The following is a 284,234-nucleotide window of genomic DNA, read 5'->3' as shown; positions in this document are numbered from 1 at the left end:
ACATCTATTTCAGTTTAATTTCCCATTGGGATCAAAATATCTCCAGATCCATTCCTGTATCGCAATGACAAAACTCACTATACATTTTAGTGCAGATCACTTTGGTAGCAGATTATTGATTCTGTGCCAATAAAGGGCCCTTATTTAGAGTTATCATTTAGAGACCTGCATGCCTGCAGTAATGTAACACTGTGGATTGACCTGCACAGCTGGGGAGCATCTCTGTGGTATTTGCCTCACTGACGTTATTCTTGGCCGTACAGGTGAGCTTTCCGGACGTGTTCTTTCCCAGAATGACAGCTCCTTTCCCATCATCATAAACGGGCCTGGAGTGATTCAGGGGCAAACCATCCAGAAGCCAGGAGTACTGGGGATTATCCCCCACTGGGGAGGAGCAGGACACCCTCAGCTCTCCGTGGGGCAGGCAGAGTGGAGACAGAGCTGGGGGGGTTACAGGCACTGGGGGGAGAAGCTCGCCCAGTGTCAGGGTGACTGCTCTGAGTTAGTACTACACAGATACTCATCAGTGAGATGGCTGCCGGGAGTCAGATACATCATGCAGACAAAGAAGGTCTGTAATTATCAGACATAGTTACACAATGGATAAATATCTAACTTACCTTCAATGATCAAGCGGAATCTTTCACTTCGTATACTTGTGCCACTCGAGTTAAATACTTCCAAAGTATAAATGCCAGAAAGGCTTCTTTCTGCCTTGGTGATCATCAAGGTGCCATTCAGAGAAAAATTAAATTGAGATCCCCATTCTTCTGTACAATTATGCTTAAAAGTAATGTTGCCCTTTTTAAATTTGAAAATCACAGTTACATTCTTTTTGAGCGTTAGCTCATAGCCACTGGTTCCATTTATCAGCTGTATAAATGCAGGTCGTCCCAGAGCTACAGAATGTGTTTTAATGTCACTGTCTGAACCCGCAGAACCTGGAAGTGTCAGAAAAGATAAAGAATTCTGAATTATTTTGAAGAACATGAACTTCTTGCTGATCCCAAAATCAGTCACTATGTAGTACTTTGCAAAAAAACCCCAGCTAATCTAATCAGAGGACATCATTTGTTGTCCAAGGACTTTTCAATTAGAAAAATTATAAAGTATATGACACTTATAACACCAGGACCCAAAAACTGATTGTTGAAACTAAACTACAATTTCCTATTAATATGGTGACTGATCTTACCGTTTCTTTTCAATTTCTTTTCCAAAAGCATGTGCTGGATGGTAATTTTGACAGAACAGCTTTTAAAGTTTGTGTTTAAAATGATAAAAGCAATTAATGCACAGCCTCATAGCAAATCCTTACTGGATCGACTCTGGGATGTCAGGGTGTAATTCCCAGTGTTTTAGCTGTTGAATCTACCCGTCACTGTGAATCTGAATACAATTTAAAATGATTGTTTATGTCCTGGGGCCTGTACTACAAAGCAGGCTTACTGGCATAATTATTGGGGTAACTTGTCGGATTTAAGGTAGTCTGGGCAAAATGCAAGTGAATGAATATGAAGTCCATTTAAACTGTGGTACCTTAAATCAAACAAGTTACCCCGATAAGCCAGTAACCCCGCTTCGTAGTACAGGCCACTGATAAGAAATGGTTGTTGCTGTAAATAATAACAGCAAGATCTTTTTCTTTACTCATCAATTACAGGTGGTAATGCTTTGACATGTTTTTGACAATCAATAGAATTGTGAAATGTAAAAAAAAAACTTGACTTGCAGCTCTCATCTATAATGCATTATAGATGCCTTCATGATGCATTACAAAGCTCTTTAATTCTAATTTTGAATTAATTCATGAAAGAAAAGTAAGTTCCTCTTATTTAAACTGAAAGTATATGTGACAGTTCTGCAACTGTGAACTATGTAATATTTGTGTTTTGGTTGAATTTGTATGGCGACAAGTGCATCAATCTTTTAAAAAATCATAACTCCAGAAGGAAGCTCACCAACAGCAACAATATTTTGTCAGATCATCTTCAGGTATTTAAGCATACATAGTAAAAATTTGCAAATATGAAAATGATGGTTAACTACCCACATGGTAAATGAGGACATGGAAATAGGAAATTTTGAGGAAATTTGAAAATCGAGTCCATTTAAAACATAATTCCAACACTCTTATAGCAGTAATATGGTTACTGCATACACATGGCCTACAGTGTCATAAATGACAGGAGAAAAACTGAACGCTTTATCTAGCGTACTGTTTGTGAGAAGCTCTCAAAGGGGGTGTCGTTTTGTTGCATTTTGAATTGTCTGCCATTTTCAGAGCTTTGTAGGAGGAAAAGTACATAAGAAACACTAGATCTGACTGCATTTCCGAATTCTACAGTGTAATCACAATCATTCTAAGCTCTACATGCCATTTCAAAGGAGCTATGAATGTGGAAATTTGAAGCGACAGGCATATTCGGCAAAATGCATAATTAATTAAAATTCCAAAGGCTGTAGTTTCAAAAGTATTACAGATACAGGCTTAATATTTGGGATTTCTCCATAAGTTTGGTATAGGAACACCTGTGACTTTTTTCAGGGGGATTTCAGAGGGTGACCTGGGACCCTCTGGGTGATTTGATTAGAATGACCCTACTTTCTGTTCAGCGTATAAAACCTACCCGATTAATTTCCAGTCATGATTCTTTTTTCAAATTCACTTTAGTAATGTGCAACAAAACTATTTTATTTAACTTTATTAAATAATTTATTTTATTTTATATTAATTGTTTTTAAATACACTGTTATAATATTGAGTGACCAGGATCCTCTTTTTCCATTGTGTTTGTTTTAGGTTTTAATTGTGATAATTCAATACATTTGATGACAATAATTTCTGTATCCTCTAAATCGAGCATGCAGCTGCGTAGTAACATTACAGGTTTGAACCCTGCTCGAAATTTATTTGCTCCTGTCCAGGCATGGAGCTGAGTAGCAAAATAGCAATTTTGAACCCCCCTTGAAATTTGCCAGGCCCCCCTCGAAATTAATTCCTGGCTACAGGCCTGATTTAAATATATTTGATTTTAAACCAACATTAGCAGCATGACTCATGCATTTTGGATTGAGCCTTCAGTGATAGATAATTGAGACAGATTTTTCCTATTTACAAGGAGCACATATATATAAGCCTAGTAAACAGATATCATGTCACATAGCTCAGTAACTGTTATATCTTACTTACCATGTGCTGCTGTTGCCATTATTAAGAAAAGCACAAAAACGGGAGACATTCCACAGATCAAGAGACTTTGAGTTAAACAGTTTATCAAGTGGAGAGATAAGCTAATTTGCATGGGTAAAGCAGAACGTGCTAAATTAACTGTGAAGCATAATACAGACTGAAAATGAGGAAGTTTTATTGTGTATAATTTTTATCAGTACCACAGTGGAGACATACTTTGACGCATGTGACAGCGGAAGAATAAAACCACTAATACCAGCACCCTGGTATTTTGAGAAATAAACTTCTTACTGCTATTGAATCACTTTGACCACAGGAATAAACACTGAAAGTCTGACGCTTGCTAGGTTGTTCTGCAGCACAACAGATCTACTAAGAATGCTAGTATTATGGTGAAAAAACACTGTAAATGTAAGTGTTTTGTCTAGTGGAAAATGATGTGTGTTTTATTGTGTCCCTGTCTACCTGTCTGTGCACCTTCATATCAACCTGGCGGCACAATGGAGGGAGACCCACAAGCCTGAGGAACTGCAAGCTCAAATTTGATGGTAATGCTGCAAAAAAAAAAAGAATTTTTTGCAGAGAATGTCCAGGCGCTCTCCAAAAAAATCCATTTAGGAGACTCCAAAATGACCCTTCGTATCCAAAATGATGTTTTTACTCCAGACATAAACCTGGTGTCATTTGAAAGGTAACACTCCCTGAGTCAGAATTACTTACAGTGATTACTTACACTGAAATAAAGGCATTAAGTTTGCTCATATTCACCTCTTTACTCCCACCCCCCATTCATTGCCCCTAAGTTTGCTCATATTCACCTCTTTACTCCCACCCCCCATTCATTGCCCCTAAGTTTGCTCATATTCACCTCTTTACTCCCACCCCCCATTCATTGCCCCTAAGTTTGCTCATATTCACCTCTTTACTCCCACCCCCCATTCATTGCCCCTAAGTTTGCTCATATTCACCTCTTTACTCCCACCCCCCATTCACTGTCCCTAAACTGCAAAGGTGTGCATGTGGCTTTATTTAGTCTCACACCCCGGACTCTTCCTTATGTGACGGCTCTCATAGTAAGAGGTACTGAAGGTGGTGACTGTGAGGGAAAGTGCTAAAGATGCCTCAGTGTTCTTGGTTGCTGATTTGAATCAGAAATACAATCTTCACTGCCACATGACCAAGACCGGAGGAAATTTTTGTTGGTAAAGCTTGCTAATGTTGGAGACACCATCAAAACAGGCAACTAACAATTAGGGTATAACACAGACAGAGAATAAATACAATGCACAAGATACACAACACAGAGGAGTAAATGCAGGACTGAACAGCCCTCAGCTTCCTCCACTCACCAGGATTACACTGCTTCACGCTGCTCTTCACACCAGACACTGTCTGTAAGCCCCATATCACCAACTACTGCAGAGACTTTATTCTGTAAATGTGTTCATTGAATCTGCTGCTTAGACGTTTATCTCTGTTCTACCTCATCCCTCACACAGCTGATGTCTTTAAAATCTCCTGTCTAATTGCAGTGTATGTATTTTTGCACTCTCGCTATTGTTCGCTTTGTGAAATTGCACCGTATTTGAAGTGTGTGCATATTTATGTATATCTGTAATCTTATATCCGTAAATGTTATTTCTTTTAATTTTGTCTTCATAGGGCTCCTAGCTTGACTAATGCTACTCCCCTTATTGAATTGCTGCAATGGTCCTTCATACAGTACTGGTTTACGTTTATATTGCTGCTACAAAATCTTAAGGCCTTTTGCAAAGTTTATTTGGTTGACATTTGCTTTGTTGAAAATACAATTTGGAGTTCAGTGTTGACACACCACAGCACACAGTGCACAACAACAAAATGTGTCCTCTGCATTTAACCCATATGTGACATAGCAGGGGGCAGCTAATTCAGCACCCAGGGAGCAGTTCTTGGCGGCGGTGCCTTACTCAGGGTACCTCAGTGGTGCTTTGCTGGTCGGGGATTTGAACCAGTAATCTTTAATTACAAGTGCGCTTCCCTAACCATTTAATCACCACTGCCAACACTATGTTTCATAAAGCGGAATGAAAATTGGTAGCTAAGCATCCGCCACAGAACCTGTGAAACATCAACATCCACACTTGCTTGTCCATCCATGCTCAGATGAATGCACATTGTATTAGAAGGTTGCCAGTTCAAACCCAGCCTCAGCACATCTGTGGGTCCTTGAGCAAGGCCCTTAACCCCCAGCTCCCTGGGCGCCCCAACAGGGGGCTGCCCTTCGCAGACAGCTTACTCTACAAAGAGCAAGTTGAGGGAGGCGTAGAGACAATTTCCCTACGGGGATCAATAAAGTATCAATTATTATTGTTATTGTTATTATGGATGTACATACATGATTATGGTTTAACACTGAAACAAGTAAGCATTAGATATGTCTTACTTTTGTAAATAACAGCAGGAGCTTGAATGAGTATGCAATGAAAGACTCCTACAAATGGAAAATTCAAGAGACTTAAGTTTTTCTCGAAACCATGACTAAATCATACCTCAGTTAATCTAGTTTTTTGGTATAAATAAAATGCAAACACACAAAGTAAATTCCTCCAGATTGTATCTGAAATTATTTCCTCACTTAGGGCTAACATGCTGATCTCACCCCGATTCTCTGACACTGCACTGATGATGACGTCACAGGCCGCTGGTAACATGGGACCCAACCTCCTCTGCTTCACTTTGCATCTAATACATTTTATCCTAAACCAAACTGTGTTTTGCTTCATGTGTGAAAATATAATGATAAATTAATATCCTTCTTTGCTTCCTGCCTGATAAAATTTGTCTTAAAACAAAACTCTTATACTCTGTTTCTTTGATTAGATTTATCTTGGGTGGGACAATTGCCCTGCATTTTGCTGGGAAGTGGTATTAACAGGGTTTGACACGTCATCATTGGCTTTCACTGGGATAAAATACATAAATATTTGATTATGCTGCTCATTTAAGAATTATGAACTGATCAGGCTTGGTGGAAACTAAATAACCTCAAATGGTAAAATCATGTGCCACACAAACCAGGTCACTTAGCAAATAAACATATATAAAAAAAAACCAAACAAAAAATAAACACAAATGGGCATTTTTCTTGCACCTCATAACACACACAGTCCAGATATTGATGGTGAGGAAAAGCATGAAACTAATGTCACTTCCTGTTTATACATAGCATAACGCAACCTGCAAATTCTGTGTCTATATATATATATATATGCTGTTGCCATTATTAAGAAAAGTCCAAAAACAGGAGACATTCCACAGATCAAGAGACTTTGAGTTAATCAGTATATCAAGTGGAGAGATAAGCTGACTGTCATGGGTAAAGATGAACAGGCTAAATTAACTGTGTGAGAAACCTAATACAGACTGAAAAGGAAGAAGTCTTATTAGAAATATTAATAAATACTGCAGAAGATGACACACATTTGCGCATGGATGGAGGGAGATTAAGAGACATTGAAGATGATAATTGTAAAGAAAAGTACTGAAGATGTCCCAGTGTTCTTGGTTGAAGATTTGAATCAGAATAAGAATCTTTACTGCTATATGACCAAGGCACAACTTGCTACTGTATGAGACACCATGACAACAGATTCTTAGGGCATAAAACTGACAGAGGATATATGAAAGATGCGAGATACACAACAGAGAGGAGTAAATGCAAGGGACGTGATAAATACAGAGGTTTGTGCATATTCAAGTAGTACGATGCAGAAGGTTGACACAGGCACAATACAGACAGCATATATCTGGACATATAACATAACATACACCCACTGTACACCATGTGCAATGTGCAATTTTACTGTGCATAAAGATTGGCAGGGGTCTGTGCTGAAGCAAAGGTTAGCATTTCAAAGGTGATATGTTACATTCTTGAATATGATTACAAACAGGAGGAGCAGCTCTGACAGCTCTGAGGAAGAAGCTGTTCTTGAAGCATGTTGTTTATGTTGTGAGTGATGTGAGTCATTTACCTGAAGGAGGCAGCTGAAAATATCATGTTCAGGATGGGAGGGGGGCTCCGTAATCCATTTATTGATCCATCCATCCATCCATTTTCTGTACCCAGGGGTCTGGAGCCTATCCTGGATCTACAGATGCAAGACAAGGAATAACCCAGGATGGGGGGCATACCCATTGCAGGTTCTGTCCACCTCTAAGTGATGTTGTGTTTCAGTGTTGCCAGATATGATGTCAATTATGGTGGTATCATCTGCACACTTAGAGCTGTCAAATGAACTCATTAGTGAACAAGAAAGGGGGGAGGTTGGGTAGTGATGGTGCCCTTGATGGTGCCACCTTTATCACCAACGTATCACACACAGCGTAGTTTGAGAATCACTGGTCTACATAAATACATCCATCCATCCATTGTCCAACCCGCTTATCCTACTGGGTCGCGGGGGGTCCGGAGCCTATCCCGGAAGCAACGGGCACGAGGCAGGGAACAACCCTGGACAGGGGGCCAGCCCATCGCAGTACATAAATACATATAACACAAAATTTAGAGATTGTGTTACAACGAGAGTAAAAAAATATAGAAGTATAAAAAAGTAAATAAAAAAAATTTCAAAAGCTGCATTGGATACGTGGGTTAAAAGGCTACCGTGTTTCCGTTGTCTTACATGTAACCCGACAAAGGCAATAAGCGGCAGCCAGTCACTGTCAGACACCAACACCAGGTTACCCGTCTGTTATAGTCCGTTACCAATAATACCGTCAAATCACTTAAGCCTAGTCTCTATAGCCGCCTCCATTCGTTTGGGGAAGAGTGTCAGAGGGCTGACAGCTGAGCTGAGGTCCATGAACAGCACATGTGCAGGTTTTTTTGTGTTTCCATGTGTTGCAAAATGTAGTTCAGTGCTTGATATATGATGTCTTTCACAGACATGTTTGGCCAGTAGGCAAATTGAAGCGAATCCAGTAATGTGGAAGCGAACAACACGTTCAAATGGCAATGGCATTAGGGCAACCAGTCTAACCATTAGGAGAGATGAAACTGGAGGATTGCACTATTGGGAGACCTGGCATTGTGGCACTTGGTGGGAAGTCAGCACTGTGTCCCTGGTTCATCACACCCCAGGACAGAACCCTGTATTTGCACTCAACACATACACACAGGACCTTGCTGGGAGTGCATTATGGGCAGGGAATGGCATATAATGGCAGGGGAAGAACTTTCTGAGCTGCCTTTCAATGCCCAGTTTATTTCTACACTGTATTACATGAATTTCCTTGTATAGAAAAATCTTTATTTTGCTAAACCTGCATTTGTGAGAGACTTTGTAAAGAGGTTCCTTACAGTAATTAAAATAACAGACTACAAATTATATTTTCTTGTGTGATTACAGCTATTGTATAAATAATAATCATGAGACTTTAATACCTTTGAAATATTTTTCAACAACATGATCAGCCTCTTCAACCTTCTTGAAATTTTGGAATGATTGAGGGAACACTACTGCTTAAATTTACAATTTATAATTACCACAATTTTTTTTAACAATAACAATAACTCTAAGTACCCAGTTCATATTGCATGCACCCATATAAAAACTTTACCTACACAAAATTTTAACCACCCTCATACAGTTAAGTGTGAACAGAATGCATGCTATTTTGTTGTCACTAGAAACTTATTAAATAAAGCATTTGAATTCATTTGAAAGTCAAGAAGTATATTCAGAACCCTGTTCACCAGCTTTACATCTGCAAAAAACACTTTATTATTATCTCTATTTATGGCTCCTAGGCTGCCTCATTCTCCGCTTCCTCAGCAGCACTAGCAAACACAAACGCCTGCTCTTTATAGATTACACAAGGCAGCATGGTGTCCTCACACCCCCAGCTTAGGTTATTGCTTTCTGACCCCAGCTTAGTGTGAGGAGCTTGCATGTGTGGAGTCTGCATGTGTGGAGCCTGCATGTGAGGATCCTGCATGTGTGGAGCCTGCATGTGTGGAGTCTGCATGTGTGGAGCCTGCATGTGAGGATCCTGCATGTGTGGAGCCTGCATGTGTGGAGTCTGCATGTGTGGAGCCTGCATGTGTGGAGCCTGCATATGTGGAGCCTGCATGTGAGGATCCTGCATGTGTGGAGCCTGCATGTGAGGATCCTGCATGTGTGGAGCCTGCATGTGTGGAGCCTGCATGTGAGGATCCTGCATGTGTGGAGCTTGCATGTGTGGAGCCTGCATGTGAGGATCCTGCATGTGTGGAGCCTGCATGTGTGGAGCCTGCATGTGAGGATCCTGCATGTGTGGAGCCTGCATGTGTGGAGCTTGCATGTGAGGATCCTGCACGTGTGGAGCCTGCACGTGTGGAGCTTGCATGTGAGGAGCCTGCATGTGAGATTTGGCATGTGTGGAGCCTGCATGTGAGGATCCTGCATGTGTGGAGCTTGCATGTGTGGAGCCTGCATGTGAGGAGCCTGCATGTGAGGAGCTTGCATGTGAGGATCCTGCATGTGAGGAGCCTGCATGTGTGGAGCCTGCATGTGTGGAGCTTGCATGTGAGGAGCCTGCATGTGAGGAGCTTGCATGTGAGGAGCCTGCATGTGAGGAGCTTGCATGTGAGGATCCTGCATGTGTGGAGCTTGCATGTGTGGAGCCTGCATGTGTGGAGCCTGCATGTGAGGAGCTTGCATGTGAGGATCCTGCATGTGAGGAGCCTGCATGTGTGGAGCCTGCATGTGTGGAGCTTGCATGTGAGGAGCTTGCATGTGAGGAGCTTGCATGTGAGGAGCCTGCATGTGAGATTTGGCATGTTCTTTCTGTGCGTATTGAATTAGCATATTTTTGCATTTATGGAGTTTGCATGTTCATTCTGCATGGTGTAGGCGGGAAAAAAGGGAGACGATCCACTTGAGATTAAGACAACAGGGGTTTATTGATAATAATGAGCACAACGGGGAAGGCACAAAATAAAAGGACCACAAGGGGTCAAAACAAAATGGGAGAAATAATGAAGAAATCATAAAGCAAATACAGTTGTGGCCAAAAGTTTTGAAATATTAATATTAATTTTCACAAACTCTGCTGCCTCAGTTTTTATGATGGCAATTTGCATATATTCCAGAATGTAATGAAGAGTGATCAGATGAATTGCAATTAATTGCAAAGTCTCTCTTTGCCATGAAAATGAACTTAATCCCAAAAAACCCATTTCCACTGCATTTCAGCCCTTCCACAATAGGACCGAAGAAAATCCAGCAACACCAGGATTGTCTCCTAAAGTTGATTCAGCTGTGGGATCAGGGCACTGCCAGTGCAGAGCTTGCTCAGGAGTAGCAGCAGACAGGTGAGAGTGCATCTGCATGTACAGTGAAGAGAAGGCTTCTGGAGGATGGCCTGGTGTCAAGAAGGGCAGCAACGCAGCCACTTCTCTCCAAGAAAAACATCAGGGACAGACTGATATTCTGCAAAAGGTACAGTGATTGGACTGCTGAGGACTGGGGTAAAGTCATTTTCTCTGATGAATCCCCTTTCTGATTAATTGAGGCATCCGGAAAAAGATTGTCCTGAGAAGAAAAGGTGAGTACTACCATCAGTCCTGTGTCATGCCAACAGTAAAGGATCCTGAGGCCATTTATACTGTATGTGGGGTTGCTTCTCAGCCAAGAGAGTGGGCTTACAATTCTGCCTAAGAACACAGCCATGAATAAAGAACGGTACCAAAGCATCCTCCAAGAGGAACTTCTCCCAACCATCCAAGAACAGTTTGGTGCCTTTTCCAGCATGATGGAGCACCGTGCCATAAGGCAAAAGTGATAACTAAGTTACTCGGAGAACAAAAACATCGACATTTTGGGTCCAGGGCCAGGAAACTCCCCTGACGTTAATCCCATTGAGAACTTGTGGTTCCTCAAGAAGTAGGTGGACAAACAAAAACCCACAAACAGACAAACTCCAAGCATTGATTATGCAAGTATGGGCTGCCATCTGCCTGGATTTAGCCCCGAAGTTGATTGACAGCATGTCAGGGCGAATTGCAGAGGTCTTGAAAAAGGGCCAACAGGGCAAATATTGACTCTTTGCATAAACTTAATGTAATTGTCAGTAGAAGCCTTTGTCTCTTATGAAATGCTTATAATTATACTTCAGTATACCACAAAGATCTAAAAACACTGAAGCAGCAAACTTTGAAAACCAATAGGCCTACTTGTGTCATTCTCAAAACTTTTCCCCACACCTGTACACTGGGAAATTGAGCAACACAGGGAACAGGAATGAGCGCCAGAACAGAGCAACAAACACACAGGAACTAAACGCGCAGGAACTAAACACAACCGCATACAACTACACAGCTAACAAGACAATGCAGGACAGGTGAGAATCATAACCAATTAACCAATCACAAGGACTCAAGGCAAACAAAGAACAGGTGTGGCATATTACAATTAAACAGCACTGGAGACTAGGGAAAACTAACAAACATGAAGGGTTAACTAAAACACGGAAAACTGAGCAAACTTGGGACAAGGAGTAAAAGAAAAGGAACCAACTGAAATACAAACAGAAACAGGAAAGCACTGTCAACCAGTAACTGTAGGGAAAACCAAAAAACAAAGTGTTCAGGTCTGGCTGTGTGTGCAGCAGGTCACTCAGCAGCGGCGGCACTCAGGGGGCACCCAGGCAGCCGGAAGCTGTCCGGCACGGGGCTGTCCAGCTTGCAGATGATCTTGTATATAGATTTCTTCCAGCAGGGGTCAGTGTCGCGCCCTGCCAAGCTTACTCATGAATCAGGCTTGATACAGCTGGTCTCCCCCCATCATTGGTTATCCTTGCCGTTCTCTCTTAACATTGTGCTGCTAGTACAAAACTTTAAGGCCTTTTACATACTTTATTTGGTTGACATTTGCTTTGTTGAAAATAGGCACATTATGTTTCATAAAACAACAAAAGGAAAACTAGTAGCTAAACCTCCGCCGCAGAGCCTGTGATGTACGAGCCACCTTACTGTGCTTTGTGCAGCTGTAACATTCTTTATTTCTTCTTGTTGAAAGAACATACAGTGCCTTGAAAAAGTATTCTTACCCCTTGAGCTTTTCCACATATTGTCATGTTACAACCACAAATTTAAATGTATTTTAATGGGATTTTTTGTGATAGACCAATACAAAGTATGGCATAATTGTGAAGTGGGAAGAAAATGATACATGGATATCAAAATGTTTCACAAATAAAATTCTGAAAAGTGTGGCGTGCATTTGTATTCGCCCCCCTGAGTAAACCTTTCAAAATTGTACATTTCTGAAACCATTTAAACAAAATGAATAAACTAACATAAAATGATACTAAGCATAATACAAAAAAATACAAAATATAAACATACAGTACTGTGCAAAAGTCTTAGGCAGGCAAAGATAATGATGTTTAGATTATCCTCGTGTTGGTGTAAAACTATGACATTATGCCTGTCAAAGTGTGTCAGCGTAGCCGTTTCAGAACCTCTGCTAAAATCATCCCAGTATTTGCAGCAACCGTCCAGTGCAGCCATGTATTTTTTGACTTGGCCACTAGCACCTCATACAGCTAGTCAATCTGTCACTGACTTTTTAAACCAGTTTATTTAATTGCTTAATTGAGCTGTTGGTGAAATTTAACAAGATCATGGAACGGCTGAGGTGCCCCTGAGGAGAAGCTTGGGAACTGAAGCGGTGTTCATCTAGCCATCCAACTAGATATCAGTAACTTTTTAGAAAACAGAAGAAATAATTACTAGTTTTTATTGTGTTACTCTTAATGTGCACATGTTCTAATGTTAAATTGTGTTTTTTGTTCTAAGCCAAAGTACACTTGCTACCCAGATAAACAGCTTTAAACATTTCTTTGGACTGCCTATAAGACTTTTGCACAGTACTGTATAAAATATACATTTAAAACCAGGGGGTTTCCCCATTGGCAGGTACAGCAAAGCAGGGGCCTACAGCCGGGATCCCAGTTTGATCTCCCCCAGGCCACATCAGCGGTCAGTAGGAGCCCAGAGAGCACCGGCACTGGGCAGCTCAGCCAGCCCAGCTGTGTTCCTCTGCCTCTCACTGCTCTACAGACAGTCTGCTGAGTCCAGCCAGTAGCGCTTTCCACCAAGTGTGTTACGTGGGTCATTGTACCTTTAGCTGGCAGAGCAGGACATGCGGCTGACAGGGCATATTACAGGGTCGGCGTGCTGTGGCCGTCAGCCTGCTCAGGTAGGGGGGGGGGGGGGGGGGGGCGTTTTACTTTGGTGGGGGCAGAAAGAGTAAAATATATACAGCTTCTATTTTTCTACCATGATGAACAATCTGTCACGCAAAAACCACACAAAATCATGTAATTTAAAAACTGCAAAAGCTCCCCAGAACAAATAATCAAATAAAAAAATTAGAAAATAGTTTAAGAATAAAAAAGGCAGTTCATATTCTCATATTCTCTTGTTTTCTGGGACTGTCCTTAACACTGTATTCTAAACATAAATCTTGGTGTGTCACCAGTACAAACACAATTTAACTACATTGTGACAACTCTATACACCACCTCTGTTACAGTGTTCTCTCTCTTATCAGTGTTGATCGTGTCTTCAGTGTCAGGTTTGCTCTCTAGGTGGACAGAGATAAGTCAGGTTATTATATGTATTTAGTTTATTATTATGTATTATATGAGTTTGTGTAGCTGTTAAGTTCCGATGTACAGCAAATGTGGCCGTTTCATTTCTGACCTTCTGTCTGCACATGGGGTCTCTTCCTGCAGTAACTGTAAACCCCCACTGTCAATATTGGAAGTAGGACCACTGTTCCCAGTGCTGCCAAAAGCATTGGCATTGTATCAACTCCTGAAAAAGAAAACATTTTCTTATTGTTTTTTCCCGTACACTTTTATCTTCTGTATTCTTATGAAGTAATATAACAATCCAGTGCTAAACAACAACAATAATAATAATAATAATAATAATAATAATTTACACTTACAATGATTATCATTTTTTTTTCCTGTTTGCTGGCTACTCATATTACAAACAGCAGCCAGTGTCTCTCTCCCATCGACAGTGAAGAGTATGTTCATATTATATAACAGAGAAGGGCTCACTGTAGCATTCATTCTTACTGTGATCTCTGTACCATTAGTCAAGGTGCAATTTACAACTGGTCCAAGTCCTGTAGTTTCAAATGGCAACTGTCATGATTGCGGAGAAGGCGAGCCGGGAAGCAGGCGAGCAGAGCCGGTAATACGGAAAGTCGGGGTTTATTACGGGGTCCGGGCAGACATCGAAACAGCAGACATGACAATACATGACACTACAATGACTAATCTGGGGAAGACTGACTGAGACTCGGACTAAATACACATGACAAGGCAAAAGGAATAGGCAACAGGTGATGACAATCAGGCAAAAACAGGAGGTAACGAGGTGGGCGTGGCACACATTAGGATCGGACGGAGCTGGGCGTGACAGCAACAATGTGTTATTCCAATATTCTTCATGTAGAAAAGTGTTTAAACCTCTCCTACAAATTTAATCAAGCAACTAGAGGGCATAAAATGTTTATTTATCTTCACCTTACATATTTTAATGATTTGATTCCCTATGGGTGGGGGGCAGCACAACCAGGTGTACTGAGATGGATTTCTATGTTGAAAAGTCAGAATTCAATGGGGATATACATTTTGGTAGTAGATTCTGTGTTAATAACAGGCCCTTATTTAGAGTCATCATATAGACCTGTATGCCTGCAGTAATGTAACACTGCAGACCTGCACAGTTGGGGAGCATCTCTGTGGTATTTGCCTTGCTGACGTTATTCTTGGCTGTACAGGTGAGCTTTCCGGACGTGTTCTTTCCCAGAATGACAGCTCCTTTCCCATCATCATAAACGGGCCTGGAGTGATTCAGGGGCAAACCATCCAGAAGCCAGGAGTACTGGGGATTATCCCCCACTGGGGAGGAGCAGGACACCCTCAGCTCTCCGTGGGGCAGGCAGAGTGGAGACAGAGCTGGGGGGGTTACAGGCTCTGGGGGGAGGGACCCGCACAGTGTCAGGGTGACTGCTCTGAGTTAGTACTACACAGATACTCATCAGTGAGATGGCTGCCGGGAGTCAGATACATCGTGCAGACAAAGTCAGTCTGTAATTATTAGACATAGTTACACAATGAATAAATATCTAACTTACCTTCAATGATCAAGCGGAATGTTTCACTTCGTATATCCATGCCATCCGAGTTAAATACTCCCAGAGTATAAATGCCAGAAAGGTTTCTTTCTGCCTTGGTGATCATCAAGGTTCCATTCATATCAAAATTAAACTGAGATCCCCAATTTTCTCGAAAATTAATGTTGTTCTTTCCTTTAAACCTGAAAATCACAATTCCATCCTTTTTGAGCGTTAGCTCATAGCCACTGGCTCCATTTATCAGCTGTATAAATGCAGGTCGTCCCAGAGCTACATAATGTGTTATAATGTCACTGTCTGAACCCGCAGAACCTGGAAGTGTCAGAAAAGATAAAGAATTCTAAATTATTTTGAAGAACATGAACTTCCTGCTGATCCCAAAATCTGTCACTATGAAGTATTTTGCAAAACACCCAAACTAATCAGAGGACAGTGGTAAGAAGTGAGGGAAAATGGCAAAATATTGTTTTTGTTCAAGGATTTTTCAATTAAAATGAATTATGGAGTATATGGCAGTTACTGTATAGCACCAGGACATAAATAATAATTGTTGAAATTACAATTTCTTAATATTGATATGGAGACTGATCTTACTATTTTTTTTCTATTTCTATTCAAAAAATAAAATCTGTGCTGGATGGTAATTTTAAACAGGACAGCCGTTAAGCTTTGTGTTTGGAATGATAAAAGCATTTAATGCACAACCTCATAGCAAATCCTTACTGTATCAACTCTGGAATGTCTGGCTGTAATTTCCAAAGTCTTTTAGCTGTTGAATCCTAGGCAGTTACTTTGTGGGGGTGGGGGGGGGGTGACTGTCTGCTATCAGTGTAGCAGAGAGAAATGCTGCTGTCATCATCCAGGCAGCACTGATCCCTGAGACAACAGCGGCCTGGTCCACAGATCCCTGAGACCACAGCGGCCTGGTCCACAGATCCCTGAGACCACAGCGGCCTGGTGCACAGATACCTGAGACAACAGCGGCCTGGTCCACAGATCCCTGAGACCACAGTAGCCTGGTCCCATCTCACCAGCCTCCATTCCTCCAGACTGTATCTGACACTATTTCCTCATCCAGAGCTACATGCTGGACACACTCCTGCTCTCTCACACTGCACTGACGATGACGTCACAGGCCTCTGGTCACATGGGACCCAACTGCCTCTGCTTTGCTTTGCATCTAATACAGTTTATCCTAAATAGAATTATGTTTTGCTTCATGTCTGGAGAAATCGTCCTAAATTAATACCCTTCTTTGCTTCTTGCCTCATAAAATTAGTCCTAAAACAAAACCCTTATACAGTGGTACCTCGGCACACAAACTTAATTTGTTCGAGGACTTAGTTCGTAACTCAAAAAGTCACAAAAAGTTTTTCCCATTTAAAACAATGTAAATTCAAATAATTTGTTCAAACGTCAGAAGCACTGAATTCTTTTCAATTTTTAAATGTTTTTCTGTGATCAAGAATATAGACTTAAATTAAAATAACCTTAATTATACACAAATAATGCTAAATTAAATAAAACAGTACAACTGAGCATATGCTTCTTGGCAGGCTGGTTGCTCAAAAGACACTAAAACACGGAAAAGAACCACAAAACATCCTCCCAAAAAAACTAAACAATTAACATTAAAATGCCGAGTAACAGTCAAAAACAATACAGTAATTTCGAAAATGTGATTTTTTTTTATTATACTGTACATTATTTTCATGTGCCTAACATTTTTATTCACATTTCGTGATGCCATGCATTGTATGATGATGAACTTCTTTGTGCTGTAAACAAACAATACTCAGTTGCCGCTATGTGTGAATGGAGAACATAACACTTAAATAGGAGTTACTTAATAATGTATGTTATTTTAACGAACTACTGTAATTTTATGTATAGATATGTGACTGATAAAAACCATCGCAAACATGTTTATCACTCACTGAAAGGTACCGCTATAACAGAAGGTTCTCTCTCTATTTTTGTCTTTTTTCAGATATTCGACCTCTGAAAAGATATAGTAAAGACATACATCTAAAACAAGTTCTTGGGCATAATGTACACTTCTTCGCATTTCGGGTGGTTCTTTGGGGCGCTTTCGGAGGATGTTTGTGTGTTCGCAGCCTGAAACACGATTCGCGAACCGGTACAAAAAATTATCGAACATCTGGTTCGTAACCTGATTTGTTCATGAACAGGATTGTCCGTGGGTCGAGGTACCACTGTACTTTGCTTTCTTTGATTAGATTTATCTTAGGTGGGGCAATCGCCCTGCATTTTGCTGGGAAGTGGTATTGACAGGGTTTGACACGTCATCATTGGCGTTCACTGGGATAAAATGCATGTATGTTTGATTCAGCTGCTCATTTAAGAAGTATGAACAGAACAGGCTTGGTGGAAATTAAATAACCTCAAATGGTAAAGTCATGTGCCACACAGACCAGGTCACTTAGCAAATGAACATACACTCACCTAAAGGATTATTAGGAGCACCATACTAATACGGTGTTTGACCCCCTTTCACCTTCAGAACTGCCTTAATTCTACGTGGCATTGATTCAACAAGGTGCTGAAAGCATGCTTTAGAAATGTTGCCCCATATTGATAGGATAGCATCTTGCAGTTGATGGAGATTTGTGGGATGCACATCCAGGGCACGAAGCTCCCGTTCCACCACATCCCAAAAATGCTCTATTGGGTTGAGATCTGGTGACTGTGGGGGCCATTGTAGTACAGTGAACTCATTGTCATGTTCAAGTAACCAATTTGAAATGATTCGAGCTTTGTGACATGGTGCATTATCCTGCTGGAAGTAGCCATCCGAGGATGGGTACATGGTGGTCATAAAGGGATGGACATGGTCAGAAACAATGCTCAGGTAGGCCGTGGCATTTAAACGATGCCCAATTGGCACTAAGGGGCCTAAAGTGTGCCAAGAAAACATCCCCCACACTATTACACCACCACCACCAGCCTGCACAGTGGTAACAAGGCATGATGGATCCATGTTCTCATTCTGTTTACGCCAAATTCTGACTCTACAATTTGAATGTCTCAACAGAAATCGAGACTCATCAGACCAGGCAACATTTTCAGTCTTCAACTGTCCAATTTTGGTGAGCTCGTGCAAATTGTAGCCTCTTTTTCCTATTTGTAGTGGAGATGAGTGGTACCCGGTGGGGTCTTCTGCTGTTGTAGCCCATCCGCCTCAAGGTTGTGCGTGTTGTGGCTTCACAAATGCTTTGCTGCATACCTCGGTTGTAACGAGTGGTTATTTCAAATGTTCTATCAGCTTGAATCAGTCGGCCCATTCTCCTCTGACCTCTAGCATCAACACTGCATTTTCACCCACAGGACTGCCGCATACTGGATGTTTTTCCCTTTGCACACCATTCTTTGTAAACCCTAGAAATGGTTGTGCGTGAAAATCCCAGTAACTGAGCAGATTGTGAAATACTCAGACCGGCCCGTCTGGCACCAACAACCATGCCACGCTCAAAATTGCTTAAATCACCTTTCTTTCCCATTCTGACATTCAGTTTGGAGTTCAGGAGATTGTCTTGACCAGGACCACACCCCTAAATGCATTGAAGCAACTGCCATGTGATTGGTTGATTAGATAATTGCATTAATGAGAAATTGGACAGGTGTTCCTAATAATCCTTTAGGTGAGTGTATATAAATAAACAAGAATTAAACACAAATGGGCATTTTCTTCACACATCATACTGGTAACTGTTATATCTTACTTACCATGTGCTGCTGTTGCCATGATTAAGAAAAGTCCAAAAACAGGAGACATTCCACAGATCAAGAGACTTTGAGTTAATCAGTATATCAAGTGGAGAGATAAGCTGACTGTCATGGGTAAAGCAGAACAGGCTAAATGAGCTGTGTGTGAAACATAATACAGACTGAAAAAGAGGAAGTTTTATTGTGAGAAATATTAATAAATACTGCAGAAGATGACACACATTTGCACATGGATGGAGGGAGATTAAGAGACATTGAAGATGGTAATTGTAAGGAAAAGTGCTAAAGATGCCCCAGTGTTCTTGGTTGATGATTTGAATCAGAATCAGAATTTTTATTGCTATATAACCAAGTCTGGTGGAAATTTTTGTTGACACTACTTGCTACTATAGGAGACACCATGACGACAGACTCTTAGGGCATAAAGCTGACAGAGAATATATGCAAGATGCAAGATAAACAACAAAGAGGAGTAAATGCAAGGGACATGTGTTATGGAAATTTGGAGGTAGGAAGGAACAGATGAGTCCAATGGTTTAGCTTGGTTTCATTTATTGAGATATCTTTCTATGCGAGCTCGGGGAGACTCTCCACAGACAGTTCTGAGAAGTTCTTCAAATAGCAGACGCAGCTGCTTTCATTTTATATTGACAGACAAATGACCCTTCTCTGCAACCATAACCGGAAGACCCATGTCTGCTTTTGCACATTCTATGCTCAGGACAAGCTTTTCGTCTAGCACAAGCATCGTATATTTACCATATATAGAATAAAAATTCATCTCTTGTCTAGCTTAACATGGGTAAGGTCTAAAACCCCCTCCCCAGTCTCTTGCATCTCAACCTTCAAGCATAGCAACCTTATTTTGCAGCCTAACTTCCTTAGTAACCATCAGACATCATGCTTGGTGGTAATTTTCCACTACACATGATAAATACAGAAGTTTGTGCATAGTTCAGTAGTACAATGTAGAAAGTCGACACAGGCAGAAGACAATATACATCTATGCATTTAATACACTATATTGCCAGAAGTATTGGGACACCTGCCTTTATACACACATGAACTTTAATGACATGTCATTCTCAAAACATTGGCTTTAATATTTGCAGCTATAACAGCTTCAGCTCTTCTGGGAAGGCTGTCCACAAGCTGTAGGAGTGTGTTTATGGGAATTTTTGACCATTCTTCCAGGAGAGCATTTGTGAGATCAGGCACTGATGTTGGATGAGAAGGCCTGGCTCACAGTCTCCGCTCTAATTCATCCCAATGGTGTTCTGTCAGGTTGATGTCAGAGCTTTGTGCAGGCCAGTCAAGTTCCTCCACACCAGACTCACTCATCCATGTACTTATGGACCTAGTTGGGAGCATGAAATTGTCCAAGCTTCATTGGAACTAAGGGGTCAAGCCGAACCCCTGAAAAACAACCCCACACCATAATCTCCCCTCCACCAAACGTTACACTTGGCATAATGCAGTCAAGCAAGTACCGTTCTTCTGGCAACTGCCAAACCCAGACTCGTCCATCAGATTGCCAGACAGAGAAGCGTGATTCCTCACTCCAGAGAACATGTCTCCACTGCTCTAGAGTCCAGTAGCCGTGTACCGTCCAGTACCGTAGAATATTTAGTAGCAAGGAAATTTCACGAATGCACTTTGCACAGGTGGCATCCTATCACGGTAACACGCTTGAATTCACTGAGGTCCTGAGACTGACCCATTCTTTAACAAATGTTTGTAGAAGCAGTCTGCATGCCTAGGTGCTTGATTTTATACACCTGTGGCAATGGAAGTGATCGGAACACCTGAATTCAATGATTTGGAGGGGTGTCCCAATACTTTTGGCAATATAGTGTATATTATATAGCATGCACGTGCAATGTGTAATTTTACTATGCATAAACATTTATAGGGGTCTGTGCTGATGCTTATGTAAACATTCAGAAGGTGATAATGTTGCATTCTTGAATATGATTACAAACAGGAGGAGCAGCTCTGACAGCTCTGAGGAAGAAGCTGTTCTTGAAGCATGTTGTTTATGTTGTGAGTGATGTGAGTCATTTACCTGAAGGAGGCAGCTGAAAATATCATGTTCAGGATGGGAGGGGGGCTCCGTAACCCTTTTGGCACATTTAGGGGGGTGTTGGATGTAGAGGTGTTCAGACGGAAAGGCAGCACCTGACGTCTTGGAGGCCTTTGTGAAGTTGTTGTAGTTTTTTCTTAGTGACAGAATCCATTTCACCATACTGATCTGGAATAGAACATCTCAGGATGCTCTGTGATGGGGGTGCAGAATTATACAAGCAGGACACACCTGACACTGTACTTCTTTAGTTGCCAAAGAAAATATAATCTATGGTTTGCCTTCTTGATCAGGTGGTGCAAGTTGAACTGCCGTTATAGGGAACTGTAGATGGGTTTTGTTGTTCTGGAAGTGCCTGAAGTCCACAATGATCTCAAAGGTTTTGGATACGTTAAGCTGGAGGTCACTGTCAGTACAGCTGGTGACTGCTCTGTCCACCATCCATCCATCCATTTTCTGTACCTGCTTGTCCTATGCAAGGTCACAGGGGTCCGGAGCCTATCCCAGAAGCTATGGGAGCAAGACAGGGAATAACCCAGAACCAGGGGCAAACCCATTGCAGGTTCTGTCCACCTCTAGGTGATATTGTGCAATATATGATGTCAATGACGGCAGTATCATCTGCATACTTTTGGTTATTTGGAGCTTCCTCAGCAGCACTAGCAAATGTATAAATGCATGCTGTACTTTTTTGAAAGATTACACAAGGCAGCACGCTATTCTCACACCCCCCAGGTTGTGTTTTTGCCTTCTGACCCCAGCCCTCTCTGTGTGGAGCTTGCATGTGCTTTCTGCGTGTGGGGAATTTGTATGTTCCTTTGTGTGTGTGTGTGTGCGTGTGTGTGGGGGGGGGGATTGCATGATCTTTCTTCATGCGTGGCACTTGCGTGTTCTTTTTGTATATGTGGAATTTGCATATTCTTTTTGTGTGCATGGAGGTTGCATGTTCTTCATCCATGTATGAAGTTTGCATGTGAGATTTGCATGTTATTTCTGCCTGTGTTGGGTCTACATGGTCTTTTTGGATTTGTGGAGTTTGCATGTTCATTTTGCATGTGTGGAGTTTGCATGTTCTTTCTGCATGTGTGGAGTTTGCATGTTTTGTGTGTGGAGTTTGCATGTTGTTTCTGCATGTGTTGCATTTGCATGTTCTTTCTGTGTGTGTGGCATTTGCATGTTCATTCTGAGAGTGTGGAGGTTGCATGTTATTTTTGTGCATGTGGAGTTTGCACATTCTTTCTGGATGTGTGTAGTTTGCATGTTCTGCATGTGAAATTTGCATGTTCTTTCTGCATGTGTGGTGTTTGCATGTTCGTTCCACGTCTGTGTAGTTTGCATGTTCTTTCTGCATGTATGGAGTTTGCATGTTGCTTCTGCATGTGTGCTGTTTGCGTGTTTTTTGTGTGTGGCATTTGCATGTTCATTCTGAGAGTGCATGGTACTTTTGTGTGTATATAGTTTGCATGTTCTTTCTGAATGTTTGAAGTTTATATGTTCTTTATGCATGCATGGAGTTGGCATGTTCTTTCTGAGTGTGTGGAGCATGTATGTTCTTACTACTTGTGTGGAGTTTGCACATTCTTTTTGCATGTCTTTCTGCATTATTTCAGTGTTTGTGTTGCTGTCCTTTGGATGTTCCATTTTCCACCCAGAGTCTAAAAACATGCATAAATGTGAATTGTCGATCCTATCGTTCCTTTAGGGTCTGTATTTGTGTACTACAATGGACTGGCATCATATTCCAATTACTCTTTCATGGTCCTTGTGCTTCTTGGAATAGGCTATAGTCTCACTCTAACCATGTACAACTCCGGGAGCCAGGAATCCAAACAGACGGATTTATTAGGGGAAACCAAGGGGAATAGAGGACAAACAGCAACAAATATCAATGACGGATCTGGGGTTACAGACTCTGACGTGGACTTAAATACACCAGACGAATCGAACTGACAGAAAACAGCTGGTCACAATCAGGGATGCACACGTGGTAATGAGGGGGTGTGGCACACGGAAGGATCGTACGAGCATTTGTTTCTAGCCCTGCGGACCTCCGGAGGTGTCGACCCGTCCGTCCCCATCCGGCCTCCAGCCCACTCATGTTTGTTTGCCTGTCACTGAGAGGACTTCCTTTTGATACAGGGACTCTTACGTTGCATTTTAAAGTCACATGATTATGACCAAACAAAGGACCTGGAAGCTGGTAACAGAAAAGTACTGGTGTGCGTGTAAAAAAGGCATTTTGTGTTGTGGGGACATCCAGGTCAGACATAAACGTCTTTCATATTCATATTTATATCTACTTATTACTGTTTTCTTCAGGAATTTCAACTCAGCATATGTCCCATAGATCATATAGCTGAAGATGACAATAAAGGTGCTTTGACATCCCCACAATGTCTAATAACAATAATGGCACTTTTATTGATCCCTTTGGGGAAATTCCCTTTTTTCTTACCTCAGCTTGCTCTCCAGGTCACACACGCAGTTGAGAGTAAGCTTGGCAGTGAAGGGCAGCCACCTGCAGCAGCGCCTATGGAGCTGGGGGTTAAGGGCCTCGCTCGAGGGCCCCATGTGACTATTCTGCTGAGGCTGGACAGGAACCTTCCGATGACAAGCACAGAGGCTTTGCCCACTGAGCTACACAGCGCCACCTACTGTGTAGGGCTTATTATCCGAGTTAAGTTATTTTTCTGTAGAATGCCCCCTCCAGGCTTGATAACATGGCCTCCACACACACTCACACACACACAAACACACACACACATGTCGGGTATACCTATCCTTATGAAAGGGCTCATTCACTTCTATGGGAAAAATGCTAACGCTAACATTGACAACCTTAACCCCCACCCAGCCCTAACCATAACCATAAGTAACCAAGCAAAATACAAGAGTTTTTGCATTTTTAGTTTTTTCATAGTGTTACGGGCCGTAAGGAAAGTACGTGCTGTAAGGAATATACGTGCCATAAGTTTCGGAAGAATGCCTGCAGGTTCTCCGGACGTCCTGCCCACTCGCCCATTCGTCAGGCGCTCCTTCGACTCCACCTTCTGGACCTGGCCCCGCCTCCCTCGCCTTCGGAGCAGTTTCCGGTTCGCCGACAGAAGAGGCCACCGCTCTGTCACTTCGCCTGCTTGTTGTTCGCTTCTCGTCTGTTAGTTCACTCTTCGTTCGCTTTGCCTTTGTATGATTGCTCGTGTATGACTGTTTTTGTTCCCGATTTTCGATTCTCGCCTCATCCCTTTTTGTACCTTCGCCCTGGTTTTGACAGCTTGCTTGGTTTTGGAACTTTCCCCTGTACTTCGACTTCGCCTCTTTGATACCCCCTTTTGATACCTTCACTTTGGCTGTGTGTGTTTACGTGTTTCACTAGGTGTGCAAGGGTGACTGCCTTTTTGTTTTTCCGTGTCGTGGGGATTACTGTTTGTTTGGTTAGGAAGTTTAGGCTTAGGCATTGATGTTTCAATTACACCTTTTGGTTTTCACATAGGCTTAACTTAGAGTGGGTATTCTGCCTTTCATAGGGAAGCTTTGGATTGGGTTTAATTTCTATTTAGGTTGATGTAGCTTGGGAGGGGCTGCCACCTTGTGGACATTTGCGTGAATGTAATTCCTCTGTACTTCCCGGTCTAGTAAAACGTACACACAACGATCACAATTATGGACGCAGCTGAACACTGGCGAACTCCTGTCTTAAGCGCTTAAGCCCCGGACATTATTTGTCTGTAAGTTGACATTTATGTTGGATTGTTATTCCTCAGTCAAAATACGATAAATTCCGTAGTTTTTTTTGTTTTTGAAGGGTGTGTGAGCCACAGCGCCCCATATCACGTTTGATTATTAACATTGGTGACAGTGATTGTAAATCAGTATAATGCAAACCATGGTCTCCAAAAATGGACTTGATTTTTTCAGATCTGGTTCTCAACTCATTCTCACCTACCTCAAAGTCTCGGTCTTAACTTGGTCCCGACCCCCCCCCAAGGTCTTGTTCTTTACTCAGACTTTACCCTTCAAGGTCTTGTTGTATCTTACACTCACCTCAATGAGAATTAATTCCCCAGAGCCAAGATTCGAACAACAGGTTCCTTTTATTAGTTTTGCAATACGCTAACACAGGTAACAACCTCTCTCCGGCTCTCTCTCCTACCCCTCTCTGTTGGCGGGCAATCCACATATACCACCCCGCCTCAGCCAATTACCAAACAGGTCAGAGGTCAACCAAATAATAGTTTACAATTTAAAATCCCGCTTTTCCTTTTGTGTGTGTGCACATACACCACAGGTCTCAGTCATGAATCAGGCTTGATACAGCTGGTCTCCCCCCATCATTGGTTATCCTTGCCGTTCTCTCTTAACATTGTGCTGCTAGTACAAAACTTTAAGGCCTTTTACATACTTTATTTGGTTGACATTTGCTTTATTGAAAATAGGCACATTATGTTTCATAAAACAACAAAAGGAAAACTAGTAGCTAAACATCTGCCGCAGAGCCTGTGATGTACGAGCCACCTTACTGTGCTTTGTGCAGCTGTTACATTCTTTATTTCTTCTTGTTGAAAGAACATACAGTGCCTTGAAAAAGTATTCTTACCCCTTGAGCTTTTCCACATTTTGTCATGTTACAACCACAGATTTAAATATATTTTAATGGGATTTTTTGTGATAGACCAATACAAAGTAGGGCATAATTGTGAAGTGGGAAGAAAATGATACATGGATTTCAAAATGTTTCACAAATAAAATTCTGATAAGTGTGGTGTGCATTTGTATTCGCCCCCCCCCCCCCCCCCCCCGAGTAAGCCTTTCAAAACTGTACATTTCTGAAACAATTTAAGCACAATGAATAAACTAACATAAAATGATACTAAGCATAATACAAAAAATACAAAATATAATCATACAGTACTGTGCAAAAGTCTTAGGCAGGCAAAGAAAATGATGTTTAAATTATCCTCGTGTTGGTGTAAAACTATGACATGCCTGTCAAAGTGTGTCAGCGTAGCCGTTTCAGAACCTCTGCTAAAATCACCCCAGTATTTGCAGCGACCGTCCAGTGCAGCCATGTATTTTTTGACTTGGCCACTAGCACCTCATACAGCTAGTCAATCTGTCACTGACTTTTTAAACCAATTTATTTAATTATTTAATTGAGCTGTTGGTGAAATTTAACAAGATCATGGAACGGCTGAGGTGCCCCTGAGGAGAAGTTTGGGAACTGAAGCGCTGTTCATCTAGCCATCCAACTAGATATCAGTGACTTTTTAGAAAACAGAAGAAATGATTATTAGTTTTTATTGTGTTACTCTTAATTTGCACATGTTCTAATGTTAAATTGTGTTTTTTGTTCTAAGCCAAAGTACACTTGCTACCCAGATAAACAGCTTTAAACATTTCTTTGGACTGCCTATAAGACTTTTGCACAGTACTGTATAAAATATACATTTAAAACCAGGGGGTTTCCCCATTGGCAGGTACAGCAAAGCAGGGGCCTCCTACAGCCGAGATCCCAGTTTGATCTCCCCCAGGCCACATCAGCGGTCAGTAGGAGCCCAGAGAGCACCGGCAGCCTCAGGGCAGTGAGTCCAGCCAGTAGCGCTTTCCACCAAGTGTGTTACGTGGGTCATTGTACCTTTAGCTGGCAGAGCAGGACATGAGGCTGACAGGGCATATTACAGGGTCGGCGTGCTGTGGCCGTTAGCCTGCTCAGGTCAGTGGGGGCGTTTTACTTTGGTGGGGGCAGAAAGCGTAAAATATATACAACTTCTTTTTTTCTACCATGATGAACAATCTGTCACGCAAAAACCACACAAAACCATGTAATATAAAAACTGCAAAAGCTCCCCAGAACAAATAATCAAATAAAAAATGAGAAAATAGTTTAAGAATAAAAAAGGCAGTTCATATTCTCATATTGTCCTGTTTTCTGGGACTGTCCTTAACACTGTATTCTACACATAAATCTTGGTGTGTCACCAGTACAAACAATTTAACTACATTGTGACAACTCTATACACCACCTCTGTTACAGTGTTCTCTCTCTTATCAGTGTTGATCATGTCTTCAGTGTCAGGTTTGTTCTCTAGGTGGACAGAGATAAGTCAGGTTATTATATGTATTTAGTTTATTATTATGTATTATATGAGTTTGTGTAGCTGTTAAGTTCCGATGTACAGCAAATGCTGCTGTTTCATTTCTGACCTTCTGCCTGCACATGGGGTCTCTTCCTGCAGTAACTGTAAACCCCCACTGTCAATATTGGAAGTAGGACCATTGTTCCCAGTGCTGCCAAAAGCATTGGCATTGTATCAACTGCTGGAAAAGAAAACACTTTCTTATTGTTTTTCCAGCATGCATACTCCGTACATTTTTATCTTTTGTATTCTTACGAAGTAATATAACAAACCAGTGCTAAACAACAACAATAATAATAATAATTTACACTTACAATGATTATTTTTGTCTGGGACACTATTACAAACAGCAGCCAGTGTCTCTCTTCCATTGACAGTGAAGAATATTTTCATATTATATAAAAGAGAAGGGCCCAGTGCAGCATTCATTCTTACTGCGATCTCTGTACCATTAGTCAAGGTGCAGTTTACAACTGGTGTAAGTCCTGTAGTTCCAAATGATATGCAGTGAGATATGCTAACCAACTAAATGATGTATTACTCAATTATTATTTATGAGAAAAGAGTTTAGACCTAATCTGTCAGTTAGAGGACATAGAGGTACTGGATAACTGGTCTGCAGGATTCCATTATTCATTTTTGCCTCACCTCTATTTCCATTTAATTTCCTATTGGGGATTAAAATATCTGCACAAACATTCCCATATTGCAGTGAAAATATTCATTGGGGATATACATTATAGTGCAGATCATTGTGATAGCAGATTATTGATTCTGTGCCAATAAAGGGCCCTTATTTAGAGTTATCATTTAGAGACCTGCATGCCTGCAGTAATGTAACACTGTGGATTGACCTGCACAGCTGGGGAGCATCTCTGTGGTATTTGCCACACTGACGTTATTCTTGGCCGTACAGGTGAGCTCTCCGGACGTGTTCTTTCCCAGAATGACAGCTCCTTTCCCATCATCATAAACGGGCCTGGAGTGATTCAGGGGCAAACCATCCAGAAGCCAGGAGTACTGGGGATTATCCCCCACTGGGGAGGAGCAGGACACCCTCAGCTCTCCGTGGGGCAGGCAGAGTGGAGACAGAGCTGGGGGGGTTACAGGCACTGGGGGGAGGGACCCGCACAGTGTCAGGGTGACTGCTTTGAGTTAGTACTACACAGATACTCATCAGTGAGATGGCTGCCGGGAGTCAGATACATCGTGCAGACAAAGAAAGTCTGTAATTATCAGACATAGTTACACAATGGACAAATATCTAACTTACCTTCAATGATCAAGTTCAATGTTTCTTTTCGTATATTCATGCCATCCAAGTTAAATACTCCCAAAGTATAAATGCCAGAAAGGTTTCTTTCTGCCTTGGTGATCATCAAGGTGCCGTTCATATAAAAATTAAACTGAGATCCCCAATTTTCTCGAAAATTAATGTTCTTTCTAAAACTGAAAATCACAGTTCCATCCTTTTGTAGCGTTAGCTCATAGCCACTGGCTCCATTTATCAGCTGTATAAATGCAGGTCGTCCCAGAGCTACATAATGTGTTTTATTGGTGCTGTCTGAGCCTGCAGAACCTGGAAGTGTCAGAAAAGATAAAGAATTCTGAATTATTTTGAAGAACATGAACTTCCTGTTGATTCCAAAATCAGTCACTATGTCGTAGTTTGCAGAACACCTCAACTAATCAGAGGACATCATTTGTTGTCCAAGGACTTCTCAATCAGAATTAATTATATAGTATATGACACTTAAAACATCAGGACCCAGAATATTGGTATGGTGACTGATCTTACTATTTCTTTGCTATTTCTTTTCACATAATAAAATAAAATCTGTGCTAGATGGTAATTTTAGACAGGACAGCTATTAAACTTTGTGTTAAAATGATTAAATAATTTAATGCACAGCCTCATAGCAAATCCTTACTATATCAACTCTGGAATATCTGGCTGTTATTCCCAAAGTCTTTCAGCTGTTGAATCCTAGTGTTACGACTGCGGGCGGTCAAGCAAGCGACAGAGCCGTGCATACGAGTAAACGAGGGTTTATTCTGGGTAACCAGGCAGACAGGGAAGCTCACAGCAGACAACGTCAATGACCGGACTGGGGAATACTGACTCAGACGCAAACTAAATACACAGGATAGGCAGAAAACAACAGGCAACAGGTGATGACAATCGGGAATCAACATGAGGTAACGAGGTGGGCGTGGCACACGAGGATCGAACGAGCAGGTCATGACACCTAGGCTGTTACTTTGTGGGGGGGGGGGGGTGACTGTCTGCTATCAGGGTAGCAGAGAGAAATGCTGCTGCCATCATCCAGGCAGCACTGATCCCTGAGACCACAGCGGCCTGGTCCACAGATACCTGAGACCACAGCGGCCTGGTCCACAGATACCTGAGACCACAGTGGCCTGGTCCGCAGATCCCTGAGACCACAGCGGCCTGGTCCACAGATACCTGAGACCACAGTAGCCTGGTCCACAGATACCTGAGACCACAGTAGCCTGGTCCACAGATCCCTGAGACCACAGCGGCCTGGTCCACAGATACCTGAGACCACAGCGGCCTGGTCCGCAGATCCCTGAGACCACAGCGGCCTGGTCCGCAGATACCTGAGACCACAGCGGCCTGGTCCGCAGATCCCTGAGACCACAGCGGCCTGGTCCACAGATCCCTGAGACCACAGCGGCCTGGTCCGCAGATACCTGAGACCACAGCGGCCTGGTCCACAGATCCCTGAGACCACAGCGGCCTGGTCCGCAGATACCTGAGACCACAGGGATGGTGCATCTTTCATTCCACACACCTTGTATACACCTGAGTGCATTTCCCTGAAGTGTGATTTTTACGCTTTTTATTGTCTTGAGTCTGAAGTGTGTGATTTACTGCTGCATGCAGGGTGGCACCTAGAAGTGCAGCCTTTTAATTGTGTGGGTTTTGGTTTGTGATGCTCGTTAATAAGGGTGCTATGTATGCTAGTGTGTGTGATCAACCCATGTTGACGGCCTTAGGGGGATACAGTAATTGCCTGTTATACTGGTTGTGCAGGCTAGGTAACGGGGGGGGGGCGCCAGTTAGGAGTTATTTACCTGACCATTAATCTGAAGCCAGGTTGCGTAACCTGGTTATTGAGTTGGGGCCTGATTCCAGTGCACAGTCTTTTGTGTGTCTGTTTGTGTCACTCAGTAAATAAGGACTTGTATCTTTTAAGTTTCTTGCCTTTGCCTATTTCTTATGTATCGCAAGGGTTGAAGATCTGTGCCTGTCATCGTGTTGTTACATAGTTACACAAGGATAAATATCTAACTTACCTTCAATGATCAAGCGGAATCTTTCACTTCGTAAACTGGTTCCGTCTGAGTCAAATATATTCAAAGTATAAATGCCAGAAAAGCTTCTTTCTGCCTTGATGATCATCAAGGTGCCATTCATATAAAAAATAAATTGAGATCCCCAATTTTCTTGAAAAAAAATGGCGTCCTTTTTAAAACTGAAAATCAGATTTCCATCCTTTTTGAATATTAGCTCATAGCCACTTGCTCCATTTATCAGCTGTATAAATGCAGGTCGTCCCAGAACTACATAATGTGTTATAATGTCACTGTCTGAACCCGCAGAACCTGGAAGTGTCAGAAAAGATAAAGAATTCTGAATTATTTTGAAGAACATGAACTTCCTGCTGATCCCAAAATCAGTCACTATGTTGCAGTTTGCAAAACACCTCAACTAATCAGAGGACATCATTTCTTGTCCAAGGACTTTTCAATCAGAATTAATTGTATAGTATATGACACTTATAACATCAGCACCCAAAATATTGGTATGGTGACTGATCTTACTATTTCTTTTCTATTTCTATTCAAAAAAAAAAATCTGTCCTGGATGGTAATGGTAAACAGGACAGCCGTTAAGCTTTGTGTTTGGAATGATAAAAGCATTTAATGCACAACCTCATAGCAAATCCTTATTGTATCAACTCTGGAATGTCTGGCTGTAATTCTTTTTAGCTGTTGAATCCTAGGCAGTTACTTTGTGTGCGTGTGTGTGTGGGGGGGGGGGTGACTGTCTGCTATCAGGGTAGCAGAGAGAAATGCTGCTGCCATCATCCAGGCAGCACAGATGACTGAGACCACAGCGGCCTGGTCCACAGATACCTGAGACCACAGCGGCCTGGTCCACAGATACCTGAGACCACAGTAGCCTGGTCCACAGATACCTGAGACCACAGTGGCCTGGTCCACAGATACCTGAGACCACAGCAGTCTGGTCCACAGATACCTGAGACCACAGCGGCCTGGTCCACAGATACCTGAGACCACAGTAGCCTGGTCCACAGATACCTGAGACCACAGTGGCCTGGTCCACAGATACCTGAGACCACAGTAGCCTGGTCCACAGATCCCTGAGACCACAGCGGCCTGGTCCACAGATACCTGAGACCACAGCAGCCTGGTCCACAGATCCCTGAGACCACAGTAGCCTGGTCCACAGATCCCTGAGACCACAGCAGCCTGGTCCACAGATACCTGAGACCACAGCGGCCTGGTCCACAGATACCTGAGACCACAGCAGCCTGGTCCACAGATCCCTGAGACCACAGCGGCCTGGTCCACAGATACCTGAGACCACAGCGGCCTGGTCCACAGATACCTGAGACCACAGCAGCCTGGTCCACAGATCCCTGAGACCACAGTAGCCTGGTCCACAGATCCCTGAGACCACAGCGGCCTGGTCCACAGATACCTGAGACCACAGCAGCCTGGTCCCATCTCACCAGCCTCCATTCCTCCAGACTGTATCTGACACTATTTCCTCATCCAGAGCTACATGCTGGACACACTCCTGCTCTGACACTGCACTGACGATGACGTCACAGGCCTCTGGTCACATGGGACCCAACCTAATCTGATTTACTTTGTGTCTAATACATTTTATCCTAAACCAAACTGTGCTTTGCTTCATGTCTGAAAATATAATGCTAAATTAATATCCTTCTTTGCTTTCTGCCTGATAAAATTTGTTCTAAAACAAACCCCTTGAATTCTGATTCTTTCATTAGATTTATCTTGGGTGGGACAATTGCCCTGCATTTTGCTGGGAAGTGGTATTGACAGGGTTTGACACGTCATCATTGGCGTTCACTGGGATAAAATGCATATATGTTTGATTCAGCTGCTCATTTAAGAAGTATGAACAGAACAGGCTTGGTGGAAATAAAATAACCTCAAATGGTAAAATCATGTGCCTCACAAACTAGATCACTTAGCAAATAAACATATATAAATAAACGAACAAAAATTGAACACAAATGGGCATTTTCTTCGCATATCATACTTCCTACAGTGCAGATACTGATAGTGAGTCCATCCATCTTCTAGCTCCTTATCCAGTACAGGCTGCAGTGAATGCTGAGCCTATTACTGACTGGGCACAGAGCAGGGAAACGTACTGGATGGCATCCCATAATGGGCATATAAATAATCAGCAGATTAGCAACACCAATTCATTTAACCAGCCTATATAAGAAAAATATCACAACCTTGCAAAATGGAAGGAACTCATTACCAGACAGCTGTTCCTTATACAGAGGCAGACTTTTCCACTGTAATGTTTTTATAGGCTTAAATTCACATTGATTCAACATTAGTTAAAGCACTTTTATCAGCACTTTTAACGCCAATAATCTCCTGTCAACTCTGCAAACACACAAATAAGCAGCTTCCTGAAAAGGAGTACTTTCTTTTTAGCTTACATTGAATAACTGGCTTCCTGTTTTTCCTTTGTGTTTCTTTCAGGCTTTGACTGTCATAATCCAATATTTGGTGACAAGAAATTGTATACTGTCTAAAATTACTTTGAAAAGTACATTAATGTTTACGGCTACTGTCTGTCTCTTTACAGGGACGTCTTGTAAAGCAGCCTAAATTCCTTCCTTTTCCCCCAATTTCAAAGCTTTCTGTGCCACACAGCTCTCATTAATGAGCTGTACAGGCTTTCAATGAAGGAGTAACCAGCATTAGCAGCGTGACTCGATGCATTTTGGATTGAGCCTTCAGTGACAGATAATTCAGATTTTTCCTATTTACAAGGAGTACATATATATAAGCCTAGTAAACAGATATCATGTCACACAGCTCAGTGACTGTGATATCTTACTTACCATGTGCTGCTGTTGCCATTATTAAGAAAAGTCCAAAAACGGGAGACATTCCACAGATCAAGAGACTTTGAGTTAAACAGTTTATCAAGTGGAGATATAAGCTGACTGTCATGGGTAAAGATGAACAGGCTAAATTAACTGCTTGTGAAACTTAATGCAGACTGAAAAAGAGGAAGTATTTCTGGGAGAAATATTAACAAATATTGCAGAGGATGACACACATTTCCAGATAGAGGGAGATTGAGACACTGAAGATGTCCCAGTGTTCTTGGTTGATTATCAGAATAAGAATCTTTACTGCTATATGACCAAGGCACAACTGTAGGACACACCATGACGACAGACTCTTAGGGCATAAAGCTGACAGAGAATATATGCAAGATGCAAGACACACAACAGAGAGGAGTAAATGCAAGGGACGTGATAAATACAGAAGTTTGTGCATATTCAAGTAGTACAATGCAGAAGGTTGACACAGGCACAATACAGACAGCATACATCTGGACATATAACATAACATACACCCACTGTACACCATGTGCAATGAGCAATTTTACTGTGCATAAAGATTGGCAGGAGTTTGTGCAGATGCAAAGGTTAGCATTTCAAAGGTGATATGTTGCATTCTTGAATATGATTACAAACAGGAGGAGCAGCTCTGATAGATCTGAGGAAGAAGTTGTTCTTGAAGCGTGTTGTTTATGTTATGAGTGATGTGAGTCGTTTACCTGAAGGAGGCAGCTGAAAATATCATGTTCAGGATGGGAGGGGGGCTCCGTAATCCTTATGGCACATTTAGGGGGGTGTTGGATGTAGAGGTGTTCAGATGGAAAGGCAGCATCAGAGATCTCTGAGACCTTTGTGACAATTTGCTGCTGTTTTTTCTTAGTGACAGAATCCATTCATACCAACCTGGAATAGAACATGTCAGGATGCTCTGTGATGGGGGTGCAGAATTGTACAAGCAGGAATATAATCTCTGGTTTGCCTTCTTTATCAGGTGGTCTAAGTTGATCTGCAATTGTAGGGAACTGTAGATGGGATTTGTTGGTCTGGGAGTGCCTGAAGTCCACAATGATCTCAAAGGTTCTGAATACATTAAGGTGGAGGTCATTGTCAGAACACCAGGTGACTGCCCTGTCCACCATCCATCCATCCATCCATTTTCTGTACCTGCTTGTCCTATGCAACATCACAGGGGTCCGGAGCCTATCCCAGAAGCTATGGGAGCAAGACAGGGAATAACCCAGAACCAGGGGCAAACCCATTGCAGGTTCTGTCCACCTCTAGGTGATATTGTGCAATATATGATGTCAATGACGGCAGTATCATCTGCATACTTTTGGTTATTTGGAGCTTCCTCAGCAGCACTAGCAAATGTATAAATGCATGCTGTACTTTTTTGAAAGATTACACAAGGCAGCACGCTACTCTCACACCCCCCAGGTTGTGTTTTTGCCTTCTGACCCCAGCCCTCTGTGTGTGGAGCTTGCATGTTCTTTGGGTGTCTATAGAATTTGCATGTTCTTTCTGTATGTGAGGGGGGTCTGCATATTCTTTCTGCCTGTGTAGAGTTTGCATGGTCTTTCTGCATTTGTGGAGTTTACATGTTCATTTTGTATGTTCTTTCTGTGTGTGAGGGGGTCTGTGTGTTCTTTCTGCCTGTGTGGAGTTTGCATGGTCTTTCTGCATTTGTGGAGTTTGCAAGTTCATTCCTCACGTGTGGAGTTTGCATATTTTTTGTGTGCAGAGTTTGCATGTTCTTTCTGCATGTGTGGATTTCGCATGTTCTTTCTGTGTGTGTGGTATTTGCATGTTCATTCTGAGAGTATGGAGGTTGCATGTTATTTTTGTGTATGTGGACTTTGCATGTTCTTTCTGTGTGTGGCATTTGCACGTTTGTTCCACGTGTGTGGAGTTTGCATGTTGTTTCTGCATGTGTGGAGGTTGCATGTTGATTCTGCCTGTATGCAGTTTGCATGTTCTTTCTGCATGTGTGAATTCTGCATGTTATTTCAGTGTTTGCTGTCCTCTAGATGCTCCATTTTCCTCCCAAAGTACAAAAACATGCATAAATCTGAATTGTTGTTCCTATCATCCCACTGACATCCCATTCCAATTGCTCTTTCATTGTCCCTGTGCTTCTTGGAATAGGCTATAGTCTCACTCTGACCTTGTACTGGAAGTTATGGAAGACAAACAGATGAAGATAATCTAGATTAATATGTTAATTTATAATTTATTCCTTTGAAAAGCAATTAAATTCCTTTTCTTAGTTTTAACTAGCAATAACAAAGTGAATTAAATCTGAGAAAACTGACTTGAATCAAAATCACAGGCTACCAAAATGTGTACACAAAAACACAAACGATACATGTATTTACTGTATGTATGGGCATTTGTTTCTAGTCCCAGAGACCATTTGTATTTATTTGCTAAACATAGTTCAGGTACCAAGAGTAGTGATTTATAAATCAACAGCATAAAAAAAATGAACGACATAAATGTGATGCTGTGTATTACATAAACCATGGTACTCTGATCCATGCACAAGTCGCTGTGGAAATGCAGTAGCAAGGAATGTCAACCATAAAATACACTTAGGAAACTCTCTGTACAGTACAATTTGCAATAAACATACATTCATCACTGAGTATGTCTTTCCAGAGATTTCAGTTGGTATAGGGGGTTGTTCCCCTAATACAGAGCAAAATACATTTTACCCAAGTTTATTGTTGTTGTTATTTATTATAAGTAATTATTATTACAAGTAATTTAGGCAATTCAGCGTGAGATAAAGGTCCAGCAGCAGACCTTGGAGGAGAGACCATGAGGATCCAGGTCCTCATTCTTTTACATTTACACTCCCAGTTGCCCATTGAAATACCGTCATGTGTGTCTTTCACATCCCATGTGCATGCAGTGGTGTTCTTCACTCTCCTGTTAGGTCTTTAGGTATATACATCACAGTCTGAGCTGCTCTCTACCATCACTGCTATTCTCTGTAGACACTCTGTAGGCTTTCAGGTGTGTGTGTGTGTGTGTGTGTGTGTGTGTGTGTGTGTGTGTGTGTGTGTGTGTGTGTGTACAGGCCACAAGTTATTAATTAGTTATTTAGGGTGAATCTCAACATAACCCTGTACCAGGTAAACAGTTAGGTATAGATGACATAGGTAAAGGATTGATAAATATAGTACTGTGCAAAAGTCTTAAGCAGTCAAAGAAAATATTTAACAGTGTTTTTCTGGGTAGTAAGTGAATATTTGCTAAGAAAAAAACTATTATATTAGAACATATGCAAATTAACATTAACACAATAAAAAGTAATGAAGAATTACTACTTTCTCTGCAAAACGTCGCTGATATCTTGTTGGATGGCTATAAGACCTCCGCCGTGTTTCCCAAACCTCTCCTCTGGGGCGCACCTCAGTCATTGATACCCATCACCACCAGCTCAATTCATGAATTTATTTGTTAAATAACTCTGTGAGGGACTGAGTAGCCAAACAAAGTCATGGTAAAAAAAAATGTGTGTAATGGACGGTGCTGCAAGTGCTGGGGTGACTTTAGGAGAGGTTATGAAATGGCTAAGCTGACACACTTTGGCAGACATAACATCAGCATGAAGATCATTTAAACATTTTCTTTCTCTCCCTTAGAATTTGGCACAGTACTGTATACTGAACCTTATGTACGGCCCCAAATGCTGCCATTCTAATGATTGTTTACCTTTTCTTATATTTAATATTTGTGTTTTGAGTTTAGTTATTCTGAGCTGAAGTGTGTACTGCGCTTCTTTAGTGTGACGTCACACACTGCGTCACGCTAAGCATTCTGGGAGTGTGCTGTGTTCAGGTCTGGCTGTGTGTGCAGCAGGTCACTCAGCAGCGGCGGCGCTCAGGGGGCACCCAGGTAGCCGGAAGCTGTCCGGCACGGGGCTGTCCAGCTTGCAGATGATCTTGTATATAGATTTCTTCCAGCAGGGGTCAGTGTCGCGCCCTGCCTGGATTGCGTTGAGGAACTCCCTCAAGGCCAGCTCCGACACCTCCACAAACCTGTCGGGCACCTGGGGGGGAGACAGGCTGCTGCTGTCACTGCTGGGGGGCGAGTTACTGCAGTGTCCATTACAACAGGTGGGGAGACACTGGGGCACAGAGAGCAGGGGACAGACTTGGATACCTCATGAGATCAGCTGACTGATCATTAACACCAGTGTTAACTGAATATGTCAGTGCAAGAAGGGGGTAAATATCTCATTACAACAAGGCTGACTCTATCCTGGGGCACTGCTATAACTTTTGGGTCCCACAAAAGCATATAATATGGGGCCCCCAACCCAGACCAATCTAGTTATGTTCCAATTCTTTTAAGGGCCCCTGATTGACAAGGGCCCTTGGAATCGTCCTCACTTTTCCTTCCATTAGAGCACTCCTGCTTCTACCTTTTAAGGGCCCCTAGGCAAAGCTTTAGTTGGGGCCCCCACTTCTTCCACAAAGCAGGTGATTCGGGGCCCTTGGCAGCTGTCTGTTCTGCCTGTAGCTACAGCCGGTCCTGTGCTACAATCACAAAGATTTCTGGGAATTCAGTTACTCAGTACATCCACTGCAGCACAGTCTACCTGGGAATGTGGGGTGACATATTCACTGAGTCTTGCTCTTCAAAATCTTGGTTCATTTCAAGTTGAAAACAAAAGTCCTGTTGTTTTATTACTGAAATTCCACACAAATCATTTGGACCAGGAAGAAGATATGGCACTATTACTCTCTGTTATTTTACCTCTTCAAATCACTCTCATATAAGAAATATACTGACAATATAACAGGCATCTGGATTTTTTTAAACTGCAATTCACATTTTAGGAAATCAGTGCTCATTCATCCATGCTACACAGACGGTATTTATTTGCCTGGATGGCTCTTTCATTTTACACTGATCACCTTGCCTACTCTGCTCTCATAGTCTGCTGTTAGTTGGGCCTCTTTTTCTATGTTACACATGCTAATTAAACATTCACATGTGAGACAAAGGCATCTATGGCTGTCAGTCAGGGGACACGGACTGGGAAAAATTACTGGTTTCATATTGTTGTTCTATGTATGACTTTGTGTGAGAGTATGTGTGAATGTGCCTGTGATGGGCTGGACCGCCATCCAGGACACACCCTGGCCTTCTGCCCTGGGCTGTCTGGGATAGGCTCCAGGCCCCCCCACCCTGGCCAGGATAACAGTCAGACGATGGATGGATGGACGGATGGATGGATTGATATCCCTGTCTAACTCTGCTCTGTTTGTCCAAAGGCAGGAAAAGACAGAGATTAAAATCAGTCATTCTCCAGCACATGAGGTCTTCATGGAAACTGAATGAGGACAATGTGCACAAGCATTCACACACTCCCACTCATGTTTGTTAGCCTGTCACTGAGAGGACTTCCTTTTGATACAGGGACTCTTACGTTGCATTTTAAAGTCACATGATTATGACCAAACAAAGGAGCTAAAAGCTGGTAACAGAAAAGTACTGGTGTGCGTGTAGAAAAGGCATTTTGTGTTGTGGGGACATCCAGGTCAGACATAAATGTCTTTCATATTCATATTTATATCTACTTATTACTGTTTTCTTGAGGAATTTCAACTCAGCATATGTCCCATAGATCATATAGCTGAAGATGACAATAAAGGTGCTTTGACATCCCCACAATGTCTAATAACAATAATGGCACTTTTATTGATCCCTGTGGGGAAATTCCCTTTTTTCTTACCTCAGCTTGCTCTCCAGGTCACACACGCAGTTGAGAGTAAGCTTGGCAGTGAAGGGCAGCCACCTGCAGCAGCGCCTATGGAGCTGGGGGTTAAGGGCCTCGCTCGAGGGCCCCATGTGACTATTCTGCTGAGGCTGGACAGGAACCTTCCGATGACAAGCACAGAGGCTTTGCCCACTGAGCTACACAGCGCCACCTACTGTGTAGGGCTTATTATCCGAGTTATTTTTTCTGTAAAATGTTCCCTCCAGGTTGAATAATATGGTCTACACACACGCACGCACATGTAGGGTAAACATATCCTTATGGGGACCGCTCATTCATTTCAATGGGAAAAATGCTAACGCTAACTATGACAACCTTAACCCCCACCCTGCCCTAACCATAACCATAAGTAACCAAACAAAATACAAGAGTTTTTGCATTTTTAGTTTTTTCATAGCAGTCACCGTTTTTTATAAAATAGAGTTTTCCCTTATGGGGACCAGGAAACCGGTCCCCATAAGGAAAAAAAACGGATATTTATCACGTTATGGGGACATTGTGTCCCCATAAGGATAGGTAAACCTGCTCGCACACATGCGCATGCGCACACACACATACACACACACACACACCTGGTAATCGTTACTCTTGTTGTAGTGCAGGTTGAGAATGCGGTACAGCTCCGAGTCCCGGCCCAGACGCAGCGCCCCCTGGCCCCGGCCGCTCAGCCCCTCCCGCACTGCCTGCCGAGCAAAGCGCTCCATCTGGATGTAGAAGAACTCCCGGAAGTTACTGAACCACTTGATGAGCTGGGAGGTGATGCAGCGGTTGAACTGGGGAAGGCGAGAAAAGCGAAATCTCCAGTTTACCACCATAATGGAGCTCCAACCTTCTAGTAACTATAGTGAGACCACCTGTGATTCTGGGCCACCTGAAAAAAACATCGTCTTTGGCCACCTGCCTAACTTACTTATAATTTTACGTATTCAAGGCCCCATGTCAAGTGGTGGGTCCTTTGAATCTGCCATGGTGTCCATGCCCCTTCGCCACTCCTGACTATGTGCATATTAGTGTGACATAATGCTGGGTTTTCTTGGGAGAAAACAGTTTTTCCTAATACGAGCATCTCCCTAACACCTTGGCTGTGTTCGAATTCAGGAGCTGCGTCTTTCTAAGGCCACATTCAAAGACCAAATGCATCACAGCTGCGCAACAAGCCTGTTCCATTTCGAAGGGTCCTTCAAATGCAGCCTAGAAATGCGTCCTTCTTTTGCCGAGTCACAAGGAATCCACCAGACGGATCCTTCACAGCCCAGCATATCCCCAGATTCATTGCTCGGAGGTAAAGTGGATCCCGGCTGGACGACAGGAGCAGCACAAGGGTAAAGGCAGGATCAGCTGGTGATGCAAATAGAAGATTATCTGTAGTCCAGACCGTCCCATTTGAAACGCTTTCTGTCTAACCTTAAAGAACACCACCTAAAAAGGCTACACCTTCATAGACCACGTCCTTCAAAGGATGCAGCCCCTGAATTCAGACGCAGCCCTAATGTGGTCTTGAGCTGTAGATGTTGTACCGGTCATGTGGGTCCGATCTCGCAAGCGAAGGCCCTGTTAATGAACGTGCAGTGCAGTGAACGTGCAGTGAACATGCAGTGACATGAGTGGGTGCAGAGTGTGTACATTTGAAAGGGGAGAGTTTGCCATTTCGCAACTTTAAGGCTGATTTTTCTTCTGTGTAGAATCTACAGTGCAGGTAGCCGCATAGCTGCATATCCTATAGTGTAGCCTACACTGTAGCCTGACACGCACTTCCTCAGAAATGTAACTGCAGGTACTAGGCTATGGTGTAGGCTATATAGCTATCTATAGCGTAGGGTATGTGGCTATGTAGCTATCTATAGCGTAGGGTATGTGGCTATGTAGCTATCTATAGCGTAGGGTATGTGGCTATGTAGCTATCTATAGCGTAGGGTATGTGGCTATGTAGCTATCTATAGCGTAGGGTATGTGGCTATGTAGCTATCTATAGCGTAGGGTATGTGGCTATGTAGCTATCTATAGCATTGGGTATTTGACTAAGTAGCTATCTATAGCGTAGGGTATGTGGCTATGTAGCTATCTATAGCGTAGGGTATGTGGCTATGTAGCTATCTATAGCATAGGGTATTTGACTAAGTAGCTATCTATAGCGTAGGGTATGTGGCTATGTAGCTATCTATAGCGTAGGGTATGTGGATATGTAGCTATCTATAGCGTAGGGTATGTGGCTATGTAGCTACCTATAGCGTAGGGTATGTGGCTATGTAGCTATCTATAGCATAGGGTATTTGACTAAGTAGCTATCTATAGCGCAGGGTATGTGGCTATGTAGCTATCTATAGCGCAGGGTATGTGGCTATGTAACTATCTATAGCGTAGGGTATGTGGCTATGTAGCTATCTATAGCATAGGGTATTTGACTTTGTAGCTATCTATAGTGCAGGGTATGTGGCTATGTAACTATTTATAGCGTAGGGTATGTGGCTATGTAGCTACCTATAGCGTAGGGTATGTGGATATGTAGCTATCTATAGCGTAGGGTATGTGGCTATGTAGCTACCTATAGCGTAGGGTATGTGGCTATGTAGCTATCAGTAGCGTATGGTATGTGGCTATGTAGCTACCTATAGCGTAGGGTATGTGGATATGTAGCTATCTATAGAATAGGGTATGTGGCTATGTAGCTATCTATAGTGTAGGGTATGTGGCTATGTGGCTATCTATAGTGTAGGGTATGTGGCTATGTGGCTATCTACAGCATAGGGAATGTGGCTATCTGGCTATCTACAGGGTAGGGTATGTGGCTATGTAGCTATCTATAGCGTAGGGTATTTGACTTTGTAGCTATCTATAGCACAGGGTGTGTGGCTATGTAACTATCTATAGTGTAGGGTATGTGGCTATGTAGCTACCTATAGCGTAGAGTATGTGGCTATGTAGCTACCTATAGCGTAGGGTATGTGGATATGTAGCTATCTATAGCATACGGTATGTGGCTATGTAGCTACCTATAGCGTAGAGTATGTGGCTATGTAGCTATCTATAGCGTAGGGTATGTGGATATGTAGCTATCTATAGCGTAGGGTATTTGACTTTGTAGCTATCTATAGCGCAGGGTGTGTGGCTATGTAACTATCTATAGTGTAGGGTATGTGGCTATGTAGCTACCTATAGCGTAGAGTATGTGGCTATGTAGCTATCTATAGCGTAGGGTATGTGGCTATGTAGCTATCTATAGCGCAGGGTGTGTGGCTATGTAACTATCTATAGCGTAGGGTCTCTGGCTATGTAGCTATCTATAGCATAGGGTGTGTGGCTATGTAACTATCTATAGCATACGGTATGTGGCTATGTAGCTACCTATAGCGTAGAGTATGTGGCTATGTAGCTACCTATAGCGTAGGGTATGTGGATATGTAGCTATCTATAGCGTAGGGTATTTGACTTTGTAGCTATCTATAGCGCAGGGTATGTGGATATGTAGCTATCTATAGTGTAGGGTATGTGGCTATGTAGCTATCTATAGTGTAGGGTATGTGGCTATGTAGCTATCTATAGCGTAGGGTATTTGACTTTGTAGCTATCTGTAGCGCAGGGTGTGTGGCTATGTAACTATCTATAGTGTAGGGTATGTGGCTATGTAGCTACCTATAGCGTAGAGTATGTGGCTATGTAGCTACCTATAGCGTAGGGTATGTGGATATGTAGCTGTCAGTAGCGTAGGGTATGTGGCTATGTAGCTATCTATAGGGTAGGGTATGTGGCTATGTAGCTATCTATAGTGTAGGGTATGTGGCTATGTACAGAGTAGGGTATGTGGTTATATGGCTATCTACAGCGTAGGGTATGTGGCTATGTAGCTATCTATAGCGTAGGGTATGTGGCTATGTAGCTATCTATAGGTTAGGGTATGTGGCTATGTAGCTATCTATAGTGTAGGGTATGTGGCTATGTAGCTATCTATAGTGTAGGGTATGTGGCTATATAGCTATCTATAGTGTAGTGTAGTGCTACGCAGTTATCTACAACATAGGGTTTTTGGCTACGTGGCTATCTACAGTGTAGGGTACAGGGCTATGTGACAAGGTAGGCTACGAGCTATCTATAGTGTAGGGGACTCATTAATATTCATGAGAGAAGCGCTACCTGATTGGTCGGTGAACGTGAAAACTCATTAATATTCTGATCCCTAGACACATCCTCTTTTTTCTTACTAAACATGGTAACCCTAGGTACGCAGATATCAACTGTATAGGATAAGTGACTACACAGCTATCTACAGTGTAGGGGACACAACTACGTGTCAATCTACACCATAGGGTATGCGGCTATGTGGCTCTCTGCAGCATATGGGATGCAGCTACACAAAACTATAAATCAAGACCAGTCAGTGAGGAAAGGGACGATACCTTCACATCAGGGAAGTAGGTCTTGAGGGTGTTGGAGCTCGGGTAGCGTGTGTAGAAGAACATGAGCTTGGCCTTCTTCAGGTGACAGGGAGACAGGCCTTCCTGGGAGTGCGGCCAGTTAAGGGAGCTCCTCTCCTCGCGTTCATACAGGCACAAGCACAAGCAAACCTCCACGATAGCACAGCTATGCCCAGACTATAAATGCCCACTTCTCCTTCAAAATAATGTTCTTACCCTCTTTCTCCGAACCTCCATCCTTCTCTCTATTCCAAAGACGTTTAGAGACAATGTGCTTTTGACAATCAGCCTGTTCCCCAACCTCGTCTCTTTAATCCCCTTTCCCTGGGCTTCTGTCTCACTAATACAGAGTCATTCTCTATTTTGTCCTACAGTATTCCTCCAATCTCCTCTATTCTTCACCTTCTCTTATTGTTGCCTGTGTATGTGTGCCAGGGTGTAGCTCAGCTCTGTGTGAATATGTTGGTCTGCCTACTTCTGTCACTGAGAATATCAGCTCTGCTTTTCCCTGTCCTATATCCAGCCGTTTGCATATCTCACACCGGGTCAAGTGAAAGGATATCGACCCCCCAGGGAGGTAGATAGAGGAGTCCCCCCCATCCATGTACCCACTCAGCATCCCACCCGCTTGCCCTCTCCCACCTCCTTCCCTGTCGAGGGTGGAGAGTGAGGCATCCATCTGCCCCAGGAGTGGCATGGGAGGGAAGGATGGGGTGTGAGAGCTGAAATCCAGGAAGGAGTCCGTAGGCAGGCAGTCTTTGTGGAGCGGGAAGTTGGACAGGGAGCGGGCAAACAGGTGCTGCATGGTATAGTGCAGGAGGGGGAGGGGCATGGGGGGAGGGGCAGGAGGATAGGAGCTGAGGAAAGGGTCCTTGGCTTCGGAGGGTAATTGGGCAGGGATGTGACTCCGTGGCAGGGGGTGCAGACTGGAATTCAGTTGAGAGAATAGTGGATTTTGACTGGCATTTGGGTTCTGCACCATCTTCTCTTGTACCCTATTTGGCACTAAGGGCCCTGGCTCAGGTAGCCCCAGGGAGGGCGGGGCCTTGTTTACCTTAGGGAACTCCTCCTTCTTAGACCTCACCCCTTCTGCTGGCGGTGGATCCTCTGTGGAGGATGGGTAGCTTTGGGTGTACAGGTGGGTGACTCGGTCGATGACCCTGGCCACAGCGCTGCCCAACTCCCGCTTCAGGGCCTGTGCAAATTTTGGCCCTCCATCTCCCCCAGCCTCCCACTCGCCCCTGACCAGGCCGCAATCCAGCAGCACCCTGCCCTCCCCCGGAGCTCCCTGCTGGGAGGCTTTGCCATTGCCCGGGTTGCCATCGGTCCTCTTCTCCACACTGTTGCCTCCTGAAGGATGCAGAGGGCATGTGAGGGACATCCCTCCGAAGTCACTTGTATCCTCATCCTCTGAGAACATCTCCAGCCCATCGTCTTGGGTCAGTTCTCCATCCTCGCGTCTTCTGCTGCTCCGCCGCTCCCCGTATGCCCTGCACACTTTCTCCTGCAGCTCCAGCAGCTTTCCTCTTGTCTCCTGCAGAAGGACCTTCAGCTCCTGCCTCTGGCGCTGCCGGATCTCCGTGCCACCTTGCCTCCCCCGAGTCTCTCCTCTCCCCACCTTCCTCTGCACCCCCTCAGCACCCCTCCCCCCACGTTCCCCATCGACCTCTCCTCTCCCTGTCGATCTTCTCAGCAAGCTCTCAGGACATACCCTCTTCCCACTCACTAGCTGCTGGGGCCAGTCTCCCATCTCAAAGGAGGGCCGCTTTTTTCCCCTGGAGGGGTACTGAGGCACAGGAGAGGCTGCCGGGGCCATTGCTCTCCTTCCGGCCAGCTCCTCCACAGCTCCATGCTCCCTGTCAGGGATGGGATCCAAGCTTTCGCTGGTTGACTGGTTGTGCCTGTAGAAGTTTGGTTGCTGTGGGCCACCAGAGTGCAGGAGGTGAGACGTGATGGGGTAGGAAGGGGGGTTGCCACCAGAGTAGCGGGGTGCAGAGGGGACAGCACTGGGGGGGCTGCTATATAAGCCATAATGGAAAATCTGGGATGCCTGCTGACTCAGGGGGTCAGAAGAAGAATCCATCACCCCAACTATTTAGGTTCTTCCAGCCCCAATGACCTGCCCACTGGAATCTGAAAGAGTCAAGCCATCAAGAATAAACAAACAAACACATAAATACTGTCCAACAAGTACTGATCACAACATAGACAATTTACTCTTAAAGTGCCACAGTCACTGCCGATTATGACGTCATGGGCAGTTCATCAGTGTCCCCACAGCAGGCTTCTGCTTATGTCGTCCTTTCCCACCTCCTCTCTTCCTCTCAGTCTGTTATCAGTCTACTCACAGCTGTAACAATGTTTATACAGACTATTTACACATGCACACCCAGACACACAACATGAACTTAAAAAAAAAACATATCCATAACAAAAATAGTTCAACTAATAAATCAAATTACCCAATGCGGTTAAACTGAAAAAGCACAGTGATTTAATATATATTAAATAATCGCAATTCAGAGCTGGAAATACAGTAAATTCTAATACTGTATGCGGTGTAATTTTTGCATATATCTATCTGACTCTATCCGACTGTATTCTGGATATACTAAATTTTGCTGCTTTATGTTTATATGTAATATTTTTACATCTGCTACCTTTGTTTACTCACACTTCAGGTGTGTAAATTCTGCAACCACTGACAACACATTTTGGGTACAAGCGTAAAATATTTTTTTTAATTCTCTAGTGTATGCACATATATGATATATACTACTGTACATCCGCTTATTATTTAAACTCCCAAAGTGACACATAAAAGTTCTGAAATATCCAACAGTATTTCTAATATTGTCACCATACTGGAAAGGAGAGGAAGCAAAAACGAGAAGCGACATTCTGCTCCGTTTTGTGTTAACAGCGTAACCTCAGTTCCCCATCACCACTGAATGAACAGATGTTCGCATGAGAAAGCTTTTTGGAGAAAGAATTTGCACTATTTATACATTATTATCCAATCCCGTGCACTATACAGCTATTTCACGTTCATTTAATGTTCATCTTCGCTATAGGTCTCTGTATTTATTGTATCTAACATAAAAGAGCAGAAAAAAACGTAATGTAAACGGAATACTATAATGAATCCATCATTCATTCCCTCATAACAGAAGCGGTCTACATGATAAGCCATGGAACGAAACATATGGAGCAAATCTGTTACAAAACGAGCGATCTAATCCAGTACAAAAATATTCGGTTATCAAGTATCCAAAATCATAAACAACAATTCGTGAATTTACCAGCTTATTTTTAAGCAATAAAATAATATTACACGTAACAGGAATGAACAATAAATGAGGAGGAATGATGGAATACACAAACAGAATAACTAAATGCAAAAAAATGTTTTTATGCGATTATAGGTTTCTCAACAACGAAACATCTGTTCGCCCCAAAAAACTCTAAAAGCTTTTTACTGACAAGCACTCAGCAGCTGATTACATACATGGCTCAGACATATCTACAGACCAAAGACGTATGAATATAGACAATTATTTTAAAAAATAATACAATAAAAAGTATTTACAGACTTACTCGATGTCCGCTGTATAATAATTTCTCCCGGGGACTTTACTCTTGTTTATTTAGTCTTAATCGTTATGGCGGCCAGCACAAACGCTAACGTATTTCCCGTTATTGCTGTGCTTACAATCTGTCTGACTGTTTGTCACCCTTGTTCTGGAGCGCACTAATTTCACAGTAGGCGTTGAGGTGCGCTGGGTGCCCCTCCCATCGAGTTAACAGCGTACCCAGTGCCCGTCCCCGACCCCCTCTCCCCATTTTTACCCCACGTCACTCACGCCGGGAATCCCCACCCCCCTCCACGTGGGGCATCGAACCGGCTAATTAACGACTCCCAATCAGAATCGACCTGGTCTAAAATCGAGCGTTACTGGCATCCTGTAGGTTCGGTGTATGATCTGTCCCGTTACTCAAACTTTGTCTTTACTTGTCTTTTCAGATCTTATCCAGTAAAGCATGGAACCTGGGAAGCACAGGGCACAGATCAGGGGGACACCCTGACCTGGATGTCAGTCCATCGCATGGTGCACACATACACACACAATTACCGTCATAAACATATCTAATCTAAAAAGTTGAATATGCATCACGTAAACTGTTAATCCTGCATATCATAAAGAAATATTTCACTATATTACTATATTGCGATATTGATTATATTAATATTATTGTTAATATTATGTATATAAGAGTGCTAATGTAAATGCGGCCTTACTGAGGCTTAACGGCTTTGTTGCAGGACATTTTGGTTTAATATCGTGTTACATAATAGATAATGTTCATAGCCTATAGGCAGTGTAACCATATCCAATGCCTCTAACCCGTTGCAGTATTATTCTGTTATGTTAGCGTACGCTAAATGCCCATCAGCACACCCAGATATACCGTGCAAATTGTCATGAGGTGAATGCAAACACACAGGAGTCACACAGCTGCCCGCGTGTCGACATACGGATACGCGGCTCGTGTGTCTCACCGTGTATGTAACGGGAGAGCCAGCTGACGGAGAGATTATTACAAGGACCAGGTATGGTAAAACAACAACGACCCGGTGCTTGGGAAATGATCGCGATGATAAAATTATGGTTAAGCAATGTAAAAGTAGTTTATGCCCCGGCGATATTATGATAATCAGTTTCTGCTTTTATACCTGAAATGTATACGGTTGATGGTTCAAAGATACACCTTGGAATTACGCTGGTTGTTGAAACTTTGCGGTCTGAACACGACAGATATCAGTCATGTAATAGGCTACAAGTCGACCACGTCATTGTTCACTTAGCAAAGCTTTCACTTGGACTGTTCAGTGACAGACCAGCCCACCCCCACCCCCCCACTCCGCACACACACAGTCTCACTTCTAAAATCTCTTTTTATCTGTACCCCTGCCCCCCATGCAAGCTTTCAATATCCACTATTCCACTCTGAGCCTCCCTCTCATTCACCCACTTCACTGCAATATTCTTCCTTTTCAGAACAACTGCAATAGCAGAAAAAGGTGTTCGCGTTGTTATGGAAACGCGGCATATGACAAAAGCGGTTTTATTTTTTTCAAAAATAAGGGCCGAAATGATCAATACAACAGAACATAAACAACCATTCTGCAAATGTGACTTCAACCGCATAATGATTACACATGACATGAGAGATGGATTTTTTTTGCATTTCTTTATAGATTGTGATGGGCTTTATGTATAGTACATGACAGTTTATGATGTCTTCAGCAAATGTAGCTGGCCTGCTGTTTGTCTACGTAAAAATGTTTTTAAAAAACTAATCCACGTATATTGTAACCTGTATTCACTAATCCTTTGCCTTGCAATTACTATTCTCTTCACTGTTTTCAAATTTAATTCATAAAACAATATAAATGAAATAGAAACACATACATAAAATATTCGATTGTCAAAATCCTTAAATAATTCATGCACAGACTGCAGGTATTTAAAAGTACAGTTTAGAATATTCTATATGCTTTTTTGTATACCAAATACAGCAATACAAATGACTTAAAAAACAGCAAAATAACATTCCTGCTTTATACCAAACAGCAAGTGGCATCCAGGGGGAGAGATCAAGGGATGGGGGGAGTGGGCAGGGGAGGGGGGGGCAAAAGTGTTTGTCCATTGATTCTCATCGGGTGAGGGGCGGGGGTGCACTCAGAGCCTTGGGCAAGGTGACAGGAGAGGGAGTGGGGATACAAAGAGAGGGACTGTAAATGAGAGGATGCGAGCAGGAGAGAAGTTGGGGCAGAGGGACACACGGGGAGAGGGATCGGATTGGCTAAGAAGCCAGGGATGAAATGTGTGCATGTCAATTCTATGTTGCCTGTAAATGATTGGCTTGGAAGAGTGAAGAAGCTCTATATATGTGTGTGTTTGTGTGTCTGTGTGAAACAGCACAGAAAGCACCCCCCCTCCCCCCCAGTCATCATAGCACTTTCTGGGTGTCACTGAAGGCCTCACCACGTGTCCTGGAGTATCCAGACATCCGTGCACATCTCCATTTATTACAGAGGTACTTATCCAAGTTAACGGCTGCACTGCGACTCTTCACTGCGACCCCCCCCCGCATGCACGCAGACACAGACACACATGGTTTCATCAATCCACACAAACACACACGAAGCAACTGTAAAGAGGGTCTTAGTTTATATACACATTTATATTCACAGACACATACACACACACATGCAGGCGCACACACACACACACACACTTTCTGTTTGCAATTATCCTCTCTCTGGCTGGAGTGTGTTGATGGCATAATTGTCCTGGACAGTAGAGAGAGGGAAAAGGAGAGGCAGTGGAGAGAGGGCTGACACACACTGCATGCTAATGTAGTGACACCATCCACACTGCCTGTGCTTTCTGTATTTGCGACCCCCCCCCCCCCCCCAATTGCACCTCATTGTTCCTGGCCTTTTTGACTCCCTCCAATCAACAAAAACAACAGCTGAGAGAGACTGAAATTATGGGGGTGTGTCATTTCTGTGCAGAGAGCCCTGAGGGATCATCTGTGCTTATCCCTTAATCACCGCTGCCTTTTTCTCATCCGATTTGCTTATCGCCGTTTCCCTCCTATCCCCCCCCCCCCCCCACCAGCGACACAGGCAAGCAGAGAGGTGACTGAATGGGTCTTCCTAGGAATCTTATTCTTAGAGATTTGGCCATTGTTTTGGAGCACTTTGGCGTGGAAATTATTTCATGCTGCCAGTGACACCTAGTGCACTAAAGCAGTTACTACAATTCGAGCCAATACAATCAGAGACTTCGTTTTATTCTACAAAATCCTTCAGATGAGCCAATACACAAACATTACTTACACTGAAAATATAACTAAAAAACAAACAAGACTAAGTTTGAAGGAACAAAGAAATCAAGTTAAAGTTATAGAGCTTCAGGGCTCATTGGAAAGTTAGCCAAATGAAGTCTAACTGGAATTATTACCAATGCTTAGAGTTTATTTTTACATTGTGCTCATTGGTTTGCAGGAGTGACAGACAGTCTCTTTGGACATGGGGGCGTCTGCTTGCGGGCCTCCACCTACGTGTCCTGGTCCTTGGAGCCTGCGGGGTCCTGCAGTGAGAGCAGCGCCTCCACGTGCTGGAGGTATTGCACCGTTCTCCTCTTCACAGACGTCCTGCGCTGTGGGTCCGGGTCTCCTGGCACACAGGAAGTGAAAAGCATGGGGCAGTCAGTGGCAGCACAAGTATAAGAGCAGCGAGGCCAGCCAGGGGGCGAGGGGTGCCCAGGGGGCGAGGCCAGCCAGGGGGCGAGGGGTGCCCAGGGGGCGAGGCCAGACAGGGGGCGAGGCCAGACAGGGGGCGAGGCCAGACAGGGGGCGAGGCCAGACAGGGGGCGAGGCCAGACAGGGGGCGAGGGGTGCCCAGGGGGCGAGGCCAGACAGGGGGCGAGGCCAGACAGGGGGCGAGGCCAGACAGGGGGCGAGGGGTGCCCAGGGGGCGAGGACAGACAGGGGGCGAGGCCAGACAGGGGGCGAGGCCAGACAGGGGGCGAGGGGTGCCCAGGGGGCGAGGCCAGACACGGGGCGAGGCCAGACACGGGGCGAGGCCAGACACGGGGCGAGGCCAGACACGGGGCGAGGCCAGACACGGTGTGAGGGGTGCCAGGGGGTGAGGCCAGACAGGGGGTGAGGGGTGCCAGGGGGCGAGGCCAGACACGGGGTGAGGGGTGCCAGGGGGTGAGGCCAGACAGGGGGTGAGGGGTGCCAGGGGGCGAGGCCAGACACGGGGTGAGGGGTGCCAGGGGGTGAGGCCAGACAGGGGGTGAGGGGTGCCTTGGATTGGCTGAGGCCTTAGAGAAGGCCGCTGGCTTAAGTGACAGGCACAGTGACAAGGTCACTTCTGCACGGATAAAAGCGAGCATTAAACACCATTACACAATCAGCTCCGTCATGCAGCTTTAAGGGAATAATCTCTACTAACAGCATGGCTTAAGAAAGGCTTATAGTTCTAAACAAGTCTCTCGTCTCACCCTGCACTCCTTTGATCAGTATATCCACAGCAGCCTTGTATCGCAGTATCGCACCACTATACTCCCCCCCCTTCTCTTCTTCCACTGCTGCATTCAGCTCATTGGCTGCTTGTGCCAGATACCCCGCCTCCCCACTCAGCCCTACAGGGCTATTTGGGTCGGCCAATAGGAGTGACATCAGCTCAGAGTGGTCATGCGGCGCGTTGGGCTGATCTATCGACAGGACAGAAAAAAAAGAGAACAAACACAATGAGGATAAAGACAGACGCTGATTATATGCAATACTGACTACTAATACAATCTTGCCTTCAAATCAAAGCTAAAACATAACATCTTTATGCCAGTATCATAGTCCAGAAAAGATTTTGTGATGAAAAAAGATGAAAAACACCTTCTTTGGCACAGGGGTCGAAGATGGCGAGATCAGAGTCTGAAAGGGGTGGTGGCTGTTCATCTGGAAGTCCCTCCGCTACAGAGTCAAACAGCAAGTCAAACTCATCTTGAGACTCTGTCTGGTCCCTTGTGACACATGCAGAACTAGGGCTGGTTGCTTGATGGGGAAGGAGAAATGAGAAATAAAGACATTAAATTCATTCAAAACAACAAGCCTAGAAATCCCAGCTAATCAAGCAGCCTCAGAAACTACCAAGAGGGAACAATCTCATGGCAGCTTGACACAAAGTACACAGCCTGTACACAGATGACAGATGCGTGAGATGAGCAGCTCACAGCAAGGACTGTAACCACTCACAGCCCCCTCATGGGTCACCATGTGGGAAGAACAGAAACGTCCTTCACCAACAAGACATGCACCCATAAGAGTAGCTTCCAGCTCAGTCAAAAAGGCATACATTGGAAATCCTTGCAAAGAAAGTTCCACACTCCTGTACAACATGAATATTTTTATCTCCCATTGTACCCATCATGTCCTGAATGCAGATCATGGCTCAAAATCCTATTCCTGAACAAGGCCCATTTAGAAGCGACAGATTCAAAGTGAAATTTCTTCCAGTGCCGTAAAATTTCTTTACGCCACGTTAAGGCATTATTGGATTTGAAGTTAACAAATACTAGCATGACTTAAGTTCAGGACTTTGCCAAGACCTCAAAGTTCACCTTGATCCTAAGCCTTCAGGTTAGACCTTCATGACCTGACCACTAGATGGTGTTCTCAGTTCAAAAAAGGACACTAATCATGCCCCTAAGCAAACCAAGGGCACCATCTAGTGGGGTCAAAAAATACTGCAATTGGTTCATGAGGTGTCATTTTGCCAATCACTACCACCAATACATTATTAATGAACCTTGACTCAAGCCTTACCCCTGGGAGGTGAGTCAGTGTTGTTTTCTGGGTCTCCTGATGCCCCGGTTTCTGTTATGGAGGTTGGGCTGTCTTCCATCTCGCTGTAGGCCTCTACTGCAGCCTCAGGTTCACCTAGTCCAACTCCATCTTGTGGGGATGATGCTTCAGTCCCCTTTTCTTCTTCCATACCATTGTTTGAAAATCCTTCAGGCAGGGGTATGAGAGGAGGCGGTAGGGGGGAGGACGACGCGAGAGGGGTGCCGTCCAGTGGTCTTCTTACTTCCCCACCCTGAAACAAAAAACAGGTTACCTTGGGAACCACATCTTGCCACCTAATATGAATCCAAACCTTTTGGGATTTCTAATATCTGGAAAGTACTTACTGATTTCCTAAAATATACAAATCATAAAATACTAACACCAGGACAGCGTACAACGTTCAGTGTTTCAGGAATAGCAGTAAATGTTAAACTGTCAAACTGCCAGATTCAGACACAACTAAAATTCATAAGCAAACAATTAAAAAAGGCAGCAAAAACTATTTCATCCATTCTTTGAAAAAGACCACATCTCAAATTAGGGAGGGTTATTTCAATGGTATTGGGCAAACACAGAGAGGCATTATGATTTTTGATTACCATTCCGATTCAAAATGGCGTGCCGTGGTTCTATATCAGGTGAGTGAAAGAATATCACTGACATGCCTTTCTAATTACATTTGTGCGACTTCACTGTTTGAATGACACTTGGGACTGGGAAGGGCCTGTGTGGTACATTCTGTGCATCATCAACTGTTCTACCGAATGATAAAGGATCTCAGGGAGAATGGCCTAGTCATGGGAGGTGCATGGCATCACGGCACAGGACAGAAACCTCACCCTGAAGAAGTCCTTCAGCTGTGGGCTATTGTACAGGGCAGGGATGTTGACGGTGAAGAGGAGCATGGCTTCTGCTGCTGCCCGTCTCTCTTCAATCACAGCTTCATCAAACCGCCCTGTGACAGAGGGGGAAGGTGTGCTTTGCTGAAGTCATTCTTGTGAAATGTCATGCTACATGTTCATGTATATACAGCACTGCACTAAGGTCTTAGGCTGCCACACAAAATTAGCTTCAAGCTATGTTTATATTGGTGTAAAGCTAAGGATATGTCTGTCAAAGTATGCTATCTTACCATTTCAAAGCCTTTCCTCAAGTTTTTTTCTGTTACCATCCAATATATCCATGTATTTGCTGAAGTCAGCCATTAACACACCTTATTTGGCTAGTCAATACCTCATTATTAAGTGATCTGGTAGTGATTTAACATTTTAACATATACATGGAATGGCTGGGGTGGCACAAAGAAAAGATTTGGGAACCAAAGCTTTCTTCTTCTGGCCACCCAACATGATATTAGGAATTGTCCGGAGAACAGAAAAAAATGTTGTTCATTATTGTTTATTAAGTATATATGCAGAGTGGTGCAGTGGTTAGCACTGTTCCCTCAGTGTAGTTTGCATGTTCTCATGTCATCATGGGGTTTCCTCTGGGTACTCCAGTGTCCCCCCACAGTTTAAAACAGGCTGAGGTTAACTAAAGTAACCACATTGCTTGTGGGTGTGAACGATGTGTGTGCCCTGCGATGGGATGACCATAACACACTGTCTTCTCTGAATCACCACAGCATAACTCACTACATTACATATATGTATAAAACATTCAGAAGTTAAAGCTTTTAAAGGACACACGGGAAGCGCCCTGTCAGACTCACCGAAGACCTGAGCCCGAGGGAAGGAAGGGAACTCTTCCAGCCTCCTGAAAAGGTTGCGGTGTGTGTAGGACAGCTCTCCATGAAGCTTCTTCAGCTCCGAGTACCTCTTCCACACCACCACCTGCATGGCCATTTAGCAGCAACACAGCAAAATTGGCAACTTGCACATCACAGAGGAGAAATCGATAATTAATATCCTACTGTACATGTTCTACAAGGGAACAATATGCGCATTATGTGCTATTATGCAACATATGACTGAGCTCTCTCTGCCAAATGCAAAGCACTTGTAGACTTATTCCAAGTCTGACTTCAAATATTCCTCGGCTTTGTGCGTCAAGGGGACAGTGACACTGGTTGAATTCTAAATATAATGATACCGTTTGGGATAAATGCTGGTCTTACACCTGGTTCTTACTTGCAGTTTCTCCCATGCTAAATCTCGACGAACAAACAGACATTCAGACATACGCACCTCTTTTACATCCTCTGGCCTCTTCTTTGAAACAAACTGTGCAGATGGAGAGAGTGTGTGATTAGTAAGAGACACTGTAGTATGTGTAGGATTCTGATGACAGTTCAGAGAAAGTCAGAGATAAATTAGCGAAGGGGGTGTCTAGGACCCAAACAGCCCTGAGTATATCACGAGTGAAAGTCCCGTGGCTTTTCGCACGAGTTCAGTAAAGAAGGCTTTATTATTACCAAATATTATTCCCATCTATGATCCACCTATTCCACACTATAGTAAATAATAGCAATAAATGAAGGCGAAAATACAAAAAAGAATAACAGACTCAATGCCCAACTAATCTTCATTTCGTTAACTTTTAAGTTAAGAAAAGTTTCGTCTAGCAAAAGGTTAATACTGGTTAAATGGATTAATTAACAATTGTTTTTTTCCAATTGGTAATCATTACACTTACATAACATGTTAATTTATTACTTATTATAAACACGACATTAGTTCAAACCGAATCAGCGGTCTAATAAACAGAGAATTAATAAATAGTTAGCTGGCCAGCTAACTGGTTGAGTTGGCCAACCGACCCTGGCTGTGACTTTGTACTCTGTGTATCCCTTCTCATGAGTACGTGGATCTGTCACGCTGAAGAACCTGTAGTACTCCTCCTTCGCTTTGCGCGACATTCGGAGGAGTCTCTCTTGGCCGTCCGTACAGCTCCCCGACAACTACACTACAACCCACAGCCTCCTCTGATATTTTGATTGTTTACTTCCTTCTCCGACTTCCGCCTTAGGTCCACACGCATGCGCAAATATTCTTAGACCCGCCTCTTCACGTAAATCAATTAAAGGCACACAATTCAAAACTGACATTTCATTCTGTACAGCAAGACGTGTTTCGCATTTTAACAAATACGTCAGCCATTATATGAAGTGGAAAGGCAATGAGCGATTTTAAATGTTTCAAGCGTATTAAAATTACGAAAATAGCACTGAATGATCGGTTAACAGTTACGATCATGGCCAAATGTAATTCATTATACTTATAAACAATGTTGTCCAGTTTCTACTCGAATTATAAAGACATGGTGATAACATTACTATTTGATGAACTGCCCATTCCCTGTAAACGTCCTATCCAGAGTGTAATAATAATAACCAACAGGAATGAGTCAGTCCAAACACTGGAAATTGACAGCTTGGTCCTCCTTTAGCAACTTTGTACCCCAATGACACAAAACAGTGGAAATGATAGAGGATGACAGAAAAGGATAATCCTCACCACCCCCTTGCCATGTGTGACTCCCCCCTCTCCACAGTGGACTCACAGTGGTCCTATTCCTAGGTGTAGTCATTTCCAGAAGCCCAAAGTGGCAGAAAAGCACAAACCCTGCAATGAAGAAAGCAAAACAAAGAATATACTTTCTCAGCTTAAAATAAGCTCAACCTGCCACAAAGCTTATGGTGCAATTCTACACAGCTATTATTTAGTTTGCTCTCACATCTTCCATAGCACATAAACACAAGCTGCAAAGAGCCATCCGGTCTGCTAAAAGATCATCAGCTGCATCCTACCCCTCTTACAGATGCCCAACCTGGTCCTCGGGGACCTCCAGACAGTCCATGTTTTTGCTCCTACCGGGAGCTGGGAGGGAGCAAAAATGTGGACCGTCTTGCAAGGAGCTGGGAGGGAGCAAAAACCTGGACTGCCTGGGGATCTCCAAGGACCGGGTTGGGAAACACTAAGAAGTCACAGGGCAAAAGAAGATTATGGTCAATCACTTCCATCCCAGCTGCTCTATATTCTAAAATCTCCCTCCTGGTAAAAGACAGCAGTCCATCAAGAACAGAATTTTATGTCACCAGAAAAGTTTTCCCCCTGACAATTAAACTCATTAACAAGCTTCACTCTTCCACAGGACACATGCACTAATTCACCCAGTGTCTAGTATATAGATTCAGTTCCAGGTTCATATTTGTTCAATTCTCTATTGTCTTGTTTTTATAGCTCTTTTGTGTAGCTTTAGTCAGTTATCTTTATCACTGTATTTTCTGGATGATACAATTACCTATTGTATCTAATGTTGTTATTGTACGCTTGCTCAGCATTATTATTATTATTATTTATATAGCCTGCACTGCCATACCATGCCAAATTCCTTGTACACACATATGTACCTGGTGATAATAAAGCTGCTTCTGATTCTGAATAAGCCATAACGCTAGCTAGTGGCCTGTTGCCATTCTTAAAATATCTTACTTGTGCTAAAATGTTAGTGTTCCCTGAGCTTATTGCATTGAAGCTGTCTGTCACCTAGAGCAACCAATGGGGACACATTTCTCAAATCCCATAATCCATTGCTGAATCATTATCAAAAAGTCATTATAAAAATTATCATCACCATGAATTTTTTTGCTCAGTATTTATCACTATGCGTGGCTTTGCAGGTTAGGAATCTGACTGGAATGTTGCTGGTTTGAATTCTTTGGTCAGCAGAGTGATCATATCAACTTCGAGCAGGGCTGCTAACCCAAAAACAGGGGCACTCTGTTCCCAGACTAAGTTTCACTCTGACTTGTGTATGTGTGTCTCTGTAAGATATGAAAAAAACAAAATACCTGTGTTTACTTGTACTAATGGCAAATAAAGGTGTCATTGTCATTGAATCATGCTCCTCCTTTCAGCCAGGTCGCACTCAGTATAGATACTGGGCCTTCCTTCAGATACACCTATACCGAACAAATTTACCTGAACAAAATTATTTGCTGAACAGACAGTAATATTTAGAAAATTAGTAATTAAACTTACAATTTAATTACTTATAGGAGGACTTTTAAACATTTTGTGTCAGTTTCCTATTGTATGCATGTAGCTTGTAGATAAAATGCATTTACTAAGAATCATGGCCACATGGGGGTGCTGTAGGTCCTTGCCTCCCTTCTATTCCTTAGTCATACTTTGGGGAAAAAAATGTTCTCAAGCCAGTGTTCAGAAAGACCTTGAAGCAACTGTACTTTGGTTTAATGGAATTGTTTTATAGCTAAGTTAGCTGTTTGGCCAAGAAAGGACAGAACGGTCATGGGGCAGCAGATATGCAAGATACACAGTGATTATGTACAACTTACAAAGCAACTGGGAGGTGTCACAAGGACTGGTAGTTGCACATTAAAACCCATATTGACTGCACTGCAGATTTCTGAAGAACCAGTTCCTTAAATTATACTAGGTGTGGCTGGTGCCTGAACAATACTAGAACATTCTAGCTTATAACTATAAAGTGTTTTAAGTATAGAAAAGCTGCAAGACATCAACTTTGTATTGTTTAATATTTCGCTGTGTGTATCTAAAACTTTGAAACATGTGTGCCAGTTGTTCAATATAAAGGTGATTGTATCCTAGCTGCTTTCCTCAAGGCCAGAGAATGGGGAGTAGAGGCCTGCCAGGTGAGGAGGGGGCTACAGCAATTTTTGAGGCAAACTGTACCAACCAGTAAGAAAATCCGGCTAAATATATTTATCCAATCAGCTAAAGACATCAGTTTTTGACACATAAAACAACATTCGTGAAAGCGGCACAGCCACGAAGCACTGCAGTCTCGGATCCCTTTGTTCCTGACGCTGTTTGAAATTCTCAGCACGGACCCTCGGGCCAGTGCCTCGCAGTCTGTCACGAGGCAAAACACTCTGCCATTGTTCTACGGTGAGACGGCTTGCTTGGACTAGCAGATAAAGAACAAAGCCCAGTCCAAACAATCTGCTCTTTGTCCATTCGCTGCCCTGGGGGATGGCGTCTGGGGGAGGGAGGAGGAGGAGGAGGATGAGGAGGAAGGAGATGCAGTAGAATGTACGGTGCTTGGAGAACATAGACTTTGAAAGTGAGAGAGTGCATGCGTGGAGAGCAGCAAGAGGAGTGGATGGGTTAATGAAAGACGAGGGGAACTGGGGAGATAAGCATCCTCTTATATAATATAGCTCATCAGGGTCAGAGCAGAGATGGGGTTTTTATTGCGGAATGATTATATCCCCCTGGCTGGGAGACGCTGCAGTAAAACAATAAAAAGATTAATTCAAAACCTATCTGTCGATGAAAGAAGGTGCATAAGAGTACGGACAGGGACACTGGTAGGGAACCGGGCTCAGGCTGAAACACACAAAGGCCTAAATCAAATGGCCTGTAAGCAGTTCCCTGGGAGATTTCAGCTCAAACGATTTAATCCACCCATTGTACCTCCCAGTCAGCAACACCGAGGAACGATCCCTGCTGTTGCACCCTTTAGCCAGACATTTTAGCATGTTGAATCACGCATGATGATGCAGAGTGTTATGTATATGTTCTGTGTTTGGTGAATAGGTTTACGTTTCGGCCCCGTGACACCCTGTCCCTCAAGGTCTGATTCAGGAGCTTGAAAAAGAAGCTTGCAGCTGAACAATCCAAGGTCCTTGGGGGGGAGAGCCAAACTCAGCTGGGACACCTGTGGATCATAACAAGCCTTTCCCTGCTATCATGACCATTAACAAACTACTAAACAGATCACTCCTTTGAAGATGGCTGACTGTCTGGCAAGCAGTAGTATGTGTACCTAATCCGTGCTGTACAAATAATGCGTTAAACTTAAATGCACAATTGCCAAATGTAAAATGCAAAAGCAGACCTGCACATCCATCTAAACACATTTATAAAACTGATTTTTCTGATCTCTGACACAGATAATATATACAGGCATATTCAGTACACAAACATACTCACATGTGAGCCAAAGACAGACTGAACTTAAGTAAACATACTCAGGGGAAGTAAGCTGCTTAAAGTTTCAATTTTTCAATAAAGACTGCAAATCTATTTCCCCATAAATGTGGAACTGAAATACAAGGGGCATGAAAGCTTGCATTTTTAAAAAATCCAATTGCCTAAATGGGCAATACAGTATATTAACAAAAGAAATGAGTAACTGCTTAGGAAACCTGCAATAAATGAAAATATTAGCAGCAGCCATTATAAAAGAGAAGGATAACTTAGTATAAGTGTAAGCTGCATCAGGGAGTATGTGAAAAGTGTAGTGACATTACTAATATGTAATGATTCAGATTTACTGGGTCTATAATGTTACTGGGAAACAGAATATATATTAGATTTATGTTATGTTTTGCAGTTAACTGCGACAGCTAGACAGTGTTGAACCAATAACATTGTACACCATGAAAACAAGCGGCAGCACAGACTAGTTCGCTCCAGTTTTGACTTGTTGACTGTAATGTTTTTGGCATGAATTCAGAGAGCAGGATCAAACAGCCCAGGCCCCTCGATTCCAGCCGCTCTGTCTACCCTAACCAAGTCCCCCCCTGCAGTGCCGTACCGCAAATAAGCAACAGTCTGCAGATTTTCCCCCTTGCCTCCAGCTGTCATTGTTCGCATTCTGTTGGGCGGGAGCACATTGCATTTTCACTTCCTGGAATGGAAATGTTGAAAGGATGGTGTAGGAGTGAATACTGAAGTTTCTAACTTGATACACAGGGTATGCTTAAGCTAGGCCCTGTTCGTAAACATAAACACATGTCAGCTTTTGTATAAAAAATAACACGTCAAACTGCACGGAAGACCAAAAGAAAAGTTTAAGAAAAAAAATAAATGTTTATATATGAACAAATGTCTTACTTTGAGTGTTTTGTCTGAATCTGTCTGAATATGATAAACGTGGGAATCCATATTTCTGACTGAGTATACGCTGACTCCCCTAACAAAGCCACATAGCAATTAATATTCTCTGCTCTGCCGACATGAAATGGAAAGCTTTATAATCCTTAATGGGAGAGAATAAATTTCAGATCCATATATTCATGAGTGATAGACAAGGAGGTTCTGTGAAACAAGGTATGTCGTACATCTTGGAAAACATTTGCATAGATGTTTTATGTTCATATTGCTTCTCATTTTATTTTCAGCTTGCAGTCTAAACCCCCTCACTTCTCACTGAGGTAAAGTCACATGTTATCATACAGCACAGACATGCTTTATTTTCAGCAGGACGTAAAGCAACTGTATTACAATGCATTTACAATGGTTGGGTTAACTATTAAAAGGTATGGAAAGGTATCGCAATATATTAAAAAAGTTTACATCATAAATGAAGTTCTGCTACTTTCTATAGGTCAGATGAAATTTTATATCAAACATTCAACCATCTTCCAACCTCTAATTCGGTATAGGTTTAAGCGGTTATTACAAACAGTGACAATATATTCAGAATTTATGCAATAAGGAGAAAACGCCCAAGACCTGAAAATGGCAAATTAACTGGAATACCATTGTAAATCGATTGATTATGGAAGGTGCAGTGTCCTGGTATGTAAAAACCTATTAATAATAATGAAAATAAGCCATTTTGCATTTTTAGAGATTTGGATTGCTTGGATTACAGTAATGTGATCCCCAGCCAGCATAATGCTTTGGTTAAGCATCATACATTTTCAGCTGTGTTAAAGAATAAATGCATAACATGTATATAATAGTGTCCTGTGATAGACTAACTCTTGCCTGATGGCACAGGTGTGCTGTGTGGCTAAGTGGACAGGATGCTGTGCCACTGGTCACTGGTTCAAGTCTTGTGTTTGCCAGAGGCATTTAGCCAGGCCCATAACCCCAACTGGTCCAGGGACTGGTTCATCCTGCTGTCCCAGTTATATGCAGCCTTCGGTAAAAGTGTCTCCTAATTAATGAAATGTAATGAGTTTCATGTTCACAGCCTAAGTTCTGAAAATCAGACTCTAGTAGGGTGACCATATTTCACTTTGCAAATAAGATGGACTCCAAGAGCAAGACGCAAAAGGAGGCGTCAAAGAAACACAAGTATGCACACAGAAAGTATTCAGACTGTAGGAAGCAGACGTCAACATGAAATAAAACTTAATCCCGGATATTTCAACCATTTTTAGGTCCCAAAAAAGAGGACAAGTACACCCCAGTGCATTATCTTTAAAAGTTACTATGTTCATTAAGACAGGGTGTGTCAGCAGATTGAGCGACATTTGCCCTAAAGATTACAGTATATCTCATTTAAAGACTTTTATTTCTTTCTACTAGTATAGTTACCTTATAAGGAAAACCATTACTTCTTTTATCCCATCACATTAAGACATGTTTGTCAAATTGTTTTCCTAATCCCTCTCTGAGAACTCGGAGACCTTACACCCTTTACATGTTTGTCACTCCCGCTTACTTATGTGTGGTTAGGAGGAGGTGCAATTATAGATACGAGTAGTGTGCTTAAGGTCGAGCAAATCCGCTTTGTTGGTTCATATATGTTGGTAACACAAATATGAATTTGAAAGGCTAAATTAAAGCAAATTTTAACATATATTGTATAGTGGGTGAATAATATATCTTAGTCTGAAATCTTGCGCCATTCAACATTGTTATATTTAGTATTGAACATTTGCTGTACGTCGGTCGACCTTAAATGAAAAGGCACTTTGTCAAACTGTCAGTTGCGTAATGTCGCTTTAAAATCCCATTGAAGAAATGTTACTGGCAGTACTATAGAGATACGGAAAGAGAGTACATTACGAAGAAGTTCAAGTGCGACGTCAGGCCGTATTTGTAGGACCGCGACGGCGTAACAGGTAACAATTACATGATACGATGTTTTTATATATATATATATATATATATATATATATATATATATATATATATATATATATATATATATATATATATATATATATATATATATATATATATATATTATATATATATATATATATATATATGTGTGTGTGTGTGTAGTTGTTGGCAAGCTGACCGGTTCCTAAGTTCTACTTAGACATACTCAGTTATTCACACCTCATTACTCACGTTCGGAATTGTAAGGTGTGACACTTGTTAGAGCTATTCGAGAAGCTGTACTTGTACATGCTGAAACATTTATAAGTGTATTTCTTAGGTTCTTAAGTAGGACTCTACTGAAAGTGCTTTTTTCCCGTTGTGCCATGATGGGCTGTTGTAGCTCCTCGTGTTTTTCACTGTGAACACCGATCGCACCAACTCAAACCAAGAAAGAAGAGGTGAATCGAGCCTACATAGTTTTGAGCGCCGCGTAACTTTCCGGGCAGCTTGACATGCGGCGGCCGGGGGCTGCTGTCAGCCGGCGGGTCTCCTCCGGGCTGGATGTAACCGGTGTCACTCTCATCGGGTGCCCGGCCAGTGAATGCTCTAATAACTGCCAACTGGCCACGTTTTTGACTTAAGTTACAATTTCTGACATTAATTATTATAAAGCTATATAATCGCTAATGAATACGACACTGTTAGGGATGTTCCGTGACGGTGGGTGATGCAATATTCAGCAGAGGTTTCTCATATCAACCGTCGTAGGCGTTTCCGGTGAGATCATGACGTTGTTTTACATATTTTAAAGAAGAAGCTTTGTCTAATAATAATTATTTAAAAAAAAAACTTGGAATAATGAATTAAGTGGCACCCTGAACCATGCGACGCTATTCTTAATAAATGTATCAGCTTTTACTAACGATGCCGCTTAATTTGAGGTAGAATACATAATTTGTTTTATGAAATGTGATTCACTATGTCTTTCATTTAAAATGATGTAATATGAGTTGTGAGTTATAAGAATAATGAGCTAGTTACCAGTTCATTTTTTTCACTTTGATTAATTGTTTTAGCTAACTAAATAGTCACAATACAGTATATTTAATTCCTTGCTATCATCTTTACTGAGCACGATTAATCCGTTTTTTAGGTAAATTAAAACCGATCGACGCGAAAATGAGTAAAGTTACGGAAGCCGATATGAAGGACGTGGAACTTAATGAGCTGGATCCGGAAAAGCAGCCGATGACTGACGGAGGGGCTGGAAATTCTCCCATCGGTACCGAGAAAAATGGAAGCGTCACGGTGAAGATAGCGGACGATTCCGATGTTAAGTTCACTGGTCTTTCAAAAGAGGAGCTTATGAAGGTTGCTGGGACACCAGGGTGAGGAATGGGATATTTAATTATTCACTGCTGATTTTATGATGTTCATAAGCTAGTTTTAGTTCAAACCAATGAAAACTGTGAGCTGTCCTCGGATTTTCTTGTCTCACAGTCTCTTCCACTCTTAGGTGGGTTAGAACACGTTGGGTTCTTCTGATCCTGTTTTGGATTGGTTGGATCGGGATGCTGGCTGGGGCCATTGTGATCATTGTCAAGGCCCCACGATGCAAATCTCTCCCAGAAATGAATTGGTGGAACTATGGCCCCCTGTACAAGATTTGGGATGTGGATGCATTCACTGAGGCGGGTGGCCTGAAAGGTAAAAATATTCAATAGTGCTGATGTGGGTGAAGCAGTGGTGTACATCAGCTTGTAGGATGGAACAGTTTTATTATTAATTGGTAAAGTTGGGAGGGTGTATTTTAGACTGCAGCGGAGGCAAGGGCTGGGGAGAGGTCTTGTGTCAGCCTTGTGACTGCTGTCAGCCGAAAGCTGCCCAATGAACCAGAACCCAGACCTTCTAAACAGGCTGTTGATTCTGCAAATTATATTTTTCTTTCTTTCTTTCTTTCTTTCTTTCTTTCTTTTTCTCTATCTATCTATCTATTTGCTTGATCTCTGAAGTTTTATGTATTTGCATATTAAGACAGTTAAGACAGTCCAGCAATATGGGTTGATGCATGTTAGATATTGGAAAAAAAAATATTTTCATGCTCATTCCTTTGCAGGAGTGGTGGAGAAAATAGACGACCTGTCTCAGTTAAAGGTGAAGGGTGTGGTAATGGGACCTCTTCACACTGTCCAGAAGGACCAACCAAACACACTAAACTTTATGGCCATAAACCCTGAGGTGGGGACTAACGGGGAGTTTGAGAGCCTGGTGGACAAGGCTCACAAGAAGGGTGAGTGTTTGAGTATCTGCTAATGCTTGTTAGCTCTTATTTTCTTTTTATTCCACCATCTAATAAAATGTGCAGTTATGTTCAGTTTAAATAGTAACTATATGCCACTGCTTCTCTGACAGGCCTTTCTGTGGTCTTGGATTTGACACCAAATTACAAGGGCAGCAACCTCTGGTTTGATAAAATCCTGGTGTCCAGCATTGCTGAAAAACTGAAGGTGAGGATCAAATTTAAAGATTGACCTTTTGAGTGAAATTATACTTATTCTTTTTGGAAAGTTTCAATGTACAGTCTAACACCCACCCAACCTTTTTAAGGTCGCTATGTCCCACTGGATGGATTTGGGAGTGGATGGATTTCAGCTGGGTGGAATCGATGAAAATTTTGTGGATCAAAGTATATGGCATAGTCTGAAGAATACTATTAAGGACAACAGAACTGATGGGGCAAAGCAAAGGTGGGCACTTGTGTTTCATGATCATTTGTGTTTAACGTGAGTCTTTGGGCAGCCCTGGTATTATGCTTGTTAAAAAGCTGCTGGATGTAGCCACATGTACAGTGGATGGTGTGACTTGCGTTGGGATATTGGTGCATGTGAAAAGGGGAGTTTGTAAAACCTGCCTTTTGGTGTCTAAAGGTAACCTTTGCATCTTTCAGGGTCTTAATTGGGGTGAGCATGCAGAACACTTCAGCAGCTGTATCTACGCTCCATAACATTTCCACAGTGGACCTGCTGCTCTCCAGGGTTCTGCAGCCCAATGTCACTGGTGGTCAGTGGGCTCAGGCCATCCAGCAGCTGTATGAGTCACGCAACCAGACTGGTCTGGCTTGGAACATAGGCAGCAAGACTGAGGGGCACCTTGGCACATTGGTTGGGCCCACGCTGGTGAAGCTCTACCAGATGTTGTTGTTCACTCTGCCGGGGACGCCAGTGTTCAGCTACGGTGACGAGATCTGTCTGAAGAGTGATGTGGTAAGCAACGAAAGGGACTCAGTTTGTTCATACCGTCAAGATGCTGAGCTTATGATCATCTAGAAAAAAAATTTGTGCAAGGATTGTGCATGTAATGGATGAAACATTAGGTCAGAGGGCTTGATAATCGGAACAATTGAGCATGTCATTCATTTTATTCAGTCACGTTTGGTTCTCATAGTGATGTGGGAGTTTAAGTTTGTGTCTGCTTTCACCAGAACGCTACACATAATCCCAAGATGGTTTGGGATTCACTGGAGCATACAGAGGAGAAGAATGAGACCGTGAAGGTAGGGTGTGTGTATTTACTTCTGTGTGTGCATCTCCGCTCTGTATGTATATGCGTAAACACAGCTCACATCACTCACATCCTCTCTCCCACAGATGATGAGTGAGCACCGCCGGTCCTGCCACTCCTTCTTCAAGACCCTGAGCGACTTGCGGGGGAAAGAGCGCTCCCTACAACATGGGGACTTCCTGCTCCTTCACAATAGCACAACCTCTCTGGCCTTCTTGCGGCAGTGGGACCAGAGCGAACGCTACCTGACGGCCCTCAACCTGGGGAAGAAGTCCGTCACGTTGCGTCTGTCTCATGCCCACCTGCCCGAGCATGCCACTGTGCTGCTCAGCACTGACCCCAAAACCCACCCCCCAGAGAAATCCGTGCAGCTGGGAGACCTCAAGCTAGAGGCGGAGGAGGCCTTACTGCTGCACTTCCCCTATACTGCTTAGTCGCTAACATTCTGTTTGAGTTCCCAGTGCTTTCATGTTACTGGGTGGGGTGGATGGTTTGGAATATGAATTAAATATAATGTCTAGCATCTTACTTTATATGTCTCATTTTGTGCTCGCCAGAATATCCACTGATCTCGAATTTGGTGCAGCAGTGCTAAACATTCTTAATGGTGCCTCTCAGTTTTTTGATTTGAGGATAGAACATTCCAGAAAATAAGTAGGGAAGGAAAAACAGGATGACAGTTAGGCTATGTATTAGTAAAGGGTACAAACAGGAGGCTTGAATCACCTTTGTCTTTTCAACGAGTGTTTTAGTTTCAACTCTGTGTTTAGTTTGTTTAGTTTGAACTGTGAAAGTGGCAACCAAAAACCAAAAAAAGAAATCAAAACATTTTAGTTGGATTTTTTTCTGTACTTGTTTTCTCTTGACTCATGCATTCTAGCTCATGACTTCACTTTTACATCTGAATTTGTAGTGTGAGACTTTTTTTTTTTTTGCTGCTGCTACAAGAACTTGGTCTGCTCAGCGGCATAACATATTAGATTTATTTTATGTTTCGCAGCTATCTCTTATAGCTAGACAATATTAAACCAGTAACATTGTACACCATGAAAACAAGCGGCAGCACAGACTAGTTCGCTCCAGTTTTGACTTGTTGACTGTAATGTTTTTGGCATGAATTCAGAGAGCAGAATCAAACAGCCCAGGCCCCTCGATTCCAACCACTCCGTCTTCCCTAACCAAGTCTTCCCTAACCAAGTCCCACACTGCAAATAAGCAACAGTCTGCAGATTTTCCCCCTTGCCTCCAGCTGTCATTGTTCGCATTCTGTTGGGCGGGAGCACATTGCATTTTCACTTCCTGGAATGGAAATGTTGAAAGGATGGTGTAGGTGTGGATGCTGAAGTTTCTAACTTGATACACAGGGTATGCTTAAGCTAGGTCCTGTTCGTAAACATAAACACATGTCAGCTTTTGTATAAAAAATAACACGTCAAACTGCACGGAAGACCAAAAGAAAAGTTTAAGAAAAAAAACACTTGTTTATATATGAACAAATGTCTTACTTTGAGTGTTTTGTCTGAATCTATCTGAATATGATAAACGTGGGAATCCATATTTCTGACTGAGTATACGCTGACTCCCCTAACAATGCCACACTGTAAAACTTTACTGTAAATTTACAGGCAATTTCTAACAGTATTGTACTGTATTTTTATAAACCAGTATCAGACTGTATATTTAACAGAAAGGCTGTAAATGTACAGTATTTTTCTGTTTTCAGCCCGCAAAAATCGTAATACAGTATCAGGCTGTAAATGTTGCATTATAGGATTGATTTCCTTCGCGCTAAATTTCTTTAAAATGTGAGCAGAGCCAGTGCCACTAAAGCACGAACAAATAGGCACGTTGCATACTTTGTGAAGACATGCTCGTCTTTTAAGTTATTTTTAAATTTTATAGTTTTAAAGTTTGCCGTTTACACTACGGACGCAGCAAAAAAAAAAATGACAGGATAATGCAGCAAAAAGACGAAGATAATACATTTTGTCTGTGACGAAGAGAAATGAAGTTGGTAGCAGATGGATAATTGTTTTCCTGAGCATTGACACGGTAAGACACCGTCGACTGTTTTATTCGATTGCATTTCTGAACTGTTTGCACGAGTGGAAGATTTTTTGGATCGGCGTGTTAATCCTGTCGTTTTCGACGATTGAACATCTAACGTTACATCAAAATTTTAATGCCCGAAATAAGTGTTGTGATTTAACGTAACGTTAACTTGCAACGTTACACGTAATGTTAGGTTAAAACCCGAGTGAATAGTTCAGTCTGTTCTTAACTAACTTACTTACAAATTAACTTTGATTTATCTTTTATTATGTCATTCGGACATTTGATTGTCTGTTCATTTATATTTCAGCAGTTACTTTATCTGATAAATATCGACCGAGCCTTACAGTTATAGTTCACAAAATTATATGGTGTCAGTTAGAGGTCGACCGATATAGGTTTTTCAATAGCCGATGCTGATGACGATATTTAGGAGTCAGGGTCAGCCAATGGCCGATATATGCTGCCGATATTTTTTGGCCGAAAATTGGACGTTTTCCCCTCTATTTGCATGATAAAATATCACATTAATAATAACAAACGATACACAAAATTTCTCAACTTAGCATTTATTGAATACTGACTTGTGTAAATTTAAATATAAACTTAAATAACAAAAACACAATACAACTTATAAACAACTTAAACTTATAAACAATAAAGATAGCAGCATCAGAATCTCTTTAGCAGCAAACTCATTCTTCAGCTCCCAAGCTCACCAGTCTGCTGCAGATATTGCACCTGGCTTTTCCTGGTGTTGGCTTTGTGAAATGCTGCCATACAGGATTAGATTTTTGTTCAGCCATCAGACAGCAATTACTAAAACAGAAGAATAAATGCAAGGTTAGAATTTTTATTATAGTACCTTCATCTTCAATTCATTCTACAATTCCAGTGTTCCATGCACATTAAAACAATTACACTCTAATACATTTTGAAGAAAAAAAAAACACTAAGTGCATCATGGTATGATGAGTAGTGTACACTAACATGCAGGGGCGGTTCTAGAGGCGGGGCCATAGGGGCCCTGGCCCCTTCTGAAATCTGATTGGCCCCTGATTGGCCCCCCTTCCATCAATCGTCGACGAGAAGAGCAACCGGAGAATTCTTCACAACGATTACAGATGCAATTCCACCCCCAAACAATTGGCGGCAGTAATGTGTCAATGCAACTTGGGAGAAGAAGCAGAGGTCTTGGCTTTATATTATCTTTACGGCTTTGGCTTGAGCGATACCAGAACATTCTCTGACGTTCTGACAGTAGGCGGGAGAAAGAATGAATCCATCTAACATTACTTACAACTTGAAGACAATTCTTGGTGAGTCACAAATCCTCGTGTTGTTTGTCAAAATATGAAAGGATATTTAGCTGCTGCTCTCACTTATTTTAGGTTTGTTAACTAAATTGTGGAAGGAGCACTGGAAGCACTGTCGAAGTAAACCAATAAACTTGTAAGCAATGTTAACATGTTTTTGCTAAGATAGCGCTAGCAAAGATTCTGTAGTTAACTTTATCAAACCAGTCCCTCCAGGATTTCACGATTTTTTTGTGTGATTTTTGCAATCAAAATGACTGATTTTGTGGTGGTAATTTCCAGAAATTTGTGAAAAAATTTGCGATTTTTATATTTTATAATTAGGACATCACATTTACCATAATAGTATTATGTCAGATGCACAATAGTCGTACGACACAAATCACAAACAAAATGCATAAAGCTTTTTTATTTTGGTCTAATCAAATTTTCATCAAATTAACTTTTAAAACAACCTATGGACAATTTTTCTACTTGACCTATGTAAATATTAACAGCAGGTGTAGTGATTTATACTGTAGAACTGTGTGTAAATCCTGAGTTGAGGGGTCCTGAGCTGCAGAAGGCAACCACTTACTTATAGTGCGCAAGTGAAAGAAATTGAGTGAGAGAAAGATAAAGAGAGAGAGACGTTTAAGCTGGGAGGTGCAAGTTGTTGCTCCTACAGTATGTTAATGCTGCTTTGCATGTACGAAATTGTTTATCTCATCAAAAAAGGGCTTAAATTGCAATCTGTTTTTCTGACAATATGTGAAAAAGATGAGAAATAAGAAACAAATGTTTAGGTAAATATATCCACACTGTAAATTGTATTGTATTTGGAAACATTATGGTAACATACGTACATGTTAAAATACCTCTTTTGTTTGTTCTGAATTTGCTGTGCTCTGCTGCACTTTACCTTATTAGAGTGTACTGTATGAGATGTTTAAGCTGGGAGGTATAAATATATCCACACTGTAAATTGTATTGTATTTGATTAATTAATCGCTGTGATGTACTTTAGTGTGTGTGTGTGTGTGTGTGTGTGTGTGTGTGTGTGTGTGTGTGATTTATGCATTGTGTCCTAAAGGACACAGTATGAATAAATGAAAAAAATCATTAAGAACTTTACTGGCTCATAATTTTTTATTAGAGCGTTTGAAAAAGGAATGACTACCGAAATGTATTTGCACCGTACTGAATAAATTATTTTGTGTGCTTGAATGTACCCTGTACTTGGCCCCTGAATGTAACATGTGGCCCCTGTTACAGAAAAATCCTAGAACCGCCACTGCTAACATGTTGTTTCTGTTGTTAGCAGACAGATAGCTTAAAGCCAAATTCACAATCAGAATCTAGTGATCCCGGAAAATAAAATAACTGTCGTATTGCACAGCCTTGTATGCAAGGACAACATAAGCCCCTAATGATTGTGACGTTGTCTACAATGCACAATAGTCGTACGACACAAATCACAAACAAAATGCATAAAGCTTTTTTATTTTGGTAACCACGCTTTCGAACAAACACTTTTCTCCGCCATGCATTGTTCTTAGCAGCTCTGTGTATAAGCCCGTATAAAGGATAGACATGTTTAATGAGGAAACTAACTGCGCAAAGTCATGCACTTTTTATCTAGACGTCTGACAAATTGTTTGAATCTCCGGTCTCAAATGAAAAAAAGTTGCACAGAAGGACCATTGTCAGCATCAGCTCAAGTAAATGGTAACCACGCTTTCGAACAAACACTTTTCTCCGCCATGCATTGTTCTTAGCAGCTCTGTGTCTCCGAGGACGGCGCTGTCTGTGATCACGGCAGAGTAACGCAACTCTCACACACACTGCAGTATTTGAGAGCTGCCTGCTCCGCCCCACACACTCAGAGTGAAACTCTCCGACACAAGAAAAAAAACATAACTGATAACATCGGGCTGATATGGTAATAATTAAAATGTTAACAATTAAAATGATTTTTAACGATTAAAAAACGTCTGTGAGCCCACCAATAAGCGCACAAAACGAACTCTATTAGAATCAATGATCTTTAATGTTACCTGTAAGCTACAGTTGATTGAAGGCTCATTATCATTACCCCAGTTCCCAATAGCGTAATTCGCGTTTTCTTTTAAAGTAACATTTCATAGCAAACTACTTAAATAAACAGGTCATTGAAAGATCAGAATTTAAGCCTTACCGTTTTATCCCAGGACTCTTCCAAAACTTCTGGCTGTGGTCCTGCACAAGGCAGCATGGGTCACGTGTTCCACAGCAACAATAACACTGGGCTGCCCGCAGACGCGCCTGTCTGAAAATCGGCGTAGTGCACTCGGATATCGGCCGATGCCGATACATTAAAAAAATGCTAAATATCGAATTAGACTGTACAAGTAGGTATCTCGGGTAAACAGTTCAGTCTGTTCACAACTAACGTTATTCACCAATTAACTTTGGTATGCCTTTTAAAACGTAAAGATTCATCATGCCATTTGCACGACCTGGATTTGATTTTCGATTCATTTTTTATTTCAGAGTAATCTGATGAAGATCGATCGAGCGGCAAAGTAAGTTAATCTTAAAAGTTAATTTTACAGTTATAATTAACTTGTTCATAAAAATGATGTGGTGTCAGTTCTGTGATAGTGCATTTGAATCCGTCTTATCATACTGTCAGCACATGAAAATGCATAGTCATGTTCCTAATGCTTATTTTAAATGTGGTATTCCTGATTGCCCCAGAAGATTCAAAAAGTTTGCGGCTTTTAAGGCTCATATATTTAGGGATCACAAAAAGAGCAATTGCTGAGCAATTAGGTAATGCTTACACTTTAGTCTGTGACATTGGTGTCTGTCAGGAAAGATGTAGTGATTTAAGAAACTTCATTTTACACCTGAAGTCTCATATCAAAGAAGGCACTAGAGTGCCTTGCCCATTTTAGTGTAATAAAAGCTTTTCTTTTGCATCAACACTGACTTCACATATATCCAGGTATCACTGCAACTCCTCAGCAGATAGGTTTCGCCATAATATACTACATTTGAATTTTTCAGTGCAGAGACCACATGGTGAGGAATGCAATGTGGCTGAAGACTCAAATGCACTGTCTGATTTGTTTATGGATTGTGGTGATAGTGAAGAGCAGGTGGATATTGCACTATTGCCAGATAATGCAAATGAATCACTTTTTTTGAAGAATATGGCTCTGTGCTTTGCCTGCAATTTGAGATAAAACATTCTCCCATCATCTGTAATTCAGTCAGTAATTGAGGGGCTGCAGGACATCCATGATATTAGCCAGTCTCATTTGCTACACATGGTAAGTGAAAAATTAACTACACTTGGCATTTCTGAAACTGATGTAAAGAATGTTGTAGACATTATGAAAACTGATGATCTTTTTCGGATGTATAATACCCATGCACTACACACTGATAAGAGGAGAAAGTCTTTCTATAAACCCAATTTCAAGTATGTTGAACCTGTCCCCATCTGCCTTGGTAAAAACGAACCTGGCAAGGAAAGCTTTGCTCAGTACATTCCCATTAAGCAAAGCTTAGAAGCTCTGTTCTGCTGTAAATCAGTTATAGAACAACATAAAAATTCACGATCTACAATTAAAGCAAATGATGTCCTCAGTGATGTATGGGATGGCAGTAATGTTGATGACAATGTGCTGTTAAAAGATGATACAGATTCGTTGGCTTTAATCTTGTATCAAGACGCTTTTGAAGTGGCTAACCCACTTGGATCTGGCAAAAAAAAGCACAAAATTCTTGCTGTTTACATGACACTTGGAAACCTGTTGCCTTACTGCAGGTCAGGAATTGACCACATGCAGCTAGTTCTGCTGTGTAAGGAACAAGATTTTAAGTTTTTTGGCCAGGATTTGGTTTTTGCCACTCTGGTACAAGATCTTAAAGACCTCGAGGAAAATGGGGTTCTGTTAGCTGATGGAAAGGTTCACAAAGGTACACTATGCACAATAGCAGGAGATAACCTTGGATCCCATTACATTGGTGGCTTTGTGGAAAATTTCAGTAGAAGTAACCACTTCTGCAGATTTTGTGAAATTGACCGCCAAACATTTCTTTCAGCACCCCTGACAAAGGCATTAACGAGAACTGTAATGTCATATGAGCAGAATCTTAGGGATTTGGATTCAGGTGCAGCTGAAATTGCTAGAGATGCTCCGATCAGCATTTTTGGGGCCGATCACCGATTGGCAGGGGAATCTGCCAATTGCCGATCACAGAATGGCAGGGGAATGGGAATCTTTTATCTATAATCTAGCAGAGTTTGCACCATTTGTAGAAATGAAACTAACTCTAAATTAACTATATTGACTGTAGAAATAGGCTACAGTCAAGATCTTGAAGAATCAAGCGCTTGACACTTGGCGCCCCACACTGAAGGAGGGGCAGTGACACTTTGGTCAGCACTGTCGCCTGACACCTCCAGGGTCAACACATGAAATGTTCCCCAAGAGCAGAGTGGTTTAGTTTCTCATACTCGGCATATTCAGTTGTATGGCGTGTTCTAAGATGCCTAATCATGTTAGTGGTGTTAAAATGCCATTGCTTGCTTCCACCTCGAGGGATTTCATCATGACATACATTGCAAACGGCTAACTTTACGTCTTTATCGGACACTTTGAAAAACTTCCAGACGGGAGAACTCATGTTGCCACTAGTAAGCTCCGCTCTGCTGTTGTTTACCTGTGCGCCATGCATGCACGTGTGAAAAAGTCGCGCAAGTAATTTACGTCAAGTGATCGGCTTTTTTGATCAGCGCTTTTGGGGTTCACCGATCAAGCTATTTTTAGCCAATATCGGCCGATCATGATCGGTGGCCGATCAATCGGAGCATCACTAGAAATTGCTGTTGGTGTCAAATGCAATTCTCCATTTAATGACCTAAAGTACTTTCACGTATGCCAGCCAGGATTACCTCCCTGTCTAGGACACGACCTTTTTGAAGGTGTTGTGTCATTTGACCTTGCTTTGTATGTGGATCACTTTGTAAATCAAGAGACACAGTTCACTGAATCGCCGCATTAGCCAGTTTAAGTATCTGGGGAATGATTCACGTGATAAACCAGCTAACGTTACTCATGGTACTGGGAAATTAAGTGGACATGCAGTGCAAAATTGGTGCCTGCTCAGGCTTTTACCTCTTTTGGTAGGGGAAAAAATTGCCAATCCAACTGAAAATGAGGTGTGGCAGTTAATACTTCAACTTAGACAAATAGCAAAGCTCATCTGTGCTCCTGTAATTACAGTCGGTCAGATTGCTTATTTAGCAGTTCTAATTGAAGAGTATATTGAGACTAGAAAGATGTCTTTTCCAAGTCATCCACTTAAACCGAAACACCACTACATGTCCCATTACCCTGAACTCATTGAACGTTTTGGTCCACTCATTCGGTTGTGGACGCTGCGTTTTGAGAGTAAGCACTCGTACTTTAAACAGTGTGCCAGAAAATTGCACAATTTCAAAAACCTGAGTGCTACATTGGCAGAAAGACATCAGCTTCTGCAGGCTTACCTAAATTCAGGAAGCATTTTCCCTGAAAATGTTGTGGCAGAGAAAGGGACAGAATTTCATGCAAGTGACTACAACGATGACATTCAAGGATCTGTTGCATGCTTTCACTTTGAACCAGGGAATACACTGGCATCAAATGAAGTGACAGTGAAGGGCACACTTTACAAAAAGAACCTGCATGTCATTTTGCAGAACAATGATGAGGGAATTGTGTTCGGGAGAATTCAGTTAATTCTTGTTCATAACAATTCCATTGTGTATTTTGTCACACAAAAATGTCAATCTTTTTGTCTTGTAGACCAGGGAGTTCATTGATTGACATCTCAAGATAAGGGTTATTTGTGCATAAACCAAGACAGCTTACTGGACTATTATCCACTTCCTAAATACTCTCTGTGTGGCTTGTCAGTTATTGTTCTCCACCATTCTTTCCCAATTCTAGAATAATGTCTGGATTGAAAGAAGCATTGAAAGATGCAGTACTGTCAGTGTTGCCAAGCCTGTCTCCAGATGTTATCAGTCAACTGGTTGAGAAGCTCACGAATCAGGGAGTGGAGGGTTTAGATGATTTATGTGGAGGAAGATGATATTTTGGAGTTCATCAGACCTATCCAATGCAGGAAACTTCTTAGTGCCTGGCAAAATCAAGGTAGAGATAAGATTGTTTATTTTAAAAAAGTGATCATTTAAAATGTTACATTGCATTACAGTACTTTTTCTGACAGATTTTTTTGTTGTACATAATTTACAGAAAAACAAAACCAAACTGTGGTTTTGCAACCAGTTGCTGTTCTCCCATTGGTTCCCTGTGAAGCCAGCACTACTCCTGATGCACGTCCATCATGCTCCTCAAGCACATCAGCAAGCAGTCCAGGATCAACTGGTGTTTCACATTCATGGACTGAAAATTTCAAAGTTCCCTGGAACTTAATGCCTGCAGGTATACAGAGTGCTACTGAGAATGACCAGAGACCTTCCCCAGCTGACCGACGACAAATGATTAGGATCCTTGCTGATGAAATGAAGAAACATGAGGAAAACCCAACCAGATAACAGTGTCTAACTGTTACTCAGCAAATAGTCAGAAGGTATCCAAAAGTGTTTGCTGACATGGTAGGTGACAGGCAGATTGTTGGTGGATATGCATCTCTTCTGTCACAACTGAAAGTACAAATAGAGCATCTTAATCGAAAAAGTACACTCAGTCATCATATGACACAAAGGAATGAAATTGGAAATACTAAAAAACGGAGTTCCACTGATTCTTATGTCTGTACAAGCTGGCAGCCTATTCTTCCACCTGGTGAAAGTTACGAAAGTATTGAAGTTAAGCGTCAAAGGATGGAGGAGATACATCATCATGAGGGAATCTCTGGAGCACAGAGAGGGGACATTTGCAAACTCATGGAAGAGACCTATTACCTCCAGCGGAAGATGATTAATGAAATCCCGTCCCATACCATTGCAGATATAAGAACCAAATGCCCATATCTCTTTGCACAGAGACATATATATGGCCATTTTGAGATGCTTACTGACAAAAAAGTGCTCAGACTTTTGGAATCGTCTATTCAGGAGGGTGGACCAAAAATTGTCCAGTTTTTCAAAGAAAAACCAACTAACGAGGATGTTCGGAACACACTCTCCAGTGATCAAAATGATGTTGCTGCTATGGTCCTACAACTACTTCTTGCACACTTCAAAGAGAAATTAGATGGTCTTATCCTTCTGGCAGATGTAAGTAGAGATTATTCAAAATTTCACATTGATTTGCAGCATGTTTTATTGTTTGTTTCTGTTGATGATGGTTGTACTGTTTTCTTTTACATTTTTTTCAGGAATTTGCAACACCTTCGGATGTCCAGCAAGCGTTACCTTTGCCAGAAAGTCCACGCCTTATAATTCTTGGTAAGTAAACCATAAAGCGATACTTTAAGGCAGGAAACAAAATTACATCATGTTTTTTTATGTTAGTGGAATTGATTTTGAAGGTAAGTTGTCTTAAAGGCAGAGTAGATCATTTGGAAAAGGCTAACATTTGCCTGCTACCAAAGCATTTATACGATCCCTCCCTCTAATGAATCACCATTCAAAGTCACGCCTCCAAAACACATGGGTGCGCTCGTAATTTTGAAAACATGAACAGTTCCCGATCACACGCTGGGTTACGCTAATGGTGAGCTAACGCGTAAAGTGAACACAAACTACATAAGTAACATATGTTATTACACAACCCATCATAATCGGAGCAAACAATGTACCTGCCTGTCTTTTCTCCAGCGTGTAAATGCAACACACGTTTAGCGTAGTATGACCGTTTTTGATCTACTTTTTTTTTTTTGTAGCAGTTTCAAGAGCTGTCTTTCTTTTTGTTGCTCCTTTGGAACTGCCACTTGGAGGAACAGAGGTAACTGCACTCTGTCCACCATTGTCCTGCTACATGCACATCACACATGAGCACGATTGATAACGTATAATACACATGACGAATCATTGCCCTCGGTCCAATGTTTTTTGATCCTATATCTTTCACACACGATATATATATTATAATAATACCGATGTTTCACTTTACTTATTGATTGCTATCAGGATGTTAAGAGACTTCAAACCAGCATGACAAAAATGTTTCTGGACAGGATTGCCTACCTTGCCTTTATCTTGCTTTAGCATTACCTCCATTTTAGCAAAGAAACTGTTCCTTTATATGGTGAAAAGTTCACTTCTACAAATGTAAATATACATTATGGTATTTCTTTGTGAAAAAATAACCTTAAGTGTTTGTCTGGTTAAAAGAAAATTAAGTAATGAATGCTGCAGAAAGCTATACTGTAGTTCTTTTAACAGTTATGCTGAATAATTTATAAACATCTAAATAACATAACAGAAAAAGAAACAGTAGTTTTTTTAGTTCACATGTTTTATTAATCCTTTTTTCATTTTCAGGTCAGTCTCTAAGCAACCAGCGGTGGATGTTGAGCGTGGAAGGTCAGGTTGTGTGTGAAGGAGAGCAGCCCAACATTGTCTCTGGTCTTGCAGCACTGTTTGCCTCATTTTACAATTTTAACCTCCAGTATCAGGAAGAGGCAGCATGCACCCTTGAGTTTATTCAGAGGTTAGACACTTACGCATTTGCCATTTATATACACAGTGCTGCTCAAAAATGTACACCCCTCTTGCAGAATCTGTAAATAGGTGGATAATTTGGGAAAAATTAATGTTTATTTTAATGTGGTCTTGCAGAGGAAGTTATTGTTAAACAAATGTTAAAGTTCACACAAAAAAACTGAATTTCTAAAAACAACCCAGTGCAAAAGTTTAAACACCCCTGATTCTTAATACTGTATGATAACAATGAATGTTTTGTCATAGTTGTTTAAGAGCTTCTTGTTTGTCCTGAGTCATTTATCTGTCCACTGGTTTTGAGAAAAATAATCCAGAATCTTTTTCAGCATTTCTTGATGTTTGAATTATGTCCAGTATTAACAGTATGATGTTACGGTTCATCTTTATACATTAAAGACAATCAAGAGACATACACAACTATTACAACAGATAGAAACATTCAGTGATGCTTATAAAGGCAACACTATTCATTTAAAGTGAGGAGGGTGTAAACCTGTGAAAATTATGTCAATTGTTATTGTTTTGTGTATATATATTTTATTATTTAGTAATGTCCTTTAGAACATTTAAAAATTCATATATGTTTTTCAGGACATTAAATATAAAAAATTACACCAAAACCATTTTAATATTTCAGATTTTGAACAAAAAGTTTTATTTATATATATATATATATATATATATATATATATATATATATATATATATATATATATATATATATATATATGAGAGAGAGAGAGAGAGAGAGAGAGAGAGAGAGAGAGAGAGAGAGAGAGAGAGAGAGAGAGAGAGAGAGAGAGAGAGAGAGAGAGAGAGAGAGAATGTTGATCTTCCCCAGTTAACAATTGTTTACACCTAATAATACAGTTAAATTGCACTATTACTACTATTATTTATTTGTTTTTCAAAATAACTGTGTAAAATAAAAAATGTATCATAACTTGCATTCATGTTATTCGGCCTTTGTTCAGCAACTGGGAGTACACGGAAGTATGCGATTTATAATTAAGGCAGAACATGGTTAACAAAGACAAAATGGAAACTTTTGTTTGATCCACGTTTTGTCAGTAAAGTGCAATGACTGTAGCATAAAATTTTAATTTTAGTAACTATATCCAAACAAATTCTTGAAAGACATCTCTCGTTAAGAGAGAGATATAAAAATAGGCATAAACATTATACTAATTTTTGTTTGTTTTTTGCCTTGTAGACGCTTTCTCGAAAGTTACGTCAAAGAAGACTGGCCAAATTGTGCAAAAAAAGAACACTACTGTGCACCCACAGGTTTCCTCTCTTCTGAGAAAACTTACAGACTTTGAATGGAATTTTTAGACACTTCCACTATCCACTGTAATTGAACTAAAAGGAAGTAAGGTATAATGCTGTTAACAGTATACAAAAGTACAGCTGGCATTTCTTTATATAATGCGTTTTTTTCCTGCTGACTTTCATTTTATTTTTTGCACAATTTTAAAATAATTTAAAACCTTTCGATTAATTAGAAGTTAATTTGTGGAGACTACTGAAAAGTTAATTTGTGGACAGTACTTGTTAATGTTCTGTTAACTGTTCAGTGAATTTATTTCGTACAGTTGACATTTCAACCAACATTTTCTGGCCTTTGCATTTGAGAAATAAACATGTTAAGTTCTAAGACCTTTGTTTTTTATTTCCATTTGAGACTACTGATAAGGAAAAAAAGTTAAATTTTCTTGTTTTAAGGAAAATTATATTCTGTGTAGAAATACAAATTAATGCAATATATAACACATTGTAATATTGTAAAATTAAATAGCACAACAGTTTAATACAGTACTTAATAAAGGCATGCTGCCAGAATGTAAATTTAAAATTGAAATGTAGTTTACAGTTGTGGTTCTGTAAAAAAACAGAATGTGGCTGGCAACCCAGCTGCCAGTGTTGTACTGTAAATTTACAGGGAAAAGTTTTATAGTACCACTGTAAACAAAAATTAAATTACAGCATGATACTGTATCATATACAACTACAGTACAATACTGTAAATGTAGTTTACAGTTGTGGTTCTGTAAAAAAACAGAATGTGGCTGGCAACCCAGCTGCCAATATTATACTGTAAATTTACAGGGAAAAGTTTTACAGTGCACATATCAGTTAATATTCTCTGCTCTGCTGACATGAAATGGAAAGCTTTATAATCCTTAATGGGAGAGAATAAATTTCAGATCAATATATTCATGAGTGATAGACAAGGAGGTTCTGTGAAACAAGGTATGTCGTACATCTTGGAAAACATTTGCATAGATGTTTTATGTTCATATTGCTTCTCATTTTATTTTCAGCTTGCAGTCTAAACCCCCTCACTTCTCACTGAGGTAAAGTCACATGTTATCATACAGCACAGACATGCTTTATTTTCAGCAGGACGTAAAGCAACTGTATTACAATGCATTTACAATGGTTGGGTTAACTATTAAAAGGTATGGAAAGGTATCACAATATATTTAAAAAGTTTACATCATAAATGAAGTTCTGCTACTTTCTATAGGTCAGATGAAATTTTATATCAAATATTCGACCATCTTCCAACCTCTTATTCAGTATAGGTTTATGCGGTTATTACAAACAGTGACAATATATTCAGAATTTATGCAATAAGGAGAAAAGGCTCAAGGCCCGAAAATGGCAAATTAACTGGCATACTGTCACGTTCGCTGGGGAGGCGATCCGGGAAGCAGGGATACGGAGCCAGGAAGTAGGGCAAACGGGGTTTATTAGGGCAGGATCCACGATACGGGGAAGAACAAAGGGTAACATCAATGACAAATCTACCGAAGACTGACTCAGACGAGGACTAAATACATACAGTAAGACAAGGCAAACGGAATAGGGAACAGGTGACGACAATCAGGATTCCGACAGGAGGGAATGAGGGGGCGTGGCATACACGAGGAGCGTTCAGAGCTGAACGTGACACATACCATTGTAAATCGCTTGATTATGGAAGGCGCAGTGTCCAGGTATGTAAAAACCTATTAATAATAATGAAAATTAGCCATTTTGCATTTTTAGAGATTTGGATTGGTTGGATTACAGTAATGTGATCCCCAGCCAGCATATGCTTTGTTTAAGAATCATACATTTTCTGCTGTGTTGAAGAATAAATGCATTAGGCTACATGTATTAGCCATTTTGCATTTTTAGAGATTTGAATTGCATCAAAGCAACACAAGTATGCACACAGAATGTATTCAGACTGTAGGAAGCAGATGTCAACATGAAATAAAACTTAATCCTGGATATTTCAACCATTTTTAGGTCCCAAAAAAGAGGACAAGTCTAGGAAAAATAGGACAGTATATCTCATTTGAAGACCTTTATTTCTTTCTACTAGTATAGTTACCTTATAAGGAAAATCATTACTTTCTTCGCGTGCAACAATTGTGATTTTGTCTTTTATCCCATCACATTAAGACATGTTTGTCTCTAAATGACCGATTGGTCGCTGATCTAAAGATAGGACTCTACTGAAAGTGCTTTTTCCCGTTGTGCCATGATAATAACTGCCAACTGGCCACGTTTTTTACTTAAGTTACAATTTCTGACATTAATCATTATAAAGCTATATAATCGCTAAAGAATACGACACTGTTAGGGATGTTCCGTGACGGCGGGTGATGGAATATTCAGCAGAGGTTTCTCATATCAACCGTCGTAGGCGTTTCCGGTGTTATGCCGAAAAACGCATCCCTGCCGAAAAAGGCATCCCTGCCTTAGAATGCATGCCGGTGTTCCGACAAATTGAGCTTTTAAGGGTTTTTTAGGGGTTAGGGTTAGGGTTTTAGGGGTGTTTTGGGGATTAGGGTTAGGGTCTTAGGGGGTTTTAGGGTTTTTTTGGGGGTTAGGGTTTTAGAGGTTTTTTGGGGGTTAGGGTTAGAGTTTTACGGGTTTTTGGGGGCTATTGATTAGCACTACGGTAGCCTTATTCGACGAAGTAGCTCAACTCGTTTTAGATCAGCGACCAATCGGTCATTTAGAGACAGGCATGCATTCTACGGTAGGGATGCCTTTTTGGCATAACACCTGTTCAGGATTTTAAGGAAGAAGCTTTGTCTAATAATAATTATAAAAAAAAAACTTGGAATAATGAATTAAGTGGCACCCTGAACGATGCGACGCTATTCTTAATAAATGTATTCGCTTTTATTAACGATGCCACTTCATTTGAGGTAGAATCAGGGGTGAAAGTAAGCCAGTACGCTCCGGTACCACGTACCGTTATAAGATTTAAAGGGACTCAGTTTGTTCATACCATCAAGATGCTGAACTTATGATCATCTAGAAAAAAAATTTGTGCAAGGATTGTGCATGTAATGGATGAAACATTAGGTCAGAGGGCTTGATAATCGGAACAATTGAGCATGTCATTCATTTTATTCAGTCACGTTTGGTTCTCATAGTGATGTGGGAGTTTAAGTTTGTGTCTGCTTTCACCAGAACGCTACACATAATCCCAAGATGGTTTGGGATTCACTGGAGCATACAGAGGAGAAGAATGAGACCGTGAAGGTAGGGTGTGTGTATTTACTTCTGTGTGTGCATCTCCGCTCTGTATGTATATGCGTAAACACAGCTCACATCACTCACATCCTCTCTCCCACAGATGATGAGTGAGCACCGCCGGTCCTGCCACTCCTTCTTCAAGACCCTGAGCGACTTGCGGGGGAAAGAGCGCTCCCTACAACATGGGGACTTCCTGCTCCTTCACAATAGCACAACCTCTCTGGCCTTCTTGCGGCAGTGGGACCAGAGCGAACGCTACCTGACGGCCCTCAACCTGGGGAAGAAGTCCGTCACGTTGCGTCTGTCTCATGCCCACCTGCCCGAGCATGCCACTGTGCTGCTCAGCACTGACCCCAAAACCCACCCCCCAGAGAAATCCGTGCAGCTGGGAGACCTCAAGCTAGAGGCGGAGGAGGCCTTACTGCTGCACTTCCCCTATACTGCTTAGTCGCTAACATTCTGTTTGAGTTCCCAGTGCTTTCATGTTACTGGGTGGGGTGGATGGTTTGGAATATGAATTAAATATAATGTCTAGCATCTTACTTTATATGTCTCATTTTGTGCTCGCCAGAATATCCACTGATCTCGAATTTGGTGCAGCAGTGCTAAACATTCTTAATGGTGCCTCTCAGTTTTTTGATTTGAGGATAGAACATTCCAGAAAATAAGTAGGGAAGGAAAAACAGGATGACAGTTAGGCTATGTATTAGTAAAGGGTACAAACAGGAGGCTTGAATCACCTTTGTCTTTTCAACGAGTGTTTTAGTTTCAACTCTGTGTTTAGTTTGTTTAGTTTGAACTGTGAAAGTGGCAACCAAAAACCAAAAAAAGAAATCAAAACATTTTAGTTGGATTTTTTTCTGTACTTGTTTTCTCTTGACTCATGCATTCTAGCTCATGACTTCACTTTTACATCTGAATTTGTAGTGTGAGACTTTTTTTTTTTTTGCTGCTGCTACAAGAACTTGGTCTGCTCAGCGGCATAACATATTAGATTTATTTTATGTTTCGCAGCTATCTCTTATAGCTAGACAATATTAAACCAGTAACATTGTACACCATGAAAACAAGCGGCAGCACAGACTAGTTCGCTCCAGTTTTGACTTGTTGACTGTAATGTTTTTGGCATGAATTCAGAGATCAGGATCAAACAGCCCAGGCCCCTCAATTCCAACCACTCCGTCTTCCCTAACCAAGTCTTCCCTAACCAAGCAACAGTCTGCAGATTTTCCCCCTTGCCTCCAGCTGTCATTGTTCGCATTCTGTTGGGCGGGAGCACATTGCATTTTCACTTCCTGGAATGGAAATGTTGAAAGGATGGTGTAGGTGTGGATGCTGAAGTTTCTAACTTGATACACAGGGTATGCTTAAGCTAGGTCCTGTTCGTAAACATAAACACGTCAGCTTTTGTATAAAAAATAACACGTCAAACTGCACGGAAGACCAAAAGAAAAGTTTAAGAAAAAAAACACTTGTTTATATATGAACAAATGTCTTACTTTGAGTGTTTTGTCTGAATCTGTCTGAATATGATAAACGTGGGAATCCATATTTCTGACTGAGTATACGCTGACTCCCCTAACAAAGCCACATAGCAATTAATATTCTCTGCTCTGCCGACATGAAATGGAAAGCTTTATAATCCTTAATGGGAGAGAATAAATTAATTAATAATGAAAATTAGCCATTTTGCATTTTTAGAGATTTGGATTGCTTGGATTACAGTAATGTGATCCCCAGCCAGCATAATGCTTTGGTTAAGAATCATACATTTTCAGCTGTGTTAAAGAATAAATGCATTACATGTATTAGCCATTTTGCATTTTTAGAGATTTGGATTGCATCAAAGCAACACAAGTATGCACACAGAAAGTATTCAGACTGTAGGAAGCAGATGTCGACATGAAATAAAACTTAATCCTGGATATTTCAACCATTTTTAGATCACAAAAAAGAGGACAAGTCTAGGAAAAATAGGACAGTATATCTCATTTGAAGACCTTTATTTCTTTCTACTAGTATAGTTATCTTATAAGGAAAACCATTACTTTCTTCGCGTGCAACAATTGTGATTTTGTCTTTTATCCCATCACATTAAAACATGTTTGTCAAATTGTTTTCCTAATCCCTCTCTGAGAACTCGGAGACCTTACACCTTTTACATGTTTGTGTCACTCCCGCTTACTTATGTGTGGTTAGGAGGAGGTGCAATTATAGATACGAGTAGTGTGCTTAAGGTCGAGCAAATCCGCTTTGTTGGTTCATATATGTTGGTAACACAAATATGAATTTGAAAGGCTAAATTAAAGCAAATTTTAACATATATTGTGTAGTGGGTGAATAATATATTTTAGTCTGAAATCTTGCGCCATTCAACATTGTTATATTTAGTATTGAACATTTGCTGTACGTCGGTCGACCTTAAATGAAAAGGCACTTTGTCAAACTGTCAGTTGCGTAATGTCGCTTTAAAATCCCATTGAAGAAATGTTACTGGCAGTACTATAGAGATACGGAAAGAGAGTACATTACGAAGAAGTTCAAGTGCGACGTCAGGCCGTATTTGTAGGACCGCGACGGCGTAACAGGTAACAATTACATGATACGATGTTTTTATATATATATATATATATATATATATATATATATATATATATATATAAATACATATATATACATATGTGTGTGTGTGTGTAGTTGTTGGCAAGCTGACCGGTTCCTAAGTTCTACTTAGACCTACTCAGTTATTCACACCTCATTACTCACGTTCGGAATTGTAAGGTGTGACACTTGTTAGAGCTATTCGAGAAGCTGTACTTGTACATGATGAAACATTTATAAGTGTATTTCCTAGGTTCTTAAGTAGGACTCTACTGAAAGTGCTTTTTTCCCGTTGTGCCATGATGGGCTGTTGTAGCTCCTCGTGTTTTTCACTGTGAACACCGATCGCACCAACTCAAACCAAGAAGAGGTGAATCGAACCTATAGCATTCTACATGGTTTAGAGCGCCACGTAACTTTCCGGGCAGCTTGACATGCGGCGGCCGGGGGCTGCTGTCAGCCGGCGGGTCTCCTCCGGGCTGGATGTAACCGGTGTCACTCTCATTGGGTGCCCGGCCAGTGAATGCTCTAATAAATAACTGCCAACTGGCCACGTTTTTGACTTAAGTTACAATTTCTGACATTAATCATTATAAAGCTATATAATCGCTAAAGAATACGACACTTTTAGGGATGTAATTCCGTGACGGCCGGTGATGCAATATTCAGTAGAGGTTTCTCATGTCAACCGTCGTAGGCGTTTCCGATGGGATCATGACGTACATATATTTTAAGGAAGAAGCTTTGTCTAATAATAATTATATATATATATATATATATATATATATTTATTTATACTACGGGACCGTTGAATGCTTGAATCTGATTGGCTGACGAACGTTCTGAGGTGTGCAATTATTTTCAGGGAAACGCACGGCGAACGTAGTTCCAGGCAGCTCTCTTGACCGCATTACAGTTCCATATCACTTCGCATAGTTAACTGTAGTAAATTAGCATACAGTACCTATATATACAGCACACAGGACTAACAAAAACAACAACATGACAGACGATTTTCCGAAAGTAAATTTTAATATTTACGGTGAATATGAAACTTTCAACAACTGGGCTGCAGCAGTATTAGACAGTCCAGATGAAAAACAACATAAACGGAAGCGGACATCAAAGGCAGCCGGCAACAACAAAAGACATAAAACGATCAGCGAAGAACAGCTAGACATACTCGAGGGAGAAAAACACGAAGAAAACACCAAAAAAACAACAGCTAATGACGTTTTGGAACTAGCAAAAGAGTCGTTGGATGAGATGCGGAAGAAATAATCCTACTCACAATAGCGATTTAAGTAGAAAAACCGGACGAATCCCTTGGAATATATCATCTGATCGATGTCTTGAGGTGTGGCAACCGTAGTATAAGCGGAATAATTGACTCCGGACCGTTGAATTATTAGAAAAATAATGCACACCCGAGGTGTAACGGCCACTCCGCTTCGCGTCGGGTGTGCATTATTTTTCTAATAATTCAACGGCCCGTCGTCAATTACTCCTTACATATAAAACTTGGAATAATGAATTAAGTTGCACCCTGAACGATGCGACGCTCCATACTTAATAAATGTATCCGCTTTTACTAACGATGCCGCTTCATTTGCGGTAGAATACATAATTTGTTTTATGAAATGTGATTCACTATGTCTTTCAATTAAAATTAATGATGTAATATGAGTTGTGAGTTATAAGAATAATGAGCTAGTTACCAGTTCAGTTTTTTCACTTTGATTAATTGTTTTAGCTAACTTCTGCTCAGGTAGTCACAATACAGTATATTTAATTCCTTGCTATCATCCTGAGGGGGTTCAGTCTTGAAACGGCAGGAGGAAGTGACGTCACAGGCACCCGTCAAGGCAGGTAGCGGCAGCTGCCACTGCGTTACAGGCACCCGTCAAGGCAGGTAGCGGCAGCTGCCACTTCTGTCCGTCGCTAGTGGCTCTTAACAGTGGCAGGTCCCGTTCGAATACAGTGCCTGCCGGGGTACAGAGACAGCCACCGCCGTAAAGTAAACCCGAGATGCTGTGCACAGCTACGATAAACTGGAATACATTGAGGACTTGTTTAATCTTTGTATGACTATGAATTATATTATTGTTGCTGACTGTACATCTCTTTAAGATAATATTTGAGAAAACAATGATTGTACTGTCGCTAGTGGCGCTAAATAGTGACAGGAGCCGTTCGGGAACAGTGCCTGCCGGTAGTGGCAGGTCTAGTGGCAGGTGCCGTTCAGATACAGTAGAGAGGCACCTACCCGCCAATCCTGGAAGTAGCTTAAACCAGAGATTCTGTACATCGGCTAAATGATCAACTGCAATAGTTCGGTAAAGTTGGAACGATATTGGCAGATTCGAACTTCGCGGCTCAATAAATCTTAAACAAAACGTTCTTACAACACAATATACGGGTCTATTTAGCAGTGGTAAGGTAGACAATGAGCTACAACCGGATTTTCGTCCAAACAATATGTATTTACAGAAATACGGATAACATTGCTCCCTATGAGCAGTCCGCTGTCTGAGGAGAGCTTAGGGACCGTCTACAAAGTGCAAATCGACAACGGATAATGTCAATAACTTCGCTTCCAAAGAGTGAAGAACCACCAAAATCACTAAAGGCTTTTGGAATGTTATCATGGTCATACTACACCCCTTAGTTTGGTGAAATGTACCTAAGTCTATTTCTAAAGAATTTATATTAGGAATAACATTCAATAACTTTGCTCCTATCAACTGTACTACCACCAAAATCACTACACACATCTAGGGTGTCATCATGGTCATTCTACAGGACTTAGTTTGGGGAAATGTACCTTAGTCTGTTTTTAATGATTTTGTAAAATTATTTTTATTAGGAATAACTTTCAATAACTTTGTGACAGTTAAGTGTAGTGTCACCAAAATCACTACAGAACTCTACAGTGTCATCATGGTCATACTACAACACTTAGTTTGGGGAAATGTCCCCATTTACCCTTTAAGTGGCATACCCAGAAAAAGCCATTGAAAAAAATATTTTTTATCAGTTCTTTGCTCTTTAGGCCAATATAAACAAAAATAAATAGTTTTTTCAAACATTGATCATGCAATTTGTTAATTACAGAGGTCTACTAAATGGTAGAGGAAGCTGTTAAAGGTAAAAGTAAAAGTAACATTTATGAAATGTTTCCAAAATATCAAAGCAACATCTTTGTGTTTTTATTTTATTTTTTTATTTGTTTTATTGTTAAACAAATATATTATACCATGATGAGACTGTAGATGTGGGTAGTGATTTTGGTGGAACTACAGTGTATAGGAAGAAAGTTATTGAATTTTATTGCCAATAAAATCCCTTTAACAATAAACTAAGCCACATTTTCCCAATCTAAGTGGTGCAGTCCTACCATAATTAAATTGCAAAAGTATATAGTAATTTTGGTTGCGCAACAATTGATAGGAGCAAAGTTATTGCATTTTATTTAATAATAATGATTTTTTTCACCAAACTATAAGTGTTGTAATATGACCATGATGACACCCTAGATGTGTGTAGTGATTTTGGTGGTAGTACAGTTGATAGGAGCAAAGTTATTGAATGTTATTCCTAATATAAATTCTTTAGAAATAGACGTAGGCACATTTCACCAAACTAAGGGGTGTAGTATGACCATGATAACATTCCAAAAGCCTTTAGTGATTTTGGTGGCTCTTCACTCTTTGGAAGCGAAGTTATTGACATTATCCGTTGTCGATTTGCACTTTGTAGACGGTCCCTAAGCTCTCCTCAGACAGCGGACTGCTCATAGGGAGCAATGTTATCCGTATTTCTGTAAATACATATTGTTTGGACGAAAATCCGGTTGTAGCTCATTGTCTACCTTACCACTGCTAAATAGACCCGTATATTGTGTTGTAAGAACGTTTTGTTTAAGATTTATTGAGCCGCGAAGTTCGAATCTGCCAATATCGTTCCAACTTTACCGAACTATTGCAGTTGATCATTTAGCCGATGTACAGAATCTCTGGTTTAAGCTACTTCCAGGATTGGCGGGTAGGTGCCTCTCTACTGTATCTGAACGGCACCTGCCACTAGAGCTGCCACGTGACCTGCCACTACCGGCAGGCACTGTTCCCGAACGGCTCCTGTCACTATTTAGCGCCACTAGCGACAGTACAATCATTGTTTTCTCAAATATTATCTTAAAGAGATGTACAGTCAGCAACAATAATATAATTCGTAGTCATATAAAGATTACACAAGTCCTCAATTTATTTCCGTATCCCAGTTTATCCTAGCCGATTCACAGAATCTCTGGTTTAAGCTACTTCCAGGATTGGCGGGTAGGTACCTCTCTACTGTATCTGAACGGCACCTGCCACTAGAGCTGCCACTAGACCTGCCACTACCGGCAGGCACTGTTCCCGAACGGCTCCTGTCACTGTTTAGCGCCACTAGCGACAGCACAATCATTGCTTTCTCAAATATTATCTTAAAGAGATGTACAGTCAGCAACAATAATATAATTCGTAGTCATACAAAGATTAAACAAGTCCTCAATGTATTCCAGTTTATCGTAGCCGTGCACAGCATCTCGGGTTTACTTCCACGAGCGGCGGTGGCTGTCTCTGTACCCCGGCAGGCACTGTATTCGAACGGGACCTGCCACTGTTAAGCGCCACTAGCGACGGACAGAAGTGGCAGCTGCCACTAAGAACTGGCAGCTGCCAAGCTCCTTAGTGGCAGCTGCCGCTACCTGCCTTGACGGGTGCCTGTGACGGAGTGGCAGCTGCCGCTACCTGCCTTGACGGGTGCCTGTGACGTCACTTCCTCCTGCCAGCTGCCTTTTTGGGACTGAACCCTTACTGCTATCATCTCTACTGAGCACGATTAACCCGTTTTTTAGGTAAATTGAAACCGATCGACATGAAAATTAGTAAAGTTACGGAAGCCGATATGAAGGACGTGGAAAAGCCGATGACTGACGGAAGGACTGGAAATTCTTCCCTCTGTACCGAGAAAAATGGAAGCGTCACGGTGAAGATAGCGGACGATTCCGATGTTAAGTTCACTGGTCTTTCAAAAGAGGAGGTGATGAAGGTTGCTGGGAAACCGGGGTGAGGAATGGGATATTTAATTATTCACTGCTGTTTTTATGATGTTCATAAGCTAGTTTTAGTTCAAACCAATGAAAACTGTGAGCTGTCCTCGGATTTTCTTGTCTCACAGTCTCTTCCACTCTTAGGTGGGTTAGAACACGTTGGGTTCTTCTGATCCTGTTTTGGATTGGTTGGATCGGGATGCTGGCTGGGGCCATTGTGATCATTGTCAAGGCCCCACGATGCAAATCTCTCCCAGAAATTAAGTGGTTGAACTATGGCCCCCTGTACAAGATTTGGGATGTGGATGTATTCACTGAGGCGGGTGGCCTGAAAGGTAAAAATATTCAATAGTACTGATGTGGGTGAAGCAGTGGTGTACATCAGCTTGTAGGATGGAAAAGTTTTATTATTAATTGGTAAAAAAGGTTATGTGGTACATTGGGCGGAGCTTAAAGCTCTTCCCCATCTGTGACATCATAAGCTGATATGGGCGTATCCTTTGTTCTGATTGGTCGGGGGGAGGGGGTTTTGGCCAAATGGTATTATACATGCTTATGCCACGTGTTGCCGATAGGGGGACGTATGGTTTGGGGAGATAAGGGTTGTCGTTAAACTTTAGTAGAATAAAAATACATTACATGTATTTTATTAATGTGTTATTTTTAATTACGTTTTTAAGGAAATAATAAAACATATAGCAGGATGAACGTAAGCTAGGGCCAAACTTTAGTGTTAAATTTAAAAAGAAAGAAAGAAAAGCAGATGGAATTTAAACAAGTAGAGACATGCCCGAGCAAAACACCGTATTTTAAACAAACGACACAAGTCCCAAACTTTTAAACAAACGAAACAAGAGCTTTAAACAAGCACAAATATTTTAACCAAGTTTTTAAAAGAAGAAAGCGCTTAAACCCATTACATTTAACCAACGTAGGGCTGGGCGATATGGCTGAAAACTGTATCACGATATGAGTGTTTCATATCAGTCGATATCGATAATTATTGATATTTTTTATGACCCATTTAAAATAAGGACCAGGAGAAAATATATTACATTTAAACATTTTTATTTTAAACATGTCAACAACCATGGAAAACTCAAATAATTAAAATGTAAACTAAACTGGAGCGGAAAAGGTGGAGCACAGGCTTCACGTACGAGACCGTCACATATGACTCCCCAGAAAGGGAGTCTGTGAACTCCAGGAGAGGAGTTAAGGCCGCATGCATTGACTCAAGGACGTCAATATCCTGCCACGTTGGGATCAGGTGCCTGTTGTTTTTGTCAGAAGACAGAACTTCAGTGATGGCCTTTTGTTGCTCTAGGACCCTTGCCACCATCTTTTGTCTTGAGCCCCACCTGGTTGGTGACTCTGTGACCAGCTGGTGTGTGGGAAGATGGAGACGTTCCTGTGCTTTAGAGAGCGCACTCTTTTTCTTCCACGAGTAAGAAAAGGTAGATACCACTTTCTTGCACATACCTACAGCCCTCTCCACTCTTTTATCTTTTCCTGCAGCACCTGCAGAAAAACAATGCCAGCGTTAATAACTGATAATAGATCACACACAGAAACATGCACACAGAAACACACACACACACAGAGTCATGTCAGTGTGTAAAGCTGCTTCCATAGATCATAATATATAATCTCAATTACTGGCTAATAAAATCACTATAGGAACCAACATTGATGGCGAGCATTAAAATGACAAAGCTACTCACCAACAGCAGAGTGCAAACGATGGCCAAAACACTGCAGCCGTGTCCAGTTGTTCAGTGAAGTCGCCTTTACCACATTTGCCCCGCTGTCTGTGGTGATGCACACCATTTTGTCTTCAATCAGACTCCAGGACAACAGTGCCTCCTTCAAGCCTTCTGCTATCACTTCTCCTGTGTGATCTTCAGGGAAGTATGCAGTCTCAAGGCATCTGGTTTTCAAACCCCATTTATTGTCGATGAAGTGAATGGTCAAGCTAATGTATGGCTCAGAAGTACGGCATGACCACAGGTCAGAGGTTGTAGCAAAGTACTTGGCTGACAATATTTCTTGCTGCACAGATTCTTTGCACATTACATACAGCTTAGGAATGGCAGTCTTAGAAAAGTACTTTTGGCCAGGAATAACATAGCGTGGGTCAAGCACGTGTATAAGCTTTTTATAACCTGGCTTCTCGACAGTGCTAAGCGGAAGCATGTCTTCGGCTATATGATATGCCACTGCCTCCGTTATATCTTTGTACCGTTTAGATTCTTTGTCATAAGGCACTGATGCAGAGTACCTCTCCATGGTGGTCTGCTGCTTGTGCGGTGTTGCAGCTACAGATGTTGTTGGTTGAATACGGCTGTGCTCCAAAGGGTGAGCGCGGCTAAGGTGGTACATCAAGTTCGTGGTATTACCAGTCTTGGCGGGGACGACGGTCTTGCATAATTTGCAGACGACATTGGTCTGACTACGGTCAGACTTATAATATCCAAAAAACTGCCATACTGGCGAGCTGACTTTTCCTCTTTTATTTACAATTTCCTTGGTCGCTGCGGCACTCATTTTCTGCTTATGAAGAGGAATCCAGCAGACCAGCACGAGACAACGATATGGCGCAACCAAACGTGATACTGGTACATGATTGGCTGTTAGCGTATCACTCCCTACGTTGCTAGGTTACCAGAGAGCGAGTGCCTTTGTTAACCCTAGAAACTCCAAGCATATTTTGATGTGTTTTGCATTACTATGTTTAAACAAAAATATAAACACTTCAGCAATGTGAAATATAGAGTGTCTTATATTGTTTTTTTTCCAGCACAAACCAGGCAATATGATGAACATTTGTTTTTTTACTTTGACCAAGTATATAAACAAAACAGGGCAAAAATTAGCTTTTTAAAAAAAAAAAAAAAAATTCATTTTTTAAAAAGAAATTACTGTCAAACACACAAATACAGATGACGTCTGAAGCTTTGTGATAGTCATGGGCGAGCGGTGTAGGGAAGAGGGAAGGACGCACAACGGTAACAGAAAACCAAGTCTTTAATAAGAAAATCCAAAAACAATCCAGGAACGGGTGGTCTTGACGACTAAACACACAACGTAACAAAGGAAAACGAAAAGGAAACCAAAACCGGAGGCTCGTGCTCCTCGTGCTTTAAAACAGGGCAAAACACTCTCTCCCACGTCCTTAGGGCGAGCGAATCCAATCCTCACGTGCTCCATAGCACGGCACAAAGCAAAGTCCAGAAAACCAGAGTCGGATATATTCCAGGGCATCGGACCAATGTCCGAGATTCAACGAGGAGCACGAGCCTAAAACGAGATGACAACACGAACAGGAGAAAACAGGCAGAACGGGAAAAACCAGGTCAACATTTAGCAAAACTCCAAACGCACCAACTCACACGCAAGGGATGAGTGATACACCAACAAAGACTCCGGGCCAAACTGGGTTATTTAAAGGAAAACGTGAACGAGACACACGTGCAAACACTAACGAGGAAGACGCGATACGTAGGGAAAGTGGATCACTAGGTAGGGAAGGAGTGAAGGGAGCCGGAACCCGGAAGTGCGCCCTAAACACAGAGAGGAAAGAGAGAAGGGGAAACAAAGACACGGCAGGCTCGAAACGAAACACGGGATATGCGAAAAACCAGACAACATGACACATACAAACCGAAAGGATACAGACCTATAACTTAATATTCAGGAGACGGGGGCGAGCGGCGTTGGGGGAGGGCGAGGCGACCGTCACAGTGATTCACAAAAAACCGGCAGAACTTCCATAAAGCAGTTGTTTTGCTGTGCTACGACCATTTATGACAGCTGCGTTTCCGGCACGGATCCAAACTAGCTTCGCAACCTCTGTTTTCTTCCGACGAAGAATAAAAAATATTGAACGTTTTATCGAACACATTTTTTATTGATATCGATCACGTGTCTATCACGATACATATCGTAATCGTTTTATCGCCCAGCCCTAAACCAACGTGTTTAAAGAAGAAGAAGAAAAACTTTCAGCGATATTTACCAGTGTTAGGTTGAAGAAAACATTTAACCAGCAAACATTTTAGCCCCGCAGCTCGACCGTGTACTGCCGGCCTGTTCAAAACTTGCGCGTCAAATGAAGAACGGTGGGGGAATCCGAAGCTTGCGCATGCGCCCTGACGCAGACACACGTTCAAATGGCGACCTAGATGCATTTACTTGTATTTTGTTAGTTTTATTTTAAACAAGATGCCCGATTTTATTTAAATATATTTAATAGCTGTAGGAACTAGTGGGCGGTATTTAGCAACATACCGTGTTAGAATAATGCAATGGGCATATTATTTTTAAGGGCTAAAAACATCAAACGTGTCGGTCAAGCATAACACAGCTGCCATGCACGGAAGCTCACACCTGTTGGAGGAAACATGGGGGTAGAATCAAACAGGCCACTAAGAATGAACTCTATTTGTTAATCTGACTTATTTGTAAATAGTATAAAATAACATATTTCAAATTTAAATAAAGCCAATCTCTAACACCATACATCGGGTCATTTAGTGACATTTAGCTAGTCATCTACGTTTGGTTAATCAAATGAATAAAACATAACTTACAAAAGATGTATTTACTTGTATTTTGTTAGTTTTATTTTAAACAAGATGCCCCGATTTTATTGAAATACATTTAATAGCTGTAGGAACTAGTGAACGGTATTTAGCAACATACCATGTTAGAACAATGCAATGGTATATTATTTTATGGGCTAAAAACATCAAACGTGTCTGTCAAGCATATCACAGCGGGCATGCACAGAACTTCGCACCTGCCGGAGGTGACATGGGGGTAGAATCAAACAGGCCACTGGCTTTGAGCAGTGTTGCCAACTTAGCGGCTTTGTCGCTATATTTAGCGAGTTTTTAGACCTCTCTGGCGACTCGTTTTCAAAAAAGCGACTAGCGACAAATCTAGCGACTTTTTCTAGTGTTATTGGAGACTCTGACGTGGAAGCACGTATCGTTCTTACTCTCCTCACCGAGCAGCGGGTGCTACCGTGGGCTACCCTCCCGTCCCAAAGCATTCACAGGCGGACAGTCCTCACGCAGCAGCCCCGCCCAGCTGCAGTCAGAGCAAGAAATGTTCACCTTTCCGTGTCCAGACTGCAAATGAATTGTGCATGCGCGAAGCCACCACTGGCTTTTCCTGCCCTGGCTTATTGCCAAAACTCCGCCAAGTATGACAGTTTTTAAGAATAAGTAATTCCGCCAGAGTGTCTCTTTGGGGTCACTTTTGCCGGTCCCAAGCCCGGATATAGGAAGAGGGTTGGAGTTATGATATAAAAAAACAAGAATCGACAGAAGAAAGTTCATTTGTAGTCCTAAACCTATTTAGGGTGTTTTTAACCACTTTTTGTCTTTCCCACGACATTATTCCTCTCTCCTACAGCGTCCATTATAATTACCTGCACATTATGCAAATTAGGCGATGGCGTCATTTAACGACTTCTAGCGACTTTTGGGACAACCAATAGCGACATTCCTTGCTGAGGAGTTGGCAACAATCCTTTTTAAAATGAGCGTACAGTCGTTCACGCAGCTCATCGTGAAAAACCATAGCAACATTTAGCTAATTTCACCAACGGATAGGTAATGAAAACGAGTAAATAACTTAAAAGACGTATTTAGTTGTATTTTGCTATCAGGGCTTTAGAGTTTAACTTCAGGGCCGTGAAAGTATAGGACCGCGATGTGTGTCCAAGCCCCATAACACACTAACTTAATCGTTCACGCAGCTCATCGCGAAAAACCATCCGGGGAGTAGGTCCGTATAGGAAATATAGTAAGCAGCATCAAGCGTCAAAAACATATTTTAAAACTTTGACAGAATAAAGCATTAGTTATTTAAATAAACACATTTTTTCAGTAAATACTTGTTCACGCGCACGCGTACAATCAAACGTACAGGGGTCAGGGCTTTAGAGTTTAACTCCAGGGGCCTCATGTATAACGACGTGCGTAGAATTCACACTAAAACATGGCGTACGGACAAAACTAGGAATGTGCGTAAGCAAGAAAAAATCCAGATGCATAAAACTGTGCGTAAGCACAGATCTACGCACATTCCCTTTATAAATCCGAATGAGCGTGAAATTTTACGTACGTGAACGAGCCCACAGCCACCCCCCGACCCGCCCATAATTATGTATATTTGCATATGTAAATCTATATAAACGCCCGCTTTGTTCTACGTTGTTCTTAAACAACAATGGATAAACCACGAGGGAAAAAGAAGTATTTCAGCGAGTGCGAAGTGGAGGTCATGTTAACAGAAATCGAGAAAAGAAAAGTGATATTATTTGGTGGTATAAGTGGCATCAGCAATAAACGAAAGTTTACGGAGTGGCACAGTGTGGCGGAGTTAGTTTAAAGTGTTGGTTCCGAAATTCGCACGGTGGCCGAAATTAAAAAGAAGTGGTAGGACATTAAAATCGACGGCGGGAAAAACGAGCGGTCGCTCACCTTAAGAGTCTTAACAGCACAGGCGGAGGTAGCGGAATTCTCGGTCTCACACCCTTTGAGCAACTAGTTGCTGCGATGATTGGGGACACACTTTTATCGGGTGAGGGGGACGCCGATGTCATCGCGGGTGATTTTTTCTCGTACCATACTTGTTTGAATTACTTGCATGTTTATGAAAAACGCGTAGGGCGCAGATGCGGTGTTACTTTCGTTTATTCTGTTTGTTTATTCTTACAGACAACAGTACAAGAGGTGCCCCCAATACATTAATAGAGTACATTAATAGAGTGAAAGTGCTTTCCATTTACATAAGCAAATTCGTTCACTGAAGGTTATAGCAATGTGCGCGCAGTCGATAGCTTCGACTACGTTGGGAAAACCGGACATCGCTGCAAATTGCGCTTTAATATTTGCCTGTTCAACCACAGTGTAAGGAAATTTTATATATCTGGGTGACAAGCGAATTATGCCGTCCCATACAGCCAGCATGGCGCGACTCAGAATTGAGAAATACCCGATCGGTCCTCAAGTTCTCGCTGAAAAGCACCTGTGGCTAAGAACCCGCGAGTGGACAGAACTTGTAAAGGAACAGGTAGCCTATAGCGTAATTCCTCATCGTCTGCTTTTGTAATACTGTAATGTTTAGCACACAGCTCCAAAAGGATTGCTCTTGGAAATCTTAATCGACTTAGAAGTCAGTCATCATCATCATTATAAGCTATGTCTTCCAATAACGCAAGAGCTGCCATGGTAGTTGTAATAGTTCGGTCATTTTCTGCACCGTTTTATTGTTACAAATTGATTAAAAAAAATCAGCTGCCGTACATTTGTAAACAACATACAATTAATGTTGGTGTATTTGATAAAGTCAGCGTCATGATTGTGAGTCTGACACAGTGAAACTGCAGTAGCACTCTTTTGCCAGTAGGTGCCTCCATTTTGCCAAATTGAGCAGAAACTTGCGTACGCCTTGGCTGGGGTTGCCGTGAGAATGTGCGTGGCGGTACGCCAAGTTTAGTTTTTATACATCTCAACCTGAGCGTGGAAACGGGCGTGCGCAACATTTTTGTACGTAAGCACCGTTTATACATGAGGCCCCAGGTCTGTGAAATCAGGCGTAATTATTTGTCAGGAGAACGACATGTATGCAGACCCAGAGCACGCCAACTTAGGCGCTCACACAGCTTATCGCGAAAGAAATAGACTTTAAAGAAAAGATATTAATTGATTTTGTTAATGTTTAAAGGTATAAAAAACTTTAGCTGTCATTCATAAATGGGGACAAATTGGCTCACCACATGTACATTTTAAAGGATCGAGGCACCAAAGCGGGCCAATAGTCTTTAAAAGAATAAAATACATACATGTTTATTATTAACGAATCATTTTTAATGCATTTTAAGGGTAAATAGCATTTTATTTATCAGCGTGCTTGTAACGGTGCTCTGGGCGCGATCGATCTTTTCTAGCTAGAGACGAAAGAGGGTCTGGCGGTTTTAAATGGTAAAAAATAGTTGTTTCTTAACGTGTCATTTTAAGCAAATGTGTAATTTTGTGCCAGTAAAAACACAGCCAACATGTTTAGACATGTCAGGCGACGAATGGCCGCAAGCCCTCTATTATGCCGTGAGCGATGTTTTTCGGGGGACGCGTGATGAAGCGACATGACCGACCGTAGCCATAGCATATACGGTACAGTACATGCCAGCAAAACGGGGGTCATTAGTCTTTTAAAGAATAAAATACATTGCAGATGTTTATTAATGTACTGGTTTAAATGCGTTTTAAGGATAATAAAACTTTTAGTAGTGTAATTTTAACCGTGCTCTGGGTCTTGTCAATCTTTTCTAGCTAGAGATGAAAGAGGGTATTGCGTTTTTAAATGGTAAAAACAATAGCTGTGTTTTGTTATTTTAAGCAAATGTGCTATTTTATGTCAGTTAAAGCGTAGCCAGCATGTTTTTAGGGTGAAATTATTCGGTCTAGCATTGTTTCACTTGTTTAGATATGCCAGACAGCTAATGGTCGCAGTGGGGGGAACGGGGTTCAGCTACTTAAGACATTAACTGTTTTTGTTCATGTTTAAAGGTATATAAAAAACTTTAGCTGTATTTGTTAAATCGGTATAAAAATTCAGCCTTAACTACAGAAATAAGGCGAACACCCCACAAGCGCCGCCGCAAAACCACGGGTACACGCACAAGCGCGCACTCAAGGGTAGCCCCAGCGAAGCAGTTGTAATTTTCTCTAGCCGACAGTAGGGGCGCCTTAACAAAATGGGTATTACAGGGCCCCTAACAGCCACAACGTCACGCGCCTTATAAAAAAACACCAGACATACACTTACCTAAAGGATTATTAGGAACACCATACTAATACGGCGTTTGACCCCCTTTCGCCTTCAGAACTGCCTTAATTCTACGTGGCATTGATTCAACAAGGTGCTCAAAGCATTCTTTAGAAATGTTGGCCCATATTGATAGGATAGCATCTTGCAGTTGATGGAGATTTGTGGGATGCACATCGAGGGCACGAAGCTCCCGTTCCACCACATCCCAAAGATGCTCTATTGGGTTGAGATCTGGTGACTGTGGGGGCCATTTTAGTACAGTGAACTCATTGTCATGTTCAAGAAACCAATTTGAAATGATTCGAGCTTTGTGACATGGTGCATTATCCTGCTGGAAGTAGCCATCAGAGGATGGGTACATGGTGGTCATAAAGGGATGGACATGGTCAGAAACAATGCTCTGGTAGGCCGTGGCATTTAAACGATGCCCAATTGGCACTAAGGGGCCTAAAGTGTGCCAAGAAAACATCCCCCACACCATTACACCACCACCACCAGCCTGCACAGTGGTAACAAGGCATGATGGATCCATGTTCTCATTCTGTTTACGTCAAATTCTGACTCTACCATTTGAATGTCTCAACAGAAATCGAGACTCATCAGACCAGGCAACATTTTTCCAGTCTTCAACTGTCCAATTTTGGTGAGCTCGTGCAAATTGTAGCCTCTTTTTCCTATTTGTAGTGGAGATGAGTGGTACCCGGTGGGGTCTTCTGCTGTTGTAGCCCATCCGCCTCAAGGTTGTGCGTGTTGTGGCTTCACAAATGCTTTGCTGCATACCTCGGTTGTAACGAGTGGTTATTTCAGTCAAAGTTGCTCTTCTATCAGCTTGAATCAGTCGGCCCATTCTCCTCTGACCTCTAGCATCAACAAGGCATTTTCGCCCACAGGACTGCCGCATACTGGATGTTTTTCCCTTTGCACACCATTCTTTGTAAACCCTAGAAATGGTTGTGCGTGAAAATCCCAGTAACTGAGCAGATTGTGAAATACTCAGACCGGCCAGTCTGGCACCAACAACCATGCCACGCTCAAAATTGCTTAAATCACCTTTCTTTCCCATTCTGACATTCAGTTTGGAGTTCAGGAGATTGTCTTGACCAGGACCACATCCCTAAATGCATTGAAGCAACTGCCATGTGAGTGGTTGATTAGATAATTGCATTAATGAGAAATTGAACAGGTGTTCCTAATAATCCTTTAGGTGAGTGTATATAGTTCACGCTTTTCTTAAAATTGCATAAGGATTGTTTTGTCATAGCGAAATTTTAAATTAGGATGAGTGTGATATAAATCAATTAGGCAACAAGAATGGTAGGAACTCGTGAGCGGTATATATCAACATACATCGAAACATTTTTAAATCTTTGGTAGAATAATGCCTTAGTTATCTTAATTTAAGGGATAAAAAACATTAGTTGTGCTTGTCAACGTGCTATTTTATATAATAATGCATTATTTTGTAATGGTAAAAACACTGTCATCATGTTTTACGGTGAAATTATATGAGATAGTTTTGTTTTACAACACATTAGAGGATACTGATTCACACTATAGCCGTTACAAGGCACCCCAGGCATGCAGAAGTGTGAAGTTGTAGCACGAGTCAAGGATGGGTTGAGGGGGAGGTATGGGGAACGGTCAAGAATTAGCTTTGCTTCACAAAAGTTTCGTCAAGAGGCGACATGCCACTCTCTTTGAAAATGAGCAGGGCATAGCCACTGATGATTCAAACAAGGAATAAAACAGTTTAGCAGTAACTGTTATTTCGGTATTTTGCTAAGAAATTTAAAGAAGTGGCCTTTAGAGGTTGATCATCAAACTGAATCAAAAACACCAGACATATATAGTTTAAGTTTTTCTTAAAATGCATAAGGATCATTTCGTTATAGCATAATTTTAAATTAGTATGAGTGTGATATAAGTCATTTAGGCAACAAGATTTGAGGAAGCACCTAAATAGCTGCTAGAGATGATCGACCAGGCAGACAGAAGGGGGGGGGCTTTCTTATCTCACAAGCCATAGAAGGGTAGGGGGTGTAGGAACTGCGGAATCAGGCAAGTGACATAACTTACAATGGATGGTCAGGGGCTTTAGAGTTTAACTTTAGGGCTGTGAAAGCAGACATAATTATTTCTGTCAGGACCTCGATGTGTATCCAAGCCCCCAAAACACACTAACTCAGGCGTTCACGCAACTTATCGCGAAAAACCAGACAGAAATAGACTTTAAAATTTTAAAGAAAAGACATTAACGGTTTTGTTAATGTTTAAAGGTATAAATAACTTTTGCTGCCATTCTTAAATGGCCAGAAAACATTGGCTCAACACTATTAATAGTTTATATGAGGATGGGGTCTTTACAACAGTCACAATCCTATCAGTCAAGTATAGCCTGCCAAAGAATCATATGTTTAATTTATTTCAAAGCGGACACTTTGTGCAAATGCTGTATCCCCATTTCCCTAACGGCAACCAGAATTGGGGGGTCCTTAAAGACCTTATCAAAGACCAGGTTCTAACACTAGAGGAGGCTGATGCTGTTTAAGTACTAGATGGGAAGACCCTGCAATGAAATTCGTAACATTCGTAAAACTTTTTGTATACACCCACCATATGTTGGAGGGGATGTCGTGCCTCCAGTTTAAAGGATGAGATGTCTAACCAGTAAAGGTGGCATGGTATCGGATGTTGGAATACCGCGCAGGCGTGTTAGAGGACTAGAGGAGATAGAACTATGTTTTGGCTCTGCCCCTCAATTATCTGAGTTCTGGACAGTCATATTCAAAACCACTGAGCAGACCCTCAGCATAGTTGTGGGGCTAAAATGTTTGCTGGTTAAATGTTTTCTTCAACCTAACACTGGTAAATATCGCTAAAAGTTTTTCTTCTTCTTCTTTAAACACGTTGGTTAAATGTAATGGGTTTAAGCGCTTTCTTCTTTTAAAAACTTGGTTAAAATATTTGTGCTTGTTTAAAACTCAGCATTTGCTCTTGTTTCGTTTGTTTAAAAGTTTGGGACTTGTGTCGTTTGTTTAAAATACGGTGTTTTGCTCGGGCATGTCTCTACTTGTTTAAATTCCATCTGCTTTTCTTTCTTTCTTTTTAAATGTAACACTAAAGTTTTGCCTTACGTTCATCCTGCTATATGTTTTATTATTTCTTAAAAACGTAATTAAAAATAACACATTAATAAAATACATGTAATGTATTTTTATTCTATTAAAGTTTAACGACAACCCTTATCTCCTCAAACCATACGTCCCCCTATCGGCAACACGTGGCATAAGCATGTATGATAACCATTTGGCCAAAACCCCCTCCCCCCGACCAATCAGAACAAAGGATACGCCCATATCCGCTTATGACGTCACAGATGGGGGAGAGCTTTAATCTGGTCCGACTTCAACGTCATAAAAGGGGCGTGTTTCCGACGGGAAGTGACGTTTTTCGTGACGTTTTCATCCGAGTTCCGACTTGGAGAGAGATAATCGAACGCACCATTAAGCTCTGCCCAGTGTACCACATAACCTTTTTTTATTGGTAAAGTTGGGAGGGTGCATTTTAGACTGCAGCGGAGGCAAGGGCTGGGGAGAGGTCTTGTGTCAGCCTTGTGACTGCTGTCAGCCGAAAGCTGCCCAATGAACCAGAACCCAGACCTTCTAAACAGGCTGTTGATTCTGCAAATTTTATCTTTCTTTCTTTTTCTCTATCTATCTATTTGCTTGATCTCTGAAGTTTTATGTAGTTGCATATTAAGACAGTCCAGCAATATGGGTTGATGCATGTTAGATATTGGGAAAAAATATATTTTCATGCTCATTCCTTTGCAGGAGTGGTGGAGAAAATAGACGACCTGTCTCAGTTAAAGGTGAAGGGTGTGGTAATGGGACCTCTTCACACTGTCCAGAAGGACCAACCAAACACACTAAACTTTATGGCCATAAACCCTGAGGTGGGGACGAACGGGGACTTTGAGAGCCTGGTGGACAAGGCTCACAAGAAGGGTGAGTGTTTGAGTATCTGCTAATGCTTGTTAGCTCTTATTTTCTTTTTATTCCACCATCTAATAAAATGTGCGGTTATGTTCAGTTTAAATAGTAACTGTATGCCACTGCTTCTCTGACAGGCCTTTCTGTGGTCTTGGATTTGACACCAAATTACAAGGGCAGCAAGCTCTGGTTTGATAAAATCCAGGTGCCCAGCGTTGCTAAAAACCTGAAGGTGAGGATCAGATTTAAAGACTGACCCGTTTTGAGTGAAATTATATATAATTTTTTGGAAAGTGTTAATGTACAGTCTAACCCCCCCCCCCCCAACCTTTTTAAGGTCGCTATGTCCCACTGGATGGATTTGGGAGTGGATGGATTTCAGCTGGGTGGAATCGATGAAAATTTTGTGGATCAAAGTATATGGCATAGTCTGAAGAACACTATTAAGGACAACAGAACTGATGGGGCAAAGCAAAGGTGGGCACTTGTGTTTCATGATCATTTGTGTTTAACGTGAGTCTTTGGGCAGCCCTGGTATTATGCTTGTTAAAAAGCTGCTGGATGTAGCCACATGTACAGTGGATGGTATGACTTGCGTTGGGATATTGGTGCATGTGAAAAGGGGAGTTTGTAAAACCTGCCTTTTGGTGTCTAAAGGTAACCTTTGCATCTTTCAGGGTCTTAATTGGGGTGAGCATGCAGAACACTTCAGCAGCTGTATCTACGCTCCATAACATTTCCACAGTGGACCTGCTGCTCTCCAGGGTTCTGCAGCCCAATGTCACTGGTGGTCAGTGGGCTCAGGCCATCCAGCAGCTGTATGAGTCACGCAACCAGACTGGTCTGGCTTGGAACATAGGCAGCAAGACTGAGGGGCACCTTGGCACATTGGTTGGGCCCACGCTGGTGAAGCTCTACCAGATGTTGTTGTTCACTCTGCCGGGGACGCCAGTGTTCAGCTACGGTGACGAGATCTGTCTGAAGAGTGATGTGGTAAGCAACGAAAGGGACTCAGTTTGTTCATACTGTCAAGATGCTGAGCTTATGATCATCTAGAAAAAAAATTTGTGCAAGGATTGTGCATGTAATGGATGAAACATTAGGTCAGAGGGCTTGATAATCGGAACAATTGAGCATGTCATTCATTTTATTCAGTCACGTTTGGTTCTCATAGTGATGTGGGAGTTTAAGTTTGTGTCTGCTTTCACCAGAACGCTACACATAATCCCAAGATGGTTTGGGATTCACTGGAGCATACAGAGGAGAAGAATGAGACCGTGAAGGTAGGGTGTGTGTATTTACTTCTGTGTGTGCGTCTCCGCTCTGTATGTATAAGCGTAAACACAGCTCACATCACTCACATCCTCTCTCCCACAGATGATGAGTGAGCACCGCCGGTCCTGCCACTCCTTCTTCAAGATCCTGAGCGACTTGCGGGGGAAAGAGCGCTCCCTACAACATGGGGACTTCCTGCTCCTTCACAATAGCACAACCTCTCTGGCCTTCTTGCGGCAGTGGGACCAGAGCGAACGCTACCTGACGGCCCTCAACTGGGGGAAGAAGTCCGTCACGTTGCGTCTGTCTCATGCCCACCTGCCCGAGCATGCCACTGTGCTGCTCAGCACTGACCCCAAAACCCACCCCCCAGAGAAATCCGTGCAGCTGGGAGACCTCAAGCTAGAGGCGGAGGAGGCCTTACTGCTGCACTTCCCCTATACTGCTTAGTCGCTAACATTCTGTTTGAGTTCCCAGTGCTTTCATGTTACTGGGTGGGGTGGATGGTTTGGAATATGAATTAAATATAATGTCTAGCATCTTACTTTATATGTCTCATTTTGTGCTCGCCAGAATATCCACTGATCTCGAATTTGGTGCAGCAGTGCTAAACATTCTTAATGGTGCCTCTCAGTTTTTTGATTTGAGGATAGAACATTCCAGAAAATAAGTAGGGAAGGAAAAACAGGATGACAGTTAGGCTATATATTAACAAAGGGTACAAACAGGAGACTTGAATCACCTTTGTCTTTTCAACAAGCGTGTTTTAGTTTGAACACTTAACTGTGAAAGTGGCAACCAAAAACCTAGTGTGTGTGTGTGTGTGTGTGTGTGTGACACATGAATGACAGAGAGAGGGAGAGAGATTCACTGCTATTCAAGTTCTAATTTCATGTTACCTTGCACATGTTCAAGTGCCAGAGAAAAAGCAACTACAAAACATCACTGATCCCCCATGTTCTGCTGAAAGGAAGGTGTTCTTTACTTGCAAGGCTTCATTTTGTTTCCTGTAAACATAGACATGGCATGCTTTACCAAGAAGATCTATTTTGGTCTCATCTTTCCATAGGATATGATTTGTTTTGGCAAAGTCCAGTCAGACTTATTCTCTCCGCAATGGGGTCCTACTGGATCTTCTATCATAAAGCTGGCAACAGATGTGTGAGTTGAAACAATTGTACCTTCTTGCTGTAGATCAGATGATCAAGGTGCTTCCTCCACTACTGAAACAATCTTTCCCTGCAGTCTTTGATCAAGTCTTGGTCATGAGCCTTTCCCCCCCCCCCCCCACTTTCTCCATCATGCATACTATTGCCTCTGTACTTTTAGTCATTTATTATGTTCATAGTTTATTGTGTGTCTGTGTGTCATCGGTTGCGTTTAATGTTACTACTGTTATTTGTGTGCGTTGCTCCTCTATGCCTTTTAAATTGCCCCTCGGGGACAAATAAAGTTTTTTGAAATTGAAATTGAAATTGAAATTGAAATTAACCTTCTCAATAACATGACAAGGTGGGAACAGGAATGCCAAGGTCTTTGAGGATGGACACTTATGCCTGAGATCGCTTGACATTGGTTTGATTTGTCTTTATCCATCCAGTTTCCAACCCGCTTATCCTTCTGGGTCGCGGGGGGTCCGGAGTCTATCCCGGAAGCTTGATTTGGCTTTATATTTGTTTTTATTTCTCCTATGCTCATTGCAGTACATGCAGCGCCAAAAAGGAAAATGACTCCTTTTCCCTATTCAGACTGGTTGAATCAGTGAAATTTATACTGCAGGCACTGCAACTCACTGCAGGTCAGTTCTCCGCCCCCAAGCGCCACTTTAATTTCTAGTTTAGAGTTGTTTCATTATAAATATAAAGAAATTCATTTATGGATTTCATTTATCCAGCACTTTTCTGGAAAAGAATGGTGAATTACTTGAAGTGCTTGGGTGCCACATACCCGCCCCCCCCCCCCCCACACACACACACACACACACACACACACAATGTAGATATGAGAAGGTACTGGGAATTTATATATAGAACATTTCAACTTGGATTTACGTGCACAATTAATCTGATACACTTACAGTATATTCCTGCCTTTTCTGCTCATAATACATGGGCTTTTTTTAGCACCTCCCACCCAAGAACACCTCAGCATGACCTTGGTCATTTATTGCACTGCTCATATTTCAACCATTATTCTTCTATAGATATCTATTGCTTTATATGGCCAGCCGATTATATAAAATACAGATATTTAAGTATATACAATATACGGACAAAAGTATTGGGATACCTCTTAATTATTGAATTCAAGCATTTGATTCAGATCCATTGACACGGGTATATAATCAAGCACCTAGCCATGCAGTCAGGTTTACAAACGTTTGTGAAAGAATCGGTCACTCTGAAGAGCTCAGTGAATTCATAAGATGCCACCTTTGCAATAAGTCAGTTCATGAAATTTCTTCCCTGCTAGATGTTCCACTCTCAACTTTAAGTGGTATTATTGCGAAATGGAAGTGTTTAGGAACAAGAGAAACTCAGCCAGGAAGTGGCCGACCATGTAAAGTAACAGCGCAGGGTCACCAAATGCTGAGGCTCACGGTGTGTGAAAGTCACCAATGCTCCATTGGCTCGTTAACTGCAAAGTTCCAAACTTCCTCTGGCATTAACCACAGCACAAACACTGTGCCAGGAGCTTCACAGAATGGGCTTCCATGGCCGGGCAGCTGCATCCAAGCCTCACATCACCTCAAGCGTCAGATGCAGTGGTGTAAAGCACACCGCCACTGGACACTGGAGCAGTGGAAACGTGTTCTGTGGAATGACAAATCACGCTTCTGTCTGGCAGTCTGATAGACAAGTCTGGGTTTGGTAGATGCCAGGAGAACATTACCTGCCTGACTGCATTGTCCCACTGTAAAGTTTGGTGGAGGAGGGATAACGTATGGGGTTGTTTTTCAGGGGTTGGGCTGGGCCCCTTAGTTCCAGTGAAGGGAACTCTTAATGCTTCAACATACCACAACATTTTAGAGAATCGTATGCTTCCAACTTTGTGGGAACAGTTTGCGGAAGGCCTTTCTCTGTTCCAGTATGACTGTGCCCCAGTGCATAACACAAGGTCCATAAAGACATGGTTGGGTGAGCTGGATGTGGAAAAACTTGCCCGGCCAACACAGAGCCCTTAGCTCAACCCGAAATAACACCTTTGGGATTAACTAGAACGGAGATTGTGAGCCAGGCCTTCATGTCCAACATCAGTGCCTGACCTCACAAATGCTTTTCTGCATGAATGGGCAAAAATTCCCACAGTCACACTCCAAAATCTTGTGGAAAACCTTCCTAGAAGAATGGCAGCTTTTCTAGCTGCAAAGGGGGGACCAGCTCTATATTGATGCCTATGGATTTAGAATGTGATGTCATAAAAAAATCATGTAGATGTAATGGCCAGCTGTCCCAATACTTTTGTCCATATACTGTACATAAACAAATATATCAATCATCAGGGATGACTTCTTAATAATGAATAAGAATTTGTTTATGATCAGAAATGTTGGTAAGTTTCCCATGTAACTGGCCAGTTTATGATGTAATGACTGGACTGTCCCACCTCCACCAGTCCTCATAATGACCTACATTTTAAAAAACACAGCTCTATCTTTGCACCACAAGGTGTCTCCAAAATTCAACTTTTTCAGCCAGTCAACCACAAGCTTCTTTAACGAGCTGTTAACAGTGTTTATGCTGTTTCAGAGGGTCAGTGGCAGCACCAGAATATATTGATTGCGGTGGCCATCAGGGGTCACTTATTTCTCTGCTTTTGGCTGCACCAGTTAGAAAATAAAATAATGCATATTTTGCTTTTATTATCCTGAAATGGAATGGCAACAGGGGAGGCCATGTATTTACCTGGGGGGGGGGGGAGTCACGGCCAACCCTGGCCACCCCAAAGATCTGCCCCTGCGGAGGGCAGCACGGTTGCTTCACACCTCTAGGACTGGGACTTTGAATCCCACCTCTGCCCAATTCTTGAGGAGTTTGCATGTCTCATGGGTTTCTTACTGTAGCTCACACTTAGGCGAAACGTCATCTCTGAATTACCCATAATGCATGGTGATGATTGTACCTGTAATGACTGCATTTGCACGAGCATTTGCAGGCTCGTGTCTTATGTTGACCCTCCCCGATTGACCCAGACCAGAATGAGCATCTAGAAGATGAAGAGATGCACTGTTCACAGTAGCGGCATGTATAGTAATGGTTAGGATGATGTATCAAGTCCTGGAAGACTTGTTTTAATTGAATTACTCCAATGGACAAATATCTCTATAAATGGGTTTGAAAATCCCAAGTCATGTTGGATAAATGGAACTTAATGTCATTTTGTTTTGGCATTGCTTAAAGGCTGGGACAGTAATTACAGTAAATGTGTCTCAAAGAAATGACAAAAATGTAGTGAATACTTTAGAGCTTGATTTCCTAGCCCCATAAGACTTAACCACTGATTAATTTTGCTGTTTGATGTAATTCAGTCTTCCACTGGTAAACAAATAACCAAGAAAAACCAAGGAGTTTTCAAACCCGTTACTGATTAAATTAAATAAATAATTAAGCACACCGGCCTGGGACAAAGGTACTTGCATCTATATTTCATCTTAAAGATGCTTCATTTTATTAAAATTTCGATCACGTCTTTTTTTTTTCCCACAATACATTTGCAACATTAGTATATTGAGTGACACATTATTTTTTAAACAAAAGCATCAGTTTCAGTTTTATGGAAAGGTGGAATACTCAGAAATAAGATATATGAAGAAGATAGCAAATCTGGCCAGGAAAATGAGCACCAGAAGAGGCTCACAGAAACTGACATCAAACGGGCTGAACATGAAGCCGATGTAATCTTGATTTTCATTACCGTCCCATGTACTGAGAAACTGCAGTGCTTCCTTTAGGGGATTTATTGAAGTTACTTACATTCTATTGCAAAGTGTTCCTTCAAACCACCGGCATTAACCTGCTCAGCTTTCACAAGTAACTGGCACCTTGCTTTCTGCCTTCACCTTTATGACCTGCATGTACTGTATTCTCTGACAACACAGTATTTATGGAGTTGTTTGATTATGACTGTCTATTGTATTTAAAAAGCTTCCTCCTGCCGTAGGTGTGTACATCACCCCAAAATTTCCCATTTGGGAGAGTAAAAGAATGCTGTTAATTTGATTGCAGTATGACAGAAATGTCTTACCTTCTTGTATTTTTATCGCTTTATGATTATGATTTCTTTGAATACATGTTTACATGGGCTATAACAATTCACCTAGTCATTTTTGACATGCTCAGAGTCATATGTGACTGATTGAAGGACTGATTATCTGCAGCTCAGCCTACTGAAGTGTTGATCTTTGTTCAGTCACCGGTAGGTTTGAAAAGCTGCTGCGTGAAAATCCCCAAATGTCAAAAATTAGAACGCAATTTCTTTTCCCCAATGGAAATATAGATGCTCGTTTTCATTTTTTAATTTTTGTTTACAACAACTTATTTTTTAATTTGATTGTTGGGCCCTGTTTTTCTGTACGACGTGAAATCCAGTTGTGTGCATGTGTGGTGAGCCTTACCATAATACCTTCAGTATGTTAAAAATAATATTTTTGACTTCACTACAGAAGTAGACCACAGAAATAAAACAAAGGAGGGAAAAAACAAAAAACTAAATCTATGCACGCCTTTGCAGGCCTCTCCCACCATAAAGCCAATTCATTTTCACTTTACGTATTCATTTTCGTCCCCCCATTACGTCTAAACTATTGAATATTCTGTAATTTTCTACTATTCATGTATTTAACACTTAACAGAGCAAGTACTTACGGTAAGAAGATGTTCTGGAGAGTGGCTAATGCAGAGCAAGCCTTGATTACACACATAAATATGACTACTTCAGTAAAACCAGGGATGTATGCTCTCTAATGAGGGCTATGTTAATGACCTAACCCAGCTCTGTCATCCTGTACCTTATTACTGTGCATGAAATAGTGGTTAGGATTCAAAGTTGCAAAGAGGAACAAACTGATGTTTTATGTGTGGATAGATAGGCAGAAGCTAGTAATCTCTATCGGGCAGTCAGATGGGTGAGTCTGGGATTGGCAGATGCCAGGAGAACGTTACCCTGCCTGACCACATTGTGCCAACTGTAAAGTTTGGTGGAAGAGGGATAATGGTATAGGTTTGTTTTAAGAGAATTTAATGCACAAAACAGACATAACCTATTGTTGTCCCCACATAGTAATCCAGTTGCTGTCTTGTTAATGCGTTTTGTTTAAATAAGTAATTCCATCTAAAAAGATGAGGCATTGTAAACAGAAAAAACTGCTTCTGAATAATCTATAAAAATATCGTCACAGGAGATTCTTCAGCTTTTGTTTGAAAGAATCTTCACATCAAAGGATTTTCTGTGTTCTGTCGTTTCCCGCCTTTTTCAGGATGGTTGTTGAATTCTATTTTATAAATAAAACGTATAAAACATTAATTTTTCTAACAAAAGTAAATGGAAAATGTTCAATATTATAATGCTGGAGGATTGATTGTACTTATGGGAAGGGCCACAAAGAGGTCAGCAACATCCAGTTTTTGGTACATTATATTTTTGCGTGTGTATGTGTATGCGTGTGCCTGTGTGTGTGTGTGTGTGTATGCGTGTGCTTGTGTGTGTGTGTGTGTGTGCGTGTGCCTGTGTGTGTGTGTGTATGCGTGTGCTTGTGTGTGTGTGTGTGTGCGGGTGCCTGTGTGTGTGTGTGTATGCGTGTGCTTGTGTGTGTGTGTGTGTATGCGTGTGCTTGTGTGTGTGTGTATGCGTGTGCCTGTGTGTGTGAACGTCTTGTTGGCTAAATGCCATATGCCGTTAACAGTCTGGGCAGGAAGAGGAAGGCATGAGGTGATACAGGTGTGACTATGTATGTCAGAGCAAATAACTTGCTTAGTGTTAACAACAGGCAGGAAGGTTCCCTTCCACCGAGTTTGTTTGTTTCTCTTTTTTTTGGAAGCTTACGAATTGATTCTAATCTATTTTGAGCAAACTATTTAAAACTCATCCAAATTCATGTTCTTTGGTGGCTTCCCTTTTGTCACGTTTGCTAACGACGTTTGTGTAAACGTTCCCACCGTTGCATGTGCCCACGTCCCCCTGACATGCTGATCCAGTTCCTGTAAACAAAGAGGAACTTCTTGGACTGACCAGATGTTCACAGCCGAGGTGATAATATACTGCTTCTGTTCCTCTCGCTCTCATACAACAGAAACAAATTCTGCCGAAGGACCATGACTTGGGGATTAATAGTATTTGTGTATTTGTATCAAAAGTACTACTAGTATCATGAAATTAAATTTTATTGATCCCCGTGGGGAAATTCTCTTATCAGCTACCTCATTTTGCTCTCCATGACGCACCAAACACAGACACATATGTAGGTGGGCACATGCTTGGTAGCAAAGGGCGTCACCCCTGGAGTTGGGTGTTAAGGATCTTGTTAAAGGCCCCATAGACATGTAACTATTCTGCAAAAGGCAAAAGCTCAAACCAGTGACCTTCCAGTCATAGGCACAGAGGCTTAGCCCACTGAACCACACACTGTATAAATGCAAAACAATACATAAATGCAGAACATTATATACCCTATAACAATTTATCACTAGTGTTATTTGTTTTTCAAATCATTCTATTATTCATATAGATGAACAAGGTTGCCTGTGACCCTTAAGCAGCCAAAAAATGAATGAATGGCTGTATGGAGTGAATAGACAATGGAATAGCTTCTGTGATGTACAGAATATTTGGAAAACCCAGTCTTATACCAAGATAATTAAAAAATGATAAGTAATTATAGTGAAACGGAAAGATGAACTACTTAACGGGAACGATAAGCACTTTTTTTTTGGAGAATGAAGTACTGATTTTAAGATGTACCTGAGAGGTTAAGGCTTTGATGAGAAGAACCAAAAATGAAAAGCACATTTTCAGACTGATATTTAGAGTCCTATCCTCCTGAGACTAAAGGGGGAAAAAAATAGGTGATTTTCCATATCTTTGTCCTCTGCAGTGGACAACAGGACACATTTGATGTTTGAAACTGGAAGTTAAACCACTGAAACTAGAAGATAAATCATTGAATCATTGCATTAGTTGGAAAAATGAAGACTTTTAATGACTTATTATGAATTTCTTATAATGTTAATTCATGAGTTGAGCATCCATTCATTTTCTATGCCCACTCATCCTATACTCGGTCTTGGGGTCTGGAGGGCAAGGCAGGGCATAACCCAGGACGGGGCACCAACCCATCACAGGGCACACACACCATTCACATCTATGGGCCATTTGGTATCTCCAACTCACCTTAGCATTTTTTGGACTGTGGGGGTTACCAGAGAAGGAAATCCCATGATGACACAGGGAGAACATGAAAACTCCACAGATGTAGAGCCAGAAGACTCAAACCGTGGCCCGAGAGGTGTCTGGCAACTGTACTACTCACTGCACCACTATACCACCCAAAACAGTGAGCAATTATACTTAATTACAGCAATATTTGTTTAACGATATACATTTTTCACCAGCGGCCCATCAGCTTGTCTTGGCCCACATCATCATCATCATCATCATCATCATCTGTCTGCTCATTTGATGAGTCTGTCTCTTCAAAACTCTCTGTTACCTCCTCAGTAGGTTCAAACTCACCCTCCTCCTTTTCATCATCTCACAAACCTAATCCTGATTCTCCCTCAATTATTCTGTTCAAAATATTCTCTGCATCTTTCTCTGTCCTACAAAAAAGTTGTGATTTGAAAGACATCAGAATGATCCCAGTGTCCATTACAGATGACATTCATAAATGGGTAACTCAACAAAAAATAAACTGCTTTCACACCTCGCTAAACAATACCTGACAAGTTTATCCACTATGGTATATACAAATATTACAGTGAAAAACATAACTACTACATTTTTTTCCCTTTCTCTTTCTCTTTCCAAAAAATGTGTTTGTCAACATGGCAGCCAATTTGTCAGAAAAAAAGAGTGAGTTTTTAAAACGCCACCCCTACATACTGTATGTGGTATCAAGGTTTGCTCAAATCAGTGAAGAGACACACGCAAAAAACAAAATGTCTACTACAGTGAACATAAATGAATGGGTCGGGTCTCAGGAGGCTATTTAGAAGCCCCTTCCCTCTGCTCTCTGTAGCAGTGAAATATTACAGGTACCAGCTATCGAAACTCTACACCCACCTCAAAGGTCTACAGTACAGCTGTGGTGTTCAATAAAAAAAAAACATACAGTGTAGTAGAACTTTCATCCCAACCAATAACTGATGAATTATAAATAACATTTGACAGCAGGAAAGTCTGTCTATCCATCCATCTTCTGCAGTATCTTGTCTGATTCAGGGTCATGAAGGGGAGCCAGAGTCTATCCTGGAGACTACAAGCAGGGGAATCCCAGCAGGGATCCCAGGGGAAACCCCAGAACAACACAAGGAGAACATACAAACTCCACACACACAGAACCCTGGTGGACACTTGAACCCAGGTCCTCAAAGATTGAGGTAACAGTACTAACCACCGCACCACCATGCCACCCCAGCAGGACCGTTAGAAAGATAAACAGGAGAACTGAGCACCAAAGACATGTAAGGCACACACTGTAAACAGGGAGATGAAGAATAGACCTGACAAGTTTATCAACAATGATATATACAAATATTACAGTGAAAAAGATAACAACAATATCTCCTTCTCCTGATATGCTCCTGTCTAGATTATGCACTTGCTGTAGAACTTAGTGATAAATATCTTGTTTTTCATATTAAAGCATATTGATGTACTTAGTGATAGTTTTACCCTTTTTATGCCATCTTTCTGAAAAATTTGGAATGATACCACTTAACATGTTTTATTAATAATCTATTTTTAAACATTTACATCAAATTCTGAGCCAGCTTTCAAAATGATACATTGCTTATGTTGGCATTATTTCATTGATATATCAGGGGACTTCGACTTGGCTGATATTTTTGTAATATTTCCTTGTCTCAGAGTGAAAACAGAAGTGAGAAATAAAGATTTAATTCCCAATGCCTCACATAGTGTTAGAAAGGCAATTAATGTTTCTTCTTCAAATTCAATGATGTGAAGAATCAGTACAACACCAAAATATATTATCACATACACATGAAGATAGGTATGTGAACCAGAGCATGTGAGCGGAGTGGAGCGGTGAGAATTTCCGCTCCTCGCTCACGAGGCTGTTGGCTCCGCCCGCTCCTCCGCTCTAATTCTCACTAAGTTGCTCCGCTCAACACCGCTCCTCGCTCCACTAAAATTTCCTCCCGCTCCAGTCAAATCGCTCCACGCTCGCTCCAATTTAAAAGAGGGACAAATAATCTGAATGCCTAAAAAATATCACCTTAAACCAATGCCTTATATCATAAAGAAATGTGAGCAACGGCACTCAGAACAGAAAATATTTATTTTTAAACAATTAACATATAGGCAACGATGGACAGGTTTGGCAATGGCATTCCACACAAAATATTCTTAAAAATAAAGGAATCAGTGGGCTTAATAGCCTAAAGAATATACAGGCTAAGCGCATCCACGTTTTAAATTCCTCAGTTATTTTCTGTTGATGCTGCTGCTGCGTCTCTCTCTATAAAATAAAATTTCACTGACAGCGTTACGTGAATTTAAAAAATCCTATTAGACCTAATTTGAATGACAAACTAATTTATTTGATTACCAAATTATAGGCTTTTATACTTTTATTTACTTTATAGACTTAATATGCTACAACCATATAAAACTTGCTCAAGTTTTGCTCTGGCCTCCGCGTGTTCGCGTAGCACACTCATGTTTCCGAGAAAGGTCTTTTTAGATTCCAAAGCGGATCTAAATCTTGATAATTGTATAGATGAATTCTGGGAAGATTTGCGCACGCCTCAGAGTCGTGGTGTGAGCTGTATCGGAGCGAAATTGGAGCGAGACAGAGCGACCGCTCCAGCCTTAATTAAAAAAACCGCTCCGTGCTCTGACCAAATTTCGCCCGCTCCGCTCCTCGCTCACGCTCCGCTCCGGCTCTGAAGTGAACCTCGGCGTATAGGTACTTTAAGACACGTGTTAACTTTGTCCAATAGTCAGGAATTCTTGCAACAATCTATTAGCTACTCCTGAAAACGTATTTATAATCGCAGTTTTGACCATTTTCAGCATTTGCAAACATAAGCTTATCAAAAACAATTGAAATGCAAGTAGACTGTTGAAACGAACTGAATAAATTAGTAGGCCTAAAGAAACTAGATTATTCTAGAAAAAAGAAATGTAAAATACTTAAGCTAAATAAATGCTTTTGACATAATTGCTAAGATAATCATGTATAAAGTATTTAAACAAGACTATTTACAACTACTACAATATAATATTATAAGTAGCCTAATATATATATATAGATATTATGATATATTGATTGTGTATATAGTTAGGCTACATGGTTAGTCATTACATGACGTGTTTTTTCTTTATTGTGGACAGTCCTGCTTACTGTAGCGCGCAGCGTTAATTAATGGGACAGACGGCTTCCGTATTAAAAGCAGGAACTCGCCATTATAATAACCGGCCGCGGCTGGAGCGCCGTGCGGGGTTTCTGGTAAAAGCAGCGCCGCTGTCTTGCTATGACAGTTTGAGGTGACAGTGTAGCATGGAGGGTGGGGGCAGGGGAGCCACTTTCGATATGACCCGGTGCCGCTTGCCGCAGCACCGAAACGGCGCCTGTGTTCCGGAACGTACGTTTAATGCGGCCACACTTGAAAATGTTATGACACTGTAAATCACAACGGCAAAGGTATATATATATATATATATATATATATATATATATATATATACATATATACATATATATATTTAATAACAATAGTTGATAAAACATTTGGGCTACCTCGCCTTTGCCACGTTCGCCTAGTTGTTTTAAAAAATAAAATCGAGTAAATAACAGAATCAAACACACAAATAATTAATCTGAGAATTTAATACAGGGGGGTCTGGAGTAAACCTAGGACCAAGACTGAAAAAGTAACGCTCTATGAGACTGACATTTAAAAGTCCGTGTCATATGACATGCAGATAGAGGCGTTCTCTATTTTCTGTAGGAGCGAAAGGCGAGAAACCCTTCCCCTCCGCTTTCCCCGGCCACCCCTGCCGAGACGGCCGCCGCACAGTCATGGCGGTCTCTCGATTTTACTGTGTCATGTGAGCCATGCGCAGACCTGCCCCTATTAACTTATTCTGCTACGGCGGCGGCTGCGGCGATGATACGGCACCATTTTACTGGTTTCCAAAGTCAAATGGGCTAATTTATTGCAAATGTTATAATAAACAACATTTTCTAAGGCTAAATAAACATTACATTACAAATTCAGCATACTTTGCCATGAAGGCTACATTAAAACTTATTATGTTTATTATTATTATTATTTTTATTATTATTATTATTATTATTATTATTATTCATTTTCTTTTCTAAACATTTTGTAGAAGTATAGTGACAACAAGGATGTTTTATGTTTCATGGTGATCTATTTTTTTTTCTACTGTCATCGGTATATGATTTGAATGGTAACTTTCTGTACTGGAAGGTATTACTCTATTACACTAGGCTCAAGGGTATTAACGTTTGAGGGTGACAATAGCGTGACAGAATGGCGAAAATTCTACATGATGAAGGTGAATTGGTAATAACATTTGTATGTAGGTTTTACGTTTTTTTTCTTTGCTTGTTTTGTTTGTAATTGTGTGCTTGAGAAGAACAAATGTAAATGTAACTGTTTCTCAAAGAGCTGGGTGATGGAGCAATTTGGGGTTTTTTTTTCTTCTCTGTATGAAATGCTTTTGTTTCCAGGATCAAAATCTTCAAGATAACTGAGGGCTTTGTGTGGGTGACGGACTGACGGACTGATATTCATTCTGTGACTCTCTCTGCGCCGTAACCTCTTCCTTACCATCTCTACTTAACAGTCACACAAATACACTCTGACACAGAGGCAGTCAGGCCCCGACAGGGACAGACAGCACTGTGCCCAAGAAGTGACTCCGTCTACCAATCAAGTGGTAAGTGAGTAAAGACATGTACACTTTCTGCTACTCTGCCCATTCACCTTCCTTGATATTTTTCTTTTAAATTATAGTATGAGATCAATTGGAAGATAACTGAGTTTAGACATTGCTATCAGCTCTTAGATGCTTCCGTTGTTTTCTGTGTGTTTTATTGCTTGCTTACATGAGTGGATTGGTTCGTTTCAAAACCAGTTTAGGCCTACGTGTAAAAGGTTTCAGAATCTACCCTTCTTTTGTGCAGTCTGTACAATGCATTTCATGCCGAATTATTTGCATACGTTACACTCATTTCCATATTTCTATATACTAGATTTTATATTTTAAAGAGAAATGCATTATTCACTTTAACGATTAACATGGAGCCGTACACAGAGTATATTTATTTCAGAGGTTCACTAAAACCAAAAGCATTAAATCAGCTCTCATATATATATCAATGTTTTCTATGAACTAATAGTTATGCTACAATGTTGAATTGTACTTTTATTTTAATGGTATTTTTCCTAACGTCTACAGGAAAATGTTCAACTGTAGTGTTAATGCTTAAAAGGGTTTAAAGGTTGGAATAACAATCGGCTCGTTGACATATTTTCTTTTTTATATAAAAAAGACAGACCTGCTTGCTGAATTCTTTGTTGGTTCTTGATTGTCATCGCCATATTGACCTACGCACAACACACAGCTGCAACAATTTCTGGTACAAGTTTGTTTTGTGGAAAATTGAATTGACCCAAATGTTTAAGAGATACTGGCAAATCAAATAGCACAAAAATATTGATTAAATCATAATATCAGACGGAATCACATATGCCTGATGAGTGCCTGCCTATTTCGGAGCGAAAGCAATACTGAGTAGGCATATAAATGACGTTCGCCAGGAGATCTGTTTCATTAAACATGCAGCAAATCTTAGATGCAATGCAAAAGCTTCGTTCTGTTGTCTGTGTGTAGTTACAATGACTCTGTGCACTTGTTTTTGCACATAACGTTGTAAAAATACATTGCTAATATGGCAAAGTGTACTTCATCTAAAACGTCTTCCCGTTTTGCCGCCCTGGTTTAACGGAGTCGTTCCGAAACAAGAAAGTCGTCTTTTCACACTCTCTTTCTGCATGTATCAGTACCAGTAACAGCAGGCTTAAATTTCGTAAAGAAGGTAATTTGTTGAATTGTAATATCGTGTAAATGTTTTCAGTGTGAGGATGAACTCTGTAGCGTTAATGTAGACCTACTGTAGGCCTTCTTCTGGAGCATCTTCTTGTTCTAATCCACATATCTGACATTTTAGTCTTTTTTTATCATGCACTACTAATACTATTTTTCAGATGCTTATTGTTACCAACAGTAAAAGCAGTTCTGTAGATGATGTCAGATGTAGGCCTATCTGCAACCATAATAACAACCATTGTTTTGTTGGAAACAGTTTGGACTCTATCATCCACCTGCGCAGATACGCTGAACAAATTTCATTTGAATTGACTATTTTGAGTCTGACATTCTAGGTGTCTCTTGTATGGCTAACATAAATAAAACATGACAAAATCAGATACATGTACTTGGCCAGTAATATATTGATCAGGAATCACAAGCAGTCATAAATAAATGCAATGGAATGAGATACAACAGGATTTTTAGTTACTCTATGTCTCTATATTAGTCTCTTACTCTGTGTAATAGGAATGTGTCCGATCTCTCATGAAGCAATTCTGTCTAGTACAAAACTAGTGAAGAGTTCGCGACAGCGTCAGTATTGCATAGGCTTGGGCCGAGGCCCTGAGTAATCAGTGGATTGTAAACATAGCTGATGTTGGTGGAATGAAAACAGCAGGAAAGATGATGGAACTGCAAGTTGTGAGATAGACCCATTATCTGCTATGGGACTCAACAAGCTCAGAGAGCGGATCCTTTGACTTACAGTCTATAGACTATAAAGCATCTTTGAAGTAGGCCGTTTGTAGTTCTGTATTCACACATATTCCTACATGAGAGGATGTCGGCAGCAGCCATAGTTATATATCAATCATTACATTGTCATGGCTCTTCTGTGGTTGTTTTCCTATAGTTAGTCATCAAAAATGGCTTTCTGTAACATTTAGAGCTCTTTATTAATGTTAAAATATTTTGGGTAATCCCAGAATGGTGTAAACTTTTATTAATTTTGTAGTGAACTGATATATTTTCTAAAATATTTGCTTTTTACTTCTATAGCAGCTATTTCAAAGTCCAATGTGTATTTGTGCTTCTTGCCTGAAACCTTACAATGAACTCCTGTGTACAGAAGGATATGGTTCTCTTCCACACATGCACATATGATGCAATTTTTGAATTACTGGGAACTACAATCAAGGGAATTTACGAAATATTTCAGTAGATCATCACAGCATCGCAGCAAAGTGTGCTTGCGTTTTAGTTAACATTCATGCACGGCAAAGTGTAACCAGTAATTGCTCTTATATTGGGAGGCTGGATTCCAAGGCTTCCAGTGATACAAAATGAATAACTAAAGCCGACCCCAGCTAGATTACTAGGATTTACCAGGATTCCAGTTCTCACAAAAAAGAATTAAGAAACATGTCATACTGCAATAGTGCCAGAATATACATATTCTCTATAACTGAATCATACCTGTTTGCATATGTGCAATGAGGTGTGCAAATAACAAATATATTTGGTTCCACAGAGTTAATAAAGCGGCAAAAAAAATATTTTGGGGGGCAGCGTAGGGTTTCTGTCTTTTGTTTCGCATCTGGTTTTATGTATTGCGTGACTTATCAGTCTTTAACTGTACTAAGTGTAGAAATACTAAAAATATTAAATCACTCAGTAATTAAGCAAATGTTGTGCAAATATGCAAAGAATATTCCTATAGTAGAATGGCATGAAATTTTTTCAGAAGTGATCTAGATCTGTTTGGGTTTACATTACTAACATGGCAAGAACGCGATGAAAATCTTTACTAATATACCATAGTATATACTGTAAATGGAGAGTAATGGCTTGTAATTTGTTGATTTACTGACACTTTTACAAAATGCCTCATTGCATGCTTTACTGGATCGAGTCAGGTCCCCGCGAAGTTCCCAGCTCAAGGATATGACAGAAGGATGCGTCTTACTTCAAGAACTGGCAAGTCACAATACAAGGCAGTCACAATTTAATTTCTTCCCATAAAATCATTAGTCACATATTAATTACACCACCATAAGATCATTATTTTCTGTAAAATCATGAAACTGAATATGAATAAGAGGTCTGTATCTTTTGCATCCATATGATGACAATATTTGGTGACAGTTTTCTAGATGAAGGTGTATTTGGAAATGAAATGTGTTGCTCAAAATGCTACAGTTGTTAATATTAATAGCTTGCATGAAAATTCTGGAAATTCATGGTGTAATTCCAGTAAACACTATAATATAGTACAGTAACGTAGCTATAAAGTTCATGCAAATGTCAGCTCATAATCGAAAACATCACACCACCATTCTTCAAGTACATAAATATACAGTACTATGGCAATATCTTAGGCAGTCAAAGGAAATTACGCTTTAATGGTATTACTGTCACATTGTGTTGTAATGATATCATGTTTGTCAAAGTGCGTTAGCCTACCCATTTAAAAAACCTCCCAGTATTTACAGTAATCATCCAGTATACCCACGTATTTGTTGACCCGACCACTAGCGTACAACATGAATCTACTTAATACTTTATCAAGTAAATTATAAAATTAAGTTGATAAATTAATTGAGAATTTCAAGGTGGTGAAATTTAACAAATAGTTAAATTTAACAAATAGTTAAATAAAATAAGGCTGGGCGCCTCCTAGAAGAATTTTTCTAGCCACCCAGCAAGATATCAATAACTTTTTCTGTAGAAGAGAAGAAATTCTGTTCAGTTTGTTTTAGCTGTGCTACTGTTCATTTGCATACGTTTTAATCAGATTGTGTTTTCTTCTAAGCAAATATAGACTTGCTATTTTTCTTTGTTGGCTTAAGACTTTTGCTCAGTACTTTATGTGTTCAACAGAGGACAATATTTAATTAAAAAAACAGTTCCATTCACATTATATTGAAATTACTATATTGGAAACATAAGAGATGGTACAGATGTCAATCACCACAGGCTTGTCATACTGTGTAGATTTATAGAACCCTGGGTGAGGGATACTATGAGTAGCTAATATAAAAATGCTAATGAAATGTGTGGTCGTACATGGACAACAATTCATAGAAACAAATTGTCTTGTTAGGTATCTTTGAGTTAGTCCGAAATTATGTTCAAAAGTCCCACTTTGAAGGTTATCGTTTTACATACTTTCTGGATATCACGCTGAACAAGTCTATGAATACGTTTCGACAAATTTAGCATAGTCTCTCATCCAGAGGCGTAGCTAGAAATTCTGGGCCCCTTGACAAAATGTCACCTTGGTCCGCCCCACCAGCATTCTGCTACAGCCTCATTTGCTCCAGTGATGACCTTACTCTCAGTTTCAGCGCTACACTTGACTGATTCGGCACGTTTGGATCGATCCATTCGTTAGTCGGGGAATGGTACGTTGCGCTCCTCGAACATTCATACATTGTTACGGCATTCTCCGTTGCTTGATATTCATGCTAATGGTTGTGCATTATTTCTAAGTCTAAATAGTTAAGACTTACATTATATAACTGTATATTTTTATGGATTCAAAGGTTGCTGTAAAGAGCCGGGCCCCCTAAATCTGCCAGGGTATCCATGTCCATAATGCACCCCTGCACACATCCCTGATACTCCAAGTCTCAGACGAGTGAAGCTTACACACGATTAAAGCAAGGATATGAGCGTATGTGACAGATATGTTTGTTCACGTTCTGTTTCTGCGTTGTGTTGAGAATAATGTGCCCCCCCCAGCCACCCTTGAGTTTCTCTGCTTTTATCGCTCTCTGAATTCAAAGGAATGAAAGGAAACTCAGACATGGAGCGAGTCAGACACATAGAGCTTCTCTGGACAGAAAGGGCAATGCATCTAGGTAATGAATCTATCCACGCCACTACCCTCAGACCCTCACCACTGCACCCCGGATCAGCAGAAGCCAGAAAAAAGATCCAAGCACATGGAGAAATTCAGAGGGACACTGTTAACCCTTTTACACATGAAAATGCCTGACTGCGCGTTTGCGGAGTGCTCAGTTAAAGATGAGAATCGTTTGGTTGGTGATGGGTCGGATTTGTATGTCGGGCACTTTGAGCGTTATAGTGTGAAGCCTCCATACCCTCTTTCGTCTCATTTTCACAATGGGCCTTATTATGGTTAATAAGATCATTCAAACCTGTTTTCCTGCTGCCTCACTCCCACACTTTTTGTCAGTCTCAATTTTCTGAACAGTGACGTTGTCATTGAAAGATTATTCGGTTGCGCTGGTTAATACCCCAAAATCCCCCGTACCCCATTTTCCATCCAGCGGCCGTCTTTGTGGTAGCGCTTGGCGCTGACAGTTGCTAATGCCTTTCCCCTTATCTCTCCTGCTCTGACACCCCTCCCCATCTTCACTACAGTGATGAGAGTGAAAAAGTGGTGGAAAAGGAAAGAAAAAAAGTCCAGAGACTGATCTGGTGCCTTCCCCCTCCCCTGGGTTCTGTCTCTCGTTCTCGTGTTCTGATGTTGATATGATGAAGAACCAGAAAACTATGTATCCTCCTCCACACTACTACTACCTTTGCTCGCCTACCTGCGTTCGTCCTGCTCCTCCTATGGGTGCTCCTCCTCACTCGCATGTGTTCTAGATCAGCGTTTCCCAACCCGGTCCTCGGGGACTTCCAGATAGTCCACGTTTTTGCAAAAATGTGGCCTGTCTGGAAGGGAGCTGGGAGGGAACGAAAAGGTGGACTGTCTGGGGTCCCCGAGGACCGGGTTGGGAAACACTGTTGGAGAGAAAGCTAGTGGAACGATTACCATCTTACCATCACATCTTGGTCCCATCCACTACCATCAATCCAACCAGTCAGGATTTAGAGAAAGAAGTTATAAGGGGGGGTGCAATAGTTCCAATATTAACAGATTAATATTAGAATTGAATTTAGAGATCAGTGGTCATTGTTGACACACCACAACAAAATGTGTTCTCTGCATTTAACCCATATGTGACATAGCAAGGGGCAGCTAATTCAGTGCCCAGGGAGCAGTGCTTGGGGGCGGTACCTTGCTCAGGGTACCTCAGTGGCGCCTTGCTGGTCGGGGATTCGTAGCAGCAATCTTTCAATCACAAGTTCGCTTCCCTAACCATTAAGCCACCACTGCCCACAAATTGCACTACAACTATTAATTTTGCCACATGGATGGATGAATGGATGGATGAATGGATGGATGAATGAACTACTCCTACAATGCCAGCGCGGACTGATTGACTTAAATCACTACTATGTATGTTAGAATTTGCTTGATAAGGATAATTGTAGAATGTTTTATCAACACAAAATATCTGGACAGCTTCAGTAAGGTCCAGGGTTATGGTTAGTGCTGATCTTTGTTCTGCTATTGTTTTTCCCAGTCATATTCAAATAAATATACTTCTTGGTGTATTGTTTTTACAAAAGTTATTCTTAATATGGACTGCAGTGCAATATTTATGAATTATTGTAAATGTTACTGAAATATTATGAAATGAATCTGATAAAGGAAGAAAAAACAGTAATGTGAAAATAAAGATGCCGCCATACTGTTAAAAGAGAGTCTTGGTTGAAGATTAGATGGCACAGTAGATTGAGGTTCCAGAGTTTGGAGGTTTTCCTGGTTGACTTTTGCACTGTTTTGCCAGTTCTGGGTCATGTTCCTGTCAGGTGACTAAATACGACCAGATATGGTAGCTCCAGTGAGCCTGGCACTCACACAGATAAGAGCCACTGTAAAAAAGGCCCACATGCCAGCAACAGAATATGCGTACTGCGTGCATTGTGGCAAACACGCGGGCTATACGATAAACATGCATTTATGAAAAACTGTGATACACATATAAAGATTTACTTAAAAACCTGTAGAAGTGACATAAACATCTTCACATACTGCAGACCACAGGCACTGTGAGTCATTCACCACTCGAGATTTTGGCTCTTGTAAACAATACATTGAGAAATACCACACCAAGAGAAATAAATGCACTCAGATGCACTCACGCTCTCACACACACACACACACACATCCGCACAAGCACACATGCGCGCTTGAGCACAGGTGCTCTCAGGGATATGTGTCATGTTAAATTTCATATCTGCTCTATATGTTGCTGTGTCTGACTGCCTGGCCCTGGACCAATGGGTTTTGGCTCCACTACTTTTGACATGGTAGAAGAGAAAGGAATGAAACAGACGAAACAATGGCAAACGGTAAGATGGAAGGGGAGAATATAGGAGAGAGAGAAGAGCCTCATACCAGGCAAAAAGCTCAGGTGCTACTTGGCGCTTGACTACAACAAAATGCTGCGGCTTGTTTTATGATACAAGATCATAAAGATATAACTTTTCAGATATACAAAGCAGCTTAATGGTAGCCAATGGAAAAGAAATTACTAGTGTGACAGCCCTGTGGTAATGTTGCCTTTATTACCGATAGAAACTTTGGTGTTGCGTAACATAAGGGTTTGCTATCCAGCAAAGTGAGCACGAGAAACTGGTCTGTCAATACCAGCCCACACTATAATTTTCAATGTGTGTTATTCACCAGGCTAGTCAGATTATTCTGCTGTATATGTTTAGTGAGTAAATAATTTCCTGGATAGTCTAGTTGGTTTTTCCTATGCATACTTTTACACCTGTTTCACACAAAACATCTCAATGGACGTTCATTTGGAGCGGTAGTTTTGAGTCGATGGTGAGACCTTTTGGTCTCAGTTGGGGCTGGTGCACCGGTAGGAGGAATCCCTCCTCAGCTTTCCCACCGTGTGGTTTTACCAACAGGTTTCCTGAAGCTGGGTTTGAGGCTCTGTGGTTGACAGTTCATACTTTCCTTCGCCTGTCTTTAAGTAATAGTGTCTCAGGGCTCAGGGGCCCAAGGTGCAGGAAACTGTGAGATGTGGCAGCGATCCACCTCGCCTTTTCACCTTTTCCCTTTCGATGTTACTTTGTAGTTAATTTGTAGTTGCTTAGTGGGTTCGTTTATTCATTTCTACTATTTTTACTTCTAATACTTTTAGTAAAATATTCATTTATCCAGCAGGATATATATTTTTGGGGCAGCGATTCATTATTCATCCTGTTCAAAATGTTCCACCACACATCTTGAACTAGTAAACATTCGTAATTCACGGGTTCAGTTAATGATTTATTATGCTGCCATACTAGATAGTGCTTTCTCAGTCTCCTAATTCACATTCAATAATTAAAAAAAAATTCATAGTGTATTAATGGGGATGGAGGAAGAAGGTAGCCTTACCAGTGTTTCCTCTGCTAGTCAAATTGCTATAGCAATAAGAGGCAAAGAAGAGAGGCAGGAGCAAAGGAGATCTGTCATAAATTGTTTGCCCCAGGATGTGGTCTCTGTTTGGGGGAGATGGGGGGGGATGGGAAGGTGAGATGATCTCTATGACAACTGAGAATTTATGTTTTGATCCCCCACACCTGTTGCCGAATAAAGTGTGTGTCACTTTGGGTGTTTGTCAACGCGCAATGGGGGAATAGGGGTGGGTCTGAGTGTCAGCGCATACACGTTTCAGAGAGGTCTAGAGGGACCAGTTGACTAGTTTGCTGTAGTTATATCATTAAGATGGATGAAAAATAAGGGAAATCAGAGAGGCTGCATCCTAGAAGATGGGAAATGGAGGGATGAGTAGAAGATGAAGACAAGAAAAAGATAGGTGAGAGATAGTGGAGGATGAGACAGACTGAGAGTAGCAAATAGGTGAAAAAAATGAAGGAACTGAAGACAAAAAGGTAAGAAGAGAAGAAAAGGTAAAAAATGACTAATCATTGTGTTAAGGAAAATGGAGGCATGGGTGGCAACAAGCTATTACAACCTCAACCTCAAGAACTTATGAACTACGGTATTCAGTCATCCCTATTACCTCTCTGCGTGTGAGTCAGAATGTGCGCTGGCCTATTTACATGAGAAAGAGAAAGAAAAAGAGGAGTACATGAGATAAGGATAGAGTGAAACAATGTTCATTTGCAGGCGTTAGCATCACCTTCATGCAACGGAGTAGTTACTCAATACGAACCGAATGGAAGTCACAGCGTGTGTTTAAGCGTACGCATCATACTGAAAATATGTTTGTTTTGAGCTGGCTGGCTCTATTTTGCATTTTGTAATTCCTCTGTAGACTCTACTGAACGTAGTCGCTGCTCTAGAAAAACAAAAAAGACGCATTGGCAAAAAGGTCCAGGTGTTAAACAGGCAGAGTTGTTGGCAGACGCAGATCGCAGGGAACTGAGAGACACAACAGCAGGATACACTTAGCAAGAGTGATGTTTGGGGGGGTTTAGTGAATACTGGCACATATCGAAATACTTGGACAGTTTATTTATACAGTACAATTCATATGCAAGGCAATTCAAAGTGTTCTACAAAGGTAGAGGAATGCATTTAAATAAAATACATTAAAATCACATTTAAAACCCTGTAATAATAATAATAATAAGAAGAAGAAGATAAATGCCAAACAAACAAATATTTAACCAAAAAAAAGTCTGTAGTGACATTGTCTGACTAAACTAATTTAATTTATGGAAAAGCTGCAGCAACAAATATTAAACAAAATGGATTTCGCTGACTTGAGACAGATCAAAAAATACAGCTGGACCAGGCATGTAAAGAATCCATAATGCGTTACCATCACTTCCAGTGACTAATGTGCAGCCCATTGTCGGAGTAATAGATGACAAAGACTGGGTATTCTGTATGACAGACTGCTCGAATGAAATACTGGATAATTTTATTAGCCTAATATAATATACACATGGATTAAACTGCAGATAATAATGCTTGGTATATGTATGGTATATCATTTTAGCTGAGTTTCCGACAGCGCATAAACTTTTAGGTGTACAGCAGATAAATGATCTCACTCTGTGTCATATAAACCTGTGTAGCAAAAAAAACTGTAGCAATTTCAGTAAATTTAGTCAGAAGTGTGTGTGCAGCAGACACTGACAAGCGCAAGGAAACACAGGTGGAATCCTCACTTTTTAAAATGCAATTATTAATATTTTACCTCATGTCAATAGTAAAACTCGAGGCATTTCGGATTTGAAACATCAGACGAAGTTATATATTTTTAAATGAATTAGATTAATTTTATGGAAACCGGCCCACCATGTCTGATTTTCACAAGTTCGCAATAACTTTGTAGGGATCCCATGATGATTATATATTCTGTACAAATGCACAATGCCCACACATGAAAGTATCCAACAAACTTAAGAATACTACAAGGACAAGAACAGATCAAATAAAATTGAATTCAATGTGGCTTAAAGACAATATTCTGCAATATTCTGCAGAATGTAATTTCGTAACACAGTATTTTTGTTGAGTGCAGTGACAGTGTCCTAGAATGGGTAAAGCATCTTAATGAAATTTATTCTGAGTAGATTTTGTTTCATGAGATATTGTGTTGTGTTCTGTTATATGCTGAAAATGATAATAAGGTCTGTTTATGACTATAAATTTGAGTTAAAGTGAAGTAGGACTTTTATATACAAGAGTTGCCATTATCATTATCTTAAGTGTGTGTCATAGATTTTAAACATACAGTAGCAGTCAAAAGTTCCGACACGACAGGACGCCTTCAAAGGAAAGTGATAGTGTCACATCACATGAGCACCAGACCTATAGACAGTAGGAATGGTTTTGGAGGAGTTTGACCTGAGAGTGAAGGAAAAGCGGCCAATGAGAGCTCAGCATTTGTGTAAAACCTTTGACTGGTATTGTATATTGTGTTTTATGGACAGAACACTGTACACTGTATTGGGGGCGGTACATGACTCAGCAGCTTTACACTCTGTGCTCATGATGTGAAGGTTGCTAGTTCACATCCTCTGGTCAGCAGAGTGACTTCACTGTCAGCCCCCAGAATCAGGTCCTGTTCTCCCAATTGTATGTCACTTTGAATAAACGCTTCTGCTAAACACATAAAATGTTAATGTGCTCTGGGGAAAAAATGTAGTAGGCTCACAGCCCTCTTTTGTAAATCTATAGTCACATAATCTGCCTACCCTGACCCATCTCACCTTTTCTGTTTCAGCACCATGACTGTCCTGCACGCTCTCCTCTCTCTCCACTAGAGGGCACTACCACGAGCAGTCCATTACTATGGGGGACCGCACTTTTCAGGCTCAGGATACTCCTTCGCATCAGGGACATTTCTATCCTCTGGCCAAGGGACAGAAATCTGCGCAGCATTTCTGCCATGACCCACTGGAGTCCCTGGGTCACCTGGAGAGTGTGGCAGAGGTCAGCGGTTGCCACGGCAAACTGAACAGCTGCGCGGCGAGGGGTGACGGCGAGTGCATGTCTGAGGACGGCGCCGGGCTCAGCCGCTGGATCAATCCGCCGCTCGGCCACGCGGATATGGGCGCCGTGGCTTTCGGGGACGGGCCGGATCAGGGCAAGCCGTTTCGTTCATCAGAAGACCCGTCCGAGTGGCGCTCCGCCTACCTGCACCACGGGACCTTTCAAGGGGCAGTCGGAGACTGTGAGCAGAAACTGGACTCGTTTTCGGAAGCATTCCCACGGCGAAATGCCTACTTGTTTCAAAACGGGGGCCGGGGGGTGATCTTCACCTCGGGCTGTGGAGCTGGGAAAGTGAGCAGCCCCCCAGGTGCTCCGGCCACCCCCACGCCCCCTACCACCCACCCCTCGCCCCTCGTCCTCTGCTCTCCTCCCACCTCTCTCTCGCTCCCCTCCCTCTCACCATCCAAGAATGCTCCTCAGTTCCCGACTGCGCAGACAACGCCGTCTGCGCAGCTGGATGTCACCTTCAGTTCCTCCTCATTCTCCGCGGGGCTGCAGCCTTACTACCTGTCGCATACGCACGCAGGCCACCTGCCTGGCACTGCCCTCGCTGGGAAGTGCCCTCCACTGCTCTGGCTGCAGCAGTCAGGTCACCCAGCTGGGCAGGCAGAACCTTTCCATCCACAGCACCAGGAGAAGGACTCCGACCCCTCTCTGATGTACCCGGGAGAGACACAGTTCCTGCAGAAACACTCTATACCGTCTCACCAGGACGAGTACAGCATTCCAGGTACTGGGCTCAGCTACTTCAGTGCTTAAATATGCACTCCATGGGCACTGCCAGGTTATGACTGGTTAGCTTTGCAAGTGAATGTTAAATCGGTTATGGCGGGTTGTCTTTTGTTCTAGTTAACCATCCATCTTCTAACCAATCCTGTTCAAGGGGAGGGTGGACAAAGGAGTTGATCTGAGGCAGCCCATTGGCTCAGTCCCAAATGATATGAAACTACTGTCTTGGACTTCATTTTCGCGTTTATTGTTTGTAATAATTATGCCGTGGTAGGATAACATTATAACAGCGTCATTGTGCTACTATTAATGAAAGGACCCTTTATTGCTGAGGCCGGGGTTGAATAATCTGAGCAGAGCTTAGTGTGCAGGACACATGGTGCTGAGCAATGGCTGTTATTAGAAAGCACTCGGTTAACATTCTCATATGCAGCGGCAGCTGCTTTTCAAGCCCAATGCAAAAGTGCTATTTTTGCTGTAAGGCTGCTGGTTGAGCTTTGTACACCCACCTCTCTGCTTTTCTCTTACTCAGATCACTGTAACCTTCAGACGCCTCTCAGTTCTCCACCAGAGCAGTACCCACAATCCTGTGTGTCTTTCCTGCAAGATCCTAACCCAGCGCCCCCTGCTGATAACCCGGCAGCCTGGCACCTGGTCAGTACACTTTCTACGGCAGGACTCCGTGACCTTGCTTCTGCTAAATGACGCTCTTGGCTGAACACTTAGACAGTGACGCCTGAGTGAGCAGTTAATCGACTGAAAGTGGGTCAGTTCTGACTTCTTCCTTTAGAGCTTGCAGATATTCTGCGGTCCAGCTGAGCAGCGACCTAGGCATGTAAAGATATGTATATATGATTTATATTAATCCCTGAAAATGATCAATGGCCATTAAAATGAAGTGCCCAGTATTTCAATACATTAATGATTACTACGCTTAATTATTTGTAGCTTTTGCTGGAAGTTCAATACTGAGTAACTGAGTCATTAATGGTTAAATTGAAGGGAACAAACTGCACCTGTAACAATATGCTAATCATTTTACTTTGCTTAATGTGTTAGAATTTAACTTCCATGTGTCTAGGGAATGATAGAATGTCTGAGAGTGTGACTCCTATTGTGTAATGCATTCAATCTAAGATTCAGTCACGGCTAATTAGCTGACAACTTAGCTAAAACAAAATCAACATGCAGGGTGACTTGGAGTACCAGGGTTCAGACCACCCACCAAGGACACTTTCTATTCCAGCTCATTTTAACAATTCCTGTTTATCTGCAGTCTACCCTTTGCCCCATTGTTCTTCATTTTGCTGTCCTCTGCTCCTCCCCATTATGCTATCCATCACCATCACAATCTTAATGTTTGTTTGTTGGATTTATGTTGTTTTATGTTGGGTTATTGTCTTTCAAAGTGTGTCAGCTTAGCAATTCAAACCCTCCCGTAAAGTCTCCCCAGTGTTTGCAGTAACCATCTAATACACTCAGGTATTTATTGACTCATACCGTACCATGTTTGGCTAATTGGTACCTAATTAGGTTATTTAACTAATGTTAATTAATTAATTCAGCTGGTGGTATAATTTAGCAAATACATGGAATGGTTGTGGAGAGGTTTGGGAATCAAAGCATTGATGTTCTATCCATCTAAGGAGACATCGATACATTTTTGTAGAACAGAATAAATTCCTATTACTTTTTTTTATTGTGTTACTCTTCATTTGTGTATATTCTAACATTAAACAGTTTTTTTTTCTAAGCAAATGTACACTAGGAGATAAATAGCTATTAATATGTTCTTTGATTGCCTTTTGACAAACTTTTGCCCTATACTATATACAAAATATACATATAAAATATGCTCCTTAAGGACCTTTTCCATCGCTGACAGGAGACAGCAGACAGAGGGGGGGGCCAGCCCTGTGCCCCCCTGTCCACAGCCCAGTGCTCAGTGCCGCTGCTGACCTCCCCACCAGCTGAAGGCATTAAAGTGGGGGAAGAAGCCAGGCCGTATGTGGAGTCTCAGTCCACTGCAGGCTGGTCTCAGTGCTCCCTGGACACTCAGGTACTCGTGCTCGTCATTCCCCTCCCGTCGCCTGGCTTGGGAGGCTGGCTGTGACAGTGCCTTGTGTCCCTGTCCCCTCTGTCCAACCAGAGCACGTCCCCTTGCATCTATACCGGATTCTCCTTCTCCAGCATCCTCCAGGTCGGAAGAACCCTGGAGATGGACTACGCTGGGGCACCCCCCCGCTACACCCCCAGCCCCATGCTGAATCCCCTCCGCAGGGGCTCGGGGCTCTACTGCAGCCTGCTTCCCTCCTTGCATCTCCGGCCGGGTGAGTTCCGCAAAGTCCCAGCTAGCTTGCTAGCCTGGAAGTCAGAGGGTGGGTGGTATAGTCTTCCTGGAATGACAGCCAGTAGGTTCAGTAGGAGCGACACGGTGTAATGTTGCTAGCGCTTAACCACAAATGTCACACTCTGGATGACAGGACACCAGGGAGGCTTCTGGTCTGCAAAGGAGGAAGACTCTCCACGGCTTCCGTAAGCATGTCTGCTTCTGTTGCTTCTTCTGCTGCATTGTAGCTGCTTTTCTATGCTGTCATCAGACACTATAAAACAGGCACACCATAATACCCTGAGGCCGTTGCCATCCTACACAAGCTCTGAAGTGATGGGACCTTTCCACACCAGGTCATGCACTGTGCCTTACACTCCTACCCCACCTCTTGTCGTTTCACCCTCATTTATATACCTACATGTTTCTTTGTTTGAATAATAGCAGCACATCTTATTCTGTCTCTCTGTATTTCTGTTCTAGTTATTGTTTTTTGTATCTGTGTTTTTATGTATTTTTTTTTTGTCTGGAGCAATTAAAATTGTATACCACTGCCACCACCAACACAAATTCCTTGTACTTTTCTGTACATGGAAAATAAAAGGATTCTGATTCTGACCAAGTCTTGCAATATACATGTATGCAAAGCTTTAGGCCTGTTTGCAAAGATAACCGGCTTGTTAAACAGACTATGGTTCTTGACAGTCATGTTGTCTGAACTCAAGAGACACACAAATGGAAACATGAATATAATTCACCCCTGTTACTGACAGTGCCGTGATGTGCTGGATACTCAATCGGGCTCTATTGCAAGCCCTTGTGGTCTTCAAATGAAATAACAAGTAATTGTCCACACAATTACGAACCAAGAGTTCATCAGAGCTTGTTCATTAACTATCCCATTATCCACGACAGACTTGTGCCTACAGCTTGACAATTTACTCTTGGCACTTAGACTAAGCACCTTGCGTCTCACCTGATATCTGAGTCATCATTCTTCGAGTTTAATTACCGGACTGGTGAGCAGCTCATTGCTCTTCCTGGAATCTGATGAGCCGCCGGAACCTGTCTGATTCTCCTTCAGGCATGTGAACGTGGGTCCGCAGTTCCAGGCAGAGCTGCCCCCGCTGCGGGACAGAGTTGACATTGACACCGGCCCTGCTGAAACGCCTGGAGAGACACTGCTCTGGAAACCCTGGGTAGAGCTGGAGGAGAGTGAAAACATGCAGGAACAAGGTAAAAGCTGCGCTGAATTGCAGTGGATTCATTTATCTGCCACTTTTATCCAAAAATCTTTACAGAAGAGGAAAAGGTCATAATGTATATGTGTTCCCTAGGACTTGAACCCACAACCTAATACATTGGGGTTAGTTTTTAATACTATTCTGGTAGTGTAATGAGGCAAGCACTTAGAAAATATGCAATGCTGGCATGTTTGAAAATGGTGCCTCATCTGTGTACAGTACAGCATGCGAACCTGTCTCACTGTATTACCCTCCTGTTTATCAGTGGAGATTTTTTTGGACCTGTGCAGTTCCAGTGCTGTGCCAGGAGGTGGCACTAACTTAGAGCTTGCCTTGCACTGCCTCTCCCAATGTCAGGGTAATACTATGGTAAGAAAACAATTTCCCGCTAACAGCTCTCTGTTCATTTGCTTAACGCTTACCAAGTCACTTGAGTATCCATTTATTTTAGCTTGCATCTTGTAGAATGCACTCAATGTATACTTTAATTATGTGTCTGTATTGCTTATTACCTCTATTTCCCATATTTATTTTAGCATATGTGCTTTTTTCAATAACCCAAGACTCCTTTAATTTTTTACTTATGAAATTGCAATTTTCTCTCACCGTTGTACTAATAATATCCAGGTACTTCTTGAGATATAGTTTCTCTCTCCCTGTCTCCCTGTTCTCTTTGTTTTTCATTTAGGCTGCTGTGGAGATGCTATTATTGTCTACCCCTTCACTGTCAGGAGACTACCATTACTGTGGTAAACACAGCCTATAGCCTTCTGTCATTCACCTCTTATTTCTCCATTAATCCTTTCAACCTTTCACTTGTACAATCTTGTAATGAGTGTTAGCTACGGAACAGTTACTAAAACCGCCATTGGGACTATCATGACTTGAAATTCTGTCCCTGTTCTTCTTGGATACTGTGTACTTTAGACAATACATCAGATTTAATTAAGAGTCAAGATCCAATTTTGATATTTTCCTGAAAATCAATGTTATTTGCCAGATAAGAAGTGAGGAACAAGGATTACAATGTTGTAAACTGATAATGGCTTAGCCCATCATCCAGGCCTAATACAGGGTAATATTTAAAGGCTGAATATCAGTGTTATGGCAGGGCAATGGGAAGAGTTAATGTTACTGAATAAGGTTTTTGAGTAATTTTTTTTTTAGTTTATTTAAAAGAACTAAATAAATAAAACATGATTGAACTGCTGGAACCTAAGAAAACTGCTTTGCTGTGCTCCTGTAATCCTGCTGTCCTCCATACCAGGCAGCGACGTCTGGATGCTGAGTGAGCGACGACTGTTTAATAAAGCATTCGCCATCTACAGTAAGGACTTCAACCTGATACATAATATGGTAATTTCCCTTTTCTTTAGACTTTATAAGCTAGGTTTGAAATGGTGGCATACACATCACTGCTTGCTCAACTTTTTTACTTTCTTTGCAGAACATAATTTATATTTGCATCATTATATTTAATTGCAAACATTATATTACTCAGACTCGGACGATCTTAAGAGCCAGTGACGTATACAACCTCATATAACGTTCAGCCATGTATGAACATGATGTGTCAGGTGAAGACCAAGCGTGTGTCCCAATGTGTGGAGTTCTACTACCTCTCCAAGAAGCTTCCGGAACAGCAGAAGAAACAGAGGGAGAGGGAGAGAGGGGCAGAGGGAGATATGAGCGGCACGGCGGACAGCGGTGTAAGTTTAAATAATCGGTTTCGCGTTCGTGGCTAATGCTAATGCCGTGTGTGGAATCACGTTTCTCAATGAGAATTTCAATGAGAACCGCCTCCATCTTCATGCAGAGCCTTGGATTCTGGTAGCTACAACCTGTCAGACTTGGCCTCACACAGCACAGCATGCTCAGCCATAAATCACTTCGAATTGCTTTGTAAACAGATTTACTGGCCAAGTAACTGGCTGCTCTTGTTTCATGAGACCATTTGTGTAAAGCATAAAGAATGTCGTTTGGCCCAGAGCTTGAAGGTCATGCTTTTGGACCATTAACAGGCATTACCGATCTCAGAGTCAATCCTCCGACCCCCGGTGATGGATGGCACAGTCTCCAGCAATGCCCTGGCCACCAGCTTTCCCTGTAAACAGTGTGGAAAGTAAGTTTGATCATCTGCGTTTCGCTGTTTAGATGATGCTTACCGAAATCATCATACCAGCAATCTAAGTATCAGATAAAGAGAGAACAATATCAAACAATAAATAGTAATTGTGAGGGTATTGTAAACAGTAATGTGCAATAATGTAGTGTAAGCATTAAATCAATCAGCTGATATGTGATGTGACGCAGCAGAGGATGTTATAGATAGCATAAGGTGATGTTTCTCTCTCCTCCCCCCAGAATGTTTTATAAAATAAAAAGCCGTAACGCCCACATGAAGATCCACAGGCAGCAGCAAGATGACTGGAGGGAGCGGGACCAGAACACGGTGTTCGCCCAGAACCTCACGCAGGCGCGGCTGGCTTTCCTGCAGAGCCCGAACAGCCACGTCGGCGGCATTAGCAGCCCCAACCTCAGCTCCTCTGGGGTCCCCCTCTTTGGCCCTCCACACCCAGTGTGGGACCCCTTTGATCTGACCTCCGATTCCAGCACCTTCTATTATGACTCAGAGGGGAAAGTGATGCTGGGTATGACAGGGGGGGCTAAGGGACAGATTCGCTGGGAATGACCACCCTTTGGTACAGACGCCCTAAGGGATGCATATCAATGCATGTTCATAACAGTATTTTCTCAGTTTAGGGCAGATTCTGTGGCTCAGCCGCTCCAGACTGCACAGTTAAAGAAGTAGTATATGAAATATGTGAGCTTTCAGAATCTATGAAATACCATAAATTATGTATTATCTGTGCTGTAGAAAAGGTAGGGAATAACAAATACAGCACAAATACTGCAAAGTGAACAGTGCCTGAAATAGCAATCTATCATTTGTAAGAACAATCCATCCTTCTCAGAAATTAATTACTATTATTTTAGTAGAGCAGCTTTAGACCCAAGGTAAAGGTAAAGATTTAGATGTCCAGAGTGGTCAACTCTCATTGAATTCTTATTATTATGTTCAGTATCTACATTATTTATTATAATGTTTGTAACGGATGGCTTTAAATAATTTTGGTATTTCCATTGTCGTTATGTTCTATTGACTGGCAGCTTTAAATGGCACAAGCCTTTTGTATATAGCAACATTTTTAAACATTTACTTTGTATTTTTTGTTAAAATGCCAACTGGTTGGTGGAAAAAAGAAACTTTTTAAGAAACTTTTGTTCGTTGTTACATAACTGTGATAAGAAAAACCATGTACAGTCTAGAATACTAGAGGTTGTATTTTACCTTAAACATGACATCCTGAGAACATGTATTTTCTTGATACCTGTAGAAAAAAAATATTTATTTTAAATTTTGATACATATTACGAAAAGAATTATTCATTAAATGTTCTATCCCAACAATTATGATATTTGTGTTGCCACTGAAAAATGTATGAGTAACACTGTACACGCACAATAGAGTACTACAATGAGATTAAAATGTATTCCAAATTTCTGCGTCAAGAATAATAGGCCACACATCTCCGGTCCACCAATCATCTTCCGAGTAATAGCCACAGCATCTGCCGTAACAGCACTGGAGTGGATGAAGCGTTACTTGCAACAGTTTTGCAGAAACCGGAGAGCCAATGAACCAGGTGCCGGGACGCTCCCCACCAACCATCTCCCCTCCCCTCCTGAAATCCCTGCCCGGCGAGGCTCGCTCAGCCCCGGCCTTGACTGAAAGTCGTATTACCCTATTCGAGTCACAATCGTATGCAAACGTGGGCGGATCTCTCAGATCCAGGAACAGGGCGGTGCGGTTCAGCCGCAGACGAGCCGTCAGAATCTATAGGTGGGCGTTGCACCGTCATAATGTTTTTTAGGCTAGTAAGGTCGCGTGTTTCGCCGATGGTTAATGTGTTTAGTTTGGTCCCAAAGAAACGGCTCCCTTGCGATGAGAACGTTTCATGGAACTGGGGGGAAATATCTCAACAGTAGATCCACCTACACAAGATTTGTCCAATAAATAAACCAGTGGTACAGTGCATTTGCAGTCGTCACCTAAGCTAACGTGCACTAGCTGTCTACCTTTTATGTAAAGTCCACAGTCGTGTAGGAAGAAAACTGGTTATTTGTATGCTTTGCCTTAAAGTGCGGTTAATCATAATCCATTTTTAATATAACAATTTTATAGGGGAAAAAATGTTAGCTGTCCTATAATGGCTTTACCGCTTAGTACAAATTAGTATAGGCTGCGTTTTATTGGCAGATGCTGTGTTTACTGGGGAAAAAAAAAATATATATATATATATATTGGCAAACTATTTTCGCAGCTGCTACAAAATAGCTGAATCGTGTTGGTTATTGGCAGACATCTAAAGGGTAGCGTGGCGCATCGTCCGTTAGAAAGCTAAAGGCAAAAAGGTAAGTCTCTATGCTTGGTGTAGGTTCGGACATACACGCAAATCATGGATGCCTTGCTGCGTTTAGTAACTTGAATAGATCTATGCCTTCTATCAGTAGCACTGGGATTTCGCGATGGAATATATTACTTATGCTTTGAAGTTTCCCAAACGGATGTTTTTATTTGTTTTATAACAGATCCCTACTTATTTGTTAAAAACAGCATTCACATGAAAATACCGAGTAAATTCTGAACAATTTCCAAAAGAGGTGTCATTTAATGTAAGCCAAACTGCACGATTGTTAAATCGCCTTAATTTTGTCACGCCGTTGCTTTACTGCTTCGCTAATTGTATTTTCATAAAGGAATAGGAGCAGAAAATCTTTAGGGCGAGAAACCCAATTGTTCAAAAAACCTCGGTAAAATGTTGTAAAGCGGACCACCTCACTGTGAACTTGCAAAGTAATATGAAGTTTTGTGCGCTCATTTTCTACGCGAACGTAAAGTTTTGTCGGGGCAGACAAAAATACGCTTAGAAGTCATCACTTGTATCAAGATAATTTGCTTAAAGTATTGCAGTTTAATAGCATATGAATTTATAGAAACCAATTAATGTCTTGGATTGGTACTAATTTCCACACATCTAAGCTATTTAATAAAATGCGTACCCTGATGAAGGTCTCTTTATTTGGTGTCCAAAGCACGTAGACAGACCACTATTCGTTTATAATAATAATAATAATAATAACAATAATAATTATTATTATTATTATTATTATTATTATTATTTATTAATAATAACAATAATAATCATACTTATTATTATTATTATTAGTATTATTATTGTTTACTTTTAATAGAAGGCTTGTTTCTTGGTTTTCACAATTTATATTTTACAATTCTGGGTTTAATTTAATTATATTACCCTTCTACAGTTAAATATATTCTTCATGTAACACTTTGTGGAGTGTACCTGCAGCCAGAAGAGAGTTCTTGTTAGTGGAAAAATATGAGTAAAAGAAAGATCAGGAAAATATTATATAGTCTTTTAATTGCAAAAAATACTTATCAATTCTTTGGTTGTACTTAACATAAGTTTAAAAAACAATGGCCAATTACGAACTGGGTGTACCGGAATAGTAAGCGATTATTCTGTATTACATCATGTTATTATTTTGCCATTTCATGTGATGAAAACTTTTCAAGCAGACAGCCTAACTGAGAAGCGCATTGGCCGTTAGATGAATTCTCTTTAAAAGGTTCACTCTTTAACCAGTTCCACCTTTGTGGTGTTTGTTTATAAATACTTAATTAAAATCCATTCAAATCATCTTCTACAATACCCATCAATCACACTACACTATAGTGTAGTGGCAATGTCCAACTAATATCAGAATTGCGAGCGTGTCATGTTCTCCTTGGTTAAAGAAAGCGATTAACCGAAAAAGACCACTGCCGCATGAGATACAGTAGAAGGGTTTTTTTTTTTTTTACAAAATAAGATTCTGTAGTCAGATAAAGTACTGAGGATTGATCAATCTCTGTGCCTAAGCCACTGCATTGGTCCTCCCACACTCGTCTCACACTGATTTCTGCCCTTTGTCTGGATACTTATTTAGCAGAGTTCAGCAGCGCAGCTTCTGCAGTGCAGCTCGATTTCTTACTACTCTCACGCGTTACTGGTTTGACCAGTTTGCTGTCGTGCCTGGTTATTGTAGCAGAGTAGGCTACTCCCTCGTCTGTATAGCACTGCTGTTTCTGCTGTGCCAGCCCCCCTGCTGATGAGAATCTGTGCTAACCTGCGTTAAGGGCCTAGGGCAGAGTTCTTCACGCCCACCGTGCCCCGGCACGCCGGGACGCCCTGTTCGTCCGTGAGCAGCCGTGCAGGGGACGTGCACTTCACTGTGTCCTGCTGGTTTTGCTTCAGCTCTGGCTTCCCTGTGGGGTGTGAGGCATCATTGTGTCTGCAGGCTTCAATGTCGAGATACTCCTGTAGCAGCTTACAGTATATAGTGGTGAATGCAAATTTATGAGCTGTTACAACAGCATCTACAGTAAGTCCCCTTTAAAATCAAAAAGTATGCGTTTATTTTATTATTATTTTTCTTGCTGTCCTGGCAAATGTTTACAGCAACCCTGTTAACCTCTCTTCACCTGTACTGATAAGCTTCTGCGTGGTCTGACCATGGGCGTCGCCACCATTAAATCATTTTACAATTATTCCTTTTATTCCACATTTAACATAAAATATTAGTTTTATGCTAGTGTGTCCCCCCCACATTCAAAATGCTTCTGACGCCCCTGGTTCTGACTGTCCAACTTCAGCATATTTTGTCCATTGGACACACCACATGTCTGAGTGTTTGCTCTCATTGTGCCTAAAAGCCTTCATCTTACATTAGGGATTGTTACTCTGTATTCCCCATCGACAGGGACAGTTTTTTAGGGTTAGGGCATTTTCATGGCTTTCAACTGCATAAACTTTCGCCTTGGCCCCTCCCCCTTCGCTTGTCTGTTGCAGCTCGCCTTTCTTTGTTTGAGTCCCGCGATGCCGATTAGCATTCCTGTGGTAGCCCTGCTGAGGAGGAGAGAGGACTGATTCACACGTGCGACAGGAAGAAAATACCTCTGAAATGGTGTTTTGGAATGCCGGGGGGCGGAGTGACTGAAATGAGAGAAACGAGAGACAGATGAAGGCATTTTATGGTGACAGGGAGTACTTGTCATGTGGGGTTAGTGTAGACCATACACTGAAAGTGTGTAGTCTTGCATCTGGCTCAGTTTAATTTGCTTGGTGCTAAGTTTGAAAGCAGCGTCATCAAAGTTAAAGTATGTCATCCAAATTAAGAGTGTGTGTGTGTGAGAGAGAGAGAGAGAGAGAGAGAGAGAGAGGGATGGAGGGGAAAACAGCAGAGAGCATACAAAAAACTCCAGTCTTTGCAAATTGGCCAGCAACAAAAGCACCGTCAAGCTGCGGTCAGTGAGACTGGAAGCAGTGCTTCCCATCTCGGTGTGCCAGATTACCGGCGATGCTGGCTGGGGCAGAGCAGGGCTGCAGCTGAACCCTGAAGTCCCCGAGTTAAATCGCGATAGGAGGCAGCACACGTGGGAGGCGGGCCTCGCTGGGATGAATCCGAGACTCTTTTGAGAGCTCCGTATTCATGGAGCTGTTTCTTTAAAGACCCTATTATTTGTAGTAATAATGAAGACTGGTTTTTCTCTATTAATAGAGTTTTGGCAACTTTGTTTTTTTACATAAAACATGTGTTGTATTTTGGCTTTTTTTCTTTCCTGATTATTGACACGTTACCAAAGAAATGAACAAGAAACCAGCAACCTTAACTTTGTGAGGCTGCATTCGTAAGTTGTTCTCAAACACTGGATGAGGAAATCATCAGTTTTTATGTGCCTTGTAACTTTTTTCAAGTCAGCAACTTATCCATCCATCCATCCATCATAAAAGGGTCACAGTCTCAAAGCAGAGCTCAGGGATACTCTGGACTGGATACCTGATAAATGGGATCCTTGATAAATATATATAAATACTATATTTATGTAAGTAGGCCTAATAATCTATGACCTAAAAATATGAAGAATTGTTGTTACATATGGTTCCTTGATTCTTAAAAATAAGGGACTATGAATGACATTTTACTGTATTTTATAAAGAATATACTGTAAATGAATCCCACTACATGTATGCTTTTAAATACAAACTTGGCTAATTATGTATGACTTACAGTACTACACATTATATATCTGGTAGTCTGATAATTAGTGAAGTAGCAAGTTGTTGTTTTTCTGTTGGTTTTACTGCTGAATTATTGCAGCAGAAGTTTCTCAATGTTTTTAGGAATTATGAAAAAAAGCAACTTGAGCTGAAAATGCTTGAACCTTGCTGGGTAGTATAATAGCGATCCATTGTGTTTTCAGTTTGGAAAAAAACACTGGTTATTTCCTGTTGTCACTTATTGAATGTCTTTTGGTACATTTAGTTTTTGTGCATGTCCACAAAAAGGTAAGGCAACTCTCGAGTCCAGTTAGTGCGTGTTTGTATGTATTTTTTTTCTCCATTCCAAGAAGCTGTAACCCTAAAAGTTTCACAATGCTTTGGTTTCAAAATACATGTTACACTTGACTTTCTTTTGAAACGCCAGATGTGGTGAATTAAAACAAACAAACAAAAAAGTGACTGGGATGAAACAACTGATAACTAAGTTTTAAAATTTTAATGTAAGGCAAGAATTTCATGTAACCTGGTCATGGAACATTCAGAAAGCTCAGATGTGGCTTTTTTCCAGCAGTGGCCATGATTGGCTGTTTGATCTGTCCGTCAGCAGGCACTGTCTCTGAAGGCAATGGCTCATGCTGCTGTGTAAGCACTAAGCAGCCGTGATTGGTTAACTGATGTGTCAGTCAGCAAGCATCATCTGTGTAGGCGTTCTTCCCCCACCTCTATCCCCCGTAAGTTCTGTATTCTCTCAGCCATTTCTCCCATCGCTGTTCACCTTTCGGTGTCTGACATCACCGGAATCCCCCCCCCCAAATCTGCCTGTCTCTCTCTTCTCATTCTCATCTTATCCCCCCCCCCCCTCCCTCTTTTTAAAAGCCCCGTTATTTGTGTTGAATGTGCATTTTCATCCTATGGTTTGAATCGAGTGCAGCACAGAGTGAGGTTGAATTGAAGTGTAAATAGAAAGAGAGAGAAGGCAGAGTGAATGGAGACGTATAAGGTTACAGTCCCAGTCATGGCATCTGGCCATGCAGTTTTGAATAAAGCAGCCATTTGATAGCCTGGGAAATAGCTTTCTTTCTGTTTGTAAAGCTGGTGGATAGGGACTAGAGGTGGACTGGGAGAGGATTTGGGGCATTTAGCAGTACCTCAGCTCTGTATCTGCTGTTTTGTTTCTGTTTTGCTATCTGTCTTGGCATCTCATGAATTTTCATTCTGCATAACTACGTCTGACTGAAATCCCCCCCCCCCCCCAGTTAGTCTCCTTCCTGGAGAGAGAGAGCAGCTTTAAGAAGTGGTGTTGTAAGAGCAGGCATCCAACTTTGACAGTTTAACCTCTACTATCAGCGCTAGATGAGTATAGAGTCAATACACAGTCCCCACAATCATGCAAACATGAGCGACTCCTATTTAGTAGCTGTGTGCACACCTTTTGTGCCTACACCAGGTCTCTGCACCACTGTTCTCACTCTGGCACTCTCTCTTCTACGACGGACAGCTCTGTCACAGACCAGCAGCTTCGTGTTGCATTATCCAGGAGTTCCTGCTTCTTGTTTCTTGTTCTTTCATTGCCCACCATGATGGGTTGGCATGACTTGTTCCTTTTTATCTAGATCGCATGTCATCATTCTTCCTTTTCTTGGCCAGTAATGCAATACTTTCACAATGTTCACCATATGCAGAATCCTTCCCTAATATGCAATTTAAGTTTAGCTACATTCACAAAAAAAATGTATATAGTAAGCAATGCAATGGAACTGCAAGTGCATAAAGACAACTGAACATTTTGATTGTTAATAAATGAATCAGTAGTCGAAGCAAATCATTCTACTGGATGCACCTTTTTCACACTGAATGTATTACAGAATAGCAAGAGCTGCTCACTCATTAAAACCTTCCCTCCCTCTTTCCCCCTCCCTCCGTCTCTCCCTCCTTCTCCAGTTTAAATCCTGGCGCGTCTGCACTCCTCACTGAGGCCATATCTGATTGGAGCTGACGACAGGGGCGGGTATGATTGCGTAACTGAAAGGGATGAAACCTTCGAGGGGGAGTGAGGGAGAGCTTAGCTCCTTGTGCTAAAATCAGGCCTCGGCGTCTCCAGTGCAGCGAAGCAGGAAGGGCCAGCTGGATAAAGGCGCAGGGACGCTGACAGCGCGACACTCCTGGCACGAGCACAGCACAGACAGGTTGTCCTTCCGTGGGCCTGAGCGCATCCCTGCCATTCTGCTCTCTGATTCGTTGCCGTCACAGAGACTCTCATCTCATTCGTTTGTTTACATTTTTATGTTTTGTCTGGACGGTACATTTTCAGCAGGGATTGGACCGAGGGAGCAGTAAGTGTACTTGTTTCTCACTTGGATGCATTTGGCATGTGTTTGTTAATGCATGCGTATGCTGGTGCGTGATCTGTGCCCATCGTTCTGGGCTGTTCTCCCCCACGTTTCTCCTGATCTCCTCTGAGGTGTGAGCACCTGGCTGTACCACTCCTGATGCATGTCTGTGTTTCTGTCCACGCCCCTGTGTGTGATTGCCCCGTGCTCCTGTGTATGATTGCCCCGCGCCCCAGTGTGTGATTGCCCCAGCACCTGTGGACCTTTGAGCCCTGGAGTGCTCGTGGGTCAGCCTTGCGCAATGTGCACTTGTGTAACTGCCATTGCATTTGTGTTGTTCCTCTTCTACAACTTTGGTAGTATTCGGTAATTTCACTGTTGCACAGTTCTACGTTGAGAAACCAGGTACTCTATCATGCTGGTTAACATTTCCCTCTTTTTATGTGCTTCTTTAACAAAGAAGTTTTTCCTAAACGTGTATGAAATGCCAGAGGCTTTGCATATATAGTCGTCAAAGTATAGTAAGTATATACCTAATGATTATCACTATCCATGTTTTCGGTGTCAGAATTCCATATTCAAGATATAAGGTTTTATTTGCCGTGTGCAACAAGTGTGTTGTAATGCTTTCTCTTTCTGCCACACCCAGTACAATGAGCTACTATCAGTATGTAAATAATACACAGTATACCACCGGTGGCCACTTTATTAGGTATACCTGCTTCGTAATGCAGACAGCCTACTCCTGCAAATACAAGATCATGTGACTACAACTAAATACGCAAAGAATGCCAACAGGGTCAAGCGGTTCATTTGCTGTGCAGCTAAGCACTAAATGGTTAGGCTGCTTGATCTAAGTAATTCTGTGGTGTGATTGCGGGTGCCATATGTAGTGGCTCCAGCATCTCAACAATTATACCCTCTACATACATGCTGCTACAGAGAATGGTGCGATGAACAAAAATGCCAGTCAGTGGCTTTTCTATGGCTGTAAACACCGTGTTAATTATAGAGGTCAAAGGAGTTTGGCCAAAGTTGTTAAAGCTAACAGGAAGGGCACACATATGAAACTAACCGCTCAGTACAACACTGTGAAACAGAATCGCTTTGACTCAACTTGTAACTCCTTGAAGAGGTGTCCGAGACAGAGGGGTTGTCCCTGGTGCTACAGAGGTGTACTTAATAAAGTGCCCACTGAATTATGTTAGCGCAGTCATGCAGTGAAACGACACTTAAGACATAACAATCTATATAAAGTCTAGGTGTGAGGAGTATTGTTACTGTTGATTATGCAGATGGCTTGGGGGAAGAAATTGTTTTTGAATCAGGTAGCTGGCGTTCTGATACTGCAAATCCACCTACTAGACTCTCAGCTGAAAAGACCTCGGCACGGATGGTTTGGGACCTGTGAATACTTTGTGCTTTGATTCGTTGGTGATGAAGGTGCATCTGAACAATGGGTTTGATCTAAATGATCATCTAGGTGAGCCTTTGCATGGCCTTCCTGTCCAGAGCTGTGACTCCACTGTAGTGTCTGTTCATTCATCTGTGGTGTGCTGACACGCACAAACAAGGCAAAGGTGAAACCAGTGAAGTGCATGCTGAAAGCACTGATTGCTCCTCAGGGGCTTACCTATGCACTGGTGTTATGAGAATAACTGAGGTACACAGATGTGAGCATCAAGCAATGTAAGCCACAGCTCAAGGCTGTGAAAAGACCTCTGTCCTTACACACCTATGGTACTCCATGTATGTACCTCACATTACCCTAAGGTACACCATAGCCAGAATCACATGACCCTAAAGTACACCATGGCCAAGATCACATGACCCAAAGGTACACCATAGCCAAGATCCCATGCCCCTAAAAGCATATCAGCTCAATGTGAGCCATTCTGTTTGAGTCTCAGACTTAAGGGCGCTTTTTCACTGCACCAAGTACAGGACTTTTGTCTTCCGGTTGAGTGCCAGTACCTAAAGTGCTAAACCACCTGTAGTACTTCTTTAGTACTTGGGTGGGACTTGAAATGCTTTCTTTGTCGATTGGTTATGCAAATAGCCTGCCTGAAATACAATACAAACGCTGCCTCTCAGAATGATAAACAAAGTAAAAAAAATTTAGCAAAAAAATTTTTTTTTTTCTCACAAACCCATCTTCAAGTAATTTAAACAGCAAGGATGAAAATGATTATGATTGTCTTGGAGAACACATGCAGCTAGCGCTTATGCTGAAGCAGCGGAGGTAAACTTTAAACTGGTTTTTAAACACATATTCAATAATTTATAAAAGAAATAATTAAAATTTCAAAGCATACTATTTTTTTTTCTTATGACAGAGTGACATGGCAAAAATAATTCAACGAAACCTTAACCTCCTGCACTATAATGCCCATATACTAGATTAAGATGAGGCTTTTTCTTACTTTTATCTGACTATCAATGTAAGAACTACATGTGCATAACATTCCATGTTGGTATTAATATTGCACATCATCCAGTCCTACTACAGCCATTTTTCGAATTCTTTACAAAATTCCCCTCCTCGCGTTGTGATGTCATTTGGCGCCGGTGTTCTGTCATAAAATACTACCTATCGAGACGTGCTATCGAGCCTTTCTGCGCATGTGCAGTTCCACCGTCTTGGGATTAGCGTTAGGTTTTAGGGGTTAGGGTTAGGGTTAAGGTAAGGGTTTTAGGGGGGGGGGGAGTAGGGTAAGAGTTAGGGTTAGGGCTATCGATTAGCACTACGGTAGCATTTTTCGACAAGGCAGCATATATCGACAGAACACCGATATCAGTTTTTAGGCCAATGGAAAACCAACACCTTTAAGTTCTGTACTTTTGGTACTTTCCTGGAGTACCAAAAGTGCGGTACCTGGTGCGGCGGGAAAACGCCCTAATAATATAACAAATTATGCCGTCACCTCCATGGCAAAACTAGACAGCGCTAAAACAATGCGAAAAATATAAACCTGCGTAAATATGCCACTGGTGAGCACAAATGTAAAGCTGTGTATCACTCAGTGTAGTACTAAACCTTATAATTTAAATAACATCATTATTTATGTTTATTATGTTTGGTATAAAAACATTCATGAAAAACAAACACGATTACACACGTCTATTGAACATTTCCAGAGGAGCGATGTGAATTACGATTTCGCCACAAACACTGAACAGTGCATCTGGTCCTGCATAAATGCTACAATTCTAACGTTACTGTGATGTCCATATAAAATAAAATAATTTAAAAATAATAAACTATCAAAAAGACAAACCATCGCAAACAAAATCTCAATCAAAACGGAACATGGTGTGGCGCATAAATAAAAAATAAATTACAATGTGCAAAAAAAGTGCGTCTTCAGCTAGTGCATGGAGGGTCCGTATACCCGAGCAGCATTGCTATTTTTATGTTAATGGAGTGGAACAGGCTTTTGGGCAATGGGGATCATTGTATGCATGCTCGTAAAAATAATTAAAGCTTGGGTATTAGATTGTTATTATAGGACAAATAAACAATGATTAGCCTTTAACCTAGCTGCTCGTCTGGAAAAGCTCTTTGTAGTGGGCAGTCAATCACAAAACTAGGAGCCAACAGCCAATGACATTCGCCGACAGAGACGGCCACGAGCCCGCCCCCAAACTGTCAAAACCAACCGCCGAAACTCGGGCGCCAAAATTTCGCTGGAGCACGGGGAGCAGCTAAAGGTAATTTACTTCGTGCGTGAAGAAAGTCGAGAGGGAAAAAACAGACTGAGTGCGATATTATGATATTATTATGTGATATTGTTTCGATATTATGTTAGTCGCACACGCAGTTCTTGTTTCTGTGCACGCGGGTTTTGCATTTGCGCTGGCTAGTGGGATATTTACGCAAGTTTGTATTTCTCGCGTCGTGTTTTAGCGCTTTCGAGTTTTGGCATTGATCGATGTGATTCCATGAAAACAATTTTTGCAGTGGTGACCTATGCGTTGAATATTTGAGCGTATCATCGCATGACATGTTCATAGGTAATAGCTAACATGTCAGTCTGATATACTATTGGTCAGATAATTATTCCTGTAGACATGACGATCAGCTGTTTTTAGTGATAGTAATGGTAACTATTTAACTTGGACGTCCAAGAACTTCGTGACCCCGATAAGAATGAGCGTTGCTTAAATTCAGCCCCGGTTCCCTATCATATCTATGGCTAAGCTATATATTGACTTCTCAGACTCGGGTTCGACCGAGAAATGTTATCGTTTGGCGCGACACTCACGCAAGCAGTCTTACGGAAAATCTGTATTATTCCATTAAAAATCTAAAATTAGCTCTATCAGAGGCGTTGAGGTAGTTTGTAAACCCTACCGACGATTTGCAATGTAATAAAAGTTACATTTATGTAAATGCGTATGCATAGTAGTCTCGAATTGAAAATCTCAGTCCAACCAGCTGAGTTGGCAGCTCTGGGAAAAGAGTGCGTCGGCCTACGTGACGTCATTGTGTTTAACTATGGTTTTAAAATGAAAAATCGAATGTGCATCAGCATGCAAAATACTGGTTTGTTTCTTTGAGATACAGTATACTGGGATTTCAGATATTGGGATAGTTTCAGCTTCTGTTGGGCGTACTTTAGCCGACCTTTGGCCGGAGATTTTTGGGGGACCTGGCAACACAGCCTGACAGCATCCACACGATTCCACAGAATGCCGCTTCCTGAAAATGCTGCCTTGTAGATACCATTAGCATCTCTCTCCAGTCCCCTGCGGCTTATCGCCTATAAAGGGAAGAGTTGATGTTATAGTAACGTAAATGTAATGTAAATTGTAAGCACATATGAAATACAATTTAGAAGAATGTATTCTGATCAGTTATAAATGCAGTGTTTTATATAACTCTGATAGCTTGCAACATACCTAACATTAGCTAATAACATACCCAGTATGAAATAGCTAGCAGTCCGTCCTGCAAAGTACAGTTAACATCTTAGAATCCATTATTTGTTTGTTTTTAAAGTTTTAAACAACTTTCTTCTAATAGTCATGGTAGACCAATTATTTACATTCACGTTGCTTTTTAACCAAGGCTGTTAATTTGATAAACGGACTAAATATCTAATATAGCCATTTAGTCTAAACTGCTTAGTTAATGTGCCAGATGTATCAAGGTTTCAGCTGAACAGATCCTGGATTTTGAGTGTAGGGAAGTATGTTAAGCCAGATGTGTTAAAAGTGGTTGTTAAGAACAAACATTTACATGCATTATGCATTACAAACCTTGCCCAGGCTCAGTGTCCTCCCTGACATGGATTATCTGGTCACCCTAGATTCATTGCATCTTTGATCCTGTAAAAGCCACTTTTTATGAGCCTGACAGGCCCTGTACAACCCTGATGAAGTCACTTGTGTCTTGAAGAGCCCTGGAAAGCTCCTTTTAAGAGTGGTGATGTATTACTGGTCTGGTACAAAGTTCTACTTTGAACCAGAAAGTCAGTGACATTGTAACCCCCTCAGCCATGACTACAGCCTCTCTTTTGCTTTGACCATTAACTAGTTATCTGTTACACTGTGCTGCATGGCGCATATGGATGTTTACTTCCTGTGTAATGGTACGGGGACTGGCTGGAATGGAAGTGTTCCTGTTGCCTAAATGGTAAAAAGCATGCTGGATTGGCCAAGTCGGTTATGGACAAGGTTACTGTGTCATCACATATCTGCTGTGTGGCTGTACACCGGAGTCTATATTCATAATGGTGTACCTGTAGCAGAAGAAGTCCTCTGTTTGTGGCACAGGTCATTCTTCAGACTTTACTTGCATGGTAATTTTTTTTACCCCCCAGTATGGGCGTTCAAGTACAAAATAAGTGCTGTCTTCCTCCCGCCTTGTCTATATGTGTCTCTATGGGGGAGTATGCCAGCACAGAGGGAAGAGAAATGCTTTTCTATTTTGGGGGAAAAAATTCAGGAGTTATTATCCAACCCTCAGGTTTCAAAATAGGGAAGGGGGGAGACTTGCTGCGGAGGGTATTTATCATTAAGGATGGCTGTTGCTGCTGTTGAACTGAAAGGTTGTTTTGGCCCGAGGTTGAGAGGTGGGTGGGAAGCGTTTGTCAGCATCGTCCATTTCAGCTTATGTTAGGCAGTGGACACTGTAAACTCCCTTATGAGTATATTGTGTCCATTTACATACAGCTAGCTTTTTTTTTTTAACTATTCCTTAACTCTGGTTCAACCCTGTGGGATTTAAAGTCATGCAGTAAATTGGATGTCTTTGGCAGAAAGTATAGTCAAATTGTGGACAATGGATAGCTAAATAGAATTTTTTTTAACCTATTTTATGATGTGTATTTCTAATCATCTATGAACTTTTTCCTTGCTATGCTGTGACAGAAAATTTTACCTGTAATACTATTGCTGTAGAATAATATGCTCTCATTATATAAAATTTACATACAAAAATACAAATTCTTCTTGGTATGTTTAGAAAATGTTTGTCTTATTAAACAGTCCTGACATGAACTGCTTCTGATAACCAGTACTTAGAACATAAGCAAAGTGTGCCCCTTTCTGGCTTGTATGGGATTGGATGAAGTTTTATGTTTTGGAGTTTTTAATGCAGTTCTCAATTGGTAGCCTTAATATCTTAATGTTTATATAATGTTAATGATTGGTTATTTCCTTACTTTTGCAATGAATGTAAAAAAGCAAAGCACTGGTGCCCAACATCTACAGAGTCCCACCTCCTTGGCATGAGCGGAGTTCACATATTTTCCCCATGTCATGCAGGTTTCCACCTGGTACTCCAGTCTCCTCCCACAGTCTCAAGGCATGCGGTTAGGATGATTGGCATATTTAAATTGCCCCGTGTGTGTGTGTGTGTGTGTGTGCCCTCCCTGTAATTGATTCCATTTAGGGCGTACCCCAGCCCTGTACTGCCTGGGAGAGGCTCCTGGACAGGGGTGTGTACAGAAGTGGGACCACAGGGGCATTGGCTCCAGTTGAAAGCTGATTGGCTTCCAGAATGCCACCTCCCATGTCATTCACAGATTTCAAAACATATCATTGGTTAATGATATGATTGGCCTCTCTGTATGAATTATGGTTCTCTTTATGCCTCCCCCTGAAAAATAATCCCCATGACCCAGCTCAGGAGAAGTAGTTGGAACTTGGATGGATGTATTGTAAAATAACCATCTGCTTTCCATCAAGATAGAAAATATAGCAACAATGAAAAATATTTTAAACATCAATCAAAGGATGCTTACTTGAGATTGGAAGCTATCTGCTCTCTCTGTTTTGTCAGCCTCAAAGTCTACCAAGCACTTTTTCCTTAGACATTAGTTAGAGATATCATTCACTCTGATTGATGTTTGAATAGTAATGGGGAGAAATATGGCCTTGAAACTCTGTCGGTGGGATTATCATGCCCTGTCAGTCACGTTAACCTCATTCCCCACAGTAAGTTAATTGCTTCCCATGGGTTAAAGTAGGCAATGTTTTAACAGTGCGTAGTAATCCCATCCAATGTGGATTTAGTTTTTTTTTTTTTTTAATACTGTTTAATGGCAGTATTAATATTGAATATTAAATGGAGTATTTGTCAACTGATCCCTGGTTTTTAACAATGCAATAAACCCTGTATTTTAGTTTATGCTGTCACATGATGACTTAGTTTAGTTTCTGGTCTTAACCTCTTGCAAATGTTGCAGATTCATAAGACTGAAGGTACTGTATTGTGTGGAATTCGGATGTATTTTCTTGATTTTTCTAGTGTGTATCCGAGCTGAGTGTTAATTGTGTTCGGGGCCAAAAGTATTAATCTTTGTCTATTGTATCACTGTGTCTCTCAAATGCTTAAAAAACAAATTAATTGTGCAGGAAGTTTAGAGTAGGGCTGGAACGATTATTTGACGTAATCGACGATGTTGATTATAAAAATGTTGCGTAAAACTACATAAATGTTTTGTAACTGCAATGCACTAAAGCTAAACGTGTTGTAAGGGAAAGTACTTTATCCCCTCAGGAGCACGTTAACGCTGTAGTTTTAAGAATCGCGCAATAAAACAGACTGCTAATAACTGAACTTTACTGTCCACCTGATGTAGCTCTTGAGTGGCGAAGAGATCAATATTTTCTTTATTGGACCTGCGGCATTGTTTTCATTTACAATACAAAGTTATTCCGCTAATAAGTTGGCTGGTTGTTTCACTGCTGGCACTGTTAAAACTATATCAATTATAGACTGAATTCCGATATAGTTTTGTCTAATATCGCCGATGCCAGCAGTGCCACACTATTTTGTATGGCATGTACTGGCCAATCATGTAGCAGTTCTCCCATAAATATTAATGAGATATCTCCTACCACCCTGCAAAAAGGAAATTTACCGTCCGCCCTGCCCCGCCCCCCTGCGCACGAGACAACGTGGCTGCATCTACCAGCAGAGCTCAGGAGCCTCTGAAGAAACACGCGACAAAAAAGGCTGGCACGCGGTCTTCAGTCATGACACGTTTTCTGCACCTCTGCTGTAGCTGACGTTAATGATGCTGTTTCAGCCGTTTTATATTTCTGTTTACTTATTCTGTAATGTAAGAGTGAGACAAATTATCGTTTATGACTACTCTTAAACACCTAAATCGTTCCTTGGTCACTGAAGTAAGCTTAAGCTGCCTTTGCTAGTGTTTGTTAAAAACATGTTTCTCTAGTTGTGAAATCATTCCATGTTTTAACATCTATTTCAACATTAAAGTCAAATTGGTATACTGAAATAATTAAGTAAAAACTATTGCAGTGATTATTAACTTCAGTCTAGCATAGAAATCCAATTGAATTGCTTAAGATTTGCCTTTTTTTGTTAATAATGCTCTAATGTTTAAGAAATGTTTTAATAAATTGAAATGTTAATGAGAATTTCAGATTTGTGGGGGGGAGGGGGTGAATTGCATTAAATGACTAACTTGAAAATGATTGCTTATCAATAAATTTATCAGATCAATCGAAAAATTAGTTGTTAGATTAGTCGAATAATCTGAAAAAATATTTGCGAGATTAATCGTTTCAAGAATAATCATTTGGGACAGCACTAGTTTACAGTATGGGCTATTACCATCTTCAACAACAACTTTTACACAAAAAGCTGCTTATTCATCACCTTATGAAAATGAACTGCCTCGTTAGTATACACTTTTCAGTTGTTAGAAATATTATACATGTACATATATGAGTTACATATTCAGGAGTAAATAGAAGTTGCTTGAGAAGCCTGAGGTGGCACAATGTTTTGTTGGAGCTGGTAGTTAATTGTGGTTCTAAATGTGTATTAGCTTTCTTTGATTATAATTGTTTAATTTTTCGTGTTGCTTGGTTGTTTAAACCTTGAAACTTTTTGACCTTTGAATACTAATTGCAGGGTACAGGGGTAGTACAGTTTTTGTTCCCCAAGGTACACGCAGCATTAATTTACCACCAGTGGTACAAAAGCATTCCTTAGAGTCCAGTTTTGTACCTTCAAACAGGTACATTTCCCTACAGCTAGAGTACAATCGGTGGACTCTAGAGAGTACAGCTCCAGTGACAAGTAATTCTACCTTCATAGGAACAAATGGGTACTTTGTTTTCTGACTAACCTCCCCCATGCGTATTTCCCTCGTAGAAGATGCTGCTTAGGCTGAGAATGAGACAGGCGGGGCTCGGCCTGCTGGCTGTGCGAAGGCTGTGCTGGCTGCCCCGAGCCGCTCACACCTCTGCCCAGAAGGTGGAGTACAAGCCCATAAAGAAGGTCATGGTGGCCAACCGAGGTCTGGCTCTTCTTTCTCGTACACATGACATTATCTCGTAGGACATCGTGTCACACTCCTTTGGTATTTGTCCTAATCTATGATAAGATTGAATTTGCTAACAAACAGAAATGTGAGATGTTTGGACATACCTACCTCCTTAGACATTAGGGAATGGACCTAACCGGTGTAGTAGTTCTCTGTGCTGATATTTGAGATGCACCAACCTTTTTTCATATTTAGAAACTGACCTAACCTGTATAGTGCTTCTCCAAGCCTTTGACGGGCTCATAAAATAATGGTTACACCAGGGACCCAATTCTCTGCTTCGTATTTTTCGGGCATGGAAGCGGATTTCCAGAAAGCATCTGTATACTGGTTGTTGACCTAGTTTTTAAATTGCGTCACACCGAACACATTGGATTGACAATCATTACAAGTGCATCAAGTCAACAATGCTGACGTCAACGATGTCAGTGACCCTTCAGCCCAGTTTGGGCAGCTTATTAAATTGAGAAGGAAAAGTCAGTGACCCTCCCTTTAGATGCAGTGCTCCAATATGGCTCCTTGTCATTGCCTGAAACTCTCCATCCTCCGTAGGTGAGATCGCCATTCGTGTGTTCCGGGCCTGCACAGAGCTGGGTATCCGCACTGTGGCCGTCTACTCTGAGCAGGACACGGGCCAGATGCACCGGCAGAAGGCTGATGAGGCCTACCTGATTGGCAAGGGGCTGACTCCCGTGGCTGCCTATTTGCACATCCCTGACATCATCAAAGTGGCCAAGGTGAGGCTGCATTGTGGACTATGCTGGAACTGCTATGGTGATTGGTAGGGCTATAACGACACAGTTTGCCCAAGGTTCGGTAAGTAGTGCAGTTTTGGGGCCATGGTAACAGTAAGGTTTCTGTATCCTTCTATTTAAGAAAATAAAACGCATCACCATTTAATTAAACACCAAACTCTCTATTTTTCCAAATAACCATAGATTTAGCGTGATGTTTACTTACCCAGTAGGGTGTCACGGCACACGGTATACTGTCATTTTCCTATAAGTACTGGTGTGAATATAAGATGGTGTTTTTTTCCAAAAAAATACATCTAAAAGTCTGAGGTTCTTATTTTCGAGGGCTAGAATTTAAATGTCATTATACAACAGCAGGTGGCGTACCGAATGGCTTGATAATATACTGAACCGTGGGCAAATGGTGTCGTTATACCCTTAGTGACTGGAAACCTACCAGGTTCTGCTGGATTTACCCTCCAGTAATATTGGGGGATTATACTTAAATTGTCTGTTTAACGGTTAGCACCTTCCAAGAGTGTCTTGCAGTTCTGTACTTTTTCTATTGAACTCCTGGTAGCTCTTCTTTGTCTGAGAACTGACTTAATCATGTATTCTTTTTATTTTATTGGCATTCAGCACAACAGTGATTGTGAGCTCTCTTTACTGTAGCCTTTGGTCTCAGCGCGAGTTTTTGTGGACCTTCTCTCAGGGCTGACATATCATATTAACCCAAAAAGCATTTTACTCCTCACAGTGAATCGAATCTCATACTCCCCTGAGAAGGTCTTCAGAAACCAAAAAGGCTCCCAGTCTCGCATCTGCTACTATGCATAGTCTTTCACATTCAAACTGTCCTGCAGGGGATGGATGCAATACAGAAACCCAGGAGATAAAAGCTTTAATCACAGCGAGGGTGTCTGCCAAATGATGAAGCCAAGTTTCCCTCTGTAAGAGCTTGTTGGGTGGAGAAACCGCTGCATTATGCACCCCCCCCCCCGCTCCCAGTGTCCGGAGGCGTGCATGAAATGCCGGTAATCTGAAGCAGGACGACAGGCTGCAGCACGACTCGGCCGTACTGGCAGGGTTCCAGTACAATATACTCCTTTTAAAACAAGTCAGTTCTTTCTGCAGGGTTCTCACACCTGGTCCTGGTGTCATTGCAGGTCAGCTTTTTAAACAGCTGAGTTTAGGGTTTAACTAACGCGTATAGTTGGATCTAACAAACGCAGACTGGGAAAAATCACGACATTTCATTTTCAATCAGTGTTAGTACCATATTAGGGGTGGCATGGTGGTGCACCTCTGGGACCAAGGTTCGAGTCCCCGCCATAGTTCCCTGTGTGGATTTTGCATGTTCTCCGTGTGTCGTCATGGGATTTCCTCCTGGTACTCTGGTTTCCCCTCCCACAGTCTAAAAACATGCTGGGGCTCGTTGGAGTTACCAAATTGTCTGTAGCTGTGCCTGTGTGAGTGAATGGTGTGTAAGTGTGCCCTGCGATGGGTTGGCGCCAAACCCTGGGTGGTTCCCTGCATTACACCTGTAGCCACCGGGATAGGCTCAGGACCCCCCATGACCCTGAGTAGGATAAGTGGTGACAGAAAACGGATGGATGGATGGATAGATGGATGGATGGATGGATAGTACCATATTTTGTTTGTCAAGTAATACTTCATTGAATGAGATTCATATTTAAGCAAACTTTTTAATTTTTTATTTTCAATTGTCTGATTTGAGCTGCTAATTAGTGATTACAATGAAGCGCTGAGTCATATCCTTCAAATAGGGTATTAATCTGGATTGATTAATCCAAGTTTGAAGGCTGAAGGATTGGTTAATCTAAATTAATAATGCATTGGTAATTGCTCCTGTTATTGTAAGTCTTATCTGAAAAGAAAGTTCATGGTAAATGGACCATATTTAATTAGCACAAACACACTTGAAGCTATTTTATGATCTTTCACCACTGGGGTGTTCCTTAACTAATGAATGTTTGGCTCAATGCAGTTTAAAAAAAATAACAAACGTGCTCAATGTCATTTGAAACATGGGATTCATTCAGAGTTATCGCAGATTGACTGAGGCTAATTAGTAGCTTAGCTGTAGCTAAAACCAGTGAGCACGCAGGAATTACTGCAGAAACAGGAAGAGCTTCTGGGAGGTGCAGACACATTCCAATCTATGCAGTTTGCCATGATTGATCTGCTTCTGCTTGAATGAACTTGCTTTTTCATACGTAAGTAATAAAACTAATCTAGGTCATGCCTTCTCTTCTAAATACCTAAAGGCTTTAAAATCCCTCTCTAACTTCTGATCAAAGATCTGCACTTCACAGTATGAGTGCCGGTATATGTTATTAATGCACAGGTTTAAGCTGTAATATGTGTTTTAGTGAGAGTCATATCCTTCAAACAAGGTATTAATTTGGACTGATTAATCCAAGTTTGAAGTCAGGGCTCTTCACGTCTGGCCTTCGATTCCAAATCCAGGCCTTGTTTTTAGTTCTCTCAGATAGTTTGTGTAATAATTCTGATTGACCATATGCTTCACACCTGGTTGGCAAGTAAAGGATGGCTGGAACAAAAGCAGTGCTTGGACCTTGAGGACCGTGATTTGAACAGCCCTAAGTGAATAATGCATTGGTAATTGCTTCTGTTGTTATAAGTCTGATATTTAAAAAGTTCATGTTAAATGGACCATATTTACCATGAACTTTCCATCTGCATGCAATCCCTGCACATATTTCTTCTAGTACTTCCACTCTCGTTTAACCCTCTGAAAAATACTCCATGTTGGCATCAGCTCTTTCATTAACCATTTCATTTTAAATATGAATTTGACCGTGGCCCTCCTTCTCAGGTATGTTTTCACCTTTTCTGTTCTTCTGCTCATCCTTCTTCCCTCCCCTGTCATCCCTGCCGCAGGAGAATAACGTCGATGCCATCCATCCCGGCTACGGCTTCCTGTCGGAGCGCTTCGACTTTGCGCAGGCGTGTGTCGACGCCGGCGTCCGCTTCATCGGCCCCTCCCCCGAGGTTGTCCGCAAGATGGGCGACAAAGTGGAGGCTCGCGCCATCGCCATCCGCGCAGGTACCTCTGCTGGCACCTCCACATCCATAGAGCGCTCATAGAGCACTGGCCGTTATTTGTTTGGTGTGTGAATATGGCCTGACTGCGTTCGATTACAGTAGTACTAGGCCATAATCCATATACAGAGCAGACCAGCAGAACTTCCCAGTAGCTGAAATGTGACTCTCATTCTCATTAGCATATGAACCTCAATCGAAGTGTGTGATCTGCCAGTTTGTCCCTCACGTGGACTCTATGCAATCAGGGGTCTTTAGCTCTCCAGTGTTCAGTCTTCCCTCCCCAACAGCACAGTCTTGAAAACACAGCATACGAAAATATGGAGTCATATGAAATCCATTACAAAGTGGATAAGTATGAAAATACCAGCATATACTCAGTGATGCAGAGTCTGACATGCCTGGCTGAGGGCATCGTATACTGTATATTCATATCACGTGCTGTAATGAACACAGATGCCCTGCAGTCACTGCATTACTTGTACAGCCTATTAACACGCACACGTAAGGTTACGCCCCTTTCCTTGATTGGCTGTCGTCTTTGTCTTATTGGCAGGCATTCTGTATACAAGATGGCGCGGAGCCATTTTTTGCATTGGAAGAGCTCTGATTCCATAAGAAATTCATGCTGTCGGACCAGAATAATGAAGTTTCTGAAGTTTTGTATCTCTGGCTTGGTTGATGTAGCAGCCAATAATGTAATAGCTGCCAATAACACAATTTTTCCATTAGAAATTGTAATAAGTTGATAATGTACTACCTGGCCTATACTGTAATACATTATCTACAACCAATAACATAGTAACTTTTTCCGATATTGTTACACTGTATAAGTTATTACATTACTGGCCAGTTGTTACATTTTTGACTTATTACATTAAGAATTCATTACTTTATTGTTATTACATTATTGGTAGTTACTGTGAGTGGCTGATGCGTAATAACTGCCCATATTTTAACTGCCGGTAACAATGCTTTTTCCATTCGTAATGTAATTAGTCGGTAATATAATAACTGGCCAATAATCTAATACATTTTTATAACAATAACATAACGTACTGCATTATTGGGAAAAAGTTATTACATTATTGGCCAGTTGTTACATTATCGACTATATACCTGTATATTTCTGTGAAATACAGAGCTGATCTTAGGAACTATGTGTTCATTCTTCAAGTTTTACACTCTGTTGCAATGGCCGTATGTGAGGTCCGATATTACCTGAGGGGCCTCATAGAGCTTCCTCTGAAACACCCCCCACTCATGTAGGTATGGGGTACACATGAGAGTCTCTCACTGGCTGTGTCATGATGTGCAGGTGTGCCAGTGGTCCCAGGGACGAACGCCCCCATCTCCTCCCGGCAAGAAGCCCAGGAGTTCGCCAACACCTACGGCTTCCCCATCATCTTCAAGGCAGCGTACGGGGGTGGGGGGCGAGGAATGCGGGTCGTGAGGGACTATGAGGTGAGGAGGGGCCTCTGGAAGCAGGGAAATCAGTATGCAAAGTAATACGTGGGGGGCGGGGGGGAAACAGCACCTCCGGTTGAGGGATGTAAAATAGACATATTTAAATTAATGGAGAACATTTAAAGTCATGGCTTTCTGCATACGGTACCTAAACTGCCCTACGCAGGCAAAACACAGCAACTATGCTGACATCGAAATTAAAAAAAGGGCTTCAGAATTTTTTGAGAATCCACCTATATGTGTAGAAGGAAGGTAAATGATTTTCTTCGAATTCAACTAAGATATTTTGTAATGAGATAGAACAGAGTGTGAGACCTTATTTCCATCATAACTCAATTATTAATGAAATTTAGCTAGTGCTTTGTTTTTGTAAGACAGTAAGCTACTGACATTTTAAATACTTTTACTAATAAAGGAAAGTAATTTGTGTAATTTAGAAAAAAATATGGAAAGGTCTGCTACATACATTTCTCGCACCTTGTGTTGCTTATTCTCCTGAGACATATTGACTGTCTCCTAATGGTTATGTAATGGCCTATTGAATTTGATTTGTGGGTGTACAGGAGCTGGAGGAGAACTACCAGCGGGCATACTCTGAGGCACTGGCAGCGTTTGGCAACGGTGCCCTCTTCGTGGAGAAGTTCATCGAGAAGCCGAGACACATCGAGGTGCAGATCCTGGGTAAGTTCCACATTACTAAATGCAGAGATGGAAATTTCTGGTGCATAAAAGTAAAATCCAGACCATGATTTCGTTTCAACCAACCAGCTGAGTATGCAGTCACAGCTGATTGCATACTCAGCTGTTTGGTTGAAACGAAATCTTGGTCTGGATTTTTACTTTATTGACCTGAGTCTTGGACCTGGTAGGAAATGAAGCCTTTGCTTTCTAAGAAAGCCAGCTCTGTGGCTTTGTACAGTCGGACTTCGTATTTGCGCAGAGAGATTTCTTCACCATCAGTTAGGATTTGTTAAATAACAATGGTAGTTTTGTGAGGCCCGTCAGAGGCTACGCCAACATTCCGGGTAGTGATAGGATTTCCTGCCACAATGACATGGGATACAGGGGGAAAATATCTAAGAAGTACTGTGTAGACCCAGTAACTCCAGTCTACTCTATCGACGTTCAGTTTAACCTGACTTTAAGTAGACATCAGTGATCACATTCAGGGTTTAATGTGGCACATAGCGTTTTTTCACCATATAGCTACCTGCCTGTCAAATTATGAGACCGGTTATATTCGCTTATGGTGAGGAATGAGGTAGGTGGTATCTGCTTTCCGCTATTGTGCTTTGTGAAAACGAGTCCCCGCTAGGTGTAAGGATCAGGTAACCAGACTGCACCATTATCTGCAGGTTATTTATCCTGTTTAAAATCATTAGTTATGAGGTATAAAATCCAAATTCCGTGGCAATAAAAACAACTACATTTAGCAGCTGGATCTCAAAGCATTGCATAAAAATTTTATAAAATGTATATTTGTAGGCAAAATTTTGTGAACCCTTTGGAATTATCTGGACTATAAAGACTCTGTCTGGTCACAGTCTGACAGATTTTACAGATGGAATAAATTCTGCACTGTTTATGTTGTCCGTAGGAGTGGGTCTCCTACAAAGCTGAGTGCAAGGTCACACTGTAGAGAACTCAAACAAGTAATAAAGAACTTTTTAGATGACCGCTAAGGATCTGCAGGTGTCCCTTGTAAGTTTGATAAAGACTCAGAAGCACCTGGATCATGCAACTTGATTTGCTGCTGTGCTTTGGGTCTTAGTTAACAATAGGGTGTCTTACTGAAGTCATTCCAACTTTGACAATAGCCAAATCAGAGTTCTCATCTCATCTCATCCCACTGAAACTCTGTTGTGTGATCTGTAGCGGGTCATTCGAGCAAGATATCAATGGCCTGAAAAAAGATTTGTATGTAGGAATGTGCCAAAATACCCTCTATCCTTGCAGCAGCTGCGGAAAGGGTTTAGTTGGGATTATTGCCAATAAGGGAGGATGTACTATGGTTCTTTCCCACTGCACTTGGTACCGTGCTTTTGGTACTTAAAGAAAATGAACCTACGGAGGTTGTATGTGTTTTGGAGGCAAGGCATTTGCATAACCAATCAACAAAGAAAGCATTTGAAAGTTCCAACCCCAAAGAACCAAAAAAGTACCCCAGGGCTTAGGAACCGTTTGGTACTGGTACTCGACCGGAAGTCAATAGAAAAAGGTAATTACCGAAAGTATGGTACCTGGTGTGGTGGAAAAGTGCGCCTAGTTTCTAAGTATAGGGATACTTTTTCCATAAATGACCTTGATTATTTAAATCATTTGCTCAAAAAATGTGGGAATATCTTGATTTTGTATATTATGATCTGCCAGGGACCTATGTGGGCTGAAGGCCAATTTGACATAACATGGACCTTCTGGATGGTGACCTTTAGTCCAGATGGATCCGTTCCAGAGCCTTTGTCACAGAAAAAAATGTGGTCGTACAAACCTTGGTAGCATGTCTTGGCATAACTTTTCACGCCCTCTTGGTGGAAAAGGACAATAACATATGTATACTTAACTAAAACATGCATAAATTAAATAGTGAACATTGTTGCCTTACAGTTCTGGGGCTGTGGGTTAGCTCTGTGTTGTTTGCTTGCTCTCCTCTTTTCCACTGGATATTTTTTTCTCCTGCAATCCAAAGACATGCAGGTATGTGAAATTGCCCAGTGTTTGTGCTGGCATGCCTGAGTTTGTGCCATGCAATGGACTGGTCCCATCCAGGGTTTTCCTTGGCCCTGCTTCTGGTAGTCTGTTATGGAATGTGGATTTTGTACACTACCAGTCAAAAGTTTTTGTATACACGGGGATTTTCTACATTTGCATGTTACTTAGCATTTACTAAAAATACACTCAATATTCTTTGCTAACAGATTTACAGTATGTTCACCATTTGAGTACCTTTATTAGCAAGAAAATGTCATCTTTTCATCAGTCTCCTCCTCTAGCAGTTATAACAGCACAGCAAATTCAAGGCATTCTTTCTACATGGGACAATAAATATTGCTGTTTCGTGGGATGAAACGGGTAGGTAGTTAAAGGACAACCAACAATTTCACTATGTCATCACCACACAACCAGTTAACTGGTCTGACATGCACTGTTACATTCTGTTTTACTCTTTCCATGTTACAAAGTTTTATTTTACTTATTTTCATTTATAGTTCTCTCAACTTTCCAGTGCTTAACAAGAATAAACAACATGCAGTCTATGAAATAAATGGAAAAGTGGTAAAAACCTGTGATGTGCAAAAACTTTTTACTGGTAGTGTTTATTATGGCAGTATCGTTACTCCTGACCCGATCCACTCAGTACAAAACCCCTAGGGCTTCACAGCAGACACATGTTCACCATAAAATAAAAATCGCTATAAAATAACAAAGCTAATCCAAGCTCCACACCGCATAACAGTTCACATGGTGATATTCGGCATAAAAAAATAAACAAACGAATAAAGCAATTATTATGGTGTTTCAAAATAAATCTTTTGCTCTGACACATTTTTCTTCTGCCATTGCCATGGACCATAAGGTTACAGCTTGTGCCAGACTGCTTGTCGTAAAGCATTACGGAGTTCTCATAAAATACCGATTTATTTGTCGGTTTTGTCAGTACTAATAAGCTGTGTGCCCTTTCAGAAAACAAGCGCCGTAATGGAGCCTTTGTGATAATAAATGCACTAATCCGTGTTGCCTTTATCCCATTTTCATTCTCCAGGCTCAACACATTATTATTAAACATAATTTGGGTGATATTTGATTGTTTGAGCACTAATACTAATTAAATATGAACTGATATATTGTGATAACGAAAGCTAAATTTAGATGTAATCGCTGACGCAAAAATGAAACGATCTTTTATCTTTTGGCCATTAGTGGTGTTTGGAAATGAGGAAGTGAGATTCTCAAAGCAGCACAGATCCAGTTGGATGCAGTTGAGGAATCCTACGGAGTCCTGACGCGAGTGATTAAGCTCAATCAGGGTAAATTAATTAAGTTCTCGGCTGGAATGAAAGGCAGCAGAGAGTGTGTGCCACCAGAAAGGCACAGACTACAAGCCAGCTGAGTTACGATCTGTAAATACGTTTCTTGTGGTTGGAGGTGGGATGTCACGCTGTAATAAGTGTCTCAGGAATAAATGACTTCAGATGTTCAGGCCGTCTGTTATGCTTGTAAGAACTTTTGTCTTGCGTTCCCACCGTTTGCTAGTCACATGAATATAATGAAAGCCAAGAAATGTACACTATTCCACAATAGGTGTGGACCTATGTGGAGATGTGTGTGTGCTTGTTTTCACCTAATGTTCCTTCTCCCTACTTATCTTGCCGCGCCTGTTCTCTGTATTTCTTTTGATAGGATAAAAAAAATACATCTACAGCCCATTTAAGATGGATTCCCAAATAAAGGAAATAGAGGTTTGTACATTATATGCAGGTACTCACATAACTGTATGCATATGTGGTTTAAAGGTTCAAGTGAGCAATAATTTCTTGTCATAACTGAAATGCGTGGAAGATTTGAGCTGTTATGGCAAGAAATTACCGTGCATTTTTATCTTTACTGCAGTTGCACTCCTGCGTACCAGTTATGTCAATTCCCGTTTATAAACCACTTAACGTCGTTATGTAACACAGTGCATATTGCCGGTGCTGTGGAGTATCAGGAAAACTAGGTATAATTGCTTTTCCAGTTTTATAAACATCTTTTCCTTAAAGTACAGTTGTACTACCTTGCTAAACAGTAGTAGTGTTTGAACAACTTACCTTGTTCAATTCTGTGGTGTCTCCTATACAGGAACTGAATGTAATTTGAATTGCAGTTACTCAATTTAGTGGTTCTCAGTAATCCTAAATTATGTACCCTGAATGCAGCAGTACTCACAGCTGGTAACCAATAGAAATCGCTGCCCTTCTTGCTGTATCTCTCCGATCCATTGATAATGCCTGTCCACCGAGTCTTGATACGTCTCAAATGCCAAAGGTTGGCTTTGGTGGCTTGAATGGGATGTGTCTGAGTGGCAGGACACCTGGGTTTTTCACTAATAACTAATGTGAAAATAGGGATGGTCGTAGGGCCTGAGATGATGGATTTCCAGTGGTGAGAAGGCCTTCTTCATTAGTGGTCTGGAGGCCTTCATGCCTGCACTGTGTTCCTGATGGTGGGCTAGTAGGCAACATAATTATCTCCACTTTTGTTCAACTGTGGCACTTCAATGTGGGGTAATCAAATAGTACAGGTGTCATGAGCCACATTCCTGGATTTCTTAGTTTGGAGAATGGAGAAGGAAAACGAGTGAGGTGAGATTTCAGATACAAGAGCAGATTTGCCATTTTAACTTCCAGAATCAGTGGTTTGCTAAATTATATACTGCAATGGCTTCTCTGTGCATGAAAGGGGGTTTATGCACCTGAGCTGACTGTGATCTCTGCTCAAATTGTTTTTTTACCATATCGCTCTGTTGGTGGTCACAGGATCTCTGAGTATTGTGGATCTCAGGTAATTAGAAAGACCTGTTTCCTTGTCACTCCTTAGGTGACAAATACGGCAATGTCATCCACCTGTACGAGAGAGACTGCTCCATCCAGAGGAGGCACCAGAAGGTGGTGGAAATCGCCCCGGCTGCCCAGCTGGACCCACACTTGAGGGACAGGCTGACCGCCGACTCCGTCAACTTGGCCAAGCAGGTAGATGTGGGGCACAAGGGGGTGCGCAGATGGAGCAGTCGTGGGGTGTATGAGTATCACAAATACGCAAGGCCTGCCAGATTTATGCACAGATCTGTTAAAGAAGCTGGTGGAACAGCCTTTTCTGCAATTACGAGTGCTGTGTACATACATTATCCAAAGGCAATTTTGTGACATTGCAGATGAGCTCCCATTCCCCAGGGAAAAATAATAACAGAAACAAATGGAATTCAATTCGGTACCAGCCGACACAACCACAGGTGCCCTTTCGAGAACATGCTTGTAGTACAGTTACAGAACAGCGATTAATCTCTGCTGTGGGTAATTATCGAAATAAGTAAATATCGGAAAAGGTATTTGCTTAATTTCCATGAAACAAGGAAGAAAGGAGTAAGCTGACAATGAGCTCAGACTTTATTGGATGCAGTTAAAGCTGTAAGGAGTGAATTTCCGAATCCCCATTAAGATGAGAGGCCTGTTTCTGCAGAGTAGACGTATATTTTTCTTGACAGCACTGGAGCTGGTCTTTGTTTTCCTGTTCCTTAAGTTAACTGCCCGTGACCTGGATCTTTCCTGGAGCTCTGGGCTGAACAGGCTCTTGGCAGTTAGAGCTGTTGTCTCTCACCTCTAGGGTTTGGCTTCTGGTACTTGCTGTGCAGTTTGGATATTTTAGTGGGTTTTTCCAGGTGCTGTGGTTTCTCCCAGAAACATGGTTAGGTGAACTGTCTCTGAGTTGCCCCTTGTGTGTGATTGTGCCCTGCAATGGTCTGTCTTGTACTCTGTATTGCCTGGGATAAGCTCTGGGCTCCCTGTGACTGTGTACTGGACACAGTTAGTGGGTGGATGGATGGATTTACCCAAAAGCCTTTCTTCCCATTCTTGATGTTTTTATTATTGTGTTGACCAGTCAGGCACACTGACCTAAGTTGTATAACTGCAGTCTGATTCCTATTTCTTTTATCACACTTTTTATCATTCACTCTATTCTTTAATGAGGAATAAGTTTATAACAGGGGTGGGGGAGCTTAAGGAAAAGCAACCCCCCACCTCATAACCCTGCTGCCATTAAAAACCAGAAGCAGCATTTAAATTTTAAAAATGTGGCAGCTTTTTAATTCTCCCGGCCTGGATATTGAGCGCAGTCATTAAGTGCCAGAGGAGAACCAGGCCGGCTCATTCCACCGCGCCGTGTTCTCACCGGCAATAAGGTGCGGCCGCCGTGAGGCGAATTCAGGGTGCGTGCTTCCCGTCTCGCTAAATGCGACACCGGAGATGTGTTAATTCAGCTGAGAAATTCGAACAGAAGAAAAAGCCATTCCGTGAGTAGAATGGTCAGATTGCGGCGGTAAATAATTAATAACCAAAGGGCTTCAGTGCTACGTCAGGCGTCCGACACATGGAACCCCAGATAATTCATGCTGACATCTGCTGCTTTTTATTCTGGAGACTGCTTAGTGCTAGCTGTGGTTGTTGCCTTTTATATTACTTAATTATTTTTGTATTTATTATTAATTACAAGTATCATTCGTTTAATAACGGTCTTGGGGAGGGTCTCTTGTGGTCTGGGTTCGGGGCTCTCGTTACTACAGCTCAGGTTTGATTCCCAGTCCGGGAACGCCACTAATCAACTTCAAAGTGCAGCTCTGTGGTTTAGGGCTGTATTTCTGTGATTAGAAGGTTGCTGGTTCAAATCCCGTGGTTGACAGAGGAGTTGCATCACTCTCAGGCCCTTGAGTGTTGGATAAATGGCTGACCCTAAATTCTGACCCTAATCTTTACTTTTTGTGTGTGTCTCGTAGGAGAGTGAGATGGGATAAGCAAAGAATTTTATAGAAAAATAATAAAGGCATTCTGTTCCATTAGGTCAGACAAGCTATTTCCTGTCTGCAGTGACACAATTGTTTTCCCTAAGAATAGGACTGTGTGGGGTATTATGGTAATACAGGTGCCGCATGTCACATGGTCCTAGGTGTAGCGTGCACAGCCCTCAGTGTGTCCCCAGCAAAGTTCGCACAGCCCTCCCTGATCTACTTTCCAGCCTCTGTGCGACATCCCCCCTCTGCCTCGAAAGGAATGGCTTCCCCATGAGAGAGGACTCTTTGCCCGAGTGACCCAGATGTTAAAGCCTGGATCCAGCTGGATGAGGTTGTTCACAAAATGCGCCGGAAGCCATTGTGTCGCTGGCGTCCTGACGCCACAGTGCCACACTGTCTCTCTGCTGCTTCCTGTAAGACGAGGCACCGCGGGGCTGAAGCGGCCCTGTTTCCAGCCACGCTGTCCCAGAAGCAGCTTCACAATCAGAATCTGCTGCACATAGCCATGTGTTGGGAGCTAATTTATTTCATGGTTTATTTCATATTGTGTCCTGTGCTGGAGGGTAGACCTAACATCGTTCATGCTAGTTACTCTGTAGTGCTCATTCATTCATTTGTTCATTCATTCAAACATTCATTTGTTCATTCATTCAAACATTTGTCTGTTCATTCATTCTTTTTCCACCGCTTATCTGAATCTAGGTCTCATTGTTCTGCGATGTATGTTATGGTTAAGGCTTTATGAATGTTTGCTAATTGAGGTCACTGCGGCTGCGGCTCTCCCCGCAGGTCCTTCAACTTCTGATAGATACTGTAGCTGGACTCGCGATGAAGGTTTTTTTAAGGTAGTGAATGCAGCTTGGGGGGGGGGGGGGAGGTGGCAGAGTTTCTTTGCCGCTGAGGCTTAAGGGGCTGAGGGCCTTGCCAGTTAAAACTGAGTTACTGGTTCAGTTGGGGTCACCTTCAGCATGTTGTCTGCTGGCCTACAATACCTGACCACAGGCACACTCACGAATGCTTAATTATCTGTTACTCTGCTTCACGTAGAACACCATTTGCATTTTTCTGGGTGTTTTAAGGGCATTTTAAGGGCGTACCAAATGCATTGAAGTGGAAATCTGTGTAAGATTGGGTACGCCGGCTTTCTTCTGCTCTGAAATGCTCTGTAGTCTGTGCTGAGGGGGGCGAGTGGAGGATCGGGGAGGGAGGTGTCTTGCGCTGCGCGGTCTGCCTCATGCGAGGAGGCTCTTCTGAGCTTTTTAATGCAGCCGTTTCTGTGGAGCCGACAGAGGGAGCGTCACAGAGGGAGTGTCACAGAGAGGGGGCAGCAGTCAGATTTTAATATAAACCCCATATTACCCGAATTTTACTGTATAAACGCTGTCCTCTGTCAGCTGTGAAGTGTAGCCAGTGTAGTGGAAGAGGAATGTAATATCAGATGCAGTCTGTGGGTGAGTAGCAATGAGGATGTACACTAGATGGCACTGTTTTCTTCAGAACAACACACGTGAAATACACTTTGTGCAGGGGTGAGTTTTATGGGTACATTCTCAGGTATCTAATACAAAGATGTACCAGTTTTGCACAATTAAAGCCAGATATACTGATACGTGCTGGTCAGCATCTCTAACGTTAATGGAGGACAGTAAGTTAAAAACAAGAATACAAAGGGAAACATCATTAAAATAAATGAAAATGAAACTGACACATGATTACAAATTTGGTCTGTGAATCTCTGTGAGCTGCTTTATACAGAACGAGGTATTTGTGCAAATTATGATCTGGTAGTCGGCCGTGGAAACTGCACCATTGTTCATATCTAAATGACTTTTCAGAGTCCGCCGACCCTGCATCGTACGCACACTGGCAGCAGAGGTGGGTAGTTCAGGTCCAGAGAGTAAAAGTCCAGACCAAGATTTTGTTTCAACCAAAGAGTCATAGTCACAGAGTACTGAACTAGTTGGTTGAAACAAAAACTTGGTCTGGACTTTTACTCTCTGGACCTGAACTACCCACCTCGGCTGCCAGTGTGCGTATGATGGACCTATGCAGTGACGTCAGACACAGGCTGTAAGTAACAGCGTAATTGCGGTCTTTGCTTAGGAGCTAAACTGCAATCACTCTGTATTGTTTCTTTCGTGATGCTAATCTGAGACACAATTATAGTTGCATTGAAGAGGAACACATGCAACTGTGGGGACAAGGACAGCACCGTCATAGCCCCGGCCACACCATCATCATTCCTGCTGTGGAGGAGCTAAGGAGGGCTAGACGGCTTTCAATCACTAATTAGACAGGGGATTGCTAATGACAAGCTAGCGTGGGAATCTCGTCATAAAAGCACGCTTTGTGAGACACTCTTCTCGCTCCGCTTTCTGCTTTATGTTGGGGAAACGGAGCGTTCAGTTAAACGTGGTTAAATGTTGCCTGCAGTTAGGCTGAGGTTGGGCTTCACATGGGAACTTGACACGTAACATGCGCTGGTGCAGACATGCACGCGCACACGCACATACATACTTACATACACACATACATACATACATACATACATACACACACACACACACACACACACACACACACACACACACACACTCTTCAGCAGTGATCTCCCAGCCTCACTACCAAAGTGGAATTGTCCATCTCGCCTGTGCTGGTGGTATACCAATATTGCCATGTTAGTTGGATGTAGCCATTCCTTGGAGTTCTGGTTAAGCCATTAATGGATTTCTAGGGTTGTGTGTGGCTCAGCAGGTTGGCATACTGTGCCTGTGTTCGGAAGGTAGCTGGTTCAAGTCCCAGAGGTGGCAGAGGGTAATTGCTGGTGGGCCTCTGAGCAAAGGTCTCTTTTAACACTTAATTGCTCCAGGGATACTTTCCCTGCTTTCCCTAAATGTATGTCTCTTTGGATAAAAAAGCATCTGCTATAAGGTTAAGTATGTTAAATATATGGCTGTAATGCTGTGTATTACAATGGCGACGGACCTATATTTGGTAGCAGCATTGTCCTGTTGGGGTCCAGTGGCTCTGGTTTAACCCTGATGCTGAGAACCCATCAGCCAGTGGTGCCTTTGTTTCTGTCTGGGTCGGTCAGCATGTCTGCATCAGCATGCGTGTGTGTGTGTGTGTGGGTCGGATATACATTACATTATGGGGACATTTGGATGTGATTTAAAAACCTGTTATTTTGACATTATGTTCCCATGTGGGCAACATTTCTTTCGGTATGGGGAAATTCAGTTTTCTAAAAATTTGCCTGCAGTCAAAAAACTTAAAAATGCCAAAAGTATTGCATTTTGTTTGGTTACTTATGGTCAAGGTTGTCATTGTTTGGATTAGGGTTTTGCCCATAGAAAGGAATGGACATTCCCCACAAAGGTGTGTGTGTGTGTGTGTGTGTGTGTGTGTGTGTGTGTGTGTGTGTGTGTGTGTGTGTGTGTGTGTGTGTGTGTGTGTGTGTGTGTGTGTGTGTGTGTGTGTGGGTCCTTGTCTGGAACGGCCCTAGAGTGCTTCTCTCACAGGTGAAGAGGAGCTGGAGGCGTTGGAGTGGAGAATAGTGGGACGTGGGAGGCGGCAGCTGATTTCTGCAGCATGTGAATGATTGCTGATTGGTCCTTAGTCAGTCCACTCATCTTCTCTCTCCATGTTTGTTTTTAACTTATCTACTTCCATAGTGTTATGGGCTTTTCTCTCATTCAATGCCTTAGCCTTTCCTGTCTTCCCACTCCTGGCTTAGCTGATCTTTTTCATTTTCTGTACCTTCCTAGTTTTCTGTCTATGTCTCTGTTTCACCCATTCCTCCCCGGTCCATCTCCACCCCTGTGCTCAAGATTATTTATTTATCCCTCTGTCTTGCTATGTTATTGATTCTACAAAGATGGATGGGAGGTGCCTGGGGAGGAGGGGGGTGCACGCTCCAAGGCATTACAGTAAGGAACTGGATGTGAAATGTTGCTGTTTTTAAGTTCATTTCAGTGATGCCCACAAAGGGGGTTCTGTGGCCCCCTACTGGGGTGGTGGTGGTAGTACATGACACCAGACATGGAGGTTGATGAACTGAAAGAGTGGAGGAAATTTTAGGAGTGATCTGTGTGGGGTCAATGAGAGATGGTGGGCAGTTGAAGAAGGAGATTGTGGTTAGGGAGGAATCCACCAATGCAGAAGGTCCATCCATAGCCAGGAAAAGGTGATTCCCAGCTGCAGTGAAGTGGAGTGATGGTTCAGGCCTACCTTCCAAATTGCTCTCCTCAGAATGAAACTGCTAGCCTGCAGGTCTGGCCTCTTTCCACTCACTTCTGTCACTCGTCCGGTGGGATCTCAGGCCCTTCAAGGGTGTGTGGGAGTGATCGAGCCCCCCCCCCCCCCCCCACCCCGTCATAAGGCAGCCTTCACGACTGACTAGAGCTTGGCAGCTGTGTAAAGTCCTCAGCAAAAAGGGCTGTAGCCATTTATAAACAGACACACCCCAGAGACGGCCTGCAGACGCCCAGGTCTGATGCCATAGCTGTACTGCAGACACTATGTCTATCCCTCTGACATCCAGGTCTGATGCTGTATCTATACTGCAGACGTCCAGGTCCGACGCTGTAGCTACACTGCAGACCTCGCGTTCTGATGCCATAGCTACACTGCAGAAGCCCTGCACATGCCCGGGTCCGACGCCGTAGCTATTCTGCAGACACCCAGGTCCGACACTGAAGCTTTACTACAGATGCCATCCCTATCCTACTGATGGGCTGCAGATGCTCAAGTCCAGTGCCATAGCTATACTGCAGCCACCATGTCTATCCTGCAGACTGCCTGCAGACATCCAGGTCCGATGCCATAGCAATACTGCAGCCACCATGTCTATCCTGAAAACGCCCTGCAGACGCCCAGCTCCGACGTATCTATACTGCAGATGTCGTGTCTATTCTGCAGACACCCAGCTTCAACGCTGTAGTTATACTGCAGACGCCCTGCAGACAGTGTCACCATACTGCAGACACTGTGGCTGTACTGCGGGCTCCTCGCTTGTGTTTATCTTTGTGAGCAGCGCAGTCGGTGTGTCGGATTGGAGGCTCTTGAGGAATGTCACGCTCCTAATCGTACTCCATCGTTGGAGCTTTCTGCTTCCCTTCAAGTGCCGCCCCGCTCTACCCCCCCTCCGCTTTATCAGTCTGCTGATTTCATTGCTGTCTTCCCCTCATTCCTTTTGATCTCTCCCCCCTCCATCCCCACCCCCAGAAGTTTAACACACTAAACACACTTAACATTAAAAGTACAGTGATTATACGTTTGCATAGTTCCCTTTCCTCACCATCAGCACTTTGTCTCCGCCTCTTCCCCTCTTCTCTCACTCCCTATCAGGTTGCCCTCCATTGCTTCTTCCTACTCTCCTCCCGCATCCCCCTTTCCTTTTGTCACGCTATCCTACTGACATGATGCACCACAGCACCAGTTTTGTACTGTCCCTCTTCTGGTGCACCTGGTGAGGCGGGCGGGTCAGTCAGAGGGCTCTGGGGGCACATCTTCTGCGTGGTGTGGGCACATGGCATCCCTACACTTTGAATTTGGCAGGGGGTGTGTGTGAAAGCTTTAAAATCCACCATACTCAATAGATTGGTCTTGGACGGAGCCCTCTGTATCGTGTTGAAAAGATTATACAGCTTCTGCTTCCCATTCCCTGAGCTGTAACAAGGTTACTGGATAAACAGGAGCAAATAAATGATATAAATGAAGTCAGCATGTTTTCTAATAACAACAGCGCATTAAGAATAATTAATTGCGTGACCTTTTGTCCCACCCTGGCTCCCCTCGTCTCTTCGCCACTCTCCGGCTCTGCTTTCCTCTCTCCTGCCCCCTGGGGCTGTGCGCTATACCAGAGTGTGGGTGTCGTTCAGATGGCTGCCGGATTGCACTCACACACACACACACACACACACACACACACACACACACACACAGCTTTGTAATTACATCTTTGTAGGGACTCTTCATTCATTTCTGTGGGGAAAACTTTAACCCCAACATGACATCCCTAACCCCTACCCAGCCCTAACCTTAACCATAAGTAATCAAACAAAATATGTGACATTTTGGCATTTTTTGTTTTTTGATTGCATTCACAGATGTTTGTGGGGACCTGATGAATGGTTCCCACAACATTAAAATAACGGGTTTTTATCACATTGTGGAGGTCATTTGGTCCCCACAATGTAATATAAGCATAATCACACACACAAAATACATCATGTAAGACAAAAGCACGCTAGCAACGATGAGCAGAGCAGCACGCCTCTAACATGCTGTGCATTAAGCCCACCTCCACACATAGCATATAGCTGCATAAGCACACACACAGCATGCGTTATGCGTGTGCATCTGCGTGTCTTATTAAACTATCAGGCCCCCTCAGCACACATGTAGAGGTTCAGAGACTCCGAGTCCTGCGTTCAGACAAACAACCACACGATCAACAACAGATCCGCATACGTGTCTCACACGTACATATGACCTCAGCACACTTACTGAAGCTCAGAGACTCCGAGTCCTGCGTTCAGTTGCACTAACACACAGCCTTACACAGACGCACATGCACGTCTCACACGGACAGACCCCCTCCCTGTCATTCTAGCACTCTGACACAGCCTCTCTGCAGCCTCCGGTCTCTCACTCCATCTGTTGACCCAGTGGCCCCGCAGACTGGAAAGATGTTTGCGTTTTGCTGGAATCCTGCGCCGATCAGGGTAGTAACATACTGTATAAGCCAATAAATGATCAATTGACACACATCTGAAGCATATCAATTTCTTAAACAATCCAAGCATCCCCTGTTCTGGACCCCCCTCCCACTCTAAATTGCACAATTTTATTTTAGGAAGGTTTCGGGTTAATGTTCTTTGTACAAGATTGTGTTATATATAAACATTTCTCCTCCACATCCATCTTCTCCCTTTTTTCCCTCTGCTCCCATTTAAAATTCCTTGTCCGGGACAGCATTCTGTTATTTATAAACACCTTTCTCCTCTACATCAGTCTTCTTTTTTGTTTTTCCCTCTGCTCCCATTTAAAATTCCTTACCCAGTACAGGGCTGTGTTTATTTATAAACACCTTTCTCCTCTATAGCCATCGTCTCCCTCTTTTCCCTCTGCTCCCATTTAAAATTCCTTATCCTGTACAGGATTTTATTTATTACCCTGTTTCCTCTATAGATCTACCTTCTCCATTCTTTTCTCTGCACCCATTTAAAATTCCCTGTCAGTCTGTTCTGTTCTCCTTGTTCTCTCGTAGCTCCTCGCTCCATTTTCTCCTGTTCCCTTATAGCCCTTGTGCGCTGCCCTCCTTGTCCTCTTCGTGCTCCTCTCTTCGCGTCACACATCATGGCCCGGGACACGTTTTCCCTGTATTTCCTCTCGCCTCTGAATGGCTCTCCAGGTCCGGCCTGCTTCTCACTGGTGGCTGCTTGTCGCGAGCTGGATTTTGGAGCGGGTTGGATTTCAGGGTACTCCGTTCGGCTGGACTGCACCTTCTCCGCCAGCGGAGGGCCGAGGCCACGTACGGAAACCGCAGGCGGCGTGTTGACGTGGCTCTGGCCATGGGACTCGGGATGGGTGCCATCCGTGGTTGAGCGGCCCGGCTGCTCGTATGGTGCTTTGTTTTTGTAGCTTAATTAAGCTGTTGCTCTGCCAGGTGGGGAGATGATATCCTCACATGGGGGTGCTTGGGGTTAAATGCTCTTTCTGGGCTTGGAACCAGGAGGGTGATGGGGCTGGGACCAGCACAGACCAGCCATTCTAATCTTGTTGGTCATTAGGAGGGTGTCTGAGGCTCTTTTGGGGGGGGTCGGCCATGGAGCAGGTGCTTTTAGAGCCACCCCCCCTCGACATGGGGGGTGCTGTTGTGACCGTGTGGCCAGAGGTGGGGGTTCAGGAGACGGTGGAAGGTGAGGCAGGCAGGTCTGTCACCTGTGTTTTCATTGTAGTTTTGATTCTGTTCTTCGTCATCGATTGCCTGTGCCCATGGTAAGGGGAGGCACTGTGACATTAGGGGCCCGTTTTGATTGGGGCCCTGTGTGGGTGCTCCTTTCCTGTGTGTGCACGACGCAAAGGAAGTGGCAAACCCTGAGTCACTGGTGCGTTTGCCGAGGAGTGAGCGGAACAAACTTCTGGAATTATTAAAGAGGGGCTGGAATGGGGGGGGGGAGAGGTATGGACCCCATACAGAGGCACAAATGGAGAACAGGGACGAATAAGTGCAGTATAATGATATTGTCCCTGCCGAAACTGTATTTTAAGTTGTTTTATTTTATAGCAGCTGTTTCCATGGTGATGGCGATTTTGCCCAGAGATTCTTAAACACCAGTTTGAGATCATGGAATTGATTGAATTCCCCCCCTCCATTATTCTCCTTCCTCGTTTGCATTCTCCTTTTCATCCCCCCCAGGGTTCACAGACAAAATTCTGGTATAAAGACATGAAAGCCTAAGCCAGTATTCCCAGTGGCTTCAGGTGTCTCTGCTCTCCGTGTATGATCTCACGCAGCCTGTTACCTGTTACCTTCATCACCAGCCCCCTTTCATTTATACATATTTTTTTCCCCTTTGCCGAAATGTGAAATAGCATCAGACACGGTGACGGTATCATCAATGCGTCTGGCGTCACACATAAAGTTGTGATTAACATAATACAATCTCCAGCGAGGATAAGTACACAGACGAAAAGGCCTGTGCCCCAGTGCTATTGCGGCAATTACATTTTTAGCCAAATTTGACCCTCATCTTCCATTATTTCCTAGTTGTTCCGCTCTCCTTTTCCCTGTTGCCATTTTTCTCTCAGTCCCTGCATATAGCAGCATGTGACTGGATCAGCATCTGCCGGAATGCCCTGGCCAGTTTTCCCTGGCTCTGGCAAGAATACCCTGGTGCTCCGGTCATTCCTCTCTGGCTCTGGCAGGAATGCCACGGTCAGTCCTCCCCAACTCTGGAGGGAATACCCCAGTGCCCTGGCTAGTCCTCCCCGACTCTGGAGGGAATGCCCCGGTTCCCTGGCCAGTCCTCCCTGACTCTGGAGGGAATACCCCAGTGCCCTAGCTAGTCCTCCCCAGCCTTGGTGGCAATGCCCCGGCCTGTTCTCCCAGGCTCTGGCGAGAATGCCCTGGTGCTCCGGCCAGTCCTCCCCGACTCTGGCGACCAGTGACCTGGCCAGCCCTTCCCGGCTCTGGTGGCAATGCCCCTGCCAGTCCTCCCTGGCTCTGGCAGTCGCTGTCCCAAGCCCACACCCTGCTGCCTGCCATCACGTGAAACGGTTCAAGGAGCAGAGGTCTAGATGCCAGCCATGGGCCCCGCTAATCGGAACTGCCAGCTTTGTATGAGAGATTAAGGAATTAAATCCTTTGTGAATGTGGGAAGTGACGAATGAATGAATGAATGAATGGGTGGAGAGAGGGATGGTAAGTGAATTAATGAACCAGTTCTCCTAGGAAGTGATTTATTTATTTTCTTAGACAATGACATATATATGTATATCTGTCTCTGTGTATATCAGTCTGCTGGTCTGTCTGTCTGTGTGTGGTTGTGTGTATGTCTGTCTCTCTGTGGATGTGTGTGTGTGGTTGTATGTCTATCTCTGTGGCTATCTCTCTCTCTCTCTCTCTCTCTCTCTCTGTCTGTCTGTCTGTCTGTCTGTCTGTCTGTCTGTCTGTCTGTCTGTCTGTCTGTCTGTCTGTCTGTAGGGGTGCCTGCATACATTACCGTGCACCCTGGCTTGTTAAATAAGTATTCTGATGTGCCTATGATCCCGATGCATCCGTGCGTGTGTGTGTCCCCTGCTTGTTGCTCTGCACGCATCCTTGTCTTTGTGTGTCCAAGCATCTGCTCTGGACCGTGCCAGGTGGAGGGAGAATTTAAGGGGGGGAGATGAATTGCATGAGGAAAAATTGGATCAGATTACAGTGAATTTTGGCGCAGGATTATCTCCAATCCCTGCTGCGTTACTGGGGAGGGAGGGAGAGGGGTGAGATAAATAACAGGCCCCTGGCTATGCCAGGTTGGGGTGTCTTCCCTGTGGCCTCCCTACTCACAGTTACAGAAGCTTAATGGGCACTCTGCACTTCCCCGAGGTCGTCAGTTAAGCCCGTGTTTGCAAACCGCTGCATTATTTTATCCCTCCCTCGCGCCTTTGTGTGATAATGTGTATTTTACTAATCTTACTCTGTTTTCTTAATTAGTTTACTCTGCGGGTGCTGGGATCTCGGAGCTCATGGTCATATCTGAGCAGATTTAGCATCCAGTTATGCTGCTGTTTGATAGATGAGCAATTAGTTTAGTCTCAGTATGATCGAGGCTCAAGGCTGAGGACCTATAAGAGTCGTATGTAGCTCTTTAGTCACCAGCCATGTTCTTTCGGTTAAGGTGTGGCATCCTGAAGCTGCACCATTTGTGTTGCACCTGTGGGATATAGAGGAGGCTGAACTGGGTGGGGCTGAAGGTGGTCTTGTGTAGATTCAGTGCTGATGCCCCCTACTGTTTGACCTGTAACCTGCAGGTTGGCTATGAGAATGCAGGGACTGTGGAGTTCTTGTTGGATAAACATGGGAAGCACTACTTCATCGAGGTCAACTCCCGCCTGCAAGTGGAGCACACCGTCACTGAGGAAATTACAGAGTGAGTTCACCAAGCCTGTATCTGGTTATACCAATCAGAATATATTAACCTGCATATCTGTCATACACCTGCATATATGCATAGTCTACTGTACCCCTTTCTGTTATACACCCACATATCTGCATAGTCTACTGTACCCCTTTCTGTTATACACCCACATATCTGCATAGTCTACTGTACCCCTTTCTGTTATACACCCACATATCTGCATAGTCTACTGTACCCCTTTCTGTTATACACCCACATATCTGGATGATCTAATATGCACCTTTTCCCTTATACACCTGCATATCTGCATTAACTAGGACACCGCTGTCAGGTGTGGAGCTGCAGATCTGTGTAATTTAATTCGCAGCTGTCTGCTGTGGGCCTGCAGGTTGGGAATGTTTTTCTGTGTGCTTTTGCAGATCTCAGGTGTGGCATAGTCTTCATTCAGGGTGGGCAGGGGGGCGTAAGGAGGAAACGGGCGCAAGGGGACTCGAACGCTCCATCTATCGGGCGCCAGGTCTGCTGCTTAATCACACTGATGGCTGCTGCTTGGGGATGTGAAGGCAGAGTGGGAGAGATCAAAAGGGAGTTTGACAGCAATAGATAGAGGTTTGGGGCGCGGAGCCTTGGAGAAGGAGGAGAGAAACAAAGAGACTGTATAGAACCCTTTGTGCACACAATGCAAGCACTCATACATATGCATGTGTTCACTTCAGCCTACACACACACACAGATTATGTATCTATAACCTTGTGGGGACTCTTCATTTATTTCCATGGGCATAACCCTAATCTTTGGTTTGACAACTGTAATCCCTACCCACCCCTAAGCTTAACCATAGGTTACCAAACAGAAGACTTTTGGCCTTTTTAGTATTTTGATTGCAGTCACTGATTTTTTTATAAAATTGAGTTTCCCCTTGTGGGGACCGAAAAAATATCCCCACAAGGTCAAAATAACCGGTCTTTATCATATTGTAACAATGGAATATGTACAGTACATTAACCCCCCCCCCCTACACACACACAAACACACAGCCACTACAGGGGCACCTATTCTTCCCTCAGCTACACACCCCCTCCTGTCATTTTCACGCAAGTTCACAAGAACAATTCGCAGTTAGTATAGAGATATTGGCTAATTCATTATAAATATCAAGACTTGTCATCACGAATTGATGCTGTCAGACAGCTGCTGGAATGAACTGGCTACACTACTCTGATAAATGTGGAGGGAGCACAAGTCTTACATAAATATGAATGAGCCAGACATTTTATGAGTGTATTTATTTCATGGCCATATTTTATTTTTTTAACACTCCTTATTATTAAAATATGTGTGGGTGTGTTTGTGTGTCTACATTACACCCATCCAGGATCCATTATCCGTTTCTCTTATGTGACAATGGTCTTCATATTGCTCTCGCACACTGTCTCTAGCTATTGTTAACGCGTGCTGCTCTCAATGGGAAGGATTATGTGGTAAAAATGGTACAGATGGGATCAATACCTCTGCTCTTGATCTTTTATGTTTGCATAACCTGGCTGCCAGTGTGTCCCAGCGATTTAGACTAATTACCCTTCGCTGTCTCCCCCTTACACTCCGATTTATTTATTTGTTTCCCCTCGTGCCATTGAAGACTCACTTTTATGGAGAGAACTGCCCTCCGTCTGTGCTGTGCCCGATTTCAACTTGTTGTGACCTACCTATCTTTCTCTTTTAAGCATGTATCTTACCTCTCCTTTATCTCTTTCCTTGAACCTCCATATCCCTCATTCCACTCTTTAAATTCCCTCCCATCTGACCAATCTGTCTGTCACTTTTCAGGGGCGATTCTAGGATCAATTTTTTAAGGTGGGGAGCATAAGAGGGGCCATAATTCATACAGAGAGGTCAACTTTATCATTAGCCAATGATATGTTCTGAATCAGTGAGTGACAGGGGAGGAGGCACTCCAGGGGCCAATGAGCTTTCAGCTGGACCCAGTTCGCTGTGGGCCTGCCCCTGTTTACGCCCCTGTCACTTTCATGTGAGCCTGCAGAGTACAGGAGGGTTTACTCGTTCACCTCGACATTTCCCTGCACCCACTTTGTTTCTCTCTCCCTCTGTCTACGTGTAGCCGCGGTTAGAGATGACATCCCAATCATATAGCTGGACAGTGCAGAAGGTGAATTTGTCTCATTCGCATGTATCTGGGTTTAGCAGCAACAAAATAAAATACTGCAAAACTGGGAGCTACAAAAACGGTACTCAGAAATAAAATGTAAGTTTAGGGTTGTTCCCACTGTACCAGATACGAAGTAGCTGCAAAGGCATAATGATCTCAGCGTCCCCACTTTATTGGAGCCTTACGTGCATGTGGTGCTGGGACTGGACCAGCAAATCCCTGCGTTTAGATGAGCTGATCGGGGAATGGAAAGGAGTGAGTCTGGATCATTTGTTGAGTTTGTGTAGGTATGCGATTATTTTTGTCTGACCGATATGACGGCTGGATTTTCACTCCCGCACATCAGTGTGCGATTATCTCGGCCTCATGTTCCGGTCCTTCTCGCAGGAGCACACGGTGGCTAATTGCCCTGAGTTACTGCCCATAAATTGCCACCGTCCGTCTTTATTTCTGCGGCCTGTCAGAGCGTGTCAGGGAGAGAAAGGGGGGGCCGAGGTGGGTTGGACCAAGTGGAAGATTGAGGGGAGTTTGCGGATGATGGAGACGGAGAATCAGATGCCCGGGGGAAGATGGGAATTTGTGATGGCAAGCTGGGTCCCCTGGGACTGTAGATTCTCATGCCTGCAGTCTCTAGGCCTCTTTGAACAAGATCCAAAGCCAGCTTCCACCAAAATCTGATTTTTTATTTTTTTTTTAATCTCATATATTAAAAAAACAGCTAACTCTGTGTGGACCCTGTTGAACGTTACAGTAAGGTACATCAAGACATTGCATCAAAACAGCGGTCGCATTATCTTATATTTTATATCCAATCTCTACTCCTGTTGGTGATGCTTAGAGCCACCTGGATGTAAATCCCTGCTGTAGCGTGGTATATGTGTCATTGGGGATACGGCAGGTTTTGCTGATTCCTCTGTATGTATGAAAATAGAGGCCGACCAGGATGAGTAAGAGGGGAAAGAGAGAGCGACAGCGAGAGTGATAATGACAAAGCCGGAGAGAGAGAGAGCGAGGGAGACAATGGGAGCACGGCGCAGGGCTCGATTCTGCTACCCTGACCATGTCCTGCATGAAGCCATTCCACCCCGAAACTCACACATATTCCTTCCAATTCACATCTTATTCCTTCCAATCACAGGAGTCGCAACCCCCACCCCTCGCCTGCGTGCTCCCCGCTCTCGTTCCCTTTATTGAGTTCCTGACCCCCCCCCCCCCTCTAACTTCCTATCTCTCCCTTCCCCCTATTCTCCTTATCCACCTCCCTGTCTTTTTCGTTCCCACTCCTTAAACCTGTGTTTACGTGCCTGACTTTCACGGCGCCCCCTGTGGAGTCAAGCGTCACCCCCCAGCTGGGGGGCCAGGCCCCTGTTCTTTTTTTCCCAGAAACAGTGGGAGACGCTCGTTAATTATACAGTCAAGAATGTAGATAAATCCGAAATTAAATTCTAGACTGACACGAACTGCAATTACGTTCGTAATTTATTGCCGGAGGTAATGGATCAGTTACATAATCTCCTAGGTACGTGGCACTGCTACCGTTGTGCATTATCAATATAATTAAAATATGGGGCTCTTGTCCTTGTGGTATGGAGTCTCAAGTCGCCTGACTTGACCCTCGGGTCTCCAAGTACCACAGAGGCGAGACGTCTGCCTAGCCATTGCAGTTAAAGAACACTGCTCATCAGATAATGGGGAACCAGCCCCCAGATGATTTTTACAGCCAGACCCTTTATCAGCGATGCTGTGGCAACAGCAGGGCACCAGAGAGGGACTGTTTGTCCCTGCGTGGGCTTTGCAATCATCTCCCCTGTTTAAGATCGGATCCAGCAGGCTGCTGGGAAGTCTGTATCTGCCAGTGTCTCGGATTCGGGGAGGTTGAGCGCGAGCAGCTAATACTGCTGTAATTTAGAGAAAGCTAGGGTCAGAGCTGCAGGGGGCAGCCGTGCCGGTCGTCGGTGATCTCCGGGGGAGTGACCTTTAGCTGCTTGATGCGATGATGTGTCACATAGCCTCCCACACAGGCTCCTTACACTTCTTCTATCCGTAGACGGACCGAACTCCAGTTGCCGGTGGGTCTGGTTAATAGCATGGATGCAAGCAGACTTGTGCGTGCGCGTGTGTTTTGACTGTACAGCAACTACAGTGGACCTACTGGACACACAATTCACATCTGGTGTCAAAAAATCCATAAAGACATTTTTAAACTCAATGAGGAAGGAGTGCTGACCTTTCAGAGCTGTTTGGAAAGTGAATCCTGCGACTGTCTCCAGGAAGGATTGGTATGTAGGTATGAGGACATAAGTTCCCGGATGCCCGTAAGAACGCCCGTAAGGTTTCCCGGGCGGTTTCCGGATGCCCGTAAGAACGCCCGTAAGGTTTCCCGGGCGGTTTCCGGATACCCGTAAGAATGCCTGTAAGGCTTCCCGGGCGGTTTCCGGATACCCGTAAGAATGCCCGTAAGGTTTCCCGGGCGGTTTCCGGATACCCGTAAGAATGCCCGTAAGGTTTCTCGGGTCGTTTCCGGATGCCCATAAGAATGCCCGTAAGGTTTCTCGGGTCGTTTCCGGATACCCGTAAGAATGCCCGTAAGGCTTCCCGGGCGGTTTCCGGATACCCGTAAGAATGCCCGTAAGGTTTCTCGGGTCGTTTCCGGATGCCCGTAAGAATGCCCGTAAGGTTTCCCGGGCGGTTTCCGGATACCCGTAAGAATGCCTGTAAGGCTTCCCGGGCCGTTTCCGGATACCCGTAAGAATGCCTGTAAGGCTTCCCGGGCCGTTTCCGGATACCCGTAAGAATGCCCGTAAGGCTTCCCGGGCCGTTTCCGGATACCCGTAAGAATGCCCGTAAGGTTTCTCGGGTCGTTTCCGGATGCCCGTAAGAATGCCCGTAAGGTTTCCCGGGCGGTTTCCGGATACCCGTAAGAATGCCTGTAAGGCTTCCCGGGCCGTTTCCGGATACCCGTAAGAATGCCCGTAAGGCTTCCCGGGCCGTTTCCGGATACCCGTAAGAATGCCCGTAAGGTTTCTCGGGCCGTTTCCGGATACCCGTAAGAATGCCCGTAAGGTTTCTCGGGCCGTTTCCGGATACCCGTAAGGTTTCTCGGGTCGTTTCCGGATGACGGTGAGAACTACCATGTGTTCGAATGACGGGCCGTTTCCTGGAGCTAGCTTCCTGGTTCCTCTGAAACGTTCACCTTCCTTTAGGCAGCCCAGCAGGGCTGGCCGAGTCCTTTTCGGGACCCTAAGCAAAATTTGATTAACCTGGTTTTCATTTGTCATCTTCCTTCCCATTTTGACATGCTGCTCAGATGGGCCGGGGCCCCCTAGTGGCTGCTGGGCCCTAAGCAGCTGCTCAGGTTGCTTATGCCTTGGGCCGGCCCCAAACCCTAGGGTAACGGCATAAGTGCTCCTTCAAAAGCTTCCCCAGCTTGGTTTCATTACAACCTGTGAAGAACGAAGCCCATGTGTGCGTTTTTGACTGAAGTTTTAATTAGCCATCAAGCGTGCCCTCCCTGCGGCAGCCGTCCCAGATGAATAATGGGAACAGACGGCTCTTTGAACGAGCCTCTCTCGATGCCTCATTGCTCGGTCCCTGTGTCGCGACAGGGGAGGCTCCGTGGTGTGCTCTGAAGCCCCCCCCACCCCGAAGTGAAAGCGTGCATGCTGCTCTGTTTGCATTATACATTACAGCTCCAAGGGTCCGTTGTCGGGATGACATGTCACTGGCAAAGGGTTAGGGTCATCAGGGAACAACAGAAAGAAGCATAACGTGCAGCCTTTGAAGAATAACATGTGAGAAGTAGCTTAATGAGCATTTTCTACTAACTTTTTTGTAGATCTAAGCATGGCCATAAATTATGGAGGGGGGGGGGGTTGTAACCCCACAAATAATCAAAACCAGTCAGTACAACCCCATGGACCCCCTTAAATGGGTGGAGACCTCAACCCCCCCTGCTCAACCCAAAGTTATACCCTTGGGTGTACTCCAGGAGGTCTTAACCTTGGTGGGGGGGGCTGTGGATGGGAGACCAGCTGAGAAAGCTGGGTTGCTGTGGGAGAGGTGTTGGTGTGTCCAACGGGTTAGTCCACCCTGTGATCAGTGTGGAATCCAGTGCCCTAGTGCAGTGACGGGGACACTTGGAAAACTTAGAAAAGACAGTCAACAGGGTAGGAGAACATTGTCTGAGCAGATGGAAGCAAGTGTCCTTCCAGGACAACCTTATATGTTGTTTGAGTCACGTGTCCTTCACAGAGACAAATCTTTTGGATTCCAGTATTGCTGATTCATCCCCAGATTACTAGTGATGTCAAATTTCACAGGCACTGGGGCATGTAGGCCTCTTGTGGTCTCTGTCTATCCATCACCCAGGAAAAAATGCACTGTGAAATTTCATAGTAAAACTATTAACTTGTTTGATAGTTTTACTATGTGCTCTTACAGTTCGAATTTACAGTGAATTTGTACACTTTTCATGGTCCTACTGTGAAACCTACAGTCAACTGTAAACTTCACTGTCAAAATTATTAAACACCAGAAGAGGTGATCATGAACTTCAAAGTAAAACAAGAGTTTGCAGTGAAAAGTTCAGGGATGAACAGTAAACTTTATAGTAGAATTATGAACCATTAAGATTTACCTGTAAACTTCACAGTAAGACTGTACTTTCACAGTGCATTTTTTCTTGGGCATATTGGGCAGGTGTTGGTCACAGCTGAAAATTAGACTCATCAGAGATGATTGCCTTTTGTAACCCCCCCCCCCCCCAGCCTGGGTTATCCTCTGCTTCTCACTGATGATGGGCTTCTTGAAGGAGGTCTAAAATGCCTCAGAAAAGCAGGAGCCCGTTTCAAACCATCCTCACTGTGCTCTGGACACCACTTCTAGTTGTCCATTCTTTTTGAAGGTCACTCGATGTCCTTCGATCAAAGAGGCACTGTCGGATGAGTTGGCGGTCATCCCTGACGTTAGAAAGTCACTTCCACCGTTGGCTTTGCTGGTGTTTCGTTGTGTGCAGTCTCTCCTTCACATTGTTTTTGTGTACTGCTGTCTTGGCTATCTTCTTGCAGCAGAAAAAGCAGAATAGCCACTTTCTCCTCACTCAAAACCTTAGATATTGCCATCTTTGGCATGGTCAGTGGTAGTAGCATATAATGATTCTTGATGAAAAATATTTTAAATTTATTATGGGAATGTTTTTTTTTATAAGATCCATTTGGTCCTAGTACAATAGTGCAAATCATAGCAGTAGCTACCAAATATATCCTGGTTTGGTGATGTATGGTTCAGCTAATCACCTAATGAGTCAGGTGTTGGATTTCAAGAAATACTGCTGGTGGTATGGCTGCCATAGAAATAGAAATGCAGATTTAAAAAAATATGGAGTGGTCTCTTCTCCATAGCTATTTCATTATTATGAGAAGGTGTCCATATGCTCTGCCAGCCTGTCAAATTGGTCGACGGCACAGAAAAGATTAAGCACCCCAATCTGATATTAAACCCATAGCACTAAACATTCCCTGGGAAGATAACATTACAGATAGTAAAGGTCTCCCCTCTTTTTCAGGATTGCAAATAGTATCAAAACAGCCGATGGCAAATGACGCTTGTGACCTCAAGGCGTTCTAGCTCGTGGGAGTTTTACTTGCACAAAAATGTTCTGAGGGCAGAAGGAAAAATGATTGGTTCAGGGAGATAACCAATCAGATTATAGAGGAGATGGTTCCAACCAATCAGATTATAGAGGAGATGGTTCCAACCATTCAGATGTCTTGGTCCTGCCTCTTCTAGTTACTTGGACTCACCTCGTCTACAATCTGATTGGTTATCTCTCTGAACCAATCATTGTTTCTTCTGTCCTTAGAACTTTTTATTGTGCAAGTAAAACTCCTACGAATGACGTTCTTAGTTGGAACATCTGCTTTGAAAATGAGTTAATAACTGGACAAAAAAAAATCTAAAAATGTTTGAGTCAAAGTTAAGGGCAAGAAGCTTGGATGTCTTGTGGAGGCTGTGATGTTCAATACCTGATTAAACCTCGAGAGCTTAGTGGCACTGACCCCTTTTCCAGCCAGACCTTTGAGAGACTGGTGTAAACCTGCATCAGCCTGGTAGGATTGGCCGTCTTCTGTGCCGGAGTGGAGGATTTCACTAAGCTGATCTTATTTGGGGGTGAAATACGAGAGGACATTCTTCACCCCTTCCTTAAGGTCCCCTGGCCTCAATCTGAACTGCCATGTGTTTGAAATTGCCAGCTGTGCTTCTGTTATGGATGGTTTTGCACATTGGTGCTAACTGTTTAATTTAGACAGTTATTTACTCGAATGCAGGGCAGAAGCTGGCTATCTTTACTGGCTTACGTGATCGTTAAAAAACATGAAAGTTTTCTGTTTATGAAGACGAACAGACTTTTGCCCAGTAGTCTCGTTGGATTAATAAGTGTGTGTGTGTGTGTGTGTGTGTGTGTGTGTGTGTGTGTGTGTGTGTATAGTATAGTGTAGTGTAGTGTTTTTATAGTAAAATCTAACAAGTGTATTATTGTACTTTTTATAGGACATGAAAATAATGAATAAAAATGGCCCCTGTTGACAGTGTAGTTCAGATTTGGTCTTCCACATAAACTAATTGCCCAGGCCTGCTGTAATGTGTATTAAGTGATATTACAGGTTGTTTCATACAGTATAATGAATGACTTATAATGAATTTTTTTCATACAGATTTTGTTCACTTTCATGGCTCTTTTTTAAATCCCTCCTTTTATCCTCTCATCATAAGGTTTTCCTGCATTGTTGTACAGTCACGCCTACCTGTCTTTCTTGCTTGTCTGTTTCTCTGCACCCCGCTCTCGCCTGCTGGACGTTGTCTCCCTCACTCCATTTCCCTTCCCTCAGTCTCTCCTGCTGTAAACAACTGAAGCAAAAATTAATTAAGGATCCAGCATTCGAAAATAGAAAACTGAAGTCGAGGGACTGTGGGGGGGGGGGGGCGGCAAGGTGATGTACAGTTATGTTTGTGGGGGGGGGTGTTCTGTGTGAATGAGGCATCGCCTTGATTCATGCGTGACTCTGAAGATGCTCCTGCTGAGGTCGTGTAATCAAGTATGCAGATTACTTAACGAGGTTGTGTGCAGTGTCACCCTCGCTGTGTTGGCGGCCGCTTGCGTGCGACTCTGTGGTTCCTAGACACCTACAGACGCCTCGGCCTATCAATTATTAATGCAAACATAACTCAACCCCTCCCCCCGCCCCACAGACGGACCTCATAGCCCCCTCCCAAGGCCCCCAGGCTCCCTGCCATGCACAAATGCACATTGCTCTAGCTTCCTGATTTGTTCGAGGGGCTTCGCGTCTCAGATAAGGAATAATTTGATTTTGGGCTGCCTGCGAGATATTTCCGGACGGTTGCACTGGAAACTCACGCGCATATATCAAATACATGCATACACACTACCGCCAATGTTTAAACAGTACTTATAGTGGTTTGACATAAAATATTTGTCTTTGTCTAACGGCGGGAATCTAATGGTGCTTCCGGAACTTTCTGTTTGCAGCATTCTCACTCATCGTCTGACGCACACATTCAGGTTCCCCTATTCAGTCGGTAAATAACTCCGGGCTCTGTGCCATTTTGATCCCCCCCCCCCCCCCCCCGGGAGCATCTAATGAAGAGAATCATTGTATGCTGGCGAATGCTAGCGGAGCAGAGCGAGACGTCGGCGTTTTTGCTTGTCATGAAAGGCGTAGCTGATCATTAAGGGGGACTTTCCAGCTAAATGGCTTTGGCAAGCCGGTGCGAGCACCGCGCTCCAGAAACACGGCGGCTCTTTTATTACGGTGGCAGGGGAGGAGGGTGCTGATGCCACGGAGGGAGGGAGGCGGCATCTCTCAGCCCTCTATGATTCATGCTCTGCTCGCAGTTGGGATTGTTTATGCATGCATCCCCCCCCCGGACACGTCACCGCATGCACCTTTTTGGGTGTTAGCCAAGCTTTCTTACTGAGATATGCATGAAAGCACTTGCGAGTCTTCCATTTCCGCCAAGGTGGCCCCGCCCCGTTCAGTCCCCACCCCTCACAGGCCCCGCCCCTCACTGTCAACATTCAACCCCACTGTACATACTTTGCCTAGTGTTAATGGCCTCTCCCCTTTGCTCAGGGTATTTCTGCATCAGTGACCCTCGCTCCAAGCCTTGGCGCCTTGTCAGTGTGTTTGCTGCCAGAATGTGCCATCCCACGGTGAGCTGGCTGTGAATGGCGTACGCATGGTGATGCACGCCCACCCACTGCTTTCCCTCCCCATGTCACAGTGTGGATCTGGTACACGCCCAGCTGCGGGTGTGCGAGGGCCAGAGCTTGCCGGAGTTGGGCCTCAAGCAGGACAAGATCCGCATCAATGGCTGTGCCATCCAGTGCCGAGTGACCACCGAAGACCCAGCCCGCGGCTTCCAGCCTGACACAGGCCGCTTGGAGGTATGCCATGCCCCCGAACCCCCCACGCCCCATGAGTTGGCATCCCTCCTGTTCCGCCTGTCCCTCAAGCTCAGCCTCCAGAGCACAATGTTTAGTGTTTATCTTCCTTTGTTCTGTTCTCGCCTGTTCTGTTCTTCTACCTACCTCTATCCCTTCAATTTTTTCCATTTTGACACCTCCTTTATTTGGGCAAATAATTAACCAGGTATTCAGAACACATGCCAAACTAGTCTGTGAATTCACAAGAAAGAAGTGACAGCATTAAAAAAAATAACTGCATTCCACTTCACAAAATTAAAAAATAAAATGGCAGTTTGTTAGAATTTTATTTATTTTTAATAAATTGCGGTTTGATTTTTTTTTCCTCCCCTTTACACTTCCATTGAGAGAGGAATCTATTGGGACCCTGTTCAGGATCACTAATTGAATCGCGATGCCTGTCCCGTTGGCATGGCGACCGCGGCCGCAGACGACCTACAGAAATGCAGGGGCAGTTATCCTTCAGGCCGACACGAGTTTTGCCATAAGGCATCACTGCGGCTCGCCTGCTTAACGACATATCGGGCGATCTGTCTAATGTGCTGAAACACTATCTTCCGGGCCGGCGTCTGCCCCGCCCCCCCCCTTGGCACCCAGCTTCTCTCTGCACTGTTATCTCCTGATCACACCAGCAGAGGAGCGTCTGACTTTGAAGTAGCTTGCTGATGACCTGACAGCAACACCCACACTTTCTCTCCATCTTTCCTTCTCACCCTGTCTCTGACATCTACATGTCAACAACCTTCACTTACAGTTGCCTGATATTATATATATGTATGTATGTATGTATGTATGTATGTATGTATGTATGTATACAGTATATTCATGTATAATACAGACATGCACACACACTCTCAGCGGCCAGTTAAGTATTTGCCACCTGCTTGCTAACGCAAACATCCTCCTAATGGCCAATCAGGTGCCTGCGGCCGAAACACGAGCAGGGTCAATGGTTTTGGTCGCTGTTCGCTTAAGGATTTGAGCAGCTAAGATGTTAGCAATTTCGAATATGGTGTGACTTTGGGGTGCTAGATTTGATGGTTCCAGCCACCTTCCTATGCTTTTTGTATACTTTGGTGTCCAGAGTTTACAGAGGATGGTGTGATAAATAAAGCGGCAACCAGCGGCAATTCTGTGGGCGAAAGCACCTTAGTAATGAGAACATCTGAAGAAAATGACCAGGCTGGCTGCTAAAGTTAGCAGGAAGATCACAAGTGCAGGAATAACAGCGCAGTACATTTTACATTTGCATTTATTTATGTAGCAAATGCTCTTTTCCAAAGCAATGTATAAGTAAGGTAGATAATACAGTTGACCCTTCCACACTGTGGGGATTAAGGGCACAGGCCCCCCACAGTTGGAAAAAACACGTAAAGTGAAGTGAAAAGATACAAGAATCACGGGATACAAAGATCACTGCGAGATGTCACGTTTGAGGCTGCTGTAAATGCGCTTAGTGTCCCACAAACCAGCACTGTACATATATTTGTGTGCGTTTATGGTTTTCATGTGTCGTCTGCAGCTTTCGTAAAACTCCCGAACACTCAGTAAATTCCCATTTAATTTCATATGCTGACCCGTTGATATATATTGAAACCGCAATGAGGAAAGTGGCAATGCAGAAGGGTCAACTGTGTATCACAAGCTTACAGCCAACTAGGAAAAGCAGAGGTGCTGCTAGGCTGAGTTTCCATTTGATTACATTAGACTAGTAAGTTAGTATTGGAGCAGGAGCTAAATACAGCATCGTTAGAACTTCACGTCAGAAAAGATAATCAGTCAAGATACCATTTGGACTTGGCTCCTATTGGGCAAAATAAAAATGAGGGGAAAAAAACAGATGTGCAGGATATCTTATCTGAGAACGCAGCTTGTCAACCCTTGAAGCAATTCTGTAGGCAAAAATGGGTTCTACTACTGGTTCAATGTACCTAACAAAGTGGCCACTGGGTGTCTAATGTCTACACACACAAACATAACCAACATCTGATGCTCTTTTGCTAGCTAATAATCATCTGTTCAGTGTTGAATCCTGTACACTATAGAAAGTTTAGAGCCTGAATCCAGCCTTGCAGAGTGTGCTGGTTTGTGGTGGGTCTTAGTTCATTGTCATTATTTGAGTTGTAAGTCTTATCTAGAGGTTTTAGCGTTGAAAGGGAGCCCATTTTCTGCATTCTAATAAATATACAATGGTAGTTAAATGGAGTGTTAACGGCTACCCCCCCAAAGCTACATTTCTGAATGGCTCACCTTTTATGGACTCTGAAGTTGACTGGGACAATGTTCCTCCCCCCCACACATCTATACCTGTAGTTCTGCTGCTTATTCTGCTCGGTTCAGGGGTTAAAAAAAGAGATTGCGAGCAGCATAAAATGAGCAATGCACACTGACAGAAGGTTCTGGGGGTCAATGGCGTGTGTCTGATGAATAAGTCATGGATGGGCTGCACTCGAGGGGTCAGTGCTTTCAGAGGGGTGCTGGGAAAACGGTTCCTGTGTCGTCTTGTGGAGCGAACACCCTTTGCGGTGAGAGCACGCCCCCCCTCCCCAGCCCATTCCCCAATCTCCCCCCCAGGAGACATGCTCGGATCTCCGTTTTAGAGGAGGAGATAAGCCGGGAATGAAAGGGGAGATAAAGAGCTGAATATGGATGGATGGACAGCCTCCTGGAGAGCAGGGTGGGGAGCAGGAAGGGCTAAGGGAGGGGGTCGTGCTGTCTGATTTTGATACAGCAGACAAGGTGGGGGGGGGCAGCCTGTGGTGGTGAGAGGAAAAGAGCAAGGGGTTGCTCTCTGATATCATCTTCATGGGGGGGAGAGGAAGGGCAAGGGGCGATGGGGAGTGAGATGTGACGGTCTGGGGGATTAAGGCGCTGCATGGACGTGGATGGGGCGATCAGCGGCCTGGCCTCTGGGAGGATGGGAGGGGTAAACGGGGGCCGCCATGCAGGATCTGTGCCAAGGTGCCCATGGGGACGGTGGGAATGAAACATTGCGGGCGATTGGCGGGGGGGTAGAGAACAGCCTGAGCGGACTGGGGGCGGGGGCTTAGCACAGTATTTTCTTCTTTTTTTAAAGTGTACGCCAACCCCACTGTCCTCCCTCACCAACACAGTGGCCAGCTTAAGCCTATCGTGTGTGTGTGTGTGTGTGTGTGAGCTACAAGCGGGATGGACCGGGCCGACTTGGATTTACCGTCAAGAAGCCGAATCAGAGCTCTGACTCTGAGGTTTACATTAAACCTGTTTATCAGCCACTTTTATCCAAAGCAATGTTTATTTTAATTAGGGTCAGACAGTCCTTGGAGCAATTGGGGGTTAAGGGCCTCGCTCAAGGGCCCGATACTGATGTCACTTGGTGAGTGGCTCATCGGGCTAAGCCTCTGTCTGTGATCAGAAGGTTGCTGGTTTGAGCCCCAGCCTCCGCAGAACAGTTACATGTCCGTGGACCTTTGAGCAAAGTTCTTCAGCCCCAGCTCCAAGGGTGCCACACGTTGGCTGACCCTGTGCTGTAACCCCAAGCTATGGAGATCAAGATGGGGTAGGTGAAGGCAAGAATTCCAGTGTACTAGTGCAAATGGCAAATGAAAGATTTCTGACTTACCATCACTCTTCCAACATTACAGGCACCGGAGCCTGGCCCGCTGAGCCACACACTGCCCCCTGCTGTTCAGTTGGTGAAAAGAAAGTTACTAGAGGGTGCATGCAGTTAAAAATGCTGCCCTCCTGCCTGATTTCGCAGTGACACCCTGCCCCCCCCCCCCGCCATTAAAAAACAGCTGCAAATAATCTCGAACTTGAAGGAGCCAAAGCACTTTTTTACCGTTGCGGTGTGAGATGCATATAAAATCAGCCTGAGCTGGCCGTGTCCTGGGCTCGCGCTGCCCAAAAAGCAGGCTAATTGTACGGTCACAGAGGCACAGGGCGCGGGCAGCAGCACGGCACGCATGTGGTGGGCGCGGCTCATTGCGGGCCGGCGAGGCTGCAGTCCCGCCAGGCGCGTCCCTGTCACAGCTGAGATAAACGGCTGGACTTCTGCACCATTATCTTGCTTTTGGAATATTGACCGAAAATGATTTGTCACAGGCCAGAAGACGCCGGAGTGGGAGCCGCTGTGCAGCGTCCTTGGACGGCTTAGCCGTGTCCCTGTGTATGTGGGGGGGCTTTTGTAATCCTAAAAGCAGGACTCGCATTGAGGTGGATTTGTGGGGGGTGTGGGGGGGGGGGTGTCCTGGAACCTCCTCATAAGAGGTCAGGGGCCTGGGACAGGGGGCCTTAATATGACCCCCCCCGAACCCCAGCTGACAGGGGTTTTGTTATGTCATGGTCAGACCGCCCACCAGGGGACTCCCTAAAACCTTTGACCTGAGGGGGCTGTGACAGTTTCCCTCCCAGTGGGGTCGTCCATTTGCCACCTGCAATGAAAACCAGACTGATGCCCCCCAGCACCGGTGGCTCCCCGCCCAAGCTGGCAGGGATCGTTCCCCGTCACCAGGCTGGGTGACAGTCATCCACAGCTCGCCTCTGAGCAGCAGCATGGCCGCCTCCCCCGGGCCACCCTACCTGGTTTGGCACCGCCTCCTGCTGGTGTGGATGTGTCATTAAAGGCACTGCATCTGTCCTCCTTTGTAAATAAGGCAGAGGAGCACAGCGGGTGGCGGGCGAGGTTTTCTGGTCGCCCCCCCCCTATGTGGTCACCTCCGCCAGGAACCTTAACCTGAACTGCATCCAGGCATTAAATGGCTAATGACTGTAAATCACTGCATATAAAAGCGTCACCCTGGCTAAGATATGCAAGCATGCTGGTCTGTCTCGGGATCAGCCCTCCCGTCCCTTGTTATAGCAGTCTGCTTGCAGGGGGGGGGGGGGGTCGAGGACTCAATGGCAGGCTCTGCTGGTGGGGCCGTTGAGCCCCCGGCTGCATTTGTCCCGAGTTGATTGCTCTGTCTGCACCCTGCTGGGTATACAGTTGGAATATTGCCCTCTCAGTCGATAGTCACTCTAAGGCAGTGATTCCCAAGCCGGTCCTTAGGGACCCCCAGCAGCCCACAGTTTTGGCAGGGAGCTGTGGACCATCTGGGGGTCCCCAGGGACTGGGCTGGGAAATGATGCTCTAAGGTACAACTGCGGGACAGGAACAGCCGGAGGCCACTGTACAGCCCGTTATGGAGAAAGTGTGAGGGAGGGGGCAGCAGGCAAGGCTGACCACCCGCAAACACAGGCTGCAACACGTACTGCAACATACCATCAGTATTCATCACCCCCCCCCCCCCTCCCAAAAAAGGGAATCGCATTCAGCAAACGCTCTGCGCCCACACCCCCTGCAGGTGCTGCCTCCCTGAATTGCTGTTATCCTGATGTATCTCACCTCACTGTAATTACCAGCACGTAAAAGTACCTCCAAAACACCTGTTAGCCGCCTTCGCCAGATAGCTTGCCGTCCTAGCGAGACTGTTCCGGGGGGAGATTCCCCTCCCCCATCTGTCGGGGTCACATTATCCTTCAAGCTGCTGTGCCCCACCCCACCCAACACCCATTAATCGTAATGCCAATAAGCTGGACTTTGAGACAGTGAAGCATCAGGATTTTGGAGTCGGGATGATGTTTCTGCGTCTGGGTAGGGGTGCGTGGGGGGAGTTTAACTCCCTGGGAGGGGGTGTACGTGTGTGAGTGCGTGTGCAGTGTGATGCAAGCGCCTGTGTCTGTGTGTGGGACAGAAGTGTCTTACAAGCAGAGTGGCATCTCCTGTCTCAGATTTGGATGGCCCGCTCCCCCCCCCCCCCCTACCATCTCAGGTAGAGCAAAATGTTTTGTTCTGACTAGTGACTGGTGTCATCCTAGCATATCGGCATTCAGGCTCCGTCTCCATTCCCTCCCCAATCCGATTACTCGCCTCTCCGATCACTACACTCCCCTCTCCGATCACTCCCCTCGCCTCTCCGATCACTCCCCTCGCCTCTCAGATCACTACCCTCGCCTCTCCTATCATTCCCCACTCAATGACTCCCCCCTCCATTCTGTTCTATCCCTTTTCTGATCTCTCCCCTCTGATCTCTCTCCTCCAAACTCTCCAAGTTCCAAGTCTCCCCCGTTCTGATATCACTCCACTCCATTCTCTCCTCACCCCACTCTCTCCCCCATCCGACCTCTCCCCTCCCCCCCCATCCGACCTCTCCCCTCCCCCTGTCCGATTTCTCCCCTTTCTGATCTCTCATCACTCTGATCTCTACCCCTGCCGATCTCTCCCTGTTCCAGGCCCCCCATCTCTGAGCTCCCCCCTCTCCCAGTTTTCCCGTCATTCATTCCGTTACTCATTCACACTCCTTTCCCCATTTTTCACTTTTGGCACTCAGGCCTCAGATGCGCCACGATGAAGATGGAGGGTCTTAAATTCGATATTTATCTGCTTGTTTACATCTCCCGCCAGCGTCTACACTGCCTTGTCGGCACAGATTAGGACGATGGATGCTGGGAGTTTCACTGTGTCACTCTCTGCTCCCCGTCATTGACCGCCTGTCACAAGCCTAGGGACCCTGATGAGGGGGTTTGGGGGGAGTGGGCTAGAATGATGGAGTCTGGGCTCTCAAGTTTCAGTAGTAATTATGCGAGAAAATGAGCCACGCTCCTTGGAAGGGAGACATGTTTGTTCCCTCATTGTATCTCGCAGATGCAGGTGGTTCCCCACCCTCCTCTAACTGTGATTGGTCAACGATTTATTCTGTGCGTGTGGGTGCATTATGTTTATATTACATTGGCCCCACAAAGATCTGTGAATGCAGTGGAAAAAACTAAAAATGTTTGGTTACGGTTAAGGTTAGGGCTGGGTAGGGGTTACGGCTGTCATCTCACATCTTCCCTGAACCAAGAACTTTGTTTGTTTGCCCAGATAAGTTGGAAATCTTTTATTTGCTGATGTGCTGAAATGCCCAGTGCCTCCTCTCTCCTCCTCACATTCTCTCCCCTCCTTTTGTCCTCCTTCACCCCCCTGTGTCAGAGCTGTAATTCACCACCTCCTGCAGCAATGGCACTCCATCCTGGTAATGAACAGCTTCATCCCCCTCCCTGCCTCCTGCTTTAACCCCCCCCCCCACGCCTCCTTCTCCTCCTTCTCCTCCTTCCTCATTCTGTTTTTTTTTTTTTTTTTTTTCTTCCCCTCCAGTCTGTATATTTTTGCCTGGCCTGTTTTTCTGACGTCTGTGACCACGTTCTCTCCTCTTTCTTCCTTCTCTTTCTCTTAGCCCTTTTCTTCTTTTCCTTTGTCCTGCCGATTCGTTTTTTCATTCTGTTTTTTTAATCTGAGAATCTCTTGCGCTCCTTCCTTCCTCCCCTCATCTCCTCCTCTTACCCGACGTGTCACTGCTCATTTCTCTCTCCCATCCCTTCAGCCTCCCTCCGTCTCTCTAACACATTTATTCTAAACAAGATTTTCTGTTTCTCTCACTCTTCCTCCTCACTCAATATATCTCCCTTATTTTTTGCCTTCCCTCCACCTCTCTCTCTCGCTCGCTCGTTGTTTGTCTGTCATTCTCTCTGGATATCTGTGCCCCACCCTCCTGTTCTCAGTTTCTTGCACTTCCTCTTATGTTATTGTTTTCCCCTTTCCTGTCATCCCCCCCCAATCTGGTGCCTGTCCATTCTCTCCCATGTCCGGACTGACTCCATTGAGTCCTGCATAGCCGCACCCTTTAATTTGGGTTAATTCCCACTATTTTCAAAGCCCATTGGCTCTTTCCTCCCAGTCAGTAATTCTGCAGTATGGCTCTCGGTATCACTTCACTTCCTCCTGACAGGCTTTTTGAGGGAATCTTTAATGCCTCTGATAATCTCTGTTTTTGCATATTTCCTTGTTCCAGACATAAACAATTAATACTACAGAAACCACATAGGTCCACCTTCTATAATAACCATTAATTTCCTAAGAGAGTAGCATGATGACGTTTTTGGTAATAAAAACTATGAATCTCACTTTTTTGATTAAAACAGACTCACTGCTATATAAACAGCCCATTTCCAAATGAAAGCTAAATGATGGGGTGAAAAGGGTGTTTATGAATGGTTAAGTGTGTAGCACTGGGCAGGTGATTATGGGGGGGGGGCACAGTGAAGGCAGTGTATGTAGAAAGGAGATCTGGGATGTGAATAGATATGTTTGTGAATGGCCAGGGATGTGGATGCTCAGGGATGTGGGATATCAGGGATGTGAAAGGTCAGTGGTGCGGATGCACAGGATTGTGGGAGATCAGGGATGTGGTGCTCAGAGACAGGCATGTGTGAGAGGAGCTGAGGGTGCCTGAGTATCCACCCATTTTGCCTGAGCGATTGAAAGTGCCCCTATTTTGACAGTTGAGTACCTCAAAAATCTCTGCATGGCACAGGATGGTCAGGGATGTGGCGTCTCCATTAGAGGAGCCAGTGGCATATTGTTATGGATTTAATTACTATATGATGTTTGGTAATGTCAATTCACAGTCTAGCATAATTATTTCCATCAACAGGAAGGGGAGGGTTTTGTGTACAATTTCATATGCTTTGTGTACTTACCTCTGATTTCATAAAGCATTCATTACACGTTACAAATGTATGTGTGCGTCCCATTATGTTATGTCATTAACAAATTATAGGTAACATGAAGCGACATTTCCAATGCAGCATTTCATTTATTAGTAAGTTGCTGTTTAACAAAAAGCAATACATAATTTGCATAATGGTTAACTTCAAACAGTTAATTAAAATTGTAATTAAAAGAGCAAACTATATTTATACTCATACAGAGAATATTAAAAGTGTGTCATAAACACATTGGGAGGAAATTACAAATAGAGTTTAACAACAGAATATTAAAAGAAATGAAAATGTTTAATCAATTTGAGATGCTTTAGTAATAGTATCGTATTAGTGATCTGCATATTTCTATATGTACAGTATAGAAATGTAAAATTCTCTTGTACTTACTGTGTCCTCATCATAAACGTCTTATACATTAGAAATCTACGGGGAGATGGTCTACATGTTGTGCTTTGCCCCAAACATACTCTAACTTCAGCTGTCTGTTGGTAAAAATAACAGCATGTTCAGTCACCTCTGTATGCGTGAACCTGACGAATAAGGAATCAGTTGGCGATGTCACAGAAAGAGGGGGTACTGGTGTGGTAACAGCAGGTTTTGTGGGTGACCCCTAGTCAATGAGTTAATTGCTGTGAGACAGCGTGGCTTGTGACTACCGACTCCGGGCTTCCCCAGTGAAGCTTGGGGATGATTCAGCACCGTGGGTCATGGCGTCCCCGGTACTGACGGCTGGTGATGTCACAGCCCAGGGGGGTCAGCAGGAGCTAAGTCGGCTCTGGAGCCACGGCTCTTTACTTAAATGCCTTCATTTATACACATTTTAGAGCAGCACCATCTTTTGAGGTTCTTAATAGTTAACAAGTGCTGCTCCTCTAAGAATACGCTTCCTCCAAAAGGTGAACTCGCTGCTCTTCATTAAAAATCAATCATTTACAGTTAAGAGTCAGTAGCACTTGTGGCATTTCATTACAGCTGGTGTGGTAAGGGTAGAACTTACAGTTCACAACTCTATTTCTCTTCTTTTATTTATTTAAGGCCAAAATGGAATAACGGTAATGAAAATACAATGTGCAAGAGCCGTTCGATCCCCACAGGAGCCGCGTCTTCATGCTGAAGTGCCATCTTTCCCTTTTGGTCTCGTTCTCTCTCGTTCTCTTTTCCTCTTTTTAGCCGTGGGCCTGCTCTTGTCCAAAGCCTCCCTGCTTCTTGTCCCAGCCCTCCCTTTGTCTCTCTCTCTCCTGGATAGCAGGCTTATGCTGGGCTGTGAATTCTGTCCGTGGCAGACGGAGAAGGGCTGTCGTTAGTGGAAACAGATGGTTTGCCACTCTGCCCATCCTAAACTGATTGAGACCGATTTTCAGGAAAGGGAGGTAATGTCAAAAAGGGAAGACGGGCAGGGAACTGATAAAAAAAAAAAAAACAGAGATGGAGAAAGATGAGGATGAGGGCTGGAGTCCTGTCATATTCGAAAAATATAGCCGACAGAAAGTCAGTGAAACTGCTGTCAGAGCAAGACGGAGTGGCTTAGAGTTAAAACAGTGAATGGAGAGAAAGACTGAGGAGGGGAGAGAGAGAGGGAGGGGGAAGGGAAGACAGGAAAAAATGGACTTTTGAAGGAATTAACGGATGAGGGCAGGAGAAAATAGACTCTCAAGGGGATTAATCTCCCTTAATTCCCCAGTGGATACAAAATTGCGGTTTAGACTTGGATTGAATTATGTTGTAAAGAAATTCTACACAGTGCCCAAACGAAACAGGTGTGGGTGTGTGTGTGGGGGGGGGGGGTTGTGCTGAAGCGAGACGCCATCCTGTCTGCATGAACAGTGTTCAGCAGTCGCTCGCTCGCTCGGCCAGATGTCTCTCAGCGGCTTTGCGGAACATCTGAATCATGTCCACTTTAGTCTGCCGCGTGATGATTTCTGTTGATGTCATTTGTTGTTTTTTTTTCCTGTTTATTATTCTTCTAAGCCTGCAAGGTTATCCCCTCACATTAAGAGTGAAATCTTCCTGGCAACAGGAATGCTCAGCGCCGTTGGCCACCGGTGTGCCGAGAGCCGCTTGGATCACTGCTGTGAATGTGGGGAGGGGTTGCCGGCTGTGGCCCCGGCGCTGGAGAGCCCTTCATTATGGGTAAAAGGGTGGAGGGATGGAGAGACACGGCCGGGCTGAGAACGAGAAGGGCAGGCAGGCAGTAGCTGTGTGACAGGGAGACCAGCTGAATTATGTAGGAGGCTGGGGGTATGAAACAAGAGACGGGAGGGCTGAACGAAGGGGGCTCTGGTACCAGGAGACCGCGGAGCATGATGGGGACATGGCGCTTGGAGTCGTGAACTCGCATAATCCAGCAGGGAGGCCTGGCTTTGCGGGGTCAGTCACCTGGCAACCAGGCTTCATATATTTTTCAGCGTCCTTCAGGCTTTGGCAGGGCCGGTCCAACTTGAACAGGAGAGGGGGGCAGCACAGGAAGCATCGAGTGCCATTTGGGAAAGAGAGCGAGAGCGAGATGGAGATGGGTTTGGAGAAAGGCACTCTGTGCTGTTAGGCAGGGTCTGCGGAGAGAAGGCGCTGTAGTGACCTACTTTGAAACAGAAGGATGAAATTGTTTAAAGGGGAGCAAGAGGGTAGGGGGAATTGGCAGGCCGCCATTTTGGATTGTCTGGTTGCTATGGTGATGAGTAAGGCGAGGTTGGTTTTTATTTTTTTTCGCAGAGAGCACACGTGTGCACACGCTAACTTTAGTCGCACGCTCACTTCTGGAACAGAAGATTTCACACGTTCCTCCTCGGCAATGGTTCTAGGACGCGGTGCCAGTGTAAATTAGCTTGTCGGCGGACCGGAACTTGGCCCATGGGGGGGCGACGGCGTGACACGTCGGAACCTTTGTGTTTCTAGGACACCCGGCAACAGGCCATGGCCACTGGGTCCGTTTCCTCAATATTTTCCAACTGACCCGCTGTAGGTGGACTTCTGGGGAGTTATAGAAATGAGTGCAGAGTGAAGGGCTGGTGTTACTGCCAATCAGTCAGGCAGCCCCTTAGGGCACCCTCTTCTGGGGGGTCTCCGAATTGGCACACCCCCGGCACCCAGGGATGCACGTGGGCTCCGATCGGCACTAATTGCTGGGATGGTACTTTGTACGTGGTATGTGTGAAAGACCAGATAAGGGTTGTCTAGTGGTACTGCAAGTTATGAGAGTGTTGTGTACCATGAGTAGAAGGTGGGTTTGGGTCCCTTCTTCGTCAGCATTCTCTCTCCCGAACAGTCTGGGTTTGGTCCCAGTATGGCAGTTGTTTATGTCCCCTTGCTCGAGGACCAGAGAGGATGGTCTAAAGTCCCCTACTGAAAACGTGGGTGGTTAAAGTCCCGTCTTTTGGTGGGATTTAATTTGTATTTGTTGATTTGTTAGTTTATTTATCTGCTTATCCATTGATTGATTGGTTTAATTGATTTTTAAAAACTTTTTACATTTTTGTAAAAAAATTTTTTTCTGTATATACATGTTTTAATTCCTTTCTTTGAAATGTCTGTTGGAAATGTCTTGATTGATTGATATCAGGGCTCTGGTGCCCTTATGCTGGGGAACACTGGGCCTGCAGCTGCTGACATTGCCACTTTTCTGCAGAGGAGAACAGTGGCAGTCTGGCTCCCAGTGCTATTCTGGGCCTGATCAGAGTCACAGGGGTAAGAAAAACAACAACAATGTAATAGTAATAAAGAGTAACAGTATCAAAAATACTAATGATTGAAAGTAGTATGTTAAATCAAGCTGCAGAAATTGGTAGTACTTAATGGCATAGGAGAGTTAGATATGGGGGGGGGGGCACAACTGAATAATTTAAGTGTAAAGTATCACCCACCCCCCTGGTTCCTGCGCCCCTGGTGGTTCTACTTCTGATATTTGCCTTCGACTCATTGCAGGTGAATACGGAGGACAAACATAAAGACTATAGAGCAAACATGAGGGAAGCGAGATGGAGCGTAGACGAGGATGTGTGTAAATGTGCGGCTTGCGTATTGGGTGGGGGTGTGGGGTATGGGCATTTCCACGTTGGTCCACCTCATACTCGCGTAGCCGTGTTCACTCAAGCCGCAGTGCATATACTGATAGCGTCTAATCCGATATCGGTCTGAAGGGGGACTGGGGACAGAAGCTGCCAAGAAGAACCCGTGCTGATTCGTGTTCCCTGACAAGGGAGTGTCACCATCGAGGGGAGCGGCATATCTCGAACATGACAATTAAACACGTTCATTTCAGTGCCCACAGGACGTCTGTCACCCCTCCCTCTTTGCACTTTTTTTTTTTTAAACGTCATGCTTGGTTTGCATTTAAATTAGATTTTCCCTTTTCTGAGCTTTTTCCACACAAAACAGAAAGGGGTGCTTAAGAAAGGGGAAAGAATTTAAGGATCTAAAAAGATATGAGCCCCCCCCCCCTTAGATTTCTTCTTTAAATCTGAGTGTTGGGTATGAGTGGTTCACATTATTTAATGTTAAGCATACCTGCCTCTGTAAGCCTATTCAGCTTTAAAAACTGAGTAATTACAGTGAAGGCTAAGAAGCTTTTAAAACAACTTTGGGATAATGTTTTTCACATGGCCCAGATTAAGGGAGGGGTTAGGAGAATGCAAAAGGAATTAAATGCTGTTGTGAAGCTGCTTGTCGTACCAAACCTCACTTGGGGCAGCAGGGCGGCGCTGTCGTGTCAGGAGAACATTTCTTGTGTGTGGGTGAAACTGGCCATGTAGCCGCAGTGGCTCAAATCTGGCCTGGCAGTGTGGCAAGAAGGCATCATTTATTAAAACAAACAAAAAAGAAACTGCACGCATCAGAGATGCCTACAAACCAAAGAGTTGACCATCAAGAACTTTTCTGTCAACCTGGACTTGAATCTGACCCCATTAAGGTTGCAAAGGGGCATAAAATTTGCAGAATCTTACCAGAAACCTATTATTCCATGTGACGTTAAGCTGGAGAATTCTGAAAATATTCCAAGTTGGAAACTTTTCCAGGGGAATTAACAGGAATGTTTGGCAATTAATGGGAAAATTCCCAGACTTTTGCAACTTTGGACCCCATCAATCCTCAACTATTTCGCCAATTTATCAGATTTGCACTGTGCAGACTCTGCAAGGCTGGCACACTCAGAAACTTGGGTGCGGTTTCTGGCAAAAGCAGCTCTATTGATCAGTAGGGATGAATACCATGACAATTAAGTCTTATTCTTTACTGCTTCATCTTTCTCAGTCGTAAAAGAGGGAAAATAATCCCACACGCATCCATCAACGTTTCAGGCTGTGAAACAACAAATCCTGGGGGTAGTGTTTTTGGGGTTGTGTATGCTCAGAAATAGCTGGCATTGAAAATTGAAATTCAACAGAAACGGCTGTCTTTCCTCTAGCTTGAATGCATTGGAGGGTGGTGTGTGGCTCAGTCGGTTTGAACGCTTTGCCTGTGATGCAAAAGGTTGTTGGTTCAAATCCCATGGTCGGTTGAAAAGTGCCACTGTTGGGCTCGCTCAGCAAGGCCCAGTTATTTCAGTGACTGACAGTCCCTTGTATGTCACTTTGGATAAAAGCATCCGTTAAATAAACAATGCAATTATAAACACGCTGTCAATGCATTGTATGTGATAGAAAGGCCAGGCGGTGAGTCTGGGAGGTCCGCCGAAGTTTATTAGGTAGCACTCGAGGAGGATGACAAGCAAAGGGCGGGTTGCCGTGCAGAGTGTGGCTCGTTAGAGGAGAGCCCCCTTCAATAATCCACTTTAATTGGATGACGAGAGGATGGAGGATGAGTCAAAGTCACACATGATGTGACTCATTACAGCAGGAGAGCGCTGACACTCGCCATGGGGGAGGGAGCACGGACGGCCTAAAACTCCTAATGAACTGATCTGCGTGTAGGGGCAACTGTCGTACAAATAAGGGGAAAAGGAGGGGGTGGGGAAGTGTTGGCAGGTGCTGTGATTAGGCTCTTCTCCCGATTTAAAGGGTTTGGGTCATTAGCTGGGCCAGCCTAGCATACATCTTGAACTTGGATCTCACGTGGTGGACAGCAGCATTCGGCATGGACAGGTATGGCTAGGGTGACCCGATAATCCCCGTCAAGGAGGACACTTTGAGCTACTTCAGGATTTACAAATTACTTTAAAAACTAAAAGGCTCCTGTTCTTCTTGTGCTTTTCTTTCCTTGAGTGAAAGAATGTTGTTTCACATTAACATTTGGGACACGCATGATTATAGGTGACCGATCAATCAGAACACAGCAAGAAAAAGGGCAGTTCACCCCAAAACAGAGAAAAAAATTAAGGCAAAAAAGTTGCCTAGTTTTGGAGATATTGGCTGTAGAAATGTCGGGCTTCTCGTGGGTATAATGGGACTGACTGGCATTCTTTCTGTGGTGATTAAAGCACCCAAAAAAACCACATTTTTAAAAATTCAACAACAAGGTCGCTTACCAGAAATCATGACCCAGTTACTAAAGATAATCCACAGACTTCATAGTGAGCAATTTAATGTAATTTAATGTAGGAACTGTTTTCATCTACCAAACTCCACACACCAGTTGTATCACTGCGCAGAAGAGTGCACTACGGCTGATATCCCCAAAACTAGGCAACTCCCAGCAGACCAACCTTGGTGGATAGACAGCACTAACGCCCCTCTAAGACATATCTTTTTTTTTTTCATTTTTGGGCTGAACTGCCCCTTTAAGTGGAATCCAGGTCCTTTTAATTAAAATGGTAGTTTACAAATCCTGTCCTAGCTCAGTGTCCTCCCTGACATGGATTATCTGGTCACCCTGGACATAGTCTACCACACAGACGGCTCTGCTATCTCTTCTGGGGGAATGTTATTGAAAAAGCGGAATGGGAAGAGCACATTTCGGTGTGCTATTTCAATAAATGGAACTTGGCTGAGAGGGGCTGATTTTGGCTTGTTTTTTCAGCGCAGCTTCGCCCCTATCTGGGTTTTGGTGCTGCGAGGGAATGACAAACACAGGGAAACATGGAAACGAGGACAGGAGGGGGGTTAGGAACCAAGATGAGAGTCCCTCATTTGACTGTGAGCCCTAAGACATGGCAGTATCCTCCATTTTGTCACATAGCGACATTTTCCACTTGTCATACATCTGTATGCAGTGCATTCAGTGCTCCCTGCATATTTTCAGTATTCTTTCTAATCTCAAAATCAACAGCTATCGTCGACCAATGTGTTTAATTTGGTGACATTAACATTATGACAGCAGATCTTGCTAACCTACCGTGGATTTTAATCATCCGTCCGCTGTTTAATTCCCATCAACCCTTGGGTCTGAGAGAAGGTAAATGGTCGTGTAGGTAGTGCACCCTGGGAATTATAAAACAATCAACCCAGAGCCCGGATCACACGCTGGGAGATGAAACACGGGAAAGGCTCATTATGTTATGAAGACGTGGCATCGATTAGCATCGAATAGTGTGACACTCAACAAGAAGCACAATTATACAATTATAGCTGGGTCCACCCCCCACCCCCCATCTCACCCGCACACAAATTCCAGTGATTTGGCTGTTCTGACTGAGTGAAACATACTGAAAGGCTCATGGGAATGGCAGTGTCTGTGCCAGAAGAAATATGACAGCGAAGCCCAAGATCTTCACCGGCCGTGGGGAGCACAGGTGGGGGGCATTGGCATTGCTGTGGGGGGGGGGGGCACTGACGACTGTAAAAGTTGTCAAGCAGTAGCACAGCCCAAAAAATAGAAAACACATCACCATCTGTGATTGCGTGATATGTCCTAACTGTTCCTTTTTGGCGTCTTTGGGTGATCCTTTGTCGGGGGGGGGCACAGGAAATCATTTGGGAGGGCTTGCCCCCCTCCCTAGGGCTCTCCCACGGTGTTAACACTGGGACGATGGGTAGGACTGTCCAAAAAACAGCCTAGCAGTCAGAGGTATGTGACAGAAGGGGTCACAGGTGATTGGTAAGGCGTTCTGCTGCTCTGCCTGTTTGTCTGTATCAGCCCAGCCTTGTGTGGCATCGCTCCACCTCACTGACGTCTCGCCCTTTTCTGTTCACCTTCCCTGCCATAAGCAGCATAATGGATCCCTTATAAGGCCTTGATCTCATTCTACCCATTTATTCCATGGTCTGTGGCCCTGAGAGGTAATCCGATAATCACTTGTCAGCAAATAAAATTAGGTTTATGCGAGTGGACTTGATGGCAGGTTCCTCTGACAGCCCGACATGTGTCACCAGACAGCTCTGATCATATCAGTCTTCAGGCCGCAGGAGTGAGTTTAAAAAGGACCTCGGGCTCTTAATGCTGAATATGAATCAGGTGAACCTCCAGTAGGACCTTTGGAGTCATATGTAGTGATCTGGATGAAAACTTAAGCAAGGGAAATAAACATAGTTGCGAAATAACAGTTTTCGAGCTGCTTGGGGAGTCAGTAGTCAGAAGCCTTGTCTTCACCCCCTTTAAAATGGTGAATCACTTGCTTTCTTGGTTGAATGTTACTGGAGTGATTTTCTTTTTTTTTTGAGTACAGATATGAAATGTGAGGGTTGCATGTCTGATTTTTCTATTTTTCAGAAGAGCTCTCAGTTGTGCAGCAAAGTACCAGCAAAGTGCTGGAACAAGACGACAGCTGCTCATTTGATTCGTTGTCACATGTGCTACAGTGATGTCTGGGATTGCAAGCCCCCTTTTTTGGGAAATCCCCATAAGCCAGTGTTTCTCTCCCCGGGTCTCAGGGACCCATAGACAGTCCATGTTTTTGCCCTGGGAGGGAGCAAAGATGTGAACTGCCTGCCAGGGAGCTGAGAGGGAGCAAAAACGTGGACTGGCTAGGAGTCCTCGAGGACTGGGTTAAAAAACACTGATCTAGATCCATTCAGCCTGCTGTTTTATCAATATCCCTCACTGACTAGTATTATGTGAGAGTGCAACAAAGACATAAGAAAGAAATTAATGACTTCATTCTGCTGCAATGGCTTTCTAACCATTCGCAGGCTGTTTGGCAGCATATAATTAATTAATATGAAAAAAACATAAATGGTGGGGGATTAGTGGTCATCAATAAATCCTTTACTAATTTGGTGACTAACAGCTTGAGCAGTACCAGCCTCCTCACGTCGTCTTTGACTTCCCCTTTCTCATGTTTACCGTCAGTATTCCCACTGCCCCATCAATTTCTCTTTTGGCAAATTAACTTTCTGCAGTCAGGCTGGCAAGTAAGAGATGGAGGGATCTTTAAAAGAATGCGGCTCCCAAAAATGCCGACACAGCAGTTTTAATCATGGACGCCTCTTTGTCATTCCACTCCCTACATCTACGTTTCCCTGACAAGTCTTCCTTTGCCCTGAGGTGAAAATGGAGTGTGTAGAGTAATGTTAGGTGGTGTACTGCTCAGGGAGTACGTTTTGTGTTCTTTTGTATCCCTCAGCTGATTGTCTCCAAAGGATTTGAGGGCTGCCGTCAGCTCTGCTATGGTGGTAATCAGACTTGACTTCTCTGTCTTTCTCTCAGGTCTTCCGCAGTGGGGAGGGCATGGGTATCCGGCTGGACAGTGCCTCAGCCTTCCAGGGTGCTGTCATCTCGCCCCATTATGACTCCCTCCTGGTCAAGGTCATCTCCAGCGGCAAGGACCTCCAAACCGCAGCCACCAAGATGAGCCGTGCCCTTGCGGAATTCCGTGTCCGTGGCGTCAAGGTTGGACTGTCTCCTTTGCTTTTCCATAGGTCTTCATGTTTGTCTCCTGTTGCTCAGACCTTCGACTCATTCACACATTGAAGACATTGAAGTTTAACGTAGATGCTAACTCATAAATCTTGGGAAATCATTTTGTCGAGTCTATAGATTTCAACACAACTCGGTTGATATTGTACAACTAGGTTGATAAGTAAATATTACGCATTTTACGATGGTTTGACTCAACGATGGTGCAAGAGCCATACATATTCAACAGTGATCAAACTTTGAATTTTGATCTGTTCTCAGGCTAGAGAGACACTCTGTGATGCTTCCTACTGATGCTTGAGGATGGCGGCATCCAGCCAGACATGCTTCTGGTCTCTGTAGCGACTGCGAGCGTAAACATTTCATAGTGTTAAACAGCATATCATACAGTTCTTTTCTGTTTCACCAAATCTTCCAAAGCTCATTATGTCTACTAAATGTCCAAGTGTATCATAATCATATTCATATTCAACTTACGATATTTTCAACTTATGATGGGTTCATTGTAACGTAACCCCATCATAAGTCGAGGAGCATTAGTGTACTTTTTTTCTCCTGGTAGTCAAATATGTATCTTTGTCTTGTGTTATATTCATGCTTAATTGAGCAATAAGCTAAAATGCTGGTATTTTGGTTTGGTCAGTGGTGCCCCCCTGATTTGGCTGGTTTTGGATGATTGGTCTATGTTAAAGGGTACTGAATATTAGTCCTTGTTGATTGGTCCTCTGGCCATGTCATGGCCTCTCTACAGACTGACTGTCTGCTAATGTTACAAGTCCATGGGGCAGTTATTAGCTTACTTAAGTCTTACTTACTTAAGAAATCTTGGGGGAATTCTTTGCTGTTCTGGAAAAATTTCCCAACTGCCTAATGTAGAAGCCAACTGAAAAAATCTAGCAGAAGTATAGCTGTGAATACTCAAGACATTTTTTTCCATACTTGTATGTAGTTCTGGGTTTGACTTTGCTAAGGGCATGAACCATGCAGTGATTAAGAGTGAGAGATTTCCCTTTATTTGGCTCAAGGCTGTGTTTTGAGGGAAACTTCAAGGGATTGATATAGCTTTCACAGATTTGACAATCATCCTATAGAGAAGAGCATGTTGCCGGCTTTATAGTTGGTAGTTTTTTTTCCTAGGGTGTCCTGCCTGGACTGCAGCAAAATCAGCACATAAGAACAGTACAAGTTTGATATAAAGTCTTGAGAAAAAGATGGACAGGAGCATTGGGAAAACAAACAATAATAAGAAAGAGAGAGCGATGGTAACAGTCAACGACAAGTGAGGTGGTATCGCCTATAGCAACTGTCACCAGCGCTTGCATCTTACTCCGCAGATATGGCACTGTGTGTCTGACTGCATTTGTGAGCTTAGCCATGTCTATCTGTCCACATACCGTCCTTATTTTATACCCTCTTCCAGCTGTCTTGCACACACCACACAAACACGCAGGCATATATAATAAGTTCCTTTTGAGTGTAAATTTTCAAACAAAAGCGAGGAAATGGAATGATACTGATTTGGGAGGTGGGGGTATAATTTTGAAGGTCAGCTGGAATCTTTAAAAAAAAAATTAATAAAAAAAATACTGGTCAAAGGAAGACAACGCAGAATAATGGCAGTGAGGTGTGAGGTGAAGAGCAGAGTGACTGATGCATAGGAGGTGGAACGCAGTAATTTAACAGTACTGGTCATCTAATAAAATGGCCTGAAAGTCTATATGTAATTTAGGCCTTATCTTACACAACATGCCTGCTTTGCGAACCCCGGAATCTATTCTCGTATGGTTATTTTTCCACAGCACCGCTGGTGCAAAAATTTCTGTGAACAAAGCAGTCGATCCAGAGAGCAGGAGAGAGATTAGAGCCGAGAAAACTATAATAGTGGCCAAGGGGGTGGGGTGGTGGGGGGGGGTTGTTATGAATTCGGATGGTTAGAGTGAACAGAAAGACCTGCTAGAGCCCCCCCCTCCCCCCCCCTCACGCTGGTGGAGCCGGACTTTGAAGAGCAGCCAGGGAGCCTGTTAATGTTTCACATCATTACGCTCCTCTGATCATGGCTGCTGCTCAGCCGCACTCGCTGTCTGTCGCCATGTCCTCCTCTCAGCCTCTCCCTCCAATCCCTCTCCGTCTATCTGTCTTCCCCTGCTCAGTCATGCCTGGCCTCTCTCTCTCTCTCTCTCTCCTTCATTCTCGCCCTCTGTGTCTGTAGCGCATACGGACCCTCCATGCTTCCTCCGCTGGGATTGGCTTTCGGCGCAGGGAGGCAATGCTGGCACCGCCTGGCTTTCGGCAGCCTTGCCAAGGCAGTTAAGCTCAGGACATTAAGCGCATCATCAGCCAATTCAGGGGAATATTATCCAGACAGCACTTACGACGCCGGTGACGTCCTTTCTAAGAGAGCCGGCCAGGGGTATCCCTGACTTGACACGCTTCCCCGTTCCTCTATACTCACTGTGTTCCAGTCTGTAGTAAACACTCAGCTCGATGTCCCCTCTCTCCTTATGCTAACACTTCCTGCAGTTCTCCTCCTCTGTCCTCCAGCCTCCCACATCTGCCCCATTTAGGTATCTGGGCACTACTGTATATGGTGGGTATGCCGGCGCCATGGCGCTTCTAAGCGGAGCCGCTCCCTATGTAGGGAAGAAGACCATCAATAGGCCGGTACAGATCTCACACCCCTCTGCCTTCCTTTGTGGAAATTCTACTTGTAAGAAAATGTTCTGAGAGCAGAACAAAAATTCAGATAACCAGTCAGATTGTACAGGAGGTGGGTCCAAGCAACTAGAGGAGGCTGGACCAAGACATGTGATTGGTTGGCCCCACCTCCTCTAGTTACGTGGAACCACCTCCTCTACATTCTGATCTCCTGTCGTGGAATCTTCTGGTATCCAGCCTGTGTTCCCTTCCTTTTTCCTTCGTTCATCCTTTCTCGTTCCCCACTTCTGTGAAGGCCTTGCTTGCTTTATCTTTTCTGACTAGTTCTGTTTGCTCTGCACCGGTTTTTATTGACTTGTTCGCCACTCTGGCCGCTGCTTCACGCACACCGTGGGCCTCCTGCATTATTTAAATACACACATCATTTCATCGGGTAATACATGCAGAATGGAGCTGGGCGTGTTTGTTTGGTGAACAGCAGAGAGGCGGAGGGGTAACGGGAGATGAATGAGGGAAAGGGAAGGCTGAGTCGGTATTAGTAACAATAAGCATGTTAGCTACAGTCGTAGGCCTGGACTGAACGTGACACTGTCTGTGTCAGTGAGCTGGGTGGTGATGTTCTGGGTGTTAGAGGGCTGTACAAAAGGCTGCATATGTGGAAAAACCCACACACAGGTCTACATCTTTGTGGGGACTATCCATTATTTTCTATGGGGAAAAAATCCTAATCCCAGCAATGGCAACCTTAACATTTACCCCAGCCCTAGCGTCAACCAAAAGTATCCAAACAAAACACAAGACTTCTGGCATTTTTAGGTTTTTGATTGCGTTTACAGATTTTCATAAAGTTGAGGTTTTCCTTGTGGGGACCAAAATAACAGGTTTTTATAAAATTTTGGGGACCAAATGTCCCCGCAGTGTAATATATACATCACACACACATTCAGCACAATCGCACCTAAGGCGACAGAACACCCAGGACAAACACATACACACATAATAAGAACCATGTCGGCAAACGTACCTTGTATATCATAGAAGACCAGCATAAAGACAGACACTGTTATGTCTTTTGCCTGCAGCAGCCGTTTCTCTCACACCGATATCCAGCCGCTTGATAGCTGCTGTGCGGGGGAATGACGTGTCAGTCAGGTATGTGGAAGCAGCCTCCTGGTCCTCACCCGCCCCCCGTCCTCTCCGCCATGTTGCGATGACCTTCCCGCTTCGCGAGAAACATGGGGCATGCTTCATCCCAGATTTATGCTTTGCATACGGCCTGTATTGCAGCTCTCTGCTGGAATTAAGCCTGGGGCTGGATTTTAATCAAAACTCAGGCCCAGTTGCCAATCTGGATTCATTAACCTGTTGTTTTTCTCCCGTATGCAGCCATGGTGGAGGCAGGGTATTTGCATGTGTTTGTAATACATTTCACATTATTATCATTATAGATATTTACTTGTGTCTAATATGCAGCGTGCTGGTTGGGATGTTTCCGGGCATCGACTGCATCTTCAGATGAGGTTGTGTGTTTTGGCTGCGCACACACACACACGCAGCGGCGCAGGTGTGACTGCACACGAGTGACAGCCTCAGCTGTGCCCGTATGATTCAAATTGCTGCGACCGGCAACTGAGGGGGCAACTCAGGCAGGAAGGGAGGGAAGGAGAGGAGGCAAGGGAGAGGCACAGGAGCATGGAGGAAGAAGAGGGAGAGGAGCGGGAACACGGAGTAGGGAGAGGAGCACGGAGAAGGAGAGGAGTACGAGCATGGAGGAGGCCGAGGGAGAGGAGCAGGAACATGGAGGAGGAAGAGCTAAAGCCCCCCCTAAAACAGCACTGATGATGACCTCTGTCTGGTAAAAATAAAGCAGAGGCCAGTTAGTACTGAACTGGAAAATCTTTTATAGGAAGGTTTGGAAAAAGGATCCTGTGGATCTTCTTGTGTTTGGCCTTCCATGCTCTTCTCCATGAGCCCCCCACCAAGCTCTTACTGGCTGAATTTGGTGCGTACAGCATTCACAGGAAGTGTAGGTCACACCGAGTGTCAGTGAGCCCACAGAGTTACGGTGTGGTTCAGCGGAGGGGGGGTAAGGATGCCTTCTGCAGGAGCGCTCAGACACACATAGAGGAAGAGTTTCTCATCTCCCTGGGGTGGGCTGGGGGGTGACCTTGGAAAGATTGCATGAAATCTGATTAAGAAATGAAAGCAAACATAAACCCTCCCACCCTCTGTTCCTGCCTTCCTAGGACTCTGCATACGCTTTGTGTTACATACTCATCAGCGTGTACAGAATCCGCCATGTCACAACAGTGCTGCAGTCCCCCATGCCACACTCACTCGCCATACCATTTTTAACTGTTACATCTAATACATACCTTATCATACCTTAACATTATCCATAATCAAGCCCATATGACTACATCTCCCATGATGCCCCTAATCCCACATGGCATGTGCACCAAGCAGTACTCACAGCACCCCTGATTGTCACATTCTGCTGCCGCCTATTGCCTTTCCCCTACCAGCTTGGAGACACATGGCACATTGGACTTACTGAGCTCGCCTTTCCATCACTGCGTTCAGTCTGCCAGGCCGCACATCAGCTGCTAAGCATCTACTGGCCGTGTAGCTATAGCATCAGCAGCGCCCATGATGCCACCTGTCTGCTATGGTGGAGGCAGATGGAGGCTTATTAGCTCCTTTAATTAAGCTTTGAGTTAAAACATAATGATTTATAACCCAGTGTTAGGTGGGGGTGACATCTGAATAATCACTGCCCCCCCCCCCCCCAAACATGCACGTGTGAGTGCTGTTTCAGGTCTTCCTCCATCTCTCTCTCTTTCTCTCTGTCTATCAGACTCACTCCACCAGAATCACAGGGCCTTTTCTTCTCTATCGTCCGTTCCTTGAAGGGTACAGGAGTGCTCATGTTCCCTCTGATAAGCAGGGGCGGCCCGTGAGCACGGGGCAGGGAGGGAGGGGCTGCTATTTTCATTTCGAGCAGATAAATAATGAATCGGCCTGGGATGCACGTAGGACAGGGCACCGTAAACAGTGTCCTGTTTCATCTTGGGACGCAGAGAGCTCTGCGAGTGCCGAATCAGGATTCATAGCAGGGGGGGCCAAGGTCAGATCACAGGGATTATGGGGGATAACAGGTGTATTTTGGAGTAATTTCATTCACATTCTTACTTTGTCCCTCTCCCCTATTCCCCTTCTTTATCTTTGTTTCCGTTCCATCTGCTTCTTCTACCTCGACCTCTCCATTCTAAAACTCATGATTTTTTTTTTCCGTCCCGATCAAAATGTATATGTAATAGAAAAATGGAAGCACTGTCTCCACAAAGAGGCCAAAATCCACCGCTACGCTCTTCTAGGAGCTCAGTCACCATGGTCAGCAGAGAGCCAGACGCCAATAGTCATGACTTTCAAATTTGCTTCTTCCAGGTGGACCAAAGTTTTGATTAATGAAAAAAGGAGGGTGTTGCTTTTGGAAAACAAGTTTGGTCTTAAAAATCAACTAGGCACTTAATTCCAGGACTGCTTCCTGAAGTCTCCCCCCCCTTTTAAAATAATACAGCAATTTCAGCATCATAGAGAAAAGGAAAGGAAGATAAAACATGCATAAGCATTCAGAAAGTGACCTGTTTCCACTGTCTAATGACTGTAGATGGTTTGCACTGCATTAGCTATTGCCTGGTGACACCCTGGGTCCTGAGACATGGGCGGCCAGGCGTGTGCCTGTTGAATTCGGGGAGGGGAGGGGGCAAAAGGAGAGGTCGGGTAATAACTTGGTGGACAAATAGGATGCCCGCTATGAAATCGGCAGGATTGAGTAATAGATGCTCCCTCTGTGGCCTTATCAGGATCTGGGCCGTAACCACACATCCCGGCATGGAAGGTAATCGGAGGCCGGGTGGTTAGGAGGTGCCTGAGCTTAAATCTAGTGGCCATGTCTCCGTATCGTCCTTGCAGGAGAACAAGGAGGCAGGCAAGTCGGCGAGGGGGAGGGTATGATGGGGGGCGAGACGGCCGAGGGGGAGGGAGAGGACTGGGAAATTAAACATGCGTTTCAATATTGCTGTCTGGCCTGCACGTCCTCTATTCTTAGTGCCAGTCGTGTTTCTTCAGTCGAGCTGCATCAGCATAGTAAATGTCCTCTATTGCGGAGACGCTCCATTTAAAAGACGACACATAAGTGCTCCATGCCGAGAGATGAGCCTTTTCCGTAAACGATGATTGTTTTAATTAATATTTGTGGCAGCAGTGGTGAGTGAGTCTCGCCTCTCCGGTGTGCGTGCACTGGGCCCTGCGGTCGCATTTTTTTTTGTCACAACCGTCGCAGGCCAGCCTGCGCCCATGCGGGTGGTGTGTTTTGGTGCAGCTCTGATGATATATTGCCCAGTGGGTCTGAGTCAGGTGGCTGGAGCTTTTTTTTATTAATAAGTGTGAATATCGATGTACAGCAGTTTGTGTTTCCTGCACTACACGTGACTGCGTGTTTGCTCCGACCTCGATCGATAAAGTGAGAGATGTGTGTTGGCATGTCTCGGAGTAGCTGTGGGGGGGAGGGGGTCACGTACTGTACACTCACATCAGCACAATGGTTCTGCAGCTGTTCTTGATAGCAGATATTCTTGAAGTTCACTTTAAGTACAAAATAATTTACACGGCTGATAGAAAATCAGTCCTGTTACCACGTTTCTGTCTGATTCTGCTGTGCTCTTGTGAGCATCTGCATGTGTTTGAAAGGCAGGGTGAGGACAGATTCCCACAGCACGTGGGAGTGGTCGCCCACCTGCGCTGGGTGTGTGCGCGATGTGACACACACGCAGACATCCTCTCCTTTTCTCTATCGTCCTCATTGCACATCAATTGAGCTACAACAGGTTTTATTGGCAGAGCAGTAAATAGCATTAAGGCTCCTGTGTGGTACAGCTTAGAAGCCCAGTCCACACAGCCCCCGCCTCCCCAGCCCTCTTTCTCTGTGTCAGCAGTCTGTTCCACTTCCCCCACCCCTCTTCTTTTACCCCAGACGCAATATAAGCACATTTAACTTCCCCACTAATAGAGGCTGCAGTCGAAGTATAAAACAGAGAAAATTGCGAGTGAACAGAAAATAGCATGACACAGCACAGCTGAACGCCGACATGCGACTGCAGTGCTCACAGTATGGACCCGGCTGCCCCACTTCTGCTGCACGCAGAGATGCACACACAGGGTACATAGCACTGACCTGGCTGCTACACCACTACTGCACAAAGACATGCAGCTACAAGGCTCGCAAAACAGACCTGGCCGCTGTATCACTGGTGCTGGAAGACATGCGCACATGGGGCTTGCAGTACACACCTGTTTGCCACACCACTGCTGCACGCAGACATGCGCGTGCAGGGCTCGCAGAACAGACCTGAACGCCTCGCCCTGTGCCATCATTTCTTTTTAATCCACTGAGGAAGGTGAGCTATGGCAGGGGGAGTTGGAAAGGTAGCTGCATAAACTCGTTTAATTCATATACATTGAATGCATCCTTTGTAATGCATGATTTTTTTTCATATTTTAATCAGAATATCAAGTCGAGGTAACAATATTTACTCTGGAAAAATAAGGTAAAACATGAACAATTATTAGGATGATCATCGTTATTATTGATTTGATAATTATATAACCTCAATAATAGCAATAATGATCATAATACTTAAGATTATTTAAACAAAATGGCACTTCATCTTGTTCTAATGAATTCTGAAAACAGGAAAATGTATAGCAACCACATACATTAACGTAGTGTTTATAGTGCTCCATCATGGCTCCGTGCAGAGTATCTCCATCAGTCTCTCCATCTTTCCACATTCATTGCATTGTTTTGTAGGAAACATCGAGTCCACCCTCAGCCAGTCATATCCACTTCAGATACCTTAGGAATCCGTTATATATTCCGCTTAAGGGCGCTAATCATTCTTTGTAGTGTAGTCCGTTACTTAAAAATGCACTAGAAGAACACCTGGATGGGATTTGGGGGTGGGGGGCATGGTGTTCACTGAGCCCACATACCCTATGTCGGACACTTGGCAGGGTGACGAGTCCTTGAGAGGTCTGGCAGTTCAGACACACACACATGGCATTCCGCCTTCCCCCGACACATCCTTAGGCTGACTCTTTCTGTCACACCCTCTTGTTTACTCCATAACGAAACAGCGACCAGCGGAGAAGCCAGGAATGAGCATCACTGGCCCTGCGACAGATGTGATTGGCTTGCGCCCGCTGGGTCGCCGTTGGTTACGCATGAGGGAAATAGGGGAGCTTCCATCCTTGCTGATATAGCTGTTATACGCTGAGGTTTCAGTGTCAGCGTCATGTCTAATCAGTGTCTGCAGCAGCTTCCCCACTTGCCTGAGCCCTTCCTGCCTCCATGTTTCTTTGTTGTCACAGATGGTTGCTCTGAATTCGATTTCGCTGGTTCTGTCCACCCATATCTGGGTCCATACTTGAGCCATCTTCCTGGACCCTCATTCCAGTTCTGAGTCCAGGTCAGGGCCCCTCGGTCTGCATTTCTGTTCCACCACAGCCCTGTCAGTGCTTCAATTTTACATTTTCCCTTCAGTTTATGTTCGGTGTTAGTGGCAGCAATTTGAGTTTTGGTTGCTAAATGTTGCTTTTACCATTCTGCAAACACATAGGCAGTGTCTGTGTAACCCTTACTTTTCTTGTACTGTGCTTTCTCATTTTTTTCCCCTGTTAATAATTTCCTTTTTCCGTTTGTGTGTGTGTGTGTGTGTGTGCGTGTGCATGGTTTATGTTTTATCACATTGCCCCACAATGTGATAAAACCTGTTATTTTGATGTTTTGGGGACCATTTATTTGGTTTCATAAAAATCTATAATTGCCATCAATTGCACATCAATTGAGCTACATTTTGTTTGGTTTCTTATAGTTAAGGTTAGGGCTGGGTAGGGGTTTGGCTTGTCATTATTTGGATTAGGGTTTTTCCCATAGAAATGAATGGACGGTCCCCACAGTCATATGGATACAAACGTGTGTGTTTGTGTTTGTGTGTGTGTGTTTGTGTGTGTGTGTGTGCAGTGCACATCATGCTTCATCTTGACAATCCAAGTCTCTAACAACGGCTTTGCTCTGTTATTCATTTTATTTACTGATTTATTTATTGATGTTTGGCTGATCCCCTCTGCCAGTACCGATCCAGTGCTGATATCATGCCGATCCAGTGTGATGGTCTGTAATAATTTGTACTTCCATCGTTGGGTGAGGAGCACGCTAGGCCCTGCTCGTCCCGGCCCCACCTGTGACCCCTCCGCCCCAAACCCCCCCCCCCCCCCCCTACACCACGCTCTCCTCTAGCTGCCTGGCTTTGACCTCAGTGCCTGCCTTACAGTTGGAGTTGTTGGTGTTGTAGGCGCGTAAGTATCCGCGGGCCGTGTGGGCTTCCGCAGGGGTGGAAGTGCACTGGGCCAGCATGCCGTGCAGCGACTGGCTCCGCCGCGTCCACAGGACACTCAGCTGCTTAGCGTAGCTGTAGTAGGCGCTGGTGGCGATCTCGCCCATATCGAGAGAAGAGCTGCGTCTGGATCGGCCGGCTGTCACTCTGGGGCTGGGGGAGGGGCTCCTGGGAGGTGGGCTCTGGTAGGCACTGGAGGACCTCCAGTTGCTGCCTCCCCCCCGCTTCACCACTGTCCCTCCCACCGTACTGTACCTCCACTCCGTCACGCCTTCGTCATACCCATATAGGACAGGCAGTCTCAGTTTGGCTCTTTTGATTGTGTCGCCCTCCTCCAGGGGGCGCCGTTTGAGCTGCTTGGGTAACGTGGAGGCATGAGCAGGTGGGTTGTGATACAGGGCAGCTTTTTCAGCCTCGGGGGGGTAAGGCAGGAGCTGTTTATTTGGAAAAGTCACCCCTGAGCTGTTTTTTGTGGGTCCCACACGGAACTGCTCCGGGACGAACTTGGGCTTGGGGAGGGTTGGAGGTTTGACCTTGGGGAGTGCCCCCCTGACCTCTTCTTGCTGGGGCAGCACCACCATGGTCACCCCCCCACTCCCATTGGTCTGTGAGTACACATTGGTCCCTTTGGGTAGAGGGGGCGAGGACGAGCCATGACAGCCGGTCTCCTCGCCGTCACCATGCGGGCCGCCGTGGCTGCTGCATGCCCGGTGCCTCACCATCATGGTGACGGTGAACACCAGCAGGGTCACCACCACCACCCCGCCCACCATCAGCGTCAGCGTGCCGCCCAGGAAGTGAGCCTGCAGTGAGCGGCATTCTGGGTAATCGTCCTTAGTACTGAACTGGGCGCAGCCCAGCACCTTGGTGGCCGCCAAGGAAGTGATGGTGTCGTCGAAGATGGCCAGAACACACAGGTTGTAATCCGCCCCGGAAACCAGGTTTTTCAGCAGGAAGCTGTTGCTGGTTGAGGGCAATATCCTGCCAGGGAGAAAGAAAAAGAGAAACAGATCAAGGCATCCGGAACAGTGAAGATCCCTGTTGGAGCAACAACAGTCTAGTGGACTGGGGCACCATACTGACTGGAGGCTGACTTGATTTCCGGGGAAAACGAGTAATAAATAGCTCATAATTAAGGCTAAATAAGCTTGATATGAGGTGAATAGAATTACTCATTTTAAGAAATGACACCAAAGAAAGATTAAGTCATACGCAAAAGCGGAGAAGAAGAGATGTTTATAGAGCAGAAATGAGAGGCAGGAGGAGATTACCGGCTCTCTCTCGTTCAGACGCCCAGCTCTTTACACGAGCTTAATCTTATCACTGAATTTTCCCCCATCTGATTCTCCGCAACAAATTTTAGGAAGCAGATTTTTTTTTTTTTCCTCAAAAGCACTTAAAGCCTTTAAATGCCACACTCCTAAATGTTGCACTCCGACACGGAGAATATCCGCCATGCCATATCAATATATAAAACCTAATGAAAATGTATTGGTCAATACTGCGTGATTCCGAGTTTGTCATTGAAATGTAATTGCTTGCTCTCCATGACGGTGTGTCATTTCTAAATCCCATTTTAGACCTGCCGTTAGCCCCTCCTCCGCTCCGCTTCTTAGTCACACATCACTTAATTTCTCTTTCCATTCCTCCTTCACACTGAAACCCCCTCAGCCCCCCACCCTGCCACGGCCTCAGTAATTTTGTCATTGTGCTTGAATTCTATTAAGTGCTCCTAGCTGTAAATTATGAGTTGAGAATCAAGGTCAGTTTTTAATACATTTACATATCCATTCTGGATTTAATTTGTTACGTTTGTGGCAGCTCTGAATAAGGGGAAAATTTTCTGCACTGTGTGTGCTTTGAGTTCACTTTATATATTGCATTTGTTTTGCATTTGAAGTGCAACATAAGAGCGCTTTGTCTGTTATCCCCACAATGGCAGTGTTGCTTTCGCCATTGCTGTTTGTGTTGTTTGTGTGCGAGATGCATGGCACAGCAATATTTTAAACCCCACAGAGAACGTGATTGATGGCGGTGAGCTTTGTAGAAGCAGCCCAAGAGTTTTGTCTCTGTGTTCTGCATTGCTGATTCTATTAAAATTCTATATTCACCTCTCTCTCCACCCATTCCCTTCTCTACACCTTCTCTGTACCCATCCCTTTCTCCACCCATTCCTTCCTCTTCCCCTTCTCTATACCATCCTCTCTCTCTCTCCACCCATTCCCTCCTCTTCTCTATACCCATCCCTTTCTCCACCCTTTCCCTCCATTGCCCCGTCTCTAATCCTATCCCTCTCTCCAACCATTCCCTCCTCTACCCCTTCTCTATACCCACCCTCCTCCCCCTTTTCACTATTCGCCTTTCTCACCTGTCAGTCTCCAAATTGCAAACAGCACACAAACAGTTTCCATGGGGCATGCAATGATACCATTGGTCAAACGCTCTCATGACAAGTGACACCATCAGATTAGGAAGGCTATGTGAGCAGAGAAAGGGGAGCATGGAAGCATGAAGAAGCGAGCCGACAGTGACAGCCTCCCCCCAGCTTATTGCCACCGGGTGCCCTTCCCTGCATTCCCATCCGTAACCCTCTCTGTGTTCCAGATGACTCCATTTCCTTCAGCACGATGGGTTGTGACATACGTATTGACTCTACAGTTTAGGCTCATTTAAGGACTTCATTATTCTTCGCACAGAGTCTTCTGTCAAACTCTCCCTTGGTCTCCCTCACTCCCTTCAGCTCTCCCTCACTCTAACATGCCTGCAGTGAAGTGCCCCCGCCCCCAAAATGAAGATATATATGAAAACAGGCCAGTAGCTTGTTGCTGACTGATGGTCATGCACATTCTGGCTTTCTGTGACCTCGTTCTTGTGGCCTATGCATTCCAGTTAGCTGTCAATCACCTAAGTGAATAGATTTGTTTTCTCCTGACATACTGGCTGCGTTTTGGAAATTTCGCTCTAGGAAATTGCAAATGGTGTTTATCATGCAAAAGGCCATCTGTTTTAGCGTAATGGAATTTGTCTAATTATTGTGTTTATATTGATCTTGCTGGGTTCCTTGGTTTTGTGGGAGAGTGATGTCGTTCCCCCCGGGAATCGCAGCTTTGCCTGGTGCTCCGTCCTTGGCGATTCCTCTACTGAGCCTCGCCAGAGCTAGTGATGCAGTCAGGTATTTGTGAGGTGGGACAATTGTGGGTTTGCTCACCTGTAAACCAGGGTCTCGTCGGCAGTGCAGTTGTACTGAATCTGGTACATCCACACCAGGTAGGCGCTGCTCTGGTCCCAGCGCACCTGTGCCGAGGTGGACGTCACTCCCTGGACCCCCACCCCCGGGTCTCCTCCTGCAACACCCTCTCCTGCATCGTCCTCCGCACCTGTGGTGTCCGCGTCAACTGCCAGTGCGCCACCACTGCCACTCACTCCCCCTCCACCCCCGGTTTTCCCAGTGGTGATATCGGAGGAGCCGGGGTCCCGGCCGTTAACGAGCGGGACAGTGCTGTTGCCCCGGTGAGGCAAGGGGATGATCTTAAGGTCCACTGTAGCAGTGGCCTCACCGGCGGCATTGATGGCAATGCAGGTGTAAGCGCCGTCATCGCGAGCTCGTGTCACCAGCAGGTCCAGCGTGCCATTGCGGTATGACTGGCTGCGGCTGGTGTTGGCCACAATGCGGTCGTCCGGGGACACCCAGTGGATGACTGGCTCAGGGTCGCCGATGGCACGGCACTTGAGGGTGGCCCGCTGGCCCTCCAGCACCCAGAGCTTGTGTGTGTGCCGGGTTATGAGTGGGGGCTCACAGATGAACTCCTCCTCAGGGATGGACCAGAAGTAGCGGCCGGACAGGTGCATGGGGGTGGCGCATGTCTCCATCTCGTCTGTCCGCACCAGCCGGCGTAACCACAGCAGCTCGCAGTTGCAGTGCAGCGGGTTCCCACCAAAAGTCAGGCTGACCACGGCATTGTACGGGGTGGGACTTATCACACCGGTCTGCGAACGGGCAAACAGGGGGTCGGGGGGCAGAGTCTGCAGCCGGTTTGACGTCAAGTCCAACCGAGCCAGCTTGTACATCTCCCCAAAGGAGCCCTCCATGATGTGGTCGATGAGGTTGTGGTCAAGGTGCAGTGTGTGCAGGCTGGCCATGTTCTGAATGGCTTCCCAGGGCACCTTGCGCAGGTTGTTGTAGGACAGGTCCAGGTCCTCGAGCGTGGGCAGGAAGTCATCGAAGGCATCGGATGACACGTCGATCAGCTGGTTGTTGTTGACGATGAGGTGTTGCAGGTTGAGTAGGCCCGTCAGGTCGCGTGAGCCGACCACTGTTAGCCGGTTGCCATCCAGGTGCAGCGAGCGCAGGCTCTCCAGGTCAGCAAAGGCCAGCGGCCGGATGGCATGAATAGTATTCCGGGACAGGGTCAGGTCCACCAGCCCTGTCATGTTGGCGAAGTCGTCGCCGCCCACCTCGCGGATGAAGTTGTCGGCCAGCCGGAGCTCCACGGTGCGCCGGTCGACGTTGGGTGGCACGAACAGGAGGCCCTTGTCAGCGCACAGGGTGCTCAGCGACTCTGACAGGTTCCGGCACACGCAGTGGAAGGGGCAGGTAGACACCATGCCCCACGTCTCACCTGCCGACGCCCCCAGGCCCCTCCCCCACAGGGCGGGCAATAGACAGGTGCTGGTGACCAAGGCCAGCCAATGAAAGGGAAGCAGGGCAGAGCCACGCACTGCTGAGGCGGAGCAGATGTGGAGCTGGAGCTTCACAAATGGCTGGAGAGTTCTGCTGGGACTTTGGAGCTTCGTGGAGGAATCGTCAGGCAGTGAGGCACTGGGAGGCTGGACAGCTGGAGGCAGCAGCTGAGTGAGGGATGGGCTCGGTTTACGGGATGGGTGTTGGGGTGAGATTTGTGGCATTGTAGATGGGGGTTACTCACAGACCTGCGGATGAGGAGAAGATGGTGTTAGCTCACGTGAACACGAAGATTGTCCAGCCTGATTTCATTTCAACATCAAAATCTGTGCTGTCTTTATTTTGAAATCTGGGGTCTCTGTGGGCAGGTTAGTGTGTGTGTGTGTGTGTGTGTGTGTGTGTTTGTGTCAGGCTGTGGACAGCGGCTTTACCCCTGTGGTGTACTGGGCCGTACCGGCACAGTGTAAACACAGTGAGCCAGGCCTGTACCATACTGGGGAGAATAGTGAAACAGAAGGTCATGTGTGGGTGGGGTGTGACTGGGCTGGGGAGGCACTGTCGTGTTTCAGTCAGAGGCACTGCACCAGCAAGCAGCCTGTCAGAGAAACTGCAGGGGACAGAGAGCGTGAGAAACGGAGAGAGGCAAAAGAGGAGGAGAGGCGGGACTGTGGTGGGCAGATTGAGATGGAGGGGATGGACAGGCCGGCGTTGCTGAAGGAGCAGATGGGGATGGATGCGACGGATGGAGAGTGGTTCTGGGCATTCAGATCGCTGGCGAGAGAGCGGCAGAGAGGCGGGCCGTGTGAATTGGTGTGAGAAGCTCACACTGTGAAATGAGGACCCGGAGCTGATGTTAATCGTGGTCATGGCTGATCCTCCACCTCCTGCCGTCACTCGAGAACCTCCGCCATGGCCTGCTGTGTCATTACATCCACCTTTTCCACTGCAATTCCCTGCCCCTCAACTCCAGGCTGCCCCGCTCCCCCTTCCCATCATGCCTGACTTTGCCCTCCACCTGCCTCAGTTTTTCTCTCCTCCCTCCATCCCTGCGTCTCTTCTCTCTTTCCTTTCACTCTCAGCTACCCTTGAAACAACCTGCCGGTGATGTAACTCCAGTCACTGAGGCACCCCTCCCCCCTCGCTCCCAGGCAGTGCCCTCATTTTATTCTGAAACCAGATACCACCCAGGGGTATGGTGCCAAAACGATCCCGGCAGCCATCATCAATCCCAGCCGCCCGGCCTCCTGTCCATCTTTACCTTCTGCATATACCAACTTTCTGACCTCAGCTCACCTCCTGACTCCACCCCCTTTACCTGCTAACTCCACCCCCTTTACCTGCTAACTCCACCCCCTTTACCTGCTGACTCCACCCCTTCCCTCCTGGCCCCACCTCCCACATGACCATTTCCATACATGTGTGAATTTAGGCCTTATGCTGCATCAGAACCACAGACATGGTTGCATGATTCTCAGTCGGTGCTGTATGCCCCTGCCCCATCGTGAAGGTGTTATTGTTGGGGTCAAATGAAACTGGAGCCCCTGCTCCTTCACATGCAGGTCAAGAATGTACCGGCATATCTGTGTATTAGCCCAAACTGAGATACAGATAAACTACAGGAGCTCAGACTTCAACGACAGCCTTATGAGCTGTGCTCATCCTCCATCGGTACTCTCCGTTCTCTAGAAAGTTCTCATAGCTTCGTTTCTTTGCCGGTAATACCCTGGATATCGGATTTGCCGGCACAGAGTGAGAGACTGAGAGTAATCAGTGGGGGGAGACAGATCAGATTCGAGAGGACTACAGGAAAAAAAAATTACAATATCTCCCGTTGTTTGGAAATGTGAAAGCAAGCTGGTAACTGTAGACCAGGGCATTTTATGGCAACTTAATTTCGCTAAATCACTTCTGGGCACATTTTTGCAGACAACAAATGCTTCGTTCAGGATATCGACAATAAAAGCAATTGGTGACTAATGATGTATTTTATCGTGCATTCATTTTGCAAGTTTATTGTCTTTGAACATGGTGGGAATGGATTGGTTACAATTGGTCCCTGTTCCCGGCACCGGAGAGGTCAACTACGCCTCAGTCTAACCTCTGGCCTCTGCCTGGGTTTCTGCAAACACAGACACACACACACACATAATTCTTATTTTCACATACATACGTGTGTACTGACCAGCACTCCATCAGCTCTTACACACATACACATGTATTCACCGGCTCTTCTCTGTCTACATTCGCCCCCCACCCCCAGTTCAGAAACAGCCTATTTACGCCTATTTGTCTCTGTCAGGGCTGTTGTATTCTCCTGTCAGCGCTAAGTCAGTTAGCGATGAGTCTGAGGATATCCCGGTAGGGCGGGAGAAAAAGATCGTATCTGGGAACTTCGACGCGCCGCGTGCACACCGGTATGCCGGATCTGAAGGGGTATATAAATGTGTAACGGGATACATCCAGGACAGCATAGTGTCAGTCGGTGTTCTGTGGGGGGATGGAAGACAGGCTCCCTGGTTGGATCGGGAGCGTGTGAAGGACACCAGGAATAGACTGGAGAGAAGTCCTAAGGGGGAATGTGGGGATCTGGAGAGGCAGAGGGAGGCTGGTCCATGACATTAGAAAAGACAGGGAGCGGCTGGGAGAGTGTAACCTAGAGATGAAGGCCAGGATGGAGTGTTTGGGGAGTGAGGGAGATGCTGTTTGCAGATGGAGGGATGCAGGCTGTGTTTGAATACTTTAATGAGTTTGGCACTTTAGCCAGATTATAAAAATAGCCTCCCCGCCTCCCCCCCGGAGCCCTGTTCCTCCTCCTGATCCAGCTTGCAGTCAGAGGGGATCATCCCCTCCACTGGGTGCCTATTCCTAACAGCTGTTAGGGGGGGGTCCCTCCCTGACTCCCTGAGATTTGTGGGTGTCTGCTCCATCCTGGCAGGATTTCAGCTGTTTCGGGTTCAGCCTGGAGGCCGTCGGGCATCTGCTCTGCAGAAGATGAAGCTGAAGCACGAGTTCCCTGAAGGATACGGTTCCTGTGACAGCGGGGGCTTTGTGGGATTGGGGGGGGCATCTGTGACACCACCTCAGGGGGGAGCTGCTCTGTCCCCAAGTAGGGAGATCTGAGACGGGGGTACGAATACTCATGGGGGGGGGTACCATCCGGGGGAACGCAATGCCGTGTGCTTCGGCTGGTGGCCTCATCGACCGCATTATCGACTGGCCCAGACTGGTTTGGCCAGGTGTGAGGAAGTGGTGGCCGGCTGGGGGGGGGGCTGGCTTTCTGCCAGGGCACAGTAGGGGGAGCATTGAGCTCATTTGACTGGAAGGCCTTTCTAGCCGGGCGCTGGAACGAAAGGCACCAAAGCAGCCGATCAGACCAGTGGCATTGCCGCGAGCGACTGGACCGGATCACTGTGCATCTGGAGCTCCGGCCCGGGGGTCCCGTTTGGACCCCGCGTCACTGTCTGGCCTCACCATTGCTGTCATTATGCACAATTACGTGTTTCGCACAGAAGTGCTCTTTTGCTGAGGGCAGCACTGGTGTGCGCCCGTGTTTTTGTTGTTCGTTCCAGTCGTCTGCAGCTGCGAATACCCTGCAGAGCTCGCTGCCAGGTCCAACAGGCTGCCACTGGAGCGGGGAGGGTGCCGCGGCAGAGCTGTGCAGTTATAATTATTAATTTGCCGGGGCTTGTTTTGTTTTTCAAAAGCTGGCACTAAATGAAGAAATTAATAATTAATAGTTAATAAACCATAGGCCATTCTAAGGGACATTATCATCTTTATTGTTTAATAAACAGCACATCATTACTCCACGTCCTCAGCGACATTCTTCTATTTTCATCCCTCCATCCATCTTTTCTTTCCTTCACATCTTTCCTCTTTACTCCCCCTGCTCCTCTCTCTTCCTCTGCATTCATGCTCACTTCCCCTAAAGCCCGTCCACCAGGGACAGCTGTCTCATGACATGGTGTTACTGGGTCCCTACCCACAGTGCGCTGGGGGGAGACGTCGGTCAGCTGGCAGCGCCAACCTGCACAGCACCTGTCAGGCTTGAATAGAGACTCTTGCACCGCGGGGGGAAGCATTAGACCAGCAGTGGCTGTATTTTAACCATGCCAGCATGTCAGTGCCTGGGCCTTTGTGGGCCTCGTTTACGCAAACACAGCCCTGGACTGCAAGAACAGTTCGTCAGTGGTTCTAGCGGGCCAATGCCGTCATCACCTCTTTCCCCCTGAGAGGCCGATTAGCCTCATCTGCTGTCGTAGCTGAGGCAGTAACATGCTGCATGACAGTGTGGCTGTATAACCAGGAGGCTGTTGGGTCGAGTCCCCAAGGACAGTCCTGCTATAGCCATGGGATGGTTGAGATAGAGTGTAAGTGAATAACGGGACCTCCCTCCACACATCTCTCACTGATTGGTTGCAGCTGAATTTGTTACCACTGTGTGTGGCCAATTAGGGATGCCTCTGTCCAGATCTATGAATTTAGGGTAACCTCAGACACACACACACACACACACACACACACACTGCTCCTGCACCCGCTTACGTCTCTTAAAAGGCAGTACAGATTGCATGCATGCAGCACTGCTCCTGCTTCCCTGGCAGTGGTGGGCCGGGAGGAGTATAATTAGCTTATCACATTTACATACTGCCAGGGGTGGGGGGCCAGGCGGGGGTGCATGAAAGAAGAGGGGTGCCACATCCATGCATGGACAAACGCCCCCGCCCTCTGCTCTCTGCACCAACCACCCTGACACACCCCAGAGTGCTCAGGGCACAAGGACAAGGAGCAAAGCATGTTTTAGTGTCTCTGGTACATTCCCAAACAAATATGCTATTTTTTATTAGGACTGGTCTGTTTCCTGTGTGTTTTCTTCTGTTTTTTCATTTGCTTTCCTGTCTTTTCCAGGATTATTTCCTGTCTGTTTCCTGTCTGTTTTCCTCTCTGTTTCCCAGTTCGTCCTCCCGTTTGTTTCCCTGACGGTATTCCTGCCTGCAAGTTCCTCTCTTGGACTGTGCTCGTTAGTGACTCCCTTGTGAACGAATGGAAACGTTGTCCTGATCTGTCTGTGCTGCCCCTGTGCGACGCTCTTTCGTTTGTGTCTTTTATGTAAGCACTCGTGCAACGCCTGCTCTTCTTGAGGGCTGGTGAGGTTCTGTAGGCATGTGAATGTGCTTTCTGGGGGGGGGGTGGCCAGTGTGCCTGTATGTCTCCTTCTACGTCTGCGTCTTTCCAGGAAGTGTCTCTTAAGGAAATGCTTAAGTTAGTGTTTATCTGCAAGCATGCAGCCTCTGAGGTGTGTGTGTGTTTGCCAGAGCAGCCAGTCCGGGCACTCTACCTTCACTGTCTGTGTCAGCCGAGGGTTCAAATCAGCTCCACGTGCCAGGGGGTGCCCAGGGAGGCTGTCACTGGCAGGTCCGGGGGCTACAGAGACCCTCCTCCTCTTCCCGGGACGCATGGACGGCATGTAGGGGAGTCCTGGCTTTCAGTTTGGGATTTTGTATCCGTTTCAGTTCAGGAGAATTGGAACTTGACACCACACCCCCCATCCGCCGGTGCCTGGTCTGGTGTCAGCATGAGCTCAGCTTCTCCCTGGGGTTCTGGGTCGTCTGAAACAGTGGGCAGCACCGCCAGGCCGCCATGCTCTTCAGCTCGTGCCTCCCTCTGCGGGTCCAGTGCACCCCCATGTGTCTGTTGCCACTTCCCTTGGTGTGCTGTCCATCATGTCGTTCCCTTCATTACTCCCAAATTAGACTGTCATTTTTATATATTTTTTTTGGATTATTGACAGCATGTAGTTCTTCTCCTCACCAGAGGAGGGCAGTCTCACGGGGATTGGGATTCTGGGGGTCACCAGGCCGGGGCTCCCACTCCAGCTGCATCTGCTCCAGCCCCCCCTTGGGGTCAGGACCAGAGTCGGGGTGGGTCGAAGTGGCACACCTCTAAGCGCATTAAAGGGGGAAGGAGGTGAAGAGGAGAGGAGAGGAAGCCTGGTGTGGAAAGCAGGGGCAGCCACAGGGTGGGAGGTGGCAGGAAAGGAGGCTATCCTGCAAGGAAAAGGAGCTTTGAGTGTCAGTGAACACGTCCAGCAGGTTGACACTGCGCAGTGTTTCAGCTCCTGTCCTCTCCTCCTGTTATCCGTCTGCTCGTCTGTCACTGACAGGCTTCTCTCCTTCCATCCACACCTTCACGTTCTGTGCGTCCGGCAGCCTCCGATCGTTCCCCAAACGGCCGGAGTTTGCCTCCTCCAGTAGCGTGTCAGTCTCCTGTAAATGAAGACGTCCCTCAAATCCGCACCTTTAAACAAGTAGCTCGTTTACCTCTGTGTGTGTGTAGGCGTGTGCATGTGGGGGAGGGGGGGTGACAGGCATGACAGGCTTCTGTTTTATGCATAGATGGACGTCTGTGTGATGTAGAAAAACATGACAGTTGTTTTTTTCCTATCGATTTTTCTGATTTTTAACCCCTAACTGGAAACACTGCTTGTCATTTTGTTTCTGTCTATAATTTTCTCTCCAGTTTATTTCTAAATCTTGATACTCAGTTCCCCTTTACACCCCCCAGCAAGACGTGCACCCCACCCTGCTGTCAGCTGCCCTTCACAGAATATAGCACAGAGAGCAAAACACAAAAATGCACAAACCTAATTTCCTCGCTCGGACACTCGCTCAGTCGTTTCCTCCTCTGAGCCCAGCGATTCTTCCTCCCAAAAAAGGATGCTCTCCCCTCCTCTCTCCCTCGCTCTCGCACGCTCTCTTGCCTGCTCTGGACCCCGACGCTTCCTCTGCCAGACACTCTGCCCGTCCTGTCCGTTCTGTGTCAAGGGAGAATCCGCTTGCTTCCTCTTCCTCCTCTTCTCTCCTGCTGCATCTCAGTGCTCTGGTGCCATTTCAGTCCCACACTCAGGTAATCTGGCTAAAAAGATGAGGCAAAGTGCAGATCCACTCCTGGCTGCTTCTGCAGTTGTGCCTGCCCTCATCCAGACGCCTCTGCCGTCTGCCCCTTCATCTCATCCTGCTCTTCTCCCCCTTATTATTTTTTTGTCTTTTTCTGCAGAGCGTGTCTGTGATTAACGGCGTGTGCTGTAGAGAGAGAGCACAGCTGTGGGACTGCGCCGGCTTCCTCCACTACGCTGACTGAGGCAGGGAGAGATGGGCAGGCAAGGGAGGGGGATAGAGAGAGAGGAGAGAGAGAGAGACGGGGGGGGGGAGGGAGGTGTTAGAAAGCCTGAAGCAGCACTAGCTTGAGGGAATGAGAGAAGAGGTAAAAGAATGAGGGATGGAGGAGAAAATGAGATGGAGATAACGAAGACTGAGAAATGGGGGACCAAAGAAAATGATGAGTGATGGCACACTGGGCAGACTGGGCTTTGGGCCTGAGCCAGCCAGTGCTCCCAATTGGGTTGCTCAGGAGTGTGTGCGCTGGTGTGTTTTGTCCACACGCTTGTGCAAGTTCAATGCTGTCCATGGGGTAACAGGGACTGAGAGATTAACTCGGACAAGCTGCCACTGAGCACAAGGTCGTGCCGTAACCCGGCACAGAGAGAGAGACCCGGAAGGAGGGATTCAATTAAATGAGTAACTGGCCTCATCCAGGGGTTCTGATGCAGTTTGGGGTCTGCGTGTTTTCGGGTGAGAGGAGTGAGTCACTCTCCACTTGCCAGACGCTGGAGCTATATTTAGATGGAAGCAACTGAGTCAACTGACACAGGGCAACACGTGTGGATACGTGCTGACACGATCGCAGGAATGCAGGTTGGTGGGGGGTGCACAGAGAATTACGCACGTGCTCATCTGTTCACAGCTAGACGTCCCTTCACGCGCTGGCAGTTACGCGCTCAGGTGCAGGCACACACGCACGGACGCACATTCACACACCCTCTCCTCGGCCTCCAAATTCCTCATCAGAACTATTTCTGTTGAATATCTGTAAATGGATTCTGAAGTTTTTCACTTCCAAGTAGAAGTGAGGATTTTGTGGGGATGCGTAAATGCACGCCGTGATCGGCTTCGTTCCTCGTCTGGTCCTCCGACCTAAAAACAGCCTGTCTGTGCTGGGTGGGACTGACGATCCTAAGTGGGTGAGCTCAGGGCCCTTGGAACTGGTGTCAGTGACCTCATGTGACCCATAGACGACCGGGATGGGGACACAGTACGACTGCTGATGCGGGGTCATCGTTCCTCTGCTGTTGGCCCTACTGTATAAATTGCATTGGAAATGCTGTTTTCGAGATGCAAGGCCCGGTATTGACCCTGGAGAGCTAAACGTGGTCCTGAAACGTTTGGAATGAGCCTGGGTGGCAGAGAAGGGGGTCTGTGGATGGATAGCCAGTTCAGCAACTGGAAAATCACAGGGGGGGCGTAGCCAGATGTGCTGTGGGGCTGTAGCTGACAGGCCTGCGTATCGATGGGGTATTGAACAGCGTTTGAGACCTTGCCGTTCGAGACGTCGTTATAGCAGCACTATCCCATGGTCTCACACCCCTGTGTGGATCTACCCTCTCAAACTGCCTGGCCGCTGACTGGTTCTCAGTGTTGGGTCTCTGCTCTCAGCTACAGCTGTCCAGCAGCCTGTTCTGCCCGAGAGGGAGATTCGGCTCTGAAATCAATCTGTAATTTTACCAAACCGATTTTGCTTTAGAACACTGTCAGATCTGGCGTGAGAATGTCATCTCTGCTCCAAAGACCTGTGTTTTCTCGGTTTAGACAGACCTCTTAACTTGTGCTAAAATGCTTTTTGCATGTCTCTCGTTGACCTGTCATGGCTGGATCAGTGCTCATCAGTTTCTCCATTTGTTTGTCTTTTCTCATTGCCTCATTTGGTCCCATCAACCATGCTAGACAGATTTATTATTTGGGGGGGGGGCTGTCCCCTCTTCCACAGTCTCTTTGCCAGAATAATCTACACCGCTAGGTAGTTAACGTATCGGTTCGAAAGTCATTCAAGCGTTGCATAAAGCATTCGCTTGAACATAAAATCAGTCCCTCATTCTGTGTCTCTTACAAAGGATGTTCTGGATGGCTAAACCCCGCCCCCCTCACATATAAAGCCGTGAGGGTGTGCGTACTGTCAGGCAAGTGCATGGTGGTCATGTGACTGTTCTGCTGTCTCAGCCTCCTATCGTGGTGTGACGTGCAGTATTTTCAGGGCCAAACAGGTGTGGAAACTGGGTCACCTGACTCAAGTATTCTCATTATTCTGCAGTACTACTCAGCTCTGGCTGCCATCCGCCCCCTCATTGGACAGCTGCTTTCCTCCAGCCAATTGGCTGTGTGTGTCAGGCCGTTTCACACTTACCGATATTGCTGTGAGTTACACCAGAGTTTATGTCTGTGACTTGTTTTATTGAGGTCAGTTTCTCCCAGATTACTTACAGTATTTCTGTGTGTTTTTCCCTCCGTTTCTAGCTAATCTCATGGGGTATTTCTTTCAGCAAAGCGGCTTTTTCTTCAGGACCCCCCCCCTCCTCCCAGCAGCCGTGTGGATTAATGTAGACCAAGCCCCGGATGTTTGCAGTTGGCAGCGTTTAAGATGCACTGACGTATCCAGTAGCTGGATCAGGCTTTCCGAGGTTTACAGCAGGGTTGAACCTGTAAAAACAAACAGAGACATAAATAAATAGAAGCCCCGAGTTTGTGCCGGGCTCGGCCTGCTAATCCCCTGATCTCCAGCTTCTTACACAAGGCAGTGTGTAAATGCCAGCGGTGCCCCCCAACCCTCTGGTTCTGCTTCTTTGCACGGCACTGGGAAAAGGGCCGCGGAGCCCAGTCCTTCTGCGAGGCAGGAAGTCAATTTCGATGACGGCCGGTACACAGTCGGCCTCGACACATTTTTTTCAGTTGCATCGATTTCGCGACATCGGACTTCATTTTCGAGAAGTTTATGAGAAGAAACCCTTAGAGACGTATTGATTTTATTGCCTTTGCGCAGTCAATATACGAGAGAGCGTTGGCGCTTTGTTACTCCTGCGTTACGCACTGGTTTCTGAGGTCATGGGGGGGAATTTGTGCTGGACTTGGCTGCCGTTGCAGCGGCCTGCTGGAAAGCCAGCGTGACTAGACATTTTGTTCTCTGATAACACCCAGGACTCGGCAGTTGTGCACCTTCCCTGCGGCCCCCCTCACACAAAGGCCTTACTGGCTATGAGAGCTGGATATGCCTCTTTCTTCTCCGTGGCAGGGATAGGGTTTTCAAAGTCTCAAGCCAGCTGGCTTTGGGCACAAATATTTCTAGCTTTAAGCCTGGCTGTGTGGAAAATTCCTCATGGCTTTTGGACAGATCAGTCTTCTCCCCTCCATCGCTCTACAGTCTGACCTCTCAGAATGACCTGGGCATAAAACCACTTATGAGTCGACAGGTAAAGTGCATCTTCACCTCACTTTGGCCACAGGAGCTGTATGAGAAGTGGAGTGTGAACTTTCTAATTTCACACAAACTGCTCCAGACACATTGATTTTGTGCCACAGACATCCCAAGCCTTGGGTGACTGTATGCATTGGTTCTTTTAAATTAAAATGTTATTTTTGTTACTATTTTTGGGGCTATTGCATTTGAGAACATCGCACATGTATAATTGAATTTTTGTTTTTTTATGTTTTTTTTTTTTGTTCAGATCATTTTTAATTTTTTGCTATCATGCACTGTTGAGAATTACCTCCTTTTTTCTCTCTTTCTCAAATATTAATGCTAATTTATTTTATTGGCACGGGACCCAGACTGATAAAGCTCATCAGTTAAAGGGTGGCCCATTAACAGGACAATAGGAGTCACATAAATCGCATGTAGGGAACATACCGTGTTTTCAGTGAGAGCACAATGAAACAATTGTGGGTAGTAACACTGTCCCACAATGCATTGTTTTCCCTGCAATGAAACCTGCTGTTTCCCTCGACCTGTCCTGCTATGTCTCATAGAGCTAAGGTGACCACCTAATCCATGTCAGGGAGGACACTTTGAGTTAGGACAGTGTTTGTTGACTATCAGTTCAATTAAAAAGACCTGGATTTCACTTAAGCACTGAATTCTTGCTGTGTGCTGATTGGTCAGTCTGCTATAATCATGCGTCACTAATGTATATGTGAAACAGCTGGATGAGTCTTTCATTCAAGGAAACAAACCAGGAAAAGTACAAGATGAACCAAACAATTTAGCCAAGCATGGGGGCCTTCGAGTTTTTAAGTAGTTTGTAAAACCTGAAGAAGTTCATAGTGTCCTGACATGGATTTGGTGGTCACCCCTCATAGAGCACAGGACTAACTGGCATTTTTTTCCATATCACATGAAGGTTATTTTAATTACCTTGTTGTACCTGTAGAAGGATCATCAGAAAGCAAGGCCAAAAATATCAGGTGGTGGTGTGGTTAATCTGCGATGAGTTGACACCCCATCCTGGGTTATTTCTTGCCTTGTGCCCATAGCCTTTGGGATAAGTTCCAGACCCCCAGACCGTGTACAAGACAAGTGGGTATGGAAGATGGATGGATGGATGGATGGATGGTTGGAGTTCTGGTTTCTACTGTTCTCTGATTCTTTCACAGATGCTGCTGACAGGCTGAGATAAGGGGTGATGTTGGAATGAGTGCATCCTAGGTTCAGTGTGCCACTGTTGCCCTGCTGAAGAGATGTGATGATTTATGTTTGCCTGCCAGACCCGGGGGGGGGGGGGTATTATTACCAGGGCCACTGCTCTGTATGCCTGTCAGCAGGTCCCTGTCACGAGTCCCTGTGTTCGTGGCAATACGACCGCAGCTCATTATAAGCTATCACATTGCATCCCCCGCTGGATGTGTTTGGCACAAATCGAAGCAGTTTGAGTTAATATCAGCTGTGCCGTTTTCCTTTGCCTCCATGCGATATTTATGAGCACGTATTCAGAAGCATTGATAGATCCGTTTGATGCCCATCTCTGAGTAAGAGACAGGAAGAGATTGATTTCCCCGCTTTGATTACGAATCGCGTACGTTCCGGTAGCGACACGCTGCTCTTGCATCACCGTCCACTGGTCCGTTCATGTTCCCGCTGCTGTTTTCGCAGACGAACATCCCGTTCCTGCAGAACGTGCTGAGCAATGACCAGTTTCTCCATGGGACGGTGGACACCCAGTTCATCGACGAGAACCAGGAGCTCTTCAACCTGAAACCCGTGCAGAACCGGGCCCAGAAGCTGCTGCACTACCTGGGTCAGTGCGACGGCTCGCTCACTCCAGACAGCCCGCTAAGGCCGCTAATGCACCCGGCTGACTGCCTGTTTCCTTCTCAGGTCACGTGATGGTGAACGGCCCCACCACCCCCATCCCGGTGAAGGCCAAGCCGTCCTCCGTCGATCCTGTCGTGCCTCCTGTTCCTCTGGGTAATCAGGAAGAGCTGGACCCGGCCGCTACCTTAAACAGCTCATAATATAAGCAACAGCCCCAATTCAACAAAACCAATACAAGAAATAGGTTTTTTTTTTTTGCATCTTTTTGAAATTGATGAGGTTGTTAAAATGCCTTTTTGCAGATGTACCCACAAATTCTTTTTAAGTTTGATATTTTGTTTGGCACATTTTCTCACAAATTATCTTCACAAACGGCAAATATAAATGCATGCACATTCTCACTGGGGTACCCTGATCCTACAGTCTGCATTAGCACCAGCATCACACACACACATTTGTATTGTATTTTTAAATTATATTTACACATTTTTATAAAATTGAGGCTATCCTTGTGGGGACCAGAAAAATGGCCATACAAGATAAATAGTAACAGGTTTTTATTACATTGTGGGGACATTGGGTCCCCACAATATAATAATTACAAAAACACACACACCATCAGGTACATATATACAAAATAACAACAATACTACTTTGAACAGCACAAGCTAAAACCACTAAATTCAAAATCACAATGACAGGAAGATGCATAGAGTACAACCTGCTTTAAAAACTACTGAGGTTGTAAATGAGTTTTTTTTTTAAAGGGAGAAAGGGAGACAACACATTAACTTCTTTATTAACTAAAATTCATACACAGTGTATATTTAATATTCTGTATATATGTATACACAGTATGCATTGAGATTATGTTCCTATTAATAAAAGAATTCATTGAAATGAAGATGTGACACACACACACACACACATTGAAACACAACCCGAAATAGAATGATGAGATCTATGCATGAGCTTAACACACACCTGAATCCCTGTAATGAGATTTGGTGGGGGGTGCCTATATCCCTTTCTCATATGATAGAGGGATTCGGAGGAGGTGCAGATGTGCCCTGCCTTATCACTCTGTTGTAGGCCAGGCTGTTGGATGGGGGTGCTGGCAGAAAGAGCTGTGCTGTGCTCACTCTTATCCAGCTGTTACAGCTGTTTATATACCCTGTAAGCAATTTGATAACGCTGGTTGCTAAGTAGCTAATTTAGTGGTATATAAGAAATTTAGCAGTTGCGTCATCAGCATTGAGGCTGCAAGACGCTAGGCTTTGATAGCAGTGAGATGTGTAGCAGTGATGGTGGAAGCCAGATAGCACTAACTAATGTGCTTCATCACGGTCCATGTGTGTGTTTGCGTTACCTGTCTGGGGGCAGCTTCTGAGGAAATGTGGCCATCAACATAATACAAAATTGCACACAGTTTCTGATCAATATTCCTGTATTTCTGAGTTTGGTTATTTTGTAAATTTGGGCTGTTAATTGTATTAAAAGAGCCAAGGGGAAAAGTATATGTGTGTGCGTGCGTGTGTGTTTGCGTGTGTGTGTCCCGATGTTGTGAAGGGTGTTGATCGAAAACACTGTACCTTGGGAAAACAGAACTTCTTTAAAATCAATTCTCAGTCTTTCAATTGAAGAAACATTTCGAACATGTGTTTTTGCTGATGCTGGTGTTTATTCTTTTTTGTACTGGTTTATTTTGTGCCTTTTTATACTGTATTTTTACAATTTAGTCTCCATAGACAAAAACTTGGTGACAGTCTTTCCTTTGTTTTCCCTTTACCCTTTTTAATGTAAGTTTTTGTTTTGTGCATCTTGTCGTCTCCTTGTACTGCTGTGTGTGTGTCTGTGTGTGTGGCTGTGTGTGCACACGCGCACGTTGTAGGCTGTATATACTCAATTCCCAACTTTATAAATTGTCCTTGGAGTACAGTTTAATGTGTTTGCCAGTAAACAGTATTTATGACCACTGAAGTATGAGAGAAGTTTGGTTTTCTTAAATTATTTTGGGACATTAAACCCCTTTTTAGAATGTCCTTGTAAATGTAGGGTATCTGTGTGTGTGTGTGTGTGTGTACTGTGAAGTAACTTCGCATTCTGGTCCGCAGGCGAGCCACCTCTCGGCTTCCGGGATGTTCTCCTGCGGGAGGGTCCCGAGGGCTTTGCACGGGCAGTGCGGGCCCACCAGGGTCTGCTCCTCATGGACACCACCTTCCGCGATGCCCACCAGTCGCTGCTGGCCACACGCGTGCGTACCCATGACCTCAAGAAGATCGCGCCCTTCGTCGCCCACAACTTCAGCAACCTTTTCAGCGTGGAGAACTGGGGTGGTGAGTATCCCGTGCAGCCCGCTTCCCTCCGGTCCTGCGTTAGAGGGCTCCCTCATCTCTCCCCATGTTTCTGCACGCGCACCTACAGATTGGCCCGCGGGCACCACTGAGGTCGAGTGCTGTTGCAGTTACGTTGCCGTTAGCCAGCCCTCGTCGGGCTCTCTGACAGGGCCCCGCTGTGCCTCTCCATTAAAGGGCACCACTGAAAAAAATGTTCCTCAGTCCTGTAGCCATCTGGAAGCAACAGGGAGGCCAAAGTGTGTTCTGGTTCAGGGGTGCCATGTGAGGTCTCACAAGCAAGGTGCATATTCTCTTTCCTGTGAAGATGGGTGTTTCTCAGTATCAAGAATGCAAAGACCATACTTGTGCTCTTGGCAAGACCGGCTTTGCTAACTTGCTTCCCAAGAACGAACTTGGGCTGCAATGAATCATGGGATTGGTCTCATTCGGAGAGGATGCAACCAATGTATTTTTCATATTTGGGGCAGGGCAGGAATGACATCCTGGGATTTTTACCATCCTCTGTACTTCTGTTCTTGAGTGTTAGACCTGGTCTTCGGCAGTGGAAGATGACGTAAAACGGGTACATGAGAATACAAGTATGGTCAAGTACGCATATTGAAAAACACCCGATATCTCTGCTTATAGGAAGTCCTTCCATGCCCTCTGCATCCCCAATGCATTTTCTTTGTTTGAGACTCCCTAAAATGAGGGGGGGGGGGGGCAATATGTTTTCCTCCCTGGTGGTCCCACCACCAGGCTGGCCGGCGGGCAGGGTAGGGCGAACAGTAACTCCTCTCCTTTCTGACCCAACTTCCTGTTGCGCTTGCAGGTGCCACCTTTGATGTGGCCATGCGCTTCCTGTCTGAGTGCCCATGGCGTCGGCTGCAGGAATTGCGGGCGCTGATGCCCAACGTGCCTTTCCAGATGCTGCTGCGGGGCGCCAACGCCGTGGGCTACACCAACTATCCCGACAACGCCGTCTACAAGTCAGTGGCATGCCGGGCTGGGACACCGCTACAGCTTTTGGGCCCCATGAAATCATATCATATTGGGCCCCCAATCCAGACCAATTATGTTCCAGATTTTTAAGACCCCTTGTCACTCGGGGGCCCTTGGAATCATCCTAACTCCCCCTTTATGGCATCCCTGGGTACAACAGCTCATAAAACAATTGCTTCTCCTTAGTGCATAAACACCCTACAGTCAACCTGTAATTTGTGCACCATTTTGAACATTGATAGTAATATAAATGTGGCCTGCCTTATCTCCTTGCACTTATCTTTTCTTCTTTTCTCTTCCTACATTCACTCTCTCTTCTCTCTCTTCCCTCTCTTCCTTCATCCCCATCAATGGCCTCCCCACCCGTTGACCACCTGTCCGCGTTCCTCCGTCTCTCCAGGTTTTGCGAGGTGGCCAAGGAGAACGGCATGGACATCTTCAGGGTTTTCGACTCCCTCAACTACCTGCCCAACATGATCCTGGGCATGGAGGCTGCCGGGGCGGCGGGTGGCGTGGTGGAGGCTGCCATCTCCTACACGGGCGACGTGTCAGATCCCACGCGGCAGAAGTACTCGCTAGAGTACTACCTGAAGCTGGCGGACGAGCTGGTCAAGGCTGGGACACACATCCTGGCCATTAAGGTTCGAGAGGGAGGTCGGGATTGAGGATGGATGGATGGATGGATGGGAGGGTGGGTGGATGGATGGGAGGGTGAGTGGCTGGATGGGAGGGTGGGTGACTGGATGGATGGATGGATGGATGGGGAGTTTGCAGAGTCAGTGATGGAGAGGCAAGAGCAGCAAATGGGTTTAGTGATGAGGATGCAGGATGGAGCCGGATTTATGGGTTGGAGATAAATAACAGGCCAGCAGCTCCCAGGTACAGTTTCTCTATAAATTCCCTCTCGTTTTATCCTCCGTCCTCCTCCCCTGCCCTCCCCCCATCCTCTCGGCAGGACATGGCCGGGCTCCTGAAACCCGAGGCCAGCCGCCTGCTAATCGGCGCCCTGCGTGATCGCTTCCCCGAGGTGCCCATCCATGTGCACACGCACGACACGGCGGGGGCCGGTGTAGCGGCCATGCTGGCGTGCGCCGAGTCCGGGGCGGACGTTGTGGACGTGGCCGTGGACTCCATGGCAGGGATGACGTCGCAGCCCAGCATGGGGGCCCTCGTGGCCTGCACCAAGGGCACCGATCTCCACACAGGTGACCACCCCCCCCCCCTCTCACCCCCATCCGTTATCAAGGCATCAGGACGGCTCAGATAAAATAAAAACACCTGCAGCGAGTTCAGCAGTGTCTGTGAAAATAATATTTGGAAATGTAATATTTGTTTGCCCCTGACTGCAGAATTGGGTAATGACAATTGATTTGGGGAATGGGATGAAGTACAATGTATAATCATGTGGTTTAAAAAAATAAAAATAACTTTTTGATTTTCCACACAAGAAACACGTGTTAAAAAATGTGCTCAGTATCGAAGCTCACTCACGCACCCAAATCACTGTAATATTTCCGATTCGTCCTGAAGCACACGGTTAATATATATTACAGGTTTGCTTTGTGGTTCATCCCTGAAAGGCTCTCGCGGTGATCGCCGTCTGCGCGTGAAACACCATTCCGGCATTTCCGCGGCCCTCACTGCACAGATTGCAGCACACCTCCGAACCACTTCAGCGCAAATTTGATTCCAAAGCAGTCATTAGCATCATTTCCCATAGCCCTGATTGGAAGCGGCTTCGGTTTGACACGGATTCCCTGGGAGAGCTGTGCTTGGAGGAAATTACTGGTTTAAAGCTTTAAAATGCATCTTGTGACAGGACCTGTTGAATCGCGTGGGTTTGGACCGGCTCCGGGCATGTGGAATGCGGCTCCCTCTGACCGGCTAACGGTAGCGTTAGCCACTGCTGGAGCCTTCCGTCTCTGTGTGGTGCTAAAACTTATTGGATTTCATGATGGAGGTTGTCACATTGCATCATTGGCCTCCAATTCATGCCTTTAAATATAAACACTGGCTCCACAGTCCTGCCTTCTGATTTGCTGAGAATTGTTCAAATACCCCAACGGTGCTTGGTAATGATGGTGCTTCCAGATTCTGGTGTGAAGTAACAGGGGCTCACAGGATACGCTGAAATTCAGCCACTCTGTTCCGTAATCTTTCCCCGTGGGCTTGCTTGTCTCTGATTCCTTCTTTCTTTGAGGTTTTCTTTGTGGTGCTTTCCCATGGCCAGGTCAGTGCTAGTCCGGATAGCTGTGTATCTAAGGAGAGCCAGGTCCTTAATGGGCAGCAGTGCATGATGGGTATCCGTATAGGAACCAGCCTAACTGCACTAAGAGTTCATAAAAGTGTTAATTTCTGCTATTACTCATAATATAAAGCAATTCTCACTAGTTGCTGTATATCCAATAGAACACATCCTAGTGGACTTGAGATATGCTGTTTATTATACAACTTATTACAAAATATTATACACTCATGATGAACTCCTACGCAGTGACCCAGTGGCCGTGTAAAGCATAAATAACTAGGCAGTACCTTGATTTGTCGCTTGTCAGTCTCCTCCAGCACACACACATACACCCACTCCTCCACCCAGCCAGTGTCTCTCAGCATGCTGTGCGTGCAGAGCCCAGATTGAAGTAACATCAGTTTCTCTGTTTTGCTTTCCCCCGCCGTTGTCACGGTGGGTGTGGGGGGTGCACATTCGCGGCACAACACAGGTATCGATTCGAATTGACCAGTTTTTGATCACTCCGTTATAGATGCTTGTGCTTGTATGCAAGTCCTGTGGACTGGCATCCATGTCACGTTCTCCTCTGCATACGCCTGCGTTCACGCGGGCACCTGCCGAAACACGGCATGCCGAGACCGACAACGGCAGCGTATCATGTGCAGAGACACCGCGATTACCCACAATGCACTGCGCCGGAATGGCTCCATGCTAATAGTTTGCCAGTGTGTAAGTGTTCGGCTTTGTTTTTGGTCTCCCTCTCTTTATGGTGATGTTGGAGCGCCGCTTGTCAGGTAAATTGAATTGTCGGGGAGCTGTCAGTTTATCCAGCTGAACAGCTGTAGCTGACCGCGGCTGCCTCCCGTCTGATGCCACCGGCTCTCATTAAGCCTGTCTGTATTGTATTCATTATCTGTTTATTGTGTGCTACTCCCCCCCCCACACCTCATCATTGCCCATTCAGCCGGCAGACAGGTCTCCCTTTATTCATTTCCCGTCTCTTTCTCTGCTCCTTCTTTTCACATCTCCGGCTTCCCCACCCCTTCTTCAGTCCTCCTATCACTCTCTTCCGTCTCTTTGCCGTGCGCCTAGAGTCGCCTTTGCCGCCTGACAGACCAGACCGTGTTCTCCACTTGCGGCTGCTATCAACTCCGTAATTTTATATCTGCCACTTTCTCTGCATTTTCATCCTTTCATGTCTTATTTTAACTTCCTTCTCTGTGCCTTTCTTCACCAGCTCGACGTCCTGGCCATTTTATCTCGCCGTGCCGTTAACGGTTAAAGGCAGCAGGCTCGCTCTGAATTCCAGCTGCCAGCTGTACCCGGTCTGGGTTTATTAAAACGCAGGCAGGTCAGAACGATTCGATCCGGACCACTCTCCCCCGCAGCCGGGCGGGCGATCAGGCTGCCGCTGGCTCTGCGTCCTCTCCGGCTCAGAGCGTGGCATGTGACTGGCTCTGACAGCTCTGTCTGGATGGTTAATCGGTGGCATGACTGAGCGCCAAGGATGCCTTCTTATCGGTTAGCAGGCGGGGGTCAGCCTGGAGCTGCTTGTCTCTGTGTGTCTTTGTGCATGTATATATGTGTGTGTTTCGCTATGTTCATGCAGCGCCTGACAGGGAAAGTGTTAGGGTGACGACAGCTGTAGCATTTAGCTGCTGATAGATTACACTCTGACACGGAGCAGCCCATTGACTGATTGAGTGACGCGTCGCTGGTAGGGATCCAGCGCCGTATTTCGTTGGACCGGCCACGCGATCCTCTAATTACGCTCCTTGTAGCAGCGGCTCTGTTAAACCGTCCCGCTCGTCCTCACACCGGACTCCTTATACGTGCTAGGTCTACCTTGACTTCCTGTTGGTCCCTCATTAGTGGTTCTGCCTCTATGCCAGGTTCCCAGTAGGACCAGAGATGTTTGAGACTGGGGCACCGCCCCGGGTTCAGCTGGCTTAAAAATGAAACTCAGCTGGTTGATTTTGTGAGCAAATGGGCTTTTGCTATGTGCCTGCTTAGTTTGAATCTCACAAAATTATATTTTAGCAAAATAACCACTCTTTTATAAACTGGCCAATACTTAATATAGTATTATTACTTAATAGTAACAATACTTTGTACTTAAAAGTATAATGCTTAAAAGTTCAAATATTCAATAGTGTATTATTACATAAGTAGCAGTTACTTAGAGCTTTTCACCCATGAAGTTTCTTTTACACTTTTGAAGCACCGTTAAGCATTGGGAATAAAAATAAGGGGGAGAGAGCAGTGTGTGGCTGAGTGGGCTTGGACACTATGCCTCTAATCAGAAGGTCGTCAGTTCAAATCTTAGTGTTGGCAGCTTGATTTCACCACTGGGCCTTTGAGCAAGACCCTTAACTTTTAATTGCTGTATGGACTGTCTGAAGTCACTTTTCATTTTGTGTCACTTTGAATATAGGCATATAAATTGTAATTGCACAAAATATGACCGTATTTCTCAGCCGAGTTCTCTGGGACCTCCAGACAATCTACATTTTTGCGGACTGTCTGGGGGAATCCCCAAGGACTGGGTTGAAAAACACTAACAAAAGAGACTCACCCCCGAATCTTCCCAAATGGCAGGCATTTCCCTGGAGAAGGTCTTTGACTACAGCGAGTACTGGGAGGTGGCCCGCGGCCTCTACGCCCCCTTCGACTGCACGGCCACCATGAAGTCGGGCAACGCCGACGTCTACGAGAACGAGATTCCCGGCGGCCAGTACACCAACCTGCATTTCCAGGCCCACAGCATGGGGCTGGGCCACAAGTTCAAGGAGGTGAAGAAGGCCTACGTGGAGGCCAACAAGCTGCTGGGCGACCTCATCAAGGTGGGAGGCTCCCTGCCCGTGCCAGACGCGGCACGCTGCAGATGTAGGTCTGTCGGTCGCCAAGCCAGAGGCTCCTCAAACGCTCCATTTAATGGACAGGGCCAAAGGCGGCGCTGAGCCCCCGATGCAGGTCATGGCTTTGAATCTGGCTGAATTCCTACCTGTGTGGCGCTTTCACCTCCATTTGTACCCACTGTGTGTGGTGACCCTTCTGGAATGTTCCCTACCCTGCGCCCCATGCCTTCTCACTGGATGAGCAGCTTTTAGAGACAGGGAGGTTGGTTGACAGACTGCTAGACAATAATGACCGCTGGTCGAACTTGCTAGGGATCGCCCAGATGTCCTGCACTGCTTATATCTGACATCGTTTCTTTTTCAGCTTTTTCCCGAAGTCTAGAAATGATTCCATCACACCCTCGAATAGGCCTGTGAAGCCTTGACATGCGCAGCACTTATCACACACATGCCGCTGTGTCTCTCTGCGCCCTGCTCTCTTCCCCCGTCCTCCCCATCTCTCACTCCATCTCTCTTTAATCTCTCTCTCTCTTCTAATCTCTCTCAGTCACTCTGCCTTCAACTCATCATGTCTCACAATGTGCTAAAATGTTTTAAACCCTGTTTCCCAATCCGGCCCTCGGAGAGCCACAGAGGGTCCGCGTTTTTTCTCCCTCCCTGCTCCCTGCCAGACAGTCCTCGTTGTTGTTTGTGAGCTGGGAGGTAGCAAAAATGTGGACCATCTGTGGCTCCCCGAGGACCGGATTGGGAAACCGTTTTAAAGGTGCATCAGAATAACTTCTCTGGCTGATCCTCTCCTAGCCTTTTGGCCCAGAGACAGGTCAGCAGTGTTCTGTAAGGCAGACACATCAGCTCCCTCTGCGGCCGTGGGCATTGCCTCAACACATAAGTGGCACCTGCCTGCGTGGTTCCGCTTTTACTTCGTTTCGCTTGGAAGAATTAACCTACACCCCCCCCCCCCCCCATTCTGATTCCTACATACAGTAGTTAAAATTGTTAATAACAGGTGGACAATGTGCCAATGGAGTCAATGAGGCTGATCCATGTTACAGACAGATGTTCTGTCCCTCGGGTCTGTTGCCGGTGAGTCCGGTGCTGGTGCCAGGAAAATTGTGATGGACGGGCCCGAGATTTTCATAGAGGGGCAGGTGGGATGGTAACATATGTAGGGCTGGGGAATATGGACCAAAAAGCATATATCCATGGGTGATGCGTTCCAAGATCTACCTCAGATAACTGTGTGTGTGTGTGTGTGTGTGTGTGTGTGTGTGTGTGTGTGTGTGTGTGTGTGTGTGTGTGTGTGTGTGTGTGTGAGAGAAAGGCACCATGATGCCTACCCTGTTTTGCCCACTACATTTTGGCTCTACGCGAACTTGTTTTCAGCTATGTTTTGTTTTCCACTGGATGCCTCCCTCCTCTCTCTCTCCCTCCGTGTATCTGTTCCTTCCTCAGTGTGCTATTGCACAGTGCCTTCAGTAATGTCCCTTAGATTCCTTTGTGCTTTAATGACATCATGGCCAAATGCAATTATTGCCACAGCATTTACAAAATGCACCCTATGTAAAGCAACATTGTGTGAACAGATAATGGTGATTTCATTACCTCACCTCTCAATTCATGCTGCTTTATACACATAAATGTCGTATCATGATTTGCCTAATAATGGAAAGTCTTTTAATATTTTTTTTCTGTTTCCCAATGTGCTTCATCCCTTATCTCAACCTTTTATCTCCCTAATTGTGCTTTTACTATGTGATTACCCACAATCCCTTAGGCTGTTGAGCACTATACATAATCTGTTGTTTGTTTGCCCCCCCTCCAAAAGGATGACAATTTTTCATCTGCATAGCTTTTAAAATTAGTGGCCCATAAAAAATTTAGCTAAATGCTTTCTCTATTTTGGTTTAACGGGAATGCTTGCTTGTTTTCATTTCTTAGATAATGGTTACCCAGTCCTGGTCCAAGTGGGGCTTCTGTGTATAGCCCCTGAATTCTTAATTATTGAGGCTTGATCGAGCACATAATTAAATTCCGCCCATAGTTTTATGTGTGTGTCCTCCCAGAGGTGCTTCAATTGGTGATGTTGTCTCTCCCTCCATTTATTATTATTTTTTGTTCCATTTAAGCGGAGCCATTAATCTGTTAGTCAGTTAGTTAATCTATCGATTCCTTAAATATTATTACCCTTTGCTAATTTGCACACCTGTATTCTCATTGAATGGCACAGGTTAACTAAATAGCTTTTACGCTTCACAAACAGACAGTCCCTAGGTTGCAAACGAGAAGTCGGAAATATAATAACACGGTAAATAATAATAATAATAATAATAAAAGTAACTCCATACGATACTGTACTGTACCTCGAGCTGACAAACTGCTGAAGCTGTGCAATGTTTTCACGTCACAAGGTAGTGTGTGCATTCGTTATTACAGACCATAGTATTTAAGCTGAATTTTTAATATAATAGGCTTTATGGCAGTCCATTTGTAAGTAGTCTGTAAGTTGGGGTGTTCTTAACTGGGAGATGCCTGTTTGTTGTAACTATCAGATGATGTGACTGATGGACTCTGCTGCATTGCCTAGAGGCCTAACAAATTTCGAGGTTGGAAAGCAGAGCTGACATGCATGAGCCCAGACCAGGATGGTAGCTTTATGGTTACCTCCCAGATTCAGCTTTGTATTCTTCTTCTCTAGGGGGTCGTAGCTCTGAGTCGTTGGCTGCAGAATGTCCTGGTGCCCCCCCCCAGTGTCTGCTACCAATTGCTTTATTGATGTAATTAATTGGGTAGTAAGTCACATTAGAAGTGGAGCACTTGCTAATTAAAATGTATTCTGTAAGACCTGCAGGTTACAGATGATCGACTTGGCCTTTCATCCACTGCCACGTCGCCCTGCTCTCTCGCTCCGTTCCCTGCTTACGGGCATTTTGGACGTAGCTGTCATGGTTCTGAGACACACACCCATGTAAACATCTGCATTTGGGAGAAGGTTTTAAGAGCTTCAATATCCACCCCACCCCCCCCCCATCCTGTGTGCCTTACAGGTGACACCATCCTCCAAGATCGTGGGAGACCTGGCCCAGTTCATGGTGCAAAACTCCCTCACGCGAGAGGAGGTGGAGAAGCAGGCGGATGAGCTGTCCTTCCCACTGTCGGTGGTGGAGTTTCTGCAGGGCTACGTCGGCACCCCCTATGGTGGCTTCCCCGAGCCCTTCAGGTCCAAGGTAATCCATCTCACCCCCTTCACCATGTCAGGCACACTCAGCTAAACCTAATCATTCAGAAAAATGTATCCTGTGTGTCCACGCGCTGAATTTCCCCGTATGTCATGTGCTCGGTCAGGCATACGTCACACAGAGCTTCCGTTATGGTTGTGAGCACTTCTGCTGTCCTTCTCTTCGTTACTGGGCATGACCGAAGGGTTTGTCCCTCACCTGGTAGGTAGTTGGTGAATTCAGTCTCCAGTTGCTGGTGGCCCTAGGATTGTTATGGATAATGCACATAGCCAATTATACATGACATGTCGATATAGGCTATTAGGTTAGGAAACGTATTTCCGTCATATATTGACTGAATTCCGTTCTAACAGAAGCAGCTTGACATCGGATGTAAATATCAGTTACATGTGTAATTGTAAAACGGTAATGCACGCCCACAGGTCTTACATCGGCATATCTTAATCGCTACACCAAGCTTCCGTAATTGTTTATGCATAATTCATAATGTTATAAAATGTTAATTCAAGTATTGCACTTAATGCAAGTATAATATCTTTTCCATATGCATATAGTTTATCTTTTATGCATCCTGTATGTATAGTGGTTATCATTAATATACAAGGATGAAGTTAATTTTGTTGTTGTGAGCCCAACACGCCTAACCAGCTCTGTATATTGAATGATGGACAAAAATGTTTCCTAACTTGAATTTCACCTGTTGATATTCATTGGCGCAACTGTTTTTGATCCCGCACTTGCCACAAGGAATTGTCAAGGCTGTCAGAAACTTAGAATCGGCTTGATGTTTAAGGAATATGCTCTGACTTAAAGAAAAAACTCAAAAGAGGAACTTGACAGTGGATTTAATAATAAAGAGGAATTGTAATCCACTCGGGTGATGTGGAATTGCTGAGGTAGAATAGCAGAGGTGGCTCAGCAGGGGGCGCTATAGAGCAGTGTTTCTTGACCAGGTCCTCGGGTTGGATTTCCAAGGACCGGTTTGAGAAACTCTGCTCCAGAGACTTTTTTTTTTGTTGCCATTTACCGGTGCCATTCCAATGCCCCTTTTCAATTTGTCATTGCACTTTGAAATATGGGCTAAGTGGACCAATGTTAGAATGTCAGGAAGGGTAAATTATTCCATTCCTTCCACGAGTCCACAAGACTGGAGAATTCCGAATTTGTGCCACTGTTAACCTCACATTTTTCAGCCCATTGAAAATCCAAAATTACTTTTAATTGGAACAAATGATTCTTTTAACAGATACAATGCAACAGAACTCCCTCTTAACAAAGTACATTTGCCAGAAAAGTATAGTTGCAAATGGGATTTTCGGACATTAAAGGTTACTCTTTATGTTCCATTCATGAAGATTGTATTGATTCATAATAGACTTCAGCCTTTCTATTTTAGATTAACTTCTATGAAGTGAGTCACAGCGACCATCACCATTAGCTATTGGGTTACTGTTGATCCAGATAGCTTTCCAAACATGCCTTATCTTTACTTTACTACAGCATTTATCTGTGTAATATAATGAGCCCTCAGTCAACAGCAATGACTTTACCTCTAGTAAGGTGAAATGCAAAGTGGAAGTAAGACTTCCTTGTAATTGTCCTGGGAAAAAAAATGCTACATTAGTCCTCCTGTATCGGTAGGTGTTACATTCCAAGACCTACCCCCGGATAGCCGAAACCCCGGATAATAGCGAACCAACTGCGAACTCCATATTTAACATGATTTTTATGTGGGCTACTTACATATGGTAATTGATAAATTACACACAGTAAGACATTACCAACTTTGAATACAGTAATAATAAAGTACATTATACATTATTATATAGTACTGTACAGCTGTACTCTCTCGAATGAAAGGGATTCTGACGTTTTAGCTTAACGACAGAACGATAAAAAAATATGTATCAAGGGGTGACGGAGCAAAGGAAATCATGCTTTTTATACCCCTCAAAGGATGAAGGAACACTGGGAAAAAAACATACTGTTACACTTTAACAGTGTTTTGTTTTTTTTTCCTCAAACAGTAGTAAACTACGGATAACTGAAACTGTGGGTACAAGGGGACTCAGAGCTCCATTTCAGGGAATATGGGTGCGCTAAAGAAAGATCTGTATCCATGAAGAACTGGGTGTTCAGCTGAGTCTTTCAGCTCGGAAATTCTCGATACGGAAGAAAAAACCACATTAAAACTTTATTTAACTGCTCTGGCCTGTAGTATTACTCCTACAGCAGTGATAGATCTTTCCTAGTAAGTGATTTATACACATCTCAAATGTGCATTGGCTGAACTGCAATAAGTAACCCAAGGGGGCTTTTCTGTTGCTAGAGCTAATCATTGAGAGAGATGCAGCCCGTGTTCCTGGTTAAGGGGGTGATGATGGCCCCTTTCGGAAGATATGGGCTTTGGCCGAGCAGCCAAAGAGCTGCACTGGTTTATGGTGCAATGCAACCAAATATCACGTCATAGGATTCTGCTCAGACCTTCAGAATTCCGATTACTTCAAATGATATTAAATCAATAAACAGTGATTTAAAATATGTCTTTGCAAATACTGCAGATTGAATGATTTCCTACCTAATTTTGTATTGCTCTGGCAAAGATAGGGTAACAGCAGCCTTCTTAAGAATGTTGGTGTCAATGGCCTGCTGTGTTTTCACATTTTATACACAATTGCAGACCTAATGGCTATGAGTGTTTCTCTTTAAGCAAATGATGTAAAATATTTTCCTTGAAGGTAGAGAGGTAGCTTGAAGTTCTCCCCCCTCAGGTCAGCCGTGAACAATCCATTACTGCCATTCACACGAAGATCACATCTGTATCACACTTCAGCAATGGCTTGTGTAGACGCTCCAGATGTTGACATGTCTACAATCTGCCCGTTGGCCTGAGAGCGACTCACAAAGCCGCAAGAGTGTAGTCCAGGAAGGTGATTTATTAAAATGCTGTGAAAGTTATATGGCAACCGTTTGTCAGGCTCAATGTCTTATTGATTGGGCTATTTATAAGCCCAGTCCTTGGGCATGCCTCGTGGTTTGTAGACGAAAGCAAGTCCAATTGTAGTGGTTCACTTTGTCAGTCTTATATGGCGACATCAGCCTGAGGGGGACGGCAAGGGTAAGGGCTCTTGTTTTCTGACCTGCCGGATAGGAACAAACAAATGGCTTCCTCCCAATGAAATTAAATTCACTATATATAGATACCTGTGATTCATTCAATGGGGAAACTTCTGTGAAAAATCCATTAAGAGACAAAGACTTCTGAAGAATCGGAGGAGGTGAAGGCCAAGGTTAGACCATGAGAAGTGGTGACTTCTGGAAATCAGACTTTTTTCCAATGTAGTAGTCATCATGTATTTATTTACATAGCACAAAAAAATGAAAGGAAAAGAGAAAAAAAAAAACATGCACTCAAGGGGAAGTTTTGGTACGAGCAAGTTCCGTAGCTGTTTGTATGTTTCACTGGTTGATTCTTATGCACCGCTGCCTTTGGCTGATCCAGGGACAGATCCTCATGTTTAAATGGGCTCTTTGGTATTTTTTGTATTTGGAGTCTTGTTAAAATACTGTCTCATCTGCCCTGTCAGCCCTTATCAGTGGACTTTGATTTGCTACATAAATTGTTCCCATGATGTACCTGGACCTTAACATATTCTAATAATATTCTAATATTCCACATTTTGCATTAATCTTTTTTTTTTTTGTACGTGCCATTAATTTTGCCTTAATTCTTGAACTGTGTATATTTGAGCCATATTTTTTCCACTTGATTGGCCAGTCTAGTTGCAAAAACCCTGCCAGGATCCTTCCCCACTGGTATCCTTCTGCCCCCCATTTGCCAGGTGCTGAAGTCCCTCCCGCGTGTGGAAGGCCGTCCCGGCACCTCTCTGCCACCTATGGATTTCACCGCCCTAGAGAAGCAGCTGAAGGCGGCACACGGTGATGACATCACCCCAGAGGATGTGATGTCAGCAGCCATGTATCCTAAAGTCTACCAGGAGTTCAAGGAGTTCACTTCCAACTTTGGCCCCGTGGAATGCCTCAACACTCGCCTCTTCCTGGACGGGCCTAAGATTGCCGAGGAGTTTGAGGTGCCGCTCCTCCCGTCTGTGACCCCGGTGTCTTTGTGGAATCTGAATGTTAATGTGTCATGTGCTTCATAACAATTTAAATGAATTATTCATTAGCCGCATCTATACAATTAATCAGAGCTCAGCAGCCACCAACCAACAGGCCGCAGATATTAGGATGATTGCATCTGTGCGATTAATCAGTGTTCACAGGGCGCTATGGGTTCCAGTTGGGTTATAGCCTTGTTTCACTGAGCCTCATTGCAAGACGTTGAGTTGGGAAGATGGGCTTTTTATTTTTAACCCTGTCACCTTGACAATAGCTTAATTAGGCACAGTAGTCTCCTTGAAATCCCATCCAGGAGAACAGCAGCATCCGCTGGCTTTTGATCCAGACATCACGCTGTCTACTTTCACTACAATTTACCATCATTAATCCACAGTCTCCCCATCTCCCTTGTCTGCTGGTACTGCAGCACCATCCGTTTGCTGTAGCTAATAGCTAGGGGACAGACCCTGAGCGTACAGGCATACGTGGGTAGTCTGGCCATCCTTGTGTCAATTTTTTCATGCAGATTTGAGGACAACGCTGAGGAAACCGGCGAAGGACTGACCCCCTCCGCACACTGATTGAGCTTTCCACAATCCCTGCCCCCACCCCACCCCCCCACCCCCACCTCAGGTGGAGCTGGAACGAGGGAAGACCCTTCACATCAAAGCCCTGGCTCTGGGGGATCTGAATAAGGCTGGTCAGAGGGAGGTCTTCTTCGAGCTCAACGGCCAACTCCGATCCGTCCTGGTCAAAGATGCCGTGGCCATGAAGGTACCGTTGCATGAGCCAGCAAACAACCAACCAACCATGACCTTACCGACAAGCTGTTCAGCTTCTGTAACTGAAGGACCAATCTAAGTAGGAGCACCTTTAATGTGCATGTGAAAATGGTTTGATGGCCAATCACTGGCATTTTAAATTGGTGTTTCTCAACCTTTCCAAACACGCAGCCCACACATTCATCATCTGTCATGATGGTGGCCTCGGGGGAAATTTTGATAATTTGATGATTTAATAATTCATGCAAAAATAAAGTGATGTGTATCGGACTTTGAACTGCAAAAAACTTATACCACAGAAGCAACGTCTTTTTACCTTATCCACAATATCTCCAAAATAAAGGCTGTTGTAACTGCTGAGCTCTCGCCTTGGTCACCAACATCTGAAGCTTCCTCTGAGGAGAGCTTTCATCTCCCATGATATTACCAAAACAGCAGCATGCCTGCTCCACTAACTCAAGCAACTGTGCTGCACGTAGGTTGTCCATTCATAAAAGACTACTGATGATTGGCTGTAATTGTGTTAGTTTCTGTGATGTGATAGGCTGATGTTTGCTATCAAGCATTGTACCTTATCAACAATAAGAAAGTTTCTTACTTCTCTTATCGCCCAGTCCTGTCCTGCCAGTAAATTTTGCTCACCAGGGTTTGCATTTGTGCAGCAGCCTTTCACGGACCAAACTGTCGCTGTTCCATGGCCCATATTAGAAACCCTGGGTTAAATTGACCAATATTCTAGCCTTGACCCGTGTACCCTACACCTCCAAAATCCCTGTAGACCAATTATTTGATGCTCCTATCAGTACGTAGACCAACCCCGTGTGGGCTATGACATGGGTGGACATGGTAACTTACAATTCTAACTGTATTGTTGCAATAAGATTCATAACTAGATGGTGTACACTGTTATATTGCCCCTGTCTGGTGTGCAGCACATGAAAAACAGTGAGTAGATGAAATATGGAGTGCAGACAGGTAATTCTGGTAAAGCTTGAACGGGGGGAAATATCCCAGACATTTTGCACCCTGCCGTACACGGTGGACTGCTCCAGACCAGGAGAGCCTCAGCCTGCATTATCTCCAGGCTGTCGCCTGAAACAGGCGCGGTGCAGTCGTTTAAGTAGGGTCCCCAGGCTGGCTAATTGATTGCACTGCTCTGTTACCCGCTGAGCTGTCTGTCACTCTCCAGTCCCCCAGGCATCCGCTAGCCCTGTAGCGCAAATGGATCTGCTAGCATTAGCGGCAGAAGTTAAGCCGACTCCTCCATTCGCTCTGGTCCCCGGGGGGCTCTCTGTGGGAGTTTGTTTAGGGGTAGATTGATGATTCGTCTTAAAGTGGTTGTACATTGTTAATCTTATTAGTGCCACACGCACCGGCTGGCTTGTCGAGCGACTCTGGCGCTAAGGTTCATAGTTCTGCCCTCTCCCAGCAGCCACCAAAGCCTGGATAATATTTAATGCTCACCTTCACTATGGGGGTGCATGTCCTCAAATACTGGATGCTGCGTAAATGTATCCTTCCTTACTTTGTCCTTTTGGACAGTCTCACCATAATTCTGCAGGGCATAAAGGAGATGTTGATTGGTTGCAAATGTGTTTTTTTGTCTAGTATCATGGGAATCAATACTGGCTTATACCACAGCACTGTTTAATTCTTGAATCTGATTGGTCAGAAGGGCATTGGTTAATTTTCTATGCCTGTACATGTAGTGCCAGCCAGGCGAATCACAGTTGTAAATCAATGATACTGCAATAATCATATAATTTATACTGTAGATGTTTTATGTAGGTGATGTTTTGTAGATGTTACAAATCCAGACCCAAGTTTTGTTCCAACCGACCAGTTGAGTATCATGTGACTCTTTATACCCAACTGGTTGGTTGAAACAAAAGCCTTGCTTTGGATTAATACTTGCTGGACTTGAACTTTCCACCTCTGCACATCAATACCCGATGTTGACACAGTGGTGCTCACTGTTGCTCCCAACCCCAGGAGATGCATTTCCACCCCAAGGCCCTGAAGGACGTGCGAGGTCAGGTGGGAGCTCCCATGCCGGGGAAGGTGGTGGAGGTGAAGGTGAAGGCTGGTCAGAAGGTGGAGAAGGGCCAGCCGCTCTGCGTGCTCAGCGCCATGAAGATGGAGACAGTGGTCAACTCTCCCCTCTCTGGCACCATCGCCAAGATCTATGTGACGCCCGACAGCAGTCTGGAGGGTGATGACCTCATCTTAGAGATCAATGAGTAGGCTTGGAAGCAGCCAGTGGGCTGTAGATATAGAATTACTAGAATTGCTTTCTGCCCATTCACTGTAATGGTCCTAATGTATGAGTTTTGGCTATTGGATGTAAAATATAAAATCTTAGTGGAAATTAAATAATATGTCTATCTAAGATGGTCTATGTCTTTGTTCATGAGAAAATATATGATTGTGGGACTTATGAAGCTATTTATACCTCTAAGCTATTCCCACTATATGCATCTAAACAGACATTTAATGAGGACATGAACAATGAAAACAAATATGGCACAGAAAGTGGAACCCATCTAGAAATTCTGTATCTACGTCAGGAACTTTGCTATTATATATATAATATATATATAATATATATATATATATATATGTGTGTGTGTGTGTGTGTGTGTGTGTGTGTATATGTGAATGATATCTATACAGGTATATATGATATATATGATTATATATTGTTACCCAAAGCAGAAATCTGACCTGCTGTTTCAAGGAAGGGAGGAGAGAAAAACAGAATTATTTTTCAGATGAATGACTTTAGTTTTTAAATTAATGAACAAATGAGGGTGCAATTAGCAGGGGCTAATGAGGGACGGGGGAAGATGTCTCGCAGCATTTTATGCTGCGCCAGCTCTGTTGGGCCCTTACCGTTCCCAGTCACCTTATTTCACGCGCATGTACGACATGGTAGCCTGGGGTGGGTCTTTCATGTCACTGTCCCTCTCGCCAGTGATTTGCGATGCTGAATTTGATGTTTTGGGGCTTGTTCTCTGTGCGTCGCGGGAAAAAAATTGCCATTCTACCATTTGTGCCATGTGTCAGCAGGTGCTTGTGCCACTAATGATGGCCACCGCAAGCTGAAAACCCGCAGTGACGTTTTCGTCACATTACAGGAGATGAAAATGGTCTTGTGGAGTTTACATTATTAAACACTTTTTTTAGACTGCATCACATCCAGCATAAGTGCAGAGGCATTCATGGCACACAGATGAGTCCTGAATTCTTTAATAAAGCAATAAATTAATGCGATTATATTAAACTGAGGTCAGATAAAAACTGCATTACTTCTGACCTAGCCATGGAATATCACTTGACTATTATCACTCTACTGTTATATTACCAGGGCATATTTTTTACAAATAATTAAAATTGTGATTTTTTTATTTTTTTTTAAGTTGGGGGGGGGGGGGGGGGGGTTATTGGACAATCACTTGATTATTCCTGCTTATTGTCAAAGTTGCACAATTAATAGGCAGAAATTCCAGAAAACACAGGCGAACCCCCCATCACTGTTGGACTCTATTCCAGGTTTGTGTTTAGAAGTGTTTGAAACATTGTTTGCATCTGTTTATTAGATAGAATGAGTATTTGATTCGTTATGAAATGTTTGTTTTTCTTTTTTGTAAATTATTACTGGTGCCTATTTTTACCAGTTGCCTTGTATAGCAGAAGCGTAAGAGGGGAGAGAAAGTGATGCAAACATAATGTGCCGTTAAATGGCATTTCTGAGAAATGGCAAAGAGCACAGAGACACTGTCTCCTTACATCATCCCAGTGCTGAATGAAACAGACTGTAGCTGATCTGCAGCCAGTTCAACCTTTTTCTGCTGTGTGAACTGGGCTCAGAATAATGCACAATAATGTGAAAATATTCCAGCCTCTCTTTTTTTTTATGGTAAATGCTCCACTGCTGTAGCTTGTAAGGGGTCAAGCGCTTGCATAATATTTTGAGGTGGTTCGATGCCGAACGACAGCTTGCAAACATGAGCTGAAGCTGCGTGGCCGAGGTTGAAAGAGTTCATTGGGTGAGGTTTGTTCAGGAAATCCTACAGAAATGTCCAGCAGGTGATTACAGTCACTTGGTGGTAATGCCTTCAGTCTTTAAACATGATAATGCTGATTCAGTTTATGAAAGTGGAAGAAATCAAATTCGGCCTCTTCAGATCACAAATATGTGGCATGTGCAAAGTTAGCCATGAAAACACTGAATTCTCAATAAGTGCCATTATCTGTGAAAGCAAGACGTGTTTTAAGCCAAAAACAATAGTATAAAATTTGGATTATATTAAAAATTATAGACTAGTAATGGTTATGATTATGTTGGGCTGTCCTCCATATGCTAATGAATAGACATAGAACCAAACTATCATATAGGCCCATGTTCTGGTATGTAGAGTTTCTTCATTGTAGAAAGATATTCTCCTTTCTGGAGAATATTTCAGTCCACATCCTGAATTGCTGTAGATGCAAGATAACGCTAAGCACAATGCAGAAATAAAACACATTGTTTTCAGGGGAAACCTGGATTTAGAAATGCCCTTTCAATGTAACAAAGTAAGACATAATGAGCAGAACAGATGTACCATATACCAAAATCAGCAGCAACGTAATTTCTTTGAGCAGAGACAAGGGACTTAAACACTTGTGAAGCTGTAGTCTCAGGTGTTGGGTGGTGTGTGTTTCACATTTGTGTGTGTGTGTGGAGCTGTGAAAATGGGTGATTATTCCAGTTTCATCCCAGTGCCCGTTATTAGTGACTAGAAAAATGTCAAAAGTAATTATGAGAAAAAACCTGAATAATGACATACATTGACACATTTACAGCAAACAATTTCAGTGGAGCGGGAAATGTGAAATGTGTTTTTGCCAATTTCCTGAAACACTCAATTTCTTTGAAGCTATAGATCTGCATATAGGAACAGAGCAGATTTCAAACTACTTAATAGTGGTAGCGCTATATTTCTATATCTGCTCTACAAGTGCTCGTGTGCAGTGTTAAATACATGTGTAAAAAAAGATTTGATCCATATATATGTCACCTAAATGAGGTATTGTGAATGATGTGTGTTCATTAAAGGTCAACGTTAGCTGTGTGATCGAAAACTTTACCATCGCTCTATTGTATTTCTTGTTCATGAAATCTGAATTTGTGAGTCTCTCCATCTGTTTCTTAAAATCAGTTTCGCAAGTGCTTCAATGCATTTTCTGTGTTTGGTTATTGATTCAGTTTTGTGAAATATGCAATATGAGACATCAATAAGGAAAATAAAGGACAGGATACAGATTGGCCTGTTGTCCGTGATGTTGCTTGTTTGTTTGTTGTGACAGGTGTGTGTGTGTGTGTCTGTCTGTCTGTCTCTGTGTGTGTGTCTGTCTGTCTCTGTGTGTGTGTCTGTCTGTCTGTCTCTGTGTGTGTGTCTGTCTGTCTGTCTCTGTGTGTGTGTATGTGTCTGTCTCTCTGTGTGTGTCTGTCTGTGTGTGTGTGTTTGTGTCTGTGTGTGTGTCTGTCTGTCTGTCTGTGTGTGTCTGTCTGTCTGTGTGTGTGTCTGTGTGTGTGTGTGTGTGTGTGTGTGACAGAGGGCACATGTAGGCTCTGTCCCTGATCACCCTCTAGCCTCTATTTGCTCCTTCTCCAGAATGTGCCCGTCTGCTGACAGACAGGTCTGGGCTGAGGTCGTATTGATCTGAACCTCTGGTGCTAATTAAGTGGCCAGCCCTGTTAGGGGGCCTCGCGCGGCAGACTGGGGGGTGTGGTGAGTAGGAAGAGGCCGTGCGACCGGCTGCTGCGCTCTGCTTCCAATGCCCCCGCGCTGCATTTAATGAGACTGACGCGACCCCAGGACCTGCCAGAGCTCCACGCTCCGCGATCCGCGTCAGGTGGGACCTGTGGGGGATTGTGTCTTTGAAACGGTAAAGGGCATATGCTCCCATCTGTGTGCGAGCAGCCTTCACACCACCGGGAGGCGCTGTTCTCGGGGCTCAGGCTGTTAGCCGGCGGCCTGGCGGCTGAGGTCCCCGGTGTGCAGGGACGGCGGGGACCTGGTCAGTAGCACAATGAAGTAAATCAGCTAACCTTCAGCATGAATTTTCCTTTTGACTTCATATTTCGACGACGCTGCTTTGCTCCAGCATCCACAGCAATGCTCTTCCAGCCCGTTTCCGGTAATCGTTCTCCATCAGCCTGACGAAGCCTTACCTCGAGCCGTCCGGGTGTTACCAGCGCCGCGGCCCCCAAAGAGCCTCCTGCCGCCTTCCCAGTTCCCCCTATTCCTCCTTGTGCTCCCTGGACAATCTGGTCGGCAAGGCGGGTATAGAGTGGAGGCGTAAGAGCAGGAACCGCAGGTGAGGCGGAGGAACAAAAGGCGCCTTTGACTGTTACGTTTGTGAAAAATCTCCCTGTCACTTTCTCTGGCTCCAGCAATCATTTTCCCTGTAGTCTTCGGGTATTTATTTACTTCACTGTTTCCTGTGAATCAGCCTGTGTTTCAGTTAATCTTTTCTCGCACTGCTTTCTCCCCCCACCCCCCCCGCCTTTAAATAGATCACCCCATAATGCAGTAGCTGACATTTATGAGAGTAATGTAATGATGGGGAGGAGTCTGCTAAGTGAACCAGCACCACACCATGTGGTGTGGCTATGTTCTGCAACAGGGCAGGGCCACAGAGGCACTAGCCCTGCTGAAAGCTGATTGGCCCCTGGAGCACCACTTTTCCTGTCACTCACCGGTTCAAAGCATACGATTGGCTAATGACAAGGTTGGCCCCTCTGTGTGAATTGTGGCCCCTCTCATGCCCCCTCCCTATTCTGCAAGGAGCCGAACAGCATTTCCCCAAAGGCTGGAGCTTCAGCTCTGTGCTGTGGGAACACACTGCCCCAGCAGGAACATTAAAGGCTGGAGCAGACAGCTGATGAGCAGGGGGACTAATGGATGGGAGCCCTCAGCACCGACATGTGTTGTTCTGGTGGGGGGGGCTGAGAGGTTCACGCTCGCTGATTGATGGATTTGTCTGTGCATGAGTACGCTGGAGGGGGGGTACCCAGGGTGTCAGGCAGGCCTGTTGATGTGATGTGATGGATTTGATTGAGTTCCTGTCCCCCAGGCCAGCGGGGAGAGCAATATGCAAACAAGGCTCCTGTGTCGAGGGATGCAGGCAGGCCTGTGTGCTTTTTCACTTTTATTTTTCTCCGTTTCTCATTCTTTATTTAAGCTAAAAAGGTGCTGAAAGGTTTTAAAACGTACCCATAAAATGCACGAGCTGCATTAAGGAGATCGGCCTGCTAGATTTCTCACACATGGTGGATTAAAAGGACATCTTCTGTCTGCTTCATGCATTACTTTGCCTTCCTGTTCCTGGGCTGCAACTGTCTGGCCTGGGGGGTGTTAGCTGGGGCACAGCCAGCCCTGTCCTATCCCCACTCACATTCTCAGGGATCCAATACGCTTCATGCTTCTTGTAGCCCTTACTGACCAATGAGACTGGCTGATGCTGGTTGCCGACGGTTTCACTCATGTGCTGACTGCTGTCTGTTTGAGCCATGCTGCTTGTCATGATGTTCACATTGGGGTTAGGATATACCTCATGCTAGAGGACAACACTGTCAGGGTGGTTCATAATGTGGAACGGAGATCAGTTCTCCGGAAAGATTCTGATTCTCTCGCCTTTGTTTTGCCCGATGAAATAGAATTGGTTTTTGCTCTAGAAAGTCAAATTTCCACAGCATATAGTGTCTTATCAAATGTGTGCATATAAATGGTGCATCTTTGATTTGAGTCACTGATCAGTGCTTATCTTAAAGGCTGTGGGAACTGCTGCAAACTGCAGCTACATTTCTGTGAGAAATAAAGCTGTTGAAATGGTTAGTGACTGGAGGGAGTCACAGGAAACAATATTTATCAACAGGCTATTACTAAGTTTGGCTGGTCTTCTGATATTATATTTACAACCCTGCCGGAAGCTCATACAGAGCGGTAATGGCACACAGTAAAATGCAGAGATTTAGGCCTCTGGGAGTCTCTCTGTGTGCCTGCCTGTGTGTCAACCCCCCTACCCCACCCCTCTAAGGAGGAACTCCACATGCAGATCCAAGTGAAACCTTGTGGGACATTTGTTTCTCTTTCGAGAAAGTCCAGGCCAGATTTAGGGGAGTGGGGCCAACATACAACACCTAGCTAAAGTCAGAGGTGAGTGATTGAGGTCCAGAACATGAAAGTCCAGACCAGGATTTTGTTTGAACCAGGCAGCTGAGTATAAAGAGTCACAGTCACACACAGAGCGCTCAGCTGGTTGGTCGAAACAATATCTTGGTCTGGATTTTTACTTTCTGGATCTGAACTACTCACCCCTGCCTACAGTATAACATGCTGTAGTAACAACCAGGTACATTTTGGGGCCCCTACATCTTGGGGCCCTGGGCTATACCAGTAGATCATCACCAGTGCAACACGATCATAACAAAAATGAGGCCTGAACTCAGGTGGCTTATGGACTTTTTCTTATAGATCCTCCGTGGGTGTAGTATGAGCCCCTCCGCATGGGCACTCGCTGGAGGGCTGGGGGAACGTTTCTCTGCAGTCACACTGATGCCACGTCACGGTCTGAGTGATCTTTGGCTGTGCCCGATCCCAGTGGCAGCCTTATCACCATTCGGTTCCGGGTGTCAGTTAGCGCATTACCGGTGCTATGAAGCAGACTCTCCAGCTCATTGGTCCGAACCTAACAGAACCAGGGGTGTCAATGAGGCAAACCGTCCACTGCGCATCACTGGGTCACATTCCCTCCACTGCGCATCACTGGGTCACATTCCCGTGTTGGGATCCCAATGCAGCAAGGCAGCGGTCTTCTTCCGAAAATCGCCATCTGCCCCTGCATCTCTGAGAGGCGTCATACCCCTGTTTTGCTGATGCAGAACCCCAGTCTCTCTCTCATGGGGCTATTTCTGTAAGGTGCAGCCTTCCCCACTTGGTGTACAGAGTGCAAGACGGGGAAATGTCCGTGTGGTGGCTATGTGGAAAAATAATTAATAATCATCTCTGGCTCCATACTGTGATTTCACAGACGCGGTCTCCTGCCTGCCTAAGCGGCCCTGGTCTCAGATTTACAGGCAAAGTACAGTGACCCCATATTTCTCAGGAAACGAGATGGAGCCAAACAGTTTTATTCCTGGAAGATAAAAACAGACTCCCCACGGACTGTTTGATGGTAGAGCAGCTCCTTCATAGCAGTGCTGCGCTGAGGAAGGCAGGTCTCACGCTGCACATCTCAGTCCCTTATTTACGAACCTAGGCAGCATGCCTCTTGTTTGGCCGGACAGGGACCAGAGCATTAATTAGTCCTTAACAGCAGTCAGTCTGCTCTGGTCTGTGCTGAACGCATTTCAGCTCCCTGCAGCCTGCTCGCTCTGCCCAGGTATCTGCCCTCTCTCTTCTTCTCCTCCTCTCCTATTCTTTACACTTTTTTTATCCCTTTAACATATTTCATGTCAAATCTTTACTGTTTCTGTTGTCTGTTACCAAAAATACAGTGTTTCTGTGTCGGTTGTTTTTGCTCGTCTTGTGTTTGTTTTCTCTCTCTCTCTCTCTCTCTCTCTCTCTCTCTCCCTCCCTCGTTCCATCCTGCTCTTACCGTACCCTCCTTCCATCTCTATACCACGCTCACTCTCTCCCCAGGCTTGTTCTCCCTCCATCTATCCTGTTGTCCCTTTCTCTGCTCTCTCTCTCTCTCTCTGTCCATTTCTGATTAAGAAAAGGCGAAAGCTACTCCCCCCAGGTGCCTCTCTAGCTCGTTTAGTTAATTACTGTCATTTCTGCTTTGTTAGCCCTCACGCGGCACACACAAACACAGCTGCACGCACACACCTCGCAGGGAGGATGGGCACCTGGCACGTAACCCCCCCCCACACACACACTCATTCCGTATAGAGCACAGAACCACCCCCCCCCCCCCACACACACACACACACACACACACACACAGAGTCCCCTAAAAAACATTCCGAGTTCCTTCTCACATCCTCATAAATAAACAGCAGCCGATTCGTTAACATTCATTGTGTATGTAAACAGGGATCCCAAGCTGCATACATTATCACACACGTCAGGCGGTGGCATTAATGTGCTTATTAAGTTGTGGCTATTTCCGCACACTCATGTCTCCTGGGTTCTTCTGCATCCTTGTTCTGGTTTTCATTTCTCTCGCAGCTTAACGATGCGTGATCTGAAGACGCTTAGTGCCTTTGCCTGAGTGACCGGCACCGGCACCTATCGGGGGGGGTGACTTCAAAGTGGGGGCCCCCTATTTAGCCACACAAGCCTGTTTACGGGGGTCACACTGTGTTATTGTCCAGCTTTATGCTGTTTACCTGTGAAATTTTTAATGGCACAGAGATGCAGAGAGTGACAGAAGAGGGATAGCTGAGGAGATAGAGTACACTCTCTCTGTGAAAAGAAGAATGAATAAAGAATACAAACAGAAACCGGAAGTAAGAGGGGAGGAATAATGCGTGAGACAGGCCGGGGAGAGGAAACGAATGGGAATATCCCTGCTGAACAAAAACTGCATAGACCATTGTGATTTCCATGCTGGTTTGGTCCTAGTGCAGCTGAAGGACCAGCAATATTTCATCAATGATGCTGCTCCAGCAGAACCAGAACACAGCATATGCTGGTATAACTGAATGCATTATGCTGGTCGTGCTGAGGTTTTCAGCAGGAATGGTGCTGGGGACGTGCATGAGGAGAAGGAACAGGACAGAGAAAGGAGACCAAAGGGGGGGGGGGGGGGGGTGGCGGTCTTTGATCCCTCCCTGGAAGAGCGACCTTTTACAGATTCATACGCAAGTCTCAGTCACAGCGGCCGTAAATGGAATCACGGTTACAGGAAAATCAAACGGTGACCACAATGGCTTTCATCTGCGGCGAGGCAGCGAGAGGCGAGGCGCGGAGAGGCGAGGCGCGGAGAGGCGAGGCGGCCTCCCGCTCCAGCGACTTCTGCACAGGCTTGGGCAGCAGCCTTCATGTTCGCCGGAGCATCTTCAGAGCTCCTGAAATGCTCACCTACCTTCACAGCTGTGTCTGTTATTCATACCGTACTGCGCACAATTCTTCGGCTGTCAGAGAAAATGATGTTTAAATGCTCTCTGTCTTGGTGTGAACCTTTTTATGTCAGTCAAAGTGTGTCAGCTTTGCGATTTCAGAGCCCCCTTCGGGGGGCGGGGGTGTTCCATGTTTTTTCAGGGGGCTGAGCCCCGTAAGGGTCAAATCCTAGAATCGGCCCTGCCCTATCGACAGGTTTGGGAATAGAAGTCGTGTCCCATCCGACTTGAAATTCTTGACATTTTTTTATTACTACTGTTTACTTACATATATACTAATGTTAAACTGTGTTTTTTTCTGAGCAAATATACACTGACTACACAGATAATTCCATCCATCCATTTTCCAAACCCAATCATCCTATGCAGGGTCAGATTAATAGCTTTAAATATTTTCGGCGACAACGTCAAACTTTTGCACAGTACTGAAAACGTTTTTAAGGTATGCATATGTGTTTTTTTTTTGGATGCAGCAGTTTGTGTCTGTCTACTGCGTATTGATGTATAGGACATTCATAAGTGCATGGGGGTGGGGGTTGGTATGTCCGTTCATCTTGGTGTGGGTGTTCCCTGGGGAGGCCGTGTGTCAGAATGGCAGTTGTGCATGTGGTCTAGAGTCTAAAGCTGTCCAAATTTAGCTGTGCCATCTGGATGAAGTGGTCCATGGACTGGAAGACAGAGCAGGGAAGGGGGGGGGGGAGTGAATATGGAGTAAAGATCCACAAGGGTGCCAATTGATAATTTTCCTTCATTGACATTGTACATTTCTTTTCTAAATATTGAGACATTACCCTCACTGTGAGAGTGACAGGGTGGAAGGTACTATTTAAAGAGCCTGAGAGAATGTGAGTGATATGTATGTTTCATTTTTTTTCCTCAAATAACCACCTCAGCCAAAAAGGGAGAGGAGGAGAAGGAAGAGCTGAGTTCGTGGACCCGTATGCCACTGTTTCTTCAAAGGGTTTTTGTGTAGAAAATCAGACTGGGGCAATGAAGGTGCGTGAGAATGGAGAGGGGAAACGGCAGCTTCTACCGGAGAATCGGCAGATGAGGCATGATGATACGCGCAGCAGCAGCCACAATGAAGGACGCAGTGTGAACAGTTAACAGCCACGCAAGCCTTTAATGCATAGAGGGATGCCACTGGCGGGTTATTTATAGCTTGCTGCACAGGGGCTGCATGGACCCCGAAGCCACAGAACCACAGGAGTACAGAGTCTGCTGGAGTCGCTCGCAGCCTTGATCAACATGACCAAAGGAGGCTTTGAAAAAAAAATGTCTTTATTGTTCATTAGTTTGATCTTACCCTCATATTATGAGATAAATCTAACCTTTCGCTGAAAAAAAGTTCTCAAAGCACAGGTGTCACAGCAAAATTCTCAGAAGCGGAATCTAATTAACATATATACACGTTCGCATTTCGCCTTTTATAAACATGCCTGAATTTGTAGGAACGAAGTGGTGATGCGTGACTTGCTGTTCCACTGGGTACAAATATGAGGAAACAGAAGCCAAAGCCCTTTATTCAGCCGGCAGCATGGGCACGACCAGGTAATAAACAAATTAACAAAAGGTTGCTGAACTACATAAATCAGGCAATGGCCTGATAATATAAACCAAAGATTCTCTTGAAAATGCCTATTTCTACAACCAGAGCAGGAAGTCCCAAAGAACTGGAGCTGTGATATCACTACCTGAAAGAAGAAATCAGCCTGTTCAGTGGGGGAGGGGGAGCTTGAGAGGTAAGATCTTCTCCAAGGATCACAGTTGGACAACTGAAGCTGTTGATTGCATCCTGGGATTACCAAGTCTCCAAAACTACAATTAGACGCCATCTCCATGCCAGCAAACAATTTAGCAGGCTTTGCAGAAGAATGCCTCTGGTGACATAAAACCACAAGTGTAAGTGCCTGGAGTTTGCTAAACGCTGCAGGAATTTTGATTGGAAGTAGGTTTTGTTGTCAGATGAAACAAAAATAGGGATTTTTTTTTTGCAACAAACACCAGTGATGGGTTTGGCCCAAAGTAAGTCAAGGTCATGAAGAACTGAACTGGTAACAATTTGCTTGACACAAATAATGTAGTATTATGCTATTACTTATGTATTAATTAACCAGAAACTAAGTCTTAGTTACATATTTGATCTCATGTTAATACATCATTAGTGAATTGTTGTGCATGTTTTATCTCAATCAGTTATTATATTTGTTACTATATCTGTTAATTTTGTAAACCTTTGTGAACTGCTAAGAAACTACTGAAGGAAGAAGTAATGAATAAGTTAAATACTGAGCTCATATTTGTTCATCATTAATCGTGATGCATCTTTTATCTGAAGTAATTACTATATTTGTTCATGATGTGTACTTCAGTAGTAACTGACTTATTACTAAGTATTTGTGCCCCAAGTGAAGTGTTATCAATGAGCCTAATCTCCACAGCTCATGTTCTTTCAGAGGTCTTGAGAGACTTGTTAGGATGTATGCCATCCTATACTCCATCAAATATAAAGAGATTTTCAACCAAAACCTGACTGCCTTTGGCAGAAGGTTAAGATTGGATCATGGTTGGGTTTTCTGGCAAGATGATAATTCGAAGCAAAGTGCCAAATGCACATAGACGGCTCAGTGAGCACAGGATCAAGCTTCTGCAGTGGCCATGCCAATCTGCTGACCTAAACCCCACTGAAACCTCATAAAATGAGCTGAAGAGGAGAAGCTACAAGTGAGGTCAAAGGACTTTGAAGCATCTTGAGGGATTATGTATGGAAGAATTGTCTAGTGTCCCTTTAAACGTGCTTTCCTATCTCATCCAGTATTGTAAGGAAAGACTTAATGCTGTTGTCATGGCAAAGGGAGGCCACACAAAGTACACTAAATGCATGGCTGCCAGTAACTGTGAGATGTGTCTTTTATGGGAAAAAAAGTCTTTCTTTGGAAAGGTATTCTTTAAATAAATCTATCTCAGTGAAAGGTTAGGTTTCTCTCATAATTTGAGTGTAAGATCAAACTAATGAAGAATAAAGACATTTTTTCACAACCGTTTTTGGTCATTAATTCCGGAGGGCACTGCCGGTCCGAGTTCAAGAAACTAGGTCAAAATGCTGAAAAATGATTGTTCTGCCTTTGCCAAAGTTCATCCATTGAAATTTCTATTTCAGCTCGAAACGTAGCACAGTGAGCCCGTGTCAGTGCAAATTTGTAAGTTATCAAAGGCTTTGAAGAACTGTAGGAATTTATCAAAGCTCTCCAGCCTCCCACAGTGTAGAGACTTCTTTTAAAGTAACAGTCGTTCCCAACAATGCAAAACTTCCTGACATGACCCTTTTAGATTACCCTTCAATAGTTGGTCCATTTATTGTTTACATTTCTCTTAAATGGTTGCATCATGTTTTAACACCATTATATTAAAGCTTCAGTTTAAATGCCATCACATTACGATACAGTACAGTGCCTATGTTTCCTGGAATCACTGCAATCCTGAACCTAACCCTAACCATTATGGAGATGTCTATGGAGATCATTCTTTTGGTCAAATTTAATTACCTGAGTGTTGTTTTCATAATAACCTACAGCTCTGGAAAAAATTGAGACCACAGCACAATTTTTGTTTCACTCATTTCTCAATGTATGGGTGTGCGTCATTGAATAATGTAATTTTTTATCAAAATGCAGCCTGGTTGTTTGCTGTTTGTCATTAATGAAGGGCTTCTTCCTTGCTTTACGGGACTTCAGTCCTGCTTCTCAGAGCCTGATATGAACTGTCCTAGCAGTGCACTTCACACCCGCACTTAAATGTTTCACATTATTTTTGAAGGTCACTTAATGTCATCCTCCGATTCATGAGTAGCTGTCAGATAAGTTGACGGTCATCTCTGGCATTAGAAAATAGCTTCCACCTGGCTGGTGTTTGGTCATTCCCAGTGTCATCTGCTTCACCTTATTAAACTAGAAGTTATAAACTAGAAGTTACTTTTATATATATATATATATATATATATATATATATATATATATATATATATATATATATAAAGCACAGGCAATTTTACTTTGGAGATTAAAAATCACTGTAAGTACCATTTGTTTACATCTGAAACCTAAACTGTTACAAATACACTGAAAGTATTATTATGTATTCAGGTAACAAAGTGTTAATTATATAATACCTCAGCAGCTGCTCTCCATGTTTCCCAAAGTTTTGAAATTCATTTTACTATTTTAAAACAATATGTAACATATGTTAACATTTACAACAGTTACTCTTGGCCTAAATTTAACACAAGGAAATTTCAAATAAGTGTCAGAGAATATAACCTCTTTGCAATGTGAATCACAAGCGAGTGTTTGGTTTGTAGTGGATGAAACACGAACATCAAATTCACCAGCAGAGTCCTGAGCTGTAGACCATCTTCAGGTTGAAATGCAATCTAGAATTTGGCTGCATCTGGAAGGTGGTCTCCAATAACAATAGAGAAGCTACTGATGCAGGTCAAATTGAAAGACTGGCAAACTCCAAACCAATGTCTCATTACAGTTAGATAATACATAAAAGTGCATCGATTTTATTCTGAAGTATGGCCTGTGCTAAAAAAGCAAACATATTTGAAGAAATTATACTGTAACAATTCTACATAATTCTGCATCAATCCAATGTCAGAATTCCTACAGCTATCTTCCTGCTCATAAAAGATTTAATTGCACAAAGATGTGCTGAAGGCTGAACAAAAATGATTGGTTATCTCTCTAAACCAATCAGATTGTAGAAGAGGTAGGTCCAAGCAATTAGAGGAGGAAGGACCAGCCAATGAAATGTCTTTGTCTCTCCTGGTGTGGTACCTTCTGATTGGAAGCATGCCAACATAACGCCCATTTTCAAAAAAGGGGATAGAAGTAATTTGTCAAACTATAGGCCAATCAGTCTAACTTGTATAACTGGTAAAGTTATGGAGGCTATAATCAAAGAGAAAATGGTAGATTACCTGGACTCAAATAACATTTTGAGGGATAGCCAGCATGGATTTAGGAGAGGTAGATCCTGTTTAACAAATCTGTTGGAGTTTTTTGAGGAAGCTACTCAGGAAGTTGATGATAAGAAGGCCTATGATGTCATCTACTAAGATTTCCAAAAGGCTTTTGATGTTGTCCCCCACAAGAGGCTCTTACTTAAACTCAAAACGACAGGTATTTTAGGAACTGTAGCGACCTGGATTGATAACTGGTTAACAGATAGGAAGCGCGAGTAGTTATAAGAGGCAGAATGTCACAGTGGGCCTGCGTTCATAGTGGGGTACCGCAGGGTTCAATTTTAGGACCACTATTGTTCCTAATTTACATAAATGATATAGACACCAATATATACAGTAAACTGGTGAAATGACACCAAGGTGGGTGGTGTAGCAGATACTGAACTAGCGGCTCAGCAGCTGCAGCGGGATCTTGATTTAATCAGTGACAGGGCCGACACCTGGCAGATGAAATTTAACATAGACAAATGTAAGGTACTCTATGTAGGGAGCAGAAATATAAAGTACAGGTATTTTATGGGACCTACTGAAATAAAGGTAGCTGATTATGAGAAAGACCTTGATGTGTATGTTGATGCTTCCATGTCTCATTCTCGCCAGTGCGGGGAAGCAATAAAAAAGGCCAATAGGATGTTGGGGTATATCTCCAGGTGTGTGGAGTTTAAGTCAAGGGAGGTAATGCTAAGATTATACAATTCCTTGGTGAGACCTCACCTAGAATATTGTGTGCAGGTTTGGTCACCATATCTTAAAAAGGACATTGCAGCCTTAGAAAAGGTGCAGCGTAGGGCCACAAGAATGATTTCTGGTCTTAGAGGAATGTCATACGAGGAAAGGTTAGTTGAGCTAAATCTGTTCAGCCTCAAGCAAGGGAGACTGAGGGGGGACATGATCCAGGTCTATAAGATTCTAACAGGTTTAGATGCTGTTCAGAACTCGTGGCCATAGGTGGAAATTAGCGGGAGAACATTTCAAACTGGATTTAAGGAAGCACTTCTTTACACAGCGTGTAGTCAGAGTATGGAATAGTCTTCCTGATAATGTAGTGCAAGCTGAATCCTTGGATTGCTTTAAATCAGAGCTAGATAAGATTTTAACAACTCTGAGCTATTAGTTAAGTTCTCCCCAAGCGAGTTCGATGGGCCGAATGGCCTCCGCTCGTTTGTATAGTTATGTTCTTATGTTCTCCTCTAGTTGCTTGGACCCACCTCCTGTACAATCTGATTCGTTATCTTTCTGAACCAATCGTTTTTCGTTCGGCCCTCAGAACATTTTTGTGCAAGTAAAACTCCCACAAGCTAAATTCCTGATGAATGCACATACTTTCTTGATCAATATATGTGTTTTGTTAATGGCTGGAGTACCTGATGGTCACTCAGATGCTGCCGCAGTCAAAGCTGAAGCACAATGAGCAGTCAATGTCCCATTGCCAGTGGTTCACTGACATTCATCTCCTTTTGCAAATGCTTCTAATGAAATGTTCACCACAGACACTGATTGAAGGCTTGTTATACGTTCATAGTGTGACTTTTGTGTCAATCAGGCAGAGCTGCAAATAATAAGGGCCTTACACAGCTTGAGCTGAACTATTTTGTTGTCCTTAATATGAGCTGAAAATAATTATGACCAAACATTTCTGAAGGTAAAAGGCCTCATTTGACTGTGAAGATGCACTGATTAATGCCATTTCACACACATACCCAAAAAAACATTACCGCAAGTTTGTTCTTTGTACATGTATCCCTGATATTGTTTTCATAGCCAATCACTGATGAGTCATTCGCAGACTGTCTCTCTCTAGAAAGACACAAGCTCCACCTGGTGGATAATCTCTAATACTGCACCACCACTGCATTATTTTCAGTGCTGCTCTGCACACATGCTTTTCAACCTAACACACGAGAAAACACGCACAAGAAGGTTCTCATTCAACATTGTCAGTTATATTATTTCAATTATAAATATATGATCATTTAAATAGCCAGTTAAAAGCACAAATCTCTTCCAGTTTACAGTTTAACAAAATATAAATAAAATTACAGCGCTGTTGTAGTAGTACTTAAGTGCATCTTTTGTTAGATACAGAAGCAGTGCTCTGAGTGAAATTTCCCGCTGCCCCCCCTCCTCCCTCCTCCCTCCTCAGGCCTTGCTGATTGTGTATTTGCCTTTCTGAAGCTGCGAAACATAAATCTTGGTTTTGCTGCCGTCCGTTCTCCTCAACCAGACTTCGCCGGAGCTCACCGCCGTGATTACCGCCCTGAGGGAGAGACAGGGGTGCATTTTGACTGACACTGCTGGTCAAGTCTAACTGCAGCCGTTTGGCACATATCTGGCATCTCCTCTATTCTCCTCACACACCAATGTCAAATACAGGCACACACATGCCTACTGTACTCCAAGCCCAAAATCCATCTCTCATTCCATTACTGAGGAAGTCGTCGATTCAGATCATTTCACACATGCTGTCATCAGTGTGCAAACACTGTCTCTTTTCTGCTGTTTCACTGCATGCGGGTTTGAGCTGAAGATGTTTCAAAATTACTTCCTCCAAACCTATTGCTAATTACTAATTATTAATATTAGAATCTGTAATGTTGATCATAAATCCAGGCTTTTCCAAACCTAGAGCCACAGGCTGGCCAGAGGGTCATTCAAGAGCCTGCCAACCAAAAACATATTACTTAACATTCATAATACTGTAACCAATATTGATTATAACACATTCATAATACTGTAACCAAAATCTATTGTAGTACATTCATAATACCGTAACCAAAATCTATTATAGCACATTCATAATACTGTAACCCAAATCTATTGTAGTACATTCATAATACTGTAACCAAAATCTATTATGGAACATTCATAATGTTGTAACCAAAATCTATTATAGCATTCATAATACTGTAACCAAAATCTTTTATTATACATTCAATTCATTGTCCAATCGCATAACTGCATTTAAAACTATTTTGAAACTGTATTTTTAAATTGCATTTTCGGTCTTATGTCAGAGTCTCAGTATGTTATGTTTAAATTGTCATTGTGTCTTTGTCAGTGTGACCAGAAACATGATAATTGTGAAAAATTCTGCCCATCCGCTCCAGGGGGCGCTATACTAGAGCTCATACAGCCAGTGGCTCATTCCACCACGGTGTGCTAAAAAGCTGCCATCAGACAGCACGTCGTCTCGCGATGGTATATGCATCAGAATTTCCCCCTGGGATCAATCAAGTCAATCATAGTTTCATTTCAGAGGGACGGATAAGATAGCTGAAGTTGACAATAAAGGTACTTTGACTTTTGACTTATCCAGGTCACTATGGTCAGAGGTCAATGCACCGGACACACAGTACCTGTACAGGCCTTTAAACCAATCAGGACACACTTCCTGTTGCTAAAAAGGGGCCACAGAGCCATTTTGTGTAAGTGTGGCACCTCCGTCATCCGGAAAGCCAGCATCAGCTGCTCTATGAATTTCAACCATGTTCGTATTGTCTGGGACAGCACAAGAACAATCCTTGGTGTCGTTCAGTTTGAAACAGGCCGCAGGAGAGATGATGACATGCCAACAGGGAGCGGGGGAGAGGAGCAGAGAAGGAGAAGGACGGAGCGACAGAGAGATGCGGAGAGAGAGCGGGACTGACTGTGAGGTGCTGTCTTCCTTGACGTGCAGGAGGATCGTGTTCCCTTTGCAGAAACGTTCCCCCTCGTAGTACAGCGTCCCCCCCTGGCATCGTGCACCATACTGCTGTCTGTCTGAAAGGCCACGGGGAAGGGGGGGGGTGGACCAACACATCACATCAGACACCCGTGGGAGCAGAGCAAGGCAGAAACCCCCGAGGGAAACTCCCCCTGTCAGGCCTATGTATACGCTATAAAGTAGCTAATACTGTAAAACGCCTCCTCCTATCAATTTATACTGCAGTGCACATTCACTCCTCATTCTTATAGGTAGTGAATGGCAAGGACATTCAATAACACGGCTCTTTCACCGTCTTTCCAAACCCACAAATAATATAACAACTTTCCAACAAAGGGCTGAAAAACGATACCCGCAGTTCATAAAGACACTTTAGAAAACAAACGCTATCCTTTCACAAGCACCACTGAATCATAAACGTACACACACGTAGGACCAGTACAGAGATACAGGTTAAAGTGGCACTAAGAGTGATTCTTAAGTCTTATGTGGCTCTGTAAATAGTTCAACATGGTATGTCAGAGCAGATTCAGGAACCATTACTGAAACTGCAAGATCCATGCAGACTCCAGAAGCTCTCGGTTCTTTACTAAATGTACCCATGGCCTACAATGATCATAGAGCCTTTAAAAGTGGAAAAGGTTCCCACTTTGTTTTTGCAGTCATTCTATGAAGGAGCTTTTGGGGCTGATGTGTAGCAGGAGGCGGGGGGGGGGGGGGACTGATGGCCTGACAGAAGGGCTGTACGAGAGACGGAACGCAAATGACGCACATGCCGAGCTCCAGACCTACTTTCCGATTTCTTCTTCAAGGGCAACACAGCTGCTTTAGCCTGTAAGACAGCAGCACAGCGGCCCCTGAATGGCACGTCCAGTCATTTCTACTGTAAACAATGACGTTAAACAAGTACAGCAGGTGCTGAAACAGAGTCGGCAGAATAGGGACTGCAGTGCACTGACAGGCACACGTCTCACATACTTCACTGAGCAGTAATGTGACACCAATGTTAATAAGATTATGTCTCCATAGCAAAGTACTAGATCTAAACTTCAGAACTTTGCAAACACATTAATATTAGTATATAGAATAACTACAATATTTTTAATTGTTATTATTACTGTTTGTTGTTGTTGAATTCAGTATATATTTTCTTTGGGCATGGTATGAATACAAATTATTTACTGAACAATCAAATAGATCTCAACCTACAAGGTGCTATTGAGATTAATGACATGTAACAGGTAAGATTAGGACCAAAAAAAAAAGTCTTTGTAGTATGATGACACATCCAAGGACAAGGACAGGATGTCATTTTCACAGGCAGAGGAACTGATGCCACGTGTGGTAGATCAAGTACCTTCTTAATGGCTGTCCAGTCTTCTAGTATGTCGACATCTTTCAGCATATAGACTATGTAGGGCCCTAAGAAGAGGGGCAGGACAAAGCAAGTGAGCGGCAGGAAAGGAGTTATAGCCCCTGATGTCATCAAAATCACTACAGAGGCGGTAGCTAGGGAGAGGTTACCGGACACGAGGGCTGCTTTCTTCCTCCTCTCTGGCCGTGCCGTGTGGCTCCGCCTTCTACACTTCTTCCCCTTCAGTTCATCGCTCCACCATTCTGAAAGTGAGACACACCAGGACACATCGCACCGAGCAGACCACCGTTTCCCAATACGGTCCTCGGGGACCTGCAGACTGCCCACGTCTTTGCTCCGGGAGCTGAAAGGGAGCGGCAATGCGGACTGTCTGGAAGGGATCCGGGAGGAGCAGAAACTGTCTGGGGGACCCCAAACACCGTGTTGAAAAACACAGATGTAGACTAACCGCCCACAGTCTTGATCACTGCACTATCCGCCCCCAGAACTGGCACCTGCACAGACCTTCCATACAGCCAGTTAGCCTTCCCTGATCTGCTCCACATGATTTTTGAACTCACCTGGAATGCATTTCCCAAGTAATCCCTTAAACAACAGCTTCAGCCAACATTGGCAGAGTTTTCACCACACTGAGCATTCCCTTTGCTGCCTGATAGTTCCATGTTTACCGACCCTTTGCCTGATTCTCCAGCTACATTTTTGGATTGTGATTTTTGAGGTTGTTCTGCCCTGTTATTGCTATTTGACTTCCCACCAGTGTTTACAAGCGTAGGATTTGGTTTTTGGTTTTGTGAATAAATGGGTATGGATCGGTCTGCGCTTGGCCCTCCGCTTGAACCGTTACACCCACAGTGCATTGACATACTGAGAAAAATGTCATATAAATCAATATAACAAATATGAAGAATGCTTGTGTATCCTGATGACCACCTTCTCGCTGCCCTCTGATCATCCTCCTCTCCCCACTTCACCTAGTGCAGAAATCGTCAAGTGAGACATCACACTTTATAGATTAACACTAAATCCAGTGTTAATGGGCAGAGTCTATATATAAAGCCTCACTCTGTATTGACATACCATAAAAAGCCTCCCTTCCAAACTATTTACAGCAATAAGGTAATAAACCAATTTCATTATTCAGAGAACATATATTGAAATAATTTAATATGAAAATTTCATGCAGGTACCAAGTCATGTTAACGGTAATATTTCAAAACATGCCGAGATGTTTATGCTTGAATTTGACAGGAATGTACAGATTTAACTCATGAGCTTTAAAGGATCTGAATGGCCTCCAATCATTCTGACGTGGCAGCATTAGTACCATGACTGGACTGGAATAGCACATTTTAATAACGACAACAGCTTCAGTGTTCTAATTTAGGCTTTATATATTCATAACCATCTTGTTAGCTTGTTAACCAGGGAAAACCATGTTTCCATGCTCTCTCAGTGGAATTCAGAAGGCTGCACCTGTTTACTCGGAGTTGTATACTATTAATAAGGCTTCAGAGCTCTGAACAACCCCTTCAGAGTCTCGATCAATTCCTTCGGGGGCCTCGATCAATCCCTTCGGAGGCCATATTCTGGCTGTGTATGGTTTCAGTGGTTTTCTGGTCTTAGATGTGAATGACATGAAGCGCTAATACAAACTGGCGTTGATTGCCAGTGTCTGTTTGGACGTGATAGCAGATGTGTCACAAGCCTGGGGCATTCGGGTCTGAAGATTTGTTTGGCTCAGATGTTTTAGCACTCCTTTGTGACAGGTCTTTTAAGATACTGTGCCCTTAGCGATGAATTGTAGAGGAACACACTTTTATTACCAATTTTCATTCATCTTTTTGTCAGCAGCCATACAACCTGCAACTCAGAGGATGTAATCTACCTGAAGCTAAGCAGGTTGGGGCCTGGCCAGTACTTGGATGGGGGACCAACTCAGAAAGCTGGGTTGCTGAGGCAGAGGTGTTGGTGTAGCCCTGTGGTCAGTGTGGGTCCCAGTGCAGTGACACAGTGCAGTGACACTATGCTGTAAAAATGCACACTGGCCTTTGGATGAGATATAAAACCAAGGTCCTGATTCTCCGAGGTCATAAAAGATCCCTGGGCTTCTTTGAAAAGGGTAGGAGTGTTAACCTGATGTCCTCACTAACATGGCCCTATCAAATCTGGCCTCCTAATCATCCCCTATATTGATTAGCTACTGTGTGGTGAGTGTACTGGTACAGAATGGCTGCTGTTGCATCATCCAGGTGGGGGCTACACAGTGGTCCTGTAAAGTGCCTTAGGTCTTGGGAAAAGCGCTATGCAACATTCATTCATTTTGCTGGAATGGAATTAAGAATCATTAATTACATTTAAAAAAAAGTGTGAGTCACTGGGAAGTGAGGGTGTGTATGTGCGAGTGGGCAGATACCGGAACTGATGTCCCTGCTCTGCCTCTCTTCTTCCAGTCTATGGATCTGATCCAGTAGCTCCGTCTTCATGGTGTCTAACAGCAGCGAGCGCTCACTCTGAGGACACAGCGATCACACCTCAGCACAGCTCCCCCTCCCCCTGTCGCATGGCCCTGGTGCGTACGGGGGGTCCCTTACCTCCAGGTGCTGCTGGGCCCCCTGCAGCTCGCAGTCGTACTTGTGCTTGATCACCTGCAGACACAGCTCTTTGTAGACCCCTGCCAAACAATAAGCAGACCAATTCAGGCACTACAGTAACTACAGGTAAGTTTGCTAAGAAGGATCCCCTTTTCATACCCTTAGTAGCAATTATCAGCTAAGCAAGGTACACTACAGTATATGGTATGTGGACTTCCCTATTAATGAGAGGAGCTGCCCAATTAATCCACACCTAGTTCAGGTCCTAAAAATACAAATCCACACCAAAGTTTTGTTTCAACCAACCAGTTGAGTATAAAGAGTGACAGTCACAGAGTACTCAACTGGTTGGTTGAAACAAAACCTTGGTCTAGATTTGTACTCTCTGGACCTGAACTTTCCACCTCAGTCCTGCAATCTCCTGCAAAGAACATTAGCAGCAGAGCGGTTGTACAGGAGAGCTTAGTGACTTTCTACCAGAAGATCCCATCTTTCCAGTAAAGTCAGTTTAGTAAAGTCAGTTTGCCACATTCCCGCCGTGCTAGAACTGCCCTAGTCGACCGCAGATGAAGTGACTGTGAAGGTCAAAATATCTGGGATCAAGGTCAACTGTGAAAGGGACCTGATCACCCATTATTAATACCCAACCTCAATGGCCGCAGAACCCACCAGTAACGTTCCAGCATCTAATGGAAAGCCTTACCAGAGGATGAGAGGCTAATATAGCAACAATGAGTGGACTGACTTCAGCTGATACCCTTGGCTTCAGAATGAGGTTCTGAACACGCTGGTGTCTCCATACTTTTGGCTATATAGCGTACTTAATAAATAAACTGTATAAATATTAGTGTAAAACCTGAGCGAGCAAAATGAACCAAAAAAATATGTTAGTATATGATGTGAAAGAGTACATAGGGAGACTGTAGGACTTCATTATTATCCTACTATATATAGAGAGCATGGTAGGTCTGTGTAATGAACTCTCACATTCTGTTACTTAATCGTAGCCCTAATGTTCTCTGTACGATGCACTGAGCTCAGCATCACTGGTTGTGTCATTGGTGCTGCCCGGCCCAGCATCCCGTGTGTGTTCGTCCAATCGGATGTACCGGCGACCTCTGTGCGCAGCTGCATGTTCCGCTGCAAGACGGCCAGTGGCTCTTTGTACTCCCCTGCGTGGCCTGCCAACACCTCTTCCAGCTTCAGCTTCACCTGGCTTAACCTCTCCCGGAACAGCCTGTGAAAAGAGAGGACTGATCCTGAAACCCAGGGATAGGTCTCAGTTGGACAATTTGCTTTACAGCTGATAGGAGATGATTACCAAGATTACAGTCATTTTAGCTGCCTGGTAGGAAGGCGTCCTTTGTGTCTGCAGCCTGCTAGACGTCACAGTGCCTTGTTTCAGAGACCATACGAGCTCTTATTAACCATTTGGAACCTTTGCAAAGAACCTATGGTCACAAGTCCAACTTCTTTCACCACTACATTTGATTAAGGTCCATGCAATGCCTCTTTCAAAACGTGGCACTGTTAATGGATGAGATGGTAATCATGGCCTTTACCACTGAATTTCCTGCGGTAAAACATGTTTTTAACATCACTCCATAAATGGGTGTTTACTTCATAAGTGATGGAAAAAAAATTGGCATCATTTGTGCCAGATTTGTGATGTACGACTTGTGAGTTTGAAAGCTACAAAAGGTAGATTAATCACCAGTTTAACCCAGTGGAAAGCATTAAAAAGTGTAAAAATTGTTAGAATGGGTTAGTCTAACCAGTGATTAAAAACGTACAATAATCCCCTCCAACCGTGAGACTTCTTCCTGCCATGCCTAGTGGAGATACTAAAGAACCTTGTTTTTTTTTTTACTAGAAAAATGTGATTTGGCTTTGGAAAGGTGGACATGGAGATCATGGGCCAAATGGAGTAGACTTGGTGTTTTTAGTTAGATACAAGACTTTGCCCTACCTCTCTGTCCCGCTTACTTTTCTTTAAGCTCCATGAACTGCTTCTCCAGATCCGACATCTCATCCAGGCACTCCAGTTTCCTTCTCTCGTAGTCCTCATCGTCCATCTCTGGGAGATAAAGGAAATTCCTACTGTAATTGTCCGTCTCCTTTGATTCCACACGATACAGCCCACGGAACATGGGTGGGCCATCAAGCAGGCATGAAGTTGTACCTACTCATCTGTTTGCTTCTGAAGAACCTTTTGCCTCTTCATTTTATTTCTAAACTGTGGAAGCTTGCTCACCTCAAAATACTGTAGAACGGCAGTGCAGGAGGGCAGCAGCGTGGCAGGCTGGACTGATGCCAGCTTTGTAAATAGTTCTCAGTAGCCATTGTGTGTAACGTAATCGTGCTGTGTTATTGTGTTAAGTGTAGTGTTAAATGCGTACTGTTTTGTGTGTGTGTGTGGTCCAGGTATACCTTACCTTGTGGGGACCAAATGTCCCCACAACGTGATGAATACCTGTTTTTTTTTTTTTTACCTTAAGGGGACCAGTTTCCTGGTCCCCATATGAAAAACTCTTTTATAAAAATCCGCGACTGCAATGAAAAAACTAAAAATGCAAAAACTCTTGTATTGTGTTTGGTTACTTATGATTATGGTTAGGGCTGGGTAGGGGTTAAGGTTGTCATAGTTAGCATTAGCATTTTTCCCATAGGAATGAATGAACGGCCCCCAAAATGATATGATTACATGACTGTCTGTATGTGTGTGTATGTGTTCGGAGGAAGTGGGGCGACACGCACGGTGTGCAGTGCGAATGTGTTGTGAGTACGCCTGCTACGGTGCAATAAACGCCACCTTGTGGCTAAAACCCAGAACCGTCTGTGTCATTTCATTGAGCAGCATGGCTCAGCGACCCACCCTTACGAAACTTTTTTGCCTCATAACGTAAAGTTAAGATATAGCTAATGCTACTGATGACATAACATTGAACTGTGTAAAACCACAGGTGATTGGTAGATTACAAATTGTACCACCCAGTAAGTAACTAACCTTGTTTGCCTCACATAAAAAAGTTAATACAATTCAGGCTTTCATAAAGTAAATTGTTATTGGTTTGTGTTACATTATTTGATTATTTGCAGGGATGTTTTTTGTGCTTGTTTATCACTGCATCCTTAATGATGCTCCAGAAGTTACCCTGATAGCCCCTTTGGTTCCAGTATACATTTTATTTATAAAGTACATTTCAAGAACACCTCGTGTTCACCAAAGGGCTGCACAATTCATACCATCAAAACAAATAGATACAAAAATAAAACTGCCCTAAATAAGACATAAAACACCCCAAAGGGAAAACATTTACACTCCAAAGGGACCAAGTAAATTGCCTTTATCAGCTGTACTCACTCAAAGGTCTGAGTAAAAGATACAATAGAAAAATAAGTTTTAAATAAGTTATACGCCTTTTGTTAAAGACTGAGACAGATGGGGAAAATCTAATATTTGCCAGCAAGGAGTTCCATAGTCAGGGTGCAGTAGTAGATCGTCCCATATGCAATGACAGCTTGGTAAAATACACCATACACTCAGTACCTGAGCTCTCTTCCTCTTCCTCCTCCTCCTCCTCCTCCTCTTCAGCTTCGCTGTCCTCGGAGTTGCTCCCCGCCTCACTCTCCCTGTCCTCACCGCTCTCCTCCATCGTCTCCTCCTCCCGTTCACGCTCCTGCTCCTCGTCCAGCTCCCCGTTGGCCTCCGGCACCTCCTGCTCCGGGTCCAGCTCCTCCTCGGGCTCCCTCGGTGTGGGATGTGCCGGCATGGCAGCACAGATGGCAGCACAGCTACAGACAGCAGACAGAGCTCAGACGGGGCCCCCAGCTACCATTACGTCACACAGAGAGCAGCTAAGATGCCAGCATCAACTCCATGGCACCATTAGAATCACAATATCCAACACTACAAATGTTCAGATATGCATCTGTTCCTTTCTTTTGGATAAGGCTATGATCAATCGCATTTATTTTACTTATGAAGAGAAAATACAATTATAAAATATTATAACTGCACAGTCACTGGACCACACCACCCCTCCATCCTTTTCACCTCCCTGCCCAGAAATCAGCATCCATAACTCTAGCAGACCTCCCACATGGGTGGAGTGGTGGCTCTGAGGCTAGGGATCTGTGCCAGTAACTGGAAGGTTGCTGGTTCAAATCCCATGAATTCCCACAGTTCTGTTCCATTGGACCCTTGAGCAAGGCCCTTAAGCTGCAATTGCTTTGTCTTGGGTATGATGTTAATCTACATCCAGCCCTATAAGGAGGTGTGCCAACTTATACTGAAAAGCTTGGGGGTTGGTGGCAGGATTGGCACTACAGCCACAGGAGAAAAAAAAACTCACACTAGTCCATTCAGACTAGTGTGGTGCTGAGGTATCACCTGCCATGTGGCTGCACTCAGGCTCTCATCCCTGAGGTGGTTTGTCATGTGGTGGGTGGGGCAATGCACTGTAATCAGGGCCTGCTCCTTACCTACCTCTCTCTCTATTCATAATTCTGCTTTATAAACTAAGATTTTGTTACTTTGGGCTTCCCCTGCCAGGCCAGGAGGGTGGGCTCCACCTTTGAGTCTGGTTCCTCCCAAAGAAAAGGATTTTTCCCTTGCCACTGTCACTCTGGCTTAGTTACTGGGGACTTTGGGCGGGGATAATGTAAAACGCTGAGACAATGTAATGTTGCGAAAATGCGCTATACAAGAAATTATTTTATTTAATTTAACTGAATATAACATACAATATCGCAATAAAAGGAGAAGAAATTGGCCTGGAATAACCTGACATTCTTTTAAAAAAAAAAAAATTGAGGAAGAGATTCATTGTTAGTAGGACAAGGTGAGTGGCAGCGGAAGTGGTGGGTAGGTACTGCGCTGTTAAAACGGATTTACAATAAAAACCTCCACTGCCCCCCCTTTCCCGATATAAAATAGATCACAAGACAAGGTACTATTAGTAGTGTAATTCGCCTAAAAGTAAAAAAATGAATACGCCATAACATACTGCGGTGCAATGCAAAAATAAAAATTACCAATATTAGCAGAATTGTAACTATATTTAATATGGTTCTTAAAAAGCAACGCATGCGTCGTTAATTATACAACAGGCCAAAACCAAAGTATTATAACAATGCGGCAGTGCCAAATTCCTCCTACGTCTTACGGTATGTACCACGATGCCCTTCAAATATACCAGAGATGCGAGCCTGTGCATGATTAAATCACCTCTGAAGTGTACCGCGAGACTGGTAAACACTTTATAATTAAACTAACTTTTACTGCCAGCATCTGACTACACCATGTACTGCGTTACAGACATGATCTGACTCCTTGCTGAGATGACAATAAAAGTCCCTTTCCGTTGGGCCGCTAACAGAAAACAGGGTCATGAGCAAACACAAGGTTACAACTTCATTTATGGAAATTTTAAATATATTTCATTTGTTTAAAAGCGCTCTTGGAACAAGCGATTAGCGAAAAGTGATCAGCCCGTCTGATCAGCCGGATACATGTACTTTCGTTTACGTGTTTGCACATATGGAACAGTATAACCTATTGAGAAATATTTCCCATTTGGTTATACATCGAAACAAAGTGATAACAATCAAATTGACGATGCATTTCTCACATTTATGAATGTACTTAACGATAGACAGTGCAGTTCACAGTAGCTAACAGTTCGCGATAATAATGCTAATGTCCATTTTGCGTTATACAAGGGTTATTACTATACAGCGGGTAAAACTGTGACCATACGTTATGCAAAGTATACAAACACACCGACTGCTCCTACCTTTATTAACTTAAGAATGTGCCTACAAAGACCAGTGTATAGATGAATTCTTCGGGAATAAAAGTCTCTTACTTCCTCAGTTACAATGTTACTTCACTGGACTCTTAACCACGTTATTGTAACCAATCAACGGCGGCCGCTGATGCCCAGTAAACCAGTAAAAGTCCCTCACTGAGATACGTGACACAATCGGCGTCCACAGCGCAGGTGAAGATGCCTATGGGTTTATTATGCTCTGTAGGCCAATCGTTTTAAGGAGGGTTCTGTCTGATTCTCTGCTAATAAACCAAATACAGTTATACTTATTTTTACGTATACGTAATGATGAGAGTAACAGTGTCTCCGAAGACATAACAAGTAATAGCCTACGTCACAAGTTAACCTTTAGTATAAAGTCATGCTGTGCATTTCGTCGTTTTGCTAGACACAATAGGAAAAAAATATATGTAACAAACGAAAACATTTTAGGCCTATTTTTGTTGCGCCTACGTTTCACCATAAATTTCGTCCGTAGAATATATTGTTTGGTTTGCTAACTGCGTACTTCTGGGAGCGGTATTGGATTTTTTTTCAGTTCAGCTGCACAAATCTTACATGCACAATAGTGTGACACCCAGGGCCAGTAAATCCTATTGGCGACATAGGCAACCGCCTAGGGCGCCAGCTTCTGAGAGGGCGCCGATCGACTAAATTGCATGCTAGCTAATTTCACTTTGGCTTGGGCGGGGTGCTCTGGTGGTAATTCTCGTCTAGGGCGCCACATCGACAGGGACCGGTAATGATAACACAAGGAACACCGTTTGGACCTGCAGCCATCCCGTTCCATCCAGTTACTTGTCAGTTGGCCATTGTTTATTTGCGCTCATTCGTTTATCATTAAGATTGTAGTAGTTTGGCTTTGGACTAAATATACCTTAATGTTTACGCTATGAATAGAATAACCGTCGGTTTGTAATGCTATTTAAAGTCGACACAAACACTTAAGCGTTAGTTTGTTGTAATATCTTCTTGTTTTTGATCGAACCTTTAAGTGAAAGAAATCTTGGTCACTGCGCGGATTCTTTTCAGCTGTTCTAATGATTGCGATACATGGTTCAGTTCATTCATGAGTGAAATACGCCATTCCGAGAGTCCCTCTCGCCACCTACTGGTGTAATGATGTAGAGATGTCTGGAAGAGTCCGCACACGAGATACAATTAACGTATTGTAAGTTAATGTATAAAAAAAATTGATATATAAAATATAGGAAATTTACTGCATTTTGAATATAAAATAATTATAATGGAGTGGAATGGAATATAAATACAATACATATCTAATCTATTTAAGTAAACTGAAATGTAATGCATATGCTTTATTAGGGTGACCAGATAATCCATGTCAGGGAGGACACTTTGAGCTACTTCGGGTTTTACAAACTACTTTCAAACTGAAAGGCTCCTGTGCTCGGCTAAATAGTTCAGCTCTTCTTGTGCTTTGACTGGTTTGTTTCCTTGACTGAAAGACTCATCCAGCTGTTTCACATTAGCATTAGTGACACATGCATGAGTATAGGAGACTGACCAATCAGCACACAGCAAGAACTCAGTGATCAAGTGAAATCCAGGTCTTTTTAATTGAAATGGTAATTTACAATTCCTGTCCTAGCTCAGAGTGTCCTCCCTGACATGGATTATCTGATCACCCTATGTTTTATGAAAATTAAATCCCTCACTCCCAACGGAGAAATATCCAAGCGGAACCCATAAACACTGAGGAACGGAAGCGAATGAGTAGTTGAACGAACTCAACGGAATCGATTCACCGAACAGGATCGAGATTTCTCTCGCTATTCCTGATAGCTTCCGGTCTCTCGGTCTCGTTTTCAAAATAAAAGTCTCTCATATCGCACGCGCAATCATATCTGTCGAACTAAATAAAGCAGCTTGCAGTATTTTAGAGTCTTGCTGTATTTTAGAAATTCTGGCCCAGGTATCTATCAAATTAAAAGCTGTCACTATTAAAAGAGCTTCTGTGTTTTATTTACATGGTAATTTGTCCTCTCTCATTTGTCCAAAAATATTTAATAGCCGTATATGTGTGAAAAAGAGAAGTTTTTATGGGTTCAGCATTAAAAGAGCCTCCATTTTGAGAAGCTCATGTTGAGTCAAAGTGCTCGTTATAATTTGCCAGGTCTGCAGACCTTACAGGTTTTGGAAGAAAAGGGGTCTGGAGCCAATCCCAGGCAGAGCAGGACTCTGGGATACATCTAGGATGGGTTTGCAGTCCACAGGGCACATACACAACACATGCTCACACGCAAATTATGCATAAAGAAAGCAATTCATCCAGTTTCAGACCAATAATGTTTTAGGCTTTATGAACTTCATTCAAAGTATCTGCTGTAGTTGTGCATTTTCTGCAGGCCCATAGCTGGCACTGAGCACAGAAAACACTACTCCATCGAGTTCAGTATGTTGACAGAGTAACAACCTGCATTGGAAGCAGTCAGGATACCAAACTCGTTCGGCCGACCTATCATATGTGACAAAGGAACAGAGAAATGAAACATACTGACTCATTCATGGACTTTGGCTTTGACCTTCACCACGGTTTACACCTTGCTTTTAGCAACAAGCCCCCCCTTTCTTTGTCCATAATGTCAACATGCCCGGGGGGGTTGGGCAGCCAGTTAACCTTGGACCCCCAGAGGTTTTTTCCCTCCCTACTTGTAGCAGTTCTGTTGTGTAAGGCACCATATAAAAACGAATTGAATTGAATGACAAAAATCATTACTTTATTCATATGTTTCCAAACATAATATATCACATTAATTAAAAACAACCAGTAGTTCTAAGTAAAACATAATTTTAAAGTAGTAATACATTGAAACTGAATTTTTAATTAGTAACACATCTGCAATAACATAAAACTAGAAGTGGAGATTTCACTTCCAGAGAGTACAAATCCACACCAAGATTTTGTTTTGACCAACCAGTTGGGCATAAAGAGTCACAGTCACAAGAGTATTCAACTGATGTTTTGAAACAAAATTTCGGTCTGGATTTGTACTCTCTGGACCTGAAGTCTCCACCTCTGCATAAAACACCAAACATTTGTGTTTAGTATCCATTTGGGAGCCAGTGAATGCAATTGCAATTAATAGCGAAATGGCAAGAATAGAACTGAATGACTGAAAAAACTATGAAAAAAGGACAATATGTGCAGATATGTTAAATGTTATTTATCAATGGACTTTTGTTATGAAATCATTTGCAACATTTTTACAGAATTAAGCAAGCATCCCAAAACTTTCTATGGCCACTGTATTTCTGCTGCGTCCTGTTTCCATCACAGAGTAGCACTCTATCTGTGTACAATATGAACTGTAGATGCTTTTTAAGTATTGTTTTTTTTAACTAATTTGTTCCTGGGCGGAAGCTGTGTTGTGAGAGGGAAACTGGAAAGACAAGTTTTCATGGTTAATCATTTGTATTAGCCCATACAGTACAAGCTCTGCTTTAGAATTTCTGTTCACGAGCTTTGCATTTACAGGGTACAAAATGCGATAAAACACCTGCCTGCCAGTCAATTAGAAAGAAGTAACGTTCAACTCTTTGTGAAAGCTCTTAATTCAGTACAATCTATATGAAAAGTAAACCACTTTGTAGTTGCAGCAGTTGTTTAAATTATGTTGTTTAATAGTTACTGTTGCCATTTCACCATATATTGTTGTCATAAAGTATTGAGTCAATGTTGCTCTTAGTTCAGTTATGTTGATGGAGTTAAACAGGAAGTTAAGCTCTTAAGAGCACTTATTGAAGTATACTACTCAGTGTTTATAACCTGTGGTCTTATTTACAATCCTTAATGTAGTTCCTGAAACCTTGCAATTGCTGTTTTTTGTCTGTCCTGCAGGTGGCGCCATACTCATTTTCAAATAGTAGAGCTGAATAGAAAGAGAACATGCTCCAGTAGTCCAGTTTTTTTATTTTTACTTTGGTGTGCAGCTGTTTCTCAGTTGTACTAAACTGGGTAATCTAATTAAATCCGTTTTATATTTGCTTAATTTTATTTTATTCCATGAAACACTTAATGTGGAAGCCTGTCAAAATGGTGCAAAGTTTAAAGTAGAATTTTGAAGCTGAACTTGGTAATGGTTTCTGAACTACATCATTACATTAGCCTTGATTAAACTTAAACACAACAATTTATATTTTTATTTACTTAAACCAGGGATTGACAGTTTCTCAAATCCAATCAAGCATGCATTATAAAATATTTTTAACTGATTTTTGGCCTTGAAGTTGTCCAGTTGTTGACTTCATTCAGATAAATAGGCTTTGAACCTCCCAAATGCCTTTCATTAACGGCGTCTTACAAGAGGCAGCATGTAGCTAATTAGGACCACCATATGTCCTGGGTCAGCTGCCACCCCAGCACATCGTTACCACAGCAAGACAGTCACTGCAGTTTTTTGTCAGTTTATGGTGTTTATTTTGGTGTCATGTGGCTGTTTTTCCATTCACTTGTCATTAAACCCTAAAGCTCATCTGTGA

At 43.8% G+C, this 284,234-nt stretch overlaps 10 protein-coding genes and 1 long non-coding RNA gene across 26 annotated transcripts; 5 read left to right on the top strand and 6 right to left on the bottom strand.

Annotated features, from left to right (window-relative positions):
- Positions 1-13,499: 13,499 nt before the first annotated feature.
- On the bottom strand, positions 13,500-33,664 carry LOC111834589 (T-cell surface antigen CD2-like). Of its 6 annotated transcripts, none has more exons than XM_072717434.1 (5): positions 33,516-33,664; positions 15,382-15,693; positions 14,963-15,220; positions 13,929-14,042; positions 13,500-13,809 (listed from the first exon to the last, which is right to left on the bottom strand). In XM_072717434.1, the coding sequence occupies exons 1-5, from the start codon at positions 33,625-33,627 to the stop codon at positions 13,721-13,723; spliced, it is 885 nt and encodes a 294-aa protein (XP_072573535.1). In that variant the 5' UTR covers positions 33,628-33,664; the 3' UTR covers positions 13,500-13,720. The 6 variants fall into 6 exon arrangements, 4 of the variants coding, with proteins under 4 accessions (XP_072573535.1, XP_072573536.1, XP_072573537.1 ...); XM_072717435.1 differs by having other exon boundaries at positions 13,929-14,039; XM_072717436.1 differs by lacking the exon at positions 33,516-33,664 and adding an exon at positions 19,129-19,235.
- A 2,070-nt stretch (positions 33,665-35,734) lies between these two features.
- On the bottom strand, positions 35,735-47,521 carry prox3 (prospero homeobox 3). The gene is made up of 5 exons (XM_072717432.1): positions 47,325-47,521; positions 44,290-45,860; positions 43,710-43,817; positions 39,891-40,091; positions 35,735-37,581 (listed from the first exon to the last, which is right to left on the bottom strand). Exons 2-5 carry the CDS (start codon positions 45,808-45,810, stop codon positions 37,393-37,395), a joined length of 2,019 nt encoding a protein of 672 aa, XP_072573533.1. The 5' UTR covers positions 45,811-45,860; positions 47,325-47,521; the 3' UTR covers positions 35,735-37,392.
- A 3,049-nt stretch (positions 47,522-50,570) lies between these two features.
- snx15 (sorting nexin 15) lies at positions 50,571-56,112 on the bottom strand. The gene is made up of 8 exons (XM_023794101.2): positions 55,909-56,112; positions 55,337-55,372; positions 54,862-54,982; positions 53,990-54,105; positions 53,130-53,400; positions 52,200-52,358; positions 51,809-52,021; positions 50,571-50,976 (listed from the first exon to the last, which is right to left on the bottom strand). Exons 1-8 carry the CDS (start codon positions 56,005-56,007, stop codon positions 50,858-50,860), a joined length of 1,134 nt encoding a protein of 377 aa, XP_023649869.2. The 5' UTR covers positions 56,008-56,112; the 3' UTR covers positions 50,571-50,857.
- Positions 56,113-62,818: 6,706 nt separating this feature from the next.
- On the top strand, positions 62,819-67,015 carry LOC111849093 (amino acid transporter heavy chain SLC3A2-like). 2 transcript variants are annotated; one of them, XM_072717430.1, is made up of 9 exons: positions 62,819-62,940; positions 64,080-64,314; positions 64,443-64,633; positions 65,043-65,216; positions 65,339-65,433; positions 65,534-65,673; positions 65,874-66,189; positions 66,408-66,479; positions 66,574-67,015. In XM_072717430.1, the coding sequence occupies exons 2-9, from the start codon at positions 64,106-64,108 to the stop codon at positions 66,919-66,921; spliced, it is 1,545 nt and encodes a 514-aa protein (XP_072573531.1). In that variant the 5' UTR covers positions 62,819-62,940; positions 64,080-64,105; the 3' UTR covers positions 66,922-67,015. The 2 variants fall into 2 exon arrangements, with proteins under 2 accessions (XP_072573531.1, XP_023677428.2); XM_023821660.2 differs by lacking the exon at positions 62,819-62,940 and adding an exon at positions 63,180-63,384.
- A 15,839-nt stretch (positions 67,016-82,854) lies between these two features.
- LOC140593171 (amino acid transporter heavy chain SLC3A2-like) lies at positions 82,855-83,592 on the top strand. The gene is made up of 2 exons (XM_072717085.1): positions 82,855-83,056; positions 83,151-83,592. The coding sequence occupies exons 1-2, from the start codon at positions 83,006-83,008 to the stop codon at positions 83,496-83,498; spliced, it is 399 nt and encodes a 132-aa protein (XP_072573186.1). The 5' UTR covers positions 82,855-83,005; the 3' UTR covers positions 83,499-83,592.
- Positions 83,593-90,598: 7,006 nt separating this feature from the next.
- Positions 90,599-105,398, top strand: LOC140593121 (amino acid transporter heavy chain SLC3A2-like). The gene is made up of 8 exons (XM_072717041.1): positions 90,599-90,759; positions 90,888-91,078; positions 103,421-103,594; positions 103,717-103,811; positions 103,917-104,056; positions 104,257-104,572; positions 104,791-104,862; positions 104,957-105,398. Exons 1-8 carry the CDS (start codon positions 90,599-90,601, stop codon positions 105,302-105,304), a joined length of 1,497 nt encoding a protein of 498 aa, XP_072573142.1. The 3' UTR covers positions 105,305-105,398.
- Positions 105,399-117,908: 12,510 nt separating this feature from the next.
- Positions 117,909-137,264, top strand: LOC111834959 (uncharacterized). 3 transcript variants are annotated; one of them, XM_072717428.1, is made up of 13 exons: positions 117,909-118,003; positions 129,223-130,221; positions 130,753-130,874; positions 132,106-132,279; positions 132,370-132,550; positions 132,704-132,755; positions 133,634-133,785; positions 134,059-134,162; positions 134,482-134,542; positions 135,061-135,149; positions 135,371-135,502; positions 135,815-135,915; positions 136,158-137,264. In XM_072717428.1, the coding sequence occupies exons 2-13, from the start codon at positions 129,291-129,293 to the stop codon at positions 136,483-136,485; spliced, it is 2,427 nt and encodes an 808-aa protein (XP_072573529.1). In that variant the 5' UTR covers positions 117,909-118,003; positions 129,223-129,290; the 3' UTR covers positions 136,486-137,264. The 3 variants fall into 3 exon arrangements, with proteins under 3 accessions (XP_072573529.1, XP_023650589.2, XP_072573530.1); XM_023794821.2 differs by lacking the exon at positions 117,909-118,003 and adding an exon at positions 125,248-125,371; XM_072717429.1 differs by lacking the exon at positions 117,909-118,003 and adding an exon at positions 126,850-126,913.
- LOC140593315 (uncharacterized) lies at positions 133,625-137,511 on the bottom strand. Its single transcript, XR_011993590.1, has 4 exons — positions 137,318-137,511; positions 137,146-137,185; positions 135,822-135,897; positions 133,625-133,754 (listed from the first exon to the last, which is right to left on the bottom strand). It is a non-coding gene; the product is annotated as an uncharacterized lncRNA (long non-coding RNA).
- Positions 137,512-138,120: 609 nt separating this feature from the next.
- LOC111835210 (pyruvate carboxylase, mitochondrial) lies at positions 138,121-255,397 on the top strand. Of its 6 annotated transcripts, none has more exons than XM_023795270.2 (23): positions 138,122-138,269; positions 143,924-144,168; positions 144,297-144,315; positions 153,950-154,094; positions 154,674-154,858; positions 157,781-157,946; positions 159,261-159,406; positions 159,973-160,090; positions 164,984-165,135; positions 177,474-177,592; positions 188,049-188,211; positions 206,326-206,508; positions 233,362-233,506; positions 233,587-233,676; positions 235,638-235,859; positions 236,692-236,848; positions 237,262-237,502; positions 237,817-238,066; positions 241,690-241,934; positions 244,994-245,173; positions 249,028-249,276; positions 249,938-250,078; positions 252,079-255,397. In XM_023795270.2, exons 4-23 carry the CDS (start codon positions 153,953-153,955, stop codon positions 252,328-252,330), a joined length of 3,546 nt encoding a protein of 1,181 aa, XP_023651038.2. In that variant the 5' UTR covers positions 138,122-138,269; positions 143,924-144,168; positions 144,297-144,315; positions 153,950-153,952; the 3' UTR covers positions 252,331-255,397. The 6 variants fall into 6 exon arrangements, with proteins under 6 accessions (XP_023651064.2, XP_023651038.2, XP_023651056.2 ...); XM_023795288.2 differs by having other exon boundaries at positions 144,294-144,315; XM_023795296.2 differs by lacking the exon at positions 144,297-144,315 and having other exon boundaries at positions 138,121-138,269.
- LOC111834700 (leucine-rich repeat and fibronectin type-III domain-containing protein 4) lies at positions 216,530-228,476 on the bottom strand. Its single transcript, XM_023794278.2, has 4 exons — positions 227,972-228,476; positions 226,667-227,594; positions 219,856-221,576; positions 216,530-217,628 (listed from the first exon to the last, which is right to left on the bottom strand). Exons 3-4 carry the CDS (start codon positions 221,550-221,552, stop codon positions 216,530-216,532), a joined length of 2,796 nt encoding a protein of 931 aa, XP_023650046.2. The 5' UTR covers positions 221,553-221,576; positions 226,667-227,594; positions 227,972-228,476.
- A 12,752-nt stretch (positions 255,398-268,149) lies between the features above and the next one.
- brms1 (BRMS1 transcriptional repressor and anoikis regulator) lies at positions 268,150-279,843 on the bottom strand. 3 transcript variants are annotated; one of them, XM_023794888.2, is made up of 11 exons: positions 279,696-279,843; positions 277,448-277,692; positions 275,884-275,974; positions 275,007-275,134; positions 273,898-273,977; positions 273,720-273,816; positions 271,456-271,548; positions 271,289-271,353; positions 270,724-270,763; positions 269,876-269,987; positions 268,150-268,485 (listed from the first exon to the last, which is right to left on the bottom strand). In XM_023794888.2, exons 2-11 carry the CDS (start codon positions 277,668-277,670, stop codon positions 268,368-268,370), a joined length of 1,047 nt encoding a protein of 348 aa, XP_023650656.2. In that variant the 5' UTR covers positions 277,671-277,692; positions 279,696-279,843; the 3' UTR covers positions 268,150-268,367. The 3 variants fall into 3 exon arrangements, with proteins under 3 accessions (XP_023650656.2, XP_072573527.1, XP_072573528.1); XM_072717426.1 differs by having other exon boundaries at positions 268,150-269,987; XM_072717427.1 differs by lacking the exon at positions 279,696-279,843 and having other exon boundaries at positions 268,150-269,987; positions 275,014-275,134; positions 275,867-275,974; positions 277,448-277,588.
- Between the last annotated feature and the right edge of the window lie 4,391 nt (positions 279,844-284,234).

The sequence above is a fragment of the Paramormyrops kingsleyae genome, chromosome 10, assembly GCF_048594095.1.
Source record: "Paramormyrops kingsleyae isolate MSU_618 chromosome 10, PKINGS_0.4, whole genome shotgun sequence".
Classification (NCBI taxonomy): domain Eukaryota; kingdom Metazoa; phylum Chordata; class Actinopteri; order Osteoglossiformes; family Mormyridae; genus Paramormyrops; species Paramormyrops kingsleyae.
The sequence above is the reverse complement of the archived record's forward strand: the minus strand, read 5'-3'. Positions and strand labels throughout refer to the sequence as shown.

Excerpts from the sequence above, each read along its gene's own strand:
- LOC111834959 (XM_072717428.1), top strand. The coding sequence starts at position 129,291 with ATGGGGGACCGCACTTTTCAGGCTCAGGATACTCCTTCGCATCAGGGA. Across the intron at positions 130,222-130,752 it reads GGACGAGTACAGCATTCCAG|ATCACTGTAACCTTCAGACG; the intron begins GTACTGGGCTCA and ends TCTCTTACTCAG. Across the intron at positions 134,163-134,481 it reads AATGTCAGGGTAATACTATG|GCTGCTGTGGAGATGCTATT; the intron begins GTAAGAAAACAA and ends TTTTTCATTTAG.
- brms1 (XM_072717426.1), bottom strand. The coding sequence starts at position 277,670 with ATGCCGGCACATCCCACACCGAGGGAGCCCGAGGAGGAGCTGGACCCG. Across the intron at positions 273,817-273,897 it reads GGGCCCAGCAGCACCTGGAG|AGTGAGCGCTCGCTGCTGTT; the intron begins GTAAGGGACCCC and ends CTGTGTCCTCAG. Across the intron at positions 270,764-271,288 it reads ACTGGACAGCCATTAAGAAG|GCTAAAGCAGCTGTGTTGCC; the intron begins GTACTTGATCTA and ends GCTGTCTTACAG.
- LOC140593121 (XM_072717041.1), top strand. The coding sequence starts at position 90,599 with ATGAAGGACGTGGAAAAGCCGATGACTGACGGAAGGACTGGAAATTCT. Across the intron at positions 90,760-90,887 it reads AAGGTTGCTGGGAAACCGGG|GTGGGTTAGAACACGTTGGG; the intron begins GTGAGGAATGGG and ends TTCCACTCTTAG. Across the intron at positions 91,079-103,420 it reads TGAGGCGGGTGGCCTGAAAG|GAGTGGTGGAGAAAATAGAC; the intron begins GTAAAAATATTC and ends ATTCCTTTGCAG.
- prox3 (XM_072717432.1), bottom strand. The coding sequence starts at position 45,810 with ATGGATTCTTCTTCTGACCCCCTGAGTCAGCAGGCATCCCAGATTTTC. Across the intron at positions 43,818-44,289 it reads TCTACCTCCCTGGGGGGTCG|TCCCAGGAAGGCCTGTCTCC; the intron begins ATATCCTTTCAC and ends AACTGGCCGCAC. Across the intron at positions 37,582-39,890 it reads ACAAGAGTAACGATTACCAG|GTGCCCGACAGGTTTGTGGA; the intron begins GTGTGTGTGTGT and ends TCTCCCCCCCAG.
- LOC111835210 (XM_023795296.2), top strand. The coding sequence starts at position 153,953 with ATGCTGCTTAGGCTGAGAATGAGACAGGCGGGGCTCGGCCTGCTGGCT. Across the intron at positions 188,212-206,325 it reads CTGACACAGGCCGCTTGGAG|GTCTTCCGCAGTGGGGAGGG; the intron begins GTATGCCATGCC and ends TCTTTCTCTCAG. Across the intron at positions 233,677-235,637 it reads CGTGCCTCCTGTTCCTCTGG|GCGAGCCACCTCTCGGCTTC; the intron begins GTAATCAGGAAG and ends TCTGGTCCGCAG.
- LOC111834589 (XM_072717433.1), bottom strand. The coding sequence starts at position 33,627 with ATGACAGTCAGCTTATATCTCCACTTGATAAACTGTTTAACTCAAAGT. Across the intron at positions 30,976-33,515 it reads AATGGCAACAGCAGCACATG|GTTCTGCGGGTTCAGACAGT; the intron begins GTAAGTAAGATA and ends TGACACTTCCAG. Across the intron at positions 28,925-30,666 it reads ATTCCGCTTGATCATTGAAG|GTTCTGCAGGCTCAGACAGC; the intron begins GTAAGTTAGATA and ends TGACACTTCCAG.
- snx15 (XM_023794101.2), bottom strand. The coding sequence starts at position 56,007 with ATGTCGCGCAAAGCGAAGGAGGAGTACTACAGGTTCTTCAGCGTGACA. Across the intron at positions 55,373-55,908 it reads AGTACAAAGTCACAGCCAGG|TTTGTTTCAAAGAAGAGGCC; the intron begins GTCGGTTGGCCA and ends CCATCTGCACAG. Across the intron at positions 53,401-53,989 it reads AGCTGAAGGACTTCTTCAGG|GGTGGGGAAGTAAGAAGACC; the intron begins GTGAGGTTTCTG and ends TTTTTGTTTCAG.
- LOC111834700 (XM_023794278.2), bottom strand. The coding sequence starts at position 221,552 with ATGCCACAAATCTCACCCCAACACCCATCCCGTAAACCGAGCCCATCC. Across the intron at positions 217,629-219,855 it reads GACGAGACCCTGGTTTACAG|GATATTGCCCTCAACCAGCA; the intron begins GTGAGCAAACCC and ends TCTCCCTGGCAG.
- LOC111849093 (XM_072717430.1), top strand. The coding sequence starts at position 64,106 with ATGAGTAAAGTTACGGAAGCCGATATGAAGGACGTGGAACTTAATGAG. Across the intron at positions 65,434-65,533 it reads GCATTGCTGAAAAACTGAAG|GTCGCTATGTCCCACTGGAT; the intron begins GTGAGGATCAAA and ends AACCTTTTTAAG. Across the intron at positions 66,480-66,573 it reads AGAAGAATGAGACCGTGAAG|ATGATGAGTGAGCACCGCCG; the intron begins GTAGGGTGTGTG and ends TCTCTCCCACAG.
- LOC140593171 (XM_072717085.1), top strand. The coding sequence starts at position 83,006 with ATGGTTTGGGATTCACTGGAGCATACAGAGGAGAAGAATGAGACCGTG. Across the intron at positions 83,057-83,150 it reads AGAAGAATGAGACCGTGAAG|ATGATGAGTGAGCACCGCCG; the intron begins GTAGGGTGTGTG and ends TCTCTCCCACAG.